The sequence below is a fragment of the Falco punctatus genome (genome assembly GCF_963210335.1).
Source record: "Falco punctatus genome assembly, chromosome: 3".
NCBI lineage: Eukaryota > Metazoa > Chordata > Aves > Falconiformes > Falconidae > Falco > Falco punctatus.
The window spans coordinates 55,623,891-55,886,155 of NC_137582.1; the positions used below are offsets into that span (position 1 = coordinate 55,623,891).

At 41.9% G+C, this 262,265-nt stretch overlaps 4 protein-coding genes across 22 annotated transcripts in view; 1 reads left to right on the top strand and 3 right to left on the bottom strand.

The window, feature by feature from the left end:
• The window catches only part of ZNF521 (zinc finger protein 521), a 232,863-nt gene extending 213,405 nt beyond the window's left edge, over positions 1-19,458 (top strand). For all 11 annotated transcript variants that reach the window (XM_080380562.1, XM_080380567.1, XM_080380568.1 and 8 more), the window contains one exon: positions 18,633-19,458. In XM_080380562.1, coding sequence (XP_080236688.1) covers positions 18,633-18,662 — 30 coding nt within the window. In that variant the 3' untranslated portion in view covers positions 18,663-19,458. The remainder of the gene's footprint in view (positions 1-18,632) is intronic.
• Positions 19,459-123,112: 103,654 nt separating this feature from the next.
• Positions 123,113-219,482, bottom strand: LOC308061075 (histamine H3 receptor-like; the record flags this gene model as incomplete). Of its 3 annotated transcripts, none has more annotated exons than XR_013927080.1 (4): positions 198,247-205,286; positions 206,432-214,096; positions 215,781-215,947; positions 219,194-219,482. XR_013927080.1 is itself a non-coding variant. In XM_080380606.1 (3 exons), the coding sequence occupies 3 exons, from the start codon at positions 219,480-219,482 to the stop codon at positions 213,314-213,316; spliced, it is 1,239 nt and encodes a 412-aa protein (XP_080236732.1). In that variant the 3' UTR covers positions 123,113-213,313. The 3 variants fall into 3 exon arrangements, 1 of the variants encoding a protein (XP_080236732.1); XR_013927081.1 differs by having other exon boundaries at positions 198,247-204,626; positions 205,179-214,096; XM_080380606.1 differs by having other exon boundaries at positions 123,113-214,096.
• A 1,911-nt stretch (positions 219,483-221,393) lies between these two features.
• Positions 221,394-235,035, bottom strand: LOC308061074 (histamine H3 receptor-like; the record flags this gene model as incomplete). Of its 5 annotated transcripts, none has more annotated exons than XM_080380604.1 (4): positions 231,540-235,035; positions 230,677-230,947; positions 227,964-228,130; positions 224,865-225,656 (listed from the first exon to the last, which is right to left on the bottom strand). In XM_080380604.1, the coding sequence occupies exons 2-4, from the start codon at positions 230,921-230,923 to the stop codon at positions 224,865-224,867; spliced, it is 1,206 nt and encodes a 401-aa protein (XP_080236730.1). In that variant the 5' UTR covers positions 230,924-230,947; positions 231,540-235,035. The 5 variants fall into 5 exon arrangements, with proteins under 5 accessions (XP_080236731.1, XP_080236730.1, XP_080236729.1 ...); XM_080380603.1 differs by having other exon boundaries at positions 231,378-235,035; XM_080380602.1 differs by having other exon boundaries at positions 230,677-230,986; positions 231,378-235,035.
• Positions 235,036-236,674: 1,639 nt separating this feature from the next.
• IMPACT (impact RWD domain protein) lies at positions 236,675-256,809 on the bottom strand. Of its 3 annotated transcripts, none has more exons than XM_080380593.1 (11): positions 254,626-256,809; positions 253,839-253,967; positions 253,020-253,072; positions 251,970-252,032; positions 248,848-248,933; positions 246,983-247,111; positions 246,600-246,697; positions 242,856-242,929; positions 241,250-241,340; positions 238,560-238,694; positions 236,675-236,876 (listed from the first exon to the last, which is right to left on the bottom strand). In XM_080380593.1, the coding sequence occupies exons 1-11, from the start codon at positions 255,373-255,375 to the stop codon at positions 236,808-236,810; spliced, it is 1,677 nt and encodes a 558-aa protein (XP_080236719.1). In that variant the 5' UTR covers positions 255,376-256,809; the 3' UTR covers positions 236,675-236,807. The 3 variants fall into 3 exon arrangements, with proteins under 3 accessions (XP_080236719.1, XP_080236720.1, XP_080236721.1); XM_080380594.1 differs by having other exon boundaries at positions 246,600-246,694; positions 254,626-256,808; XM_080380595.1 differs by lacking the exon at positions 236,675-236,876 and having other exon boundaries at positions 238,559-238,694; positions 241,254-241,340.
• Positions 256,810-262,265: the final 5,456 nt, after the last annotated feature.

The following is a 262,265-nucleotide window of genomic DNA, read 5'->3' on the forward strand; positions in this document are numbered from 1 at the left end:
CAAAGAAAGAAACAAGGTAGAAATAATAGTGCTTGGGAAGGCAAACATTTTTCTACTGAGTGATGCTGATAATAATGATAAGGCAGTTGTAAAAATAAATCATGTTAATAATAAGGGAGATTTTGGTTATTGCATAAAGGCCATTTTCTACCCTCAATCCTTGTAGAAACCTCTGTGAACATCAGGGAATCCTGTTGTAGATGGAGGGCAAGGGAAGCAGTAAATGTATTCCCTGACCCACAAATAATCATTAGAAATGGAATTCTGCCCTTTACAGAAAATGAGGTTTTATCATCTGTGCCCTGAATGTTTCAGCCTACACCTTGCCATTAGTCAGATCAGTTGGCTCATACACCTGGAGTAAGCAGAAGAAATAAGCACTCTGTTTGCATTTGAATAATTTCCCTGGTAGATCAGTTCAGTTCTCTTAATTGTCCATCCATTAATTTCTTGCTAATGTAGTTGATATTGATGACTGATTTTCTGTGCTAAACAGGAAGCACCACTTCTTCATTCTAGGACGCATTCCTTCCTACAACTGCCCTGCTGTTAGCTACCAGTAGCTGCCATTATATTATCTTTCATCTGGCCCAGAGCTGACAACAGATGGCCGTCTCTGGGACTGCCATCAGTGTGACTTTATGAAGCATCCAGCTATGGTGTACTGAGGAGCTTCACGGCCAGTTCTGCAAATCTGCCTCCCTTCCCCCAACCCCACTGCTGGCCCCCCTCACTCCATCCCCGTGAATAAGCTCTTCATTCTTGGCTCCACGCTGCACTGGTCCTGCAGCTTCCCAACAAGTGATGGCACAACATTATCACTGAAAGTTTGCTGCTCAAGGCCTGCCCCCTCTTCCCTCCACCGCACAGGCAGAAGGTTGCCATGGCCCCTGTATGCCCCAGCATCCTCACCCCTCCATGGTTTTGGTGTACCAAAGCACAGGTGCAGGGGCTTAGTAGCAGCAAACCTGCCACCTCTTAAGATCTGAAGTTTGAACCCTACCTTCTTCCATCACAGAGCTTAGCGCAGTAACCCTGCATCCCCTCAAGCTCCAGGGATTTGGAGAGAGCAGGGATGTTTGTCCTTTGTGTTTTTTAATGTTCCACAAGACATGCAGCCAAGCCAAGACTGAGTATCTTAAGTGCAAAGGAACCTAAAATATTGATTAGAGACCCAAAGTGGAGAAAAGCACAGAATTAACAAGCATCCTGATTCCATCGACATTTTAGATCATTTGGAAACGCCGTTTCAACTGGGTGGCTGCTGTGCATTTTGGAGAAAGATACATTGTTTGCTCTTGACAGAGTTTTCTAAAGCAAGGTACCTCCAGAGCTGAACCTGTATTTTAAGAGAAATTCACATTTGTATCCTTTATTGTGATATTTGCAGCAAGTCTACAGCTAGTAACAGTCTCTGCCCTCAAGCTATAAAGGAGTAAGGCTTCATTGTTGGAGAGAGAGCAGCCTTCTGTGTGAAAGGCTGAGATGTGGTAGGCAAGATGAATAGTGCTTAAAAGCAGTGCTTGCGGTGCTGTCATTTAGAACAGGAACACTGAGGATTTAAACGAAAGTGAAAGGCATGGTAAATGAATCCTTTAAAACCGGTCAAATTTTCAGCTGCCTAAAATAACAAGTTTTCTCCATTGATACGTCCATCGAGTAGGAGGAAAGTTGGGAGGGGATGAATTCCCCGAGGGAGGAGGTACAGATAGTTTGTGAAAACAAGGTGTGGTCAGTGATTCATGAAGAGACACATCCAGGAAACTCCAGTAAACAGCAATCGCGGCTCAAAAGTGGTGACTTTTTTTTTTCTTTCTTTCTCTCTCTTTTTCCCTTTTTTTTCTTCCTTTTTTTTTTTTTTTCCTGTGTGTCTGTGTGTGCGTGTGTGTGCAGGAAGAGCATCATTAGATTGCTCCGTTCCAAACATTAGTCAAAAAGACTTAGATGCAGATGGCTACACAACTGGAGCTGTTCATTACGAAACCCCAGTCAGGAGGAACAGCTTTTAGGTTTAGCTTTTCTACCTGTTATTAGGGTCAGGTTCACCATGCTTTGATCAAACTGAGGCTGAAGTATAATTTTGGATGGAAAAAGAGTGGGTTTCTGCAGGCTCTTATTATTTGTTTTAAGTTGAGCTTCCTTTGTGTTCAAAGCTGAAATTGAGTGTCCCCCACCCGGTTAACAAGGGAAGAGAGTAAGAGATGATTCAGTTCTCGTGAACCAATACTGCTGAGTTACACACATTTCTACATGCAGCTTTAGTTGTTTATCTGTATTGTTATAGTCTCATTTTGTAGCAGAATCGCTAGCCACAGGCACTGATCATGGGCGTGTAAATCTGCTTGGGGATACTCGGTGTCAATGAATGCTCTTGTTCGCCCCCCATAATTTGTGTGTGTAAATGTGTGCTATGTAATATAAAGAACCTATGATGTTGTTAAATATTAGTGGTGCATTTTGCTTTGCTTTGCTTTGCGTTTGTAAAGGTGAAAGGTGATTGTGCAGGAAAATGGAACAGTATATTTGCTGTGAGACAGGCACTAAGAACTCACTCCCATGCTCAGTTATAATTCATGACTGTACTGGTGGGAAGCCCTTATCCCTCTGTGGAGTTAATGCATCTCTACTGTAGCCTGCTGAGAGCACCCTGTGTCCCCTCCCACCATCTGTGCATTCACTTGCGTGCTTTCTCTCTCTCTTTGCTGTGAGATCTCTTGGTGTTAAAACTGTCAGACTACTACTGCCTGGTAAAGGTGGCTTTATGATGTGTATTAATGTTGAATTGTCATTTAAAGGGTGAGGAGGTAGGAAGGGGATATGTTACCATTTGTTTTAAGCTCTTGTTAGAAAATGCTGACGAGCAAATAGACAGAAAGGTAGATTTGTTACTTCAAACACCAGACGGCTTTGAACAGTGTACAGAAACTGCCACAATGTAGGATAGGAGCTATTGATGGCAAATGCATCTTTGTTCACAATCTGGGCATATTTTACTGTTTCCTGGTACAGTGGATCTCTGTTTCTCCATGTCAAGATCTGTACCAATGGCATTGTAAATTGAATAATATTTATTTACCCGTCAGCTGGCTTAGTTGACAACTATTTTATTTTCTACAAGTTGATCTTCTCTTTTAGCTGAAAAGCTGTCTTGCAGGCTGCAAGTTAATTGCTTTTATGCTACCTGAGACTTGAAATTCATGTGACCAAGTGCTATAAGCTAGCACAATCTTACTTAAATAGGTAGTGTACGAAGATTTTTTATTATTATTATTGCTGTGAGGCACTGTCAGAAGACCAGTGAGACCGTCTAGCTTTGAAAGAACTGAACTCAGTTCGCAGAGGTTTGAGATGATGCTTTATCAACCTGGCACCTTACTGCAATATTAGACCCAGAATATGGTTAAAAGACCATGTACTTGACTGTCAAAGCAATATTAATTTGTAGTGTTTCACTGAATGTAATCTTATGTAGCCTGTTGTTTGGATTCCTTTAAAACTCATAAATCAAATCCAGACCTGGAATACCAGTGTATGAACTTAACAGATGTGCTGCCATAAGGGACCTGCAAGGTTATAAACTGCAGAAATGATCTTTTTCTATTTCAGATTCCTAGCTTATTCCAGGGGGATTGAGGAACCACAGAAGTAAGGTGGAAGGTCAAGCGTTAGGACGGTAGCACCCACCCAGTGCTTGACGTTGGGTGTAATTGTCAGGAAATCCACCTCTAATCATTTTATTATTCAGTCATAACATCCTGCTGAAACTCCCAAGCAAAAGTAGGGCAAGAATGACTTCAGTAGCTCCATGTCCAGGTTTTCTTAGGTGAAAGATCACTTTGAGATGACACAGCTGAGTAGTCAGGCTGAAATCCTAGTTGGTATTTTATTAATTTTGCACCAAGATAAATCCTGAAATTCTGACAAACTCCATGACAGGTGAAATTCCTTCTTGCAGAATCTGCTCAGCAAGAGGCTGCTCATTTCGTTCTGTTCGGAGGCAGGCAACAGGAGGGCAGCTTTATAATCAGCCCTCAAAGGAGCCCCGGCCGCCCCAGAGCCTTGGACTGATTGAATAACTCCTGGGCCTCTTCCCCTAGGCCTCCATCAGCAGGGGTCCTGTGGAAAGCAATCTCCCGCAGACTGGCACTGAAGTGAGCTTTAAACTACTATTTTCTGCTCTCCAGAGGAGCCTGGAGTACTAAAAGATAGATGGACTGCAGATATTTTATGAGAAACTGTCAGAAGAAGAGCAGAGTAAATGTTTTTTTTCCTCCTTCTTTGAGTCACACGCTGCATCACTGTAGAATTTCTCCCAGAATCTTTTACACTGAAAGTTTGAAATTAATTGGTTGCTAACCTTAATTTCCCCCCTCCCTTTTCTTTTTCTTTTTTTCCCTTCCCTCTTCTTCTTTTCCTTTTTTTTTTCCCCCTTAAATATTCACTCAGAGGCCTTTTGCTTAACCACAGTTGCAGAAAATCAGTACCATTTGCACTGAAATATTTATAATGACAGAATGAAAAATTGGATTCATTTTCTGGCCTGTAGCCGAACAGTCTGCAACTTTGCGCAGCATTGTTTAGCATCTCTCATTCCTTCCTTTCATTGGGGTCGTTTTCAGACACACACACATGCGCTGCCCATGCTTCATAGGAATGCTTAGCAAAACACAGAACCATTTTTAATCTCAGCCTTGAGAAAACAACTTGTCTCTAACCTTGCCACCATTTCTGGGGGGAAGCAAAAGGGGAGTTTCTGGGAACCACGTAGAATCCCTCTTACAGGAGAGATTATAGAGGATGACATGCAGTAATCTGTCCTCTACAGCAAAGCATCATACAGCTGGAATTCAGCAAGTTTCTTTGGTGTGTTGCAGAGGAGGCAGGGTGGACTTAGCACTGGGCTGGATAGCAGAATCTCTCCAGTAATCCCTGTTCTGCCACCAGTTCCCTCAGTAGCCTTGGGAACCTCATTTGCCCACAAAGGAAGAGGTTGTCAAAAGCTCCCTTTTGTGCATGAACACAGACTGTGCCTGTAAAAATGCCCTGTGCTTCTTTGCACCTCTAGAAAACAGAGGATGCTGGAACTGTACATATTTACTTCCCTTGCAGCAATGGTGTGAAGGTGAAGTGGTTGATGTTTGCAAAGTGCTTTGAAAATGAAAGTGCAGATCCTCGGGCTCCAATTTGCATCCCCTGCCAGTATAAAAGGTACCTTAGTCAGACAGCCAAGGATTCCCTCAGTACACAGCAATTCCTGTTTATTTTGCTAGCTGGTTCTGTATCACTCCCTTTTGGTCCTCACAGGTGTGTCTCAGACTCCAATGAATTCCAGGGATTTTTAATTGATATCACAATCCTGTGGGGGCTATTACAAGCTGGCATAAGTTCAGACAGCCTTATGAATGCTTTAACATGCACTGAAGACTATGGTGGCCCAAGATTTGAATGTGTAGGCCACATTGATTTACAAAAATGTACAGTGGTTGTATAGGAATTAGTCTGAAAATGTACACAGTTTAGCAGAGAATAAGTCTCTGCAGATGTCAGACTGCTGTGCAGAAATTAATAGAGAAATACATCTATGAAAAGTAGTGATTTCAGAAACCCTTAGAAGTGGTTCTCTAGTGAGTTCTGTAGACTGTCTTGACAATTACATTAGTTTCTGGGAAAACCCTGTGGCCAAATTCTTAATCCCTAATACTTAAAAAGAGGCACCTTGAGTCTTTGTCCCCTAAGGTCATATTGGTTCCCCTAAGGAATCAGGTTGGGTGCGGAAGCTGGATTCTGCAAGGTCTTGAGAATCTCCTGAAAATGTAGGTGCCAGAAATTGCCTGTCAAGGTCCAAAAATGTCATCTTGCTGACTTCACCGATATCGAATCTCCAGCATAGTTCTATTGCTGATAGCAAGTATCTGTGTATAGTACTAAATTCTGATCTCTATTCCACATCACTCGTCCCAGCACAAATTTTCTATTTATTCGGTTTCTTCTGTTAGAGCTGCAAAATATTGGCTGCCTCTCAGTGATCGTAGGAGCACAGCCCGAGCAGGTACACCTATAAGCAGTAAGAAGGGACAGACATCTACTTTAAGTGTCAGTACAGCTCAATGAACACTGCACAGCGTTCTGTGGTTTGTGAGCAATACGTACTTTTTATCATTCAAAAGTTTCTTACCAACTTGCAGATTTGCCTTTTTACCATGTTCCCCAAGATAGTTTGACAGGTCAGCCTGAAGTGATGAGTGTTCTGACACAAACTGCATTGTGTCTTAGAAATTTTGCCTGCAGTTGTTTTACTGTAGTACTGCTTTGATTTGAAAAGGAACTTTCTACAAAGTGGTGTGTTTTAGGATATAACAAAAAAAAAATCATCCAGTATTGTGCTGCATGTATTACAGAGATTTTCTGCTTAGCTATTATTATTGCTTTCTGGGGTTTTGGGGTTTTTTTTCTTCAGGTATGTAAATGGAGAACAGTATCATTTTTGTAATTTTTAACAGTTATTGAGAAGCAAAGGTAATAGATGAGAAAGAATTTGAGCTGTAATTGCAAATACTAAGTATGGTTTTAAACTGAAATTTTGAAAGCAGATTGCCCTGACAATTTAATGATATTTTAAGGAAACCTATAGCCCCAGAATAAGCTCTTTCAAATTCAGAAGTATTTCATCAGTTGAGCTGACCAGAACACAAATATACAGGTGTGTAAAATGCCTTAAGATGCTGGAAAGCTTTGCAGGGACAATAGACTATAGACCACAGTGAAGTGACAATACAGATCTAACAGTGCAGAACTGTTACAGAACATCAGGGACCGTAAGAGTAGCCCCCAAACAAATGTTTTATCTCATTGTTGAAGACAGTACCTTTCTGAGAAAGCTGCTTTCTCTGCAGGCCTGAACAATTGTGTTGGTTTGTTTTTCTGTTTGGAGTGCCAGTCTGTTTACTAAAGTTATTAGTTTATAAATTTTGCCAAGGTAAAGTAACTGTGAGAGCTTTAAATTAGAGTAAGTGCCACTTCTGTGTGGCAGGTTCCTTTGAGGGCTGATTAGAAATCAGGCCTCCTGTTGCCTGCCCCTTTATGCATGGCACTGTTGCCGTGGGTACTTGTCTATAGCTTACCTTTGAGTTTATGTAAGTGTGCACTGTGGTATGATGAATTGCCCTCCAATAGCAAATATTCTGCTTGCTTGGGTTTTTTTTTTTTTTTTTTTTTTTTTCTGGGATCAAGCTAATACTTCACTTTAAAGAGTTATTTTAATTAGGTGGGGTTTATTGTAATGAATTAAAATTAACTTGGAGTAGAAAATTCTATAAGTCTGTGAGGGTTACAGATTAGCCTCACCATAGCTACAGCACATCTTTTTGTAAAAGAATTAAAGTTCTGTATCTCAGACACCTTGACACTAAACGTGGACAGCAAATGAGTGTAAGTGTTGTCTCCAGTTACTTTCCGCCTAAATGTGATTCTTCTCATTCTATCAGAAGATTGCCACACTAAAAAACAGTCCTAATGGGCAACAAGGGGTGAAAGCAGCAGCTGCATGAGGCTACATGCCCTTGCGGGAGATAGCCGAGGAGGCAGGAATACCATGGCATCACAAGCTAAACCCAGAGGTGAGAGGGGGCATTTCTTCAACTGTCAGTGCAGGGTCAAGGCAAGATCTAATGACATGTCTGAGTTGCAACGTGTCACTGGCCAGCTGTGTGACAGGAAACAGAATGACCAACCTCAAAGAATGACATTTGGTAGGAGGATACTTCTTCCCTCATGGGTAGGATGGAAAAAGGCATAAAAGGATGCTGCTTTGTCTAGTACTTCTTGGTTGTGGAGGAATGAGTATCAAAATGTAGGAGTTGGACTTCACTGTCTTCCCCCATTTATAGGTTCTGAAAATAGGCGAAAGTGAGAGTAAGATTCCTCCCATTTAGCTTTGGTCACATTTCACACTCTTTTACACAAATGCAAATTGACAGCAAAACAGAAGACAATAGAGAATCCAGACTTCTGCATTTTACAACCAACAACCACAATGACAAACAAAATTTTATTGTCCTGGTACCACATGTCAGTAAATGCTCCAGATATATTGATTTACAGTGTGTGTCCTTACAAAACTTAAAAAAATAGTGACTTTTTTATAAAGCGCAAAATAGCATTATGCTCTCTCTAAAAGTTACCTTTACAACATGGAGTTTCTTGGACTGAAGAGGGAACTCAGATGAGGTTGCTTTAAGAACAGTGTTCCAACATAGGGTCCTTAACTGTCTGTTTACCAGCTATGAAGGGATAAAAAATGTCCTTATTTTCTTTTCCAACAAGTAGATTTGTAATTCAAACACACCCCAAGCCTGCCATGTAGGTGCTGTCCCAGTTCCCACTATTCCTTGTTTGAGGAGCTGTAGGGATAAGGACTATACGATGTCCAAGATGGGCTGACACAGTAACTGGTTGTGAAGGAAGTCAGAGAGCGAAAGCCATGGGGGCCTCTGCTTATCAGCTCAGAAATCTTTAACTATTACCATCAAATCTGCTCAATCTGGCTTTTCTTGCAAGCTGTCTTGAAGGAAAAAGACACATCGATGAGCAACAGAGTTTGGAGTGTTTAGAAGAGGAGGAGAGCTAGCAGGACTCCATAGTTTTTCCTTTTCTTTCCTACACATTTTAAAATTGACATACCATGGGCAAGGGGACATGTTTTCACTTGTGTTCCTGATTTCAGGATCCAAGATGTGCACCAGTCCACTTACACGTTCTCTTAACTGGCCATATTTATTCTTGCTGGCTGGATAACTACCAAATACTGATTTCCATGTACAAAAGCCAGGTTTGGTGATTCTAAAACTAGGTTTGTTCAGGGTTTGCTTTTAGCTGAGTGAAAACAGTGTTATTGCTTTGAGTTAATCTCAGGCTGATCCATAACCTCCAGCGTGCTGAGTGCTGTTGTACAAGGCTCCGCGCACCAGCTGGCAATGTGCGGGGAATCCAGATTCTAGGCTGTCCCTTTGTCACCTGGTAAGCACAATACCCAGTGTTATGTCACGAGGTAGGGAGGTGAACTTGGCGATCAATACAAGTGTGGTTGCGCCTGTCTGTATAATAGGAGTGCAGGCAAGTTACACCACTTTCAGGCTGTATCAAGAAACTTGCAATTTCACTTGTAATTTTGTGCAAAGGAATTCTTGTACATGCACCTGTGGAATACTGGAAATAATCATTGTTTTAAAGGTTGCCCTTTGCATATAAATCACAGCTTTGTGTGCTTCCCCACTTTAATTGGGTGACCTTTTGAGTCCTGTGGACAGAGTCTTAAATTCTGGACCTGCTGGTTAGTTTAAGATTTGAAATCAATTCATGATCTCGCAGTTACTCAGCTTTAAATCAGAGAGCCCAGAATGGAAATTTCAGAAGAAGAAGTTCCACTTGGAAGGTTCCTTCTCACAACTCATAGAAACTTCATTGCAGACCAAATGGGTGTGTGTAAAATCCAGATTAATTTGTCAGTTTAATCCCTGAAAAGACCTATCAGGGTGCAGTGAGGATGGGAGAAACAGGAGGAGCAAGAAATGTGTAATGTTTCCAACAGCAGATTTCTGTACAATTATCAATTTAAGCTTCCATTATTTGTCACTAATTACTGCACTGAGCTGTTAAATATTTAGTAGTAGTTTGTTTAATTGGGTTTGACCTATAAAGGAATCTGTACCTAGTGTAGCTCCAGTTCCAGGAGCCAGTTCCTCACTCTCAGCTAGGCAAATTTGTATTCATGTAAGATGAACACATATTGTCAGACAAGGGGGTTTGTTTTTGTTGTTTGGATTTGTTACCTCTCTCTCTCACCCACAGATTTATTTGTCTTTAAGGTATGTAAAATTAGAGCATGAAGTAGGAGTGATGCTTCTGGGTGTAAAATGGGAGGGAGGTCAGACTTCAACTTGTTTACAGATGTTGCAGTTTAGAAAGCACCAGCATGATAAATTAAACATAACAAAGGAAAAAAAAATTAAAGCAGTGCAACAACTAGCCCATGAACACATGTCTGTAGAACACTGACTTAATCCCTGAATATCTTATTAGGCAGTATAGCCTATCAAAGCTCGTTGTCCCCTGTTACTCTGTTGTACAATAGCTACAGATAAATCTGGATTTGTTCAGCTTTGGGTTCTGCTTGCTCTTTGCCTGGATGTGTCTGACAGTGTGAAGAGACTTCTGGCTGTGGCCTCTGCAGAGGGTGTGCAAGAATCAATCAGTACATGAGCAATATTCACTTTGTTTGAAACCCTGCAGGCCTGGCTCTATTCTTACTTGTCCCTGTCTTGAAACTCCCTTGATTTCAGAGGAGTTTCTCTTAATTTATACCAGGGTAATCATAACCATATTCTAAAGTAATACGCCTTTTGATATATTTCTCAGAAGTGCCTCCTTTTGCCTTTATTGTTTTAAGCTTTTATTCCCATTTAATGAACAATTTTCTTATTGGGGAAGGATGCTTGTGTATTAATTTCATACATTTGCAGTATCACAAAACCCTTGTTTTTCTACAAACAAGACTTAGGCCTGGATCCTGATTAGCAGTACAGCCCCTTTGCAGCATAAAAGCATAGGAAGGTTTCACAGTTTCAATGTATTTCCGTGAATGTGTCCTAACCATTGTCCTCTGCCCATTACCATCGCCTTGTTGTTTATGGGGGTAATTACATGCACCTTGCCTGTGCAGCCAGACACACCTTGCCTGAAATGGGAGAGGTTGTGTGAGTTCATTGTGTTTCAATAAACAACAAACAGGGTAAGGGAAGCGTATGGAAGGCCGTTGCCTGGCACCATAGGTTAAAACAGCCTTGGAGCTACTCTGATTTATGTCAGAGGCTTAACTGGGAGCCCCCTGCCAACGCTAGTAATGACAATGGTGCAAGGATGGTGAACAGACACCTGTGTTTGTGTCTGTTCTCTTCTGGTGACAATGATGAAAGTCTTATTTGCTGTATCTAGGAATATATGTCATTCTTTTCCATACAACAAATCTGTGATATATGTACTCATGTATAATAATGAATCCAAAAGGAATCATTGACATTTTACTAGTGACTTACTGGAAGTCTCAAAAGAAAAATAGGTATCAGGGGTTTTGGTTTGGTTTCGGTTTGGTTTTAATTTTCAGTTTGCATCACTGAGAACATGCTATCCAGCTTGAGTTTTTTTTATGGCTAGGTTTTCTCTGACCCAGCTGGAAATGCTTGAGTGGAAGAACCAGAACACTGAGAGGTTTACATGAATATGATAAAAAGTACAATCTGATTAGCAGTCATTCCATTTCAGAGACATTAATATAATACCAAATCACATAGCTTAGGTGAACTAATTTATATGAATAACTGCAATTCAGTGTAGACTTTCCTACATTATCATTGTCAACAGTGGTCAGTCATGACCTAAGTTGAGCATTTAATTGTCCGTCACGTCTGAGAAAAGACCTGATTCGCAAAGGCTGGTAAATATCAACTCACCACACATAAGTGGCAGTTATGGGAACACAGATTCTCTTGGGATTTAGCCCCTTCTTTGTTATGGAAATAGCTCAGGTTTAGTTCAGCTCAAATCCTTATTTCCTTGGGAAGCTCAAGTTTCAGAGACTGTGTGTTGTTAGGTCTATGCTGGTGTTCAAACTTGGCCTGGATGAAACTCCATGCCTACTTTTGTGCATTTAAAAATTCATTGGTACTCCTGCTCTGCCAGCTGCACTGCAGTACTGGAGACGCTGACGACCGGGACACCTTTCCTGGATTTTTTTCTTTTCTGTCCAGAACTCCAAAATCTCCAGTTGGCTTCCTATTTTTCAACTATGAAAAACTATTAGATGTCATCTTTCCAGCTCCCTCATTCACTCAGGATAAGTGTGACCATTGAAATCTGAATATATATTCATTTTTGTGTCAGAAACATTGTGATTCCTGGAATGAAGCACATCAGAAACATTTGTTCTTTCCAAGATTTCAGATACAACAATTCAAGTTAATTTCTTGCAGTTTGTGTTTTATGAAAGGAAAGGAATAGCCTAGGAGGGAAAATAATCTATGGTCGCTTCATCTGTTGATGAGCTTCAATTGAAATTGCTCTTTTTGTATTTCACCTGTGTGAAAAATGCAGAAATGTTTACAATCTGAGTGGTCATGGGTGGGGTCAGTACAGCTAAGGACTGTAGCATAGAATAGACCTAGATATGCCCCTAACCTTCAGTTAATTAATTTGGTGGAGGTGGACTGTGGAAGTGGTTACCCTTACTGTGGGAACACAAATGTCAGCTATACTACATTTTTACCTGTATAGCAACTGAGCCTGAGAAGCCCATGTAACAACAGAACCTTCTTAATTGCTTGCAGCAGCAGTGGAGCGAGGGCCTTAATGTTTTGGGGCATTGAAAGTAAGTTTACTGCTTTCAGATGCTTTGAAATGGCCCAGATATTCTACTGAAACCAGCTCCTGACTATGCAGATTTGGTTTCATGTGTGATTTGGGGCTGGCTGAGCCTCTTCCTCTCCAGGGATGAACATCAGGAAAAAAAAATCCTAACCCTGAGGTCTGTGAAGCTGTGAAACAGGCTCCCAAGAGGAGCATTGGAAGCTCTAATTAAAATTGGACTGGGCAAAACACTTGAAATTACACTATAGGCAATAATCCAACACTGGCAAGATGGGTGGAGAAAACGCCCTAATGGGTCTTTTCTGTCTTTAAATTCTATGAATTCTTGTTCTTCTCTGTTATTATGCTATTTCACCTTTTTCTTTAATGGTGACATAGTGTCACCTAGAAAGTATTATAAGATGCTATTGTGAGCTGAGTAAGATGATGTTAAATGTCAGAAGAAAATGCAACAGTTTTTCTGCAGGTTCACAGTGATTATATGGAGACAAGGAAAAGAGGAGCTGACTGGAAGCGAGGGACATCCGTGCAGTGTTTCTGATCTGTAAGACAGTGGCAAAGCCTTCAATATACATGTTTGTCATTTTGACATTACATTTCATATTCTCTGCTTATGAAGAATAACCACATTCCACCAAACCTAACACAGGTGTGGAAAAGTCATTTACTGTACCGGTGTACATCACTCAGATTGCTGGAGACATCTTCTATCCAAATGTTTCAAATATCCCCACAGACCTGGACTAAATAATATCTTGTTACATCTTAATTTATAGTATGTATTTAATCTTACTATCTCACAAATCTAAATAACTCATCAATTTAGTCTTGGGTATAAGCAGATTACAGTTTAACAGGAAAGAACCCTGCCACAATATAATGGGGCTTTGACAAGAGACTCTGTGTTGCAGTCCTGAAGCAGCACAAGTTTGAAGAAAAGGTAGGAAAATCAAGATTTTTTTCTTAAAGTTATAGTTATGTCTGAATAAGTTTCAAGTATTTGTTTTTGGTGTTACCACTTAATACTTCCCTTCTCCTGGCTTTCCACATGATACCGTATTTCAGCAGTGTCCTATGCAGTTTTCTGCATGAGAGGTCTTATATCATGACAGCCATTTAAGTAGCAAAGCATCAGACTGAAGTTCTGGAAAACATGTTGACACTGTGAAACTGCATATTTGATTTGTCATTACCAGTGCACTTAAGGTTTTGCTAGGCTTGCCTTTTCCACGAGCTTTTCTTTCTTCCCGTTTAGTTCTGGAAAATTCAACATCCTCTTGTTAGCTGCAGACAGTTTGAAAAGTATGGTACAGGGTAAGAAGTTGGAATAAAAAGAAGGGAAGAGAAGCAGAAAATCTTGATTAGAAAGTATAATTTAATAGAACGTGTATTGAACCAAATGTATTGATTAATGTGGAAGATATAGTACTTATATTGATTCAAACTAGAGATTTAGTACTAAAAGCTGTAAGCCAAAAAGCTGTTGCAGATTGCTACAAAAGTCAGTTTAATGCTGTCCTTGAGAATGCCTTCACAAAGAAATTCTTCTAATGTTTGAGGAGTAGGTAGAATGCGGTATATGTCAGTTTGATCCCGGAGGGTTTTATTTTGTACTCTAATAGCTGTTACGAGCCTACATTATATCCAAGGAGTAATTTTCCTTAGGGGTGCCCAGCTTGCTTTGTGTCAATATTCTAGCATTTTAAGTCACGTACAGTATATGCTTCTGGGAACAGTGCAGGAGCCAGCCAGACTCATAATGGTCTGCATTCATTAATAAAGGCAGAAGCTTCTGTCCCTCCATTGCCCACTACAGGGATGCCTCCCTGGTCTTCAGGGACACGTACAGACACATTTAAAGAAAGCTTTATTTTGAGTGGGCAGGAGATGAAATGCAGGACTTGCAGGCATTTCCTAAGTCAGCTATATGCCCGAGCACAGGGGTGACCTTAATGGGTCAGAGAAGAATGCAGGTCAAAAGACTTATTATCCAGCCTGTTGGAAACCAATTGCTTTTGTTAAAAAAAAAAGCTGTAGTGCTTAAAGGTTGATAGTAATGTAGAGTTCTGTTTTACAACCTGGAACTGTATTGCAGTGTGGTGGGGTGCGTTAATGCAAAAAAATACAAGATGATCCATAATGTACACAGATAAAGGATTCCTGATAAGTGATAACATGTAGGGTACCATAATTACTTAATCAGTGATGATTAATTACACATGTTTGTGTTCTTGAACTAAGGAAAAAATAACATGCTGCTGTGGTACTGTTACCATCTGTTGAAATAATGCATCTACATTTCATCTTTATATTTCTTCATGTATACCCTCTTCGCACTGTTTGTCAGGTATAACCATGTCTTGTTTCATCTAGTCACAAAAAGCAGAAGTTGCATTTAAATTGAATGCACCTGCAGTTCACATTAAAGATTCTAGTGGGCTGGTGAGTCAGTGGCTATCTGTGGGTAATTTTTTCTTCGTTAATTTTTATGCTATGGGCAAGAACTTTTTGCTAGCTAATACTTCTCTTGTTCTATCTGAAACAAAAAGACAGACACCAAACATCAAGAAGTATTATTACTTCTTTTGTCTTGAGCACTTCTGCAAATAAATGTTTTTTGGTTGTTTTTTTGCCAAGGAGATTCTTCCACCCAAAATGTGAAATCTTTGCAATTTTTTAGCTCCGTAACACTAACAACAAGGATATCTCAAAGCATTTTCATCCAGAAAAGTGGTGGCATATGATTTTATAGCAGTTCACATAACAGTTGGGATTCTGAATTCTGCTAACAAAACTATCTGTAGGAACAGGGTAAATGTATTTTAGGAGTTTATTTTGCTTGTGAAATATATTGAATTCATGTTTTCCCAGGTAATATCCCTGCTTTCCAGAGAATACTGAGACAGAGAAATTGGGGATGTAGGAGTTTTCCTGGCTTGGTTTGTGTCTAATGCAGTAACAAATGCAGGGACACACACCTCCTGCTTCACTGTTCCTCCATTTTGTGCATGCAAAGCTTGCATTTGCGTTTGCAAACTAGTTTCTCCTCATGAAACCACAGCTCTTGGAAACGTTAACATCACTATTGCTGAAGTCCAGGGAAGATTATGTTAAGAAAAAAATATTTTTTCCTTTCTGTGGCTAGGTGGGAAATTGAAATTTTTGCTTCATAGGGAGACTGCCTCATAATTAAGCAGATGTGTTTTGTGCAATCACATTTGGGGGAGGCAGAGAGGGGGAGCATATGATATCTCCTGTACTTAGTTAAATGACTTCTCTTTGGCAAGTGAATGTACTAATTACTCCAAACTCAGGCAAACTAGTTTGAAGTTTCCAGAGGAGGCGTGTTTCAAGCTTGCGTACTGTGTCTTTAGTGAAGGGCAGCGCGCTTTCCAAGCCGCACAGGAGATCTCGACTGTAATATTGCGCTCTCCCTGGGTGTACCGCACTCCTGTGTCCCCGCCGTGTCCCTGCCGTGTCCCTGCCTGCGGGAGCTCCAAATTCTGCTTTCCCCGCCTGCCTGAACTCCCACTGCCGGGGAGGCGGGGAGCTCGCTGCACACAAGGCAAAGAGGCTATCAGAGTTGAGATCTGCTGTGTGGATAATGGAGGAGAATTTTTGCCCTAAATTTTTAAACACAACACCCCTCATAAAAACAACAACAGTTCATAACTGGGATTAATGTTTGCAATTTTCAGTCACTTAGACATGGGGTCTCCAATAGATGGCTTTTGGTGGAGTGGAATATGGCTCTCTGTGGGATAACAGAATTTTCCTCCTTTTCTTATCTCTCTCCTCCCATCCTTTGCCTGCTTGTCTTGTCAATGTTATGCTTCCGAAGTGCTTCCACGTTGTATTTTTTGCCCACTTAGCCAAACAGGTATTTCTCCCTAGTCCCTCAGGTTTGGGGAGCCTTAATTTGGAAACCATGTTTTGGTTTGGTTTGGTTTGGTTTGGTTTGGTTTGGTTTGTTTTGACTGTTTACAGTAAGTATAGTTGCCTTTTGAAGGCCTAAGCTTCTTGAAGCATTTCCTCGTGTTAGTATCCTGTCTTGTTTTTCTCAGCAACACTTTTTTTTTTCTATTACCTCTTCATTATCTCCAGAGAATCTCATTTTGCACTAGGACACGGGAGTCAGAGACACTGAGCAGGGGCAAGTCGGTCCTTATGCTGTGTTTTATTTTTTCCCCTTCATATTTGGGCTTTTTTATTTTTTAATCAAAAATGTCATTGCAGCCAGTTACAGCTACACTTCTAAAGCACCTTTTGACTGCTTCATGTGCAACTGTTCATCCAACCTCAAACTGATTATACATTTTTCATTTAGTGAAAAGAAATAAAAAATCAGCGTGACTGACATGCTTGGTCTCAGGAGATTAGAAACAAAAGACACCCCCCTGCCCCAAATATTTCTCTGCAGTCTAACAACTGGTATATGACTTCACCTACTCAGAAGCAGAGAAAAAATCAGAATTCAGGCTGCCACCCCATATTTAACTTGTCCTGTTGTTTCTAGGTACTGCAGGGTCTCCAATAAGCCTGTGGTGTTATGCTGTAAGTGCTGCAATAAATGGACACAACAGGATGACTAAAGGGCTGACTGTCAGGCTTAACTCTTAATTTCCTTGCTTTTGTGGTTTAAAGTCAGAGCCCATTACCTGTGACTAGCCAATATTTTCGTCTGCAGCTATTGTTACTGCTTTACAGCATTTTGAAATGATTTTATGGGAAGGATAAGAAGCTAGATGAAATCAAGTGGTAGAGTGTATTTTTTTACCGCTCTCTGGCCTTGGACAGTCTGGAATTCCTGCCATCAGCATTAAATCATTTTGTATTCACATCTGGAAATTGCATCCTTGAGTGTCACTGGGTCATTTTCCTTTAATCTTGAGAATGGCACTACATTAAAAATTCCTCAGTCTTACTGTAAGATCCTTTCCTTGCCAAATGTCCCATGAACTATTGTTTGTGTGCATGCACAGTTTAGGGAGAGAGAAGGAGGAAGGGAGGGAGAACTCTCAGGCTGGTCTGCAGTCACACTGTATTTCGCATTTGTTTCGCCAAGGCTGTTTTCTTGTGCCCTTTCATGGGTGGCTGTGGAGGGTATGGTTCAGTAGATGTTCACTTCATTGAAAATTATGTCTTTTGGGAATAGTTCATCCTAAAGTACATTAGTCCAAAGGAATTTTAAGACAGATTAACTTAACAAAGCAGAGTGAAGGAACTAGGTGCCCTGGGAGAAAATCATGGGACATGGCACCCCTGCCCTCTGGGTCACTGGCCCAAAGCTGGCCAAGACTAATAGGGGGAAAACTGATCACTAAGCAGTGCCCTGTCATCTGGGAAGTAACATTCACAAACTTTTTCTGGTTATCTGTGGATTCAGTGTACATTGTAGAGGACTTAACATGGATTGGTTCTTTGGTCTTAGCTCGATGCTTGTGAAGGATCTGAGGAAGTGCAAGCATTGAAATATAGCATCTTTCATCCCTAAAAGTGGTCAACTTGATTAGAACAGTGGTAGGAAAGGGTGAAACTTGTGTTTGCTGCGGGATTTGGTGATTGCTTGTACGGGAAAGGAGAATTTCAGACTCCCAAGTCCATGCTGTGTCACCTCACATAAGGCGCTGCATTCACTTGAGGAAAAATACCTGTGGTTTTTGGTGACCAAAGGAAGGGCTGTGGCAGCCCCTCCTGTTTTCTCATCAGTCTTTGAGCTCCCTGCTAGGCACAGGATGACTCTTACCAGAATATACTGTGCCATACTGTTTAGGGGGAAATAGGTTTTAATGCAATAAAACATTTCAAGGGGTACCACAGTCTAGGAAGCACTGTCTAGTTGGCACAGGCCTTCTGTGACAAATAAATGCACTTTTCATTTGCAGAATGTGTATACCATGAGCTGTGTGTAAGCAGACACCAGAACCACTGGCCTGGTATGCAGTTTCACTGGGGCAGGTCAGCCCAAACCTACCTAGAAAGAGTGCATTGCCCTTCTTGTGGCACGTGGAAAGAATACGGCTATGAAACAGCTGGGGAAAACTCTCTTTGATAACAACACTGCTTCTGACTGGTTTAAGACAAGGAGGGGTCAAACACACTCTCTTTTCAGTTCATCATTTTGCAAAATATGTTGGGAGAATTGGTTTTGCATCCTTCTTTCACACAGAAATGCCTGTCCTGTGACTAAGCTGTTCCTTTTATTTTTGTTACAGAATCATACGATGACCCAGCACAGCAGTTAGTGCAAGGCCCGTCTCTTCCAGAGAATTCTTTGTGGCACAAAAAGGGAACACGTTTTACTCTTTGCACGAAACTTTCATTGTTAATGTATATTATTCAGAAACATTGTATTGTACCATAAAACTTGTATTATCGAAACTGTTGGATGTTCATGTGTTTGAACTTTTGAGCACCGGATAGACTTCCTGTATATAAAGTGTTGCACATGTATTATGTTGTCTGATACTAAAATGGTCTTATAAAGACAAGTGGACTTGGGCCCTATTCAAGGAAGATACAAATAATAATAATACTGTGTGAGGGGAAAAAAATGGCTTAAGAAAAAGTGTCATTTTCAAGGAAGAGGGAGAAGGTAATAGCTATGTTCCATTACAGCTCTGTTTGGCCTTCCTTTCGTTTAAACTTCAGTATAGAAATCTCTCTTTTGGTATACAAACGGACGATCTAAGACTATTTTTTATTGCTGAAGATTCTTGCAAAAAATATGAAGAGACTCTTTCTCACAGAGCAGGAACCCACAGTTGAATAAGGCCCATATATATATTTGTAAGCCTTGCGATATGACAGATAGCATTACCATATATGCAATAGTTGTTATGTAGATTGTCAATTTTTTTTTTTCTGGATACCATTTGAAGCTTTGAGTGTTCAAGACTTTCCTTAATGATTTCACATGGCCAAATTCTTGAATCAGTTGAACTAACCTGTATGTTACTGTTATTAATGTTTACTCTGCAGTCTGAACCTGGAGATTACTGGAATTGTTTTCCGAAAGGAAATAAATTCAGTTTACCATTATGTGTGAGTGTGCTTGTGTCTTGTCTTTTTCCTTGGAAAGTAGCATTATTATTACTGCTCCTGTAGTACTTAAAGGACCACCAAGATCTGGAATCCTATTGTATCAGGGCCTATATGCTGCTCAGTAGATCGCTTTTCTCAAAGCTAGGCACTTAAACTGACGTAATGGTGGAAACAGATCTGCTGGCCCACTGCAAAGCAATGTGTAATTTTTTTTGTTTTTTCAAATTTCAAAAAATTGAAATTCAAAATTTAAAAAACTGAGGGTAATATTCACTGTTTTCTGGGTTTGTTTGTTAGTTTCTTTTTTTGTGGCAGTCTCAACAATTTCATACCTGTACGCTTGACACGTTGGTTGCCAGAGGAGTCACCACACATCTTCAGTGTATAATTCTGTGTGCATTTCAATGCAATATTTTTTAGTGAGTTGGGTCTAGCACTGACAACCGGGAGCCACTACAGCTCTGCCAGCAGCACTGTTAACCTCACATCCCTCACCCTCTCTTCTGACATGGGTAGCAGAATTGGAGGTGGTGCACACTGCAGGATGATGCTCACTAGCACCGTGGCCCTGGGAGAGCTGTCACAAGACCTCACAGCTTTACTTGGGTCTGAATTGGCTCCTGACTGCCTGCAATTTTCAAGAGGAAAGGAAGGGATAAAAGTTCTCCTTCCCTACCAGTATCCCCCACTACTCCAACTCACTTGCGAAAGAGGACCAAAAAACCATTCTCCAGCTATTCTAGTACCTTATCCTATTGCTGGAATTGCTGGTTTTATCCTGTGGAAACCAGAGTTGCTGAAATACTGCAGTTAAAGAGCTGTACATCACAACAAGTCCAAATGGCAGGAGCTGCTTGCCTAGTGCTGTCAGGGTAGATATAAAGTGTGATTTCCACTTTGCTGAATGTCACATTTTGACTGTCCACAGATGGAGGATGGAGAGGAAAGAAGTCAAGTCAGAAAGTGTCTAGTTACCAGATAGTCCAAGAAAAAATGTGTCGTGTTTAAAACTCCAGCTTTGAGAATTGTGCATATTTTGCCAAATACAAAAAAGAAAATCCTGGGGTTTGTATGAATCTCTCAGTTGTGCTGACAAAAGGATAAATAAAGGCACGAGCACACAAGGCTTGTAAAATGCTAGTTCTATTTATAAGTCAGAAACTGTTCCCATTCTTATTCTCATTAATATATTACTCATCTCAGCCAAATTGAATGTGATGATATGTTCTTTATTTCTGACAGATACCTTAAAGGATATAAGACATTTCAGCCTTCATGTGTGGAAGTGTGACATATTGGTTAAGACTGAAAATAACATGTTTCTAGTAGAGTTCAAGTATATAGGAAATATTACACCCTACTGTTTTTGTAAATGCCAGAGTGCCACTGAGTTGAGACAGATGGTAGCTGGGAAAAATGCAATCTTATAATCAAAAGCTAAAATATGTCAAAAATATGTTAGCAAGCAAAACATAGCATATTACTAGCGTCTCATGTCATGACAGCTTGCAAAACACGCAAAGATGTTGAATTTCTAGATACATAAATAAAGGAACAGTAAACAGAGCAACAGCAAATGTGATGAAGACTTTATGCATCGATTGTCCCTTCAGGTCGGTGCAGGGGAATAGAGGGGTCTTATGGCCACAGGCAGCCCCAGGTGGCTTATAAGAGCTGGCTGCTAGTATCAAGTGCTGGAATCCTCTTACCTTTTCTAAAGTAACAGGTTTCTCAGTGATACCTAAATAGCTGTTTAAATAGATTATGGAAGACATCAGAACTTCCCAATGAGGACTGAGTATTGCTTGGGGAATTACCACAGTGTTCAGAAAAATCAACAGGAGAGGCAGATCGTCTTGCCTGTTGGAAGAAGAGACACGGCTCTGTGTGTGTGTGTGTGCGCGCATTTCAGCTATGGCATGCCTTTCTCTGTCCTGGGTCAGCAAAAGCTAAGGGAAGCCCCTCCTCATACCCTTAAACTAATGTGAAAGGATAAATCTGTTCAAAGGTTGTCTGAGTGGATTGATGGACAAGGTATCCTTTTACCTCTGAGACTGGCTTTATTCCTAAGATTTCAAGTGGCGTGAGTTTTACTATAAGTGATAGTTTAAAAAAAAGATTAGTTCTGCTGGTTTGCCAGAGGTGCGTTTAGGAAATGTCACAGACCTAAAGCAGATATAAATATAGAATTTATACTGCAGAAGTGAAGCATCTACCCAGATAATATCTGAGCATTGAATGTATGAGGAAATGCACTGATTCTTTATCTGAAAAAAAAGATGATCCAGGAATAAATGTGTATTAGGCCTTTATGACATTCAGCTACCCAAAACAGAAGTTTTTACCATCATACACATTTTCATAGCTGGTCGCCTAAGTTAGACTTTCCAATCCATTTTAGGTGGTTCAGTTCACTGGGAGGTTATTGGAGTTTCTTTGGTTCTCCAAATCCAGTGCTCTCACTGATTTCCCTGATAGAAGAGTCGCCCTACAAGCCCCAGAAGTTACAGTTCAAAAGCTCTGCCTAGGACACATTAATAGTTATCACCTCCTTCTTGATAGCACATGGAAAGTTGAAGTCCCCTCCATGTCTCAGTGACTGGGTTTTTATTAGTAATTCTGGCATGACCACTCACTTTGTTTCATCACCATTGTCCTCAACAACAGAAAAAGAGAGACGTCCATTTCTTACCAACATATGGCACCTTCTATTTATAACAAGATTAACAATTCATTCACACCTTGATTGAATCCTGCTTTATTAAGATGTCACAACAGATTCTCACAGCCTGCAAAGGGAAAGACTTACAAATGTTAATATTGTGACAACCAGGACACATAAAAGTAAATGAATTATAATTGGTGACAATTAAAACTAGCTCAGTGTGAAAACAGAGTATTAGGCTGCTCTTGCAGCCCTGTCTCGGATGAGGCAATGTGAAGGACTCCATAGGATAAGATTGTCCACAAATTCAGAAATGTTACCTTCATTCCTGTCTGATGTGTTCAGCCATACAGTGATGCTCAATTACTGCTCACATGCCTTTAAGTCTTAGTGGGCAATGTGCCATTCTCTTTAAAGTATTTGCTTCACTGCTCTGTAGCAGTACAAAAATAAACAATTTTAGGCCTATTTTACCAATTCCATTTAATACATTCATTTTTCCTCCCTGTGTTGCTTCCCTTATTTGTATGCAGAAGATTTCTTTAATTATTATTATTGTTATTGCTGTTGTTATTAGTAGTAGTGAACTGTGAGCGCTCTAGCAATGCGCTCCCCCAGGAGCTGGGTGGTCCCCCGCCACCAACTCTTGTGTGCAGATCTTCTTCTGTGTGTGGCACACAAAAGCCTGACAAGGTCTCACTCATGTTTCAAAGCTCGCTCTCTTTTCAGAGCTATTTGTTATTGTCTCCACCATCACAAGTTTAAAAAAGGAAAGTTAATTAAATATGGAACAAGACTGAGCAACATCTTTTAAACCATCATGTCATTAGAACTGGATCCCTCTGAGAGCTGCTTAAAAGGGTTTTGAGAACAATGACTGTTCAACCAGATATTTATGGGCATAGTTATGTAAACACACTCTTTATTGTCTATGTATATTTAATATAATTATCAGTTTTGTACTCGGACTCTCAGGAGACCCAACAAATCACAGTGTTGCTTTGAAAATGTCAGCAGAAAAGACAATTATGTTGCGAGCAAATATTCATAAATTATATTAAGAAGTCCTGTGAAAATGTACCCTGTGCTGCAGAACTGCTTTTGCACTAGCAGAATCATCACTGCCTTTCTTTGACTTAAACTCTTCTTATTAGTAACAAGGAAGTTGCTTGAAACAAACCTTTAATACTAAAAAGCCTTCTGTTCCTGACTACAGGACAATGTAAGTTGTAGACAAATTCAGAGGGCTTATTAATGTTCTTATTAATATGCTGGGATCGTTTTAGAGATTTCTGATAGAGATTTATTGTAATCAAAGGTAAAAACTGTTTGCACAAGAGTGCCTGGGCCACTTACTTTACTCTTCTTCTTCTCTGAGATGAATCCTGACAACTTGCCATATTTTGCTTATTTTATATTAGGAAAAAAGAGTGGAGAACTGGGATAGTGTTCAGTAAATTAAATGTGCCATGCTTATGCTAAACCAATACATGTGCTGGAGTTTGATAAACACCTAGTAAGTGGCTGCAAATCATCTCTACTGCAAGATATACAATCAGCACATCAACATCTTAATTAGCAGCTAATGACATTTGAATGGGAAGGTTAACGTTAAGCACACAGTTTAGCAAAGGGTAAAATGAAATACATTGAGATATTACAATCTGCAGCTGGCTTTTGTAGTAAGCAATTATCTATACAAGTAATAGCCCAATCCTTAGTTATGTTTTGGAATAAAATCACCAAGACTAAAATGTCTTTTCTGGTGCCTCTGGTCCGAGACATCAATGGGAAGATTCCACATGTTGGACAGAAGAAGACAGAATTCTGCTTTTCTGCAGGAAAATGCATTTCATCTATGCCATTGTTTTTCTTTTGAGAGCACACCTAGATTTTAAGTAGGCACAAGATGGTTCAGAATGGTTTGTGATGCTTCTCTCACTCATTATATTTTAAGTATATGTTGTCAACAGGAAAATCCTGTGGGATGGTGCAAAGCAGTGCCCTTTTGTGGCTGTTTCGGCTGTAGATGTCGTACTTGCTGGGGCAGTGATCTTACCAGGTATCCAAAGCAGAACAGACCAGAATCACTGAGCTGCTGCAGAAGAATCTGCTATAGAAATGGTGCCGTTGACTTTGCCAGTGGCACGGGTTCCCACTGAGTGTTGTACTGAACCATTGCTTTTGCACGGACCACAGGGAGCAATGTAGAGTGCTTGCTTTAAGATTTAAAACGTAAAGCAGTTCCAAGATGCTCACACTTAAAAATCTTACGGCCATACAAGCTACTATGTTGGCTGCATCCAACAAGTGAGCTCTGGAATACCAGATGTCTGTAATCTAATGATCTCTTTCTTGTTGGGTTGTTTAGTTTTTGTGTTCCTTCTAGCTGCTTGATCTCACACAACCTTCTTCCTTGTTTATGGGGCCAGTGATACGCTTGTTAAGAAATGGGGCTGAAAGTTTAGTAACAGAATTATGCTGCTTTGTTGGCCTAGCCACTTCAGCACGATCAAATCATGTAGCCACATGGTATAGCAACACCTCCACAAGGTGAATTATGTCCTTCTGTTAAAATAATGGGCAGAGAGAAAGTGGAAACAAAACTATCTTTGCAGCCAGTGAGACAGAGAATGACAGCATCTGGAAGCCAAAACACATACTCAGATATTTTCAATTCAGCAAAATGCCCACCTTTCAGGGTCTTTCGTATTTTATTTTTGTTCCAGAAAAGAGCAGTTAGATGTTTCCTTTTTTCTTGAGTGCCATCCTTTCTCTCTTCTCATTACTCCTTATGCTGTAATTGCTTAATTATTGACACAGTACTATTTTTATTATTTTTATTTTCTTAATTACATTCATGAACCCACATTTGATTTGGTGGCTAGGTCATCATTCCCGAAGAATTTAAGATTCACTTTGATTCATCCATTCGTTGACATATTTTATTTCAAAACACCTTTGTTCTTTTGGCTTAATTAAATAGTATTAATTTTCTGGCATAAAATGAAAGATCATGGGTTTGATTAGATAATAGCTGTGTGATGGGTTATTTGTAAATCTTTCAACCTTGTTCACAGCTTTTCCTAATCAATATCTTTTTTTGACTTTGCTTTCATTCTTATAGTAATATCTGCCCACAAAGCCATCTTGAGTCTTCCATGCATCTTCTACTCACTGCAGGGTCTGTCTCCTTCAGCAGCTCTTATAACATATGGAGGATCAGATGGGATTTTAGAGCTCCTCTCAACAGTGCCTTGTTATTACAGTATGTGTTGCTTTGGTATTCACAGGCTGTGGCATCAGAAGGAGAATGACTTGCCCATTTTCAAATGTGACAGCTTATGTTTTTAACGTTATTTGAAGTGGGAAGTCTGCATTGACTTTTGACTTATCATCAACTAAAGCCAATCAGTCTTTTACTCTATTGGCATCTGACTTAAATCCTAAGAGTCTCTCTTCTCTCAATGATAACATGCTTTCAGAATCTTTCAACACTTCCTTAATTGCTAAAATTTGCAGACAAGAGAAACACCCGTGCCTAGCTGTCTTCCAGTAGTTTCCTTGGTCAGGCTTTTTCAATCTGTTGTCTTCTAGTGTTTCCCTCCTCAGATTTTCAAGGGAAATAGAGGACAAGATTAAAACGTTATCAACAGGTTACATTCAAGGGTTTGTTCATTAGATTCCTGGCTCACTTGGTTGTTCAAAGGAGCACCTGAACATATGAATGATGTTGTTATATTACCCACATTTATTTAATGCACACAGGTTTTCTGGGCTGACTCCTGTCAGGCTGAGAAAGGCAGAAGCCAATTTGAAAACCTTTTCTGAGGGAGCAACTGTTAATTATCATCCTTTCCTGAATCTCCTTTTCTTGCTTGCTTGCCTTGAATGTAGGAATGGCGCGGAACTTTGGAAGCCTGACAAATACCAATCAGTCTGCTCAGCATACAGCACACACTCTTTGCTTATTTCACTTGTTAGATACTACTTGATGCTTCTGTAGTATTTGATGTCACTAAGCAAAGGCTTTTGTCAAAGATCAAAAATGCTCATGCTGGTTCATCTATGGCAATGCACGTTTGAAATTTTCGCAGTATGAGTAACTCAATGTTTTGGCGTTGGGACTGTGTTTCTACTGTTACCTAATTTGGTCTGAGTTGGCCTAAACCTTTATCCAAGAGCTGTGTTCTTTCTATGCCCTTTGCGGGCTATGCTATCATTGCTCTCAGTGTAAGCCATGAGTCGATGGCATGCGTTTCTTTTGCAGTATAGGTCAACCCTGCATGAAAAAAACCCACACGATTTTGCATTATTATTTTTTCTGCGGTCCTAGTGTTGGTGACTCTGCCTTTTCCACACACGTACCTACTAGCTGAACACTTCAAATGGGGGCACTTTAAGTGAACCACAAGGGGCTCTTTTGAGTCTGGAGAACGCCCATGAGATTTGCTAGAAATGCAACACAGTGGCACTGGGGAAGAGCTCTGCTGGGACAGACCAAAGGTTCCTCTGAGCCAGACCTGGCACCAGCACTGGCCAGCAGCAGGTGACTGGGAACATGTGTCAGAGTAGGGCAATGGCATAGCGACTTCTCTTTGATATAGTTTCCTGACCTTGAGTGACTGCTGCCCCAGGACTTCCTTAGCCAAAAGGGAGTCTATCCATTTGACAGCTTTGGGTGGCTCTTCTCTATTTGCCTAATTAGATTTTTGAGCCTGTATGTGTCCAACATGCACAAAATGCTGGCACAGGGAGTTTGATTTCTTGAATGCATACTGCATGAAGAAATACTTCTGTTTGTTTTGAGCCTGTTTCATTTAATCCCATGACAGAAAATAAATGACCTGTTTCTTCCCTGTTCACCTTCTCCCTGCAACTCAGGCCCACTCCACAGACATCTGCCATGGCCTTTTCCTTTCACCCCTGTGAACTTCCTCACTGCCTCTCAATAAATGAAAGAGATCACTACTGAGCAGCACAGACCATCCTCCCCATCAAAATCCAAGGCATTCCCACGAGACAGGGGCGCACAGTGCAGCAGATCTCTCTTTGGCTCAGAAGGGGATGGTACATCCTTAAGGTATGACACAGCACAATCCCATACAGAGACACTACATAGGGTCCCTAAAGCAATACAACCAGGTTAGCACTGCCTCTCACAAGGGCTAATTAACTCAGGACTAATTAATAGCATCATACCATACTGACACAGCCATCCAGAGCTTGCTCTCTAGTTGCTTGCTTAGGGATCTCCTCACAGTGTGGGATTCAGTATAGATACATCCTCGGGACACTGCCTTGCATGTAGCCCAGAAACTGGGGAGGTAACACTGTAGACTTGATTATCCACTCATTTACAGTACTTGGAGCTCTGAGAAACTCTCCTGAAGTTATTTGAGCTACAGTGGTATCTTACCAGTGCAATACAGGATTAAAATTGGGTACAAAAAGCATGTGTAGGTGTATGCATATACATGCATGTGCATAGAAATGTATGGATTGCAAAAGAACAATGTTAAAGTCACAAATTCAATAAATCAGATGATGAAGGATATAGGATGAAGATCTCCTACATATGTGCTCACACACCCAAGTTTCCTCAGGACCACAACCTTCAGCAGGTGTGTAAAGAGGACATAAACCATACAATCAATGAACAGCAGCATTATATTTTCCTTGACCCTTGGTGCTCAGCTGGCAGCTCTAGGTGCTGTTTGCTGCACCGTTCAAACCTGCCACCTCAGACAGAGGTATTAGTTTCCCCCAAACCTGGTTTTGGTGCTGATGCCCACAGGATTGGGGCAGTGCCCCATCCACACAAACAAATTACGCTGAATCCCACATGCTGGAAGCCAAGAGTGACAGCCTGAGCCAAGGGCACAGGTAGGCATTTTCAACTCCCTTTTGACTTGTAAACCACTAAATCTATTCCACTGAAGGAACAGTCCATGTATAATGAATTTAAACCTATTGAAAATACTTCTTTCTGTTTCATCTTCGTGCACCACTGGAATCCCAGTCAAACAGGTAGTCTCCCCTACCTGCTCTTTGCCCACTGTTTATCCTCGAGTCCTACAGTCTAGGACCAGTTTCCATCTTCCAGAGCCCCCAGATCTTTCCTAAGTACAGCTTTTCTTTGCCCAGACATTCCCAGGGTCATTTGAAAGCAGTGGCCAAATGTGCTCTTTCTAGCATTAACCAGTATCCCATTTGCCTATCCCAGACATCCAGTATAAACACCCTTCTGGCCTTACGTACATGTCCAAAGAACAGGCACACACTGAAGTAATTTGCCAAAGCAGGGCCATACGCTGGCCCCTTGCAGTAGTTTGGGGTGCTGCAGGTGGACCTTGGGAACAGCTGACACCTGAGTGCAGCACAGTGCGCTCCCAGGATGCTACTTTCCTGCACCGAGATATTATATATTTGAACAATTTGAAGTTAATTAAGAGTATTGGCTTGGAACTAAATCCGGAATCTCACACATCTGTGTTCCCTTCCTAGAAAAGAGGCAGTTTAAAGAATGCCTGAAGCTAAACACATTATTTTGTACCTTGCTAAAAAGTTGGGTTTTTTTCTTCTCTTTTAACCTACATTGCTAGATGCCTATGAACATCTTTTTAAAATGCGGGGTGATTTTTTAACTGATAATGAAAATTATTATTTTGTATGCAGTTTAACTTCATCCTAACATCAGACTGCATAATTTAAAGTGAGTTTTCTTCATATACATAACATCATAACGTTGCAAGACTCAAAGTCTCTAGCGTATTTAAATGCCTGTTGGTGAGGGTTCGCTTTAGATCCAAATCTCCAGCGTCCCAAGAATGCTGCTTGAGCCTCATGATAGCTAATACTAGTTTCAATGGAATCTTCTCCAGCAGGCAGGTTAGGTTTTGCTTACCCTGTTTTAAATGAGAAATGCTATGATATTTATGTCTGCTATGAAAATGGCTTTGATCACACCTCTTCGTGCCACTTTCACCTAAGCACTTTCAGATGTTGCCAGCCCCCAATGATTTGTTCAAAGGTCCTAAAGAAAGGGGAAAAACTGCAGCATCAGATTTCCAGACATTCAATTGTCAGCTCTGATTTGCAATTTATACTTGACATCATATTTATTATGGGCCACTTTATTTTTACTTATAAAACTGACATATTTTTTTCCAAAAAAAAAAAGACATGGAGGGTGATTTTTTTTTCTTTCTTTTCTTAGCTTATGGTGGCACAAATGATACAGCACAGCACTGATGGTATCTCGGTGAAGGAACAACATGCTGACACATTTGACACAAACAAAAGATGGTACTTCTCCACCCAGAATGTGACTATGCTGTGCAACTCCTTACCACAGGATACAGTGGAAGCTAAAAGTCTACATGGGTTAAAAAAACTCATTAGGAAAATTCATGGAGCAAAGTGATCAAGTATTAAATACGAAAGTACCAGCTTGCTGAGGAGAGCTGTGATCTGCAGAACACTGCAGCTGGCAAAAGCCATCGGTCACCAATCAGTGCACATAGGACATGGGGTTATACGAACCCTTTATCTAGCCAAACTACTGCTGTTCCCACGTCCTTCTGATTCTAGGAAAATGAAAGTACAGTTTCTAGCCTGATTTAGGTGATGGTGCCTTGCAAAAGTAGATTGAATTATCAGATGATATTTAAAATAAAATAAAATGATCAAGGAAATTTTTGCCAGCAGCTATATGAACGTGTAAGGATCTGAACAGCAAAAGCAAACCCTCCAAAGTGCTTTTAATATGGAGGGAGCAAAGAAGAGCTTCATACACCTGACGGCAACACAGAGACAGTAAGCAAGCAAGAAGCTGATAATTGTGAACTGCTTGTGGGTGAGCAGGAGAAGTAAATGTGATTGAATTAGTAGAGCTGTAAGTTATATGAAAATAAAACAAAACAAACACAGCACAGTACAAATATCAACAGAGAAGGCTTAATTAAGACTTCCCTATTTCCTCAAGTGGAAAAAACATTGCTGCAGGTCTGCATTTTGTCAGCACCCACACAACAAAGCTGAAGGGAATAACATTTGCTAGAGGCAGGAGGGAGGTGGATGAGGCAGGTGAAGAGGATGTGCAAAATGTCCCTTCTCTGGCCCATCTGTGCCATGTTTCATGCTGAAATTCCTTTCCCACCATGTCATGCTAAGGGCATCTATGTCTGCAGCAGTAGCAGAGACTGTAACGGGACTGCTAAGAGAAAACTCAGTTTCATCTTTCTCTCTTTGCAGGGCAATCTTTTTGGTATAGATTCATGCTGTGTCTCACCTCTCCTTTAGAAACAATGTTCACAGCATCTCTGAAGAACAGTAATCATTTAGCAGATCTCTGTTATTGCTGCAGCTGCTTCAAAATATGATAAGTAATGACAATTAACTAACAGTGTACAAACATCTGTATAAATAGATCCACATCAATCATCACAGATGGATCAGGAAATATTCCACTGCAGGGTATCTTTCCTAGAAGACTGGACTTGAAATAAGAGAACCACTGTTCTTGTGTTGTAATAAAAACTCCACAGAGGCTCCTCATCTTGCCCTGTAATGTGTGGCACTGACAAAAGAGAGAGAAGCCAGAACAAAAAAGGAGGTTAGGATTCCCCGCAATGCTCAGATTTTGGTAACTATAGACACAGGTATAGGTATATAGAGAGATATATATGTAGAGAGAGATATAGATAGGTTGATAGATAGGTATAGATATAGGTAGATACAGAGTATCCGTAATACGTGGGGAATGTTTAAGGTTGGATGATGAATGTACAAGGGAGGGCTTTCAGATAAGGTTGTTCTGTATTAAAGCGTGGTAACATCAGGAAAACAACTGCACATGCAGGTTCATACCACTTGTAGTGGCCTGGACTCAGCAGAGCTGCTCCTTCTTGTGCAAGACCCAGGTCTGGGATGAGTGAGGGTCACTAGTGTGTCAGGTGCATCCTGCAATGCAGTGAGGTGGTGCCTTGTGACCAGAGGCTGTGTCAACCCACAGGCAGTCCTTCCCTCACAGAAATTTGGAAGGCCCATGTGTGGGAAGGTGACTCCTCTCCAAACCAGTCAGGCTGAGATAGAAGTGAAAGTTTTCATGTGTGAAGTGCCCAACAAAGAGAGAAGGTGCGGAGTTCCTTTTTCTGTGCACCATTTAGTAAAATGGCATATGGATGAGGATGTTTATATCCAGGAGGCATGATACGAAACTGGGAAAAAACATTGAGAATCGCCTTTTGTGAGTTCACTTGCTTTACTTAAGTTCATAGTGCTGTTTTTATCTCTCCAGTTACAGTTGTTAATTAGTCATTGTCATTAAGTACCTTGAATGCCTTGAAGATACGTTTGTTTTGGTGTTTGCTGAAATCCAGCCACCTGTGGCATTTGCTTATATCTAAAACATTTACACATATTCAATGATTATAGCAAATGTTCACTGCCAAGCACTAAACACAATATGATACTCTGTGAACAAGGACAACCAGTAGGCTAATTCATGACTGTGGATCTAGGCTGAGATGTAATTCATTTAGTGTGAAAACCCTTTTCCAGACTTTTCAAGGCTGCAGCTACAGAAAAGTAGTCATATGCTAATGGCGACTGGCTGTTGTACTTCTGGCATCCCTATCCCAACCAGCCACTAATCATGAGCTATTCATAATGGCATGGAAACAGGCATCCCTTGGGTGCATGAAGCCTGGCAGCTGTTTCCACAGCTGCCAGTCAGACGGTGTCACCTGTGCGCCATTCCTCCAGCTTCCATCAAGGAGCAGCCTGTGAGCACGATGCAGCAGAGGCAAGATCTTCATTCCCGCTGAGGATGGTGGAAACTACTTGAGTCTTTATCAGCACGACGAGATGGTTCGCAGGCTGGCCCCGAATGTGCATTCAGAAAGTGGGTGAGGAGCTGCCCGTGTTTATCGCCATTTTTGTCATAGGCAGACTCCTTCACAAAACTAATCATGCGGAGGGGGAAAGGGGAAGTAATGGCTTACTGACATCTGCTGTGCATTAAAAATATAGGGCACAGAAGGGAACAGCTTCAGTATTCCTCCCCCAAGTTATAGGTTTAAGACCAAAGCTCTCTAAGATGAAAAAAGGTGAGGTCTTGGCCCCTCCCGCACTGCCCAGCACCAGTGGCCACACAAGAGGTCGGAGAGGTGCTTTGGCCAGCAGGGTTGGGATTTCAGCATCGCTCATGCTAGCGTGCATCTCGCTTACATTAGATAGTGCTCAGGCTGGGTATCAGCACAGACCCAGTCTTGCAGCAGTACATGTGACCATGTGGCCATCCGAACATGGAGGAACACACGTGTGAAGATGCTGTGCCACATCACTATTACAAGCCACAAGCTGACAGCATGGCTTGTGTCCCCAGCATAGAGCTGGCCCCAGCCCCTGAATTCAGCAGCCTGCTGCTACCACCCTTGCAGACCTCAGCTGGCGTCCAGGTCTCTGTGGGTGCTCCCTGAAGGGGAGCCCAAGTTTCCGGCTGAGTTCCTGCGCAACTCAATTAATACTGCTAATTGCCATAGTCACTTTCCAAGGGGAACCAAGGAAACAAGCTGAACCCCAAAACAAACCCTTCCAGACTTCCTTCAAGCGATAGTGTCTGCTGCACAAGACAGAGATTGAGAGGCAGAGCTCATCTGGTACAAACAGTCATTCCTTAGAGTCGTTGACCTGGCCAGGGCCCCAGGAAAGAATGAGATATAATGGCTCCAAAAATAACCTTTAAAAAGTCTCCTGGTATCTGTTAAGAAAGTACAACATAAATGTAGTGGTCTGCTCCTCCAAAAATAAAATAGAAACTGAAGAAAGATGTATTTCTTTTTTCTCCATTATTTCTCTAAGTCTTCCTTTCCTTCTTCCATATCGAATGAGCCTATGCTTACCAGAAATTAGTCATTCAGCAATATTCACTACTCCATAGATGGCCTGTTCCATCTAATAAGATTGGAACTGATTCCATAGGGTCAATCAACTCTATAGGACCAGAGGCACGTGTGAGCTTCTGGGTTGGGAGACCCAGACTCTGTCTTCAGGTAATGGTCAGGGGCTCATCTTTTCCCTCCCTCAGTCTTGCATCCTTATTTCTGCTGTAAGGGGACTTGGGTGATCTTGCCAGGGGGAACTGTGGCATCCTCCAGCCAGACCTCAGTGTGGAAGGTGAGAAGATCAGAACTTGTGGCTGAGCTGAGACCTACGGTATTCACAGGCCTGGACAAGTGGCACTGTCCTCAACAGCTGACCCCTTTTTAGCCAGTGTCTCTCTGAACAGTGACAGCAGTTTTGCTATTTGTTACTAGCTGTTCGTCAAAAGCTTTGCTATCACCATACATACATTTCAGGGTGTGGACCTATATTTTTTTTAAAGCCAGCAGCTATTTATAGTCTTTCAGTATCAGAGGAATCCAACCTGAGGTAGAAGGTGCTTCAGAAGTGACACCCATCTGTTTTAAAGATGGAAGGTTCTGCAACATCACAGCAAATACCTCCCTGCCTGAGGCTCAGGAGCCCAATGATGGCCATGCTGAAATTTCTGGGTTAATGAGATCCTGAACACAGAAGGACACTGGCAAACACTTGGTTTTCCAGCTGGTAATGTAGTAAAATTTTCCCTTTCGAAATCTCACCTCATCCTGCTTGTCCTGAATTTCTGATTGCAATAGAAGAACCTGAATGGGCTGGGTATTTGGTCTGGGCATTCAAATCAATCTGGAAATCTCCTGGTGCAGTGGTCAGTGAAATGGTTAACAAGCCACGTGTGGAAGGGAAAAAATTATCTGCTAGAGTGAACTGCCAGTACAGGCAGGGGCAAGGGGAAAGGAAGAGGGACATTGTAGGACTTCCTGATTCCTCTCTTTCCCAGCTGCAGGCTTCATCGTCCCCAGTCTCTTGCACTTCACAGCCTGTGCCCCAGCAGCTAACCTGTTTTCTGGGCAACAGACAATGGAAACCAGTTAAAAAACAGCTATAATCCCTGACAGACAGTTTTTGTCACCTTTGTCATTTTTCCCTAGAATGACAGGTTGCTAGATAGGGACATCTGTCGGTGTGAGGAAAAAAAAAAAAAAAAAGGATGGGAGGCTTTCACTCTGGACTTTGTGCAATTTCCTGACTGGAGTCCCAGGGAGGCTGCAGACCTTGCAGACCAGCCGCAGCCACACGATGTCTTGTCTCCCAGGTCGGATACGCAGCCGGCAGTGCTTCCTACACTCCTTTTGTTCCACACTCATTTCCTGGCCTGCAATGCTGTGCTCCATGGGGATGTTGCACATATCAAAAATGCAGGGTGAAGCTGTCTAGAAATGGAGACAGGTTGTTTTTGGCAGGAGGCCCTTGAGCCAGAAACATTTTACCAGAAGAAATATGGTCGATATTTATGGAAAGTAGGATTCGACTTTCAATGGTGCTTATGTTCATAAGTCACTTAAGGCCCTTCTGAAAGTCCCACCAATAATTCTTAAATTAAACAAGTCAGCATTTCCACACAAGCTGAAGAACGAAGCGCTGTGTCCCACTTTTGGATCTGAGCTAAGCAACTGAAGAGCCAAAGAAATCTTCAGAGACTTGGTTTGATCACATGGAACACTTGTACATTTTTTTATTGTGCAGTATGTGACACGCATCACTCAAAAGGGCCTAAAGAGCCATTGCATTCCAGCAAGTACTGGAGAGACCTTGGCAAAATGTATCATCTGGCCTCTTGTACTCACAGTGCAAGATTTAATGACTGCTGATTCATATTCAGGCTGGATTGCAATAATTTTGAGAAAATGTCTAAAGTGATAAAGGGTTCTGCCATTAGAAATATATCTTCACAAGACTTGAACCCAATCCCGGATGGTTCCTGTTTTCAACTGATGGTACAAAATAACCCATTAGAGCAGATGAAATTTTCTTTGGTTTTTTTTGCAAGATGTTACATCAAGTTCAGAGAATTCCAAGCCAAGCCAGCTCAAGCCAGTTACTGAAATCAGCTTTCAGACCACCACAGACATACACAAGACAGCAAAGGAGTCTGGGGACTGGCTGCCTGGGAAGCAGCTCTGTTGAAAAGGACCTGAGGGTCCTGGTGGACATCAGGCTAAGCATGAACCTGCAGTGCACACTGGCAGCAAGGAAGGCAAACAACATCCTAGGCTGCACTAACAGGAGCATCGTAAGGATGTCAGTGGAAGTGGTTATTCCCCTTTACTTGGCACTTGTTGGACCACAACTGAAATACCATGTGCAATTTTGCACACACACCCCCCATTTGTGAACTGGAGCAAGATCAGTGGAGGCCACCAGGACAGTCGGGGCTGAACCACAAGAGCACTATCAGCTGCAATTGCATTATAAATGCCCCTGAAATCCCAGCCTGGAGTCACCCACCCAACTACTAATTGGGTAAATTTCAGGAAAGCTGTCACTGATTGCTGGTAGACTGCTTAACTAAGCAACAGATCTGCTGCTGTCCTGAAGTATCGACAGGTGGAGAAAGTGATGGAAATGAACGCTGGCAATGATTGCAGTTGGTAAAGTGACATCTTAGGCCTCAAAGAGCACAACTCCCTTCAGAGTATGATGTAAGGGGGCATAAGACAAAGCTCTGAAAGTTCCTCTCGCCTTTGAGACCACCTTCAGTGGCAAATTCAGTTAGTGCTGTTGTCCCACAAACACATAAAGGCAGTTAATGTGGAAGGTAGCGTAACAGGATCTAGTCTTCTGAAGAACGTAAAAAAGAACTTCCTCCAGCTCTTCTAACAACCAGCAGTGGTCGAATACTTAAAGTACCTGCCAGATGTTGCAAACAATGAACAGAGGGGATGTTGAAATAGGGAGCTGATGGACATAAATCAGTAGTTGTAGCTGTAGAAGAGTGCTCTCCAGTGGTAACAGTACTCCTTCCCTTGTGTAATTCAGACCACATATTATTAAGCAAGAAAGAGCACACTGGTTGAACATGAGTGGTTTCGGTAATCTTGGCAAGAGTTGGCTGGATAAAGAGACTCATCACTGTGGAACTACAGTCTAAACCAGCAAGGATTTGGAGATGTTTTACAAGAGGAAGCAAAAGGATTCAGATGTGAAAAAGAAAGACTAAGTTTAAAAACGGCTCTATTACTTTTGAGGTGGAGGCTGGAAAGACAGAAAAAGTTTCAGATGAGGTAGGTATCACAGTTCAGGAGAAAAAAAAAAAAACTATAACAGAAGGCAACTTTTCTGATCGGATCTGTAGTATCACTGGGTAGCTTCCATACAACAAAAAAAAACCTCCATGATGCACATTGTCAGAGCTTAGAGTGCAAATGACGGAAGAACAGACCCTCCCCAAAAAAGCATGAAACAAAAGGCATGTGGCTGCAGAAAGAGTTGTTCTCCTTAGGTGTGACTAGTGGGGATGCAAAAAAATATAGACTGTACCAAGACACAGCAAAGGAAGAGAGATACCTATGAAATCTCAAGACCACACCAATGAGCAAGAAGAACCCATGGGAAGATGGAGGAAAAAAGACCCCTGAGGATGTGGCAAGCAGGACTTCAACTTCATTAGTAACCAGCACTTTGAGAAAAGGGGAAGGAGGAAATACATAGTGTGTGCAAAGAAGGAGGAGGGAACCGAGGAGTGAAGTTCTAGAATTTCTGGAATATTTTGAAGAAGAACAGGAAGAGGTGCCTAGCAGACAGGCTAAACCAGGAAGTGTGTTTGCAGTGCAGCTGGCTGTCACTAGTCAGTGGGAACATAGGATAATGGTACATTTTTCTCTCAGATTTGTTGCCCATGAGTTAGGGACACTACAGGACAAAGATAAAGCTGTAACTTGGATCAGGTGAAATGAAAAGTTCAAATAGCTAATCTGAGGCAAACAGGCCAGCAACAGATTTAATCATGGGACGTAGCACCACATGGTTTTGTACGCTATTCTAGCAAATTCACGTAATTCAATAATCACATTTACCCTTAGAGTCAAATGGAAAGCAAAGCACAGCTAGAAGGAGAATATAAAAATTTAGGAAAAGTTCTATCGGTCTATTAGGTGAGGCAGGTATGGGCGCTGCTCCTGATATCAGAAACACTCTTACAGAGATCATTTGCCAGAATGAGACAAGGCTACAAAGTCTTAAGTACCTATCTCAGACCTAGTGTAAACAGGGGCATTTATGTGCTGCAGCGGATTACACTAATAATCTATTCCAGTGCTACAGGAAAGATAATTTCCCTTTGTAGGATAATTAACTTCTCCATGTCCTAGATGACTGAAATTTCTTTTAGGCCCTCGTTGAGCAGGTCAGTTTACTTATACGCTTGCCCTTAATGACATGCCTCACTGTTCTGATGATCTATAGCTGCACTTCTTAGTTTTTAATCACTTGCTAAATTAGACACTATATTGCCAGCCTTTTGCCCACTCCAAATAGCCTTCAACTTTTTTTTTTTTATTATTTGTAGAAAAATAGGAATTGTTATCTCTTTTTGTATTGCTGGAGAAGGCCAAGAAAGAGATTAGCCCTTAGCTTCACTAAAGCCAAATTTTAGTGAAAGAAATGCAGAAATTACAGCTTCGTAATCCTTCCAAGAAGGGAGTTACATTATTCATGTGAATGCTAAATATATTTTCCACTATTTTGTTCATGTGAATGCATTCTTGAACCACTCCACTCAAAATTTTTATCAGTTTCAGATGCAAAGGCATAGTATTAAAATACTTTAGTAGTAATTTGAGTTGTCTAATAATTCTATACAGTGGAGCCATCACCAAAGGTAACGACAGAAATACTGCTGATACTGATTTGTGTGTTCTGTGTTTATTTTTTTCATACTGTAGTTTGATTTCCTACAAGCTACCTTGGGAGGCAGCAAGCAAACGTGAGCTTATCCAAAGGGTTAATAAGAAGAAACTCGCTTCCCAAATGCTTCTCAGATTCTGAGGCACAACTGATTACTTAAAAGGATTTGGTAGACTGTGCCTGCTGTTAAGCCTAAGAAGAAAGATAATTTGTTATATTTTAAAATGTATTCAAGTCTATAAAACCACTGGTCTTCAGGGATGGGTTTTCTTCATTTCAGATATGATGCCAAACTTTGACATTTGGGAGAGAGTCTGTCTGAGATGAAGTATAAATGAGGGGCTTTTTATGAGAGATACCAGATAGCCTTTAACAGAGAAGTATGTCCACAACGTGTTTAAGCGGAAATCTGGCTTTACACGATGTTGTGGGTACGGTTACATCCTACAGTGTTATAATCTCCAGCAACAACAACAGAAGGATCTTTCTAGCTTTTGCCTTTGCTGGTGGAGCTGCCAGCTATGTCAAATTGCATAACGTTGTTGTATCTCTACTATGTGCTGGGTGGAGACGATAAAGTTATTCTGTTTCTTAGCCAGAAAGCTTCAGATAAAGCTATTTCCGTATAGAAACTATGTTATTATTGTAGTGATAGGTCAACACCATGGCTATATGCTACTAAAAAGAGAACCAAAGCATTTGTTTAAGAAGTAAACTGGAAAAATTAATTAAAAAAACAAATCTAAAAGAGGCTTTTCATAATAAATGAAGCAAGTACTTTTAGAAAAGATAAATGCCTGTAAGATGCCATTCTTTTGGGCAGAAGTCAAGAAACTGTGCAACACTCAGTTGCCTCAAGCCTGGAGCCATTGCAAACACAAGTAGAACTGGGGCAGGACAGAAATAAGAGCATTTCTGCATTGCTTGATACCTGCTTCTTCACCAGACAGTGTGGTACAGTGCTGTGTAGCTATCAGCATTTTGATGCTTTCACTCTGAGCATTTCTGAAAGAAGATCACAATGTCAGTCAAAGCCCGTTCCCGCCTGCCATCTCCAAGGGCCCCTGACACTGCTGCCAAGGCAAGATGCCAACCAGAATGAGCCTCAAGGACAGCCAAAATATCTGCTTGGCCTTTATGTTGGTAGGTTCTGGCCAGGTCCATAAAGAAAACTCATGACAGAGATTCTTGATCCCACCTCACACGGTTTAAAACCGCAAAGCAAGGGGAGAGGGCAGTGATATATTCTGAGTGACTCCCAGACCATTGGGTCAACACCACACAGGGATGGGTGCCCCCCATCGAACTGCAGCACAGGGATGTCCCACGATGCAGGGCTATGCACTGCACATCGGCAGGGATGAAAGCTCCCCTTATTTCCCACCCCATCCCCCATCACCTTTCTGTCCAGTATTTCTAGGCTTTAGTTATAAAAACTCCTCTATTCAAGAGGAAACCACTGGGTTTCATAGCACTGGCTGCAATGGCCCTGTGAAGGCAGGACATGTGAGCTCCCTTGTCAGCACAGCTGTGTGTCACCTTCACTGGTCTCCTGACCATCCTCATCTGCCTGGACAGGGCTTCACCAGCTCAGGGATGTTCAGACCTTGCTCCTGTGTGAACCGGGAGAGAGAAAGGCATGAGGTACCACATGGAGAGTAAGATCCAACACTTTTAAACCACAGACTGATCAGGTCCCTGCTCTTGCTCTCAAGAAAACCCCTAGCATTGTTTTTCTCACTCATCAAGGGTCTCCAAAGTCTCATTCAGCTTGGTGATCTCCCTAATTCTTATGGCCAGAAACTGAGCCACCTCAGCTGCTCCTGTCAAGCACTCATGCCTTCATGTTGGCCCCTGCCAGGTAACCCACCCTGCTCCCCTCTTTTTTCCCCCTGGGGCCTTCCCCCTCCTGCCAGCGTGCTCAGTCTCACCATGCTCATACTGCTCTACCCTTTCCACTTACATGGCTTACATGCATTGAGACTGAACTAACCACGAGAGCTCTCCTACTGATCTAGCCATCCAAACGGCACCAAACCAAATCGCCATTGTATCTGGAAAATTACTGTCAGTCAGTGGCCAGTCTCAACTGTCACTCCCAGCTGGCAAAGCTCTCTCTTCACCAGTCACCCTGTTGTCATGTGTGCTTTCTGGACACACATAGATTTCTGAATGTGAATCGATCCTTCTCACCAGCGTTAAGTTGGAGGCATCAAATGAAACTAGCAGGAAGCAGGTTCAAAACAAGCCAAGTGAACAGCTTTAGAGTTTCTTGCTGCAAGACGTGGCAGATATGAGAAGTTCCCATGGTTTCCTGGGGAGACTGTGCAATTTCATGGCAGACAAAACCACTGAAGATCAATAAATCTGTGGAAACCACACCTGGTCCAGGAGCTCCTGTGCCACTAATGGCTGGAGGTCGGGAGAGCACTTGGTGGAGGTATCTGCTTTTGGCTACTGCAGAAACAGGACACTGGGTTATGCAGACCTTTGGTCTGATCCAGTATGGCCTTTCTTATGTTTTTATGTTAATTTGTCCCAGAAACACATAGCCAGACAGCACCTCACAACATGGCTGGTAGGCAAAGGACTGTCTTTTCCAGTCCCTGTGCTCTGGAGTTTGGATTAGAAACAGATTGCAGCTGAAGATTCCCTGAGCAGACATGGACTGTGCCAGCCTGGGAGCTGGGCACAGGATAGCTGGTGTGCCCAAAGTAATTAACCTGGCAGGGCTGGGCTGACATGGCTAATAAGTAAGAGATGTTTGAGCAAGCAGTTCTTTACAACTTGCTTCATCTTCCTCTTCACAGAGGAGTGTGGGACTGTACAGGCATGTCCTCAGCTGTTCTAAGCACTTAGCCCTCCACCCTGGGGGATTTTGCACTGGAGTCCTTAGAAACACTCACAGATGCCGAGTGGAAAATACGACTTTCCATGGAAGACCACTCATTCAGTGCCTCTTCAGGAAGCCCCAGAAGACTTCCAGGATAACCAGACTAACTCCCTGCCTTCTTGCCACCCCAACGCTGCTGCCAGGAAAATGTATGAACAACTCAAGAGGAACCCTTAGCCTTGCCATAAGAAAGGCTTGCTGTCAGGGAAGAAGGACACAGGGGCAGGTCTGAGGATGGGTCTCAGAAGACAGGACTCAGAGAGTAGGTGCAGGAGTCAGTCGAGGAGTTGAGCTTTCTGACCCTTCTGTGAGCCTTGGATAGAGGCAACCTGGGGAGAAAAGTCTGGCAGAGAGATGAGCCTTTGCTTGTGATTTGCAGCATTATGAGGGAAGACTCCTCTCCATAAATAAACCCCTCGTCTATTGCAGATTAGACAGAACTGAAGAGTGTCTTCCTTGCATATTGCTCAGTCAGGCAGCATTTCAACAGAGCAGAAAAACATCCTCTTCTTTTTTTTTTTTTTTTTTTTTTTTCCTTCATTCCCCTTCAAGAAGCAGAGTGAGTGTTTGAAAGTTCTGTGGTTTGGTTTGGAGTTCAGTCATCCCTACAGAGAACTTGTTCTGCCAATCTCTACATACATGTCAGCCTAAATAGCAACAGATGTACAGTACCTTAGATGTATAAAATTTTCATAAAATATAACAAACGCTGTTTTTCCACTTGGGATGAGTCATTAACCATATGCTCATGATACTGCTCTTTTCAGGGGAAGAGCTGAAGTCCTATGTTTGGGCTAGACAGAGCCCAGTCCTGTGAGGTTTCTCAAGAGCAAGGGCAAGACCCCTTGCACCCCAGTTCCCCTAAGGACCCCTGAGGCCCCTGCATGTGAAGAAGCCACAAGTCCAGCACTTACATCTTCTTTGTAGGAGCGGTGTCTTCTCAGGGGTAGCAATCCAGACTACTGGAGAAGGAAGTGTAGCACCCTACTGCAGGTCGGCAAAATCCTGCCAGCACGTAAGAGGTCATGCAGGTGACATTCTTTCAGGGGGCGTCCAAGCAGACATGGTCTCACTGCACTTTCTGAGCTTCTGAAGTCAGGGAGGGTGTGCTGGAGACACGGCAAGGTTTGGGGCACCCCAGGGGAGCTGCGAAGCTACATGCAGCCCTTGGTGTGGGCAGTGGCCTTACAGACCCAGTCTTTTGACCCTTCCTCGTCCTACGAGCAGTAATTAATTGAAAATTCTCTCACATAGTTCTTTTTTTCACATGAGTTTGGAGATGGGCCTGTTCTGCCTCCTGCTGCAGCCAGCAGGAGTTTCCCCCCACCTCAGCAGGAGTGGCAACAGCCTTTGCTGCTGCAGATACATCCTCTCCCTCCAGATCTTTTTTGCTCACCAAACCCTCCCTCCAGGTGAGCTGTATGTGCAAATAGGAGTTAATCCCTTGGCTAAAATATTATTTAAGGGCAAAACTTACTAAATGCTGCTCCACTGGGGTTTAAGGAGGTTATATTTTAGCTCATCAGCAAAACCAAGGCAGAGCCTAGAAAAACAGAAAGCCATGAATGTAAACAGGAAAGTGATAGTTGAACTTTGCCATGTATTCCAATCCCTCACATACAAGCTGTACAAATGTAGCCGCTTCTTTTTGATTTTAACAAGAAGTCCAAATTTCAGTTCTCTGCAGTACACCAGGAACATCAATCCAGTTCCCAGTGAGCTGTACTAGCAAAATTGTCTATGTTGGCTTCCCCTGGATCCCAAAGGAGTGTCCAGTCCTGTGTCTTCTTGGTATTAGCCTTCATTTACTCTTGGCATGGTCTGAGCAAATGGCCACTGGGAATTCAGTTGAGGAAGAGCTCATAAACCTAGTTAGCATTTTTGTACAATGAGAAGCGTTGCCATGTCCATTCTGTCCAGGCACAAAATTTACTTCAGTGTCTGGGAAGAGCCACTAATCTGGAGGACAAAGATCTTTCCCCAAGGGTTCAGATGTTGGCCCAAGTGAACCAGAGGAGATAAAGAAGTGTTTAGTGCAAAACAGCCAGGTCTGCTTGGCAGCAACTAAAACAGAAAAGACTGAAATGGTGCAGCACAGGTAAAGCCAGAGCTCTCCTAGCACTACATGGTAGCAGTTCTGGTTGTGGGAAGTCATAGGATCAGAATCCCAGAATCATAGAATAGTTAGGGTTGGAAGGGACCTTAAAGAATATCTAGTTCCATGGGCAGGGACACTTTCCCCTAGACCAGGCTGCTCAAAGCCCCCTCCAGCCTGGCCTTGAACACTTCCAGGGATGGGGCATCCACAGCTTCTCTGGGCAACCAGTTCCTGTGTCCCACCACCCTCACAGTAAAAAATTTCTTCCTAATATCTAAGTCCTTCCTTGCTGAGCAAGTGGGCTGTAAAGCAGCCACTGAGGTATAGCTGGCCAGCGCAGGGGAGCCCAGAGAACCCTGCATCTGTCATAACCCATCTTTTTGTCTGCACAGGCAGAGCACAGGTTATGATTAAATCACTACTGCACACTGGTGATCCCCCTTTGACATGAGGACAGTATCTCCAACCCTACAGCATCACGCCTCCAGAGTATGGAGGGCTGTGATCTGCTTTCCTTTTTCAACTCTAGTTCTGTTGTTTCCTGCATTGTTGAATGCTGCCATCCAGACCACGCTTTATTATTAATGACCTCTTCTTATTTATTTCAGTTATTGCGAGCACTTAGCACACACTCATCATTGTAGATTATGAGTTTGTTTTATGGGGATTACGTTGAGTAATTACTATTCCAAGTAAGAGAAATGAACTGTCATGCTCCCCCACTGCCAGCAGCTTTTAATCTGACCAGACAGCAAGGAACCCAGGATTTCACAGTTTAAACAGATGGAAAGGTCTGGGCAAAGAGGTGTATCTTGCAGCTCCTTCTAAATGTGGCCAAGTTCACGCTGAAGCATATTTCTGTCAGGGGCGTATTCCAGAGGTGTGAACCTGGAGTGCCTGGTGAGCATTTGGCTCCAGCTTCCAGCTAAGAATAGTTCATACGGTAGATCGGAGGTAGCGAGGCTATTCTTAAATATCCTGGCCTTTGGCTGTAGTGACCACAACCTTGAATTTCACCTGCCTGTCAGTTGGGATACTGCATGAAGAGCAGAACACTGGTATAATGCAAAGCTGGGGCAGCTCCTCTGGGAGTTTTTCCAGGGTGTTTTCAGGATTTGATGGAGGAACTGCCAAAAAGTACCAAAAAGAGGAATAAATGGTGTGGTGTGGGCAATCCTGTCGGGGATCCTTGGTAAGAATTGGAGGGCTTCCTTTAAACAGGACTTTTGTACCAAAGCAGGAGCACACTCTCCTTTATATTGTCTTACTTGGGAGCATAAAGCAGAGCTGTGGGAACAGGAGCAGGGCCACAGGTATGGAGCTGCTAGGGGACATCTGAGTCTGGGTTTTGACATCCAGGGAAGGAAAACGGGGCTCAGGGACCTTCCAGTCTGAGCATGGTGCTGACCTCTGGGGACTGTTGTAGCAGCGACACAGTGCTGGGTGCTGTGAGGTGGCAGACAGCTCCTCAATGTGGACAGCTGGGGTGGGACATTCTGTCGATGATTAGATGTTATTGAAGCTCCAGGTGTGGTCTGAAGGTTCAAACCAGACCAGCATAGCCTTGGCCAGGGGACTCTGGGATCTCTGTTTTACTCCGAGTTGTAAAATGATGCATACATCCTAGTTGAGTGGTGTTTAACTAGGTCAGAGGAGGTAGCCATGGGACCAAGTTGGAGAAGTTTTAGTAGTAAAAGCAAAATGAGGCTAATGATGGAGTTTATCAGTGTCCCAAATTCTTTCTTTGAATACTGAAAGCCAGCCTCTGCCAGTAAGTAAAGACTGTTTGAGGGAAGGGGGAGATTTTATTGTCCTTCTTCAGTGTACCCTGGATTGCTGAAAGCAGTTTATGTGACAGTGGGAGCAGTCCTCCATACAGTTCAGGAGTCACAGCAGTGCTGTACAGTACTTCCCTACGTGAAAAGTACATGTGACCTGTTACGTAAAGGCAGATCCATGGAAAGAAGCAGCTGCCTGAAGGGTTACCTTGGCGAAGGACAGACGTGCCACAGGTATGATATGTCTGTTTGGACATAAGGTCTCCTCTCCCGCAAGCAAGTGATCCATGCCATGGTACTTAGAACTGCTTCTGCTAAAATAATGAGCCTCACTCTCCTCCTGACACGTGGTCCAGGCCAGTGAGGTCCTGGTGCAAGGTCCATGCCTCACACACTGCACGGAGAGAAAGGCATACAGAGGCAGTGCCACCTGACCCTTCCTGAGGCAGTCAGCCTCCTTCTGGTTTGAGATGACATTCAGGATGTGGAAAGAGGGACTATGCTCGGGAGACTGGCAAAAATAGATCGCAGTTTGACTAAAAGATCACACATAAATATATGTAGGCTGTGCCCAGGCTGTCCCACAAGAGAAGAATTTGGCATGTGTTGAAGATGGGCCAACACACAGGTATTGGATGGTTTCCAGGCATTATTGTTTCTGTAAGCAACACCAACAGAAAGATATTGGATCCCCAGCAGTTGTCATGCAAAATCATTCTCAATCCATTTCATCCTCACGAGTACTGTTGCCCTCCACCTCACCTTCACAAGAGATGGTGATAGGAAGATCATGACTAACTGGGGAGAGTTTTTGACTCAAGCTGAGTTTTAGGAAAGGAGGTGTGTCGGATCAACATAGCCATGCCGAAATGGCTTATAAACAGTGCTGCCCAGAGCCTGAACGTTAAAGACACATAACCGAGAGCATCACTGATGTTTGAGCAACGGCAAACACCGTGTGGGTTGAAGGACACGGTGTGTGGGGAAGGCAGAGGGAAAGGGAAAAGAGGTGGCTGGGTTGGTTTGTGAGTCCTTGCTACCCTGTGCCCAGTGTCTGCTTAAATTCAAACCAGGCAGAAGGAGCACAGCTCTCCGTGAGAACTGGTGTCCAAGCTGCTATGCAGAAACGAAACCTGAGCTGGAGCGGGGTCTGGTCTGGGTGCTTTGAAGTAATTTCTTTCAGTAAGGAAATAATTTCCTTTGTCTGTACATGTTCAGGAAAACTGCCTCATCAGAGACTGGTTCTCAGGACTTTCAGATCATAATTGTTTTGTCCAGAAAAGTTCCATGACTGGAAATGAAAAGAAAAAGAAAAGTATAAATGGTAGGGGAAAAAAAATAATCTTGTGAATATATATTACATCCATATGTGGAGTGAGAAATAAAGGAACCAGGGCTCAGTTAAAACAACAGATCTCATTCTGCTCTCAGCTACACTGGGGTTGCCCTGCTGAAAAACAGCAAGATGAGCCCCAACTGAAGAAACACAGGAGCTACCGTGGGCAGCTCTCCCCCCCACCGGTAGGCACTGGTGGGTTTGTGGGGCACAGTGCCATTTGGGGTTTCAAAATATTACGCATTTTTGCAACACCTCTGCACTGCAAGGGGATCAGAAAGGGGCAGCAGAGATAGGCACAGGGCAGGTTTAAAAGTGTTAGGCAGGGACGGAGGGGAGAAGGGATACCTTGTCATGTACGTAAAGAGGCAGCAGGCGCTGCTGGGGCTCGGGTTTCTTTTCTTTCCAGCTGTTTGTTTCAACAAGTGCTCTCATATTGCCTGCCAGCGAGAGGCTGGGAGCATTTCTTCCCTCTTCCTCCATCCCTGTGCCCAGCTCGCTGTGCGTGGGGCGATCAGCAGCTGGCCTGTACCACAGCCACATCTGGGCTGCCAGTGCCCTCTTCCCACTTGGGGCCCAGCCTAGATCCCTTACGTGTGCGTAACTTCTACTGAAGTCAGTGCAAGTGTTATGTCTGCAGGATTAGCTGTGTCCCTGGGCAATTCCTAATATTTTCTTTCCTTGCATTCTTCACGTTGGAAGGTTTAACAAAGTCACAGAGCTCCGGTGTCCAAGAGACTGTTCGTCTTCCAGAGCAGGATCTCTCCCTCCAGTACACTTGCCAGCATGCTGTCCAGTCCAATTTCAAGTGAGTCAAACGTTGGTGTTTCCATCGCTTGCCTGGAAGACAATTCCACTGCTCAAGCAGTCCAAGCCATTAGGAACATTTTCCTGATATTCAGCCTAAATACTCTTTCTCAAATTCATCCTATTGCTCCAGGGATTCATGTTACTGGACATGGGCTCATACTAAAATCTCTTGCTGTGTCTTCCCCTGGACAAATTCACTTGGTACTTTCATAGGGGAGGGAAGGAAGGAAGGAAGGAAGGGAGGGAGGGAGGGAGGAAAGGAGGGAGGAGGGAGGAAGGAGGGAAGGAAGGAAAGAAGGAAGGAAGAAGGAGGGAGGGAAGGGAGTGTGTCCATTGTACCATCCTGGAAGCAGAGAAACATTTCTAGAGCTCTGACTTCATTAAAAAATCCAAATTTGAATCCCCAGAGGTGCTTGTTTGATACATTAGCCCGTGAAGTCCACTATTTATGTACAAAACAGGCACACCATTTGTAGCAAAAATAGAAACTTTCTCCCATTCTGCTAAAACCCTGTAACTGTATTTTAGAGAGATTATATCTAACAGAGTTACTCTTTTTTTGTGTCTCATGCGGTCTTTAATCTCAGCTGGTAATGCTGGGCTAAACACAAATGGGTGACAACTATGGCAACAATTCTGGTTCCTATTCAGTAAAGCAGAAAGGCACATACTGAACTTTAAAACTGAGCTTAGTTGTATCCAGTTTTTGTGCTTTGGACACTTGTCAAATCTGAAATGGCCAAACCTACCAACATGCTTCACGCAGGTCACTAAACAGCACTGCGGAGATCGGGGGTTTTATTCTCGGTGGTTGCCCTCCAGCCTGTGCTAAACAGCTACATTTCAATCTGTTGCAAGCACTCAGAGTAACTGTCTCATATATGGATGAAATAATGGAAAAACTGAAATCAGATGCCTCCTGCCCTAATCTCTCTGAAAGAGTCCTTTGGAGTATGATCCCTAACGTGTATGTTTTAGTTTTCAATTGACTGGTTCACCGGCATTCAAAAATGTCGGTCTTGTACTCCAAGAAAACAACACATATTCACTAGTTAATGGAAATCCGAGGCATTTATGCCTTCTTAAATGAATTATTGAGGTTGTGAACTCTACTTACTTCAGTCTTTTCTTCAATTACTAAAACTATTTATATTTCCTCCCTTTCTGATTCTTTTCCATTTGAAGAATAAATTACAAGTAACTGATCAGATTATTTCTTCCCTTTAGGGAAACAAATGTGATAGGGGTTCAGACATCTTTCTTCTCAGATATTACCAGCATTATCTAATAGAGAAAACAGGTTTCTGCAGGCCCCGTGCCCAAACCTGCTGGTTCCTTAACAAATTCTGTAGCAAAATGGGATGCCAAAGCTGTTGGGTGCAGAAGGCATTGGTGTGTCTCTGTCTCAGCCCTCGACTCTGTATCCTCTGGCTGCACTGAAATCCCACTCCCAAAGGCTCTTTCTTTTGAGGGAATCCTTTCTGTGTAAAGGAGAGAAACACAGCTGGGTGTATGCACATCAGCGTGTCTCAGAAAATACTGCACATTCATGTCTTTTATGTAAAAGAAAATGCTGATAACAAGCACTGGCTCTAAGGATCACCAAATTAATTACTGGTTATACACCCCATGCTGTTAATAAATGCAAAAACCCAGCCTAAAAGGGAAGTGTTAGATAGCTGTGCTGTTTGCAAACATGGCAGCCCAGTGTTTGAACCCTTTAGGATGTACTACTGCCCCTGAACTGTAATCGGGCAACATCAGCCCTGCCCTGATTTACTGAGTCAACAGCCTTCTTTAGATAGCATTTTGAAACCCCTGTCTAGCCTAATGCCTCAAGGAGAGGAAGGAGAGAGGTAAGAGGACAGAGAGACAAGGCTGAAGGGGGGGGGTGGGGGGAAGTGGGTGGTGTTGCTATTATTTATTACTATTAGTATTAGTGTTAGTGTTAGTGTTAGTGTTAGTATTAGTATTGTTAGCATCAGCATTAGTATTATTAGTATTATTAGTATTATTATTTGCAGTGTTTAAAATGCATACCTGATGAATAACACCAGCCTGTTGTCTACCCCTCAGCATCAGCAGCTCTCCAAATACTTCACAAAACCAGCATCATTACTTGCATTTTACTGGGGCTTTGGAACTTTCAAAACAAAATAAGGTGCTTGTGCTTGTGCACCATTCAGGGAAAGTGTAAGTAGAGAGATGCTTTTGAGAGAGTACTTTTACTGCTGTGTTTTTCATGCATGTCCACTGGTCATGTCCTCACTGTGAAGACCTGACCTCCAGATGTGCAGAAGTTTTTGACAAAAGTCCAGTGTCTTTTTTATTTCCCCCCCTCCCTGCCCAGGCAAACTTTCCAGTTGGAAACTGATGCCACAGCCAGGGAAAGCCAAACATATGGAAGTTTCACATTTTGCAGACAGGAAACACTCCCGGGACCAAAGGTCATCCACCAGGCTGGGGCTAAAGCCAGGGTTACAACCCACATTTCCTGACCTCTGAGGCAGTGTTAAACCCACTAAACCCCCTTGTCCTTCCCCATGCACATTATATTTCCTCTACCCTTCCCATGGCTTTCAAGAGGACCTAAAGCCCCACGGACATGGTTTTTGCAGTGTATGTTCAGCTGGCTGGCTAGCCGGTTCTCTGAAGCCTCAGGCGTTGCTTTAGTAGAAATATGTGGTAATAATAATGTGGCCGCCTGCCCTGCGCATGTTAATACTGTCACCACACTGCTTTGTCAGCTGCCTGGAGCTGTTGGTGAGCCCCAGTTAAAGTACCCTCGCTGGCCTCCCGTTCTGCCAGCGGATGTTTGCTGTGTCCAGGTGCCTGTGTGGCCACGTCCTCCTCTCCCGTGTCAGCACATTGCAGAGCAATGAGCGCAGGCTGGGCTGGGCTCGCTGGCATGTTGTTGCTGAACTGTCTGTGCTGATTTCAACCCATCCCAAATGGCTCAGTGTTTGCACAGGCTGGTGTGGGGTGCTGGGGTGTTCAGGAGATGCCCTGTGCTGTTACGGCTTATTTGAGCAGACGTTCTTCCTACCCCCCCACCCCTCGCCTAACCTACAAACAAATGCTGCTTTTCTGTATTTGGCAGTGAAACTCGGTGTTTTGGGCTAGGTCCTCTTTTACAGGATTTTAGACAGGCAATTGGTCTCTTTCTCCGTTAGCTTGGATTCATAGTGGGTGCTCTGGGCCAAATCCAGCAAGGCTAGTCTCCTTGAGAGGGTCCCCTGACACCAGAAAGGATGGGCAGAGGGGTGGAGGAGGAAGATGAGCAGTTCCTGCGTGAGCATGAGGATTGCAAGTTTTGACTGGACAATAGAAATGTCCCTCCCCATTGATCTGCATAAAATGGAGGTCAGTTCACCCAAAGGATGGGACATCTCCCTTACATTAACTATCTCCCTCATATTTTCACCTAGGACTTTGCTTTTCTCCTACCATATTGCTCTGGAGGCTAAGTTTACAGCAACAGGGAATGAAGCTAATTCCAGGAACACTGTGGTAACCCCAGGGATTTGTTTATACTCTGTGTGTCATCTCCACTTGAACTTGTACAAAAAAGCACACAACAGAAAGGGGTGCACGCATGTATGAGTGCGTACATTTGTGTTTGTAGTATTCCATGAAAAGACTAAGCAATGAAATTTCTTTTTCACTTCCCTCCTCCCCCCCCAAACTGATTTATTAATAATTTGTGTTCCATTACAAAAAATGGGCTTTTATGTGAATTTTACTGTGCCCAGAAATTGTTTTAGTGGCAGATCATAATTTACTATTGGGGTTTCAGGAGTCAGTGCAGAGCACAATGCCATCTCCATATTCATATTTCAAATCTGTCAGAGCATCCGAATTGTTCATGTAATCAGATGGATTTCCATTCGAGTCCTTGAGAGACAAGAAAACTGGCCATCACAGAGAGATCCTTGGCAATTAAAATGAATAAGAGCTGCCACTCTCAGTGGATGTCTTCTGGGTTACCATGGGGGACAGAGATTGGTATGAGGTTTAATCAGGCACTAACAGCACCTTGCTGGGAACTTCATGGCTGATAAAGGCAGCAGCACCAGACCAAGTAGCTCCTCTCTTTTAAAGGGAAAGCAGCCTTTTTCTTTTTCTTTTTTTTTTTTTTTTTTTTTTTTATTTAATATAATAAATCCCATGAAGTTTTGTAGTGTTTGATAGCAGAGAAGAGTTAGAAGGTTTGGGGTTACTTTTCTTCTCTTCCCCACAAATGAATCACCCCTCTTTGTTGGATAAAATCAAGTGAAAAGTGCGTGCTGGATGCTCAATACATTAAGTGTTTGCGGGGTGGTTTTCAGTTGCTTATATTTAGCTTGGCTGTGGCTACTAATGTAATATTTGGGGGGGTTTAATTAATTTCACTGTTACTTTGTGGCTATTGAAGGGTGACAGATTGGCAGCCCAGAGTTGGAAATCCTTTACTTATCCCCAGAACAATTACAACGCAGGCAGCAGCAATGAAAGCGTCCCCAGCTGGCATGGAAGGCCCAGAAAAAGGATGAAGGTAAGCCTTCCCGCGCTCTCTGCTGAGACTGCTATTAAAGATACCAATTAGTGCCAAACTGTATTTTGTGATGGAGGAGGCACCGTTCCACTAGGACAGGACTGTAACTGCGGCACCTTTACTCCTCCGCTGGCTACCACTCTCAGTCCTTAACAAAATGGCCTGAATTAGTGCCTGCAATCTTTCTGGCCTGATCCGGTTCAACGCTAAGGCTCAGATGATTTGCACGCACCCTCTGTGCCGTGCCATGCCAAGGAGGGTCCGTGTAAACCGGCAGCACACAGAGTGACAGCGGGGGTCAAGTTGCTGCCTCCACAGCATCCGCAGAGCTGGTCTGACTGAACCTGCCTGTCACCCACTCTTTGTTTAACAGGGATTGCTGCGAAAGGAATAAAAGAGAGGGGAAATTCTCTCTTTTGCCCGCAAATGTGCGTGCCTGCAATCTCAGCGCATCACTAGAAACATTTGTACACTGGACCACAGAAATATTAAGGCTTTTTCTTGTAAGGCTGAAGAGTCACAGCTTCATTTATACATTTAGAGTTCCTTGGCATGAAGTGGGTAATGGAGTGGGTTGTTTAGGGTGTAGTATGCAGTGCTCAGAGCACGCCTGTATGCAAGGGGTTTCCTTCAATTGACGGTGACTGTACTGCATCTTAACTGTCAAGCTATTTTTTCCTTGCTAGGTTTCATTTGTGTTTTTCTTCACCTTTTGGAGACCCCTTACCTCTCCCCTCTTAAATCTACGCTCACCACAGAGCAGACATAATCCCAGATTTTCAGTAAATCAACACTATATGCTCCCTACTGACTAAGAGAATTTGATACTGACAGATTGTTACACCTAAAAGAAAAATACTGCCATAGCTTCTCTAACATGCTTTGCCTGCAACGCCAAGCAAGGACAGATGTGTGATATCCATTATGAATGTAACAATACAGGTAGCCTACCATAATACAACCATTTTTAATTTATATTTCATGATGGAGAGCATAGGTGTAGCCATGAATCACTGTCCTCCTCTTTTAGCTCAGTAAAACCACATTGTCTGTAATATTGCAGCCATACAATTAACTCCTTTCATCATCAGCACTGCAGATTCTAGTCTTGTGCAAAGCCATTGTTTAATCTACACATGTATAGAAACCACCCTGTAGAATAGCAACATTTTGCATTTATATGACACTCGACATCTGAGTATCACTACGTGCTGGACAGATGTGTAATTAATATTGCCTTTCAACCTCTCTGTTTGGTGGGTAAATTCTAGACTGGGAACGAAGTTTTATTCAATCCTAGGACGTGATGCTGAGCATCAGCAATGCCTGTATGCTGTATAATTCTCCCATGTACTCAATGAAGGGATTAAATGCATTCCCTTTCCTCACCCTCAATTTTCCTAGATCCCTTAAAGGGCTACTACTGCCTATATAATCTTCATTCCTGAACTAAAATCCTTTGGATCCTCTGTGGCCCTTATTAACTGAATGTTTGCTATGCTCTGCCTTGAAACCGTCTTCAATCTCCTTATCGTTTTGCTAAGACCATACCATGATTTCTGAGCAAATCCTTCCCTTTCATCTGCCCTTTATTAGCCCAGATGGACAGAAGTGCAGGGAACTCTCCTTTTAGCAGTAAGATCTCCGTTCAGTGAACTGCATAAAGATACCACATGCAAAACGAGATGTTTGGGTCTGATGAACTCCATCTTGCCCAGACCTGCCACAGGGCAACCCCCTCGAGCCTGGTCCCCTCTGAGGAGCAAAGATACGAGCCTGACAAGCCTAGCCTGTTCCTGAAAACCTTGGAGTGGCTTTTCAACCCCTGGACAGATTCTTCCACCTTTGCAATGCAGAGATATTCATAATGCTGTCTGGTTATTTAATCAATCCTGATATTTCCCCTGAAGATAAGCACGGACTTAGGGGTGACAGAGAGGAATATATGGTTGGAGGCTTTCCTTGACAACAATGGGAAAATTCCTATCTGCACTGGAGGGAGACTAGTAGTGAAACATCAAAGAAACAATGTCCTAGAACACTGTCATAAGAAAGAAATTAAATCCTCCTTCCCCCCCCCCCTCCCCCCATTTCCCTTTGAGCCACAGGAAGGTCTGATCCAGCCCCCTGTCCGGGGGGAAGCTGGCATTGGGTGACGGGCTCAGCGTGCAAGGAAGGCTGAGGCACTGGCATAGTCCAAAGGAGAGACAAACTCTACCCTGGCACAGGTTCACTAGCTGAAACGATGCACTGGCTCTCCCAGAAGAAACAAGAACTACCTGTGATGGGGAAAGGAGGTCTCTGGATCCCAGGGCAGATCTGGTAACAGCTGTGGCATAGCCCAGGGCTCAGCTAGGCTGGAGAAGGTCTGCTCCTTTCCGAATACCCACAGGACTGAGCGTCCAACACCGGGACTTGCCACTGGGAAAAAAGAAATTAATCAAAGAGCTGTATTTCAAAAGAGAACACAAGAATACTGGAATGGAAGGCAAACATTTTATCTGTCCAGTTGGTTAGAGATTACACAGACAAATTTATAGGTGTTAAATTGGACACCAGAGGGCTTCCATATTGTTCTGTGAATGAATGTATTGCAGAAGTAGTAATATTAAATGCAACAGAGGCAAAGTAGTGTTAAAAACTCCACATGTTCTATACTCTGTGCCATGATTAGCTGGGCTGACAGGCAAATTACAGCTGAAAAGAAGGATTTTTCTACAGAATTTTTTCACCTTAAATTTACCCATCAGCCAGTGGTGACCTCCTCAGCAGAGCAGTGCGGTGCCATGTGACAGTATTTTAGAGCATTGATTAAGATTACTTGGGGCATTGGCCTAGGAAGAAAGAACAGCACCTACTGGTAGCCCAGCACCCACGTGCACAGCACCCTGGCGCTTCCCTTCAAGGGCTTCTGTCCAAATACTAACCAGACCCAACATCACTCAGCTTATAAGATTTGACAAGACCACCTCAGACCAAGATGCTGTGGCTATAGGCAGCAGTGCAAGGGGTGTTGCTCACCACCCCTACCCAGACAGGAGGAGATAGGCTGCAGATAGTGATGTGTGAGAGAAGGAAAGAGGAAAAGGAGGGTCAAGGCAGGGGAGAAAAGAAGGGGCTGAAGCTAAAAAGTGTTTCTGGAATGAGGCTTATGTGTTGGTGCAGAGGCTAAAAACATTCTCAGCTTCTCTGAAAAGCTTATTTGAAAAGACTGAATGAATTTCAGAGCAGAACCAATGCCTCTATAACCACTGCTTCTGGGATAGATTTACAGCATAAACCCACTGGGACAGATTCAATGTTGGAGCGAGTGAACGTAACTCTATTGAAGTTAATGGACTTGCGCCCACTTATATCAAAGATTAATTTAGTCTACAGAGAAGGAAAATGGGTTTTAACCTGCAAATCACCTGTTATAGAGACTAACAACATAATATATGATGAAAAGACAAGCAAGAATTTGGGAGTTTGCTTAAAAAGCCTCATTCTATGCTCATCCAGATAGCCTGCATTCCCTGTGTTTCTAATTACCCAAAACCTTTCCCACTAGCTAGCACTGTGAAGAACAGTGTTTAACATTCGTATTATAGTAGCAACCAGAGATCCTGTGAGGGTCCCATTACACTCAGTGCTCTACAAACACAAAAGCAAGCCTAATCCCTGCTTCGAAGAACTTCCCCTTTTTTTCTGTGGACATGGAGGCCAATTAGAGCTGCTGAAGTTCCGAGCTGGAGTCAAGATTTAACAATGTGGGACTGATACCCAAGGCACAATAACTAGGAGACATATCTAGCTACAGCACAGCCAGTTTTAGGGAGATCAAGGGTGGAATATATGCACTCCAAATATTCAAATACCAGATTAAAATTGATGAATAGAATGAATGAGAGGACTGTGTACTGTATCTTTGTTGATGTCAACAGCATAATAAATGAACAGGAGAGAAGACTGATACAGAAATAACTAATTCTTGCTTGTATATAAAATCTTGCATTGCACTCTATAAGTATTCTAAGGGACTTGGATGAAAGTGACTATCATTAAATGTATTATTAAGGCTGTTACTAGTACTATTAATAATACCAAAACTGTTGACTTATAATTTGAAATTATCATCTGAACTGCTGCATCCTGGCTTGTAGGTGATAGAGCTGGGTAACGAAGCAATGGCAGGTGACCCGCATTTTTTTTTCTCTTGGAGGAACAATTTGTGAAGCGGTTACAGGTGCTGTTTGCACAAACGCAAGGTGGTGATGGTCATGTACTCACTCTGCCATGGCTGCATGCCAGTTCATAAGACAAGCTCACTCCCAGAGTGTATATAAAACATTAAACCCAAGAAATAAACAAATAGCTTTAAAAATCGTAACACACTACTTTAAAAAAAAAAAAAAAAGCATGGGAACAACCATAGAGTCTTCCCCATGTCACTTTCTTACACTACTCTGTCAGTAGATGGGTTTTCAAGCAGCTATCTTAACTGGAGCAAATTTCAGATAGATTAAAGTGTGTGTAGGTAAGTGGGTAGGTCTATGCCACAATTCCTCCTCACCCTTTCCTCCTGCTTCTCCTCCAAGGTGGCATTTCAGAGGCATGCCAAGAAAGGGCAGCCCCAGAGGGACTGTCAAAAAACAGCACAACCCAGAGCAGCCCTGAGGCTGTTCTGAATTGCACCAGGGGGTTAAACCTGCCTCTAGCCAGCCTCAGGATTCGGGGTGTACGTACAGTATGGCACAGCCCACTATCTCCCCACTCTGTGGTAAACTGACTGATACTCAAGGGCTTCTGAGACTAAACTCAATAAAGCTAGCCTAGATTCAGAGTGCTGTAACAGGGAGCAAAGCCTGGTCCTTTATCCCTGCTTTTCCCAGAAGAAAAGACCATCCATGTTCCGTCTTTCAGCCACCAAAACCTATGCCAGAAGAGCCTCCACATTTTTTTCCCAGGTGTGGCCTACACCCAGATCTGCAATGCACAGAAGTAACTACCTGTCTGCAAACACCGTCACCGTGTCAGCCCATGCTAATGCTCCCAAGACAAGTACAAATATGGAAAAGCATTTTGAAATGGGTGTCTGCTGTTGGAGGATGTATCCTTTGCTGTCCAGGACTGGGAAGCCTCTAACACTGGTATAATTATCTCCAAGATGAAGGGCTTAATTGGGAATGTCACAAGCTAAACTCTCTTCTCTTTGAAGAGCTGTCTACTTCACATGGTGCTCAGAGAAATATTAGACAGCAAACTCAGTTCAGTTCTCATTGTTTCCTTTCTGTTCCATAAAAGTGCAAGCAGTCAGGGAAATGCTATCGAACATATTTCCTGTGCTTCCATCCACATACCCAGTACTTATGTTATGACACCCAGATGCAGGAGAGAGAATGATGATGAAGGTCAAGTGTGGAGGAAAGGAAACTCTAAACAATAATGGATGATTTATAGCATACAGTGAATCTTATCTGGGTCACATTTTTGAAGGGCCCCATTTCTCAACTTTTCTAATTCTTGAATTAATTAAGTTCTCATACCCATTATTTTGTTTCTCTTTTGCTATGCAGCTCAAGACACAGAGATGACAGGCTGAGTGATGCACTTCAGAGCAGTGATTCTTCTTGCACTGTGTGAAAGAGCTTTCAACAGTCAGCCTTGTCTCTGCAGCAACAGGACTCTGTGACACTCCTCACTGAGGCTTCTTCAGCCTTCCTTTTGCTCTGCTTATTCAGACTTCCACATCTCCCTTAATGACCACTACCCAGATTTCACTTCTGAGCCTATTGAACCAGAAGTCGTTCCTCCAAGCGTGCCTATCCAAAGAGGATTAAGAGCCTTCCTACAACCGCCAGGCATGTGTGATTACATGGGGGGACTGACTCCTTCCAAAGAGGAGACTACTTAAGGGAAAAGACACTTATGCTCTCTGGCATTCCCATTGCTTGTGCAGACCTCATCCGTCTTCCTGCATTGACACTCGGATTCTGCAGTTGCAAGTGCAGTACAAGCACAGAGCCTGCCAGAGGAACTAGGCAGTTATCTCCTTACAATTTGATCTCCCACGTTTTGTCCACAGAAACCTTGATCCTACAAAATGCCCCCTGAAGAACATCCTCAGTGTGTCTTCTGCATGGATAGCCATCTGAGGTCTTTGTAGGTTGCAGTCTGAAAACCATAAGCTTAAGTTCAGGAAATTGTCTATCAGGACCTGTGGTTCTGTGAGAAAAGAGAAAACAAAAATAACAATAAATCATTAAGGGCAATCAAAAATTAGTTCTGCAATAAATCTATATGCAATCTGTCCCCTGTACTCCTATGTGTTTACTTATATTTATAACATTTGTTTTATGAATGATTTGCCATTAATGGAGAAAAGAGAGATTAAGAAACAAAAGCTGTAGCTTCAATCCATCATTAGGGAATTAATCAATTGGCAGCCTGTGCAGACAGCTATTTAGATCTGTGGCCTGAACAGCTTAATTGGGGAAAACATGTTAAAAGGGCTAGAATGATGTTCAAAGTAGCATAAATTAGACCATTTTGGACCCATCACATGGCCTAATTTAATAACTTCTATACCTCAGAGTTTGGCAAGTGATCACATCTCTTGAGCTTCTTTGCAGCTTCCTACCCTGATATGGCTGTAAAGTATATTTCCATCTGAAAATTATTAACTATAAACACTCCAGCTAGTCAATAAAAGGAAAGGGGAAGAAGCCTTCTAGCCTGCACTGTGAAATATTATCTGTCTTTATCTGGGTTTGCCTCTCTCTGCTCAGCAGTAGGTGTTTGCAGCCATTGCTGCAAGTGAGGATAGAAGCAGGTCAAAGCCTTCTTCGCTGTGGCTCGCAGCTCCCCCTTAGGGCTGGTGGCTGTGGGAAGCTCTTGGCACTCCTACCCTCACCAGTGGTATATGACCAGTTCCTATGTTCCCCCCACAAAAGGATGCATCTCAGGGTTTCTTAGTTTTAATGTTGGTTTGTTAAGTGTTTTAGCCTCTGAGATATGCTAAACAAAGGTGTTTGAGTGGAAAAATTTGAGTGGAATAGGGGCTGTGGATTCTTTTGCTAGGAACAAGTGCAAATTCGTACACGGAAGTTCAGCATTTTCTGGGATCCGGACCCCAAACTGGTTTTGAATTCAGCAGAAAGCCTGCTTATGATGGGTCCAACCAAATACCCATGAACTCCCTAACTTGCTTGGGAGCTTGGAATCTGGGACTGGTCCCACTGGTGAATTTCTCAGTCTCAGCATGTTGCTGCCGCTGGTGCAACCAATGCCTACACATCCCGGTGTTCATGCAGTTGAAGCTATGCGGTTCTAGCTGATATGGTTACTTCTCGTTACCTCACATAATGTCAGAAAGATGCTGCCTGGGGACTGTCAAACAACACCATTTAGCTTTAGGGTTCTAAATGTTTCAGCATCTTTGCCAGGCAGCACCCTGACAGCATAGCTAAACCAAACTAACCTTATTGTACATGACGTTTGTTTTGGAGCAAACTTGTAGTCCTGCATTCCAGGCCTCCGGAGGCATCTTGCCATCCTCTTTATTCATCAGGAGTATGCTCAAACCCCAGAGCTGGCTGATGTGCAGCCCATCCACATGTGTCCCATCTCTGAAGGAAAATGCAGAATGCAGCACCCAGATGCAGTTCCAGGCACAGCTGCTGCCAGCCAGGCAGGTTTCAAATATGCTTGCTGACAGCATCGTTGATAGCTGTATGTCCTTTCAAGATGTGGTAGACAGGATGGTAGTTGTGCAGTTCTTGTCCTGGATCTTCCCCTGGTGGGTCAGAACAACTCAGTTTTGGGGCTTTAAGGAGTCAAAACGATTGCGTATTCTGCCTGAGCAGTGCTAGATTGTTCAGTCGTTGATCGTACAGCTCTGATCTCAAGTCCTCTGGAGGTAAGCCTGAGTTGTTCTGATTTATTTTGAGCTTTCAGTGGTATAAACGAAGTCAGAATCTGGTTATCTTTTCCTACCGATATCGCCTGTTAGATTGACGCACCTGGCGTACAAGCAGCTGGCATCTTATAAGAATTTTTTCTATCCATTTACTCACAGCTAATTCTTCACAAGTTTATACTTGTCACAGGATTTGGTTTAAAGGATCTCTTCCACAGAGCTCCAGGATCCACAGATTGTATATTTTGATAACCAAACCAGCACCCAAGGCAGGCTGCAATTTGGGACATACCGCTCTTTATATCTCAATTCTTTATTCCACTGGTACTAACTTTGAAAACAGATTGCAGAAAAAAATCTTCCTCTTGAAGTGTGGTAGCAGGTACAAAGCAAAAGCAACAGCAAAGTTGCTGCAGAGACTTAAAGGTACAGGAGAAAGTGTTAGTTTCAGAGGATGTTACACAAAAAGACAAAAACTCAGAAGGAGCATCCCTCCATTTTGTCTCTCAGACCACCAGAACAACAGTAACATGCAGCCACTGTCTGGAAGAAGGTAAAATGAAGACACAGATAACACAAGATGAGGAATTGCCATGCACTACTTGAATATAAGCCCAAGCCAGCCTCAAAGCACCTAATAACAGAGGCAGGGAGGGGCACTGGAGCAAAGGTTTAGGCCGTAAGGTGTGTGCACACTGGGTGAGTGCTTCAGCTCAATAGCAGTTCAAACACTGGCTGTTGCTAAAATTCTTCAGTACAGAGCAAAGGTGAGGGTTCAAGGAGGCCACGTTTTTAGCACCAGTTCCCTGAAAGGAAAGGACAAGAGCATCTGTATCGTTAGACATCTTTTACAGCACAGAGTAGCTTTCTTAGCATTTGACACCTTCTCCCCTTGCAGGAGCACACCCATTCTGCTGGGAGGTGTTCCTCTTCCACCTGCAAAGACAGGAGCAAAGTATCTCTGATGGGCACAGCATCCATTACTCCGGGAAAGTATCTCTGATGGACACAGCATCCTTTACTCCAGGAATGCATATTCCTTTCATATAATCCTGCCTGCCACAACAGTATCAGCTGGCATAGGAAGTCTGGTCTGGAAGCTTAGACTCTGTGACAACTAAGAAGTGGTGGTTTTGCTGTGCTTCAGAATAAATGGCTTCAGAATAAATAAATAATACAGATGGGTCAGGACTGGGAGCAGAAAATTAATCTGTTCATTCTTCTTTCAGCCCTGTATATAACACTGTGTGTTTGGCAGGCTACAAAGCTTTCTCTTCTTTCTGTGTCCTAAAATTTAATGCCAGATACTCAAAAAGGCAGCCTTTTAAATTTTGCACATTGAACATATTCAGTGTTTAAAGGAAGGGAAAAGAGGGGGATGGGGGTGGGAAGAAAGAAAAGATAAAGGAAAAGAAAGAAGACATGATTTCACAACCTGTGCAGTTTGAGCCCATGCTCCTATGCCTCATAGAACTACACAGACCAGTGTATATATTTCAAAACCCATTGGTTTTCAGAGCTTTTTCCTTGGTATTTTAACTACAGAAAATTTCATCTCAGGAAATAAAAGCAAAATGGAGAACCAGGAGAGGAACTGATGGAAAAGAAGCAGATTTTCGTGGCATAGGAAATTTCTACCACTTTTATCTAACCTGTCACTTTCCCTTTTTCCTGGTATGTGTGAACCTACGAATCGAAGTGTGCAAGATTAATAGAGTGTCAGCCAAGACCTACTATTGATGCTACCCAGGAGCTTACTGAACATGCTGGGGGGGGAAGCAAAGTCACATGAAAGAACTCACTTACAGCTACATACCGCTGCCATACTTCCTACCTGTAAGAAATCCTGTCACCAACTCAGCAGCCTACAGTGCAAGAATTTTCCTATTTCATTTTGCAAATCACAGTGTGCAATCTATGTTCTGTGCATGTTTTCCCGACATACAGTCACTTTCACAGTAAACTCTAAAGATTAATGTCCAGTGGTCATTGTTTTAAAGCTGCCTGTTTACACTTGCAAAGTGGCCCATGTGAAGTAGGGATGTTTTGCTTTTAAACATTCAGTTACTTAAGAAAAATCTGTCACAGTAATGGAGTCCACTGCTTATTTTTGAATGGATTGTATTTTTGTTCCTTTTCTTGTTTCCCATCTTCTTATAGCACTACTGCAAGTATCTAGTTCTTTCAATAATATTTTTGTCTCCTCTTAAAGTGAATTTCCACACTTACCTAATTTTGCATGGCATGAGCAAGAAGTGTCTAAGGCTTGGAGCAGTACATCATTTATAACACTCCTGCTAATTGAAGAAATGTGGGCCAAATCTAAATAGTGTGTCAACTTCAGCAGTTTTGTGAAAATTATATATCAGATACCATTACACTCACAGGATATAGTATGAGGAAATAGGCAGTAATCAATATGCTATATCATTGAGTTGGAATTGACTTCTACTTGGCACTGAACCATCAGTCTATGTAGACATACCAGCCCAGAAGTGCTCTGAAAGCCAACTAGTTTTGCTCTAGAAGCTTAGATAATCCACCAATAATACAAGACCGCTAAGTTAGGTAATATCCAGATTGTCTTTTTCATTTACTTACTTAGGATTCGAGGGGGTTTTGTAACATTGTTTTCTGAACTGAAATGTGTAAGAGTAGTGCAGTTTGATATCAGTCAGCATTCAACACTTTATCAAATAAACACAGGTTCATAACCTCTCTACCCCAAACTATATTTCTACCTCACCACAGCGGCCACTAAATTATTCCCAGCTAAACTCCCTTTTACCATGAATCATCTTACTAATGAGGCATGCCTTCTCACAAATCCAGAAACCAGGCCCCCCTGCTGTGGAGAGCTAACACCCCATCAGCTCTCATACCCCATGTCTAGCACTGTATAATCCGTGCTATGTGCCATGCATATTATGTGTATGCAGCCACCCTTCATCAGAGCTAATGCTACTAGGTTTTGGTTTGATTGGCTCAGATGGATGAAGCAAAGCAGCAGCTGGGAGGAGCTATCTGATTAATAATAAATAGGTACAAAGATTTACGATTAACATAGAACGTCTTAATGATTTACCATAGCAATGAAACCAATAGGCTGGTATTCCAATCCGATTTCTACAAATTTGTATAATCCTCAGGGTAAAACAATTTAATGTGCTGTCTCTTTTATAGTTACAAAAGGCCTTTCATATGATCAATTATACATAAGAGTATAATAAATGTAACTTTCTTCATACTAATCACATCTAACTTAAATTCTCTTGTCGGTCTTTGGAGTGTATGTAGCATTCCCCATAAAGTTTTTAGTCTCAGCTCTTAGCAAAAGTTAATATACCCAGAACTTCCAAATAAATCATCAGTACAAGGGTCTTCACACTAGTAAAACTGTTCAGACAATGCAGTTTATTAACAAAGCACTCCCTTCTTCCAGTCAAGCCTCTTGCTTAACACAGCAAACTTGCTGCTTCGTGTCAGGGGGTTGGCTGGAGTTTATGGTGCTGAATCTTTAAAGTTGTGGTAAGTAGTATTGTACAGGTTTCATGACACAGGGCAATGCAAGACTAGCATAAAGATAACATAACAGTAATATTTTGCTTAGTAGATAGATCACAACTAGGAAACGGACCTTCATGAACACATGCAGACAAAGAATCTCAAAAGCCATGCAGCTTATTAAGAGTTTGAAGTCAAAATTGTCACCTAATGTAATATTAGTTTCTAAGTTATGTAGAATTGCATTTCATCAAAATAAAACTGCATTAAGTCCTTCCATCTGAAAGTGAAAGAGGCAGAGATAGAGAAAGGATGTACACCTCACATACACATTGAAAAATAATCTTGAAGTTAAATACAGGGGACTATGGTGAAGATGACAGCAGACACCAAGAGCAATAGAAAGAGGCTGCGAAAAAAGTCTTCCTACTGTGTTCTAGCTACCTGTTTTGGCATGCACAATGTTCCTTGGGATGCATAGCCACAGTATGAAATGCGTGCTCATTCATGATCAGACTTCCACAGAATATTTGAAGGGTGAGGAGTTAGTTGGAAAGCAGCTGAGACTACCTGAACAGGTGAAAAAGAGGAGAAAAATATTGAGTATTTGAAGGCTAGAAAGAGAAGACTTGGCACATAGCTGCAGGTTCCTATAGTGAAAAAAAGAACTCTATAAAAAACATTTCTTACAGGGCATTAGAGACCTTCAAAGTTTTCGCTAAGTGCTAAGACTTCAGGCCCTCTTTTGAAACCAGTTATTGCAAATGTCTTGAACACTTTTGATCTGATAGAGAATAGCCTTGTTCGTTGAAAGTCTTTTTTGCTTCTTGATGGGGGAAAGATGAGAGAGACAATAGATAAAGAAAGACCCTCATGAACAGGACTTCAGGATCTGTGTGTAAAAATACATACATAAGAAGTGCACCCATGCCTGTGATGCAGTTAATGGCTTTGAAAGAAATGCAACTTAAATCCGCTATGCTCAGATTCTCCTTTTTAACCACATGTGCCCAAACTTCCTATTTTCTAAGTGAAAGTCCCAATTCTGCCATATTCAGCAGACTCCAGGAACCGGCGCTTTAAGAATCCTCCTCCTCAGTGTTAAAGACTCCTAACAAAATCAAAGTTACTTGACTAGCATAAATAACATTGAGTTAATTGCCTATCATACGGTTTTGTAGTATCTGCATGCACTGTCATTGGTGTACTGTTGTGAGTTGACCTGGCTTTTGAAAATATTGCCCTTAAAGTCTGGCACATTTTTGGAACCAGGCTGTCAGTGAAGGAAAAATGAACTGGAACATCATAATCTGCCTCAACCATAGTAAAGAGAGAGACATCTGGTAGGCCACTTGGCAGTCAGCCAACAACGAAGACTTGAATTAAAATAATGAATATGTTCTCAGGAGTACATCTCTGAACTGAAGAAGTTATAAGTCTCGGCTGCTTCTTGAAAGTTGGCTGTGAGTGGTGACAGTGGGCCTTCATCCTCCCAGTGTGCCACGTGTGTTCTGGTGTTTCACAGGCCATAAAATCACCATCTTAAATACACCTGTAGAGGGTCGTAAATGAAATAAAAAGTGTGTTAGAAGAGTAAGAATGGAACAGTTCCACACTTCCTAGAGCCATGTAGAAGGCAGGCCAACCTCTCTGGTCTAATGGAGTTGATCTAACTTCCCAGTCAGCCTAGAAAAGCACCCCAAGGTCCTCCATAGCTGGTCTTGCAGGTGTCCTAGATAAGCCCAAGCTTTTTCTGGAAAATAACTTAGTGTATTCTGAGATTTCTGACTATAAAAGCCAGAGAGCAGCCTATTTTAGCTCCCAACACAAATCACCATCTCCTACTGTCTTGGGTGTCTAACAAAGGGACAGGAATTGTGCTGGCCATCACTTCCTCGAAGAATCACTAAAATAGAAATCAATGCCCCAGCTGTAAGCCCTTTCAGGAACAAAGCAGTGCGGGAGTAGAGCTATATCAGGTGACAATAGAGCATAGCAGATTTCTGTTATTTTGGTTTCAAAGCAACTTCCTAGCTGTGATTTGGCTTATGGTCAGTAAGTGAATAAATTTCCAACAGTGGTGGCATCCAGATCTGGACGCCACTAACCCAGCCCAGCTCTAACGAAATGTGCAGCTAGAGTAGATTCTCACCAGCCCATTTGCAGTGGAAAAAAAAATATGAACTGTAATAAAATGCATGCTCTAGCCCAGTTTTTGAATTTAAAAGAGCAGTGGCTATCCAGTAGATGCGCTGTATTTAAAAAAGAGGTTGGACACAGCAAAACGTGTCACCTAATGAGGCAGCACAGAAGTTCCTACATAAGACCATTTAAATTTGTAATGGTAATTGCTTTATGGCATTGTGAGGTCATTACAATTTGAGATTAAGATAGCCAAATTGTTGCAGGGAAGATCTTTGGAGACCCTCTTACAAAGCCATTATGAGGCAGTATTACACACACAATGTGATTTCAAAGCATGACTTGGAGAAGACCTCACTACAGTGCTCTTATGGTAAAATTACATTGCAAGACTACAATAGGAAATAAGACTGAAGTGCAAGTCTGTGGAGATTAGGCTCAATTATGATGTCAAAACAAACTGAAACAATGTCAATGCAAGTTATACCATTAAGGTTGAGACTTAAACCTAGGAAAGCAAGGAAATTCTGCATTAAACCTGCCACATTACCTTTAAATCACACCCTTGTGCTAAGGTGTTGCAGCAGGTAGAGACCTCTGTTAAATCGTCTTACAGCTCTGGGTATTGTTACATACTGCAGATGATCTCTGTACAGAATCATTGTAGTTTCATTGCACAAATGTTTAAGTGATTAACCTGAAGATATTAACCCATAAGTGAAGATTCAACAAAATTCGAGGTTGTAGGGACGACTCCAGGTTAACAATTTACATCTCACTGGGTACATTGTGCCCAGATTTTATAGATGTAAAGGGCCTGATCCCTTGCAATTGAACAATTTAAGCACTCTGAGATAAGAGTTTCCAATGTCCTTGTTTTTTCATAGGAATACCCAGACCATCAATGGGAATTATGTGTTATTGTGCCCAGGCTAGGTAAAATTATGCTAGGGGGTGCTCCTTCTCCTGACAGCTTACAGCCTGGCTTGAAGTAGAAGGTAAAGAGTATGACAGGCCACTGATTTTTGCAATGTGTTTTGTAAGAAAGGAACCCTGCTGAGTGAAATGTAGGCACATACCAGGACCTGCCTGGGTACAGCAAACTGTAAGTTTGTGGCCAAAAAGGAGAGCGGGAGGAGGCTGGACCAAAGAAAAGATCTTAAAGTCATCCACACTGATTCACTCAAGTGAGAAGCCCAAAGACCACGCAAACTCTCCGCTTCAGCTTTGCTCCCTTTGAATATTGGAACTATGAAAGTGTAAATGATGTTGGGCTGGAGATGTAGCTGATGTAAGCTGTCTGATCCCCAGTGACTTCAGCGGCATTGCATCAATTTTTGTCAGCTATGGATCTGGTCCATAGAACCTGCGTATTTTTTCCTGAAGATCATATCAACTGTCAGAGAGTTGATAGCCTGTATGTTGACTTTTCTTTCCAGACTTAGTACAGCTGTTTGAAACACCTTGGACTGACTTTGCAGGGCTTCCACAGACAGTTTATTTCTTCAGTTTTGTTTGTCTTGTGTTTGGCAGCTTCTGAGGCCTGTTCTGAGATCTCGACTGAAACAAATGCAAACCCCAACCCAGCCCCGTCTGTATCAGCTCAATTCATAATCCCAAGTTTCATTCAGTGCCCATACATCTGTCCAAATCATAGCAAATGGACCCCGGGTTCACCCAGACATCTGTAAGCCTTGGGTGAGCTTGTCTCAGGTTGAGGGGGTTGTAACTGAACCTCCTTGGCTTTTGCTACAGGATTTTCCTGCAGTTTTAAGTTAAAGTACATATCTACTGTGGTGGTTTTTTCTCTAAGACAGGTTCTTTCTGTTGTTTTATATTGGTGCTATCCACTGTGCTAATTATACCAGCATCACCGTGTGCATATTGATATCATTAATTAGCAAAAAGAGTCACTCCTCAAGAATACATGGCAGTGTCTCTCTGACTCATTTGCCATGAGGGTAATATAAGTGAAGTACAACACTGTAATATACCATATTTAGCTCTGAGCTGTAATCATCTTTATTAATTGCTTAATGTAGCAATGTCTACTGCAGGAAGTGCCATCCTGCAAGGTCCTGATTAGCTCCTCAGAGGTGCAAAGGGTCCGTATCCCCCCAGAAAATCATGTGTGGGGATGGGCATTCCGGATCTTTGAGGGAGAACTCTGAATTTTGCCTATCCAGACCATCAGTAAAGCCTACAGCCCTAAATAAATACAGCTTACAATAAGTATAGATGCGTGTGCTGGGAGGAAGGTCTGCAGATGGCCTCCAGCAGCTAAGGAGCAAAAGGAGGACCTGCTCATGACAGACATTCCTCAAGGTCCTAACAAAGAAAGTGAGCCCTGGAACAAATAAACACCCACTCAGCACCTCAAAATACTTCTGGAAAGCGGTCAGGCCTTGTTTGTACTCTCAGTGAAAACCTACATCATTCTCAGGAGCAAAATAAGGAGGCAACAAAAGAGGAAGAGAGGGATACAGCTCGCAGAGAAAAACAAAGGATATACAAAAGGGTGGAGAAAAGAAAAAACAGCTGAAAGGGAAAGGAAGAGAACCCCAGATACGAGGGTGAGGGGCCTGAGAAAGACTCAGCAAGCTGTGTGAGATGTCAGAGGAACTGCAGGAAGGAGAGGAGGGGTAAGAAACAGAAGGAGAGAATGAGACTAGGAGGCAACAGAGAGCAAGCAGGGGAGAGAAGATAGGAACAAGACGGTGAAAATGTTCTGCCTTCAGAAGTAAACTCAAAGATATGACTGAAATTTCTTCCCAAGCCAACATAAAGGGCACAAATGCTGGTTTTCAATAGACTCTAAAGTAGCATCATTGGGAAGGAAGTACCAAGCACTTCCAAAGACAATTTATTTGCTTATCACTGATGAATTAGTGCTTGAAATAGGAGCCGTTCCTTGACGTTTTCCCACAGCAGTGTCAGTCAGTGGTCAGGCTGGAGGAGCTGCTGAACACATCTGGCTATGCAAAGGCAGCCTAGCTATAACAAGACTGATCACTCTATAACTAAAAGTAACTATTTCCTCTAGATTAATTTGCCAGTGACTGGAAAGAGCAGATGTCAGAGACAATGTGAATCTCCCAGTATCATGGGCCTCAGTGCCAAGACCCATCCGCATGCTCAACAGAAAGCCAAGTTTACATTGGGATCCCAAAATTAGTGATCTGCCTGAGGAAGAAGAAAGTTTAAGTCATTCACTGGTTTAGGGCTGCACACAGGGACAGTGCCAAAAAGCCATGCTGTGGGGACCAGTAGGGCATAGTTCCCCTGTTTTGGTCTTGGTACATTCCTCAAAGCCACGGGCAAAACAGTCTAAAACTCCCATTGGCCTGAGTTGATGTTTTGATCAAATAAAGATCAGATTGAACCAGAGAAAGCTAGGCTCATATTTAGGCTTGTATATATATATATATTCCCAATTTGTGTGCATTTGTACCCTTGCCAGTGTCAAGACATACTTAATGTTCGTTGAAAAAGCTGAACTCTGACCCTTAGTGTCTGCAGTCATTTCTCTAAGGAACTAACTTTTACCTGATTGACTTACAGGTAGTCAAATAGACATCTTTCTGGCCTATTCAAGAGGATGGTCACTTGAAGTAAAAGTGATGGAAAATTCATTTTTCCATATGTTCAGTCAAAGAGCTTGATGTCTTCTAGGTCAGGGCCTCTGCTTTGCACATGGTTTCTGTTGTGAGGCAGCATTGCTCCCAATGACCGCGGTGTTCAGCTCACTCCTCTTTCTTCTGGCACAGAAATGTGCAGGTTCCCTTGCACATAGGGCAAATGACCATGGGCCCTGTATTAAAACCTGTAGACGCTGCATGGCAAGGTGTCTAGCTGGTGCTGACAGCCCACACACACCCACAGCAAGGTCCTCTCTGCAGTGGGGCAGGCGGTGGAGGAGAGACACACAGAACTGCAGCACAAGGAGAAGCTATGTCGGTAACAGGTAGGCGGGAGCTGGGTGAGAGCATGCAAGTCCCAAGGCACCACTTTGAGAGGCATCCTTACATGTCTTCTATCATTTTACTTAAGGTACCATTAATGTGGAATAAAGTATATCTCTGATGTAAAGAATTGCTTCTAAAACAATACCATGGTTAATGTTTCTATTATTGATCCACATCCAGCTGTTGTATACAGGCCTATGGAGCTGCTTGCTGCTCCGGTTGCTGCAGACTGCATCTGCTGCTGGCAAGTTATGAACTCACACACTTTAAGCAGCACTAATTTGAAGTGAATGCCTTATAAATAATCCACGCAAACAATCTTTGACATTAATACACATTTAGTGATACTAAACCCAAGCAGATAAAGTTCACAGTGGTTCAAGAAGAAGACCTACATCATTTGTGGCCTTTAGATCCCCTGAGGGCTTTAACGGTAGGGAGAAGCAGAGAGGCCATGTTCTCCATGCCACCTCCAATTACATTTCCTCCCCTGTTTATTTTTTCTTCTCCTTCCTCCCCCCGTAAAAATATTCACTCTGATTTTACATGGGGGGAATGGAAAATGAAGGAACTCTTTAGAAAAATCTTTTCATGTGTTCTGGAGGCTGGATTGGGCTGGATAACTAGAGGCAGTTAAAATAAACACAAATTTAGGTTGATATATTTAATCAGAGAGTATGGCTTAGGTTATAATTACATTGCTCAGGCACATAATTGATGGGTCTAAAAAATACAGGTGTACAGTACTGACTGAAAGACCTCTGTGGAGCACAAAGAGCGTGGTGATTCTTGAGATCGAGGCCTCAAGTGTTCTGTGTTTTCATTTGAACAGCTGTGTAAAGCGTTTGCGATGCAACCAGTCCTCCTCCCACTTCCAAACCAACTAAGTTTGGTGTTTCACTATAAATTCAAAAAGTTCAGACCTTGCTTACCAAATAGGTCACAAGCCTTTGACAGAGTGTCAAGTAGGTTATGGTTTTGCATCAAAATCATAATTTTGGAAAGTACTGGTGCGATACCAAATGATAAACCTGTGTAAATATATACAAATATATATATATATATATACAGCTGAGAGTTGAGAATTTGGGTTCATTTGAACATAAAGCTCAGAGCAGAATATGGGACATACAGTCCCACATGGATTGAAATAGAAGTCAATCTTTGTGAAATAAAACTGCTGATTTGCACGTACCTCTGCTTGTTTGGTTGCTTCTGCCTGTCCCTCAGAAACTAGCAAAGCTGCTCATATTTGTGGAGTAAAGGAGTGTTATCCACTTTTGGAGATCGCATCCCATTGTACTCAGTTGCACTTTTGCTGTTGACCTCAATGATAGAGCTGAGAGAATTTGCAATGAATAATTAATCTGATGAATTTAGCCTACTTTTCTGCCTGCGGAATATCTGAGGGCAGATTGCACTGTCTTCAAACATATTTATTTGAAATTACTTAACACAATTCCTTAGACTGTGAATTTGTCAGAACGGATTCTCTGGGAGTATCAGTACTGAGCAGCATCCTTGGCAGCCTTTGCTCACCACACAAGTGCTCAGAGAGCAGCCCATCACGGAGGGAGGTGCTAGTGATATGAGGTACTATTTTGGTAAGATGGCAAATATGGTCCTGTGCAAACTATGCTCAGTCAGGGAAAGTAATTCTTGTTGTTTTTGTAGGTTGGCTGCGTTTTCAGAAATTTCACACAAAATTAAGTTATATTTGCTTTTCTGTACTTCAAAGTGCAGACGGGTCAAACTTTCCAGTCAGATATTTAGAGACAGGAGTCAGGCTTCAGTCTGGTCTGGAGGGACTCTTCATTCATTTCTCTTCTTTGCTCCTCTCCCCACCCCCCCTCCCCCATCCCCTTTTTTTGTTACTTTAAAGACACTGAAAATTACTTTTATTCAATGTGCCTCTGTTTTATCACTGGTTACTCCTTGTCACAGCTTTATTACGTTGTCTGAGTTGGGTTCTTTGCATTGTCCAAGCAAAAGCATAGTAGGGTTGGCCACTTCCTCCTTATTGGACAAAGTGAGATTTTCTCAGCTGCCAGTGCTGTGGAAGGATATGGGAAATCTTCTTTATTTGTATTGCTTGGTTTGTAAACATCTTCCTCAAGCTGGTTTATTCACCTGGTTATTTCCAGTCTCAACCATTTCCCTGCTTTTGCCTTCTCTTTCCATTGTGTCCAAATCTTCTTATAACCTGGTGTTTCTGGTTATAACCACTCTTTAGCAAGGGTTCAGGCTGATGGGAGCAAAGCAGTGGGGGATTTGGCCCAACCAGCTTGGTATGTCCTGCCTGAAGTTTGCGCCCTGGAGTGTTTGAAAATGTTTCTGCCCCACCAGCTGGGACTGCTGTATGAACACTGCAAGAAATGCAGCCTCTGTCCTCACCCCAATTCCTTTTCTAATCTCTCTCCACTTTCTATTTCCCACTGCGAAGCAAGAGAAGAGACATTGCTGCTCACTTTTGGGTTTTCCACCACAGCCCAACCTACTTCTTTTTCCTGCAGTTCTGCCTGTTCTCTCCCTTCTCCAGAAGTGTTTTATTCTTTCTATACATGTACCTACCTTTCATTTTTTTAATTAATTGAGTTTAGTAGCTAGCAGAGCAGGTGACCAATATCTAAGTGGAAACCTTCTGAATATGGACCTGCAGAATCGCTGCATAACTGAGTGCTTATGCCGTCCTCAGCACAGGTTTGGTTGCACTCCAGCCTGGACTGTACCCTCACCATTCCAGTAGATCACCACTCCTCTTGCTCACTCTCTTCTCTGCTCCTTGTGATACACACATGCACAGACACACATCTAAAAGGTGTTAATTAGGGGATAAAAATGCCTGAGAAAGGTTCCTCTTGTAGGGTCCTTGATCAGCTTTGGTCTAGTACCTGGCACCAACAGGGCAGCTGTGATGGCCCTGGTCCTAGGAGGGGTTTCCAGTAGAGGTGGTACCCATTTACATCCTAGAGGTAGTGTGCCAGTAGCATCCTCTGCCTGGGCCTTTTCAATGGCAACTGGCACTTAAATGCCCCTGAAAGTGGGATAAGAGGAAACAGCAGCCTGGTATTGAGGCTCGGCTCAGTGATTTCCCACTTCTCTGATTTCCCTCCCTTCTCATGCCTTGATAATATTCATTCCAGCCCTTCATGACAAAAAAGGGAAAGAATGAGGCTTCATGTTTATGACCTAATCTGCAATAAGGCTTGAGGGAGAAGAGGAACATCAAGTTTTTGTGGGGACTGGTAGCAAATACAGACCTGAATATACTTTGTGTACAGGTACAGATGGGGATGGGAGTCAGACACTTAGTCTTGAAAGTGTCTGATTTCCCATCACATTTGCCCTCTGGCAGGCAGAACTGGGCACTCCCATCACTACAGATTTGCACCATTTGAAAGGTCATCTCCATAGAGTTGGAGTCTCTCGCACGCAACTATTCAGATCTCATTCTCAAAGTATGCATATGCCATGGAGATCTTGGAAACTGCAAGCCAGTTGTGCTGTTTTGCCTCTCCAACCCTTAACAAATGAAGAAAATAAAACTAAAAGGCAATTTCATCTGTACCATCTCTCCATCAGTATTTGCAATATCAGTTAAATAAACATGCTGCAAACTCACCTGCTTGTGACTGCCCTTGGAGATAGCCTCTGATGATCAAACTGGTACAACATGAGATCTCAATCCCTTTTTGCCTAAGATCCATTGCAAATGGGGGAATTGCGTAATATAGGACTTTAAGATGATAATATGACTTTAAGATGTACAAATACGCAAGATTGCTTGGAATTATACACTTTACATATTTGAATGAGAGAGTTCTGAGAGAATCAAGGAACATTTCAGAGAGATTACAGGGAACACAGGGGAAATTTTTACTTAAAAATTGTATATACAGAGCCGACTTTAGACACCTGCAGAATAACTATTAAAAATTAAATTACTAAGCCTAAACTAACTAAAATGTCCTAATTCCCCTACCTGCTCCAAACCTTGATCAGCCAGTCAAGGTCCCATGGGTACCCAGCCTTCCGGAAGGTGACGGTGTATTTAAAGCACAGTAGTAATTATTCAGGACTCTACATTTAATGATATCTATGGCTGGCCCAGCACTTTGGCTGTGCAGTGTTACACCAGAGAGTGCATTTTAATCTCCAGACCCAGTCTCTCATTCCCCAACCTTGTAGATCCAGGCATGTTGCAAGGAGGAATATGCTCGAATGTGGGACAAACTGTTGGATGAAGTGCCGTTCTGATACGTTCAATCCTTTCCACGTTTTCTTGGGCCTCTCTCCTCTCTGAAGCCCCAGTCTGAATTTGGATTTGAGCCCCACATATGCTTCCTGCTCATCTTGCAGACATGCATTACTAGGCCGTAAGGAAACACTGTCTTATTCTACCCTGTCTGGAGCGAACTATTGTCATTTTCAGTTGCTATTTGCTCAGAAAACAGTGGCTTCTGGATAACAAGGGCTGACGTGACCCAGTCTGCAAATACTGTGTTGTGGCAGCCTGGAAGATAATGTGTGTTGCCGCTGAATTCACAAAGGGGAAAAACTTTGAAACATTTTAAAAATGCAGGTGCACAAATTACTCATGCCAGGAGCAGCAGTGGCATTTTGTAATAAAATCTTGTGTTTATTCTCCACTGTTGAATACACATACCTTACAGTTCCCAAGAGAGCATCGTCCTGTGCTATCGAATGAACAATTTACAGATGGATTAAATACATGTGCAAAATGAAATAAAGCTTGCAGATTTATAACGGGCATAGGTTGTCCTTGCAGTTGGCACAAAATTCCCATTTATATGAATGGGCAGTTGGTTCATTTTAGAGTGTCAAGTTTTCCCTTATTTTTCCTTTGTGTCAAATTTTAAGCTATTCTTCTAAGATATTTGAATATTAAGAATACTACTGGGCTCTCAGTACAAACCTACATCCAAATAATCAGCAAGCACTAACCACAATAAAGAGCTTTTAAGCATTTTCTACTTTGTTTGCTTGATCTTACAGAAATTTGCTCGCTTGATACCAATTGCAAATCTAGAGTAGAGAAGAAGTGGGCCAAGAGTCTAATAATGATTTGAGGAAGGTCTTTACTGAATGAGTGCTGAGTCTGTGGACTCCAGCAGTAATTAATATGAATAATATTAATCATAAGGGTTGCTGCAAACTGATCTATTGATCTGAAAATTTCAGTTTTTCTCATTTGACAGTTGTCTAGACTCTACAAATTATTTTGAAGAATATTTTTTCAATACAAATCATTTGCTCAAAACTCTTCTTGGAAAGTAGGTAGGTCAGGTTGCCTCATGCCTTTGCAGCAGCTCCTCTGTATCAACCTTTGGCCATTCTTCCTTTTAATTTGAAGCAATTTCTGATCATAATAGTCAGTATCTCTCTTTGAACTACACTGAAAGGCAAAGTTCTCACTTTGCCTTTCCTCCCTCATTCATTTCCCCAACCTCTCTATGAAGAGCATAGCATTTAGCAGAGTGGAGATCTTTAGGCTTTAGGACCATGAAAATTTTACTTCGGTAAAATACATGGTCCCTGGAGCCAGTGGAGGTATATTTGCACTGTTACAAACCATAGGGCTTTTTTGCAAAGGGGAAAAAAAACCACCCCAAACACTAAAAGGGAAACAAAAACATACCCTCCAGTATAATACGAATATTTCTCTCCCTTAATATCTGCTGTCGCTAAGATCAAGCAATGGCAAGTGTAGATTGATCAGTCATTGTGCGCAGCATGCTGGGCTGATGGATCAGCACTGGCATATGTGCAGCTGTGCAAGTCTGGTATCAAGGTGTGTCAGCCTGTCTCCGCTACCTCACTGCCCATCCAAGCCATCTTTTGTTTCTGTTGTTGTAGTTCCATCAATCAGGCATGCGAAAAAGAGGAATAGCAACATTCTTCATTGCATGCCTGTCTGTCTCACTTACTCCCTCCCAGCCCTTGGCAGCCACCAGCTCCCTGCAACTGGAATGGGCTTTGTTTTGCCTTCATGAGGCTGTTTGCATTTTGTTCTGAACCAGGCTTTCTTTCACAAGGTTCATTTGGGGGGAGTGAGACAGGGAATTATATTTGGAGGCCCTGATTATCTCACCTGGTTTAAAAATGTGTAGCACCATTGGCATTATTCCTAATGATACTTAACCTCTGGAGAGATCCAGGACCTTAATGCAACTGAAGAGTGTCAGCTGTGTCTTTCCAGTGCTGTTCTTTCTAGTGATGTTAGGAGTCACAAGCTGGCATGCTTGGGAACAGAGAAATTCAGGTGACTGACAACACTGAGCAGAAATCCATCCGTGCCCCTGGAGAGCTGGTATACCCAACAGACTGGCACACGGGTAAGCACTGCCGCTCAGTGAGGAAAATGCCGACACAAGGTGAGACACAAGCAGACACAGACTGCAACACAGATAAATCAGTGATGAGCTCTTTGCAGGATTTTTTCTTTTACATGTATTTTGACTGTAGCAGCATTTCATTTGTAGCATTGGCATTTGTCTTCCCAAATAACCATTAAGCATGCTGGAGCCCTGCTTTCCTGGAGGTGGCTGAACGCCTGCCTGCTGATGGGAAGTGGTGAATGAATTCCTTGCTTTGCTTTGTTTACTTGCATGCCCAGCTTTTGCTTTACCTCTTAAACTGTCTTTATCCCAATGCACAAGCTTTCTTGCTTTTACCCTTCTGATTCTCTCCCCCATCCCACTGTGGGGGGAGTGAGTGAGCAGCTGTGTGGGGCTGAGCTGCCAACTGTGGTTAAACCTCAACAAGAATGAATTGAAGTTTTTTTTCTATTAGTTTCTTTCACAGGCGTGCTTTGACAGTAGGAGCATACTTGGTGCAAGCTTCCATCTTTGTCAATACCAGAGAACGTGTAGCTGATCAGTCCTATTAGGCATATCAATTCATAACGCTTCTCAAAAACTTTCCATCTTAGAAATCAGGCAGCACATATTTAAAGAAGAGGCAAAGCAACTCAACAAATGTAAAATATTCTGAGTTTCTTTCATCTAAAATCAAACCCACCAATATATTAACCCTACTCTGGACAAGCGGCAAAGAAAAATGAGAGTTTTCTAGGACCTGAACCTAAGCCTCTGTATTCTTCCATTTCCACTGTATGAGGTGATGGACAGACCTAATGGATTAACATCAGGATGAAAAGACAATACAAGGTCTCCAGGACTGAGCCACCAGTGACTACCACTTGTAGCTGCTGGGCACATGCTTCACTGTAACTTCACTTTTCATTTTGCTCTGTAAGTTCATTTTTAAAATTTTAGGTTTGAATTTTCATTGAGAATAGCCCCAGAGCAACTAAGAAATTAACTGCATTGTCATTTGATGGATGCTATGCACATCTAGCTCCCATTGACATTAGTACTGAGCAGGAGCACTGTGGAACAATGTCCAAGATGGTTCTTTAGGAATAGGTTGTTCATCTGTAACCAGTGCAAAAGTTCACCCATGTAGAGCTGCTGATCACTCTATACAGACTACACAGATTCTTGGTTTTCTCGATATTGTCCCTTATGTGGCTTTATAGACATTTACTAAGCTACTCAGTGGAAGAAAAACTTGGCCTTTAAACTTTTCTTGGGATTTAACTTGGTATGGTGCATTTTTTCTCATGAGTTCTAGACAATTTTAATGTAAGCCCTTGTTGTGATTATTTATTTATTTTGATCAGATACGTATTTATACACTTAAGAGTAATTGATTTAATTATGAAGTAGGTGGAAGTATGCAATATTTGCAATATGTGTCATATTTTAATGACATTTTTATGGAGCTGATATAATTGTGATGTTCAATGTACACTTGTAAGTAGAGAGGGTAAAAGCATAGTCTCGATATTTTCCTTTTCCTTTTATTAAGATCACATTATGCATAGAAATGCTGGATGTTTGAGGAGGAGAGAGATGGAGGGTCAGGATGGCAACAGTTGTGTTGACTTTGAAGCACAATTACAGTGAGACAGCTTGTCCCTCTCCTTCAGGAAGGGTCACAGAAATTGCTACTAGTTGATGCCTCTGATATGCTGTGAGATGTAGTGCACGTTGGTATCTACAGATGAGTGCATCATGCAGAATAAACACACTCTGGAGTCCAGCCTTACAGAGTATTTGCCCTTTTGCCCCAAAAGTGCCCTTGTTTCTTCCAATGAGATTGCTGTTTGGTTACATTTCAGTCTTCAGCCCTGTGAACTTATTTTACATGAGTAGCCCAAATTGTCTGAGGTTAGAGAGCAAGTTTGGCCATACCATGTCTTGCATTAGATTATTCAGACAACAGCATGAGAGGCAGAAGGAAATTCCACCTGTGATTACTTCATAAAATCAAATGCTTTGTATGATCAAGTGATTACAGTACTGAGTCAGAGCTAGTTATTACACACTGTGGTTATGCCATAAAGTTAGAGACATTGTACAATTATAAAATAGCTTTAGGAACAAAATGTTATCCTACCTTAGTATTAATAATCAGTTATATGGTCTTGCAGTACCATAAAATAGCACATTCTGACCATACCTTTATTTCTGAATGGTTATAACATTTGGTGGGAAAAAAATCTTTCTGATCCATTGTGCCCTAAGGACATCAGGGTCACAGCACTGATTGTAGAGATAACCTTTTTGTTCTGCTGCATTCATTACATGAATTGACAGCTTATTAATTACAATGACTTCTCCCTTGAATTAATTTATTTTGTCCTTCTTTACTTCAAAAGTAATCGACACACACAATTTCTGATGCCTTGTTATTGCCTCATCGTAATTTCTGTTCTTTTGCATCTGATGCTTGCAACACTGGATCTGCCTTCACATTTCTACTTGTTTAGGATGAATGGGAATGAGTGTCAGCAACAGAAAGGGAAAGTGGCCAGGATTAGAGACAATTACAGACTAAGTGTGTGACAAATACCCACAAACCGAGGTTCAAAAGGTTTTGTTTTAGTCGCTGCAGTGTATCAGCCATGCCAACACAGGCTGCAATTGTGGCCATGGCCCCTAAATGCCACCAACTGGAGAAGTATGCAGCCTTCAACAAAATCAAGCCTCCTCAGGCCCATTTCTTCACTGCTTCCCACCCTAAAGTATGTGGTATTTTGGATATCTCTTCAAGCTCTCCAGCCCAGCTCCCACCAAATTCATCTGGCCAGTCTTTCGTTTCCATAGCTTGGAAAACACCTGCCTGCATACTTACTCACTTTGTTGATAAAGGTTGTTGTGATACAGGTATCACTTGTTGATACAGGTATTATGGGTAAATTAACCTGGTAAGGGCTTTAAGTTCAGCCTAATGCCCCCATGCCATAGCCTTCTCTGCACTTTTGTTTCACCATGTTGCTTTCAGTGGGAGATTTTCACAGACAGGTGTTTTGGAGGGCTCAGAGGACTAAAGTCCTCCCATGAGCACTGTACACTGTGTCCATTCCTCTGCAAACCCGCAGGGAGACCTTGTACCTCTGCACAACACTCACCAAGAGCATCGTGGCTACATTTGCTACTGAAAGACCAAGCTTATGCTCAGCTGCTCTATGAATATCTGCAGCTTTTTATGCAACTCTTCTGGAAGGCCTATTGGGACTTGAAACTTGCTTTGCTTGTAACTCTTCAGGATAAAATGTATACTTTTATTACAGATTTAACCAGGGTCTGGACTAGTATGGTCTTGCACCATGAGCGTTGAATTTAGGGACTATCAAAATGCACGTCATTGCACTAAAAAGCAGAACCACGCAGCTGACTTTAGGAGCAGGGCAGAGTGGGAGGTGTCTAGGTCAGCAGACTTTCTGGCAAGACAGTGAGCAACGGAGGGTAAGACTATAGATATTATCTTCTGCCTACCCTGACCAAGTAACCGAATCGGAAAACTGTGCTCACTGCTGCTGCTGTCAGGAGCACAGAAGGGCTGGGACACAGGTCAGCCCTGCTTCTTGGCAGAGAGGCTTTTCCCAGGGACAGCAGTCTCCCTTCCTGCCACGTAGCTCTTCAGCGCAAACAGATACAACGGCCCATATACAATTATTCCCACTTTATGAGAACTTTTTCCACCCGTGCCTCCACTATTTCTTAGACCCCACCAGTGGAGTAGGGCAGGTCAGTGCTCTAGCAACCTTTCCTCTTCAGAAAGGCTTCTGGCTCCACAGAGAGGCCCCTGAGTCACCGGGCTCAAGCAATAATCCTGGCACTTGGGAATGGACACATTTCCCCCTCGCTCAGGGTTGCTATAGAGGCAGCCCAGGCACCTTCTGCTCAGAGAGCCCTGTGTGAGGTGCCTGGCAGTTTTCTGGCATGGTCTCCATAGCTGAGATGACAGGCAGTCAGTCCAGCCAGAAAGGACAGACCCAGTAAGGACTGTCACTAAATTCAGAGAATACAAACTGCTGCGAAGGCTTGACTAAGTCGGTGTGGTAAAGCAGCAGGGAAACCAGCCAGTTTCATGAAACAGTGTCTTCTTGACTAAGTGCAGCATTCACCAATTCCCCTCTGTATACTCTACCAGTGCTCATAGTGGCTTCTCAGCTTTTACCTCCAATATATGATCCAGGAGAAAGCAAAGGGATAAAAATTCCCTTCAAAATCCAGGGTCAATCTTCAAATCTATTAGTCTTTTCCTGAAGACGTTTTTCTTGAAGCTGATAAGCATTCATACCCTCTCTTCAAGCACCTTTCTTCACGAATAACCACCTACTGTGGGAATTCCCTGTGGGGCTAATCATTCTGCTTACAGAAGGGACCTTGCCTTAGATGCTTTGTGGATAGCCAGCCCTTTATAACTGCAAGAGAAATGCAGCTTCAGCTCTAAGATGGCTGTCCCTCCCTCTCATCAGCGCCACTCACACATGCACCCCTTCCCATATTAGTGTACTCTGTATTTTTTTCCTTTCAGATTATCTTCTCCTTGGGGCAGGGTTTGTGTCTCGGTACGTTTCTGTGAAGTTCATATAATCAGATAGCTCTGATCTTCACTGGAGCCTCTTGGCACTACTGTAATATAAATATTATATAACAACTGAGGAAAGACCATGTCCTGACTTTTGGGAACTCTTCCCCTGCCCCCTCCACTCCCCTCACTCCCCCACCTCTTACTCCTTTTGTTCTCAGAGGCAGTTGCTGCTGCATTTTATATACAAACACATGTGCAGAAAGAGCAAAATGTAGGCATTTTGCCTTGATTTTTCAGAAGAGTTGCTTGCAGCTGTTATGTGTGGCCCAGGGTGATGCGAATCAGTGGACAATGTGTGGATGAAAGACTGAAGGGATACAATAAATGCCACTGATCAGCATCTAGCTGTAGGTTTTTATATATATTTATATCACATCCAAAAACATCCATTAAAAGAACATTAAGGTTGCAAAGCAAGCACTGAAGAGTCAGGAAATGAAAGAATTGAGTTTGTCTTCATCCAGTGCTCATGAGAATTTGCACTATGAAGTAAAGTAGGGAATTTGAGGGAACAGAAAAAGGAAGCTCTCTTATTTCAGATTTGATCGTTTCTAAGAGTTCCAAGAATGTTGTAGTCTTACTGTTTCTGCCCTCAGCTGCGGTGATGGCCACAAGACAATTCTCCTGCCATATCTGTTGCCTCCAAGTAGCCAGGCCTTGGTTTCTCCTTTAAAACTGGGAAAATGCAGCAACTTAGATTCCTTCCATCCACATGTGGTTCTTGTTACCCACAATGCCCGTAAAAAGCATTTGCTCCTTCTCCAGCAGTTCATGTTTCCTCCCTCTCCCTGCCTTTCTTCAGAAACCACTCTTTCATTACTTTCTTTCCTCTGTACATACTCAACTAGAAGTGAAAGTGCTTAGGCACAGGATCCATGGCTGTTATTGCCTGGGAGGTACTTCTGGAGACCCACTGCAGTGTTCAGTCAAGTAAACCCCTCTGTAAGGTGAGGAGAGCAAGGAACACAAAGTAGCACCAAGAAACAGCTACGATGCTCTGCAGTGGGAACCAAGCCACTGGAAGGCCTGTATTCCCAAAGCAAAGGAACCACAGGTGAGCAGATGAGCAGAGCCAGAAGGAGCTGTACACAAAGATGGCTGTGGGGTGTGAAGGTGGGAATGGAGATGCAACACTGACTTACTGCCCTACTGTGGAAAAGCATTGAGAAGAGGAATGTTACGGAAAAATAACAACTGAAATGCTGGAACAAATGACCCAATGCTGAATGAGGTGGGATAAGGAGAAAAGGAAACAGATACCTACAAACTCTGCCCTCAAATGGACACTTTTTATGCTAATTAACAAAAAGGATAGTAAGGAAGAGATTATTAAGAGTAGTATGTCCATCTAATGGACTTAAAGAAATATCTCTGAGTGCTGAAGACTCAGGGAAAGTGTAGAAACAAAATGCACCCAAAATGTGGCACAGGTACACAGGCTCACGCCAAGGGAGCTAGGGTGTCTAGGCAGGGCAGGTTTCTTTCAACCAATGAGAGGTTCTTTCAAAAGACCAGCCTCTCGGTAGTGCCTTTTCTCTGGTAGCCATGACAGCAGGATCTTTTCCACAAACAGTTCACCACAAAGATGTTGGGGTCTTCACTCTCTTTCCTCCAGTGCCTTAGCTTTTTCTACAGTGGGAAGAAAACTCTTTGTGGTAATGTGGACTTAATGCTCTTCAGCACATGTAAAGTTAAGGACACATTCGCTTTCCCACCAGTAGTCCAATGGTCTAATGCATCACTATCTCCTGCTCCTAGGAAGTGTTCATTTGACTACACCACTATCTGCTTCCTCCTCTGTACTGCAAATATTGTCCTGCAGCCTGCAAAGCTGGCAAACTGTCATAATATCAAGGGATTTCTTGCACCTTCTTCCTGCTGGCCCTTGGTTGGGCATATGGCAGTAGCCCAGCATGGGCAACATCCCGTGCTGCTTTACTGGACTTTTCTGACCTCCAGTTCCAGTTCTGTAGTGATTTTGAGCTTCTTTGTATCCTGTCTAGTTTGCCATAGGAGAGTCCATCCTCTCTAAGCTGTTCCGTGATGAATTCTAATGTTTTCTTAAAGGCTTAATTCGAAATCTGCCAGTAATCACCTCCAGGTTGTTTTGATCACAGTCACAGTCTTATCAGGTCTCAGGTAGCCTCCAGAACTGTAAGACCTAGTCTTCAGCCTGAGCCCAGCCACAAACACCCCTGTGATTTTTTCCTTCCTTTTGTTTTGTTTAATAACATTCCTCTCCTGTGTTTCATTCTTACATGAAGTACAGAAACTCCTCATGTTTCTAAAATACAGTTTCACAATCAGCCTTTGCTCTCTGACTTAACGGCAGTCTGGCAGACACACCAGTTACTGCTAGAAATAAAGCTGCCTTGTGATTGCCCCCATCACTTGCAGACGCAGAAAGAAGCACTCTTCAAACCCTCTCCAGTTGTACTCCATATTCGCATAGCATTTTAACTCTTACAGGACTTGCCCCTGATCCTTTCTTTACACGGAGGTTATTTTCCTTGTTTCTGTTGACTCCTGGTGTCATATGGCGTTGAGTGGCCACTGTGGGTCTGCCCATACCACACAGTCCACAGCTGTGAAACAGGCACTTCATGAGACACAGGACAGGCTACACAGAGCAGAGCTATTCCAGTGCTTTCCGTTTAGCTCAGGCACAGGGTGGTAAGGCTCTTGTGTTGTTTGTTGTTGGACCCCAGATGGCTGCGTATAGCCATAAAGCCTTCTGCAATGCCCCATCTAGACTTCCTCACAGGGGAAGCTCAGCTTCTCCAAGGCTTCATCTTCTGTAGCACACAACATATTGCAAGTACTCAGAGGTTTCAGCAGCAAAGGTTCTTCTAAACACAACACAGGTTGGCTTTACTTTAAGTGCTGACTTTAAACAGTATATAATTTAACCAAAATTGGACAGATTTATGTACGGCACAACAAAAGCAACTCTCAGTACCAGTTTTCAACATTTTATGACTGCCTGTCTTGGAATAACTTCTGGATTCTGTTTTGGATCATAAAGTGTTAGTAAGTGAATGTGGAGACTGTTCCCATAGCCTTTCTGAACTACCTGTCTGTGATTAATTATGGACAACTCTGAACGATTGTACCTCTCCGCCAACCCCCATGTTTGCGCAGTGACTAACATGGTGATGTCAGTTCTCACTAATGTATTTGCCAATTAGGAAGATTTAGTGTGGTGACTGAGGACAGCAGAGTGTTGGTGGCAAATCTGTAATTGTCCAAGTCAAATATCTGACAACCGGGTGTTAGAAAAAGTGCTTTAGGTTTTACCCCCATGTGGGTCTGACTGTGCATCTTTCTGCAACACTTCAGTTTGTATCACATCAGGATACATCAGTCACATCTTATTATGTCACAGCGGATCACTTTCAGGCTCACTATAATACTTAATCAACAAATCCAGTGCCATGTGCCATACTCCAAAACACCAGTCAGTCAAATGCAATGAAGGAAATGTCATGATTTTCTTTGAATGCACACAATGGACTGCCAGTATTGGTAGTACCTCAAAGCTCCACCAAGACAAGTATCCCATTATGCAAGACCCCTATAAATGCTGCAGGAGGCAATCTCTCCCTCAACAGGCTTACCAACAGGAAACAAAACAATTCAACTGTCCGTACACACGCACATGCACACACACACACATCAGCTCAGAGCACACCTCAGCCAACCTGACAGGCTCACGAATGCACAATCCACCAAACCAGGCTGAGATATGTGCACCACTGCTGGTGTGTGAAATACTTCAAATGATACTTGGAGGCGGCAGGCTTCAGCTGCCTATGTCAAGGCAGTAACCCTGTAGCTTGTGTAATTGCCTCTGTACAGGAGTTCGTGTTCAGCCATACCTCCCTCTGTGATAAAGTTGAGCTGCAGGATAAGAGCTTTCACACAACCAGCTGCTGCCAAGCAGCAGATTAGCAGGTAATCAGTTGACTGGTAGTAACTTCGTCAGCTCCTGGACTCTTGCTGTGTGTCGGGGGTGAATGGCTGAAGTGTCAAGGCAGGTGCATGCAGGGCAGAGGTAGATGGCTAAGGTATAAGGTTGAATTGGCTGTGGGGCCAGAGGAACAGGTGCAATATGGCCCTAGGTCACTAGCTGTGGAGAGCAGTGGTGGGAAGAGGATGAAGGAGATAACACCATAACCTCGGTGTGAGGGACTGTTCTGCTCAGTAGAAAGGGAAGAGAGGCTTTCACGTGCCTGTGCACAGCTCAGCCTTGCACTGCCACTACCCACACACAAGTGAAAGGATGAGAACGGCAATTTCCTTGAGTTCAGGATGATGCCAGGTAACCCATGCAAGCACCATATACTGCAAGCCATCAGCAAGCTGTCTGATTCTCCAGCATGAATAAAAACAACTGCATCCCAGGCTGGCAGGCTGGCAGGAAGCAATGCCAAGTCCAAGTGTCTTAAAAAAGAACCAGCCATACCAAAACCACTGTGGATGTTTTATTTCACTGCTTTTAAAAGTGCACAGTTTTATTCCCAACCAGTGCAAGACAGCTACTGGGTTTCATATTTGGAGAAAACCTAAATCCCAGTAAGAGCTACGGAGTCCAACCTTATTCTTTTCTATACTCATATACATGCACTGTACACAGAATCACTGTGATGAGAGGCAGTTGTATGCTTTGGCCACTTTATGCCAGCTACACAGACACAAAGAAACTGTCCAGGGAAATAACTTTGACAGAGAGGGGTTTATCTGGCAGCATTTATCTAGCACTGCCTCTGCATTCCCTTTTCAGGACCTCCCCTCCTCCACCACCCCCAGGATGATGGTGGAGGAAGGGATTAGGGAATAAAGGGAGAAGACCAGAAAGGAAACATCACCGGGGAATACTAAGTCTTCAGCTTTTCTCTGCCTGACAGTAGTCCCTCAGCATTGGGGATGTGAGCTACAACAGCCCTCTGAAAAGGATAAACCAGCCCCTATGAGGACCCAAGAGCAGAAAAACAAACTGACAACACCCAGCACTTCTGTGACATTCCTGAGCTGTACAAATCACTTGCCCAAGTCCTCACATATTGCCTCCCTCCTCCCAGCTATGCAGCACTGCCACAGCAAATCCACAGCGCTTGGGCAGCTGGTGATGTCTGGGATTTGGCCCGATACGTGGATATTATTTGGGGGGTTTGTTGCATTTTCATGTTGACTCACTGCATACAATGGGCCAATGTTGCTATCACCACATAACTGTCACAGAACTTTTTTTTTTTTACTATTATTGTATTTATTCCTTTCTTCCCCTGCCACCCTGTAACAAAGAAAGGAAAATCCAGAACAGGACATGTGTTATTTAATATCTGTGTCAATGTCAGAATGCAGGCATGCTTTTATTCTTTTGCCTTTCGCAATGAATGTGTGATACCTGATATATTAGGTATTAATAAAGCAGACTGCTTTATGCTGTTTATATTGGTAATATGATTCTGGATCTTATCCCCAGCTGAGAAGAGTAGGAATGTAGATTTTTCCTTATATAATATTGCCCAGCCATGGCTAATCAAGTATACAATATATTCTGATTTTTGTGTATTGTTTTATTTTTGATTGACTTTAATTAGAACCAGCTCTCTATATAATAAGTAGATATATAAAATATGGAAGGGAGGAAAGCTAAAAGGCATAGAGAATGAGACAAAATAAAACCCAATAAAGAACCCAACAGGACGGAGTAGCTTTGCACTTCACCAACAATTTTACAGTACTTCACCCATAATTGTAACATCTCATCCATGCCTACAGCAGTGATCTGTCCCAGAGGCATCAGTACCACCCAGGGATGAAGATCCCCATCTGCATTAACCAAAGGGTTAATGGGGGATTGCAAAGAAGGGGAATTGCAAAAGTGTGATAGCGTAGAGTGGAAAGCGTTTTTTTCTCTTAACTGTGGGTAAGCAGTGAAATTTAGAGGCATGAATTAGTTCAGATAAAGTAAGTCTCTCTCTTGAAGCTCTGACACACAACTTGAAATGACACATAAGAAGATGTGTGCATCCCTTTTTCCTTATACACATGCTTCCCAGTTTCTCACAAGTTTTCTTCTGGATTATATACAAAGCCCTGCTATGACTATTGTCAGTGACAAAACTCGGATGTCATCAGGCACCTTCCCAGCGAGAGAAAATCCTCTTTGTTTGAATGTCCGGTTCTTCTCAAGGAATGGCTAATACTTCCATTAATTCAGTCAGCACTGACCTTAATTTGCTTGCTCCTGGATAGGAGATCCAATCACATAAACCACTCACACAAACTCCTGGGTTTATCCTGCTGAGGAAAATAGTGTCTGGCCTGCCTAGTATCACAGCACTTGATGCCTGTTCTGCAGGGCTTTTTGCATAACATCTGGGGAGCGCCTACTTCTAAGGAAGTTTGAAAATGGTCCCTTTCATCAGCATCAGATCCCATTGTATTCAATGAGAGCTGCAGGTGTTCTGTACCACTTGGGGCCAGGCCCTTCATCATAATAAAAAGGCCAGATTTGAGCTGGAAGCTCTGTCATTAAAACTGCCTGTAGTGTATTAGTAATCTGCTGAACCTCCTAGAGGCCCAGAGAAACCTTCTGCTGCTTTACTTTAACTCTTTGTGATTATCAGAACAGTGAGGATTTAAGAAGGGGCGCATTAAATTCCTGTCACATCCTTTCTCTGAGTTACCTAAAGACTAATAGACCCAACAAAACCTTTCTTGGGAGCACAAAGTAAAAGAAGGTCTCGCTGTATGAGATAACATTGACTGTCAGAAGTGCCCACAATGTTGTTTAAAATGACTGACAGCCTCTCCCTCCATTTTATTTTACAGCTATTTTAATGTGCCGAACACCTGGAGATGCTTATGAGACTATCCGAACCAGTTTTTAGTGCCTCTCATCCGCACACAGAACCCATTTCCTGCCGCTCTCTTCCCAAGAAGCGAGCACTGTTTTGTGCGAGGGGCTTAGCACAGGCTGTGGGGGCACTTCTGCTCCGGCCGTGGGAAATGTGCTTAGGGGGAGGCTGCAACCCTAAAGGCACCCTGATGGCTTCTGTTCTTACTGGATAACAACCCGGGGGGAACATCGGGACAGACACGGGAAGGGAGCAGTTACTGCATGGAGACCCACTCTGGCAGGTTCCCTTATGGGGAGCCACTCTGGAAGGTTCCCTTGGTGGGCAGAGCTGCTGACAGGCACCGCACGGGTCGTCTGCCACCAGGGCAGTGGTGTGGAAACATATGAAGCCAGGGCACAACAGGGTCCTGAACTGCTGGCCTAAGAGCCATTGTCACCTGGCATGGATCAGAGTGGTACGCTGATGTTGTGGGTTGAGCTGCAGGGATATACAGGAGGAAAAAGAAGGACTAGGTTACTCAAGGAAGGCTAAATGCAGTGAAGAGTCTGGCTCTTCGCGCTGTATTCATTAACAGCGATTTATTGGATCAGAATGCCTGTTCAAATTGGTTCAGCTAAATATTAGGATATGACCCAAATCTTCTATCCAAGTGAACATACGCATACACTTTTCTGAAGCTCAAAAGATTTAGTCAGTCAAGATTTAAGAAAGGGGAGAGATTTACTTTCCTGGGGTAGATAGTTGTTTATTTTATATTTCAATTTTCACATAAGTCTGTGCTTGTTGGAGTCAGCAAAGACCAGAAATTGTAACTGAACAGATCTGCGTAGTGTCTTGGATAATCTTAAGATGAGGTCTGGAAAAGCTTCTAAGAAACTTCCAAGTATCTATAGCCAAACCTTCTAATATTTGCCAATCTCTGTTATTGGAATATTTCTCCCTGTCAAAACCCATGACTTGCACAACTCAGAAAGGTCCACAGAGAGATTTTTGTTCCTTTTTCTTTTCCTTTTGGATCTCATGAGATTCTGCATGTAATTTTATTATGAGCTGGAGGCCACATTACTGTGAGCTTCAAGAAACAATTAAGGTTGTGGTCACAGCAACTTGCAAAGAGTGTGATGAATTAATAGCATCATGCTATAACTTGATGATGATGCTATGTCACAACTTTAGCATAGCGTATCATGTAATTTCTCTTACAAGAAAAATGGACCTGAAACAAACCCCAAAACAATCCCAACCTCTGAGATTTGGCTCCCAGTCCAACTCTTTGCAAAGCCAATTACTCTGTAACAGGCTGTGCCAAAAGCCTGGATCAGAAGCCTATCTATTTTGGGATCGTATCTATCTAGATCCAAAACTTGTCGAAATGGGGCCCTGTTTTTGTTTCCAGGAGATTTCGGCAGTGTGAAACTCCTAGCACTGACCTGCCTTCTGTTTGCTGCAGGTAAGGGATATGTGGTGCTCTCTTGGGTTGGGTCTTTGCCTCCAGTGTCCTCCAGCCTTTGTGGTGAGTCTGACTCATGCTCCCACTCACAGGCCTGCCAAAAGTGAGCTACAATGCAAGTTCTGCATGTTTGCACACCACTGGTTATAGTCCTTTAAAGGGTGGGAAAAGGTCTTCAGCTCAGAGTCTGGACTGCTCATGGTTGGAGGCTTGAACAGGCTATCCCACTACAGCAAGCACCACCGCGCAATCTGCCAGCGAATCTCATTTAGCTTTACTGACAGAGCAGCTGCTTTTACATCCAATAGCTGTCAGTCCAGGATGAAAAAGGACAAACTTCTTATCTAGTCAAGACATTAGGACGCCCAAAAAGTATAATATCACCACACATGAAAATGCAGCTCTTTTTTCCCAGTTACAGCTCGCTCTTCGTGGCTATCATCTTTGGCGTTAGAACATAGTTTTTTCCCTTCACCCTTATGACTACAACTGAAAACTATTCCAAATGAACTTTTCAGGAATTTCTTCTCTTTACCTCACGCCTTCAGCTCCTGCAGAAACTCTTGGAGCCAGGTGGTTAAACCAATACCCCCTTCTGCTCAGCTCTTGAAGGTTGTTAGATGGGTTAGAGGCAGCGTAGCTCTGTTACCACTCTGTAACTCAATGAGCTTTCACTGGAGGTTCTGCCAGGCTGGAAAGAGCACCCTGGCCGGCACGATCGAGAGAGGAAGAAACAATTTCAGCGAGCGGGACATGGGAGCACGTTCTTCTCTTGTCCCTGTTGTATTTTCTTCTCCTTAAAAACACAGCAAAAGGGATCGTAAGTGCCGAGAGTGGTTCTGCATTGCAACACACCTGACCTCTGGGGCAGGCTGGGTCTGGACCAGGACCCGGTGCCTCTCGCAGCAGTGCCCCACGCAGCACCCCAGCGCCCTGCCTCCCTGCCTCCCTGCCCTCCCTCCTGCTGTCCTGCGCTCCGCCCGGCAGCGCTGGTATTTCAGCCTTAGTCCTCGGATTGGATTTTGTTTGTTAAGATGTATGCCCATTTCCAAACACATTGACAGAAGACATGAATTACAAATATTATGATGCATTAAGCTGTGAAAAGACAATGGTTAAATAAGAAAGCTGAACGGCGGGGACCAGGGAAAATAACTGGAATTCCATCAAAAAGGAAGATGAATGAACAGAACTACACTGACATCTGCTGGTCCATACATCAGGGCTGGTATTGTTACTGCCACTGAAAATTGCCGCCGTGATGGGGAAAAATGACACGTTAAACTCAATAAATCCTTCAAAGATACCTGCCACTTCCACCGCATTAATCCACCACCTACTGCCCTGCTGCACTCGCTGGTCATTCGGGCAGCACCTCTTAGAAAAGAAATACAAAAGTAGGGGGTTGTTTCTTTTTCTTCTTTTCTTGTTTTGTTTTGAGGCAGACAGTGTTTCAGGTTACTGGAGCTCTGCATGGACTGCTGGACTTTGCAGAGTTCCTGCACAGACAGCCAGCGCGTGTGCTCAGGCTGGCTCTGTACAGCTTTACAGCTTGCACACTAAATCCCACACTGGCGGGACAATGCAGCCTGCGGTGCTGCACCCTTGCACCAGTGTGCGTGCACCCAGTAAATCTGTGAACTTGCTGTGTTAGCACAGATGAATTGTAGAGCTCATAGGCAGTAGGTCTGATGAGTCCTAGATGCTACAAATTCACCACATTGCCCTTAGGTACTTGTTTCTGTCCAGGAAATTTTGCAGAGAAACATGGAAGCAACTGCTTTCAGGTTTTCAAATTTTGGAAGATAATTATTTTTTTTAATGAAGATACATAATATTTAACCACTGTAAAGTATAATTTTGCACTAGGAGAAGAAGAGTCATTGGGAAAGGAGGCTATTACACTTGCCACTAGATACATACACAAGGGGAGTGTGATTTGGGATATCTTACTGCACATTCATCACCTTTCACAAATCTCTCAGGGACCAGGTTTTTTTTATAACACTGAAACCTCATCTCCTGAAGATGTGAAGAGTAAAATGGATGCACCCCAAACCGCTTGTCCACTTAGACTCATATATGCTGGGAGAGCTATGTGTGAGAAGAAGGAAGCTATAAAGAGAGTGGGGAAGTATTATGTTTCTTTTTATTTGGTGAATTCTCTACACTTTGTACATATTGATAAACAATTAAAGCACAATCCTTGTAACTTAAGCAAAAAAAAAAAAAAAGGTTGTGATATTTCAATACATGAAAAAATCCATTTAGTTGCTTCTCAGAAAGACACTTCCTCTAAACATTTTTTTCCTTTAAATAGTAAGATAACAACGAAATTCTACTTCCTTTACTAAAAAATAACAGTCTTGTGGAAAGCAGCTGATTCACTTGCAAATATGCAATCCGCACCCTTGCTGTCTTAATCCTGATGACAAGGGGGTGGGGCTGGACCATCTGAAAAGGAGCTCTCCTTTTCCCTTCCAAATCACTGTTTTGGGATTTCTCTGGGTGGATTTTGATTGTTCTGATTTTACTGCACACAGAGCGTCTCTGCACATCTAAATGCAGAGGCGAAAAGATCTCGTTATTGAAAGGGTAGGGCAAAGAAGAGACTTGCATTCAAACATGAAAACCCAGACATTTGTTGGAAGTCATTGTTCCTTAACTATTACCTAAGAGTGAAAGGAAGCAGCGAGATGAAACAATCAAAATATATTCTGAAGAACAGAAAAAAAATGCATTAGAACATTTTTCTCTGGTTCTAAATATTAGTAACATCAAGTAAGTCCATTTCATAAAACACTCTTAAGAAAACAAACTTTTGGCTTACATTACCTAAGCAAATTCACCCCCACTCTGGCCTCCCCCTGTAGGCCTCCAGCTCAGAAGACCTAGGAGGCTTCAGCAAATTAGTTTATCAAAGAGAAGGTGAAGAGGTGACTTGATCAAATGCTATTTTTAGTTCGTGGAGGAACACAGAGCTGATAATAAATTTTCAGTCCACTAGACTAGAGGCATATCAAGAGCAGAAAACCATTACTAAACACAGTAAGAATAGAACCACTAACAGAGAAAAGGAGGGTGGCTGGGATTGTTACCTCTCTGTCTTCAGAAGCTAATGCTGGCCCAAATAATCAGAAGCAGGGTGCAAATGTACTTTTTGAACAGTGTTAGGGTTTGAAAGTGGTTTTTTTTTTTTACTTTCTTCCCTTAATGGAAACATTTTCTGTATTGTGCTGGACATACAAATTTTAAGGCTGGAAAAAGACCACTCTGATCATCTGGTATTCTGCATTACTTTGGCCAAAAGACTCACAAGTGTTAATTTCTACTTTGAGATCGACAGCTGCCTCTGATTTGAATTATATTGTTTTTTAGAATTCAGTGTAGATTTAAAAGCATCCAGCAATGGAAATTCCACTGAAATAACAGTAAACTGTTTTATTGACCAATTACTGTTGCAGTCTAAAATGTTCACCTTATTTCCAACTTGACTTTTTTCTGTTTTCGAGGCTTACATTCTTGTTATTTCTTTGTCTGCCAGACTGAGAGCCATCTATTGTTACATTTCTGTTTCTTAAGAAATATCAGCAGCCTGTGATAAACCCTCTGTTTCCTCTCTCTGATAAGCCAAAAAGCTTGAGCATCTTCAGTCTCTCACTACAAACAGTATATCTTGTGGTTTTCATCATTCCCAAAGTTTTTTTCTGAGACCTCTTCGTATTTCCAGTAGTATTCCTGAAGTATTTCACTTCAGCTGGTAGCTAATGTAGACAATTGGCATGGCACAGCTGATGTGGGGTAGCTAGATAAACCATGGTAACTTACCCATCATTGGGAAGACAATTCCACCAAATTTCATCACAAAATTCTCACAAAACCAAAAGTGAGCTGTACTTTTAAAATACTGCAGCTTGTGTTTGTCATTATTTTGTTTTGACAAATCATCCAGAATAATGAGTTATGGCAGTATTATCAGGCCAGCCTGGACAAATATGGTACAGACTGTCACTCAGTGATCTTCACAAATGAAAATAAATCCTCAGGTGTCTGCATGGTTCTGGAGGCATGCCACACCTAGCCATACAAATAGCAGCTTGCACTAAAGTAATAGCAACATACAGATTTTCAAAAACAAAGCCATGTACTCCACACAAAGCTGTCAAGAGGTAACTGATCTCTGCTGGCTCTCAAGGCAAATGCCTGAGTCTCTTCAGTTTTGAGCACCTCAGTGATGCACTGTGTTTGAAAGCTTCCCAGACACTTCTACTAAGGCACTTAGTGGCCCTTCTTTCATTTAACAAGGGTAGCCATGTCAAACATACATCTTTCCTTTGTTGCATTGGCATTCTACATGCTTTTGTGTTCAATTCCAGTAGTTTATTTTTATGTGCGGATGCCTGATCTCATTTGACTACAGTATTCCTAAAAATGTTCTGGTAGAGGTGTGAACTCCTAATAACAGGTTGCTTTCTTTTCTTCCATTTGAAAAGCCCATTAGATGTAGCCCCTGAAGGTCTTTGGGTGATGGAATGAAAACCACTGTCTCCACCTTCTTGACATCTGCATACAGTGCCTATCCTTAAGATGCTATCTTAAAAGTTGAGATCAAGAACAGGCAAGCTGAAACCCTAATGAAAAGGTGTCATAACAATTGAACTTACTCATTTTATCAGCATGAGAGTCTGTTGACTTTCAAGGCACCCTGCATAAACTGTTGCATAGACAGGCTCCTTTCTGGATGAAGGTTTGATCAAAAATAACCCTACACTAAATCTGGGATGTGTTCTGCATTCCATCCAATTAAGGCAATGATTGTGATTGTCAGCAAAGGGGATTTCCCAGAACATTTGGTGCCTGCTTTGTAATTAGTAAAATATTGAAATGATAAATGTACTTGTGGATTTATGCAGTAGAATAGGTCTTACATTGGCAGCTTTGATAAATGTGTCTAATAATAGAAAGGAAAAAGAATCTCATGTCCTGTGTTGACTCCACAAATGAAGAAATAACAGGGATATGATTAGAAACCTTTCCTAGCTAATTTGAACACTCGTCTCCAACTCAGAGTAGCACCACACCCTCAGTTTCTGGGAATAAATCCATTAATGAATGAGCGAAAATTTTTAGCTTGTAGCAAAGTTTTGGATTCAGTAAAAAAACATGGCAGAACCTGGCTTTTACTGTACTCCTGAGCTGGAGTTATAACAAGCGTATAATAGGTGGGACATGAGGCCTGTAACACAACAAAATACAAGACATGATGCCAAATGCAGGAGAACACTGTGGACACTGGCAGCAAGGAAAAAGAGGAACAGCATTATTATTTACATTCACACTCCCAAGGCAAATACAAAGCAGAAGCTCTGTCTTCAGGGTTCCTGTTTCTAGTGTAGCTTTCTTGATGGGTTTATATTGACACCAGTGGCACACATCATTCCAGTGAAATGACCCAAATCGTGCTTGGCAAGAGCCATGGTGGGACTTCAGCTGGACTTCATCACCCTCGGGACAATTGGCCATGACACATAACAGTGTATGCTGGGAGCTGACCTTATTATAGAGAATAAATCTGTTGCACATGGGAAACATCAACCATGTGGTACATACACAGATCCACTGTAGAGCGCAAGTGTAATATGGCAGGCAGATGTTGCACTGGATCAGCTACTTTTGTTCCTTCCAATGCTGTCAGATCTATTTAGACATCACAATGCACATTGCTACAAGACCAATGAGCTTTATAGCCATTCACAGGAGAAAACTCACAATGCTCCAGACAGTGACAAGGTTGGAATGTCATTCTATACTGTTCAGGAGAAGCTTTCTGGAGGTAAGACATGGTTTTGATAAAATCTTAAGGGTGCCTCAGGGTGCTGAAATGCCTCAGTGGATGTAGCTGATGTCTCTGTGTGCCATCCAGTTAAGAGGATAAGCCCATAAAAAGCAATTAAATCCTTTCAACCAAATCTAAACCACAAGATACCTCCAGTCTCAAATACACCATGCAGCCATGGGATCCTACTAGTTTTCCAAACCCTGTGCTTTATTTGAATAGACTATGTCATCTGAGCAGGTAGCCTAGACTTGCATACGCCTCACACAGTGTCTGTTCCATACAAGCAAAGAGACATTTGATGTTTCTTCTCTGATTTTGATAATTGAAATGAGCCAGTCCTCATGCTGACACAGCAACTGAAGCATGCACACCTCGGCAGTCTGGTTTACATGTGAAAACAACATCAGAAATGGCTTCAGGCTTTGCTCTTTTTATCATTCCATTTTCCTCCCAAAGCTAACCAAAGTTAAAGGTTTGAAAAAAAAAAACAAAACACCCACAGCAGAACAGTCCCTCATAGAAATAAATAGTGGAGAAATAAATTGTGTCCCTTCCTGTGTTGTTAAGAAGCATTCATTGTCAGCCTCTAACAGTTGCCCTTCGACAGGCGACTGGCAAAGCAGCAAAGAGAAGGGACAAAATAAATCTGTCGTCCAGCAAAGTGGCATTCTGGGTCCTGTGGGTTTGCTCTTCACCCTTTTCTTTTTATTGCCTTGGGGGTAGCAGCAAAGGTTGATGATGCTCTGGGCTCCTAGTTCATGGGCCAGTGGCTTTTCCTTCTGTCACCTGCTGGGGCTCTGTCATAATGAGAAGCTGCAGTTTTCAAGGGTAGCATTTTACATGCCATAGCTGTCTTACTCCAGCTACAGGAAGGTCTGCACAAGAACTTACTCTGCACACGCATGGCTAAGTAAGAATCTCAAATAATAATAATAAAAAAAAAATACTGCTCCTAAAGTATTAATTTATTACTGAAGAAAAACGTATTGAGGTTTGGAGATGAAAATAAAATACGCTAAAAATTCGTAAGTAGTATATGGCTAATTCCTTTTTTATGAAAACCATACAGCACAGATCTGTAGAACATTCACTTCTTCCATTGACACAAGTTGGACTTATTAGGTCACTGCCTTTGAAAATCTTAAATCTGCAAAGAATATTTAACTTCCAATTAAACTGCTGGCTCTAGTTAATTAAATGGACAGTCTAGTCAAAAATCATGCTTAAAATATTTTCCATTCATCATGATACATCTTTCAATCTCATAAAACAGAGTAACAGTTAATTGTCAGTTTCCTTGAAATGGTTTATTAGTTTTCTGAAATATTCCATGATATGTATCTTTGTTTTTTTCAGAAATAAGAAAATGAATATCTAACAGTTTTTTATGGTTTGGTTTTGTTTTGCTCTATTTCCCCCTTCCCTTTCCACTCCATAGCAAGATAGAAAACAAAAAAGACAAGAGATGGAAAGAAAAGGAAACTGAAAATAATAAAAAAAAAAAATCTGAAGAAACACAAGAACTAAAAAAAAAGTCAAATAGGAAAATGTTTTCCTCTTGAAAACAAACTCATAAAAGTAAATTCATATAAACAGTTATCTGAACCTGCCTAAAAGATGTCAATAATTTCATTTTTTGACATTTTCATGGATAATATCATTAATACTAACAACATTTCAGAAATATCACCAATCTTTTCTTTTTGATCAGCTTTCTGATCCTTTATGTGGATGTTATGAGAAAGAGTATTTCTATTGCATGTGAAAACAGAAGGGAAAATTATGAAATAATTGCCTTTCCTTTTGCCTTTTTTCTGTTTTTTGATTTAAAAAAAATAAATGCATATAAAGTATTCCCCACATTTTAAAAAATATTTTAAAACCTGACCAAAATTCAGTGTGAATCAAAAATTCTTTGATAGTGAAAAAAACAGTAGACACAATGAATTCATCACAACAATTCCTGCACGGTGTTGTATGCCCACAACACATTAATATTGCAGATGATTATATCTGAAAAACAAGCTAAAGTGTGGGTGCCTCTTTGAACCTGTCAGAAATGAACCTTCATTTATTGTTAAAGGTTAATTAAAATAAAACAGCCAGCATAGCCCTGAGTTAAGAATACCAGACCAAGAAGCAGAAGATCTGGATTTCAGACCCTTTCTTCCCATAGGTAGCATAATGTATTGTTTTTCCATGATTTATTTGTGTTGTAGGAGCTCCTAATGACCCCCTGGTGACACAGAAAGAGAGAAGGATTTGTCTATGACAACAACGGCTCTGAAATCCTGGATCTTCTGAGTTTTTGTCCAGCATTCAGAGAGACTACACTGCCTGTTTTAATTATTTGTGAAATGTTGATTTTCTGCTTCCATGTACAGGACAATATTAAAGCCACAATTAAAGGCATTTATAGAAGAAGACTAGAGACATATGTGTCCCAGGAATTGCCACCCTGAGTATGGATAGGAAAATTCCAGGTTCTTAGAGCAATCAGGTCATTACACTGCTATGGATCCACACGTCCAGCATGAAAATGGTTTCTCAAACAGCCAGCCTTCTTGCCTGCCTGCCTGCCTCGTTTCTCCCTTCCTTCTTCCTCCCTCTTTCATTCCTTCCTTCATTCTCTTTTTCATTTCCTTTGTCCAGATTTCTGCAGTGAATTCTCCTTTGTCACCTGCATTTTGTCTCTAATTTCCTCCGTCATTTTTCCTCAGTATCAGCCCAGGGGTTCTGCCTCAACAAATGATTTCTGAAGTTTATATTCAGGCTCTGCTTTCGGTTCTCATTGCACTCGGAGATTTCCATTATGCATACAGATTGTCCAGAACAAGTTGTTGGAGAGAAAAGTCAGAGCAGCGAAAGGCTGCACATTGCATTTTTCTCTACAGATTTGCTGCCCCAAGAAATACAATACAAGATGTGGATGCCATAGCACACTCCAGAGGATGTTCCAGCTCTCTCCTAGTGGCTTTGGCTTTACCTGGAGGGAGGAGTAACCTCATGGAGTTTTCTCATCCTGGCCTGGCTCACCAGTGCAGAGAAACTTGTAACTAATTACTGGGACTTCAATTGTTAACTTGACCAGCTGTGTCAAAGCAAGGATGCCATAGGCTCCCAAGTGCTGTAAGATCTATAATTCAACTTCCATATAAAAAAGTCAATATTCGACAAAAGAATGACATTTAAAAATCATAAAATAAGTAGCTTGGTATTTACCTAAGATGCTCTTTTCTTCCCATAGTTTTATATAACATGTAGTGGTCTGTTTATACTCCTGCTTTTTTCATGATTGGCATAATTTTCCTTCCATTTTAGAAGATGTGTGCACAAGTGAAGAAGCACAGTCATCAAGGAAAGACAGCAGAGGATAGGCAACTTCTGGACACGTTGAATTTTTTATGCTTTGAAAAAAGATAGGACCCATGTAACTTGTGGTTTTCTTTCTGGCTAAAATAGTGTTTTGAAGAAAAAGTCATTATTCGGGCAGTGTAAAGACCACCCAGAAGATAACACTCTTGGCTTCACTGCACCAACTCACGCTGGCCCTGTGCAGGACAGCACATGGAGAACCACTTCAAATCTTGCAGCAATAACTAATTTCAGGTGCGATCAGAGGCTGCAGAGGCTGTGTGCTGCTTCTCAGAGGCTCGGGCAACCACGCTGTAGGTAGCCCTCACTTGTGGGAGTTAGTTAGGGCTGCAGGATCAGCCTTTATGCCTGCTTGCTGTGCAGATCTGAAGATATTTTTTTCTTGAGTGAGCTCGGTGAGCCAAGGAAGAGCAGGACAGCTTTGCATATGCTAGACTCTGGCCTTACTGCTCTGTAAGTGCCAGCATCTGGTTTTTTCAGCTGTAAGTGGTAAAGGAAGGGTTAAAGAAAAATCAGCGAGTTGATGTATATGGTGTGTACCAAAAATTGAAGAAATGAAGGAGGCGTTCATGAGTAAACAGAGTAAGTGACATTGACCCAAATTTGCCTAAAATTGATGTCAATGGGGAAGGAATTACCTAGTGAGGTGCCATGGTGCACCAGCTGGGATGCTGGAGCAAAGGAAAAGAAATGGAAGCAAAACCAACCTGAAGTTAGTGAAGGTCAGAGTTTGGGTTTTTTTTCCTTCTTCTCCTGTCTCTTGCTGCTGATCTTTTTTGTTTGTTTGTTGGCTACATTTTGTTGGTTTGCCTTTCATTTCTTTTCACTGTTTTATCTTGAGCTTCAAATATTTTGTATTGGCCAACTAATTCTGAAAAGCTGCTACATGTTCGCTTTGATCATTATCTGACTCTCTTTTTCCTTTCAATTTTTCCTTTTAGCTGCTGAAACGACACAACAGAGGATGTTGTTTTGCAGTGTAAAAAGCATTGTTTTCTGCAACTCCTGTTTCAAAGACCACTTTCTTAACGGCATTGAGAACTCAAGCAGAGAGGAAAGAGGGATGTTATTTAGATGATTATTTTCAAGATCTGATCTTTCACAGCTATTCAAAACACAAGGCCAGACTATTCAATTAGGCACTAAGCCATTTTCCATGGCTCGCAAATTAATTATTGACGCTGGAACCTGCCACCAGCTCCTCATCTCTCCACACCTTTTGCTCATGATCCAGAACGAAGCTCAACAATAGGGCCAGGATCACCAGACTGCTCAGCTCTTGGTGAGCCAAGAAAGAGTAAGAGACAGAAACTTTCTGTGTGTGAACCCGCACAAGCCAGACTGGGGAAAGCATTTGCAGAAAGAAATCCCTCACTGGCCATATCCGAGACAAAAGTGACTGCAACACCAGGATCTTCTTCCCCTTCTCCAGCTCTAGGGCCACTGTAAACACCAGTCGTTTCACGTGTGGATTACAAACCCTGAGAGATAAGAATGAATTTTCTAGGGGATAGGAAGCACAATTGGGTTTTGGGTGGTGGTGTGTGTTTAATACCTATTCCCTTCCTCCTCTGACAGATGCGAGGAGTTTTCTGCTGTATGGGAAGCTTCCTGCTGGCTGATTGGAACCTGGTAAATGGGCATCAGCTACCATCACGTTGCCCAGCCCAACAAATGCTGTGGCAGCTGACAGCCTTGAAGTCCTCTGATGGTCAGCATTTGCATTTGTACTGCCGGCGTATCTCTGATCTGCATTACCATTCTGACCCCTCTTTCCTGTTCCTATGCACTGCGACTGACCTTCACAAAGATACAAATTCCAGTTTACTTCACTTCAAATGCAAGAGTGTGAGTCAGCCCCCTGAGGGAATAGAGAGGAATTCATTATAGCAACACAAGAGAAAGATGTGGAGGAAGTAATGTGCTTTCTTTACACAAAAGGGAAAAGAAACAGACGTGAGAGTACCAAGCAAAGCCCAAGAAATCTTGAGAGGTAATCTGACATAGTGGCACCGAACTCAATTCTTATTGTCTGTAGGTTTACGACCTTATTAGGGCTTAAAAAGTAAGCCAAGTCTTGTCTGATCCCTGCTGCAGCTTGCCAGGCAAAGCAACTGCTTCCAGAAGTGGAAATCTTCATGATCAATATAAAACCACTAGAGGTACCACACTATTGTGGGTGAGATCTTTCAGAGAAATAAAAAGCTGAGAGTCCCGAGTCACGGAAATTAGAAGAGGGTAAGACCTATTCTGTTGTCTTGCCTAGCCCACTGTTGGTGTTTCCTTAGACATATCTGCCACGTGCTACAACTGCATAATTGCTTTTTTAAAAGGTCCTAAAGAAAGAGGTGCATCCACTTGAGTACAAGACCCTCCTGAAGCCACATAGCAGTTAATAAGGATCCCATTATCTTTTCCACGGGGCAAGGTATTGGCCCTGCTTTTTGTTCCAACTCAGCAAATTGCATTCTGATTACACAAATTCTTTCCAAAGCTACTTTTCCACTTTCATATCCTCCCCTTCGATTTCAGTGGTGCAATGCCAGACAGTGTGACATTGAGCTAAATATCTGTCCTGTACCACCAAAGATGTGGCTGCATTTAGAAAAGTGCATCACATCTGAGTTCCTTACCAAAAAAAAGGGCTATACAAGGCACAAGTTTTACGATCATCTGCTCAAAATATAGTTGGGAAAAGGCAAAGGAACTCTAAAAACTGACAAGCAACATGTACTTATTGGTGCAGTGGACGCAGTGAAGATGAATCTAAATTACCTTCAGCAGGAATCCAGAAGCCTGTAATAGTGCAGAGCAATATATCCCCTGATATCCATTTGTATTGGTAGAAGTGGAAAAATCATGTGGATTTCAAAAAAATTTTTTCTTTCTCATGACTGGACAGGAAGATTTAATTAGCAGCAATTACTACCAAGCTAATTTTATTTATAACTTAAAGGAAAATTAAATTTAAAATATTTTCTGTTCTTAACATACTTGCAATTTCTTCTGCAATTTGTGATCCAAAATGGTTTGAGAAGTAACTGGAAAAATAGTTGTAGTTTTGCCCACTTTTACTATTTGCTGTATTTTTTTTCTATAGCCTACCACTCATTTTTGTTTTCTTCCCTAAGAATGCTTGCATCAAACTTGGAAACATGACTAACAAAGAACACCCCACTAACATACAAAGTGCTAAACTGCAGCTAAAATCATTGCACAGAAAGAGGTGTACATTTTTGTTTCAGAAACATTCAGCAAGATTCACAAAGAGAAGCTAAATTCTCAGTACAGTGCTCAGATGGACTTAATAGCAGTTACAAACTCTGCTAAAATCTGGAAAAGACCAATATCCATTATTGAACTGGCCCAGAGCTCCTATTTCTCAGAAATTAAGTCGTTTCTTCCAAGCATGGAACTTGGATTAAACTTTCTGCTTAAATTGTTTTAAATACTTTTAGACTGTTTGTTTTTAAGACAGATGTTCTTTGATATGTTGGTTTCAGGAGGGTGCAGATTTTTACATGTTCTGCAGATTGCACCAGTGTTTTCCTGCAGAGTTCCTACTCACAGTCACTCAGTACCTCAACTTATTTACAAGCATTCAAGGAAATGGAAGAAAATATTAAATTCTTTGGCAGCTACCAGGATCCTGCTCCTTGCCAAAACAGAAACAGGTACCACAGAATACAATTCATAAATTCAAGTAAGGTGAAGATGGAAAAGACCTTGCCTTGTCCTGACAGCGCTGGCCACTTTCCCAAGCATACACACTCCCATGTTGTGCTCTAGTATTATCTGTTCCTGGGGAGGTTTGCTCTGCCTCATGCTACAGCTACCCAATCTTTCAGATTTTTCGACTGCTGGGAGTTGAGCAAACCTGATAATGTTCAGATCTGGGCAAATTTGATTCAGACAGGCTTGACCAAAGTTTGGTAGGGTTTTAACCCCCAAAGATGTGGTTCCACCACACTCTGCAAACCTGACCCTCAGCCCCAATTCTGCTTTCCTTTTCCTGGGAGACATGTTTATTCTGTTCCTCTTTGGATTTATGACTTAAGATAAGCCCCGGACTGGCAGCCCCTGAGACAGATGCCCCTTCCCATCTGAGGTATGCGGGCAGGGAGGGAAGCTGTCCCTTGCAGCTGGGGAGCACATGGGGCTTCACCATGATCTCCACAGCACCTGCTGCAGCTAAGGGCACATATAAGCCAAAAGCAGTCACGGCACAGGCTTCCATCCTTTATCTTCTCCATGGCATATGTGGGATTGCTTCCCACAGAGGCATGCCCCAATGGCAGTATTTTCTGGAAGCCATTCCTGAGGACAGGCTGTGGTATTATTGTTACCTGCAGAGCCTCTGACCTCCCAGCTAAAGCAATCAAATGGAAGGTTATTTGTACTCCGGCACCAGTGGTATGGACACAGGACTGCTAGGAAGCAGCTTAGATCATTTCATTTTATATACACTACAGAACAAACAGCATATGCGTGCAGCTTTCAGAAGTCACTAGAGATCTGGGTCAGATTCAAATCAGCAACCTAGAGGTGAAAGTCTCCATATCCCATTACCAAATCCTGAGACATCCAGTCCCCCATGCACATATTAATAGTTGATCATTATGAATTCCATGTTGGGATAATTAATTACCACATCTGAACTCTGCCTTAGGAATTATTAGATCATTTGGGGCCTGTAATTTATTTTATATAGCACTGTATGAAAATTGCCACTTCTTTTTTTTAAAAAAAAAAACTATAGGCTTTGAGAAGTACACAGTGTTTTCTGCAAAACGCAAACCACAAAACAAATATATCTCTTATTGGGCCTGGAGTAGTCCTACAGGATTTGTTAGCAGGCTCTGATGATAGACGTGAGCAGCCATGCATCCAGCTAATGAGCTGGCCCAAGGGATAAAGAACACACCAAGCCACGAGCAATGGATGTGGAAAAAGAGCCAGGGGAATGGTAGAGCATGTTGCCAAATGATGAGTCTTAAAGGTGGCTTCCCATATGAAATTAAAGGGTTTTACAAAAGCAAAATCTGTTTTTCCCACTCAGGAAATAAATCAGACAATAAGACACATCCATTTCTGAAATGAATGTTCTCTCTGACTCCATTATGTTCTTAACAAGATGAGCTTGCTTACAGAGAGCCAAATCCTTCAGACATGATTTAACCTGCACTTTCAGAGGCTTTGGTAGGTGTTGTGTAATGCGTCCCGAATAAAGACACAGCTGAGGACTGCAGAAATTTTGGTCCTTTGTGAATAGGGTTACAATTCCAAAGAAGTTGTAAGAAGCATATTCTGTGCATAGAAAGGTAAGAAAAAGTACCTCCACCCTTTTTCTACAGACCCTGTTTGCTATTCTGTTCTTTGCTGCAGGATACGTCTGAACTACACTTCAATCTAAGGGCCAGATTCTACCCTTCAATACATGTGTGGAATTTATTCCTTGAAATATATATTTTATTTTCAGGACTGTAGACTAAAATACTGTCTATTGATTTTTTTTTGCAGCAGAGAGAATACTTTGTGCTGTTTTCACTTGTGTCAACAATTGCTAGGTATCTAACTATAGGATGAAAAGAGTCTCAGGAGATGTAAAAATACAATCCAGGTTTGTTAATATTTGTAAGCCTCTATAAAGCTGCAACCTGGGCAAGATCTGTCTGCTTTATCCTAAATAATGCTAAATGCAACTCATTTTACTTCCAAAAAAAGTCTCTGGAAATGTAGCTGCATGAAACAGAAAACAGAGACACCGACAGTTTTGTTTTCTAATTCTTTCTTTCACCTTCATTTGATCACTTGCTAGTAATTGACCCTGTAGTCCTAGAAAACTCCCACAAATCCTGAAATAAATGTTCTGGCTTGTCTGAACTTTATGCAAGACAATAACTTGGAAAAGCCCTGGTTTGTGTACTGCAAAAGATACTGGAAAAGGATCTTAATTTGATCATAATTTGGTAGCTTTGGGTATTCTTAGTACTTACCTCCACCTCATCTTGAATTAGGTCTCAGCTCTGTGGGTTATGGACTGTGTATGTTCAGCCTGTCAGGAAGGTATGTTACCATGAAAGAACCACAAAATGCTGAACTTCTCAAGTGCATTTCTGAGAGGAAGCAGGCATTGGTTTTGCACATATGTGATCATGTGTGGATGTTTGTGCTAGCATGGGGATGTCATTTCTTCTTCAGGGTGCACATTTTGTATTTTCTGAGCGGACACGTGGGATTCTGGGCTTATTTTTTCCTGAAAGGCACTGCTGGAGATATTCTCCTCCACTGTTATTTTTTGCAGTGGGGAGTTTAGATTTCAGGGAATCTTTGTTTATTATACTGAGGAGGTGGAAAGAAGGTTTTGGCATGCAGAGCCCCATGGTAATAAATGGAAGGACCATCAGACATAAATGACCTTTGCAAATTGGGGCACGAGCACACTAGCAAGAATAATGTCCTGCAAAATATAGCGTACACGTTTCAGTAAGATAATTGTAGTTCAATATAAATCATTTAATAACACTTGCTGAAATACTGTGGGATCTCTTCTGCAAACAATGAATCCATAGTCACCCAAAGCTGCCCAGCAACTCTGTCTAACACTGTACTGCTGATGATAACTCAGGAGGGGTTAAGTTTCTGTTGCACAGGAACACACAGGTTACTCAGCTGTTGATTGGTATGGCTTCCTTTAATGTGAGGAAGCTGCCTGTTATGTCTGTATGATGGGATTAATATGGCTTAGGTATCAGTCAGTTACATAACTATGTTACAAACACTTCTTCCAATAGATTTCAATCTTCTGTGCAAGAGAGAAGTTATCATCATTGCTACTGTTGAAAGTGTATTTCATGATCTATACATCCCAGTCACATCCCCACCAGTTACTCATCCCATTGCCATCACATTTTTGATGTGTCTGTGTTTCCATATTTCCCATTTTAAGTGTTCTAGATTCTTTCCATGCAGCATTAAGACCTCTTATGACCCTCTGGGGGTGAATTCAGGCTCCCTTTTGCAAGGCTTTTCAAAGATCATGATGACCTAACCTCAGATGTGTCAGAAGTTTAGAGTACTTGTAGCCAAACTTTCCCTATATTCTTTCAACCTGCAAAAATCAAGCCTGGAATCCAAAAAGGACAAATCTTATCTCGGTTGTGTTGCTTTCTTTGAGCAAGCCTCATAGAAAAAAAATCCAACAACCCCTTCCTGAGTTTTGTATCTCTCATGGCTATTTGTTGTAGAACTACAAAGCTCACAGGGCTTTTAAAAACATTAAGAAAATTAACTTTATATTCTCAAATCTAACTAAAGGAATGTATGATTGACATTTCAAGGAAGGGTTCAGATTCATTCTTATGTTATCTTATGTTATCTAACAAACATGGTTCCATCCAGCAACTTTATTTCTCACTTTACTATCACCACTTTACTACCAAGCACAACACTCTGACTGCCCAGCACCATAGATCCAGCTGAAGTGTCTGGACCATGCAGCCCAGAAGCCATGGAGCCTAACATAGCTTCTCTTTGCAATGTAGGAACCTTCTCAGTGTGCAGGAGGAGGGGATGTCATGTTTTCTGAGCTGGAAGTTTACTCTGAATCCCATCTGCCATTAGTCTAGAGTTACATAAATTGATTTTTCGGCAGGGTGACACTCCAGAGCCAGGTGACAGGCCAGAACAGTGGCTGGACAATGAAATACTTCGAGAAGCTAGCATGGGCTTTATAGAGCTCCAGGGGAGAGTACTGAATAATACTCTTCAAGCCAAAATCATCTCTGGACATAAGCGGTAAATTATGCTTCCACTTCCCATACTGACAGGTCTCTGGAATCTGCAGGAATTCCCCACTCCTCAAAGGATATCAGAGAGCACAGTATGCAGCTTTCAGGGATTGGCAACCTCGCTTTTGTGATCTCTTGTAATGAAATCTTACCCATAATGCCATAAGAATAAGGAAATACAGCACTCGGAGACACTAAAGCTATCAGCAGTTCCCTGCTCGATGCCTGCACTGCTCCTTCCCCTGGCCAAAGATAATCACACATATTTTGTTAAATTTAAGCAGTTTGCTGATTTATACATCGACTTGTGAGGAGGTATCTCCAATTACTTTGGCATTCGCATCTTGGGCAAGCTGTTCTCTCAAATCACCCTGGCACTTAATAGTCTGCGCCAACTGGTATTCTGTATGACCCTGGCACTATTAGACCAGTCTGGCTAGCGTTTCAATTCACCATGGCACTAATGGTCTGGAAGTTGTTCTTGTTTTCCAGATTAACAAGTACCCTAAAAACTGCTCAAAACTGGAAAAGAAAAAGTGTTTTCAAAGGAGAAAAACAAGGCGAATTGGATCTGCCCGCTACCTCTTCATTGTGCTCTTTCTTCATCTGCCTCTTCTTTAACTGCCTATACCAGAACCTAATAACACTGGAGCTGAGTATGTCTGACGGCTCAGGGTACCCACCACCGACACCTGACCCCCAAACAGCCCTGCAGGGACCCCCAGGAGGGACAGATCTCTGCCAGCAGACTGCTGTGAGCAAGGAGAAATTATTGAAACTGGAAAGGCCTCATTTGCACTTCCATTGTATGAGATAATTGAAGCCTTTTGGTCAAAATCCAGCTGAAGGTGGGAGTTGCTTAACCAACATTGCCCTCAGCAGAGCTGAGAGCTGCACCCCGGTGCTCACGGACCCCCAGGAGCTAAGCGTCCCTATTCCCTGACCAGGCATGGAAATGCAGCACAAGCCAGGGCAGAGCAAGGGCTCAACCCACTCTCTGAAAGCCAGTGGCTGCTGCCGGAGGACCCTGGTCCAGCAGAGAGAGAGGCAGGCTCAGGCAAGTGCCTCGCTACCTATAGCTAAGGCAGCTGAGTCCTCGGAGCACCATCTCCTTTAGGAAGAGGTGAGGACGTGGCTGGACTCTGGTCTTCACCACCCCAGGGCAGTCCCTGCTAGCAGGGACGGGGGGAGTGGGGCAGAGGAGGAGAGGGGAGGGCGTTGCAGGAGTGTAGTCGGCCGGCCATGCTGTTTCATTACATGTTTTCACTCAGTGAGGAGGGACGACATTTAACTTTATTGCCAAGGCCCCTTGGCAGGTCAGAGTTCTCACCTCACGTACATGCAGACACTGCCCAGTTACGATGGGCATTCCTAAGTTTACTGCCAATGCCACCCTTCTTTCCTTCATTGTGATTTGAATTGGTCTTTGCTACTTGCTATCTTTTCAGAAGCAAACCCTATCCCACCCTGGCTTTTAAAGAGAGAAAAAGAAAGAGAGAGGGGGGAGAGAGAGAGAGAAAGAGAGAATATCACCCAGCTCCTGCAGAAAGGTTTTAGAAGATTTTACATCTCAGCATTTTTTAGCTTCACTATGCATTTTCCATCGTAGCAGATTATTGGTTCAATATGTATACTATGTTATTTAAATGTAAGGGGGAAAATCGACTAGCAGTTATGGGAGAAGGCAGAGCTGTCACAACATATTCCTGCAAAGCCATGATTTGTTTTGTGTTCAGTCACACATTGTTTGGATTTCAGCTCTTATTTCAGTCCTGGCCTTAGGGTTTTCCAAGCCACGCTGAAAGTCAGATACACAAAGTGCTACACTGAATTTGGTATTCTATATTTCTAACACAGAAGATGGAAGAAGAGAGTTTTGTAGATGAAGGGAGGGACACAGAACAAGTTCGTCCCTCATTATTTATAGATGGGTAATCAGAAACGACTTTGTCGCTGTACAAAATGCCCACACGTGTGTGTGAGGAGGAGGGAAACATGTCTGGCTTTCAGCAGGCTGACCCCTCCTCAGCTCTCGGCTCCAGCCCTGCAGCCAGGGTTGCTCAGGAACACCACTGCGCCCAGGCAGGCAAGTGACAGCCAGAGTCGAGGGAGGACCTGGCCAGCCCACCTGGGTCTCACTATTCCCACCATACAGCAGCTCCTACTGTCCAAGAAACCTGCAGTCCTCATGCGGTCCAGCCATCTTAATCCATTATAAATATTTTTTTCACTATAAACAAAAAGACACTCAGCTGATAAGTCTGACTGGCTGAACCATCATAATACCCAGATTTTGCTGGAGGTTTTTTATCCTTCCATACAGAAGACTGCCTATCATTAAGTCTACATAAATATGGGCAAGCAGAGGAACCTGGGCCAACCTTGCAGTTACTGTTAACCTATGATGTTTATGAAATGCACTTACGTTTGGTCATTATGTGAGTCATTCTCAGAATCCACAAACAAAACCATTCTTCAAAGCAGTGATGAGACCAAAATGTCAACCCAGCTGCAGCCTTCCTAAGGGATCTGCCACAATGTGTTGTCTCAACAGACAGACTATTTATTGTATGATGTTTCTGCTCATAAAGAAAAGTGCTAGGAAACATGAAGGAAAGAAAAATATGAAACCAATTTTTGGACAGAGAGGAGAAAATGTGGTGGGAGGTGATATCATGACCCCTCCACACTCCTCTTCAGCTTTCGGGATGGAGATAGAGCATATTCTTTGGGAAAGGCACAGTGAAATCTTTACCAATAGTGCTGTGGTTGTGCCAAAATAAAGCTTCGTCTGGTTTTAGATCTTCCTTTTGTTTTGAACACAAACTCAGTGTCTGCTGCCTTCTATACACAGTTATCACCCCGTCTAGCAGCTAATGAATATAAGAGACAGAATATCCTAGTATCTTATGTCTCCTCCCACCCCCACTAAGCATATCGAAATGCTGAGCAAAAGAGACTTTCTTTTTGACAGTTTTTGAAAAGCCAAAGCAATAATGGATGTATCTTAAATGTTCTTCTCTGGGTCTTTTTAGCTGTTGCCATTTAGACTTACTGCCAGCCTGCAAGGACATTGTCTCTAAGTGATTATTTTTTATTGCCAATGTCAATGAAATAGAATAGAGAGAAGATGCTGTAGCAGTTACTAAATCTGCAGAGAATCATTTTCATTGCTGGTGGCTTTTCTTGCCTTTTAATATTATTTTATTCAGGTGACACCTTCCAGGGAACAAAAGCCTTTTGGAGAGGGAATGATCTGGAAATGTAATCGTAATATCATAGCAAGGTGACCTCCAAAGGTCCACACCAGGGCATCAATGTGAGGAAACCTGATCTTCTGGAAAAGCAGCAAAGAGCTTCCTAGCACTGTAGAGCACCATTCATAGTCTCACCTTGTGACTCTGATATTGCTGCAGTCAATTAAGGCACAGGAGCCTTCCCAGAGGACTCTGAAGTTGGCACAGGTGTTCTTACCCTTGACCTTAACGGCCTCTGAATCAAATTTACAGAACTTTATTGATGTTAGAAAATTATTATTTCAGTCACAGAATTGTAAAGCAATGTAAAACCAAGAGAACTTATCCAAAACCCATCCATCCCAATATAGACTAAAGGTTATTCATAATAATAACCTGTATTTTGATATCATAAAGTTACCTTACAAGTAAAATCTAAGTTAAAGAAAACTAAATGGATGCCATAAACATAAGAATAGTTTCCAGATAGTAACTGATATCCAGTTCAGGTTTTCTATCAGTCGTCTACTCCTAAACAAACCTCAAATAACTTCCTAACTTATGGGTGGATTTGGCATAGAAATTTTTCAAACCTCAAAATGTTTGCCTTAGTTACTTGAAGAGAAAAACCTGAACAGTAGAGGAGAAGGTAAACCTTATCTGACGATCATGTTCCTTTAAAAATCAGGCAGGAAACCTTACTGTCAGAGACTGACTTTTGTAAATCTAAATCTGCTTGCTCCTGATAGGTAGAATTAAAAGTTACCAGCTTCAGAAGCTTCTTAGTCCAAGTAAAATGGGAAAATACACTGACATGGAAAAATCCTACGACCGCAGCCTCTTACAAACCGTGGCACCTGCCATCATCGCATGACTGAAATGGTAAAACCGACAAACTGTAAAGCTATCCCAACCTACTGAGAGGCTGGGGGCAGGGTGAGCAGAGCACTTTTCATCCTGACAGAGGTTCAACAAAGTCTTGGTAGTGCAAAGACCCTGGTTCACAACTTGATCCTTTGGTGAAGGTTTCATGTCTCCATTGCTGTTCCTTTATACGATTTATACTGCTGCACAATAGACTGATGAATAATATCTAGGTATATTTCTGCACATAAGAAGGATGCAAAGGCAGAGATCCAAGGACAAGTTAAACTGGAGGGGTGAAATAGTGGCTATCACTCATATCTCATTTTTCTGTAATGCAGTGCATCCCAAAGTACAATACAGAATTTGCCAAGCCAGCCTCCAAAAACACAGTCCCTCATTTGAGATAGTTAGATTAGAGGTCTGCTTTGGGCATTAATGTAGCTTTCATTGTAGGTCTCTTCAGCTTTTAACAATGTTCTATGGACTCTTTCAGGGCATCAGAAAGACACAACAGGCTTCACAGTAAACTGGTAGGAGTCCACTGCAATGCAGTCATCTCTGCAGAGCAGTGATGAGAAGCAACACATGGCATTTTGCATAGCTGAGTAGCAAGAAATACTCCTCAAGGGCAGCAGGACAACCTCAGCCCTCAAACTGTTGCAGGACCTCAGTCTGCACAGGAGGTGAAAAAAATGATAGCAAGGCTGCTACTGGTTTAAGACAAAGCAAAAAATTCATCCAAAAAGAGATCCATGCCAACTAAAGATCTCACAGGGAGTGACACAAATGATATATTATCTGTTTAACAGAGTTGAAGACCTAAACTGATTTTTGCTATGAACTCAGCTTATGCTTCCAGCTAATCAAAGTATTTCTAACCTTGTCCTTAGATGTTAATATAATTTTTGCTGAAAAACACAGCAATTGCTCTGTTTTTCTAATACGTTCATCCCAAGGTTCACTTGTCCATCTGTTAAGTACTCACACATGTTTGTTTTAGGGGATCATTTGTGCATGTGTAGGTGATCAGAAAATTTCTACTGGTAGTTTTATTGCTGTTGAAGTAATAATCTTGTTGAAGTAATCACTTTTTCCTTAAAATCCCTGGCATGATTTGTCACAAAGATTGTATTGTTTGTTAAGGAGTTGTCATAATAGCAGGGCTTGATGATAAATTTTTTTCAGACATACCAAGGTCTAATTTAATTGCTGCAAATGACTAAGCCCAAGTTTGTATAAATGGATAAAAATCATAGGATAATGGGTTACTACATATTAATGAACTTACAGTCCTGTGAACCAGCTAATAAATTACTTATAACCTTGGTCAAGTTGGTTAGAAAAAAAAAAATGACAGCAGTTAACTCTGGTTTGTGAATGTTCTTCAAAGACATCCAGTTTGTAGGACAGCAACCACATACTAAAACACAACAGTGACTCTAGGCTGACCTTAGTTTTCCCCACAAAGTACTGTGAAAGCCTTGGGGACACGTGCATGAATAGCCTAGCACAGTAGTGAGGAGAGGAGGGAAAGGAGATGGACCTGTTCAAGCATAAGGGAAGGTCCTTGCTGCCCCGGAGGCAGCAGGAAAGCTCTTCTCCATCTTGAAGCAAATAGAATAGTTGCCACTAGAGAGATTGAAACAACTGTGGGAAGACAGTGGAAGGATGTGTCTGGCACAGATGACCACATCCTGGTTTTGAACTTATTCTTCTTGCATGAGAAACTTCGTGCAATTTGAGGGGAAAACCAGACCCTATAATATTGAGAACCACTTAGTAGCTACACACTTGTGCCAGCAGATGAGAAACTCATTCTTCCCTTTGCCTTGGGAAGCACTGTCTGGGCAAGTTCAGCTGTGCAGTCTGGCTTGCCACAGACACAGCTCTAGCTCTGCAGGGAGAGGACACGACAAACTCTCCTGTGAAAAAACTGGGGAGCTTCACAGGAAATCAAGAAAAGGACCGGGAGCTTGGGAATTGAATGGATACAGCAGGAGTGGTTCTGTCCCTCCAGCAAGCGGAGGAGAGGAAGGGAGGGCAGGGAAACTCTGTGATCGTCTCAACAGAGCAGTGAATCTAAACTAACAAGCAAAGGTAGAATTCAATCAAAACACGTGCTGGTGCCTACATCATTATTGTCCTAAACTACCTCATGCTTTGCCAAAAACCCTTTACCCTCATCTCCAGGAGCTTTGTTCACACAGATAGCATATAAATAAAATTCCTGGATAGACAAATATCCATTTGTCCTTGGGTGACTTTTAAAAGACGCCTTTTGTGCAAAGAAACTAACATTTTCTAAAGCTTTTTGGATCCATTCCTTCTGCAAACATAGAATACCTACTATGCTTTGTAGTACCGTTAGCTTGCTTAATGTTTTTTCATAAGGAATTCTAGCAGGAACCACCATTACAGAAGGAACTTAGTTCTTTGAACTGCTCTAAATAATGTAAGTTTCACTTTCATCCCAAGAAGTGTTAAGGATGCACAAAAACACACAGGGAATTTTGTGCTAGCACCACTGATTATATTACTTTCAAAAGAGAAATAAAATCTTACCCTGAAGCTCAGAATTATTAGAGTGAACAGCCAGAATCTATTATACTATAGAAATATCACACAGAGAGCATTCATGAAAGAATTTGCCAGACAACTTGCTATGGTACGAAATTGTTCATTTTGTACACATTGTCTCATTACTTACTTTCCTCCTTATTAATGATGAAGTCATAGTATGTGGGTAAATTAAAAGTCTTTCTTCTGTAACAGAGAAAAAAATATTAAAAAAATCGTCTGCTGGGTTTTAGTTACACTGCAGTTTCGCAACAGATTTAAGCTGGTGCAGGTGCAGGTTCCCCATGAAAAGGTCAGCCCCTTCCTTCACGCCAGCATTAACCACACAAGCCACAACATGAGCCAGACTAAGAAACCGAACTGGCTGAAAATCAGTTTTCACCCCTGCCCTCCTTTTTGTGGATTAACTTGCAGCCAGCCAGCTCCTTCACCCATCTCCTGTCAGCGCAAGAGAGGCAGTGGGAATGTGCACCCGAGAAGATGACTTTTACTGGGAGCCCGAAGATTGACAGTACATTGCCATCAAGAGATCATGAAACTCCACACAAGCTTTCAAAGCCTGGGGCAACCAATAAAAGAGGCTGCTCATACCAGGGCAAGTTGGAGAGCACGCTGTGTGTGTCAGCACTCACGTCCACTGCTTTCATTACAGCATGCCACCACTGAGGAGGCTGGACCAGACCTTTCTAAGGGACCAAAGTGCACTCCAGCACTTCCGAGGTCTCACCATCCAAGCACTACATGTGCTGCGTGCCCTCTTCAGCACCCTTAAAACCTCTTCATCCAGCCAAATCTATCACTTCCTTGCATAATGGTGTTAATTTTATTTTTTAAGAAGTTGCATTAAAAATATTACAGCTAACATGAAATGTGCTTTACCATCACTCTCTCTGGGCAATCCTGCCCCAAGGACTCTGTGTCACTCTGCTCTGTCTGAGCTCCTTGTCACATTTCAAAGGAACATTTTCATTAGTTCCTGAGTGACTCAGGAACGTAATTCGTGTTTTAAAAGCAACTTGGGAACTAAAATTTCAGCTGAAGTCCCAGGAAATTGACTCTCAGTCACTTTGACACCTCCCCATGCATTCCCACATGATTTTGTTCTTAATTTGCCTGGAATATAATAGAAGCAAATTAGGCACTAAGGAATTGTGCCTCATAGAGATGCTTACATTCTTATGGAGAATATGTAAAAAACAAAACAAGCTTCAAATTATGTATTCCTCTAGGAAAAAGAAATCCGGGAGACTTGACCTAAGAAACTCAATGTCTTTTTCCAAGCTCTAGGACCTGAGAGCACTTGCTAGGCACCAGTGCGTGCCTTGGCTCCACATCTGGACAAGACGTGGACAGGCAGCTTCCCCTCTTTTCCTTCTAAAGATAGGGAAAGCCTGGCACTCAGGCTGAAAGGGAGCCCCGGAACGCTCCTGTCAGCCCTTCAGGCAAGGCACATTACAGCTAACATCCCCTCAGAAGCATAGATACAAATTTTTGGCAAACGCAGGACAGGATTTGTTTTACAATTATTAGGCCAATTACATCTTTCCCATCTTTACGACTTACCTTATATGAATCTAACAGTAAATCTTCCCATTGTCAGTTATGTTTTAAAACCAGGAAAAACATCTTCCCATATTTTTCAGCCTGCTCTGTTCTTTGTTAAATCTACCATCTGTATATCTAATTGTTCAAAAAATTCATATCTAAGGTAAAACACACAAAAAACCCCCATCTGAAACTGAAGTGTTCCTTCTTTCTATTTCCATTTAAAGAATGGTGGCTGGCAAACTAATTTTCCTTTTTTTTTTCCTTTTCTTTTTTCTTTTTTTTTTTTTTTTTTTTGGTAATTAGCAGAACTTGCATCAAGTGCTCCAAAGACTACTGAACTCAGTGGATTTTTTTTTTTCCCACCAACTTTGATGGGTTCAGATCAGCCTCAGAGCACTTAAATTCATGTTGTATTTTCAATTCTTTCCTGCACAAGCTGCTTCTCATGTGGAGATGAGCCGAAATAGAAGTAAGCCCATTAACTGTTCTTCTTCCAGACCTCCTCAATACAGTCAGAACTTTGTCATGATTTTAAATACCACATTTGTGGCCCTGATCTACTTTTTTATTATTACTTAACCTTTTGGATGTGCCTGAGTTCACACAGTCAGGGACCTGCTCTTCAAAGATAAACAAATTGTTGGAGAACTAAGCAATACATGAAATTCACGTGCTTTGCTACTGAATTAAAGGGTGGTAGGCCAAAAAAGTCATTAGTTTTAGTGACCACAGTGGGTTTTATATTGAAGAGAGGTTTCATTCCCTAAATTGGCTCACATGTTATTGCTAATGAATGTCTAACAAAGATTCTTCTCTATAAAATGTGATCATTTTACACAGGAGATTTATCAGTCGAGTTCTTGGAGAGATGGAGGCATTGGAGTCTTTTAAAAGTCCATTTTTTAAGTCTCTACTCCACATATTGCTTTTATGACCTAAAAAGCAAAGGGACTCCACATGCTGTAGGGTTCAATTGAAATTATTGTTGGAAGGTAGGAATACAACAGTAGGACTGTATTCATCACAAGAGTTACACTTTTTGTTGCTAGAGCTCAAGAAAAGTCCATAAGGATCAGAGTTGCAAGCCAGCTCTTTCATTTGCTGGTTCTTTGTGCCGCACTTTGTCTCTCCCTCTCTGGCGGTAAGAGGGTCACTTGGTGCAGGCAGCGCTCGCGTGCGCTCGCCCTGCTAAAAGTTTTCTGGCAATTTGTTCAAAGGCTTCTGTGCCTTGTTAAAATGCTAACACACGTACGACCAGGCTGTCATTCGTAAGCAGGAGCTCAGAGGGCCACGAGGTGCCGACTGTTGCGCCTGCGGGAAGGGGGAATTCGCATCACCCGCTTTTGGAATTTAGGGTGGGCGCAGCTCTGATGAGCGCCTGCGGTCAGGGCTGTCAGCTCCCTCCACGGTCAGCAGAGAGAGGTGAGCATCTCTGAAGGGCAAGTCACAGCATCTACCTCAGATGTCTACAGTTAGGCAAGGCAACAATTCCTTTAGCGCAGACAAAGTACAGGAAATCTTTTCCTTGACTGAAGAAATAAGCTTTTCAAAATCCCCTTGGCAGCCCACATTACTACAAGCTTTAGCATTATCCAACAACAATAAACACATACACACACACACACACATAAAAGAGAGACCGTGTGGCCACAAGCCGTATGAAATGAAGCAGTAGGCCGTATCGGACCTCCTGCTGTATGCTCAGTATTGAGGCAGGAAAGGTAAAAATACTCTTCATGCAGTGTATTACAGCAGTCTGGCAAAGGAGCCTTGGGTATTAACAAAAGGGTTGTGCTACCATCAATAATAGCAGCAGAGTGAGAAAAGAGGAAAAACAGTAGACAATAGAAACCATACCTGGATGCCAAATATTTGCAGTTGTGCTCACTCAGGACTAGCACCTCTGTACCTCCAAAGCTACCCTGGGGAACGCAGCAGTCTGCAATTGCTGTAGTTATTATGCAAAAGGATTGGGGTACAGGGTTTCTTTTCCATGGGACACTGAAATTTAAGTCTGAACACATGCACAGTTTTTAACACTAATCCCATGAACCACGCAGCATCCCAACACACAAGCCTGGACACACATAGGTGTCATGGAACTGTATGGAAGCAAAGGGGACATTGGCTAAATGCTGCAAGGGACGGTCAGACAATCTGCATGCAGATTGAATTAATATAGGGCTAGCACAGCCCCAGTTACATGAGATCACAAGAAATGTGTGTGTAGGTGTCTTCCAGCACTGGTTTAGTGGATGAGCTGTCACTGAGGGAGCAGCAGTTCCCACCTTGTGCCTCTAGCTGCAGCTGAGCTCTTCCATGTCTCACTTGTTTCACAACCCAAGTCAGGTACCAGTCATGCATAGGATGCCCAGCTGCATTCAGCACATAAAAGGAGATTGGGAGGGGACACAGATGTACAAACATGAATTCCCAGGTGTGTAAGGAGCTGGCTAGAGAAGCCTATGTAAGGTGGCATGCATGAGACTTTTTAGGTGGGCATAACTCATGCTTCTGTTGGTTTGATTGTGTTTTGTTTTGGGGTTTTGTTGGTTTTTTTGTTTTGGTTTTTCCTTTTTTGTTTTCATTTCAGTGCACTACTGTTATTTGTGCTTTGCACAAACCACAAGATATTTAGATGAATTTACTGTATTTGTATAAGGTATGTTATTGCTGTAATCTTCACCTGTGTCACCCCTAGTAACCGAAATGTGCTTAGGACTGCTCTGTGGCACGGAGGTGCATCAGCATAAGGCAGCCTGCATCTATTCTCACCCTTCAGAGCAACATGACCTTCTGCAGACTGACTCTGAGGAACTCCCTCTATGCTGTGCTGACTCCTAAACAGGTTCCCAAGCAGTAGCAGGGCACAGATGCAGGCCAAAACTGTGCTAGACTTTCCTGACTCAGCAGGATGGACAATAAGAGACCTGGGAAGACCCTGTGATGTGCAGACATCCCCTCAATACTTGTATTTCCTGAAATTTCTTCCTCAATAATAGTACCCTTAGCACTGATTTTTTTTTTTGTTTTGTTTTGGCAGACACTACAAACAATCATGTGTTTGGTAAAGCATAACAATTGATTTTAAAAAATTACAAAAATCACAAGCATAAGCAGTCTTCACAAAAATGATAGTCCATTCTGCCTCTTCACCTGCTGCTGTTTGCCTTATAAGTTTTGTTGGATACCATTAACAAGCCTTTGGATTACAAGAGGAGAGGCTAAGAGCAGAAGGCAGGTTTGGTTTCAGAGACCTCTTCCAGACTGTACCCACTGAAGCCATAAGACAGGAGAAAAAAGGGACTGTTGCTCACAAACGCACTCTAAACACTCTGCTTTTTTCTGAAACAGCTTACTTTGTAATCATTATCTTGGCTCTGGCCCTCTCATTTAACCTCATCTGCCTGACTTTGAATTCATGGAACAGATTTGTACTGCCTTGGACTCCATGCAATTGGCTGCTGTAATATTCTAGGACTTTTTTTTTTATATAAAAACATTTGATACCATTAATCATATTGCCATATGTAATAAATTGGCTGCCTGTGGTACATTGCCTCAAACTGTCACATGGTTCCAATCACAATTCTGCCAACTGAAAGTGGTTGTTGGAAACTCTGACTCTTCCTCTCCAGCGCGCCGATTGCGAGGTCTGCAGGGCTCTGTCCTGTTTGTACTGTACATTAATGACCTGCCGGCTGCCTTGCGGCACAAAGGCCAGGAGTTACAAGTATGCACATGTTTGTAAGTGCTGCTATACATAAGCAATAATCTGTTTGATATCAAAGTCACATCATTACAGAGTCAGCTTTTTGACAGCGTTTGTGAGGTTTGAAGGCTAATTCAGTACATCTCTAATTTGCAGCTTAAATATCTGCCAGAATGAAAGGTGGGGAAGTGGGGGGAAAGTATTAAATTTAGCTGTGTAAAATAATTCATGGAACAAGAACACTGATCCTGCAATTTGGCTTTTGCGACTGTCAGGGCTCTTGTCAAGTCACAGCTGGAATGCTGCGGATTTGTAAGAACAATAGAGTTATTTGGGCGAGGAGGTGGGGAGCAAGGAATAAAATGTTATTTGTAGCACTTCAGCTAGCACTTTAACACAGGTTCTTTGGATCTTTCTAAGTAGGCACAGAGACTGGTTTAAATAAATAATTAAAAAAAAAAAAAACCAAAACAAACCACCACAACTCCTGAGCCTGTACCAAAGTTTGCCTTGAATCTTTCCTCAGAGCAGCAGAAATAATCTGTTGACTTTAGAGCTGGGTCCAGAAAAACAGCGCTGGTTTCAAACATTGTTAAGTGTCTTTCTACATGGCAGATGGATGTGAGGAAGGGAAAGGAGGCTACTGTAATGAAATAATGATAGTTTATAGTATACTGGATCCCTAGTCATGGATCAAGGCTGCACTGCATTAATTATGGTGGGAAGGCAGAACAAAGACTGTTTCCACACTCAGGAGGTCTCAGTATGGGCTCTAAGCTCACAAACTTCATTGTCCTCTCTCCAGCCTTCTTATTCCCATGGACTCTTACTTACACAGATGCCTCCGCAGATGTAGGCAAAGGTAAAAGAGCACCATGGGGACATCTGCTCTCCCAGACCCTCAGTCAGACCAAGAAAAAGAAGCCCTGTAAACATACATGGAGGAAAGAAAAATAAAATGCTTCCAGAGAGTCAACAGCCCTCTTTGGTATCCAGGTACTCCCAGCCTCTTGGCTGGACCAAGGAAGGGTGCCAGCAGCAGTAAAGATGCAGTGATGTGAAAGTTAGCCTGTACCAGTAGCCAGAACACATACGTAGAACCCCAATGCATCCATAAGCCAAGAGCTAGCCTGCTTCAGGCTACTTTGACTTTTCTCCTTGTTCATCCTAGCTAGATTAATAGATAAAACAATCTTGCTGTTTTATTGCCATGCACATGTAATGAGTTCAGGGGACTTTATAAACCCCACACTGGAAAAAACTGGTGGTTTAAAGCTCAGCAACATGAGAAACCTTAGACTCATGGGAGCTGCTATTCCAGCCCCAGACTTTGGCCCTAGAGTCCTTGACTTTGGTTATATATACACAAACAGGCACATAACCGCAAGTCAGTCTGGAAAGGAGCACAAGAATTCAAATTCTCAAAGAAAAAAGATATTATCTCCTGTGATCCACTTTATTCAAGAGATAACTAATTTTTTTTCCCCCCAAGTTGTTCCTCAGCTTTGCTTGAAGTTTTCTTAGAAGATATTTCAAATTAATGTCTCACAGGTTTTTCTTTCCTAGGAACTTACTCTGAGAGGATTTTTTTTCCTCAGAAGTCTTGATCTTTCAGACCTTTACACCTGTGTTTAACTCAAAGATCCCAGTTGCAGGGTCATTTGTGACAAGTAAAAAAAAACCAAACCCCAAAACAACAAACCAACACCAAAAAAAAAAAATGAGCTTGCACAGAAATGCTTACAGGATCTCAGATTCACAAGGAAAAACTGTATAGTTGTCATGTTGAAAACACACAATACTGAATCATGCTGTCAAAAAGCTGACAACTCTACAATGCTTGGTATCTTACTACCTACTGGTGACATTTCTAGGGGCTTATGTTTTATTTAACAAAAAAAAAAGAAGGTGTTTCACAAGCCTGTCTCTGAAAAGAAAAGCTCTTGGAAGACTACATGAAGCATTACCAGGCTGATTTTCATGAACACATCACTATTTGATATGTACATAATTAAGGGCATGATTTTAGGAGTGCCTGTAGATGCCTTACAGTATTCCATCTATAACAAGCAGATAACAGTTTTAATTCTGCATCACACCCTATAGTACCTTCAGAGAGCAAGCCCATCAGGCAAATTGAACTATGCATGCTTACAATACTGTTTTGATGTAACATAGACCAAATAGATGACACTATTAGTTTCAGCTGAGAAAAAGCTTCTGGTTTTTGGTCTAGACTCAGTCCTTCAGCGACTTGAGTGCAGAAGCTCCAAGCATTGCTGGAAACCCCTAATTAGCAAGCATCACACATATCAGGAAAGATTAAGCAACTTGTGCTAAGCCAGGTAGTCCCATTTTTTTGCCAAATGCCTTACTACTGCTATGCCAGGTAGTGCCAAATACTTGCCAAGTGCCTTACTAACAGGTACAGACAAAAATCTCACTCTAGTTCAATGAATAGTCTTTAAAAATAAAGCACAAAACACATAGGAAGAGTCCCCACATTTTTATATGAATGCTCTAGAAAGCTAAGCAGCTATCATTCAAAAGAATAAGACTTAATTTAGGGCTCATGGAAGAAAGAGTAACTCACATTCACCATCCCCAGGATCAAATACATAGGATTAACATTCATCTTTGAGTATTTTGGCAGATGTCTGGAAAAAAAAAAACAAAACAGACCAAAAACCAGAAAAAGACCCCACCCTTCGATTTATGGACTCTGCAAGATCTGACTAAAGCAGCAGCCTATTCATGACTTGGACACTTGCTTAAATTCAAGCAGAAGTTGCCCGATCCACTCCAGTATAACTTTATACAGCATGTAAAGTTTACATCATATATAGGGCCTCTGTTGTGCAAGGCAGAGACTGACTCAGCAAGTAAGATTAAGCATATACTTAATATTAAACTGAAGTCAACAAGCCTTCTTTAGCTATTAAGCATACTGTCCATTCATATGTCAGACTAGGATGCAAACATCTGCAAGATCTTCATGACACTGACTGTCTTTTTCTTCCTGTGTGTGATGGACAGGCTAGAGACAGCTGCTACCCCTTGGTTTCTGCTCACTCCTATTACCCAAAAGAGAAGACTCAAACTTCTGCAAGCAAAAAAAAAAAAAAAAAAAATACACTGCAGATGTGACAGCATTATAGCAGAAGCTACACAAACCAAATGAGCAATAATAAAGAGAGATCATTTACAACTCTCTACCTACCAAGGTGCAGAAAGAAAATACACTAGCAGAGATTTTGCTTCAAGAGTCTATTTTTAACTTATATCCAATATTTCAAGTCTGCTCATTGAAAAGAGTAATCTTTGAGACATGGCTAAACCTTGCCAATAGGATGCATTTCCAAATAGCATGAAAGATCAGGCTCCTGAAGTATACCTGTTTTCCAGTAGCTACATGCTTGTTTTACTGTTAGGCTAAGCTGTATTCCTGAAGTCTACTCAGTGACTAAATAAAGGAAACATTTCTAAGCTGAGAAATCCAAATCGTGTTTTTTTATCTACACACTATCTCACAAGAAGAACAGAAGGATTCAATATGGTCCTCAAAGTTTTTCATTTTTTAATTCATACAAGTTGACCACAGCTAAAGGGTGTAGATTCCCCTTTTTTGTAAAAATAAAATGTTCTTTAGATGTCTCACATGATTGTATAGCTGTTTATGTATGAATTATCAAATATATGCAATGGAATAGAGTTTTTATTTGTAGATCAGAAAACACACAAAAATACTCAACCCTCTAGGCCTCTATAGAGTAAATTAAAACACTTAGTGAAAGGAAATACTGGCATATACAGGGGCTTTGAATTTCAAATATCCTTCAAGTTATTAAAAAGAGATTCTACTGCTGAGAAAGAGACAAAATACAACCATATTTCCTGGTATATCCCTTACAACTGCAAAGGAAATAGTCATTACATTAGCTTAGATGCAAAGAATTTTTCCATTTTTAATGCCTTATGATTATTACTGGTTTTTAAACTCCTGAAGAAGGCAGCAACTCATATGAAGGAGCTATTTGCATTCCAGTTTTGTCTTTCTAGATGTCTATCAATCTAAAAGCAATATACTGGGCTTTACCCTATTTGAACCTTTATGGCTTAGCAATGCAGGCTGAAGCCTGCAGCAATCAATTGTGCACATTAAGACTGGTATTTGCAACTCCAACCAATTTGGCTCCCAAATTCCAAAGATGTGCTGAAGCTCAGAGCCATTTCAAATACCTTTCTACTTGCTGGTCAAAACTCTGAGCAGAGTATTTCTTTAGTGTATTTAAAGGACCTAATGAGTACTTCTCTGCAAGACTACTGGAAACACCATCACCTGTAGCATCTGCCTGGGAACTGGCTGTCCCAGCATCCCAAATGCTGCCACCATTGCCTTCTTCCATTGAGAATAATTCCTTTCTGATCAGGGAGTTAAAGCTGCCTTCCTCACCTAGGAGGTGGTGCTGTAACAGATGTCTCCTAGAAGGAAGATCTGCTGCTAAGCAAGCAAACCAAGTACAGTCTTTGATCCAACATTGAGCTGGTTCTTGCTGGCTAGGTCTGCCAGCTATTGGATGCAACATTTCCATGCTTTTTCCATCCTCCATCAGTGCAGGAATCCTAGAGAGCCTCAAAAAGCCTTCACCATTGCAGCATACACTGGTAGATGGGGCACGACTCCTAAATCTGTAGACTGCAGAAAAAAGCAACAAAAACAGACTAAGCAGAAAAAAATCAAATAAAGAGCCAAAGCCAAGAAAAAAAAATTGTCTGACTCTTCAACACCCAAGTGCTAAATACTTTATAGGCCTCTCATACCACTTCCCTCCCTTTCCATAAGCCTTTGAGGAGGTAGATTGGTCATCACAAGACCAGTGTCATTTGTCCAAGGTCAGAAAGCCAAATCTTTCAGGAGCCAAAGGTTATATTGCACTCCATTTTGGAGGCCTCTACCATTGTGAAAACAACATTTGCTGTCTTTCTAGTAAGGGTAGAGAAGTCTCATGCTCTGGGAAGCTAGGCCTAGAACTAAACGCAGGAACCACAGTCACTATACTCTTAGAATGTCAATGTTCTCCCAACTCCATCCAAACCACTGCAACAGTTTTGCATTCCAGCTAGCTTGCTGACTTTAACTAGGTCTGAAAACAGATTATTAGAGCCATAAAAAAAGCCCACAATATCTTGGAGGAAGGTAAAAACCTAACCAAAATTCTTTGTGAGCTTTAATGCTTTATTTTGCCTTCCATTCAAAAGCTTGACTTATAAAATTTAATCCTGGCTCTTTTCATCCTCTCCACCTCTCCCTGATACTTCTTGTTCTCTTAGTTTCTCTTTCATTATGGTCTTTCTCTCTTCTCAGAAATACTCACTTTCACTAGTTCCAACCTTGAATTATTCCCAGACAATCTTTACAAGCCCCTTACCAAACACCCAGCTGTGCTCTTTGAAAGGGGGTCACATTACACAATGAAGCCAGCTCCAGGGCGATGGGAGCTGCCAGCACCCTAAACAGCAAGCACAGAAGGGTGACTAGAGTCCTCCATGAGCTGGTCAAGATGATTACTATCTTGTGAGAGGAGCTCCATGCTTATAGAACACCTCTGCACTTCAAAAGGAAATTTTCTGCATATGTAAACTGGCTATAGTCTCTGGAAACCAGTTGCCTAACAGTTATAACAAAGGCATCTTGCAGCATCTTTGCCTTGCAGTTCTGCTACAGGAAAGTTTTGAGCTCCTCAGGACCAGAAACATCATTAGGAAACTACTGTGCTGCTACTTCTGTAATTCCAAGTCACACTGGGTAGAGACAAACCAAACAGATTCTGTATGCCATTTGTTCTTGGTGAGCTGCAAAACTGATCTGCACAGTGGGATGATAGTGTTCCTGAGGCTAGGGAGTAATCCCATTCAATGCATAGAAAATCACCTTTAACTCCCAGCACCAGTGTTACATAAAGAGTGCCTTGACTTAAGCTTCAAACCAGAGATATTTCTTAGAAAATAAGAAGTTCTGAAACAAATATTCTAATTATTCTGTTTACTTCATAATTAAGTAGGAGATTTTAGACCTTAGGGAGAAGGGTTAGAGCAAATAATGCAAGGACACAAGAAAACATTGTGCCTATCAGAGAACAGCAGCTCTGAAAATGAAGTAACAGGTCAGCTTTAGGGAGTCACCTGGCACTCTTTTGCCTTTGAGCCTTTGTTTCAAGGAAGTTGCATATGTGTGCTTGGAAAAGACACACAAGGAATCCAGCATCAATAACACCCACCTGCAACTGAAATCAAGTTAAACTCACCCTTCTCCTGACCCAATACTACTACTCCCTTCTTGCTGATCACCTTGCAAGGCCTGGTGTCTTCCTTGCCACTCTGAAGCTGTCCATCTATACCTTCTCTGAGATTTAGCTAGCTGTGGTCTAGCATGCTGTTGGGTTTGGCTGTGTGCTGTAACATCATCTTCCCCAGAGGAATGGGAATCTCTTAGGCTGTTCTGATGAATCATTTTATTAGGGTCCACCTAAAACTAAGAGTAAAGGTTAAAGAACAGGGGACCAGTCAGGAAGTTACTGAACTCACAAAGTGACAGGGAGCAGGTTCTATAAAATTCAGGTATACCTCATACCCTACAAGGTAAAAGGGAAGCCACAGTGCAAAACCAACACCAAAAACCCTTCCCAGGCATAGGAACATACCTTATAGCTTAGCTCTATCTCTCTGGAAAAGAGTCTCCTTCCTTTATTTCCAGCTCAAAACACAAAGGTATCTCCACTGATACAGGGAGATAGAGGGGACTAGGGCTATAAGAAGTAAGTGAGCCACTGGAGGAGGAGCTAGCACAGCATCTTCTCGTTTGCAATCACCAAAGCCTTTCCAAGCCTAATGAAATGAGAAGAGAGCCCAAAAAAGCTGTGTGTGATGCTTGGGTCTTAAAGGAGTACAGCATGGAAAAGTTTCTTTGGTCTTCAAAGAGGCAAGGAAGGAAGAGTGAATCTCTCCCTTAGCTGAGATATGCTCAGTACAGGTACAAAAGAAGTGCAGAATAAATAGTTTTTACTTCTTTGTAATATATATTTTATCATACGGTTTTCTTTCAGTCTTATTCTGTGCAAGTGCCTGCTGCAGTAACTGGAGTAGGTGCTTATTCTTCTCTTTGTAATAGCACTGTTCCCCAGATCTTGTGAAAATACAGTCTTCCTTCTGGACTACCTGACCCTTCTACAGCCCCCCTTAGGTCCAGCTAGCTCAGAGATTTTCACTAGCTTAAGTGTTTTTTAAGTTTCTTCTAGCACTCTGTGAACTCCTCTGAGACCCTTTCACAACTCTTTGAGGACCATGACACACAACCAAAAAACTTCCAGGCCTACAGCGAAGAGGAGGCAAGTGATTTTTTGCAAGGCCTTCCATGTCCTAGGTGCTGTATAAAGAGAAAAGGCAGCTCTGAAGAAAAGCACTAAACCAAGGAAAGGCTTGTCTTATTTTTTAAAACAAATGTCACTTTGTGCTTGAAAGGGGGAAATTGCTAATGCCTGTGAATGGTAGCCTGCCTGCAGACTAAGAGATAGTCTAAAGCGTATGTGTGTGGGTATACTTTCTAAAAGTAATGAAAGCTTGATGAATTTCTTGTGGACATGGGCTGTCTTGATATTTATGATTATAATCATCACCTTAAAACAAAACAATGCTAAGCCCTGAGTTAGAAATCCAGCTGCACTGGTAAATCTCGTGTTTTCTCCATGTCATATTTCAGAAGTAGCTAATTAAATGCAGACTTACTAAATGACTAGCACCAGACCACAGTAAGCTTGCTTAGTTTCTGGGCTCTGCTATGTACGTGTTCAGCAATAAAATGTTTCTTTCCCTCCCGATCTGTCAAAGGCAAGGGCATCATATCATGAGTTACCGCTGAGGGAGGCAGGGGTGGGCAAGGAATGGTGGCCCAGAAGTTGAGGTGGACGAAGGCTTGGTGATCCAGCTCATATGACCTAATAGACTGTGTCACTGCCTTTGGGAAATACAAGCCTCCTGACACATGCCCTTGGCTGGAAGGTCAGAATAGAAAAGACCAAGCTCAGAAAAAGAAGCCCTCCAGCTGAGAAAAATAATCCAACTATGGATTGGCAAAAGCTTTAGTTTCCCCCCAACTTCTTTTTTTTTTTTTTTTTTTTAAATTTTCAGTCTCGATGTGTTGCTGTAGTGCACTTCACATCTGATTAAATTAGTCACACTGCATTATGCCATATCAAATGGTGACAAGTTGCAATGGAATGTGAACAGCATATAAAGATGTGCTGGCATCGCAGTGCTGCTACCTGGTTCTGACTCACATCAGTGTGTTAGCAACAGGTAGGGAAGGCATGTAACGTTCAAATCTTCCCTTCTAATTAAGTCATGCTTTTGCAGCTGGTCAGTAGCTTCTCGTATGGTTACTTAGCTTTGGCTCAAATCAGCTACTTCAAGAAACTCGTAACTACCCCTCCTGCAAGCCCCCCCACACCTGCTTGTGATAATACAGAAATAAGTATCTGATCAGGATTCAGCCTATCCTTTAAAAGCACACTAAATACACTAACTAAAAGAAGACTAGCAAGATGCAGAGCATATAAGTAATTGCAACCTACAGACAACAGGGTAGAGGCATTGTGTTATTGCTTATGTGCACACAGTGAGTATTATTCTTGGGGCTACAGGAATCACACTGTCAGGAAACTCCAAATTGCAGCTCATTGACTAAGCACCTCCTGTTAGTCTTTTATCAGTGTAGTTCTTGTGGGGTTCTGCAAGGAATTAAAGCTACTATACCCGTGTAAAGCACAGAGAAATCATTAATTTGATACTCCACCTTTCTTGGGGTAAATGCCCACCCCTATGCATGGCAACATATATGGATGGATTAGAGAAAATCCATGCTAATTTGTTCTGTACTGGACTACTACAAATGCACAGCTCAATTTTGTATTCGGTGTGGACTTGATGTTTTACCTGGGATTCTTGTGGGATAGCTTGAAAGGGACAAGAACAGTTTCAGGAAGAAGCTCTGCTTCACTATCTACCTGCCAAAGAGCCTTCAGCTCACTGCCATTTTTCTTCCATGTTCTCTAGAAGTCAGTACTGGTATCTAACACATGACAAATAATTGAGCCTTTCTATGAAAGGTCTACCCAGGCAGTTAGTAAAGCCATGTGGTTGAGTAATCCATACTAAAAGACCAGAAAGAGGACGGGCAGAGGTGAGAATATCTATGTTGCCTCCACACATAACCTAGACTAGAAGTTAAGAGAAGGCCAACAAGTTAATTGCACTAAACCTTCTGGTACCCTCCTGCTCTGCAGCTTATTCTATGTAACATATTTCTCGTATGTATATAATGAAATCTATTTTATAAACTATAAAGAGTTCTCTTTGCATTAATCACCTGAAGGTGTACTTTTTAATGTTGTAATTCTAAATCACAACCATTTTCTTTTAAGTGGTACTGTGGTTTTTCTACAGTCCTGGACAGAGGTCCCTGGCTCAGGAGTTTTCGGGACCCATGGCATAGCAGAAAGCCCTCCTTACTTGGACAAGGTTCCTGTGACCAAAGGAGTTTAACTACATGGGCACAATGGGGACTCCCACAACCCAAGACTATGAGGTAGTACATGAAGCTGAAGAAGGAGGTTGGCGTAGCTGGGAGACTTCAGAAACTCAGTCTCGGTGAGTCTGGTTGTAATGTACATGCTCATTACCTGGTGTTCCCTAGGGAAGCTGTGTCCTTTTCTGTCTTTCACAGCATTTGTCCTTCTTGTCCTGGGAAGAGAATGGACAGGTTTTGACAACTTTTGTGGTGCATGTCTTACAGTGAAAGTCCCATTGCCTAGGGTATCTGGGCACTACATTGTCAGGGAAGTACACAGTTATAATACAGCTATGAGAAAAATAGTGGGCAGGCTGTAATAATGAAACTTGTATTCAGTCTCTTAACCACAACTTAACTTTATGTTGCCTGATTTTCAAACACATTCATATACAAAAGAGTTCAATCCGAACATGAATCTAAATCCGTGTTCTGAATTTCCTGATTACATTGTTCAGGATTCTTTTTCTCCCAGTTTTCAGTGTTAACAAAGGCCAGGTATCCCCAACAAGTGTGTGGGAGAGAAAGTCATGGTGCTTAATGAAAATTTGTTGGACTAATTAAAATTTGAGTTTGGCTCAAAAGCATAGCTATATAGTTAAGAAGCAGCTAATGTACTGGAGTGTCTAAACCCACAGACCTTGGGAAAAACCCCAATGCAGGGGTTCTCCAAGGAGCTGAGCCCAGTAAACAATTCTAGGACCTGCTCTCCTTTGAAAGCTTTACAGAAAAAGCTGTAGCTGACATGGGATATGTTTCTCTTTACTTTTCGCATTGCCTGCAATTGGCTTTTGAGTCTTTTCCAGTGTGTGGTCCAGAAAGGGAGGACCAGTCCCATTCCTTGTTTGCCCTGGCTTCCCTTTACTGTTTGTCTTTCTATGGTTCGTCTTTCTTCTCATTCAAATTCATACATATTTAGCAGATGAAATGAATAGCAAAAGGCAACTGTGTTGTAATTAATGCACATATGTAAAACCAGTGCCTGCATAGCTGACCTTTCCGTTTGTCTAAATTTGGCTGGGTATAAAAGAAACTGCCAACACAATTTTCCATTGGTAATGATGTGTTTATGACTGTACTGAACTGTAACACCTATTTCCTGATGGACAAATAGAGCAAGGAGGATGGTGATTGCCAAACCAGCTCTGGATCTAAGGTAACCCAGTGCAGTACATCTCCAGAGCTTTGAATCAGTTCCAGGATAACTAAGTTGTGCTCTCAACACTTCCTGGATTTGGCTGCTTGAGTAGTCCCTGTTCTGGACTTTGGAAATTTGAAAGAAATGCATCATATACTTGTACCTGTAGGATATGTGATGGGGAGCAAAGGACTGATGTTTGAAGCAGGCTGATGAGAACATGTTCCCAAAAGAGAATCCTTGGAGGAGGAAAGAGATGTCATATAACAATGTTTGTGGGTTTAGAAGATACTTTTATCAGCTACCTGTTCAACGCTGGTGACCAGGGAGCAGTCTGGAGCTGCAGAGCACTGCTTCTGTAACCTGCTCTCTAGCTCAGATGTGAGCTTCTGCCAAAACCCACAGAGCTTGCACTGAAGCCATGCATAGTACCAAAGGCACCGCAGCCTGGAAAGCCTATCTCAGGTTGGTCCTGAATGAGAAACGCTATTGCCTTCTTCCTAAGCCATGGAAGAACTTGCTTACCATAAGGCAGCATCAAAATGGTGTGCCTCCCTACTTACTCCTTGATGTGGTATATCCATGGACAGAATAAGTCCTGTATAACAACTTAGGCAGACCTTTGCTGAGGTTTAGGAGGTGAGATTGTACACGGGTGGACAACTTGGACTTTGGCTGGTCATGACTCCACAGGAACCTGGCATTTGAGCAGCTGCAGCCTGGTTTGGGATTGCTATAATTTACACCAGAGCTGATGCTGGCTCAAATCCAGGCCAGGAAGGGTGAAGAGAACGACGGAGACACAGCCCCTCTGCTTCTCCTGGCTCATGAGACACACCTGCACTCACTGGCTGGCCAGTAAAGATGAGGGAATTTGACACTGCAACAACAGTAAAGCTAAGATTCTAACTGCCATTCAACCATTTGATTTGTCTAGAGACATGATACGCATATCTCAGCACTGGGGAAAATAGAGGAAATATAATTTAATACTGAAGTCATTGGAGTGGAAAAGCTACAATGTCGCTCTCCCTCTTCACCTACTTGGTTTAGTCCGATAAGCAAGGAGCTTCCAAAGTGCTTCCAGAAACCTGTGTGTGCATGCAGGCATGACGATTACAGCGTGGCCATTGCCACAACTGGAGCTGTATGAATGTTTCCAGCCACCAGCAACCCTTGTGCTGCAAAGGCACATACAGGAGGGCGCACTGGGGAGCAGGAGCCTCTAACTTTATAGGAAGAGTGGGACTCTATTAGGACTACTATTGCTGCATAAAAAGATAGGGAAAGTAATGGTTGGTTGTTCCTGAGCTGAGAGAGCATAGCTGCCACTGGAAGGCTGGGCTGAATGGGGAAGAGCAGGAACTGTAATTAAACCTAGTTAATATGAGGCCACAAAGTACAGGCACCTTAGGCTTCCTACCGCCAAGAAACAAGAGGGAGAGAGTGGATCCCCACGAGCCATTTCAAGCCCGCTGCAATGTGAATGGCCATCTGGGGCTTGCCTCTGCCCTGGGTCCGTGGAGAGCCCACAGGCACCACACTGGTGAGGCGGGTGAATCCAGGTCTTTGGGCTCAGACATGCTAAAAAGTTACTGCAGGGCAACAAGGGGCTATTAGGAAATAAACTCGGCAAATTTATGCTTCAGGAAGGCACCCAGATGTCTCCCTGTGTACTGCTAGTGCTCGTCCCTCCTGGAGCTACCTGCTGTCTGACAGTCCCCGGGAGCCCCTTTTAAGGACAATTAAGGGGTAGTACCTGCTGGTTAGGTGCAAAAAAAGCAGAGCCAAGGGGAGGTAAGGATGGTACAGGGCCACAGGGTGGACCAAAGATGGGTTTAGGATTAATAATCGGGATTGACTGATTGTTTATTCCTCCCCCTTAACTGGCAGAGGCTGTTCTGAATTTGTCATTCGAAACAGAAGCAAGGCAGGTGGATGCTTTGTGAATGGGGGAAAGGAGACGCCTGAGGGATTACCTTCAGTTCCCCAGAGATGCTATTTGTGAAACAAGCATGGTTAAGTGGATGTTTTTCCTTGGTAGCTGCCTACGTCTAGTTTAAGAAGCACCCAGCAGTGCTCCTGAGCTCCCATAGCCAGCTGCTTACTCCAGCTGAGCCCACAGGATCCTCATGCTCCAGCTCCCACAGGAAAGAAATCTGGGAATGCGTGAACCTAACTCTAGAAAGGAGCCAAATTCTGGCACAAGACATCAGTGTCCTGACACAGCCTCTTTCCTGAGGAAGATGGGGAAAAAAAATCCATCTCAGAAGAGATTCAGCATTCAGTGCAGCCTTTCTACGCTGCTGCTGAAGTCCAGCAGCCCTTCACCCGTTATTTTACACTTCATACCCATGAAGCATATAACAGCTTGCTAGTAGATATGCCGTCAACATGTGAGAACGTTTTTCAGTTATTCACAGCTAGGCATCGAAACCAAGCACAAGCAAATCTGCTAGCTACTGGATTTGCATATACACAAGCTTTCATATCAAATGAGATGCACTTTGTGTGAACTCTGTAGCTCTTATACGTTTTCAATTAATATCTGTTCACTGGTTTTAATAGGTTTCTCCTATAATGTTTACAAGACTGTATGGACTCTCCTTTTGACTAATTAACACATCTTTAAATTCCTTTGACTAAAGCTTTTCACTGTCTGGTGAGTAATACTTTGATTTATCAGGCTTTGGATCCAACTATTTGGGAGGAGGAGTCATATGTTCATTAAAAAATAATCTCTAATATTATACCCTGTCATTGTAAGGCAATGTGGCAAGTCTTCCACTATGTTTTTTGGTATTTCAAAAGCTGTCATTTTATCTGTGCTTTATCGGTGCCATTTCACTTTATATGGGGAAACAGAGGTAACTGATTTTGTCAGAGTTGATGGTTCAGAGGACTACACCTTTGCTCCAAGCTCAATGCTGCCTACAAGAAATACACAGAACCACGAAAACTGGCATTGCCTTTGTCCCAGGAGATTGAGCATGGCTTTGTGATGAAAATGATCTTTGCCTGAAGCCTACAGGAGATAAAACCGGTAAAATCCTGTACCATCTACAACAGCATGTGTCACCGGAATTGCTGAAGAATTGGAGACCCAGTCTTCCATAGTGGAAAAGCTACTCCCAGCCTTTACAAAAACAATGGATTAGAAGCTGATGCCTTCAAAACAGAGCTCCACACTGCCACAGTTACAGAGGAAAACTACACCTGCTTTTCCCCACAAGGAGTCCTTGGTGTTGACCACACCTTTGATTTTCTCAAAGTGCATTTGTGTGTCCTTCTCAGAGTGCCTGCTTCTGGACTCATGTCATCAGCCATGGACATCTGACTCTTTTAAAATCCTTACTTCAGCACCTCTGTGCTATGATAAAGGATTATCCAAAAGAATAGTCAATCAAAGCAGATAGCATAGATCTTTGTAAGAGCAGACCTTTGCTTTAAGGAGCAATAAAAACCTCATTTAAAAAAACACACAACCAGCATCTGATTTAGCTGCCTTTGAACTTAGCAGCCTGAGTGTGGAAGTTCACAGTACACGGCTATTTTTTCAGGTGGACACCACTGGCACTTGGGGGTCATATTTTTTCAGATTTTCTTTGCTATCATAACACTAAGAGATTTCTTTTTAAAACAAGGAAAAATAAAGCTGACACTCCAGAGAGAGTGAAGAGGACAATATGTCTCTTCTAATCCTTGTGGGGGCTTTTGAGTTCAAATCGTGCAACATGGTGGACTCAGAATCTTCAAGAACAGATTTGAGTATCAGTATCCACTAGTGAGTATAATACGAAGTAAATGGAAATAGACTCTGGAAAAAATCTGTTTTACAATGCAGTAAGTATTACTTACAATGCATTAAGTATTAGAGTGCTTACACATAAAGGTAAAAAAGCAACAACAACAACACACACTAGCTAACACTTTTTCATTGTTTTATTTCTACAGTGAAATTTACCTCCCCACATGGAAAAATAAAGCAAATGGTAATATAGCTCCCTAAATATAGTTTCCATAATGACCTTATAATAAGCAAAGCTGGTGGCCTCATGTGTTATATAGTTCTATTAAAAAATAAAAGTGCCTGCTTATTAACTTGCCATACCCAGCCATTTTTGCTGAAATTTTCAATACCAGGTGCCTACCCAAGCTGACTGGTTTTAAAAATCTTTGCCAATTTTTTTCAGTTATTTTCTTAACTACATTATAAAACAAATGAAGGTATTGTTCTTCCCAAATTTAAAATTCTGGTAGTCTTATCTTTGAGTTTTGAAAGCCTTATGGTTCCAAATAGGGATCTGGTATTTAGCAGGGTGGGACCTTTTCAGTGGGAGGTGGTTTACCACACAAACCCTTTGAAACATGGTGAAGCGCCAGACTTCTGAAGTGTTAGATTTTAGCAGCTTCGTGTCTCAAGATCTGGTCCCCACTAGGCATGGTCCAGCCAAAGATCAACCAGGATTTTCTTGAAGTTTGCAAATTCCTGGCGTGGATGTGCTGGGGCCCGATGCAAGCTCCCAGGAGCTCTTTCCTCCCATGATTGCAGTGGACTCCCAGCAAGGTGCCGGCAGCCTGGCTCAGCAACAGTTGTTCTCACGGGACCTTCATTTTCCTGTCCCGTTGGGAATATCAGAGCACTCAGCACTGTTGAGGACCCTAAAGTAATCCTTAGAATAGATGCAACATTTCCTGTAGTATATGTGTGCATATCCACATACGCACACAACATATGTAGAATGGGCATATGTATTCATATAGACAAAGACACACTGATTGTTCAGAAAACTCAGATTCTTGATACCTCAAATTCAGGGCTTGAAATTCTTGAATACTTCGGATCTTCATTTCTGTGTGCCTTTGTTTGCCATTCATAAAACACAGACAACAGTCTTTCCTTATTTTATGTCAGTGTTGCGAAAATAAGTTCCTTACGATGTGAGCCATCCAGCGCTGCAGTGAGGAGTACCATAAACAAGTCCACAAGGAGATGAGGAATTCTGTCTTCTGAGCAGGATTTGAATGTTAGGTACATACACACACCAAATAGCTAAAAGACAACACTGGCTAGTTGTTTGTTGTTTCAGGCACCGAGTCGAGCAGAGATCCCATGGAAGACACAGAATTTGATCAGCTAATGCAGAATCTTATTTCAACATGATACTGTTTCAAGGACAGGCTGAATTCTGAATTCGAGATCTTACAAGTGCTTGCTTATGCATCTTCTTTCGTATCTTGTATTTTATAATATTCTTTTACTTTTTTGCGTGTGATGCAATCCAAAGCACGAAGGATCACTTTGGCAATCAAGAACTACCATTCATCTGTACTGTAGAATTAATTTCATTTGCGTCTGCTGAAAACAAACTGTGATGAACATACTTCTTTTAAAGCATGCCAGTGTAAAATGACATTTTACATAGAAGATATCTTCAATCAAAAAAAAAAAAAAAAAAGTAATGAATCAAGGAAGAAATGAACAAAAGAAACAGTATGCCCAAGGAAGTACTAATTTAGACTAGCAGAGGGCTGAGAAGAACTATTGAACAATTTCATTATCACATCCTTTTCAAAGAAAGAAGACTCCTGCTTTCCTATTTCACTATAATTGGGTGAAGAAATGTGGGTGGGAGCACAATTCATTGCAGAATTTGATGAATTATTTACTAATTAAGGAGAGAAGCAGGATAGTATGAGCTATATTACTTTGATATGAATGTTCCTTTTATTATATTATTTATACACATGCAATTGTTGCTTTTATTAACTAAGAGGTTAATCACTTGAATGGGATGCTTTGCATTCTTTACAATTACATACAGGAGCAAATTGGCTAATTTTATGTGAAAAAAAAAATAACCTAGCAATTTTTCTAGTACTTATCTGTATGGTGCAGTTTAATAACATTTTTGCACTGTGTAAAATGAATAAACCAGCTGGTCTCCTGTTTTGGCAGCAGCACTGCACATTGCGACATGGCACACACAGACTCAGGAGCCCTTGTTGGGGTTTAGGCACACTGCAGAGGTGATGACACACAACTCCCAGAGGGGTGGAAGATGAACCTGGTGACGTACTGTGTTTCCAGACAGGCTGTTTATGGGGCAGGCTTGAGGATGACTTCAAAGGTGGCTGCCTCATTTTTTCTGCAGCTGGGAGTGCCATTTTGTTCTAGGGATATTGTTTCTGTAGCAAACTGATCACTGTCTAGATTGGATGAAATTAAAACTGCCCTGCTGTATGCGTTAAATACTGGTAGTGCAGCAGAACCCCTCCCTCCCTCAACCCTCAGGTTTCTGGGGTTGAAGAACTGATCCTGTCTGATGCTACAAAGCTTTGGCGTGTCCGCATGCAGAGCACTGGTGCCGTGAAGTTGCCCACGAGCCTTTCATCCCATACCATCAGCCAGACTGACGCTGCTAAGCCCTTTGATGGTAGTTGTGCTCTGCCGCTGCTCCCCGAAAAGCACATGCCGGACTTTATGGAACTGGTGCCGTTCAGGTAAGATCAAAATAATGGAACATATCCCTGGAGGAAAAGGATTTTGCATCTGGACATCTCTTCATATCTAGATCGCCTCACCAGAACTCCAGAGGAGCCCACACTGTAGCAGGCCATACCACTTACATATTTTTTTTTTAATGCACATACAGATTGTTAAAAAAATAACCGAACATATGGTCTCCAGACAAAAACACCTACCTCTATTTAAAATATATAAAAATATGAAAGAATCTCAGTTTAGATTCCTTGTTCACATGTCCCACCCTTTCTTCCCTGATGCATATAAAGACATTAATATGTAAACTTAATTTATTAGTCGTTAGAAAAGTAAGTAAAAGTACATGGTTTGGACTGATGATGTAATAAGTTATTTAATGATTTTTACTGATTCAATGGAAAAAATTATCTTATTGTTCACTAGAGATGGGGGATGGGAGGTTAATATACATATTGGTTTAGATCTGAATCATTTTGGGAACATTAATGGAATTTTTTTTCAATTGTAACCACATGGGGGTTTATTAAATTTTAAAACTAAAAAAAAATGCAGATGGGGCAGCTCAGCCATCTAGCTCACTTTTCACATCTTCATAACACACCACAGTGTAGCCAAACTAAGCATTTATGACCGCAGCCCTGAGAAGGTCTGGGGAAAGCCTGAGCCCCATGGTGCAGAAGGCTGTTCTCCACTGCCAGGAACAGACATTTTCTTTGTGTATCAAACTCATTCCTTCTCAAGAGAGCACAGGGGCACTCTGGCCAGTGTGGTTGTTCTGTGTGAGCATCCTGCCTTTGACATACATTACTGGGACACAGCTGAATATGACCCAGGCGCCTTCAATAACTGAGTCCAGAAGAAAAAACATTCTTAACTTGTCTGAGTCTGAGATGACTGAACTTCCCTACCCTTGGCAGCTGTAGTCTGAAGATGACACAGGTCAAAAATAAATATCCAGCGTACCCAGAACATGGAAAGTTAAGGGGTGAGAAAATAATAACAACAGTAAGAGAGAAGCACAGTCTGTGTTCTCCAGTTATCCAAGGAAGAAAGCATCTTTACAGCACAGAAGCACAGCTGAACTTCAAATTGTTATCAGGTTTGGCTGGTAAAATTCACTTTCAAGGATATCTCTGCACTTGGAAATAGTTGTTTAGAATAGACAAACAGAACACTCATATAAAGATAATAAATAAAAAAATTCTTATGGAACAGTAGTGGAAAACCTTAAATTCAGTAATGTCAAAATGTGCCAAGGAAAAACATAAGCATAATGTTGACTATACCAGGCATATCTTCCATGGAGTTGTGGATGTGAAATTAGAAGAAGCTATTCAAGTGAATTTTCTTTTACTTTACTGAAATGCTTCATTTCAGAAAGATCACATGAAAAACTCCATCAAAACTGACATCTCTCTCTTAAACATTTATTCATTAACAAATCTGTCTTCTTTTTCAAATGGAATATCCATCAATCAAAACTTTTTTACTTGCTCCTACTTTTCCATCGTTGCAAAAAATCAATCCCCTCAGCCTGGGCTGGGAACCAGCCCCTTGGTGCGGCGATGCACGAAAGGCTGTGTGGGGTACGGGCACCCCCAGGAACAGGCACTATCGAGCAGGAGAGTCAGAGAGGTCTCATTCCCTCAAGCACCACTGCTGATATTGTGCACAAAGCCATTTGCTGGTTTGGGGGCAGCAGCAGGCTGACCTTTCCTTCCCGGAGGCTCAGCATGAGGTACCGCAGCATAGAGGCAGAAAGGAAGGGGGGAGGAATGCGTTTGTTTCAGACCTGCCCCCCAGATATGCACAGATTCTTCCGTCAGACTGATCCAGCCACATAACTCTCTGATTCTTGAGGGCTGATTTGGTTCAATGCATCCAGTCGCAGGCTGAATCTGTAAAGAAGCTGAGTGCTGAGCACTTGCCGCAAAGACAGAAAAAAAGGACCGGGTAGGAGTGATCACCCAGCTTGCAGGAATATGCTGAATCACCTTTGCACTTCTTTTGCCTCCACTTGAAAAGGGGTGAGGGAAGTACCTCAATGGGATGAGGCACTCTAATATCAGGAATATCAAGAATCACAGTTTTCCAAGGGACAGTCTTACACACTTCAAAGCCTGAGAATGCCATCTCAGATTTTGCCCTGTCTTTTCTAGCTTTAAGAGTCTTGCATTTGCCTGGGTGCTGCGTGAATGCTACACTGGTCAAGCGAACCCGTTGTGACACTTTGGTATGGCTGGGCTAGCTATATCTGCACTTTTTAAAATGAAAATTTAATAACAGTCCATATGGTTATAATTAAAGAAAAATCCATTTACATTTTAAAATGCACACATTTTATTGAAAACAGCTTACATAAACACATCTGGAACACAGCTTTAAATAAAAAGCATATGCAGGGTCTGATTCTGTTATTGCTTATGCTGGAGTAAGTAAAAAGTGACTCCATCAAAGCCAGTTCACAGGTGTAAGGCCAATGGGAGATCAGAATCTGACCTAGGGCTTTTCATTTCAACAAACAGAATATTGCCAAGTTTCACTTCAATCTTGCAACTTGGAATACAGGGGAACCAAAAGTTTATAGCCCATATGAAGAATTATTGTATTACGAATAACTGAAGTTTATAGAAAAATTGTTTCCAATGGTTAGGCCTACAGTTTCACTCTCCACAAAAGCAGACGGAAAAGCAGACACTGACCTCTCAGCTTTAGTAGGTTTTTACTGAGAGGTCTGTACTCTAGGCAATGTCCAGATTTCTTCCATGCTCTGCTACAAGTAGTCCATCTTCCATTCCATCTTTCAGAGTTGAAAAGAAATGTAACTGCAAATAATTGTATCATATTTAATCAAGTGCACTCTCCATGTACTTTGCAATCTATGGTGTCTATTTTGCCAGACATTTATCCATGAACTTCCCTTCTATTTCAGGGATTTGGTCCATGCACAGATAATTTATATGTAGAGCTAATACATCTGAAGTTCTCCATAGATTAAGAATTGGTGGAAGGGGCCTGAGTACTTGCAACATGTACTGAAATAAACAAGTGACACAGCCTTTCAGCTCTGCTTAGAACAAGAGTGAGGAGTAGCAGGTACCTTGGGGTTAAATGTATCCCCTTTTTAGAGGAATTCCAAAAAATTCAACCAAAACATTATGGTAGGATGTTAAACATTCAATGCATTGCATTATGGGACACAAAGCACATTCAAGACAAATACAGTCCTTCTTATTTCTGTCATGTATATGTTCTGCATCCAGCATGGCAGTAAATTAAAAACACTTTACTGAGGTAATGGTAGATAATTTAGTCTGCTTTTACACACTGTTTTTGCTTCCAGACATGGAAGGAATGGCTCTCCCTTTGTAGCCAACATTATCCGTTTTCCAGTGGGATTTGCCTCTCTACTGACCAGTGAAGGCTCAGGATCTTTAAGATAGCAGATTTATAATATCATAAGTAGGAAAGAATTAAAACCTTGCAATTCTGAGTGGGCTACATGCTTGTGTGTGTGCGTGTATGTTACTATGCTGAGAAAGGCTCTGTCTGTGTTGTGTTGTGACCAACAGGACAAGTGTGTACTTGCACACTTTATTTAATCATTTAATTCACTGCTATAATGCTGTATTTTCTGGGATAGAGTGTGGCTGCCAGCTAGCAGTCCACCACTATAGTATGAACTCTGAAGGAAACCACTATATCTCATATTAAAAGCTCAGGGTGAATTTTAGGGTGGAAAGAATTAGTTACTCAGACTACAATTTGATCCTGAGATGAAAACTACCACCTTTACCTTTTGAAGCATGCCGTGGGATCCTTAATGACCACAGATGGTGGAGACCTCAGTTTTATGTCTCATCTTAGAGAGACAGAACAGCCTTTATAGATCTTGATGCAACTAACTGCTGGCAAAAGCTGAAACTTTTACATTTAATGAAGCTGAGGATCTAAGAGCAAATAGCAACTATTGAACTTGTTATGGACAAACCCAGAATCTGATTAAGTCCATGGAGCATTCACTCAAAAAAAGCAGCCCATTGTGGTTTACATGTCAACTCTCCTTCACTGTTAAAGAAATCACTGAGTTCTCTGTAGTCTGTGGTCACAAAAAAGGTGTCTGCTCTGCATACCAGCACCAAAGCCTGCCCTTCCAGTGAAGCCTGTAAGCTACGTGGGGAATGAACTCTTGTGGGACTGAGTATCTTAGCTGGATACTCACCTCCGAGAAACATAGCTCAAAAGGAGACACTGAGCCTTTGCAATGCAATCACCTTGATAATTACCATTAACAGAGCATAGCCTGCTCTGGGAGCCTTCCAGGATGTGAGGTGCAGCCTAGAAGCACAAAGGTGATGGATGAGTTTTGAGAGCCCCTCCGCTAAAGGAGTCACACATCTTTCCCCTGGGATTTGTGAATTACCTTTCGTGCTACAACAATACGGTGTATTATTTTAAACAGCTTTAGAGGGCAGGGCTGTATGGCAAGTCTGACAATGCACACAAATAATCCAGGGGAAGAAATAAGGCTGTATTCTTTAGGCTCATTTCCCCTTAAAAAAATAGCATTAGCATCCCCCTCTGGGATTTTTTGGGGTATAATTCAGGGGGTGGGGTTGGCATAATTTGGGGGGGGGTGCTTCTGAACTGGGCCTGGATGTGTTGAATTCAGACCCCCTAAGCTTGTGCAGTTTGCAGGCCACTCCATGACTCTGTGATGTTTTTGTGCTTTGCAGTCGTTTTCTGCTGCTCCGCTGCCAAGCTTCGCAATTAACTGGAATGTACAAACATTTCTCCTGGGTTTGACGGGAGCAGAGACCTGTCTGTATGCTGAAGGTCATGTGAGAAGTTTCGGCAGGGTGCACTGTCTGAAGCGACAGCCTCCTGACATCCCCCTTACAACCCAGTGTGCTCATTCTAGATGTTTTTTTACCATAGTTTGGCTGCTCTCTGTGTTTATTTTGGAGCTGGAAACTAGACCCAAAAGGAGAGCGGTGTTTTTACTGCCCAGCGGGAGGCTGAGCCTGCGAGTCGGATCTGATCTGACTCACCACTGTAGGAGAGAAAACAAGCACATCCTGAGGCTCGATCCAAGTGTGGAGTCCTTACCTAAACCCCCAGCCCCAGGGAACTCCAAAAGCTGGGGTTTGGCAATCCTTGACTCTCCAGAGTTATCCAGAGACTTCTTCCCATGCAGTCAGAGTTTCAGTGAGGAGGCTTCCTATAGCAATAGGGGAAGATAAGGATTACTAGGATTTTGCATAATTACATGTAGTTTGAAATAGGGTGTTTTGTAAGCAGTGTTCCCCTTCTGGTTTATTGTGTTTAACGTTCAGTTCTAGTTTATAAACCTTTTTTTAATTTTCCTAACACATGAAAGCATATATTGCAAGATGTATGTTGCATGCTGGCTGATCTTTCAGGTCATTTAAAAGGTAAGATACTAGGAATTATTCCTACCTAAGTTACAGCTATGTAACACCCCAAAATAACTCCATCAGAATACATCTATACCAACTCATAGCAAAGGAGCTACTTGGGATTGCATGTCTTGGCTGTCAGCTCGTCGCGGTGGGGGAGGGGGGTTAATTTGAAAATCTCAGCCTTAACTTCTGTGCATGTCTGCCCTTTGTGCCAATGGCCTAAAAATAATTTGTCTTTGTTAAAGCAGTTTCACATCCACATATGAAAGTCACTATAAAATGTTAAGTATATTGTTATTGTTGAGCATACAGAATGTTGACTTTGAAAGCAACGTCTATTCACTTTTCACTATTTGGAAAGATGATATTGAGAGAGAACTAGAATAGGGCTTAACTGAAGGTAACATGAAAGCTCTGAAAGGGGCTCCAGGGGACGTGCTACGCTTTCCACCCTGTTATGGACAAAGGTGAATAAAGGGAGCAGCAAGATTAGCAGGAAGTCATATTTTAATGCTGGAGACATAAGATAAAGACTTGTCTGAAAACAAAGTCTCTAGTCAGCAGTATGAATAAAATGCTAGGTTCCTTAAAAAAATAAGAGGACCCAATCATAAAAAAAAATAAATCAAACCTCTGTTTTTATTGCAGTATTTACCCTTCTGCTCTTCTGAACATGGAAGCTCAGAAGGTACGTGTCAGCAGGCAAGCTCTCCACATATAATTAAATGAGTAGGTTGGTTCCAAGATGTGATATGACAGACATGTGTAATATTGTGTAATATGAAGTGTGTAATAAAAAGACACAGAGGCTATTTTATTTTTCTAAAAGCAATACTGTATAGTACTGAACTAGTTTTGTTAGTCCCTCTGATGGATACAAAGTGCAAAGTGGTATCCATATGGCCCTATGGAAGTATAACATCACATTCTTCTAGCTTATACAAGTTTAATGGCACTGAATTAGCATGGGCTGCCCTTTGGTGCTAATTCTTTCTGCACTCAGGGGGTTAAAGGAGCTTCATACTATCCAGATGTTCAGTGGCTCCTGCAAATGAAAGATTAGCAATTTTTGCAACTGCTGCTCTTTCTTCTGCTCCCTTTCTAAAGCTGATATTTTCCTTAAGAACTTGCTTAGTATCTGAGTCAGAGGAATCTCTTCCCTAAGGTAAATCAATCAATAGGCTGCACAAGAAAAGGAACAAAATGTAGAGGAGGCAGGCCTGAGTTGTATTAATTTGTTTACAGGTATTGCCTTCCAGGGACCAATACATTCGTCCCAGGGTTTAATTTTCCTATGTGAAATAGGAATAAAACACAGCATTATTTCAGGGTATAAAAATAATAATACTAAAAAGGAGCCCAAATTTCTTAAAAAAAAAACCATCTTTTTTAGTGCTAGTGAATAAGTGTCCCTTTTAATTTTTCACATTAGACTATAGGTAAGTGATGCAGTTATCAGAAATACAGCTATCTTAACTCCCACCTGCCACCAGCAAGGCTTCCTGGAGAGAAATAGGAAAAGTGGCCAAAATGAATTCCAATAAATGAATGCCAGCTTAATATCTACTAAGCCTGTCTTTTGTATACATAGGTTTACTCAGGTTCCTGCTGCTGCAAGAGCTGTTCAAGCATGGAATAAGTAGAGTTCCAATGAGACAAAACCTTCTGCCTCAGCTGGCATTTAACAACCTGTTTTCTTGCTGCAGCTCAGCTAGAATTTTTCTAACCTTAACAGAACTGGTAGATTTCACATCTTGCTCTAATATGTACTTTTTCAGTGCTCCAGATATCATACAGGAAGCAATGAATCGTCTGAAGCAGAAAGCAATGTCAGATGTGTGTTTCTAGCGCTGTGACTGCGCTTCATGAAACTTCTCTAATGAAGACACTCACCAGGCTGTTCTTGCTGTTCTTCCTCTGCCTTCTGTGGAGTCCAGAAATGTCTTGTGCCTGGGAACAAGCTTTTTCTTGCATAGCTCCACCAGCTTCCATGGGAAAACTAGGTGGAGATACCATCATCTTGCATTAGTAAAGCCAACGTGGGGGCATGACGGTAATGAGTTATTTGAAGAAAGTACTGCCTTAAACTTATGACTACTTGAATTAATTGTTTATTAGATTTAATGGGCATTAATGTTTGTTTGACATTTATTCTCAGGGCTCTGAGGGCATTGCCAGCCTGACCGTCCATGCCAAGCTTCCCCCAGGGTTCCTCCCATCCCTGCCCATTGCTCCAAAACAGCGAGGGTCCTAGACCTGGAAATCCCTTTGTTGACAAGGAGCACAAAACAGTTTGGGAACACTGAGTTGGGTAAAGGGAAGAGACACTTTGAGGAAAAGGGTTCTTCCAAAGCAGAGACTCAGTTATGGACTTCCAAGGATTTCAGTGTGGCCCATCAGAGATGCACCATGGCAGCCTGAGGCGCACAGCTACATTGTAAATAGTTCAGGACTAGCATGGACCATATGGCAGGTGAGCTGTGGCACACATGGATCGATAGGTCACACATACACTTACGCGTTATTGCTCTGGGAGGAAAAGTTATTGGTAGGGAGGCAGTTGTGTGCTGGGAACCCAAGGCCATAGTGAAAAGGAGATGCAGAACAAGGCAAATAGGTGAAATGCCAGTCTCTTTATGCTGCAGATCTTTAAACTTTACTGGACTTCATGAAATGTAAGAGTTTCTCCATTGCCCATATGCTTACAGAGGCAGTAACCACCCTGTTCTTTCTCACAACAGCTTAAAGGATCTTGAAATCTGCAGAAGGAAGGAAAGAGAGGGAGAGAGATTAAAGGGGCGGGGGGGGGGGGGGGGGGGGAGGGGATAAAACCTAAAAAAAAGGATCTTGCATCAATTTCACCAATGTGAGGATCTCAAGGGATGGACAAGCTGATTCTCTAGGCCTTCTTAACTCTCGTCCCCTCCTACTTGTCCCCTCCTAAACATCTTTGATATGTCAGTGGTCAGCTATGCTTATATATTGTGAAGAGATCCACAGAATTTTATTGTGATGTGATCTGTTTAGCAACAATATTTATCACAGATCAGATTTATAAGCAAGCATGGTCCACTTGCATACACTTGTCCTTTGTAAGCAAATGTTTGATTTTAACCCTGGGAGGTACTACATCCCCAGTCAAACAAAAGCAGAATCTCAGCAAGAGGAGGCCTACACCTTAGCATGTTACTTGGTTCTAGCATGAGGGATCCTGAAAGATGCTTTTGTAAACCTCAGGCTTTGGGAAAGTGGAGGGAGCTCCAGTGGCTGGTGAAGAGACTCCTGTCTCTTACCATTCCAACAGAAGCAGCAGTTTGTGGATGCAGCAGGAAAGAGTTACAGCAAAGGGGGCAAGGACTGATGGAGAAAGTTGATCAGATCAAAGAATTGCACTCTTGAAAACTAATACCTTTACCTCTGTGTTAGTAAGGCCTACAAACTCAGTCAGAGCATAGCAAGTGGGAGAGTACAGTACCTGGCACCACTACCTAATTCAGGAATTGTGCGCTACAGTGATGAGAGGCAGGTATTTGGAGGGCACTGAATCAGCAGCGATGAAAAACTTACTGCAGAGATTTTGCTGATCTATCAGACTAAAGCTGCTGTTGCCCAAGCAGTGAGCTCAGAGCCAAGGCCCTGTGGATTGTCCCCATTAGGGTGAGAAAATCATGATGATCTACTATTTTGGATATAGTTCCTTTTATTTTCCAGAAACGCGTAAAGCCTTGCTTCTCAGAGCATGGGCAGAGAACCAGACAACAGGAGCCTGTTTCACTTTTTACAGCTCCTGGCTTCTTTTAGTCAGCATTCAGTCCCCAAACTCTCTCTCCAGGTAGCTGTTTTGTTTCAGGGCCACATTAGTAGTGCTCTTGCATCTGTTGTGTTTTACCTCACTGACTCTTCCCTCAGCTGCTCTGGTCTTTCTGTTTCTCAGAGACACTGAATTACAGCCCGGTGTATCAGCCCACAGTTTGCTGTGCCAGCCACCAGGGACATTGATTGGTTTGTAGATAATGTCTCTCTGTGAAATTTTTGCTTATTGTTTTGTTCTGGGGAATGGTCCTTCTCCACCAGATCCCTGATATCACAAAAGGACACTTGTGGCTTTCTACAGCTATCTGAAAAGAAGGTGGAAGACTAGTTCTGTCAACTACAATTCAGTCCATCTTGTGAGAGTAGTCTAAAACCATTTTTTTTCTGTCAGCTGTCCAATGAAACAGCTCTCTGTCCCAGTAGGAAACATGTAATTGAACATTAAGCCAGTGTCAAGGCACGACTTTATATCCACCAGTCCATTGTAGGGTCCAAATGCAAACCAAATATTTGCAGGAGTGAATGTTCTCTCTCAAAGACCAGATACAACATGAGCTCTATCCTGTATAACAAGCCTATGCACTTCAGGAAATATCTTGGGATAATTAAATTCTACAGGGAAGCCATGATCACTAGAAAACATCACAGCTCCACCTCTTCCCCACTCCTTTCCTCTGTACTATGGGAAACTGTTTTCTCTCCGTAATACTGTCTCCCTATTTATATTTTGCTTCCGCCACTCAGCTCAGCCATAATCCCACATCACACTGTGTTCCTTCTGTCTAGCTGGCTTCCTTGAGTCTGGCTGGCCTTGCATCACACTGACCAAGGCACCAAACAATGCCAGTGGACACCTCAGAACAGGAACAGCGTCTCTGCCACATCACAGGATTTACCATAATTTAGGCAATGAAAATGAGAGTACTAGTAAGAAAAGTCACCTTGGCTGTCCAGCTCCTTCTCTCCTTGAACTCCAGTGGCTCCTTGGCTTTTGAAATAATGTAGCACAGAAAGCTGGTCTCCCAGGCACTGAGTTTCTTCTGCTGGGCTCTAGCCAGCTGCTCTCTTTGCCTGCTTTCTCTCTTCATTGACAATTTATTGGCTGCCCTACACCTATTTTTTTTCCTCTTAAATTTTCTCTTTTCTGGGCAAGTGTTATACTTGACTCACCTGGCAGTATATTTCCTCCGTACTTGAGCAAGAACATGTCAACTGCAAAGAAAAAAAAAGCGCCGTCCCTCACCGAACCTGCCACAAATGCCACGGCCATGCCTGTTAGCATCGAAATACAGCGTGCTTGGGAAATGAAACTGCTCTTCCATTTCAGTGCTACCTCCTGCTTGTACCTTTGTACTTGGTTTGTTTGGATCATCTCAGAAGGCTCTGGAGGATGGTCTCAGACATCCCTGCCTCCCACCTCACTGGTGGCCTCTCCTTCCACCAGGCTCCGAGCTCAGTTTCCTTATTCCCCCTTTCAGCTGCTACACCCAGTGGCTCCCATGGGTATTCATTTCTATGCTGAGCTTCAGAAAGCATGTTTAAAATCACTTTACATTTAAATTAGCTAAAGGCCATAATGTTTGGATTATGACTAAAGAGCAAGCGTGTTGTAACTCTTTCCTCTCCTTTGAAATTTAACATCTGGATTAAGGAAGGATGGAGTTTTTCCTTCTCCAGCTCTGCCTTCATCCTTTCTCCCAGCAGGTCCTCGGGTCTAGCACCGGTTGGAATAAACTGCCTGTCCGTGCTTGGGACTAATCGGGACTGGCCACAGGATGTCACTATTACTCCACAAACATGCAGAGAGTGAGGTGTTTGTTTATAGAAGGGCAGAGTCTGAGCTTTAGCTGTCCACACCCCAGATCCTGCCAGCGTGCTCAGCTCCGGCGTGGTACTTCAGGAGACACGTCCTGATGCTCCTCAACAGAGCCACAATCCCTTGTAGAATCTGGTGGTGTGTGCTGATGCCATGTGTGTGTGCGTGAACGCGTGCACACGCTAGCTTCAATTTGCCCCAGGTTCACACAGCCCTTGGATTGCACCTTGGATATAGGATTCAATTGACTGAAGTCAGCCAAGGATTGCTTTGTTTCAGGCCAAACTCACATTAGGCCTCTGAGTATCAAATGGTTCCCTGTAAAACCTTAAATCAGCCCAGATCCCCTCCAGCTCAGTCTAGGCTCATAAAACTTATGGTAAAATTCAGTTTCAAGTCCATAACAAAATGCAAAGGCAGGTTTCAGGTTCACTTTTGGATTTTGTTCTGAATGTTTGCTTAGCTCTGCTCAATGCAAGGTCACACAGACTGAATGGGGGAAAGGCTTTTAAAACGTTTTCATTCTCCAAAACAGAGATAAGCACATGGCTGTGAGCTGGTGCAACCATGGGGTGAACATTCAACTGCAGCAGCAGAGAGAAATGTCTATTCAAGAGAAGTAGATCTTCATAACTGCAGACAGAAACCAGACTAAGTAAAAGGATCAGAAGAAAACTTCTCCATTCTGGGAAGCTCACTATCAACGTGTCAGCATAAAGAGTCTTGCTCTTTTCTCCTCCTTGCCTCTTCAGCACCTTGTCCTTCCCTCCTCGTTTCCCGAGATGTATGAGCTGCTGTGCCTCAGCTCTGCTGTCTTGGGGAGTCTCCAGCTCCTTTCCATGCCAGTAAATTTTATTATTCACATCTTTCTCACAAAACATCCAAATTCACTAAAATGTGTCCTCTGGATATAAATTATCCTTGATTTGCTGAATTTTGAGAACTTATTCCATGTTTACACCTCACTATACTGAATCCAAGAAGTTTGCGGTTATTGGTACCAGCTTTTTTTTCTGGAGAAGCATTATGAGGATTCAGATATCATTGGCAATTCAGAAAAAAGACCCCTCACATATGTACAAATACTATTATGTTCTTAATTTTTGCATTTTTGCAGAACTTTGGTGATGTACTAAGACTTCTCTTACAATTTGGGAATCCTTCTGGTAGCACTAGGCATAATTTTTACTCTTTGGATAATAAGGTAGCTAAACCACCAGAGGTAATCATATCCTATTCCTCTATAAACCAGGAATGTTTTTTTCTCAGTATTCGTTCAGGAATGCCTATTCTTACGGTGCTGTTGCTGTGATGGGTAACAGGCAACAGATGACCCATGGAAAAGAGACTTCTACAGAAGATCGATTTGGGCAGACCTATCTAAAAATATGCTACCTGGGCGCACTTTATGTATAAGTTAGGATTGTTATTTTGGGAACCAAACTTCACTGGTATGACCTTGGTGGGCTAAGATAAGTTGGAAAAAGTCTATTATAAAAATCTAGAAGAGGATTTCTTTGGTTTCTGAGGAGCAGAAATATAAAAGTCTGTAAAAGTGAAGCGTTTCTACCTTATCAGAGGTGGAGAGTTTCCACAACTCTTGTTATGTATTTGTATTTTTCTGTAGTCTCAGTGCCTTGTCACCAAGTCCCGTGGGCTTTAACAATAAACCTCAGGCCTTGGTATTTGCTACATCCTACTGTTCAGCTTGAAGGATTCTTGATTTGGACTTTGCCTGCTAACCTAATGCTTTTTGTGCTGTTTCTTGCCTTCAACAGATAGAAGGAAACATCATGCAGCCAGAAGACTTCCCTTCCAATTCCAGCTTCCAGCCAGAAACCAACGGACGGGAGAGGAGGCTGCTACCTCTAGGGAGGAACTGCTGTTCCAGGCTGGCAGAATTTAAACTGTCCACCTGAATTTGACTGTGAGGAAGCTTCATTTTCAACATCCTCTTTCTGCTGCTTTGTATGTCTCCTTAGGTACAGAAACTGAGCTGTCAAATCAGCTACAGCTACAAGAGACTGAGAAACCTTGAGCCAGGCTAGTCCAAAGCTACACAGGTAACGAGTTAAAGAAAGCAGCTGTTGGCACATTTAATGAGGTAGATATGAACCCTGTATTTTTCATGTTATTATGGTTACCATCCATCTAGGAAAGAATTTGTAATATAGAGGTGGCTGCCTAGGCTCATTTCAGTTAACTGGAACAGCAGAAGTGGCATAACTTGCCCAAAAAGCTAAGTGGAAAAATAGCTGGTAAATACCTATACTGAACCGTGTGCTCACACGGTTGTATTGCTAACAGCACTGGAGACAGCTAGTTTAAAGCTAGCCGGAATATATCTGGTGATTTGGCTTGTCATGTCCACAACCTACATCTTTGCTTCAGAGAAACAGCCAACTGCTACAGGTCCATAAAGATAGCAATTTCTGTCCCCATGCCCCAATACCAGTTCAGTGCTGAGAGAAAGAGAGGCTCCAGCATCCTTCCCAACACTTGCTTCAGCTCATAGCACATCGCTGCAGGGAGGCACATACCATGTGCTCATCCCACAGCACACACCCTTTATTCTCTGTGCCAATATAGAAGGTCAAGGTAAGTCAGCAGGCAGCACAAATGGGTTTGACACACAGACCAGCTCATATTTCCATTGTTGAAGGAACTGATTTTTAGACATACCTGGTAGGATAGATCTGTCTTGTCTCATTGTCATTAGACAATGACAAACGATTTTGAAGCCACTATCACAGGGAGTTAACATCATCTGATCAGAACAGAGCATCATCCGTGTAATCCACAAGCCTGACAGACCAGGCTGCTCTATTTTTGTGTTTATCTTTCATTCTCTTATGCAAGTATTTTCTGTAACCAGAATCTTCATCTAAGGAACCTGGTCCCCGGCTCTTTACCCATACATTTTGCATTTAATACCATGTCCTTTACAGCTGAGCTGCAGCTCTCAGAGTAACAAAAACATGTAGTTGCATCTAGCAGTTCCATTCCTTTTCTGTCTGTCCAGTTGCGGTGATGATTAAACCAATTTAGTTTAGAGTTGGGAGTCACAATTTGGATGACTTATACTATTTATTCTTACATTGCACAAAGAGCATAGTGTATATAGAGGTACGTCAGTATATCAAGATGCATCTGAGGCCTTATTCCTCCAGAGGCAAGCATGGAAGTTCAGGTTAGAAATCACTGCACTGAAGTCAGTTGGATATAGTGGAGATATAAACAAAATTGGACTTGGTACTATTTCCTTAGCGATTGCTGAGTCTTGACTATTACACTGGGTATTTCACATCGTGCCTTTAGACATGCACCATGATATTCGAGTTAAATGTCTTATTTCCTCTATTTTGTCTGTCTTGGACCTCTCCCTGTGCTTTATACCCTAACATTGCCTTACAGAAACTAATGTATGGCTGTATGCTCATATCCTATTACTACAGGTGAATGAGGAATAAGGACACCTGTCAAAAATGGTATTATCTGCCTCATCTCCTTTAGCTTTGGGAATAGCAGAGCTGCTTTGAGGTATCAGAAGAAAGCACAGCAAGATTTTTTAAAATCAGTCTGATTGCATACATGGTCAGAGTGCTTTCAGGTGGCACTTCAGCACAGAAAAGGTGAATTGATTTTCTTTGGTTTAGCCATTCAAGTCACAAAAACAGGCTAAATACAAATGTAATAATTTTACAATGTATCCACTAGATGGTAGCCTAGCCTTATCCTTTCCATTTACCAGGTACATCAAGACATACTATATGATGACCAATGATCCATCTCAAGAAATCTCATTGTGTATATTTTTACTGTCAAGGAGATACTTGCCCAGCCAGTCCTAGCATGTGAGCAGGAAAATGCAACCCCTAAAAATTCCTCCTTGTCAGAAATGCATTTGCCCACTGCCCCAGTTCAGATCTGGTGGGAGGTTTTGGTGATCCTTAGGAAATATCCAAGCAGTATAAACTCCATAATCCTGGCATCTGCAGTTATGTTCTTGTTATTATTTCAAATTCAGAACAGTCGTTCACATTGGTCAACACAGTGGTTTTCCTGATTACACTGGTACCTAACATTATATTTCTTATTTAAAACATTATATTTCTTATTTTCTAGAGCATGATTAGCCTTTTATTAAAGGTCAGATTTTATACAGAAAGTCTAACAGGTTTTTCTGCATAACATTTTTGAAAGAGATAATCAATAGTAGGTCAATGTACAAGTCTTCCCCTGATCCTTCCAGAAAAAGATCAGGATAGTCATGAATTTTTGTGCCTCCTAAGCAAAATGCACTTCTTTGATCCATTTTTCCCAATACAAATAAGAAAATAGAGAGCAAAGGGGAGAGATATATTATTAAGAAGTATCATCCCTCTTCACAATGGTATCAATGTACTGACAAAGGGAAATACAATCGCCAAGGACTTTAAAGGAGAATGGAAAACAATAAAGATTACAGTATTTTGTGCTGTTTGTGGCATACACTGACTGAAATAAAAGCATGCCACACAGCAGCTTTTCTGCTGTGCATGCCTCTAATCTCTGTCCTTGCAGTGCTGCGAGGTAGGAGGTCGCAGAGAGCAGCAGGTGTTTGACAGACCTTTCACTTTAATGACATTATATCAACATGCCACAAAATGTCATAGCTACCTCTAATTAGCTGCATAAGCATTTTCTACTCATAGACATATATATATTTTATATATATATATAAAAAAAATCTTCCTAGAAATTTCACTCCAAGCTGGTTCCACCAGCCCCTGTGAGGGACTGCAGATGTGTCTGAAGATCAAGGATCTCTAAGGCCATTGACAGGTCTCAGATATTGAGGTTGAAGGTATTCAGGTGAAAACTAGGGACAGAAGACATCTCGGAGAGCCAGCATGAGCCCTCACTTCTGTTCAATACAGGGAGGTGACCATCAGCCATTACAGTATGGCACAGATTGCAGGCTATTCTTAGCCTTGAAAGCACACTGACTAGGTACAAGGATATTTCTAGAACTGTTGTGTCACAAATTTCTCCCCTAAAACTTTTTTTTTTTTTTTATTAAAATTAACAGAAGCCTAATTGGCAGGATTCCTATGTGCAGATCTGGAAGTACATTTACACCCTAAATTGTTTTTACTCAGCAACTGAAAATGCTTCCCTAGTTTCTGCATCTCATTTGTATGATACACGGCAGTTAATAGAACACTTAGGAGAGTTATTAAAAATGCTCATTCCATACCATCTTTGCCATTTTTATATTATACCAAGGGGAGTGAAGCTCACTAATGCAATACTAAAGCCCTTCAGAGTTCTAACTACTCTAGTTTTTGTGCTTGGTTCATGTACCATGGGTTCATATAATGTGGTCTGAATGAAAAAAAGAGAAATATAAGGAAGGTCTCCTCTGACTTACTGTGCTTGGTCATTCAGTCAAGATCAGGTAGAAAGGAAGCTGACCAGGAGCGTATGGCAAGTCCGTCTATATTCATCTATAGAAAGACAACTATGGTTAAATATTAGTTTAATTATAAGGTATTTGTGTATTACCTGCTGTGGTGGGTTGACCTTGGCTGGCCACCAGGTGCCCACCCAGCCACTCTCTCACTCCCCTTCCTCAGCAGGACAGGGGAAGAAAATAAGATGAAAAGCTCATGGGTCATGAATAAGGACAGAAAGATTTCTCAGCAGTTACTGTCATGGGCAAAACAGACTCAACTTGTGGAAGTTTATTTTAATGTATTGCCAATTAATAATAGAGTGTGATAGTGAGAAATAAAAAATAAAACTAAAACCACCTTCTTCCCAGACTCACCTTCATTCCTGACTCTTCTACATTTTCCTTTCCACTGAGCAGTGCCAGGGGAATGAGGAATGGGGGTTGCAGTCGGTTCATAGCGCTTCATCTCTGCCACTCCTTCCTCCTCATGCTGTTCCCCTGCTCCAGCTTTGTGTCCCTCCCACAGGATACAGTCCTTCATGAACTGCTCCAACACAGGTCCTTCCTGCAGGCTGCAGTTCTTCAAGAACTGCTCCAGCGTGTGTACTTTCTAGGGGGTGCAGTCCTTCAGGAACAGACTGCTCCAGTGTGGGTCTGCCATGGGCTGCAGTATCTGCCAGAAAACCTGTTCCTGTGTGGGCTCCTCTGTGCAGGCCACAGCTCCTGCCAGGAGCCTGCTCTAGCTTGGACTTCCCATGGGTTGCAACTTCCCTCAGGGCATGTCTGCCTGCTCCACTGTGGGGTCCACCGTAGGCTGCAGTGTGGATATCTGCTTCAACATGTTTCTGCAGGGGCTGCAGGGGGACATCCTGCTTCATCGCGGTCTATTCCATGGGCTGCAGGGGAATCTGCTCCAGCAGCTTGAGCACCTCCTCCCCTCTTTCCTCATGAACCTTGATGCCTGTAGGGCTGTTTCTCTCACATTTTTCTCTCTCTTCACTATCACAGATGCTGTGCAGCATTTTTCACCCTTTCTTCAATACATTATCACAGAGGAGCCACCAGTATCACTGACGGGCTCAGCTTTGGGCAGCAGTGCGTCCTGCAGCCAGCTGGTGCCAACTCTGGCTGACGTGGGGGCAGTTCCTGGTCTCTTATCACAGAAGCCAAACATGCAGCCCCCCTGCTACCAAAACCTTGCCGTGTAAACCCAATACATCCACCTTTTCATCACATCAAATAAAAATCCACATCTTTCTACATTTAGGATAAATATAGAGTTGCTCAACTGCTGGACTGAAAAGGATCCCTAGCTGGTCTCCTTCTCCTCTGCCTCTAACGCACAGACATTACAGGTCTTATTGTTACTCCTGGATAATTCACAGTCTGAAGGACTGTCTCCTTCATTTCCTACATCCCCTGCCAGGGATATCAAAATCCAAGAAGAGAATAAAACTGAGAAATGCAGCCAATTGCAAAATGTGTTCATCAGTTGTTAAATTTTAAGTGCTAATATCTGACACTAGAAAATGGAGGACTGTGTAGTGTGACCTCAGGCATTTTGTACTGGCACATGAAGAATGCAGCTATGCTGATGTTTAAGGAGAAGTCCCCAAGCAGCACTGTTGATCATTTAATGAAAAGTTCTGCTCAGAATTTAATTGCCTTTAAAAGAGAAATAGGTGAATACTATCCTGATTTTTAAAGAGAGGAAAAGAAAGTAGAGATTACACAGTCCCACAATAAGCATCAATCATGCTCATGCTGCAGCTACAGCATTCTGTACACCCAGTTTTTGAAAGGATACAGCAGAGGCAGGAAACAAGATGAATAGGAGTCTGATGTGATTACTGTATGAAAGGAACCAAAGAGAATGGAACAGTTGAGCACATGGAGATGTGCAGGAACAGGCAAACTGCTGTACTTAGAGCAGTATGTTATAAAGAAGGAAAGTAAGATGCTCATAGTTGTCATAGAGTACATTGAATTATTCTGAAGGGCTGGTAAAAGGAAATGCCTTCTACACACCCTGCAATTAGTCTCACTGTATCAAGATAATATCAATGTAAATCCCTAGTATGATCCAAAAGAGAATGCTTCAGAGACTCCAGGTCCTGCTTTGAATCTGAACTTTACAGCTAGAATTGAACGCGAATGTATCTGTTAAAAGGTATTAAAACTTGTCAGTGAGAGAACATATGTTGCAGAAACAGAAGTACACAAATGACATACGTGTTTCACATTTGTCTGCTTCCCTGCACTATACATGAAGGCCATAGTTGCCATTTCACGTGACATCACTTACCAATGAAGTCTGAAAAGGCAAAACCATTTCAAAAGAAACCTTTGCCCTTGACAGTGGCAGTGGCTGCAGGGGCAGCTGTAAACAGTTAAGGACTTACTTGCCTCAGGAGGTCCTTAGAGGTAGAAGCTGTTCTTTAAATTTGAATCCCATTTCATCAAAAATAATGTAGAAGGGTCAGCAAAACCTAAATCCCAGTACTTATGCAAACCCAGCATCGTGCAGCGCAGTGTAGACTGCTGCACCCTTGTGCTCATTACATGCCATTGATCACACCATTAGGAACTCGCCAGAAGAACCCACATCAACAGAAACTTCCACCTCGTTAAAACAGAAAGCCAGTCCCCCTTCTTTGGGTGATCTTTCAACCCAGTGCTGGCATGCCAGCAGGACTACACAAGAACATCCTACCAGAGCAAATTGCAAAAGATGGTGTGCAATCAATAATCGTTTGAGTTAATGATAGCTACAGCGGGGCAAAAGCAAATGCCCACTACAGACAAGCCCCAGCTGAGATCTATGAGGCATTCAAAGTGGGCCAGGATGTTTTATTGGTAAGGCAGGTCAATCAACATGTAATTGATTTTAATTAGCACTCTGTTGAACCCTTCACATGCAGCCAGCTGTTAGCTCCATCACCAGCAGATGAATTTCACCAAAAAAAAAAAAAAAAGTACAAAATACTTTCCTGCAATATGAAAACTTGAAAGTAAATGATTTCTAAACTGGTCCTTAGATGTAGAAACTTTCACCAGTCATTCATTAATGTGAAAGGCAAATATTCCAGCATCACTGGCAGCTGGACTTTTAAGGTAACTTTTGATCCTTAGGGGCCTAATGATCATTAAATAATGACATATAAACCTAAACCACATTGTACTGGATAATCTTTCAGCAACCAGACACTTACATCCACATAACACAGTGATGTGACTATTGATTACATTACAGGCTAAGCCACAGCAATTTAATTTCTGTGAAGGTCTACTGGGTAATTTGCTGAGGAGCGTTCTGCAGAAAGCACTGTGGCAGCTGCTATATGTTGACTTCAAGACTGGTAACTCTGACAGTGACCAGCAGCTGTTCTCCAGGAGACTGGGAAGATGCTAGAAAATATAGGATCTCTGCAGGACTTTAAGAGACATCTTGCATCTTGGTGCAGCCTGGGTGAGATTTACTCACAGACCAAATCAAGTTGAAAATCCACTGTTGAGGTAGCTCTGGTCTCAGCACTCGTATCTTCTGCCTTAAGTAGTTCCTTTGGACCTCACATTCCCTGCTTGTGTCTTCCCTAGTTTTGACCATCTCACATGCTTTCTTCACTTTCTGTTCCTACCATGCTGTGGAAGTGCGATCCCATACAGCACCTCGTTTTATACTTTCCCATATTACAAGTGAGGAGGCGAAGCCCTAAAGTGAAGGTCCCTAAGCATGTGAAAGTACCTCAGCCCTATTGATTGGAAAAGGATGACTAGGAAAAATGTGGGCTCGCTGCTGAATGAGGTAGATGCTCTGCTGATGGACTCAGAGAAGGTAGTTACTAAATGCCTTCTTTGCCTCAGTCTTTACCACCAAGGCCAGCCCTCTGGTTTCCCAGACCCTGGAGGCAAAAGAAGTCTGGTGAAAGGAAGGTTTTCCCTTGGTTGAGAAGAATATTGTTAGAGATCATTTAAGCAAACTTGACACCCACAAATCCATGGGCCCCAATGGGATGCACCCCCAAGTGCTGAGGAAGCTGGCAGATGTTATCGTCAAGCCACTCTCTGTCATCTTTGAAAGGTCGTGGAGGACAGGAGAGGTGCCTGAGGACTGGAGGAAAGCCAGTGTCACTACAGTCTTCAAAAAGAGCAAGGAGGACCCAGGAAACTACAGGCTGGTCAGCCTCACCTCCATCCCTGGAAACATGAAGGAACAGCTCATCCTGGAGGTCATATATAAGCATGTGGAGGAGAAGAGCGTTTTCAGGAGTAGTCAGCATTGATTTATTTATCAAGGAGAAATCATGCCTGATCAACTTGATAACCTTCTGTGATGGAATGACTGGCTGGGTAGACAAGGGGAGAGCGATGGATGTTGCCTACCTTGACCTCAGGAAGGTTTTTGACACTGTCTCCCATAACATCCTCACAGGTAAGCTCAGGCAGTGTGGGTTAGATGAGCGAACAGTGAGGCAGATTGAGAACTGGCTGAATGGCAGAGCTCAGAGGGTTGTGATCAGCAGCGCAGAGTCTAGTTGAAGGCCTGTGGTTAGCGGTGCTCCCCAGGGGTCAGTACTGGGTCCAGTCCTGTTCAACTTATTCATCAATGGCCTAGATGAAGGGACAGAGCACACCCTCAGAAAGTTTGATGATGACATAAAACTGGGAGGAGCGGCTGATACACCAGAAAGCTGTGCTGCCATGCAGTGAGACCTGGATAGGCTGGAGAGGTGGGAGGAGAGGAACCTCATGAAGTTCAGCAAAGGCAAGTGTGAGGTCTTGCACCTGGGGAGGAACTCCATGCACCAGTACAAGCTGGAGCTGACCTGCTGGAAGGCAGCTCTGCAGAGAGGGACCTGGGAATCCTGGTGGACAGCAAGCTGGCCATGAGCCAGCAGTGTGCCCTGGTGGCCAAGAAGGCCAGTGGTATCTTGAGGGGCATCAGGACGAGCATGGCCAGCAGGTCTAGGGAGGTTGTCCTCCCCTTCTACTCTGCACTGGTGAGGCTGCATCTGGAGTGCTGTGTCCAGTGCTGGGACTCCCAGTTCAGGAGAGACAGGGAACTACTGGAGAGGGTCCAGCAGAGGGCTATGAAGATGGTTAAGGGGCTGGAGCATCTCCCCGATGAGGAAAGGCTGAGAGAACTGGGCCTGTTTAGCCTGGAGGAGAGAAGGTTGAGACTTAAGACTCTAAGACTGAGATTTATCAATGTCTACAATATCTTAAGGGTGAGTGTCAAGAGGACAGGGCCAGGCTCTTTTCAGTGGTGTCCAGTGACAGGACAAGGGGCAATGGGCCCAAACTGCAGCACAGGCAGTTCCACCTGAATATGAGGAAAAACTCCTTTAACTTGAGGGTGACAGAGCACTGGAACAGGCTGCCCAGAGAGGCTGTGGAGTCTCCTTCTCTGGAGACATTCAAAACACACCTGGACATGATTCTGTGCAACCTGCTCTAGGAGAACGTGCTTTAGCGGGGGGGGGGGGGGGGGGGGGTAGATTAGATGATCTCCAGACACCCCTTCCAATCCTGACCATTCTCTGATTCTGTGATTACAGCAAGATCTATAAACTAAGCCCATTTAAAAAAATCATGCAATGTTTTAAAGCTGCAGCTATTAGTGCCAAAATCCCACATTTAGATCATCCAGTCACCATGTCTCAGCTCCCGTCTCAAACCCTTTAGGAGTTTTCTATACAGAAGTGTCTACATCTTCAGTTTTAATTTCATTAAGAGCCTTGAAGGGCTGCCCTTGAGCACTTTTCCTCTTGACAGAGCTGAGCAGGTTGGCACCAATTTCATGCATCAGCCCCGCTGTTGCTCATGCAGCAGACGTTTCTCCACACCTCTCCTCTTTGCATGACTCAACACAAAAAGCACTCTGAGTGCCAGCCAGCAAGCTGGACACTACATAAAGGCCACTCAAAGAGCAGCACGGGTGGTAAGGACGTTGTTCCCTGTGCTGCTTTTCCAAAGTGTTAGCTGTCAGGGGGAGACAGAGGAGTAATCCCTTCCTCTGCCAGAGAAAAGTTGGAAGCAGCCTTGAGACGACCAGGTGCAGCGGGAAGGGGAACAGGAGCACTCATTACATCCTGGAGAAGCAGTCCCACTTAGTGTGGAGTAATTATGTACGAGTCAGGTCTCAAAGAGAGAGAAAATCCTAATCTTAAGGAGTGTCCCTCAAGGAGGAAAGTCCCTGAATGCAGGTCTTTCTTCCAACAAACACCTCACTCATTGAGTTTATGGCAAAGGTGCATCTCGTGCAAAAGGGAATGTCCACAGCAGGATGGAGGGGGAGCAGATGTGCACACCCCCATGCACAGGGCACTGCACTGGATGGTAAAAGTCACAATTCAAATCATCTTAGGCAGCCAAGAAAAGGGTACAGAGATTGCCCCCAGGGACCTGAGCAGGACAGCAGCTGTGCTGCACAAGAGGGAGCAGATTCTCACTAGTCTTCAGAGAGGTTCCAGCACTCCATTGCAGGAGACAGCTGAGGATTTGGGCTTGTAAGAGGGTGAAAAAAACTCTTGGTAGCATGAAGTAGCATGCTTACATCCTGGAGCAGGTTGGACACTGCCCTGACATCTCTTGAGGAGAGGCCAGCTCTGCCAGGCCATTGCAGACCTCGTTCAGCCCCCAGTGTGCTGAGATCCTGCATTTGCTGCAGGGGAAGCATGGGTCACTGAACCCAGGGCTGCAGATACAGCTCAGACCTAAGGACAAGGGAAGCTAAGGAAAAACATGCTGTTGCTGGGAGGTTACAGAGACAGGAGCTTGGCCACTTTGGACCTTCACTGGCAGACATTTGGATGCTACAAAAAGCTACCATCACAAGTTCTGAAAAATCCTGTTTGGGCTGAGAGCTGTGTGCCTGAGTCCTAAGATGCTTCCCATGTCCTGCACGTGCAGAAAGTCTGCAGCGGAGCTGCGGGTTTGCCCTGAGCCTCAAGCTGGAATGACTGAAACCGTTTTCTTCCTTCAGCTCACAGGAGACAAGAGAAAAATGTTTCTTGGCAGTTAGTGCTCAGGCAGCCCCTGAGTTGTCATAGATTTAATTCAGCTATACCAATAGTCCACAGACTAAACTGCATCAAATATCTAGGACTACTGAGGAAAGGTAACCAGCATTTTTTCATGCATTTATACATGAAAAAAATACAAAACTCCCTGGAAAAAAAAAATTATTTTGGCAAAGCTTTTCCCATTCTCTGGGGGCAAAAAACCCTGTTCATTTTAATTTCTTAAGTTTTCCTTCTTGTTTTTAATGCAACCCAGTAATAGATTATATCTACTTTGTCCCAGACATGCAATAATTACTCTGTGGATGAAGGGTTTACAGTCAGGGCATTTAATAGGGAACTTTTTGCATGCACCCATTTCCAAATACATAAATAAATAATCTCAGAAGCAGCTAAACTCAGTATTAGCAGCTGAATTAAACTTGCATATTTCTGAAGTTCACAGTCCCATTGCCTGAGGAAAAACTAAGAGAGTGAGAGACATTATAAAAGTGGCAGAGAAATACTGAATTGCTTGGAAAAGCTGCCTTTCCCCTTTTGGTGCTAGCACTTCCGCGACAGCACCCAGCAGAGCCTGGCTTTGGTACCAGAATGGCATTAAAATATAATTGCTACAAAGGTGACCAGCCTGATACATGGACCTGTTTTGTGGGGATTTTTTTCCCTGGACGTGAAAGAGAAGAGAAACCCTTAACTGAATCAAGCTGAAATGAAAAGGCCACAGGCCACAGGCCAGAGCAGCTTGAAAGAAAAGATGAGGTTAAAAGCTATGTTGTGTGAGATCCATTTTGCCCCCTTTTCTATTCACTTATCACCACCTACACAACGACTAGTTAAATCGTCATGGGGATAACCACCACATAGATTTTTTTCTGGCAGCTAAAGTGAAACTTTATTAATTTGACAGCATCTCGGATAAATCGCATAGAGATCTAGAATGCAAGATTTCCCTGACAAAAAACACAGTTTCAAAGAAACTCAGACAACTCCATCAATAGCAACTGATACAGCTGAATATCCAGGGGGAATGTATAAAGCAGTAAAAAGCTTTTCTGGGGGGTCAGAAGATTGCCTGTAAGAAATGTGTGATAAATGTAGATTTCAAAATGACTCTACATTTGTTTGTGCATGGAAGTCAGCTGAAACAGTGAACTGGACCGGTTTTGAAATTTAAAAAATTTATTTCAGCAACAAATATCTGCTTATTTGTTCAAAAGGGAAAAGGGGAATTGCAAAAAGTTTCCAATAGAAAATTGCAAGACAGTCTGAAAATAAGTCCTGGTGGTGTCAATATGGAATTTTGTAAGTTGTGTATGATACTGTGCCAGGCCAAGCCAAAAGGGGAGACCATTTTTAGGTACAGTGGAATGAAGAAGATCACTCCTACCTGGAAGAGCTTACTCTGACCAGCTGGGTTTGAGACTCATTTTTCTTTGCCATTTGGCTTAATGATTCTATAAATGTATAAAACAGCTCCACTGTTACTATTATTATAGTAGTATCATAATTTACTATTTGATCTACAACTCTCACTTGACTACTGCTCAAAAAAATGATGCTGTGGTGGAGAAGCAGGCTGAGTCTCTCACACAACGTTTCCTCCCTGGAGCAGGAGGTGTGTGACTGGAAGCCAGAATCAGCTTCTCAGTCTACTCCCGGGGCAGACGGTTTAAACAGGCCTTGTGTATGGAAATAAAGAACAGGTTTAGAAAGCTGGGAGTGGATCACACCTCTTGGTGTATCACCTCTAGCCCATGGCTCTCTCAGACACTAGTGTCTGAAAACCCCTTTCAGAAGCTCATCAAGTGCCATCTTCCAGTCTGGTGGCTTTTTTGACCTCACTGTTAAAGGGCTGATCCAGCGTCTAGTTTTGTGAAAGTCCTTTCTTGTGTTTAACTCCCTCCCAGCTTTCATTTTCTGAGCATAAGCAAGCCAAAATCTTCTGGTGTTTTCTATTATGAAGAGCTCCCCCACTCCTCATACCATCACAGCATCCCCTCACAGTACATTTTCTAGGTTAAGTTCACCCATCTTGAACTGGGATGACCCAGACTGTATGCAACACTCCACGTTAAAACCATTTCACTGTTCATAAGTACTTATAAAATGTGGTGAACCCAATAATTATTTGACTGGGAACATAAGATACGGTCCCAGACCCTAAAGGCTCTCAAGTCACCTCTTGCACTGAAAAACACTCAAAAATACATGGCAAGACCGTTGGTAAATAAACAATTATAATGCTCTCACTTCTGACCCTCTGAGTTTGCATTTTAGTCAGGCTAATTGCTCATTGAAAAGGGGATATGTGGGGTCATTTTTTGAGAATTAATCTATTTGGTGACAGTTCTAAACTCACAGTTACTTTCCTATGATCACTTTTCAGTTTAATATGTGAACAAATGAGTCTCCATTCTAGCCTTCTGAAGTGATCACGTTGGGTTATTTGTCAATATATGTATTGGACAGTGTGTTTTTCCAACAGGTGTGCTGAACATGGAAAACTATTAATTATGTCCATATTTTTCAGGATAATTTTAATTAACCTTCATGGCAAATCAAGACGTTTCCTGTTTCAATAGTCCCACACTGACACCATCTCAAATGTAGTAATAACTTACAGTTGATAAAAGAAGTACCGGTCATCTAGTGGGTGGTCTCTAAGCAGTGAACCAGAAGACAAACTATTCCTAGCTTGCTTGCTTGCCTACAATATGAATAATGATTCTTTTACATCTCAGTTGGTTTTGTACATGTATGCATATTTTCTTCTTGCCTTCCCTCCTTGGATTTTAAGATGATTGGGTCATAGTAAACTACATTAGCAAGTAATTTGGCACAAAAGGTATGTAGCCACAGAGCAAAACTGTCAGAACTGGGGACCCAAGAGCCATGGTATTCGTCTCTCATTTTGTGTAGCATATTTTGTCCTATGCATTTTGTTCTAGTCTGATTCAAAGCCCCAAAATCCCATTAGCAGCCAAAGCACCTATGTTTCTGGTTCAGTTTGGTTCAAAAGCAATCCAGTTTGCTTTCTTGAAAACCATTCCTTGATGGAAACCAGATTGTGGTAAGTACAGGTGGCCAGGAGAGCTTCTTGAAAACTACACTCCTGCTCTGAGTGAAAACATTAGTGTATACTCATATGCTCTTTCATTTTGTTGTATGTTGTAAATGATATTAGGCTGGAGCTTTCAAAAGTTAAAACAACATTAATAACCTAGAAAGACAGAGCAAACAGCAATACATGAAGAAGAGGTAGAATGAATGAAAAAACATCAGAGCAAACCTATGCACAAAGCCAGCCTTATTAATCAAAATATGTCGGTTTGGGAATGTTTGCAATCTTGATAGAAAATGCTGGCATTCCTGAAATTATACCTTTCTGAGTTAGTTCTTCACTTAATGATAATTATTTTTTTCTCCTTCATTGGGACACAAAACCGAATATTAAAATACTAGAATTTGGTGTAAGTTACAGTTTCCCCTTTTCAGTCAGTAACAAGTCCTTTTTTTTCTAAAAATATACAGACTGAACATTTTTATCATTTTCGACGAAACATTTTGTTATTTGAGATTGTGGTTTCTCATGAGTAAATAACATTGGGCACATTGGGCCAAAAACTGGCATTTGCATCTTGCAACTCCAAGGAAGAGCCAGTAATTCAGAAGACAATGGCAAAAGCTAGATCAAAACCAAGATCTTAAGTGGTCTCCTCTTCAGCATCAAAGCCGTCGACAGCAGCTGTTACTGACTACCAAAGCAGGGCTTGATCGTTGGGAATCAAAGGTCACAGTGATGCAAGCTGTATCTCCTGACTTCTTCAAATACTGTAGGAACTTGTTGACATTTTGGAGTGAAGTAGGAGAAAACTTTGCTAAGAAGCATCTTATTCCATAGAATTCACTTAATTTACTTGAAATCTTTTGCTTTCCTTAGATTTGTTCACCTAAATGGTAACTTGTGAATCTATCTTATTAGGCACTTGATTTTTGCCTTTATGTGTGGAACACTTTCTGACAGCCACTGTTGCACAGAGTAACATTTGTATATAGTAAATGGAGGCTTAGCAATTGCATATCATCATCTACCCCAGAGAAACAAAAAATGATGATTCTTGATGCACACAGATGGCTTTTTATCTTCAGGGAAATACCAAGCAATTCTCTATGCACCATCCTCTAATGCTGTTAATGTTCATAATTACTATATGTTTTCATAACAGCATATTAAGTTTTTTTCTTCTTTATGAGCGTTTTCATTAGCCTTTGTTTACCTCCTAAAATGAACCCAAGTTCATTTCAGTTCACTGCCATACTTTCTTTTCTTCACACTTCTAACTACCAACGAGTTGCTTTACTTCAATCTAGGGCCTTAACAGGCTTAAACTAAGGCCTGCTTAAGTGGCTCCTGCCCCTGGGTCACACCAGCCCCACGCAGCGCTACAGGCTGGGGCAGAGCGGCTGGGAAGTGCCTGGTGGGAAAGGGCCTGGGGGTGCTGGTCAACAGCCAGCTGGACGTGAGCCAGCAGTGTGCCCAGGGGGCCAAGGTGGCCATCAGCATCCTGGCTTGTATCAGAGACAGTGTGGCCAGCAGGAATAGAGAGGTGTCTGTCCCCCTGTACTCGGCACTGGTGAGGCCGCTCCTCAAATATTGTATTCAGTTTTGCGTCTCTTACTGCAAGAGGGACATGGAGGTGCCGAGTGTGTCCAGAGATGGGCAACGGGGCTGGTGAAGGGTCTGGAGCACAAGTCTTATGAATAGAAGATGAGGGAACTGGGGTTGTTCAGCCCAGAGAAGAGGAGACTCAGGGAGGACTTTTTTGTTCTCTACAAATCCCTGATAGAAGACTGTAGGCAAGTGGGGTCCAGTCTCTTCTCCCAAGTAAGAAGAAATAGGATGAGAGGAAGTGGCTTTGTGCTGCGCCAGGGGAAGTTTAGATTGGATATTAGGAAAAATTTCTTCTCCAAAAGTGTTGTCAAGCATTGAAACATGCTGCCCAGAGAAGTGGTTGAGTCCCCATCACTGGAGGTATTTAAATGACATGTAGATGTGGTGCATAAGGACATGGTTAAGTGGTGGACCTGGCAGTCCTGGGTTAACAGTTGGACTCAGTGGTCTTAAAGGTCTTTCCCAACCTAAATAATACTATGATTCTGTGATTCTAAATGTCTGCTGAATGGTACCACCTCCATGCGAAGCTAGAGGGGCCAGAGATTTGCAGGTTTTAAGCTAGGTGTATCACTTGCCAGGGTTAGGTAAAAGGTCCTGTATAATCAAGTTTGGGCAATGGATGCCCAAAGATTTTATCTGCACAAAAGGTTGTTTGTTCTCAGAATGTTTACTGTTGGTGTCTAGATTGCTTTGTTTATAAAAAGAGGTTTTAAGAGTGAAAATAATCTGTCCCTTCTGAGGCATCTAGGTGGGGGATGAATTCAGCTCATTTTCTTTGCACCATCAAGACATATCTGGTGGCATATCAGATGTACCATGCATACACCTTGTGAAAGCCTCAAGAGTAATGCAAACCCAGGAGCTTACATATGAAAGCGGTGGGAACATTCAGAAAGACAATATTTCAGCCTATCAGTCTTGATAAAGGCCCAGATGGGTAAAAACGTCAGCTTTATGTGCATGTTCCAGCCACTCTCAATCAATCTACTTTCGTATGTAGGTTACTGAGTGTGTCTGCCCCAAAGCCTTGAAGGCTTTAAATCTTGTGCCCAGAGTGATGCCATTATTTTAATGATAAAATTGATCCAGGCAGACATCAACTTTCATTTTCATGGTGCCAGACTGGTGGGATTGTACTTTTCAGCTCAATGGTTCTAGAAATTCACATTGCAGTGGTGATGTATTAAATTGATTCTCCTTTGCTTTATATATCACTAACGCTGCACAGGAGAAGTGGAGGGTTTTTTCCTTTCTGCCCACATTTGGTATGATGTAACTGAAGTGCTCAAAACCAGGGGACTTTAATAATCTTTCCACAAGGTCTTACAGTGAGTCCAATTAGTGTATTAGATTTCAACCATTGTATTATTAAATGCACTGGAAAGGATTCAGTGATGAAGAGAGAAAAATAACATTTTAAGGCCTGATGTGTAGCATACCTTCCCTTTTTTCTTGTCTTTTCCACATCTCATTCTGCCTCTTAATTTTCTCTTGGAAGTTCCACCTTTACTCCTATAGCCTCTACTACCATCATATATTGTATTTATAACTTGTCTTATAAATGCTTTGTTGTCTCCTTCCCATCTTTTCCATTTCTCTCAAAACACTCCTCATAAGCTCCCACCTCTTGTTCATCCCAAGCAGACACTGTCTGGCAAGCTGTCCTGTCCTTGGACTCTTCACCACCAGCACCTTGCCAAATCCTCATACAGTAGCATGGCTCTGGACAATCACAAAAGTGAACCACAGGACAAAATCCCTAAGTGTCTTTTCTGCGCAATAGGAAATGGAATGAAATCTGCAAGCAAGTAACACCCTCTGTTCAAAGGAGCAGACACGAAGTTCAGGTACAGTGTCATCCAGTTAGGTGGTGGTTTTCGTAGTGAGGGCTCCTTGGTAGTCAAGCAGCATGCTGGGGTCAGAAAGGCAGAAAGGTGTTCTTGACACTATCACATATCTCAAAACCCCTGAGGATTTTCAGGCCACCAGCCAGTTTTGGTTTATATCCATCTTCTTGTCAGACATTGAAATAACCTTCTCTGTGAGATACTCTGAACTTGAGGAATTTACCCACAGTTTTAAAACTTCACCGATCCATAGGGAGTTGGTCAATGAGTGGTGTCTTTCTGTCACCTACAATTCCATTTTATTTTACAGGTATTCCTTCCCAGAAAATAACTGCAAAAATAAATACATTTTAAGGTTTTAAAACTTTATAGGCATAAACACATGCCTCCATATTTACATGCTAGAATCATAGCACCTCCATGCATCCATGATACCTAAAATTCATGTTTGTTGCAGGGAGAAAAACACTGTTCTTAAATCCTTGAGGCATCAAAAACATTACCAGGGGATGACTTTTGGTTTCTGTAGAACTCTGCTGCTTCCACCTCTATCAAAGTCTGTGACACTTCTCCTGAGGATTTGCTACTGCAGAAACACAGGTGTTAATCCTCAGCAACTCTGCGTGTCCAACCCACTGTGAAAATTACAGAAAACAGAGCTGTTCTAATTTATTCTGTGCTTCCCACTGCATTCAAGGGAGCAGCTCTCCAGCATTGTCCCATTTCTTCTCCTTGTTTCCTTCCCTGATGTCTCTTGGACTTTACAAGGCAGACAGAAGCCATAATGCTGCATTATCTACCAAAAGCAGGGAGTCCCTGAGTGCAATAACTATATCCTACTGTGAAGATCCACTGCCAGCAAAGCCCCTTAACCTAAGCAAGTTAATACAGAGGTTCCCCAAAGTAGCAGAGTCTCAAATCTATTTTCTTAATAGAAATAATTGTTCAAGCAGCTTGTGAAAGTGGGAGTAAATGTTGATGTTGAATTCTAAAGGGTAAGATGGAAAATTCCTTTCCTTACTGAGCAATGACTGAGCAATGTTTAGCTATTCATGCAAACCATTTATGCTTACCTGTAACAGGGAGGAAGATCAGACTGTTATATACATTTCCCATTTCACTAGCCTTGCACTAGAGTTTCATAGTCAAACTTCTCCAGTGTAAGTCCGTAATTTAAATAACACTGAAACATCAAAACAAATCAAGCTTTTCTTCCTAGAACCACAGGATGCCTTAAAGTCTAGATCCAAATTCAAACCACCCCACAGTTCTGAAAAGCTCAAATGTGGCCACATAATTGATTAAAAGTGGACTTTTCCTCATGTAATTCCCTATGACTGCTATCTAACACAGAGAATTATTTGATCGGGAAGCCATTGCATCAGGGGTGTGGAAAGTGTTATCTATAATACCTGAGGCAATCCATTGGCACTTGAGGCTTCTCAGGCCATTTTGGATTAATATTGTTGAAATTAAGGACTTTTAGCTAATTTATTGGCAGAATATTCTGATTAGTCATATACTGGTCATGACTGTAGGCTGATGGCTTCAACATTTACACTCTTCCCATCCTCTAGCCTCTCTACCTTCATTTCACTTCTAAACTATCGATCTTATTTCTCCTAGTCCTTTCTTTCATCCTGTTTTCCTTCAAAATTCTCTCTCCTTTTTCATGTCTTTCTTTACCTATTAAAAAATAAGTTGAACTAACACAACATTTACTATTGCCATGACATATATCTTCGTGGTGGACCACATCCTTTGGCAATACTGTATCTGGCTTGTTTTCATAGATTTATGACATAGACTATATTCCACTATCTGTGCAGTACAGCACAACAAGGCCTGATTTTTCAGTTGGCCCTTATGAATTATGGATAATTATTACTTATTGTTAACAAACAATACTAAAATTTCTAGAGTATCCCTTCTCACTAAGATCTTGATGACTGAATCTAGAGGAAAGACTCCTGCTGATGTGAATGGTCCTTACATTTTAGATCTGGGCACCGTGGTTGATATAGTCCAAAAAGAGAACTCACCACTTGGGAAGCCAATGTACACTTAAATCAAATCTTTTGAGGATGAGTCATCTCTATACTCAGCTCTGCTCAGTGACATTTAATAATAGTGTTACAGATTTCCCAAAGTAGCCTTTTATATCTGCATGAAAATGTAAAGAAGCAAATACCGAATCAGCTTGTTGTATAATGAAGAGGGTAGAACTGTGCAGATTTTACCACTATGATTCTTTTATCACCTTTCAATTTAACATTCAGAGTTGGTGCTTCTGAAATAGAAAGCAGTTTTCTTAAGGGATAACAACACTGCAGGGCTTGGAATTACACAACTGAATAAGAATATCGAGAAGGCTGCATACATCTCCCAGTCAAACACTTCCAAGTAACCATCATCAGTAACTGAACATAGTCCCCCAGCCCATCTTGATGTGAATACGGTTTTCAGAAAGTACTGGCTCATGCGGCACTGTTGCAATAAAAATAGTTATTTATAGACTTTGAATAGTTTCTCTGCCACAATTGCAAATTCTGACTTCATTCTCATGTCCCACTAGGGCATTATTTGCTTATGGAGGAAGTACAGAAATATGAGGGAAAACAACCCATTAAAAAAAAAAAAAAAGAAAAAAAAAAAAAGAAAAAAGGTCTATTTGATTTCACCAGTTGATATGAATATACTTTGTGGCTTTCCAAAGGATGACGTAAAGCATCAAATCAAAGTTGTCTAGTACATCCTGCAAGTTCTGGGATTTCCAACAGGCTGGTAGGTGTTTACTTCTCCCAAGACCATGACCTACTGCTGAAAGAGTACGGAGATCCCTGAGGTCAGCTCCAGTGGGACATGGAGCTCATTTGGCATTTTGTGGATTTTGTGTTAGCTGTTGTGCCCAGGACATCTCTCTGCCCAATGAAGCACTGAGAAAAAAGACCTGACGAGGGCTGTCAGGTTTTTTATATGAGAGAGTGCAAAAGTAAGATTTCAAAAAAATGCCAATATAGGAAAAAAAACATGAGCTGGATGGGCACAGTGTGGGGAGAGATGTTTTGTAGTGATGGAGTTACAAGAACTCCACACTTTAGAACAGCAATAATCCACAGTGAAGCACAGTAACTATTTAATGTGAGACTGACTAGATCACTACAGATATAGTGATCACTAGATCACTGCAAATGTATCAGTGACTGCAAACAGATACTAGAAGTCTAAAAACCAGGGTGGACAAGATGAAATGCCTGGTTTAAAATGGAAGTATCCCTATATTCACACCTATAATTTAAGGGTGTAAAGGTGATCAGTGAGACATTTTAATGTTATGATACAAAGGAGACTCAGTCAAGACGTTGATTTAATTTTTAAAGTATTAGACAATATAAGAGTAAATCATCATCTTAGAAATAACTTGGAATGTGGCTTGGAATTCCATGTATGTTAGGAGTGCAGAACTGTAGTCTTCCACAACCTGCTGAGGAAGGGAGATTAACAAATCTGTGAAGGCATACAATGATCAGATGCTCCCACATAAACATGCTACATCTCTGAGTCAGTTGTAACACACGGGCTGATTTTCAAACATGAGAAACAGCTCCTCCTTGGAGCAGCTAGTCTGAGCACTTGGAAGAAGAGGAGTAAATTGCAGTTTAACTTGGACTTAAAAAAAGGTTCAAGATGCAACTGTGTCCCTGTCACAGTGAGTATAATGCCTTCAAATTCAATGTCTTTTTCTTTCACAGGAAAAGTTTTTAACAAATCACACTAAATAACATTTGATTTTTAAAAGTACAGCTACATAATAATGAGGAAAAAATTTAAAGCAAAAAGAAGTGAGCTGCTAAAATAGACAAAATGCTTTTTGTTGTAGTGGAGGCTGCCTAAAGACTCTACATCAGAAGTTCAGGTTAACGCCGTATTACTCCAAAAGATCCAGACATGCCAATGTGGATGAATGTTACAATAAAGGAAATTATTATGAGTAAAAATACATTTGTAAAAAAAAGAGAAATTCATGCATAGGTGAGGAAATAGACCAGAATATGAGCATTTAAATATAAAATATATATCTAAATAAATATATATATATATATGCATGCTAAGATATAATATATACTAATTCAATACAAGAAAGACCAAGGAGCATCTACCTCAATAGAAAGCAGAAAGCCTCCAAGCAAGTTCATGGGATCAAAAGTCAAGACAAGCAGATCACAAAAAGCTAAGTGACTTACTTGTATTAGCATGCACATCAGAAACCAGGAAGTTTTCACACCACAGTAAACCTACATGGGTAGTGAGACTGAAAGATGTATTGCAAAAAAAAGTGTCAGTGAAGATATTTCAGATTGAATCAGTAATTCAAATTGTAACATATCAGGAGGTGGGGTTTTGTGGTTTTCTCTTTTTTTATCCAAAAGCTCCAAAAGAACTCAAATATGAAGTTGATCAGAACCAATTTTAGTTTGAACAACAGTTTATCCAATAGTCCTGTTCCATAATACAGGACTGAAAAATGGGAACTCTGACACCAGTCTTTAGGAAAGCCTTGCAGGGGTGATTCTGGGAACTACAGACCAGTAAACCTGACCTCTGCACCAGGAAAATGCTAAAAGCTATAATAAAGAGTGGAATTAGCAGACACAGAAATAAATAAACTTGGGGACAAGTCAACACCTATTAGTTCTTTTGAATTGATTTTGAAGAAGTCAGTGAGCATACCAGTAAGTGGCATTCAGTTCGTTTAGTAAGGTTTGTTGGTGGCTACAAAACATAATGAAACTTCCAGCTCACAAACCCACTAGGCTTTCAGTTGATGGAAGATGGATGTCTTTTCTGGTTTTATAAGGCAGCACGTGATGATTTCCTAAGGCTCTCAGTGATATCCCTGTCTCTGCTCCACCAAAGTAAATGGGAGTCTTGTTAGGAGCGAGACAAGTTTTTTCTGTTTCGCCTATGCATTTGCAGTGGCACATCTTTCCTCCCCTTGTAGTGCTTCCATATGCACTTTATTTATTAACTTTTTTGTCTTAATTTTAATGTTATTTTTATTTGAATTCTATTTTTCAGTTGCTTATCACCCCAAGTGCCTCTGCAGGAGAGTAGGGCATACTGTGCCCTTTATAAATTAAGTATTAATTTTATGATTAATTATTATCATTTCAGTTCCCTGGAAGGTTTTATACAAAGACAGTTAAAATGCATATATTCTCTAAGGTATGTCTGTAGTGTGATTATGAACTTCACACTTAACAAAGCTATTGATTTCTTTCATGTACTCTAGTCTATAATACCATGTTCTATACCAAATAGACAGTATTTTAATATGTTCCTCCTCTTCATGATTTTTTTTGTATAAATTTTTTGTATAAGATTTTATGGAAGGGAAAAAAAGAAAGTTGTATAATTTCTCACACGGAGACAGAAATTTGTTTCCTGAAAAAAATCTGTTCCCTTGGGAAACAGGGAAATTGTACTTAACCTTTGTTTTCATTAGTTGCTCTATATTATCATTTTGCTTCTATGCAATGAGATGGTGACTTTAGTGAACGTTACAGGCAGCAAAAGGATTTGCACTTATAGGTGAACTCAGAAGAAACCTTGCAGATATCTTCAAGCAAGGCCTGCTTTGGCTGTGGTTGCCACCTCAACAACAGCCTTGGGTCATGGGGAATTTACACTCTGTAATTTATTTCAGAGGCGCTTGTGAACACTTTGGGATTTTCATGCCTCCCAATTTTCCTTCAGAAGCTGAAGAGCAGCAGAGCAGCATTTGCCTGTTGGAGGGTGAGTACAACCCTCGCTGGGCTTGGGACACCCTGTGCTCATCCCACCACTGGGGATTCACGGCATTCAAAGGGAGGAACCTCCCTCCAAACGTTTTCTTCCCTTTAGTAAAGCTATGAAGGCAAATGCTTATGAAAACCCCAAAAGACAGAGTTGAAGTGAGTGCCACAGAAATTCAAACTGACGGAGGAGCACAGGTGGCATGGGCTGGAGACCCTTCTCCACAGAGCTTCTCCAAAAGTAGCTCTCCCACATGACAGCCCACACTCCTGGGGACCACAGACACAGAAAACCAGGGAGGGTTTGGCCACATCCTTTTTCTGTCTGATTCAAGTGCTGTTCTGTTCCTCCTCCTGATCCTCACACGATGGTGGTGAGAGGGGAAGATCTTAACTAAAAGGATTGATTTGAGAGAGCAATTGACATCCTCAGCAGTACCCGACGTTTATCTAATCCTATCAAACCTTATTGTTACTGCCCTAACATACATTCATCAGCAATAATCAAAACAATATGAAACTACACAACATCCCCTCCCTGGGGAGAGGGATGTTCCAATTTGCAGACTAGAAATATTTTTTCAAAAGCAAAACATTGTCATCAATTCCTCTAAAAATGATCTTGCTTGACAATATGCAATGTCTCCTCCTCAACGCAAGAGTATGGACGCCGTTCACCTCACTGACAATTAACCCTCCACCCTAGAAGGAGAAACCCATCTGCTTGTATGTCTGTTTTTCTAAACCATTTGACACTGGTAAGCTTAGCTAAACCGTCTTGGCTGCATTTCTCAACTGGAGTCTGTGTGCTATTCTTGTAGGCGTTTTAGAAGCCACATTAGAACCTTCTGCTGCCTCTCCTGTAGTCTGTGTCTATAGGCAGGTGACAACAAGGTAACGGACAAGCACGTTGTGGTAAATACCTGCACTACCAATTTCTGGTTTGTATGAGGTCTTTTCTTTTTTTAAGATAATGTACGACCTTTGGTTGTGTAGTAACAAGCTTTGATTAAATCAGTCATTTTATTGCAAATCATGTCACTAATCATCTTCATTTATTTACATATGTTTACATGAAAAATAATATTTTATCATATTAATAACTACAATGTGGTGAAAGCAGTACTGTCTGACTGAGTTGTCCTAGTGGTCCAGGGGTCAGTACCTACCTCTGATTAGGGTCAGACTCTAGATTTTGTGCAGAATTAGATATGGATACCAGAGCTGTATATTTACGCCTTAAGACTGTTTTGCTCTTCAGTATCAGGCTGGAGAAAGTGGCTGTCTGTGCCTATGCCTGTGCTCCCACTGCGACAAGTCAGAAGCGAGGGAGACAAGGCTGTCCTCTCATCCTAGCAGCAGGGCTAACCACTGCCAGGCATCAGCTGGTGCTGAAATGTGGTATGGCAGGTAAGTAAGAGCAACCCTTCATAAAATTATGAACTAGCACAATCCAGCTGTCACCACTGAGTTTGAAGTCCCATTAGAGAGATGGAAAAACACTGCTAGAGAGCAACCAAATCAGTCATACTTTAGGTACTCGGCAGCCCAAGTAACCATCACTTGGAGGAAACATCTTCAGCTGACCTACTTGTGCAATGGGAGCTGGAGTCCTGGTCTGGACTCACACGAGGAGCCAGAGCGAGGGAAAAACTTTTTCATTCTAAGCAGCTTTAACACATGAGTGTGAGTGCTGCTGGGTGGGGAAGCCTTCAGTTCACAGGTTGCTCTGCACAGCAGAGCTGGTGCAGGGAAAGAGGGGTGGCAGGAGACATGAACACCAGAGCTCAGGGCCAAGCCAGCTGCCCTTGCTTGCCTTTGGTGCTAGATTTGAGGTACTCTCCCATTACATGTCCTGCAGCACCATGTGAAGCACTAACCCAAAGCATGCAGCTTGCGCTGAACAGTTGCTGGAAGCAGAAAGAGGCAGGAGAGGAAGGGCGTTGCAGGCATCACAAGGGCACAGGGCCCACGGAGGACTGTGGTGTCAACTGACCACAGCAATACCTCCGCTGTCCTTCTCTGGGGCCAAAGAGATCATCCTCCGCTCCCAAAGCTCAGCCCTGGTGGCCCTGAGCCAGCCTAGACCCCTGCCCCAGCTATGCCCCTCATGCCAGGGAGCTGCTGATGAGCCACCTTGCTGCAGTGCCGCTCGCAGCTCAGCCACGCACTGGTCCATGCCATCACCTCAGTGACACATCCAGGAACGTCTGTGGCTAACAGTAAGTAGTGGTTGTAAAGCAGGGGATGTTCATGGGCTTAAACTTTAAGCTCTGTCCCTAAAATGAATTGGAAGCATCTGGCTGTTTTGCTGTTGGTGGGTAATGATGCAGCCCCGTCACAAGTCCAGATGTGATTCTACATTCCTGCAGCTGTTCTGGTGGGAGTTTCAACACCCGAAACATCTGCTACTGGGAATCAGAGGCACGATACTTACATGATCTTTTAGGGCTGTTATTTTTATATGTTTGCGATTTTGTTTTTTCCTTTCCTTTGGAAAATACATTTTCTTTCTATAACGTCATTCTCCATTTGTCTGGCAGTGACGGCTCCCCCAGTGAGAGGGGATCCTCACGTAAAGTTGTGCTATGCAGGACTGGGCACAAAACGCAGCAGATTCAGGGTGTCACAAATGAGGTTTATGGGGGTTGACGCTGCAGAACGTTATGGTCTGTCATGTAAATATATATGTAGGGAGGTGCTAAAATGAAGTCATTACTGTCGGCTGCATAAATATGTATTTAGACCATCTTAATAATACAGAAATGCCCATCTATCAGGCAATTAAATATTTAGACTGTGGGAAAAAAGGCTGTTTTGACATCCAGTAGTAACTTACATGCATTAAAAAAAATAAACCATCGAGGCAAAAGAGATGAGAAGGCCATATCATGACTTTGCAAGGACAATAAAGGGAAGATGAAAGTATGCAGGACAAAGCGAGCTCTGGACTGTGGGGAGTTGGTAAAGCCTTATAGTGCCCAGACTGATCTACTGAATTTTGTAGGGGGGAAAAGGCAGTCCAGCTGGGACCTCTAAATACCAGGATTAATCCCGAAGTGAAAGTTCATTTTCGTATTACTCAAACCCATTAGAAACAGATTTTCTAATGGAAATGCTGACTTTGCACTGTAACACAAGCGGTCAATATTATAATTTCTTATTTCCTGTTACTAGGGACAGTTAATATACTGTAAGAAACAGAGGACCTGGAAAATTTATACAAGAGACTATATCGTGCCATTTGTTACCACTCCGATAATCACACTTTGGTTCTCATTGTGTGACTCGGCGCAGGCTCACCAGCCCCCTGCATCTGGAAGCCATCCCTTGCCCTCCCGCTTCAGGCAGTTAATCCTACACCTTTTAGGTGCTGCAGAGGACATGCTACCCCACCAACCCTTCTGCATGCTGATCACCTCCCAAGCACCCATGAAAATGATGATCATCATGCCTCTGGTCCCCATGTTACTGTACGGAAGTGAGGCACCAGGAGGCCATGGTGGTGGTCGCTGGTGGCAGGGTCCACCTGCATGGGACTGGCAGGCAGCACTACACTCAGGAGAGAGGGGAAAAAGCCAGAGTAGGTGATAAGAGAAGTTGGGGACACCAAGGACAAGGTGATAGGTGCAGCAACTGAACGGGGCGGAAAAGGCAAGGAATGAGAAGATGGGAATGGTAGGTCAGAAAAGGAAGGAAGGCAGCCTGGAAAAAACTGTTGCCCTCAGAAACATTGCTTTATTCATGCAGTTCATGGTGGGGCTGCCTGGAGAAGAGCCACTTCTGGACAGGGTAAGGGCTCCTGGGACAAACTGGGAAGCCCTGAATTATCCGCCCCAGCATAGGGAAGTAATGAGGTAATGGAGCTGAAGGGGGAAGCAGGGGAGCAAAGGGAAAGGCACATCAAAGGGATCAAGCAGAAATATTATCTTCTTTTGCAGTAGGGGAGGAAGCCCCCATTTAACTTTTCGATGTTTTTTTTGGATTGTTTTCAAGCAAGGCACTCTGGGTTGGTGCTACATCTCAGGCAAAGAAACTCCAGCAAAGCAAGCCCAGCTCCTCGCTTTGGCATCTCAGTCAGCAGTAATTTATATCGCTGTTCCTCCTTAATAAAATCCATCGTGCACTCCAAAAGAGTAACTAGGACACTTAGTTTTTATTCCACATGCATCTCATTTGTCTTCAGCAGGTTCTTCCATAATCTCATCATTATTGCAATCACCCTCTGAGGACAGCTGACTTGCATTAATCAGCTAGGCCTCTCATCCCTCACTAGATTCTTTACAGTTTTACTGTGCCCTTGGGCATCCTAACTTTACTTGAAAAATTAATAAACCTCCCCTCTCTTATCTTACCTTATTAATGTCTGTCTTTGTAACCCATTATCCCTGCATCTCTTTGGTGACCATTTGAGAATGTGGTTACCACCAAAGGATTGTGCCCTGGTGAGGCAGCACACAAGAGTGCCCTACATAATTGAAAAAAAAAGAAAGAAAGAAAGAAAAAAAAAAAAAAAAAAAGAAGAGTGGGTGTGATGAGAGAAAGAAGGGAAAAGACCCTAAAAATTTTCAAGTTCAACATCATTGTTTACAAGACAGACTAAAAATATAGGAATTGCTAAGAACCCAATATAGACTATTAAGACTCATCAAATAGTTCCTTCTTGCCTTATTCCTCTTTCCTTGTAAGCAGCCCCTTGCCCTGCAGCTCTGCCCTCCCCCCCCCCCCCGCCCCCCACCCCATGCATTCTCCAGTTCTCACCGATCCCCTCCTGCTCCCTTTCCCTCTGATGTACCCCATTAAACCTGACTCAATCGTTTTAGATGTTTTGAAATCCTGGTACATTAATCATTTGTGTTTGCACACACTTTATGTGGGTTGTTGGTCATGGTCTGTAGTTATACTGGCTGTCTCCCTTGCTTACTTAAAAGTACAATCCAATTGAAAATAAAGATTTTGCAGGTTTGCTCATTTCACACAGCGATAGCAGCTGGTAAGTGTCTTTTGCAATTCATCAGAGGCTTCCCAGACCACCTGCTCTTGGCATCCTGCAAACAGCTGGCTCTGTGTAAGTACCATAAGCTATTATCTTACTCAATAAATAATGAAATAAAGAAAGAAAGCAGGACAAAACCACATCTTTGTGAGCAACATACATTCACGACTAGCCATCTATCCTGTTTCGGAGAAGAAAATCAAGTTAAGATCCTTTGCTGGATTTAGCAGTACCTCATGACAGAAGAGGGAGATAAATCAGCACTAATACATAGGGCTCTGTATTTTCTTTCTTTCTTTCTTTTTGAAACCTGCTCTATTTCTAAAAAGGCCATAGGGAGCTTTTATGAAAATTCAGCTAATGTCACCAGATGTCCCACTATTGAGAGGTGACTCTTGGTCTTTGAAAGACTGTCCCACTTAACATTTTTTTAAATGAACTTTTGTCCTCTCTTTCTGGTCCCAAGAGTAGATACGAGGTCACTTTCTCCTCCCCAGCGCTCTGCTGCCCGTGAGGCTGCTGCCAGGTCTCCTCCAGGCTGGGGGAAGAGCTGCCAGCTTGTCGGGCAGGAGACAGGCTGGAGCTGAGATCAGAAGGGCTATGAGCTGCCAGAGCTGGAGCATGAAACGCATCCCTGTGACTGGGAAGGAACTTCAGAGGTGAGAAGGAGGAAGAGAATGATGGGGGAAACAGTGCCAGAATATTCCCTCTAAAGACAAATAAAGGTTTTAATGGGAAAGTGCTGCATTTTGGGCACAAAGCCCTTATCTTGTAAGGATTTTTATTTTTTAATCTATGAATTCTACGAGGCGCATCTAACAGATTTCTTGTGCTGCAAACAAAGGCAATAAATAAATGCAATCTGTTGCATGAATGATTTATATCAGCACAATTTAAATTTAGGGTCTGATTTATCTTATTTTTTTCAAATGGCCTCCTGTTTTATGTTTGCCATAAACTGAGGATGTGAGGGATGTCAGTTGGAGATTTGACTGCCTGAGCAGCAGAGAAAACTGGGAAGTTCAGTGTCTGCCACGATTTGCAGACACAGCCGCTCTCCCTCCCGCAGAGGAAAGCCTTGCTCGGTGGGCTGTCTCATTCCCTTTAATGGCAGTTCTCCTGTAGCAAGTTATTAATCACTGTGAGAAAGGATGCCTGATCCCAGCTCCTGTTATTGCAAGTGAGGACTGGGAGAGGAGTGTTTAAAAGCTGGCTTTTACATCCTGTAAAAAAAGCATACTTGCGATGGTTTTCAGAACAACTGGTTTTTTGCCTTGCAACCACCATAGGGGATTTGTTACTGAAACTGCAGACCAAGGTATCATTCCCTCTCCTTAAATCAGATGGAGTGGCTGGCTCCAGAAGTGGGGTGGAAGGAAAGGAGCCCTCGTTTGATCTCATATGCACCAGGCAGCACAGCTGAGCTGGCGCTGGGATGTTTTAGTTTGCTCTTGTCATAGATCAGTGGTGTGTTAATACCTTTCTGACATGGTGTGTAGCCAGGAGGGGGGCAAGGCAGGTACTCTGCCTCAGAGAGATGTCTCTGATGGGCCCCTTAAAATCCTGTGATTGACAGGGCCATGCCATGCACTTCTAATGAAGCATTTAAATGCCCCGGTAAGTACAGCAAATGTGCATGACATCCCTGCAAGCTTTCCTGTTTCATTTCAACCTTTCTGCCCTTTCCAGTCCCTCTCTCCTCTTGTTTCCAAGAGCAGTCAGTTCCGAAGGCCAACTTACACGTAAACATGTGATGCAAACAAACCTGCCCAACACTTACCGCTCCTTTGGGCAAATGCTGGGGACAAACAGCTGCAAAGAAGTCTTTGGAAAACCCTGGTGCAAACATTACCAGTGGCTGGTTTCTGGGAATGCTTTTCAGGACTGACTTCCAAGCCTGTGACATGGCAGACCATCTTTTTGGGCCCTTGCTGTCCCAGCGGCAGGGCGGCCCATTCAGGGACTGTGGCTGGCCAGAGGTCTTAGCAAGGGAACCGCTCACCCCAGTCCCTGCAGGCAGGGTTTTTCTGATTAAATGGGAGTGAAGGAGCAATGGCTTTGACAAGCATTGAGCAGTCTGGCTGCTTTGATGAATCCCGCAGTCTCAAGAGAACAGCAGAATGGATGGCAACATCTCTGTGATGTCAATGGGATCTGCAGAGGGTGGAAAGATCTGAATTGGCTTCAGATACTGAACATTTTGCAACTCCTCTCCTGTGGCATTTATATACTTCTGCTACTAAGGAGATGAATACTGTCCCACTGAACATTATGTGTTTCTTGTGCTTGCAATAAACTGGAGCCTGAAGCAAAAGCCCAGACCTAAATGTTCCTCCATTCTGCGTATCAGATTTTCTTTATGCCCTATATCTTGCAGCTTTTTCTCTTTTTGCCACTAAGCATTTTCTGAAACTTGTGGCTAGAAGCTATAGTTTTTATGATATTTTTAGTACACTGCATGGTTGTTTAAAGTGCACCTTATAAAACTTCAGTCCTCAGCCAGCTCCCTATAAACTGGTTCTGTTTTACATCAACAGGCTTCAAACCTTCCTAGCTGTTCCCCACCCTCCCCTTTTAATAACGAGGCAATCTATAGCAACAATTTCTCTTGCATGTGGTGATGCAGCCTACTCAGAATTCAAGACGGGAGGCTTTTACTTTATTATTTCACCAAGACTAAAATCCTCCAGATACTATTTACATTTTTAAGAGCAGCCTGGGTAAACACTGAAGATAGAATTAAGAATTTTGCTCTTGACAGAAAGAAACTGAATAAAATGAACACAGGACATAGCATAACCTAGCCAGGAACCTGAAAAATTAGCTAGGGGAAAAAAAAAAGAAAAAAGGCTAGCAATTCACTATGAGCACAGGCTCACTCTATCAGAACTCAGGCTCTAAAAGTCCTGAAACACGTGGGCAGTTCAGATCTCATTTCTGATCTGACCAAATATGTGGTCGAACTGGTCTTTCAATATTAATTTTGAAGAGTTTGGCTTTGCAGCCAGCAGCTTGTGTTTTTCTATAAAAAGCAATGATGGGCCAAGCTTAAAGCGTACGAGCTTTGGCTAACATCTATTCTTCAACAGCAAGGCTATTTCTTTGAGAGTTAAGTGAACTACCTACTTCAAGACCTGCAAAACTGGGTTAGAAACAGCATGTTTTTTCCAATTGTATTGACTGCTTCTTTTCCATCAGGACAGAAGTATACAAGTATCCTCTCCTGTATGGTACTGATGTCTCTAATTAATACATTACAATACTTCAATTACAATACAATAGTATTGGAGACTGCCTAGAACAATCAGCCAAGCCTAGAGCATCGCTGCAGTAGGCTCACAATATATATATATATTTAATAGGAAACTTAACGCTGCGAAAAAATAACCATCAGTGAATCCCATTCACCACTTTTGCACCAGCCTCAGTGGAGTTTCTTTTATGCTTGGACGGGGGGCACATGCTTGCAAAACTGGAAGCTCATTAGACTAAGAATAACAGAAAGGAAGTATTTTTACTTTCTCTGTCATGGTTATTGTTACTATTTTGGTTTAGTGTTATTTTCACTGAGGGAATGGAGTAACAAACTCTCACCTGTGAAAGTTCCTCCTAGTCTCTTCTGCAATATCATCTTCCACACCAGCAATTCAGCACTTGCTTCCCTTTCTCCGAGTGTCATCACGCACAAGGCAACATGTTTTTCAAGCTGCCTGCCACTGCAGTTGAAACTCCCATACTTAAAAACTAAAAGTAGATGGAGGATATGGAGTATCAATGGGAGGTAGCACTCAGGCTGATGGTGCAGCACTGTTAATTACACAATACTTTTATAGAGCAATTCAGTGGTAATTCTTACTGCTATTCCTCCTTAATAAGATCCATTGTGCACCATAAAATAGTAACTAGGACACAGTTTGTATTCCACATGCATCTCATATCTCTTTAGCAGGTTCTTCCATATCCATAATCTCATCATTATTACTATTACCCTCAGAAGACAGTTGACTTGCATTAATCAGACAGGCTGCCATTCCCTTGCCAGATTTTCTGCAGTTTTATTGTGCTTTTGGACATTTTAATTAACTTGAAAAATTAATTAAAAATCTTACCTTATTAATATCTTCTACCTTCCCCCTACTCGGTAATCTATTATCACTGTTTATCATCACTGACCATTCAATTCCAGAATGGTCTTGTAATGGAAGAGCACACTAGAATGCCCAGGTAATGCTAAAATGATAGGGTGACTCTGAGACATCTTAAAATGCTCAGTTTGCTCTTTTACTTAAAGTATACACGACCGTCGGAGAAGTAAAACCAAACTGCTACAGCTCATTAAAGACTATTCCAATTCCTTCCCACTCACAATCCAGTTTAAATGCTCAGACTTTTCTTCTGTTCTTGTACAGTTGGTTGGAGATTGCCAGAGAACGGACTGAATGAAATGAAAGCAAACTCATTTAAAGATGCCATGACACATCCCTGAAATTTGGTGACCAACCACATTAGTGTTTTACAATCTTCTTTATGAAAAAAAGAAAAGTAAACAGGGAGCTATAGAAATTAATAAGGAGTCCATGGAAATTACTCTTAAAACATACGTACCTTAATGGAGTAAAAAAGCCTTTCTACTGATATTTTTAAAGCAAGCTACAGGAATTAGTAAAGAACAGTTGCCCCAACACTAAATTCTTTAGGGTGGTTTAAAATTCTCAAAGGCTGCAATATTTTGTGCAAAAAATGCAATGTTAAGAAGAAAGGGTATTTTTCATGCATTTTTTGTCTTTTCTGCCGTGTCTCTCTGAGTCGCTCAGCACTATTAATATGTAAATTATGATTGTACTAACATGAGCCAACTAGACTAACTAGACTAACACACTAAGAGTGCCACATGCCACAAGGGTGCACAGACCTGTCCTCAGCACTTCTGTTTGAGGTGCCAGCTGGGATCTCACCTCTGTTCTCCAGCTCATAGAAAGTGTGATGCCTGGACTAAGATTTGGAAACAGAATATAAGATTTTTTATTCAGTGCATCGCTACTTTTAGTGATGATCCAATGATATGTCAGTGGAGCCACTACATATTACCTCAGCTTTAAAAACCTATTCAATGTTGTATCTTGGTCTTTTGTTAAGAAGGGCCAAGAGACACCTGAGTCAGGTCCTCAGGCTTAGGAATGGGAGCCCTCAAGCTGCTGAAGTGATAAATTTTCACACACACATCCTGCAAGGGTTCATCTCCCTTTCCCCTGGGAAGGAGAAAGATAGCACCTGTGTACTGTAGTCATCCACGCAGGGTTTCTATAGTAAAAATAAAGAAAGAAACCCAGGTTCCTACAGACATTTCTTGTGATGCTGAACTTCTTTTAGAAAGAAACAGCACCTGCTGGAGACCCAGTGAGATTCAAGGTTTACTTTCCCTAAGAGTAAGAAAAGATTGCCCCATGGTAAAGGCACTTGGCTCATGGCTTAGGAGATGTGGGGTAAATCCTACCTATGGGCATCCTATGAGCACAAGTAATTTAGACATTGCCTGTCTCTGTCCCTCACCTGTAATCAGAGACATGTAAACAACTATAACTAACGCTACTGCTCAATGGAGAGTACCAACAGCAGGGAAAAAGTTAATTGATTATTGCTAATTAAAAAAAAAAGAAAGTTAAAAGTTCCCAGCAGATAACATACAAATATTCACAGCAAGAACAGCACACTTCCAGCTCCTCCTAAACAGGACAATTCCAAGAGCTCTCCATAGAGGAGGATGATCCAAAAAAGAGATAACACAAACTGCCTGTGGTTTCAGTCCTTCCAAGAACAAATTTGTTTTCTAATTAATGTCAGAGTTTCATGCACAAAGGCATTCACCTACTTTTCGTCCAAGTAAACACCCAGATTACCAGAAGACAAAGAAAAAGGAGTGGCCAGTATAGTTTATTTCCTAACAAAAAGCACTTTGAGGTAGTTTAAAGCTGTGCTTACTATCACAGCCAGGAGACAAGCTTCTGAATTATTTAGTAACCTCAGGCCTTTCAAAAGGAGAAGAAACTCATTGCCCGGTTCCATGGGACTTAGATGAAGTTGTGTGGGTAAAAGTAGTAGATATTTATTCACCATGGACTTTGATAAATAATTTACTGGTTCAACTGTGACTAACAAAATTGCTGAATGGTGAAATCTCTGCAGTAAGGAAATAGAAATGTTTCCTCTGCCAACTGCACAGGTGAGGTCCCAAACTCATCAAAAGAAACCCAGGCTGCATTTTCTAAAAGTCAGCCAGGTAGCCAGAAAGCTTTAGGGCAGTGGACAGAAGTATTCTGCTTCACAGTTATCATTATGGACCCAGTCTTACCTGGCATATGGTAAATTAATATAAGCCTGCACTACTGGGTCGGAGGGGCCCCCTGCCCAGTACCACAATGCTTTTCACACAGATGTGTCAGAGAGATGAGGAAAGTGTCTTGTTCTTACAGCAAGCAAGCAAAAAGCATATGAATCCTTCTCAAACAGCAGAGCACTTTCAGCCATGCGTACAGAAGGGAAGGGAGTTCCCTTCATTAATGCTGCTAAATGTACATAAGCAGAATTTATGTGCATTCCTAAATAGTATACCTTTCTCATTCCTTTTAAATAGGTGGCCCAGAGGCTTTCTTTAACCCCCCTGTCCCGCTCTTCTTTTGAACTTACCCCATTTATACTCTTACAGTTACATGTACATTGTCAAGCAATAGTGACATCAAGTGGCCTAGTTCAGCTGATGGCTAGCATTTTTGGTTCCCCACTCATCTGGAGGCCAGATATCGGTCGTCATCAATCCTTTGTGTAAACAGATCTGAAATAAATCCAGTATCAGACATTTATCCTGTTGAGAGTATTGCTCATCAGCTTGATTTAAGTTGTGTTTATATGCGAGTACAGTATGATTTACAAAAGACCTCCCGACTTTTCACTGTATGGTAGTTTAAAAGTTCTCTATCAGAAATATACCAGTATAATCCTGACAGTAAGAAGATTAAGTGCCACCTTCTTCCATCTGATCTATAGCACAGGTAGACCAATGCAGCAGGAATGAGTATTATTTATTGTTTGTTTCCTGACTGTCTAGTATCCACCAGCAGAGATCAGGGCTCTGTTATGCTAGACACTGCAAACACATGAGGAAAAATGATCCCAGCACCAAGAGACCTTGTAGTCTCCCCAGTGAGAAATGAAAAAGGCAGAAGCAGTCAGCAGATGGGAAAGCACAAGGCTATGAATAGACAAAAGCAACACAGAAATGTAGTCCTGCCCAACCAGCTCCCTAAGTAACAAGGAGGCATAAAACCTTTTTTTATGACTACACAGCCCCTAAAACTATAAAGACATTGTGATGGCAAACCCACCACCGTTGGCTGAAGGTATCTGGTAATGGAATGAACTTCCAGAAGAGATTAAATGATTCCAGGGTCTAACCATCACCTGGGACCACAGCCAAACCTTCTCCTCTTCCCTAGTGACACCTGCAATGGCAGGTCCACCTCACCTTCTTGAAAACAACAGCTGAAAATACTTATCCTTTTCCTCAAACCTACCAGCATTTTGAAGATTTCAGACAGATCCATTAGCTGATGAGTACAAACTATTTTTACACTATTTTCAACATATCCCTAGTGATATATTCAATTGGTTATTTCCTGTGAGCTGTAAGTCACCTGATGTATTTGAATGGCCACAAATGGTACTTCAGTAAACTGCCCCTGAATTCTGAAAGTTTTCTGGGACAAAGGGTTAAATTCATACAGGTATCCATTCTTCAGAAGTACTCTGACCAACATCAGACAGTAGCACGTGGAAAAGGAGTCGCTTAGCAGACAATGACTCCACCACACACATTTTCATCTTAATCACAGCATTTATGAGCCCTAGCAGCTTTAACACGTGCCTTCGGTCCCTTTGGAGAGAGGGATTAGCACAGCATACAAGGAGGGTGAGCATATGCTAGTGCATGTACTGAAGATGTCAATACAGAGAAATAAGTATAGACGCTTTTGAAAGCACACTTCTTCATCAGTGACTGTGATGGTGTATATGAAGTATACTCACCATCTTTTCAGAGGTACCTTTGGGTTTCAGATGGGGTCCACCATCAGCAGTGGACGTGGATGCAAAGCAAATTGGGGGAGGTAATACCATGAGCCTGCCAGCTTTAATCTAGTAAGGCAAGTGTAAGATCATGGAAGGCACAAACAAACATGCTTAAAAAGGTTGAATAAGGGTGGTAAGAAGTAGAAACATGCAGGGATGCTTTTTCCTTCTACATTAAAGGTGATGGTCACAGTCATATGACCGCACAGCCTGTCTAGTCTGGCTGCAGCTGTCCAACCTCCAAGCTAGTCACTGGGCACATACCCAAGTCCCTGGTCGCCAGTGGGTGTTGAAGCCTGTGCAGTGCACCTTCAAGGCTACTGATAGTCATTCTGGTCAACTGGCATCTGGCACTGGTTCCTCTCCTTGTGCTAAAACCACACCTGCAGTTTGTTATGGAGGTACATCCATGGCACCATGTGGTTCCTCTGCATCAGACCCGCAATATGTGGGAGCTGGATTTCCAACAAGAGTAAAGTGTGAGAGGCTGGGCTGACCGTCTTCTTGTCCTGTGCTTCTTTACTGTTTCCTGACATCTAAATAGCAAGATTCCTATTTCCTTCCTCCTGTATTGAGAAGTTAGCTGTGGTACAGCCTTCATGTGGGTTCTCGAGGCCCAGGTCCAGCTGAGCAAAACAGTGGTGTCTCGTGGCACACAGCAACACGGTGCACTACCCAGAGTGACCTGTATGGCACATGCACAGTGTCACAGCCAGGGGAAAAGAGGCCTTTGCAGCTGGGAGGTCCAGATCATGGGTCCCACTGCCCCATGCTGTCAGACAGCCCTGGTTATTGCTGAGTACAGGCGCAAGTGAGAGAACATGTTCCTGGTTATTAGCTATTCACCATGTGTGCTCCAACATGCATTAGTCTCCTGTTTAACTAGAGTTATTCAAGTAAGGAGCAGAGACAATACCATATGATTTATGTGAACACACACACCGTGAATAATGAATAGTGAATAGCCAAAGTGAACCTCTCACTGGACTGAAAATGCTTTGTCCAAGCTGTTTAACAAATACTTAGGAATAATATTCCCATTGACAGAAAATGGATCTTGTTGAGGAATAACTGATGCATGCACAGAAGAAATGGAAAAAAAATACACACACAGTTTACTGAATTTTCTCACAATGAATAACCTCAGTAGGCTCTGTTTTTCTGCAACTATGGAAATCCTTCCTTGGATCCACAAGAGGGGGAAATATATAGTTTTATATATCTACGCACCATCCTTTTTTTTTGTTGCTGTTATGGCTTTTCGTATTTTTCTAGGCAGCAATAGTACTGAAATAGTTTCCTCTGACAGCAGACTATTAAGTGGAAGCACAGTGGAAAAGTAGGACAATGTTGCAGCCATGCAGGGGCTCATTCAACCTTTCAGATTTCGAGGGGAGGGACGTTCCTTCCAGTAGCAAGTTGCCCACATAGGTTGTAGGGACTATGCAAAACAAATGGAGATGCCTGGGCACAGACTCGCTCCGTCATTCTGGTCTGTCAGGGGATAACTTTTACTCCAGCTTTCTCATGTTGGGTCGTCATGTTGTGTTGAATTCAGTACTCAACCCAGAAATGAGAGATGGCAGGATCAGAACGCTGAGACAGCTAACAACAAAGATTATATGAGCTGGAAATTATCCCTTACAAAGCAAAACCGTAAAACTAAAGGTAGCTATATCTCCTGGTTATTATACTAATAACAGGTAGGCTGGATAGATGTTCTACAAGGTTCAACAAGGCTCAGTGCTGGCTCCTGCACTTTGGGTCACACCAGCCCCACACAGCGCCACAGGCCTGGGGCAGAGCGGCTGGGAAGCTGCCTGGCAGAAAAGGACCTGGGGGTGCTGGTCAACAGCCAGCTGGACGTGAGCCAGCAGTGTGCCCAGGTGACCGACAGCATCCTGGCTTCTATCATAGATAGTGTGGCCAGCAGGGCTAGGGCAGTGATTGTCCCCCTGCGTTTGGCACCTCAAATACTGGGTTCAGTTTTTGGCCTCTCACTACAGGAAAGACACTGAGGTGCTGGAGCGTGTCCAGAGCTGGGCAATGGGGCTGGTGAAGGGTCTGGAGCACAAGTCTTATGAAGAGAAGATGAGGGAACTGGGGTTGTTCAGCCCAGAGAAGAGGAGACTCAGGAAGGATCTTACTGCAGGTAAGGATCTTATGACAGGTGGGGGTCAGTCTCTTCTCTCAGGAAACAAGTGATAGGACAAGAGAAAACAACCTCAAGCTGCACCAAGAGAGGTTTAGATTGGAAATTAGGAAAAATTTCTTCTCCAAAAGGGTTGTCAAACATCAGAACAGGCTGCCCAGAGAAGCGGTGGAGTCCCCATCACTAGAGGTATTTAAAAGACATGTAGATGCAGTGCTTAGGGACATAGTTTAGTGGTGGACTTGGCAGTCCTGGGTTAATGGTTGGACTTGATGATCTCAAAGGTCTTTTCCAACCTAAATGATTCCGTGATTCTATGATTCTATATGCACGGGCTATGCTCAATGCATTGGATAGCAGCTTGAAAGCTGCTCCAAATGGCTTAGAGAAGCTGCTGAGGAGAAACTAATGTGTAAGACTTTTGAAACAATCAAAACCCTAACAGAATCTGAAATGGTTTCATCTTCTGCATTGTGTTCTGAATTAAATCAGAGACACAAGCTGAAAATGAGGAGCTGTAGCCACAGCTTGATCCCTATATAAAGCTTACCTCACCTCACCAGAAGGATTCAGGGTAGTGTTATAAGCCAAATATTCACATCCTCTGTACTCTGGCATAACACACAGCATCATCTTTGGAAAATATATGACCTACCAGAAATAGAAATGTATAGACCCAGGATGCTGAAAAAATGTACCCTTTGCAATCAGGATCAACTTTTGTTCTTAACACACCTCTTTGTCCATTTCATTTCATATCACTCTGGTTTTTTGCACAGGAGCCATGCATAGCGCTGCAGATAGAGAGTAAAATCCCAGGGCTGTGTTAAAAAAATTCCAGATGTAAAGCAAAACGGATTAATACACTTTTCTACAAAGTGGTAAAATGAAAACACATCTGATGGACTTCCACACAGTTTGCCTCAGGCAAAGAGCATTCCATTAAAATAAAACTACATTTGGTTAGAGCAAATTAAATGTTCCCAAGGAGGAATAGCTTGAGGTCAAAGGTGAAGCCACTTTACTTGCACACATGTTTTCAATCTGTTTGACCTCTGTGATCAGCAAAGCTCAGATGTGCAAAGGGGAAGGAGCTTAAAAGAGATTGGGAAGAATAAAAAAATAAAATACAAAGAAATGCATAAAAGATCGGCATAACATAGCTGTAAACTCCCTGTACTGAAAGACAAAAAGTTGTGAGTTTTTCTGTGATCCTTCTCTGGGTAATAAAAGACCTGGAAGATCTTGACCACATTGCAGAATAATGTTTTTTCTCATCAGCTGGGACAGAAAGAACCACTCTTAAGCTGTTGTGGCAGGGATTGTGTGGCTGATGGTGAGCACACCTGAAAAGACTCAAGGGAATTGGATCAGAAAGAAGAAAAAGAGCAAGTGAAGGACTTTCTGATGAACCAGTGCCCCGTTCGGCACACACTCCCCATGGAATGTGCTCTGGCTGCTCTCTTGCAGGCAGGCTTTTGGGGCAGGTTAGTGCCCAAGAAACCGGGGGGTTGAAGCAATCAGGCAGAGAACAGCACCCTGCCAGCTGGCCAGGTGACAACCTCCAACACAACTTCTTTCTCAGCGGCTTAAATCCGCAAGGGATAAGCAGTGCATGTCCTGCCTCCTTTATGAGACTAACCTAAGCCAGGGTCTTATTCCTGCACTCCGGAGAGATTCGGCAGGCAGGGGAAACAGGGTGAGCAGGGGCAGGAAAAACGGGATTGTGTGTTTTGCCCCTCAGCTGCCTCCCATCTTCTCCTCTAATAGACATCATGAGTCACGATCTTCTTCAGCACAATGTGAATGTTTCAAACCCAGGCTCAAATATGTCCAAAGAAAAGTGAAAAACCCAAACACACCTCAGCTGAAGGCTCTTTGGAGCTTGCTCGCTTCAGCATATGTAGCCCAGAATGCTACAGATGCCTTTAGTGCCAGCCACAGGTTTATGGTGCCTGCTAGCGCTGCACGTTTGCTGCCCTGGCAGTCAGCATCAGACTGGCTTTCCCCTGCGGCTGGTGCTTGAGAGAGGAGCCTCTCAGCAGTAGCTGTTCCTTGCAGCTGAGCCTTAATTGGGTCAACAAGAATGGATTTTGCTTCACTCTCCCAATGAAAGGCTGTCACATGAGCGGACTAGAAGTCCACAGATCCTTTGGACAAACTAGACTTACCCAGGAGCCACATTTGGTCGGATTGCTGTTTTGAAGCCAGTTGGTTTAGCTACTCAGTATTTCACAACTCATCTGTTTGCTATGGGTTAGCAAATCCATTGGCCCCTCTCCATCTATGACAGCTGTGTTATTGCCTATACCACTGCAGGAAAAAAGAAAGGTGCTTTACAACTTTCCCAGGTTATTACTGCGGATTGATCCATGCAGAGTGCTGCAGCTGCAGGTTGCATCCTTGGTGGCACACTACTCACCCACATGCTAGCAGGCACCAGTGCAAACCAGTGCATCTGCTATGCAAAGCCCTGGGCTCAGCTGGGGCTCATGGCTCGCCTGTACACCCATCTGGGCTCAGAAGATTTGAGTGGTATTTCCACTGGGACTTTCAGCACTCCTTCATCTTCTCAGCTGCTGCAAAGCAGCAGACAACCACAAACGCATTTTTCAGAAGGGGAGTGTGTCAGCATCTCTACTAACTCCTGATCAAGAAAAGCAGCTCTGTGTCTGTCACAAACCCATCTTCTCGCTGGTCCTGAAATCCCAAGCCAGCACCTCAGCCAGCATGAATGAGAGGACCTGAATCAATTTCAACTATATGATATGGGTTAAAATCAGCTGAAAATCTGGGAGGCATGGGAGGCAATGTTCAGAAAGTGCACAACCAACTAACGTGTGCTTCAGCTGCAAATCAACCCCAAAGTTCTGACCTAAATTCACCCTGCTTTGAGTCAGTCCCAAAACTCACACCCCGAAGCTTTGGGGCAATGGGAATCCTGAAATCAGACTTGAATCATTTGCAAGATCAATGCTATTTATGCCTTACCTGATGGCAGCAACACACCCAAAAGGGATTTGCTACACCTCTCTTAGAGTAGCCAGGATCTGTGAGGTCAGCTTTTTTATTAACAGGTAAGTGTGTGCCATGCGAGGAACAGCAAAATTTGCACTTGCCATCTGCAAAATGAATTACATGTTCCAGGCATCTGCAGCTTCATAAATTATAACGCAGTGTCAACAGTGCACCTGTGAAGAGATTTTAGACAACAGGAGCAGAGACACTGCCAGGGCACCAAGGGGATGCACAGGCAGACATGCTGGAAAGGCATTTGGATGCTACTTGCTTCTGCCTGCTGAGCTTTTCCCTCCCATGTGCTCATCCACCAGCAGATTTGCACCACCAAGCTTTTCCCTCCTGGCAGATTTGCACCACCATCACTGACAGTGCACACTTTCATCAGCCTTTTAAAGGCTCAGCTCCTCTCTGTAATTAGGTGTGGTGATGAAGCTCTGCTTGGCATTCGGATGTGGTCCCCCTTGAGCACCGCTGGTGCGGGGCCCTTGGGGGAGAAGGGGGGCAGGCAGGGGGCGGGGGGGGCTGAGGTTTTGCATATGAGATTAAGGACTGAAGATCTCGTTCATTTCCCTTTTATCTGTCTGTGTGCTGTAGCACTGAAGTCTCTGCTTTCTCTGTGTTATATTCAGTGTGCAGTGACTCATCTGCAAGCGCAAATTACCTTGCTAAAGTATTCTTAGGAGAAATAATTAGCCACAAGCACCTCCTCTCCAGCCTCCTGTATGTGCCTCCGGGGACTGGGGCGCTTGACATAAATCATTTAGTCCCGAGCCCTAGCACACACCTTTCCCAAAGGACTCCATAATTGGCAAAGTAGTTGCCAACCGGGTTTAAAGTGATTTGGAATTGTTTTCCATACAGCCTTGCTGATAGCAAAAGGTTTCCCCCTTTCCTCAAGCATGAGTTACAGTAACATGATTGGATGTAACCCGTTATTCAGTTCAAGCTGTGATTCTGATACGGTATAGACAATATAAATTCCCCAGAGGTCTGTGAGGCCACCTCAATGGTCCATTTAAGTCCAATTCAATTAGGCTCACTATAGTTCTTAGGATTTCTTAGGTATGTTTGCAGCAGCCTTGGGGTTTGAATGTGAGAACAGTATTCATCTAGGAGTTTTAAATTAGGTCTCAGGTGTCATCATTCTAAATGAATTATTACAGTGGTGTGTTCATGCCATTACAGGTAAGGTTATGTTAGTATCTCCACTCAGCCATATTAATGCACCAAGGGTTGGAGCTTGGTATGTATGTGAGGTCCTTGCCTTACAGTGACTTTTTTAACCCACTTTTCAAAATAATCAGACTGCCGGGCACCGAGCGGTATTTAAAATGCATGTAAATAAGTTGTTTACTTTCAGTTTCTGACTGATTGTCAGCAATGTGGTGTAGGCGACGCACTGCCAGGGCATTCCCCTCCACAGAGAGCCGGGGGAAAGCATCCCTGCCCTGCCCAGCTCGCTGTCACTGCCTGTGGCAAATAGGTGGCCAGGGGGGAAGGGAGTGCTGGGATGGGCAGAGTAATGGGGGAAGGAGTGCAAGCTGCTGCCTCGCTCATGCCTTCCTTTCAGTTGTTGGATTTTGGAGTCCGTCTGGTTTTGCTTTATTTCCCTAGCTACAGCTGGTGGGGAGGGAAACATAAAGATGTCCTTTATTTTGCTTTCCCCAGCTTTTCTCCATTTGTATCTGGATCCAATCTCTCTCTGATGTTTAACACTTTCAGGAATGAGTGTGGGGAGGGGAGGGAAGCGCTTCAGCAGCCCAAATGGCTCCTCCATATTTCGTGTCTACAGATGGACACCGTTTGGTTCCTCTAATAAGGCAATGCAAATGCCAGGTATGCAGATGAAGCTTACTTCAAAGAAGGAAGAAAGGACCAGAGAAGATGTTTAATTTTTAGCAGGTAACTCTGGAAATCTGGCATTTTGACTGAATCCCAAGACCAGTATTTAAAGGGGAAAGATATGTCTTTATTGGCTTAAATGGAGAAATTATTTTCATTATTTCACTCTGGTCCCATCGAGTGGTTCCAACAGAAGGTGAGAGCCCCTTGGTCCATCACTGTATTAACAGGAAAAAACAGTCCTGCTAGGGCTAAATAGAGAAGGGGCAGGGGATATGTCATGGGTGGGGAGCTGAGGAACAAAGCAATCAGCTGTCCTTTTCATAGTTTTACACAGGCTGTCAGGTCTCCTGGATCCAAGCCCCCTCAGACCTGTGTAGTACTTTCTAGAGGAGTATCTTACCCCTCATAGCCATAACCTTTTCCTATTGCTTTTATCCTAGAAATATCACTTAGTTTCTCTCTATTCAGATATGCTGTGACCTGCTCCTGTGCTTCTGGGAGAGATATGCCAATATTTTGCCTGTGTTGTGTAGGGGAATAGCCGGAAAAAAAGACTCAAAATCTTTCCTCTGCTCTCTGTCGTATCTTTGCTAGGGCCGACTGTAGCCCTAAGGTCCTTCCAAGATCAAATAAATGCCTCCAGGAAGAAAAGATCAAAGGAGAAAAAAGCTTAAGAAGTCACTACTCTGGGTATTTCCTCATATTAGAGTGGCCCATCATGATTCAAGCAGTCTCCTGGGTTACAAAAATTAAGGGGCAAAGCATCCTTCTCTGGGGACAGAGTTCCCCAGGTGAGGGGGAGGATCCCCTAGGGCACACCCGTACAGACAGGGCTCACTTTTCCTTTCTCCCAGCCATCTAGAAGAGTTAGACCTTATCCACAGGCCAAGTAGCAACATTAGTACTGATTATTTCCAAGATTCACAGTAAGGTTTGCAGGCAGTGCAGCACTAGCAGAGGCTTGGAGAGCCACTGCTTCTGAGTACCTTGCTGCCCCTTCTGCCTGCCACAGCCAGCGTCCCATTCTGGCTGAGCACAGAGACATGGGGCCCGGGAAGGTCATGGTTCCTCCAAAGACATTTGGGGTACACATTGAGGAATGGCTCAGTTGTTTCTAGACCTGGGCTGGGATACCCTGACTGTCATTATGCCATGGGAGCTTTTCTGTGGGATTAACACTAAGTGGGGGATGCCTGCACTGTGCACAGATTACGCTTTAACCAAACATATTAGGCCACCTGCTAGGTGCTGGATGTTTTCCAGGCTTTCTTCAGTATCTGTTTCTAGTAACGGAATTTCAGCAATTAATTTTCTTTTTGCCAGCTTCACTTTTTCTGTCTTAAGGTTTGTTTCCTCACTCTCCCGTATCATCTTCTTTGCTCCTTTTAACACTGCTACTATTAAAGTACAATCAAGATCACTTTTGGGTGTCACTCATGGGACTGTCCCTTGTCTGCAGAAACCCAAGGGAATTAGATCCAAATGACCTGAAGTTAGTCACATAGATGTCTTATTGGGTCAAGACTCCAGTGAAAGGGAATGTGTTAAAAGGAAAAATAAACATCTCCTAAGGAGCAATGTTCCTTTGCAACATTTTATCTTGTTCAGCAGAATGTTTTTTCCTTCAGGTACTGGGAAAGCCTATGCCTTTCTGAAGTTTTATTTAAATAATTAGTTTGTATGGATGTATTTTCTTACCATTTAACTATACCCTTTTGGAAGTTTTTGCATCAGCTGGAGAACAAGGATTTAGTAGGAAGACATCAGGTGCCTACTTTATACCTTAAGAAAGGTAGGACATTTCACACAAGAAGACAAATCTTGACATTTCTACAGAGTTAATCTAAAGTCAGACTGGCAACTGGGAGCAAAAAAACTTCCCTGAAGCAAAAATGCACAACAGCTCTGTGTTGGACTCTCAGATCTACAAATTGATCCTCATCCGTGAGGGGCCTGTGTTCGGCACAAGTATTGGGGAGGAAGGAAAGAGAAAGAAAATGACTTCTTCTCTGCTTCTCCAGTCCTAGAGCCTGCTGGGGCCTAATCTGTTCCTACACAAAGCAGGAGCATTCACAGCTTTGCCTAACGCTGTACTGGCTGCAGGCGCCCTCGAGCGCTCCCAGTGCAGGCACAGGGCGCGGGGAGCAGCCCCAGGAAAAGTCAGAGGCACCCTAAAGCTGCTGCTGGGGGATGCTGCTGGCTGTCTGGCCTGGACCAGCTGAGAAGAGGCTTTGTTTGGGCCAGAGATTTGTTGCCGTGTTTCTTCACTGTTTGTGCCTATTGCATTTTCGCAAGCTGTGAGCCAAGAAGCTGCGAATGTTCTGAAGTGGTCCTCAGCCCAAACCTGTCACTTCAGGGAAGCTCTTTCTGCCCTGTACCCAGCAAATTTCGTCAGGGTTTGCTTCCAGCATCGGTAAGGAGCAGACTCTATCACCAAACAACGCATGGCACCAGCAGGGCACAGTCTCAGAGCTTGCAAAATACGGCACCCATAGCATCCATACCCCACACCCACCGCATCCATGCGGACCCTTTGCGTGAGACGGGACTGCTCGGAGCCACTTAAAAGCAGCAGATTCCACAGAGGGTGTGAAAATCTGCGCTGTGCTCTGCCACCCCTTGCCATCAGCTCTGCTCCGGCGGCGGCTGCCGCGGGGGTTCCGCGGAACAACAGTGACATCCAGTGGCCGCGGCCACCCAGCCGAGCCGCCTAAGCCCTGCTGCAGGCGTCACTTGGGAGCGGGCGGCTGCTTTGCCTTCGTTATGGAAAAAAAAAAATAAATAAAATGTGCAAAGTACAGCCAGGCTGGTGAGACAGCAGCCTTAGCAGCCTTACGGGAAATACAGGTCTCGCTTTCCCGCAGCAAACCTGCACGCTGCTAAAGGCAAGCAAAAAGGAAGGGTCGCGGTTCAACCAGGGGACTCGGGAACAGAAACTGCACAAAGAATGCAGACGGAAATATTTTGGTGACAGAGGAGAGGGTATTTCTGGAAGGGGAAGGTTACCTCCATGCCCCTGGCCGCTAACCTCCAAAGCCAAAAAAGTGATGGGGTGTAGCCTCGTATTAGCAAAATTGGCTTGGTGTAATTTTTCCATCTCCTCCTTGTTTCAAATCTCACGAGTGTGTCTGTAAATCTTTCAACCATAATCAAGGGGCTTAAAAAAAAAAAAAAAAAAAAACAAATGCTGTGACTGTCCTGATACCTGCCCATCACTGTAACCTAGTGAGTACTGGGAAACAGGCAAAATCAAAGGGTCGGTGATGTTGCAACCTCTCAGACTTTTTTTTTCCCCCAACAGTCCAGCTTTAGTGTAAACGCTGACAAGAGCTACCCTTACAAAACTGACCTGAGGCTAAGTCTGCACTAGAAACCTCTATCTGTGGAACCACATTGGTTTAAGCAGTGACATTTTTATTCCTGTTTTTTATTCCCGGTAAATCCCTAGAGCAGGATTAGCTGTACTAGCAAAAGCTCCTGTGAAGGAGTGACAGGAGGCAAGTTAACAGGCAGTAGTCTCCGCTCACTAGCGGTGCCTGGGGCAGCCCTAGCTCAGCCTCAGTGTCCTTTCCTCCTCACCTTCCTCCCTCTGAAGCGCATCCCGTTGCCCGTGAGCTATGCCTCTGCGGCTGCGCCAGCTCAGCTCTCCCGCTACAAAGCAGCCCTTCATCATCACCCTTGCCTGCAAGATCCTTTACACGGCAACATGCCAGTATTTCCAAGCATATGAATTTACTGGCAATAGTACTGATTACAAGTACTTCAAGGTAATTTTCCATAAAGCCTATATCAATCTTTCCTCTCATAAGATCTATAATAGTAAAAATACTCATCAGGTGGAAAAATGCCATCATAAAGGAGGGAGAAGGGCTCTGAGCACCAGAGTCATTGCCTGTGCATTAAAAATCAAGGACTGGAGTAACTACATGAGAAGCCACTTTCCAATGTCATCATCCTCGGTACATTGTAGATATCAAATCTTTAACATTTAAAAAAGTTACATGGATGTTGAGAGAGGAATCCATGACCCATGAATGTTGAGAAGTGGCTCCTTGGTTCCTGAGAGGAAAGAAAAACATCATTAATTAAGGTAACTAGTAGCTTTATTTCTAGCTTTCCCAGCAGCTCCAGGGTCATTCAGGACTGTCAGTGAATTGGAAAAAAAAAATTAATCAATAACTAGTTGAGAATTAAACATTTGCTGCTACAGGTCATCCCATGCAACCTTAAGCCATGGAAGAGGAACTCTGTTCTTGTAAGATCTCTGTCCCTGGGGCAGGTTGAAGACATTGGCAGGGCATTAGTATGGCCACCTCCTCCGACCACACGATACCCCTGAAGGAGGACAGGTCCCCTTAGGGCCTCCTACTAGAGCAGGAGGTTGCACTGTCACTCCAAATCATCGCCTGCTTCTCCCATTTGTATGCCACTCAGAACAGTGCCTGGGACATCTCCCTTGCCCCAGCCATGCTCCAGCCCTGCTCATGCCTCCCAAGAATCACTTGCTTTCTAGAAATCCTGGAGGTGGTTTCTTCACTAGCAGTGAACATTTTGGGGATGCTATGGGTACCTAAGCAGTGCCAGACCTATGCTGGATGAGACGGCACCAGCAGGTGACTGATGGCACAGGAGGGCCTGCACAGGTGCCAAATCCAGAGGCACATCTGTGGATGCACACCCAGCACATGAAAAACTTCCCCTCCTGGGGAATACCCTCCACTGATCTCATGATGATAAAATGACTTTTTACCGCTGCTGCTTTCGTAGTTACCACTGCTGGCTGCCCTGGCAGGCAGGCAGGCAGAGGGATGTGCTCCCTGTCCTCATCAGAATGCTACTACATCAACAGAGCACCCACAACTGCTCCATGCATGGAGGCCAAGGAAGAAAAAGGAGGACGGACTCCGCTTTTCCACCCCTCATTAGCAGCTGCAGTGAAAGATGGACTGACCCTGCCTGTTAGAAAAACCCTCTCACCCAAGTTGCTTGTTTAACAGTGTTGGCTACTGCTGCTGCCTTTCCTCCCAAAGCCTAACAGGGAAAAACCCACGAGAAACCAGCTGCTGCTAGGTGTGCAGCAGTTCCAGCAAGGGGCCTGGGTCAGCGACAGTGATGGTAATGTGCCAGGACTCCTGGAGCCAGGGTACAGCTGTCAGCACAAGAGGTGGGCGCCAAAATTACACCAGCACCTCATTAACCTGGAGAAGCAGCTCTGCGCAGCAGAGGAGGCAGGGATGGCCGAGGAGGGGGAGGCCAGGCTGCTGCTAGGGTGTCAAAGCACAGGCGATAATTGACAGCTCCATGCTGGCAGGCAGCAACGAGGGAGAAATCTGTAGACCTGTCCTCCCAACATGAGGAAAGAGCCGCGTGGTTCTCTAACAACCTCGCTTCTGCATCGCCTTCCTTTTCATGTGTGTAATAGTTACCAGCAGCAGCAGCAGCAGCATCTCCTGTCAATCGCTGACAAAGGATCCCACCTGGCACTGTGCAGATGCTGCCTCACAAACAACAGGCCACCAAGAGAGAGGTGTTGAGTGTCGGAAGATTTATAGGAATCAAACTCTTCTTTGTAAAAGAGAAAAAATGTGGGTGGCAAGAACAAAAAGGACAGGAATGAAAAAAAGACGAGGAGGAAAACCTGCTGTGAGGAGGTACAATAAGGCAAATAACTATGGGAAAGAAGACAGTGGCCCAGACGGGCTGTTGTGGTGAATTTTAGTGCTGTGCTGATTTTGGTCCCCCCTTCTGGTTTGGTCCCGCACTGATGCTCCTTGTTATTGCTGGGGCCCAGAATTGGAGCTGTGATGGGCTTCTACTGCAACGCCAGTAAAGTCCATTGCTTGTTGCTCTTTGCTGTCACAATACTATTGACTCCAGGTATATTTAGCCCAGTAGTTCTTCACAAACTCATGATACCCCAAGTGGGGAACTTGAAATTTTTTGCTTATGTATGCAATAACTCACAAGTCTTAAATAAGTCCAGATCCATCTTGGTCTGGCACCAAGATAATGATATAGCAGTTCTGTAGTCTCCCCAAGTCTCTATTGTCAGAAAAAATGCGCAAATCTGCTGACTTCTACCCCGTTTTGTCTTTTGCTATTAAACTATATCAGGATCTTCAGTCACGAATACTGCTCTGTAGATGGAGGCCTGAATTTCCACAGATAGCTCCTACAACTCTTTTTAACTAATAAGATTTCTAAGTAGTTGTCATATCCCTTTCCCCAGGAGGGGCCAATAGGTGAGGTGAAAGATCTGAGCAGTGGCATTTTACACGGATACTTCTCCATCCTTTCTTCTCCTCGGTTTAAGTTTCAAAGGTGCTGAGGGCTTTTCCTTCCCTCTAAATGTCATTAAGTGTTGATATTAGGTAGCACTGGATCTACAACCAAGACATAGCTCTACAATATGTCTTCATTTTTCACCTTTTTGTTTTGCAGAGGCACAGCCCCTCTTGCTCACCTGGTGGACTGAGTCATCTGACATTACATTTGCACTTTCCCAGAGGCCAGCAGGCTTCAGCTACTAAGCCATCATCATCTAGCGTCCCCCTATGGGCATAATATGCTAATTTATATCCACAATCAAGCATCTGTGATACTATTTGTGCTGCAGATACTGTGGAGGGAATTGATGGTTATTCAGATCTTGTGTTAACTGAGGAAAAACTGATTTATTTCCCCACTGAGTGGAGCAGTTACTAAAACCAGTGTGGATGAACTCTCCTTTTTCACTGTGCCTTGGCTGCATGCTAATAGTTTGGAGTTTAGGTGACTCATTCATTGGAGAAACTTTGCTCTCTGAATTATTCACTTATTCAGCCTACTAAGCCAGATAATAGGAGATGGCAGAACCTTTCCTCATCTCTCAGAGGGTATATTAATGTCTTTTAAACATTCATACTCTGCCCAAATATATATATTTCAAGACTTATTTGTGCCTGCGTTCTTTTTCTTCAGTCGGCTTGATACTCTTTTGTTCTAACTTCGCTTGTATCAAGAAGGTTTGGCTGAGAATAGAGCCATGCTTCCACACAAAGAAAGGAGATGGGTTTCCTTTTTTACACAGACAACTTATATGTGAGGATGCTTGGCATTTATTCCCAATGATGGGGAAAATCCCAACACCACCCCCCTCTTTCCTGCCCTATAGACATTGTCTGTACCCTAGGATACAGTCATTTCAAATTTATTTTAGAACACAAACATTTCTATATGGTTGAGTCCTTCATCATAATCTATGTAGTTTACATCAGCTTTTTTCTAAGATAAAATCCAAGATGCACGTTACTTCTTGTCTCTATTCAAAACGGATTTTGTGACACTTTTGTAGCCGTCTGTCCTTTTCCTTATGCTGATCCTCATTTCAAGTCCACCTCCTGCCTTACAGTCCTTTGCTGTGGCAGGGCCAAGCTTCCCAAAGTGCAGACCCCTTCCGCCTGCCCTCCGCTTACCAAAGGCCCTTGTCCTCTGTCTGCTTTACTTCCCGTTTGAGCCACAAAAAACAACATACTATTCCCACTTCCCTCTTTTTCACACCTTCTTCTGTGCTGATCCCTCCTCCTGGAGCACACTCTCCCCACCACAATGTGGGTCACTCACTGTGTCCCCAAGCTGGTCCCAGCTCCTCCAAGGTGAATCACCGAAACACTGCATCAGGGAGATGCAAGCCCCAAAGGAGAGAGAGGTACCAGAAGACCTTGCACACTGGCAGGGATTTTAGCATTGCTCTTGCTTTTATATACATATCACCATATATTTATTTATTAATATGTATTTCATTAATGAAGAACAATACTGAATCTAACATCAGAGAGACAAGATAGGTCTGACCCACCATCCTAAATCTCTCTTCAAGACCCACTTCTTCCAGGATCTCTGAAGGCTGAGAAGGAGTCACAAATGGCTGAGATGCTCTTCATTTACAGGTTTTATTTTATTCTATCGCATACCAAGAGTGTTAACAGTTTTTCAGGCAGGGAAGAGATCATTCTGTGATTATAAAGCACCGTTCTGTAATTGTAACAGCCAAATCTTAGTCCAGCTTGTCTGCCAGCTCCCAGTTACACGAATTATGATAATATCTGACTTCATGCCTCTCCCTTTGTCCCTCCCTTGGAGCATCCCGTATAAGAGTCAATCAGGGAGCAAACCACCCTTTGCATTCTCTATTGCAACAGACTACTGTCCCAAGTTCCTCTACAAAATTAATAGAACAAAATAATACATAGAAAGTCTTCACTCATACTACTTTTTTCCCATTTACTCTTACTATAGGAACTTAGCAAGGTCATATGTAATGATAATAATCATGAGATTAGGTGTAATTTTGAACATATATGAGGACAGTTTCTGATCACAGTGAGGTGAAACATACCTTTTTTTTTTTTTTTCCTGCTGAGGCCTATTTGCTCTGAGTCATTATTTACCTCTGGCTCTTCACAGCCCTGCTGTGCTAATAGTGTTTCAACAGAGATTTTTAACATTTAATCGAAGCACTATGTTAGCTTTTAACCAACTGATTGTTATATTCTTCATTGCTGAACTTAATTTTTTCCCCTTCACTTTTTTCAGGTGAAGCATTACATTTCATCTCAACCTGTCTCTGAACAGGCCAGATTTAAATATGTGCAAACTTTGTTGTGTTTTCTCCACTTCAGGATAATAAGGCAGCACATGAAATCATAGTTTCTGAAGTTTAGTGCTGAATGACACACTGAGAAATAAACAACACAGACAGTAATGGGTGAGAGAAAGAAACAACATGGTGAGTGCTGTTTTAAGAATTAACACTTTCAAGGACAACTGGAAACACACAGGGACTGTGCCCATCCCATGGATATAAGCATAGGAGGGACCCAAAGGAATTTTTGCGCAGCCAGTGTAAACCACAGCAATACCCTTTGTGCCTTGTTGCTCCTTGCAGGGTCAAGAAGCAGTGAAAACCTAACACATATAGAGAGAGACACAGGCAGAGCCAAAGACAAAAAAAAAAAAGGTCTTTCTCAGAGGTGTCCAAAGCTCTATGGGTTCATGCTATGGTACTATCTAGCACAGAGCAATATGCCAACCCTTTACAGCAGGTAAATAAAGGAGAGACAGTGTTAAATTTTTTGGCATCCAGTTTAACACATCTTCCATTCTGGGACCTTAATTATATCCAGGTGGTGTCCAGGTGCAGTTGTCTGGACTATCTCCATTGGGCACATTTGCTTATAGAATAGTCTGGTGGGTGGTTTGTTTGGTTTTTTTGTTTGTTTTAGAAAAATGCGCTCTCCTGGCCATTCATTATGGGCTTCCACTCTTCCCAAATTTTCCCTGTGTCCCCAAACTGACTAACAGCTAATCAAAACCATAAATAAAAGAAGCCCGCTTTGAAACTGAGAACACTTTTAACACAGTTTATACAGTATGCTTGGCCTTGCTGATTTTTCAGAAATCCACAGCAAGGGCATATTTCAAAGCATGGAGTATTATTCCTGAGATTAATATAGCTGGGGGTTTTCTTTTTGTTCTTGAGACCACTGAATTTCACCATGAAATTTACAAAATAACCTGAAATTTATAAGGCACTTATAAGAGAAGAAAGCCATAATAAGAAAGAAGGATGATACCAATATAAAAGAAGAGCTTGAGGACAAAAATAAATCACTGTTGAGTGACAAAGGCATTTTCCAATGATCGGCCACTGAATTCCACCACCACATTCAGCTATGCCCAGCAATCTCACTAAGGTTGCTCAAGAGGTAAGTGCTGTCAGAAATGTTATTTTAGCAAACACTGACAGCTTAGATCTAGGTTAGCAACCAAGTGCTTGTATGGCAGTATGGTCTGGCAATACTGTTAGCTGGGATGGTCAACAGGTATCTTCAGCCTCAGCAACCTTTGTTCAGTAAACATGAGATGATCACAGTCTAGACTTGATTTGGTTCATACTATTCATACTAAATTGTACAAGACAGCTGATCATAGAAAATACCTTTTATGAAGTTATTACAAACTGGTTCAGCTTAAACTAAATGGGAAACACAGCAAAAATGTTTTGTAAGGTAGGTCATTGATTTGAAAGAACAAAAGTGCAGGTAAGTCTGCCAGAATGAATATTGAATACAAAGAAAATGTTCAGCTTCCCTAAGACAAAGGTGACCAGCGTGTTCAAATAGGAAGGATGAGAAAATATCCTGCCTTAAGTTAGGACAGCTTTGTCATATGAATTTTTAAGCAAACCTCTTTGTTAAAGCAATCAAGTTGTGGACAGTGGCATAGGATTGGGAAACAGCAAAGGTATGACCTACAATTAAGGAGGTGAAAAAATTGACCCATATTTACAGATTTATTGGAGCCACTTAAGTAGCTTGCTAGGCTTTAAAATAGCATTCTGTGGGGAGTCTAATTAATGATGCAGAGGTAAAAGCAATATGGGATAAAATGCAACATGGGTTTACTAAAGGTAGACCTTGCCAGACTCATTCCATTTCTTTTTTTTTAAAGGTAACTATAAGGGCAGCAGGGGAGGTATTTCCAGTAAAAATAGGGAAGCATTCATGTCATTGTATGAGGCCCACGTGATACCGTATGGAAAACTGCATACAATCCTGGTCACCCACATTTCAGGGCGATACCTTCCAGCTGGAAGAGGCACAGAGAGGTCAGCAGGAAGGTCAGGAAAATGGATGTGAGATGTCTGGCTGTTCAGCCTAATGAGGGGTGGCTGACTGGGGATGTGTCTGTGAGAAGCAGCCTGGGGGGAGGAGGAGTATCTAAAATAAAAGACTACACTGCCACAGAACCTATGCATAAAAAGTGGTCAAGAGTGAATTTAGATTTGAAGGAAAACGAGCTGCAAAAGCTTTGCATCTCAGGCAAAGGTTTCCAAGAAGAGTTGTGAAACAGAAAGCTAATTACATCTCAGGATGAGCAGTGGGTATGCGAGAAAGGATGGCCCAACAAAGTGACCTGAGAGTAGGGAACTGTCAGACATGCAGGAGTTGTCTTTTATTTCCTTAGTTCCCACTCGGTGCTTTTCAAAGACCATCACTATGTTTTACATAAAGCACGTGCTCTGAACTGACTTTCAAATCAAATTATTCAAATTAGATCATGTTAAGAAATACAGCATAAAACTAACATTAGGTTTGCATGTTAGTTTTGCAAAATGGCAATTAAATGCAAGGTTACTTGAAAACCGATATACATGGGTCATTATAATATTTCACATAATTTCTATTTAAAAAATCCTGTATTTTAATATCAATTAATATTATCTTTAAAACAATTTATTGAATAAGTTAATAAAAGTAGGAATAGAAAAAAAGCCCAGCAGCAATACATAGTTATTGGTATAGGTATAGGCTGGATGTTACTAGCCATGAATACTGACTTCCCCTGTGAGTAAGAGGAGATACAAAAAGCCCAATTCTGTTTCCAGTTAAAACAGCCGGACAAGAATTAAGCACTCCCCCACATTTTTATTTGGTTTCCCCACCTGTAGCACTGTAACAGGGCATAGCATTTTCAGTCAAAACTTCATTAAGGCTGACCAGGCTGTGAAAGAAATTAGGGTGGTTCACAGTACTCTGTAGGTACACAAAGGCTGGGAGACTGACATAGCAAATGGAGGCAAAACCCTGGAAAGAAACAGGGGGAAAATGTTGTTTTCATGTTATGTCCACTACCACTTCTAACATTTGCCACCTTTAGTGTCCAGTTTTCACTAGACACTGACTACGTTATCTTGTTATTTTTGCATATCCATGTTACCTATGTGAAATAGTCAATAAAATAGGGCCTGCCAACAGTGAGGTGGCAGGGGACGTTGCTGGCTGTTGGCAGTGCCCTGGACCGGTGAAAGCCCCTGTCTCATGTCTCACTCTGACGGGGCAGGGTGCTCTGAGGAGGTAAGTACCACACTGTGGTGGATCCCATGCATCGTGATTCCCATTTCACCACCTCAGAAACATTCCCCACCATGCAAATTCTGTCTTTCTTTACAAGTCCCTTAAACAGGAAAACAGTTGTGAATTGTAGCACTGTACTTCCTGTGCTTTCACTGCCTTGGAGAATCAGAACTGATACAGAGAAAGAAAAGACCAAAAAAAAACCCCAAGGTAAAACTTGTTTGCACATTTAAAGTGTTCCCTGTCAAACGAAATGACCTTCACAGGCCCACTCCAGCCAAACTTATTCTGCAGTTATATAAAGTGGCACTACATCCCCCTTCAGCCTCTTCTCTCAGCGGAGCACTCTCATGGAAGCTGGAAATGATGTGGAGCAGGAAGGCTCTGTTCAGTGCCAGGTACAGTATATCTACAAAGGTGACACTGCAAGACCAAGCTGTAAGAAAACTACTCACAGAATCCCTAAACTCATGAATGTTTGAGGGGAAAACCCCAAACTCTGGTTAACAGTCCATTTCAGTGTCATAGATCACTTTGAGAGGGACATAATGTATAACTGAGTCAACTATGAAACATGCTCGATTTGAAAACAAACTCTGTTGCATGAGGAAGCCTTAAAATTTTTGATGTCTGAGGGATAGCCTGCAAAGCTGCAGCTAAGCTGCGTTAAAGATTTAAAGACAATTTATTATTTCCTACTGATCTAAATCCTTAAATCACATTAAACTCCTACCTCACCTAAGACCTTAAAATAAAAGAACTTAAACTCCCTGTGTCACTGTATCAAGCATTAATCTGATCAATATGTATTAAGCTTAAGTATGTAAATAAAAGTATAAAATTTATATTATTAAAAAGTTGTGAGGTTTTAGAAATGTCATGACTGACTGTGGGACACAGCTGCCTTCACAAAGGCATTCGTGTAAAGGTTAAAACTTCAGAGAGAGTTTACACCAGAGGGAGTTTACACTCTGCATTGTAGACATCCTTTAAGCCTGGGGATCCCTCTGTCATTTATGAGGTTGGGGACCGCTACAAAAAGGAATAATAAAATGATACCATAGCTTTTTGGGGTTGCTTGTTTTTATGAGTAAAGAATGCATTCCACATTATTTGAAGCTTCACTCTATCATTTCATTTTCCTTCGGTGGGGTTTTAGTCACACATTGCACCATTGTCACCATTATTATGAAACAAATAGGCTTGCAGCTAGTCTTCTGCTTTCTTTTTCAAATCTTACCTCATTTTCCAGAGAAAGTTTACTTTCCCTACTCAGTGTTAAGCAGACTTGTACTTCCTCCTGTCACTAAAGGAGGTAGCTTTTCTTCTTCTTTCTGTTCCGTTAACAAAACCACACAGATGGAGAGAGAATTTTGCTTTCCCCAGCACTGAAGAGATGTCCAGGGCAATTAAGGATGAGAGAAGGAAAATAAGGAAAGAAAAGAGACCTTAAAGGACTAGCAGCTCCTGTTACTGGAACCACCCTGAACACTGCAAGGGGTGGTGGGTGGGGGTGGTGGGAATTCACGGCTCAGCAGAGAAGAGGGACAGCAGCACTTTCATATACCCCAACAGCACAGGGGTGATGGGACAGCCTAAGGACCCAGCCAAAGTGTGTGCTCAGCCAGAGGTCTTCCATGCTGGCCCTTGTCTCTTTGCTTCGCCCTTCAAGCAAACACCTCAACCACACTGACTCTTGACCAGTAAATAAACAGATTATAGCCTGGAAACCTCCTGAGACAGCATTTGTAGCTTAATTGGAGGTATTAAAGAGGAGTAAGTATACCTTTTGGGTATAATTGGAGCAGGAACTGAACATAAGTTTGCAGGCAAGAAAAAAAAAAGTTATTTTTTTGTAAAGCCTGAAATAGTGAAAACCCAAAAGAATCAGAGGATGTTGCCCAGCTTTGAACTCATAAGCCCAAGGCAAATTTTAAGTTAGGCAAACCTGCCCTCAACACATAAAGATAATTTAGAATTTGGGCCCCTGCAAGCTGGGCCATCCAGGTCCCCATGGACAGGGTACCCAGCTCTTGAAAGGTGTCTCCTGGGCATGGTGCCATATTGCCTGCCTTACATCTCTGCCCTCTCTCTGGGGCAGGGCATGTCTTTTAAATTCATCTCATAGCTGTGGAGTCCTTTTTGCTGATTACAAAAGCTAGATTGGATACTAAGTGCTCTGACTGTCAGCAGAACACAGCTGATGGCAAGATCCACTGCAGCAGTCTGAAGCATAGCACTTCTTTTTGCAGGCTGCTTCCCCACCACAGGCTCAGCCAGCATCCCTTCAGGTGCCATGGTGGCAGCTTTCCTTTCAATTAACAAATCTAAACTGGTAAAAGCCATGGAGAGGCAGGAATTATGCAGGGCAGTCAAAGGCGACAAGGCAAAGTCTTGCCTAAAACAAGAGAGAGAGACAATCCAAGATTAAAAGATCCTAACCGCAAGGTCCACCAAAAAGCATGCACGGGAGCTCTTACACTGGTGATTTGTGCTTTGGGAGGGCCAGGGGGAGGGAGAGGAGGCAACAGCCTACACAAACACTTGTGGCTTCAAGTGCAAGAGTAAGCAGACTTGCTCCAGGAATACTAATCACTGCCAAGAGACGCTGAGTTGCTCCACTGTGGGTGAGGTAGTCCCCTCTCCCTGACATGACTGTAAAGCTGTGATATTATCAGCAGCACAAAAGTCCAACTCACTTTTTTTCCCTCTCTGAATATTTCTTTACACAGCTGACATGAAAAATTACAGGAATATTTTTTTAAAACCCAGCAATATAATAAACTACACCCATGTTACTAACATCGTTTTTTAAAGGCCCTTAGTTAAAATTCTAGCAAATTGGGGGGCAGAGGGAGGGGAAGGGAAGGGGAAGGCAGGGAGAGACCTTATTTAACCTGTCAGATATTTTTCAGCACAGAACTAGATATAGCGTAGTACTGAATCACACCTGTTGTTCTGCTGGTTCCATTTCTCATAAAAAATACATCCAAAGAAGTCTGCTAGGTATCTCTGTGGTAATTGATTCAGCTGATCTTCAGTTAGTCCTTCACAGCATCTAAGAAATTATGAGAGAAGAGACATTCAGATACAGCTCAAGATCTTTACCTAAACCAGAGGGGTTTTGCCTGTTTGCTGTTTTAATAGGCAACTACTTACTTTCCCTCACATCCCCCATTCGTCTCAGGCTTTTCCTTTCTACCTTTCAAGATCAGTGTGGTTCAAGCAGAACTACAGCAATTCAACAAGTTACATTCGGATGTGCCAGAAGTCTACATATGCTAGTCTATGTGTCTTTTATTCATCCATCAAAAAATTATGTATATTTATCCATTGGAGCACTGGTACATAAAATGCATTTTATTGCTCAATATTCCAGGTCAAAAGTTAAAAAAAGTAAACAATATTTTTGCTGAATTAGGAGTAGCAAAACTCCCCTGGACCTGACCAATAGTACTGGCTCCCAGTGCAGCAGGAACAATGCACACAAACACCCCTCAAACAGAGCTACAGTTTTGGTGTCATTCTCCTCCCACCTCCCAGTGTCACTGGAAAACCAAAGTCCTATCAATACGAGTGTCAGTAAAACCACTGATCTCAGCCTGTGAGCCCAATCAAATTGGACATGAGCTTTTTTCCCTAATAAGCCCTGTCCTGCTCAGCAAGGGACCAGAAGAAACCTCCTTGACTCAATCTGAAAACTCATTGCCCTCTCCGACTTGGTCGTGGGTTTATTGTATGTTTTAAATGACAAAGCAGCTCCTCAGCTCAGCATCAAATGTTTTTGCAGGTCTAATACCTTGGTGATTTGCTCTCCATGCTGGCTCCCTAATGGAGTTCAGGTCTCTCTTTTAAGGCTCAAAAGCTGCAGTAAGTTTAATCCAAGCCTCTTGCTTTTCCTCCCTGTGCTTATGTGCCCTCCCACAATACCAAGGAGCAACAAGCCTAGTGACTTCACAAAAAATAATTTGCAGAGAGCAGGGCCTAAGCTCTGGACATGGCAAGAATCTCTGAAGGAAATTAAAGCTCCTTTTTGCCTCAATTTTGTTTCAAAGTCTCCTTTCTTCAGTCTCTTATATGCACAGGTTCAAGTAGCAAGGGAGACATAAGCCTGCGTATTAGGTGGGAAGAATATTACAAAAGATAATATTGCCATTCCTTATAAAAAAAAAAAAACAACAAACACAACAAGCATTTACATACAGCTCCTCAAAGGACTCTTTCCTGTTCCTCTGGCATGGTGGAGAGGAAGGGTGCAACCCCAGCTGTGAGGCTGTCAAAGGAGGCGAGTCAGAGGCCAGCGCTGTTTGCTTCTGGCGGGATACACGTAGCCCGGTGGTCTGGTTCAAAGGGGCAGCTGCCCAGGCAGAAGACAGCAAAGGAAACTTGATGTATAATAATGAAAAAACTAACCAGTGCTTTCTGACGGTAACCAGTGTGAACAACCCGCAGATAGAGAAAAGAAAATAAACAGTGTGCTTGTCAGTATAATGCCAGAAAAGCCGGACAGTTAATTAGCCTGAAATAGTAATAGTAGAACAATTTGGAAATTAATTGATCTGCATACACCAGAAATTGTTACTGAAATACAAATAATGCAAACAGTTAAACTCCAGAGGCTATACCCATTAACTTCCATGGCATTATTCCAGAAATTAATTTGGCTCATGTCCTATAACACAGGCATTTGCACTGACACACTGTCTTTGTATATACGTGAGGACTGACTATACTTGCAGTCAGCTGTCAAAAGCAGCAGAATAAGTTGAATGTAAATGTCTCAGCAGGAAACCACACTAATTTCAACAGTTACGGGCAGTTTCCCCCATACAAAAGAGCTAAAGTTGCTAAGGCCCTTGGCACGCCAGGGAAAGCAATGGAACTGAGATCTGTCCCTCTGGGGAAGCCCCTCTGCCCCAAAAGCCCAGCTGAGCAGATCCCCTTGAAGTTGTCTACCATACAGATCAGGCAAAGTCTGACTCTATTCTAGTTGGGCACAACTTTGCTAAAGTCGCTCGAGGTTTACCAAGACAGCCAGGCTAAAGCTCTGATCTGTAGAAAACAACTGAGAAACATATCCAAGTACTGATACCCAAAGCCTTCATCACTGCTTTCAGCTGACCCAAAAGCAAGCTGCTGACAAAAGCAGAGCTGTCACCTCTTCTGTTACACCAGCAGCTAGTGTTCCTGTGTTTGTGTGATAAATTCAGCCTAAACTAACCAATCAAACAGAAAATTGTTACAGACTGACTGTCCTGTGCAGCTGCACAAGCCCTCGCCCAGGCCAGCAGTGGGGCAGGACTGCGGGGCCGGGAGCAGCAGCCACAGCAGGACGGGTAGGAGGGATGGGACAGCTTTTAGAGCAGCACTCCGCAGCTAGAATAGCTTAAAGAAATCATGAGAACAAAGCCTTTTATATCAGAGGAGAGGGCACATTTTTTCAGTGAGCCAAGGCTGAGGACTTGCTCTCAGCTCAGCAGGACTCTCCTCTTCCACAGGCGATGTAAGGCTCTGCTTTAAATGCAGAGCACAGGGTGATTTCTGCGCAGGGCAACTTAGGAAGAAGTCCTGCACTGATTTATGATTATCTGCGTGACTAAAATCTTCTTTTCTTTGCCAGGGTAATAAGCCCTTCCTCTAACATTTTCGTAAATATTAGATGCAATGTAACACATTCGGTGTCATTTTTAGCAGAAAGATGCCGGTGTCATATTCATATCATACAGGATTGTGCGTACAAACGGCACCTTTTGAAAAACCCACGGATTTGCATGGTCTAAAAATACCGTGTAGCACTAGTGACACCTGCAGGAGCATCTCAGTTGGAACAGCGAGAGGAAAACGCCAAAACAAGGCTTCTGTGAGAAGCTATCATAAGGAAAAGCAGCAGATGCACTCACAGCACCTGCCTTCACAAGTGTACCCGGGGATGAACAGGCCCTCCCAACTGCTGTCTCAGGGGATTAAGTCAGACTCCTTCTCCAAATCACCCTCTGGAGGAGCTTCTCATTTAGTTGGCACTGCAGATGGTTGGGGAAAGCTGGCCTCCTGCTTTACAAGGCACCTACACAGCAGTGAGACTGTCCTCCTTCCTAGGAGTGAGAAATGTGAGCTTCAGGGGGAGGTCGTGTGGCTTCCTGGGTCAGAGCTAGGTATGGTGACCAAGAGACACCAGTGGGAAGAGGACAAACAAATCATTGTACCTTGTCCTACAGAAAATAGGGAAAGGGAACAGCTGATATTTTAATGTTTCCATAGCTTGAGAAAGCACATCAGTGAAGTGTCACTGTTAGTTATATTAAGTCTCATTGCAACTCATAGGTCTAACGAATGCTCTTCTTTAAAGATAGAGTGATAAGGGAGAGTTCCTACCAAAATAAAAGCATACCCAAGATACAAACGTCAGGCAGAGCTGTTTAACAGGGAAGAAAAAAAGTACACAAACGAACAAAGATCAGAGCACTGTGCAAACATCTAAAGGCAAGAAAGTTTGATACAGCATGAAGTATAGTAAAAAGATCCTGAAAAAAAGGCTTGAGGGGAAAAGTCTTGAGAGGGCAATACCTAGATTTAGTAATGTAAGGAAGGAGATAGTATCTTTTTTCATTTCCCCTCTGTTCAAGAAAGCAGTCTATTCTGCACAGTAAAAATTGACCTTTGCCTTCATCCTCTCTCAACATATGATGCTGTTCCAGTTTTATCATATACAAATCCAGCCACTCTACTATAGAACACTTCACCCTATTTACACTAGGGGTGTAACACTACTTCATTAACACTACGATTAAAACATTGTTTTTAAACTAAATGCACACAAGTAGAAAACAAGACCAAAGAGGAATTGGGTTTTTCTGGTCTGGATACATATATTGTGTTTCTTTGCTTAAAGTGTCTTCATTTCTGATCTTGGTCAATTATTTTTTTAAACACTTTGTCTTGAATAAAAATTTTGCATTTTACATCATGTTTAACCTAAGTTTTCAAAACCCTTACAAAATACTGTGCCAGAACCTCCACAACATCGAAAGGAATCAGCTATGATTGTTTGTATTTGTTGGGAACACAGGCTGTGAGGTTTTGGCATTTGTGAGATAAGGCAGCAGTGTCATTTTAGAAATACTGGGGATGAGACCTGTTCTGAAGCGATGATGTGCAAGAACCCTGTGTTCTACCCCAGAATGACACCAGCCTAACAGCAATTAGGCTACGACTGGTGAAGTTTGCAAAGTTTGCGTAAGGTAAGAGGAGGTATTTATAGTTGTCTTAGACTGCTAAACAACAGGTTTTTCAATCTCTGTGTAGATGTCTTAAAAAGAAAGATGCTTTTACGGTACAGGAAATGAGAAAGAAAAAGGTGGTGTAAGTGAGAACAGGTCTGTGATAGATTTAGTGGAAAAGCTGTACCAATATCCCTAGGGAACTCTCAAGCAGGGCACACAGAAATATGTGTCACAGCAAATCTATGGACACTACAACAATATGGAGGAACATGAACTACCTGATGCAAAATGGGAAACCAGGTACTATAGGAATATGAGAAACGGGGAGACTGTAAGGAAAAAAAAAACAGCTTTGAAGGATGCGGTTGAAAGGAAGACTGATACAACAATGAAGTATTAGGATAGCACTGATAAAAAAATAAGAGGAAAGGGTGGGATCTGGAATTGTTTTGGGGAAAAAAGGACAAAAGATGCTTGGCAGGCAGAGCTAAGAACCTCCTGGGGAGCCCCTGATCAGACTGGATTTGCTCTACTCGTGTGATTCTTTTTCTGAGGGACAAGTGATACCACAGATTATGCCACTATAGGTGACTTCAGTTCCCCAGGTATGGCTGGGGGAGAACATGACACAAACAGGAGGTGACAAGCTGGGTCTAAGGCCAATCTCAGAAGTCCAGTCAAAACATCAAAAAAGATGCACAAGGCAGAGCTGAGAGCAGCCTAAAGGCACCCATGTAGCTCAAGCCAGGACCACCCCAGCCCAACGGTGCTCTAGCGCCCAAGGTTGATGTCAGGGGTGGGAGTCCAGTTGAGGATGGTTGTGGCAGTTAAGGACTATTGGACACCCACAAGGCCCTCACACAAACAGCAATAAAACTCAGTTGTCCTTGACTAAGATTTGCTCAGCAAGAGGTTCTTCATCAGTTCTTTTGTCAGAGCCCAAAGAAGATATTTTATGAATGACTATGCTGTTTTTCAGTAATTAAACTAAAAAGCCATGTCTCCAGAATTCAGACAGATTCCTCCTAAAAAGCATGACAGTTTATTCAACTTTAGCTTTTGCTCTTAGACACACATCTGAATTTTGTTTATAAAAGCTTTTTCTTTACACATTTTCATAGCAATTTTCAAGTAAATTCTGTACTTCAAAGTAAAGTTTTCCTCTGGTAGTTTGAAACAGTTGTTTGTTTGGGGGATTTTTTTTTAATGTGTAAGAAAGTCAGGAACTTGCCTGGGCACTTTCAATTACCAAATGATGCCAATGTGAAAAGTCCCTTACGGTTCTGTCAATCCAAGGGAGAAGTGAAATTTGCAACTGACAGCAGTATCACTTTCCCCTCTAACCAGCGCCCTTAGTGATGCCTTTCATCAGCATGGACCCCATGACATGGCTTGTGGGACCTGCACTGACCATGAGCTCCGATCAGGTGTAAGGAGACTTTTATGTCATCAGCACTTAGGTCAGTAGTGCAGCTTAGTTGTGCAACTTCCACAGGGACTCATGGTCCACAAGAACCTTCTTGGACTAAACCTTCCCTCTGACAGTTCCCAATATTTCTGCTGCCTGGCTGAAGGATAAGGAGCACAATGTAGAGAGATCCTGTGTATTTCTTTGCTGGAAATAACTTCTACATCAGGAGAATAAAAAAAAACTAATCTAGCCCCTCACCTAAAACACTCCATTTTTCTTGCCCATCAGGTCTTTCTTCCTTCTCTCTCCTACCAACAATAGCTCACAGAGAGTAAGGGAGGCAAGTGCAACTAGATTCCCAACTTATTTCCCAGTGCAGTTGCAAAGGTTACCAGAAATAAGGCAGAGGTATTACTGAAATATCTGCCCACGCTCCCAAAACCAAGTTTACATCAAAAAGCACTGTCCAGTTACAGTAATTATCTGTCAACTTCTAACAAGCCCAAATGGAGGCAGCATTACATGTTCCACTGCTCCTCAGAGGAGCTTAGAGTCTGCTCAGCATCTTGGTTCAACTACTTCAGCTTGCTTTTCCTAGGCCTTGCACAGGGCACTGCTGCAGACTTCATGAGGTCTCAGGCTGTTTAAAAAGGAGTCCCTGTTGATGCCAGCGTTCAGCTGTTGTTCTGGCCTGTACCAACCAGTTCTGGCAGAGACCAGGCTGGTATGAGAAGCAAGCAAAAGATGGGAGCAAGGAAAAGGAAGAATAAAAAACCCATAACATGTCATAGATACAAGAGTATGTGTCCTTATCTACACAAGGCAATGAGTTAAATTTGTACGTATCTTTTTGATAAGCTAACCAGAATGAGATCTTTCACTCTCTATCGCTAACACTATCAAAAGCATGTCTTATAAAGCATTAAGGAGCTATTTGCTCTTAAAGCTGACACAAAAGTATTTGTTTGCACATGTTCAACATTACTGACTCTACAGGTTGCATTTTAGAAGAATGACAAAAGCTTTGCAGGGTAAAGCTGATACACGCTGCACTTAAAGAAAACAGATGGGTGTAGTGGACTTCTGTGTTTTGTGTCCTGACCTGCTTTGCATATATCTGTTGAACTTTAGCAGCAATTACAAGCCCAACTCATTGGCCAAGATCCTATAATGCTAGGTGCTGTTTAGGCATCACCTAAAAAGATTGCATCTAGTTTAAATAACAAACCAGAAGTGCATTCAGAGAAAACTGGAGAGGAGGTAGAAAAGCCAAAATGCTTTTGTAAACCTCCCAGTTACACCATATGTTTCAGAAGTTTGCATTTTAGATTCTGCTAGTCCAAAAAGAAATGTATCAGGAAAAAAAAATATCAAAGGAAATTATGATGGGCTAGAGTCTGTAGAAGGAAAGAACTTTTCACCTCAACAGCTCAGTATGACAGTGGAACAAGAACAGGTTGGGTTAGAAAATTATCTGGTCTGTCTGGAGACGATGCCAACAGAAGTACTTCTTCTGGCTGTATTTGTCATAATGCAGTTTATTATTAGTGATTAGACAGTCAAATAAGGGCTGTGTCCCTGGCCATCATTCTCCTGACACTGAACTCACGTTTATGTTTCCATCTGCCTGTTCAAGAACGAACCTTCTTCCTCAGCACTTCATACCTGAATCTTGGGCAAGTTTATTCCCAAAAGGCTGACTACCCATCAGTGTTTCCTAACATTTAAAAAACTTTAAAAATATCAAAATTGAGATTCTTCCCGCTAAGTTTTTTTTTTCTTAAAAGTTACATATTCCTTTCACATATTCTTTGCATTATGTTATTTTCTGTTCATATGTTGTGTCCCATAATTGACATCTTCAGCAGAGAACACCTTCACTTGAGTTTTAAAAATAGTCCCTGTATTCCCCTGATGTCTGAACATCCTTGGTGAAAGGAAGTAATCCTGCTATGTGCCTGACAACGGAAGTCATAGCTTAACTGGATGTTTTATGATAAGGAAAAAAATTCTTCTGAATGTACTACAAACTATTCAAAAGAAATACAATAGAGAAGATAATAATTTTAGAATACTATTGACCTTATGGCAAATACCCACCTTTACTGTATTTTTAACTACTACCACTCATGAACATAAATGTAAGTTGTACTGCAATTGACGATTGTATCTTCAACAACCAGAATGAAGATAATGTGGATTGACTGCTAGGGAAAGACAGACAGAGGGAATATCCCTTAACTGGCCCGTTGAAATAGCTGGAAAAAAGTACACAAAATTGAGCCTGCATGTCTGTCTGAAGGAGGACATATTTCATGAAGGCTTATCTAGGTTTTCTAACCAAACTAATTTCCTTGAAGAGACTAATTCTGATTTCAAACTGTGGCTACTTACATCCTCATCCAGCTCCTCTTGAGTCTTTTTTTTTTTTTTTTTTTTTTTTCATTTTTCCTTCTAAAAAGAACCTAATCTCAATGTTGCAAACTTTTTGGGACATAATATTTTCATGAAAGCCATTCGAAACCTCATATGACAGAGAGGGTAGAGAAATGGGTTCAGAGAGGAATTGATCCACAAAAGCCAAAAGGTTGTTTCATACAAGGAGCTATGGATGCACTTCCCTTGACAGGCCCCACGAATAATCATCAGTAAAGTGTACGGGGCCCAGCAAACGGCAAACACACACACAATTATGGCAAGCGACTTTGCTATTTTCTTGTCCTGCTGCAGTTTTGACCCAGTTCTTGAATGGAAAGAAACAGAAAAGTCCTTTTTGAGAGCTGTGGGGCTGGTTTGTGTTGGAGATGGGCAGTTAGCCGTCACTGCTGGTCTCCATGACCTTCTTAATGACGAAACACTGTCCTCTGCTTCCGACTGAGACGATGCTTCTGGCCTTGGCAAGAAGCAAAATCTCCAGGACAAGCTGCTGCTCCTTGGAGGCTCGCAGTCCTGCGTGCTGCTGTGCCGCTGGCGCCTCTGGATGCTGTGGAAGATGTGCACGTTGAAGTAGGTCACCGAGAGCAGCGGCACAAAGAACTCCAGGGTGGACGCGCACAAGAGAAAGTACCAGTTGTCAAAGAACTCGGCGTAGCACTGATCCGGCGCTACCACGCTGTGTCCGGCCACGTGCTCCCAAAAGAGGATCGCTGGGCAGTAGAGAAGGAAGGCAAAGACCCAGGTGGCCACCATCTTGATGACAGGGTTGGATGTTATTCCCTGCTGGGCTCTGTAAGATACCTGCGAAGGAATAAAAGAAGGTGGTCATACCTGTAGATAAGTTTTAGAACCAAGAAAAGCAGCAGGAGAGGAACTCGTCAGAGTGCTGGTAATTTAAAGCTGCAAATACGCAGATCGGCTGAAGCTCATCCAAGTATGTTTAATTCATCGGTGTTGGCATAACATAGGGGTGTCTCTCTATAGGCTAATGTAACTGTGCTAGGGTCCTGGTCCAGGTGATGAAATGTGATCATCCATCAGTACCTATACTTTGGTATGCCCTGTTGGAGACACCTGTGGTCCTGAAGTGCCAGAATAATTAACATTGTATAGTTGTTCAGAGCATGACTCTCATTCAATGACAACTGCATTGCTTTTTACAGCATTTTACAAGTAGGACTATATGCCTCACAGTGGTCAACAGAAAATGTGTCACATATTTAACACCCCCCTTTGGGAACATTATTTATTGCATACTTCATGAGGAGGTAGGAATAGATTCCAGCTCTGCAATGCAGCCTTTATCTGATGAAACCACAAAATCATCCCTTTTCCCCCCACTACAGGGCCAGTACATATCTTCCACTACATGTGGCAGAACAGACAAATACATAGTATCTCACATCCTGCTCCGTCCAGGGTGTACATGTAGTTCTGGGAGCTTAGACATCCAACTGAAAAAACAAAAGGTTGAGTTAATGCCATTAAGGACTATGATACAAATGTCCATAGGTCTTAATTAATTTGTGCTCTGAATTTTGTGCTTTGTAAATACCGAATCTTTCGCTTTCCAGTGTAATGTTTCTTACATATGATATGTTTTGGTGTTTGATTGCCCAGAATTTTTCCTTAAAATGAAACAAAATAACATAGAATAGTAAAATGTAATAAAAAGGTGACTATTAGAAGAAAAAATAACTATAATTAACAAAAACAAAATTTAAATTCTTTCATACAACATTATGTTGACACTCTCATACATCACCAAGGAGTAGGAATGTTTAGCTCTCCCTGACATTTCCCTGCCACTCAAGCTAACTGTGTGGCTAGTGAGAAATGCTGGCCTCCATCCTTAGCGTGAACCAAGAGATAAAGCACACATATGGTGTGTGGGATGCTCTGCAGAAAGCAGAGACATAAGTGTATCTGAAGTTTGGGGTTCTGTTCCAGGCCCTGAGAGGAGTTTATTGCCACATGTCCACAGACAGTCACTGCAGTCTGCTTCTTGTCCTACTCTCTGCCCTGTTTGTTCTTGCTCCCAATCTTCTCCAGGACCATTCAGGACCATGTTTCAGGTGACTACCCTAGCCCCACTGCCTTTTCCTTCCATGCCTGATTTGAGGTCCAAACCCAAATCCAGCTTATTTTGAATTTCCTCTTTCCTTGGCCCCTTTTTACCAGCCTCCTGCCTTACCCTTTTCACCCCTCATCCTCCTTTCCCTCAAGCAGTAGCACAACAGCAACGTGCAGCAGCAGTCGTGAGAACAGCCCTGTTTGACCGGCTCTGGGCTGGAGCATGCTCAGTGCAGGATACTCACCACATCTAGCTGCAAATATCTAATAATTTCCACATACCAGCATATTTTTGAGGGCTATTATCTCAATTAAATTTGGGCTTTTACTCACCAACATGGGAACGGTTGGTGAATATAACCCTCCAATGATCTTGCAACAAAATCAGAGAAGCTATAAACAGGGTACTTACAGCTTTAGTAACGGACAGGAAACGGTCATAGCTGATAAGAACAATGTTAAACACTGAAGCTGTGCACAGGAGATAGTCCATAACTAGCCAGAGCTTGCACAGGCCTCTTCCTAAGTGCCATTTCCCTGTCAGGCTGTAAGGGATGTAGAGAGGCATGCAGAACGCACCTATGGAAAGCAACCACAAAGACACCATATGGTTCATATAGATTGCTAACGGTACTCCTGGAAGCAGAGAGAGACACTACTCTGGTACTTGGCAAAAAAAAAAACAACATATATATTAAGGTGAATATGTAATTTATGTACAGAATTCTTACATTCTCATGAAATCTGACAGTGACTTTATGTATTAAATCTTAGTGAATTTATATATACCGATTGTTGGGAATAAGTTCAAGGTAAATCAGCAAAGAACAATCTGCTGAGGAAGAAAACTGCAGCCTAACCAACTTAAGAGTCTCTAAAGGTATATGATCAGTGCTGCAGCATATTTGCACTGTGGTTGCACTTTAACATGTAACCTCATCACTGTATACTCTAGTTTTTTATCTGTGTTAGAATTTCCCCCAAAACACATCTACAGATGTTGCTAATGTTGGTTATTATTGTGAGATCGGTTAGTGTGTGTAAGCTAGAGGCAAAAAGTTGGACAGTGTCATGGTTTAACCCCAGCCAGCAACTCAGTACCACGCAGCTGCTGGAAAAAGGTAAAACCCGTGGACTGAGATAAGAACTGTTTAATAACTGAAAAAAAGTAAAATATAATACTACTAGTAATGAAAGTAATGAAAAGAGAGATAAAAAATAGAGAAAGGGGAATAAAACTTAATAACAAAACCCCAAGCAATTGTCCAATTCACAATTGCTCATTACCCACTGACTGATGCCCGGCCAGTCCTCAAGCACCAATCTGCCCCCCTGGCCAACTTTCCCGGTATACACATATATAAGTACACTGAACCATGTATACTGAGCATGACATCATATGGTATGGGATATTGGGGTTGGGGTCAGCTGCCCTGGCTGTGTCCCCTCCCAGCTTGTGTGCCCCTCCAGCCCTCTCGCTGGCAGGGCCTGAGAAACTGAGAAGTCCTGGACTTCATATAAATACTACTTAGCAACAGCTAAAAGCAATTGACATTATTCTCATACTAAATCCCAAACACAGCATTGTACCAGCTACTAGGAAAAAAAAAATAACTCTATCCCAGCCAAAACCAGGACAGACACTCTGCATGGTGTCTGGAAATATCTTGTACCAGTGTCAGAGCAGACACAGCAGAGGTACGAAACCCTCTCCCCTTCCCCAGCTGTTTTAATCTCATGTTTGTTCTCCAGCTGAGATTAACTCCAGAACTATATTTTGGTTTGTTATGTTTGTTTTTTTGTCAAAAAGGACTTCCACTGAAGTACTTTTATAAGAAAGTCATGTTTGTGGTTTATTTTTAAGCCAGCAACTTCTTCATTTTACCACTAATATGGTTTCAAAGGTATGGTGCAATATCTGATAGTACATTCCTGAAAATGCTGATCTATGAGAGACAAACAGAAAACTACATGCAGCTTCAAGATCCATTTTAAACTCCTCAGATTATTCTTTTCTTAATATGTCCATCAAGATCTTAGAAGTTACTAAGCATATCCAGGCTGATACGGCCCACTGACAATAAATCTCTGGGCAATGCACTGACGGTCTTGTCAACAGGGAAAAGCATACAGAACCTTCAATACTGATGGCTTGTTTTAACATACACCTTAAATACAGGCGACATCCTTTTGTACAAAGTACTCATTTTTCATAGTCGCCGGTGACAGCTACTGCTCTTATCAACTTCAACGGGATCGATGTTTGGCACCATGTCAAAAAGTAATGACTGCTTTTAGCTATGAATACAGATGCAAAAACCAGGTTTTAAGCATTTATATTTGCAACTATTCTCATTTTTCCTAATCAGTGGATGCAAAAGACACAATTCACATGCCTGGAAAGATGACAGCCTTCTAAGAAATTTAAAAAATACCACAGCAGCTTCAGAAAATAAAGCATTTTCTGACTGATCCCAGAGGCAGTGTCTTAGATTTATATGGTCTATAGGCCAGCATAACACCGATACCAATCATTTCCTCTTGGTGAATTTAAGACTCTATAAGGCACCAGCCAGAAACAAGAACTGATGGAGAAAGTAGACATTTAAATCTCTTGAGTAAACTGTAAGATAACTAGGAGAAACATTCTTTTGCAGAAGTCCTGTGCAATGCAATGGCAGCTCTAGCAAATTGCCTGCCTGAAGCAGGAAAGCAAAGGCTCCAGCACACGCATCGTTTGGTTTCTGCCCCGTGGAGCGAGCCCAAGAATTAGGCACACAGGTTATAAATTACATAAATGGAGGGAAATCTTTAAAACTAAACTAATGCACTTCACTACACAGCACTGACAAAGGAATAGCAGTTAGCAGGGACAGTATTGCCAGAAGTGGAGTAGGTCGATGAGTGCTATTTTCCTCCACGTGATTCACTGGTTTCCTTGACTGTCCTGAAACGAAAGCCCTTGGGTGCAGAAATACCTCCTTGCTAGCCTCAAGTCAAGATGTTTGCTGGAACATCTGCCACAAGATCGTGGTTTTGTCAGGCTTTCTCTGATGCACTGGCTGTTTCCCTGGCCTGAACCCTGATGGAGTGCTGCACAAGGCAGTCACGCTTCTAACCTCCTTGCCTGACACCAGCCACCAGGACTGGACCCATGGCACCTCCAGGCACCAGCTCTCCTGGACTTCTCCAATGGCACTGGAAAGAGGGGACTAATAAGGAAAATAGATGGAAGATGCCAGCAGGCTGTTACTGGCATCAAACAATCCATTTGATCTATAACCTGCATTGAGCTGAAGGCAGTAAAAAGTCATAGTGGTAAAATGTTTTGTCATAGTGTAATACCCTGTGTGGAGAAGTTATTAATTTACCTGGACATGCCACAGATAGCTGAATAAGAACAGTTACACTGTCAAATATAAGGATGTTCTGAAGTGTGAGATGAACAATCTTACAGGAGGAGCAAAGGTAAATCATAAACTTTAGCAAACAACCTCTTCCCTTCGATTGGTACTCACATACAGTAAATTGCTCATTTTTCCTGAAACAACATTAGAAGTATTTATGTGGAAAAGGAGGCATTTATCGTTATAACTCATAACAGATATGTATACATATATCAGTTATAATCTTCATTGTAACACACTTTGTGACATCATAGGCTGCTAAAACACTTCACGCAGCTTCCACCGTTCCTTACTCTTCCCCTAGACACACAGCCGGGAAACAGTTCTCTTAGAAGAAACCACCCAGAAAATCAACCCCGTTGCTTCTCCTAAGGTTCCAAGGAAACCAAGAGGACATGCCTCCACAGCCGTGACTTACCCACTGCAAAGTCAGAAATGGCAAGATTGAGGAAGAAATAGTTACTCCGGTGCCTGAGGTTCCTGTCCATGATGAAAGCAAGGATCACCAGGATGTTCCCAAGGATGGTGACCAGAGCTAGCAACACCATGAGGAAAGCCAGCAGCACCAACACGCCCAGCGAAAACTCGGAGCTCGGGGGCTGTGTGGGCAAAGTCACGTTACAGCTGCCCGCTGTGTGCGGGGTTTCGGCGCTGCTGTTGTGCATGTTGCGTATCCAGGTCAGCTCAGCCTGGGGAGAAAGTTGCATCTGGCAGAGTTATCCAAAAGGCTGAGACAAGTCTATTCGTAGGCTGGGCTGAATATTGACACATCCAAAAAAATTCACAGTATCCAAATAACAGAGCACAAGTTTCCAGGGCCTGAAGTCTTTAATGTTCTTTGATCTGAATGCACCTATTGGCCTGAAAACAAAATCTATAAACTGACACCGCATAAGCAGCAGCAAGTGCACACTTCAACATAAATTATCTGTTTGTCTCCTGAATACTGATCCTTATCTATTGAGGTCAGAAAAGTTAGTCTGAAAACAACTCTTCTAACAGTCAAGCACTTTGCATTGTGTAAGCATTTTTACACATTGAATTCTGCTGAAGCTAAAAACAGATCTCATTTTCACTTCCCCAGTGGTCAACAGGATTTAAATTATTACAATTCTATTTCTCTTACAGTGAAATATAGGCATTATTGCACTTGCTGCTATACCACTTACTAAATTTTACAGTTAAGAGCAGATGTGTATTTCTTAATGCTGCTGGTTACAGAGCATTTTAAATTGTTATGCATAGCAGAAGCATCACCAATACATTTTCAGCTCATCCTAATCAAGCAGTCCAGCCCTAGGCACAGCAAACCAAATACTTGGACTTCGGAGGACTTTACAAGCGTGGCCCATCTAATCCTCCACTTCCCAAGTAATTCCAGGTAAGCTTCCACTCCACAAAGTGCCAAACCCATAGCCTTTTGCAGGGCTGAGAAGGTATATCCCTTCCTCATCACAATTTCATTTATTTTTGGTAAGAGTGCACAGAATTTGGCAGGCCCTGGCTGTGACTCATGCCTGCAGCTCACCAGCTCCGTAACACCACAGCACACCCCACGACCAGCTTTTTGGACTGCAGCCACAGTGATGGGTGCTTGAGAAGATATAGGGCAAGAAACAAAGCAAGAGAGGGTGGACAAGATGTGCGGAGGAGAGGCTGCAGTGCTCTGATCCTGACTTAGGGAACAAAGGGAAATACATCATAAAGAGTAATTAAAGCAAAAGGTATGGGGCAACAGGAACAGAAGAGACCTCAGGAACGATAAAATGCGGCAAACAGGCAGCTGCCTCAGGTGCACATGCACAAATGCAGCTGAGGAAACACCCAGGAGGAGCTAGAGCTCCTTGCGCAGTCATAAAGCCAGTGATATGGGTGACAGAGTGGCAGGAGTGTGTTGCAGAGCAGCCAGATCAGGGTGAGGGAGATGAAGTAGTCATCTTTAAGCAAGTCAAGGAAGCCTCTGGATCATAGACCCTGTTTCTAGTGTAGGACTTCCGTGTTCATGACATCTGCTGGAAGGGCAGCGTGGCAGGTACAAGCAGTCAACAATCCCTGCAGAGTGTCAGGGAGAACTTTCTGACACAAGTACTGAATGGGCTGGCAGGGGCAACACACAGCTCCATCAGCCCTTCGCTGGTGAAGAGGAGCTGGTTAGGTATGTGTAACCTATGGCAGCCTTGGCTGTAGTGACTATGAGTTAGTGGGGTTTAAGATCCTAAAGGGGGTGAGGATGGAGAGTAGCAGTACAGACCACGGACTTCAGGTGAGCAGGCTTTGGCTTATTCAGGAAAGTGGTAGGTGGGATCCCATGGGAAGCAGGTCTGAGAGCAAATGAGCTCGGGGAACCTGCAGACCTGTAAGGACAGCAGTCTCTATGCACAAGAAAAGCCCATTCCAATTTTCAAGAAAACAAGTAGATATATGAGGACACTGGCTAACCAGGGAAGCTACAACGCAAAAAGGCAGTGTGGAGGAGTTTGAAAAAGGGACAGGCTACAAAGGAGGAATTTAGAAATGTTGTCTGACCACATAAGGATGATGTTAAGAAAACCAAAGGTCACCTACGACTGATGCCCGTAAAGGACACAAGAACAACGTGAAGAACTTCAGCCACCCCGTTAACAGTAAAATGCTGAACAAGAAAAATGTAGGCACTCTGCTAAATGGGGCTGGTGATCCAGTGACAGCAGTTGTGGACAAGGTACCCAATGCTTTCTTTGCTTTATTCTTCACTAACTAGGTCTCCCTTTCCTCTGTGCTTAGTGAATGAGTTAAAGGAGGAGACCTGTCAAGAGCAGGTGAGAATAAGGCAGAGATTACTTCAGAGGACTTGACCTATAAAAGTCCATGGGACCCAATGGCCTGCACCCAAGGCTGCTGAGAGAATCAGCTACCGTTCTTGCAAGGCTCTTCTCTTTGAAAGGTCATGGGCATGAAGGGAGGTTCCCAACAACAGAAGAAAGGCAAAAGTTAAAACCATCTTCAAATGATGCCACAAGGGCAAAAGGTCTTTCTCTCTTTGGTCCCTAGGAAAATAATGGAGCAAGTCCTCTTGGAAGCCTCTTGTGAGAATCTGAGGGAGGAAAAGGTGAGTGGAAACAGTCAGCATGGGTTTATCAAGGATAAATCATGCCTGAGCAATGATTGCCTTCTTTGGTAAAGTGACTAGATCAGTGGACAAGGGGAGAGTATTGATTTGCTTTTTAAAATTAGGGAATAAATCAAATGTTGAAATTTTAACCATAGGCCTTCATGGGGCTGAGGGAGGAATCTATGTGCTCTCTCCTTCCTTCCTGTGGAGGAAAACCATAGCCTAACATAAAGGAGACAGACATTAGGAGAATCATTAGGGTCACATATTTGTCTCAGAAACAAACAAATGATAACAAAATTTCTGCCAACCTTTATGTTTTGTTTGGTTTTTTGGTTTTTTTTAAGACCTCAGAGGGTCAGGTTAGAAAAATACTGCTGTGGTTTGAGTTGAACCTAACTGTCACCCTGTATTTACAAGACCTATTGAATGTCTGCAAAGGCAGAAGAAAATTCAAGGACATGAAATGGTGAAATGGATGAGTGAGTGGACAGAGAGACTTGGATTGGAAATTGCTTTGGCAAGCAAATTCCATGTGTCAGTGCATGAAAAGTATGCCGAAGAACAAATGCTGAACGAGCATCTTACCATAACCCTGCAAAATGTCCGACAGAGGGAAGACTTAGGATGCCACTTGAACAAGACAGCTTTAATGCTGTGAGCACAGCAACTGAGTGCTTGACTTATCCTGGGAGCATTAAGCAAAACTTTCAACAATTAGAAAAATACAATGTAAAGTTCTTCAAATGTACAAGAGTGGTGTGACAAAACAGTTTGAACACTGTCTGCGTGATATAGAACATCAAAAACATTGATCTCTAGTAGCTTCGCTATGCAGTTTCAAACTTGCTGCACATTGTGCTCTGTGACAAACTCCCTGACAAACTAGTTTTCCAGCACTGCAAAATGTGGATACAGTTTACCTAGTCAATTTTGTAGGGCACTTTCCCAAAGTAAACACCACACTCTTTAATCATAAAATGCAAACTTGATTTTCACACTAGAAGTGTAGGGATAGAAAAGCAGACAACTCACATACTTCTCCATTTGGGGCCCACCTTCAGCTTCCCTGTTTAACAGATGTTTATTCAGTACACCAGCTATTCTGTAAATGTTTTAGATGTGCACGTGTGTTTGGGTTTTTTAAGCCTCACAGAAAAACAAACCCCACAAAATCTATGCCAGCACCTCAGCTGTGCTGAATCAATGACCTCCTCCTGAAGCTGTATCTTTCTTAGCAATGAGGCTCACAATGCCTAACACTATCCGTGTGAGGCAAGGAAGCGTAACAAGAATGAATGGTCTAAGATAATCTTCCAGCAGTGTGAAAACTGGCAAGAGAAGCATTCCGTTCCAGACCTCTGAACAGAATAGCATTTTAGCTCCTCAAAGCCATCAACTTTTATGCTATGATTAAGCTGCTTACATGCATTTGAAATGTGCTTGCAATGGAGTACTCTGCTTTTGCAACACTTCCACAGCCAATTTCAAATTAGATTAAAAGTACTATATAAATTGACTATTGCTCTTCATTGTTCTGTGCATTAGATTTCTCTTCCCATATTTCATACATTTCTACATATAAAGAGGAAAAAAATACGTAAAAGGAGAGGAAAAAATGTTTAACCAGCGACTCTTACTTACCCATCCATGAAAGCTTTCTGGGCGAGTTGCAACACACAACACAAGGTAAGAAAGTTTAGTACATGGAATGGGTTATAATCAAGCTCCATTGCCTTCTCCAACGTATCTACCCACTGCTTTCAGCCCTGCATATTCAACTGCTTTGTTTTTTAAAAGCTGCTTAAGACACCTCTGTGTCAACTTTCAGACCTCTGTGAATCCCATTCTCAAGCAGTGAATATGGCCCCTCTTCAGTGATAGAAAACATCTAGCTTGATACTGGTTCAGTGGCAGAGAAAATCCATATAATGTCACAGTAACGGGACACAAAGAACTGATCTAGTGTATAAATCACTCTGTCAGTTCAAATTTGTTCCAGACGTTTTGATGGAATATCTTTGCACTTGCAAAGCTTTACACCTGAGAGGGTATTGTTTATTCTCGCACAGCCAGCCAAAATCATAAATCCAGTATGAACTCTGTATTGCTTGCCCTGCTAATTCAAAAGGAATGTGATCAGGTGCCCAAGCCCAGCCTACCTTTTAGGAAATCAAATACTGCACAGATCTGGCATTAAACATCATTTAAGCATGACCAAAGAGGCAGCCACTGTCAGGAGAAAAGACAGCACTGGTGAAAAGAGTAACAACCATTTATGCCTGTGACAATTTTGATAAACAATCTTGAAATTCCTTTGCCATGGAAACTTTCTTCCTCTGTAAATCAACCAGAATTACTAACAATGTGTACTGCATCCTGCAACACCAGATATGAACTATATTAAAATTGGAAAAGGACAGATACGCCAGATTAGGCAATCCATTCACTTGCATATTGCTCACTGTGGGAATTATGACTACAGGACACTATCTTGTCTTCATAATGTTTTTTAAAATGAAATTGTACTGCTCCTTTCAAAATCAGAGCAGAACTGCTTCTTCACTGATAGCTTTACTTTCACAAATAGGACATAAATTTATTTTAACTCAACACACACAAACAGGAATCTCGCTCCAATGAACCTCTATGGTGACATCTATAGAAGAGTTCTTTCACAGTACCAGCTTTATATAAAAAAAAAGTTAAAAACAAACAAAGAAAAAGATACCTCAAACCCACAAACCAAGAAGAACATCCAGCAAAGTTTGTTATTCTTTTCATTGCACTAGATGGTGTTTAGCCTGGCATTGTATCAGCAAAAACAAAACCAAGATCCTGAAAACTAGCAAAATCAGGCAAATACATACCTCTGCTGCTCTCTTAACTAATGCCATTACTAAACAAAAGTTTTTTCTCTATTTCTATTGAAGATACATATGAAAAATTAGCACTAAAGAGGAGAGGAACCTTATCTGTAAGTTAATTTATTTTAACTCTAAAAAAAAGATGCGTTGCATGATCTCAATGTTGCAAATTTTTTGGGACATAATATTTTCATGAAAGCCATTCGAAACCTCATATGACAGAGAGGGTAGAGAAATGGGTTCAGAGAGGAATTGATCCACAAAAGCCAAAAGGTTGTTTCATACAAGGAGCTATGGATGCACTTCCCTTGACAGGCCCCACGAATAATCATCAGTAAAGTGTACGGGGCCCAGCAAACGGCAAACACACACACAATTATGGCAAGCGACTTTGCTATTTTCTTGTCCTGCTGCAGTTTTGACCCAGTTCTTGAACGGAAAGAAACAGAAAAGTCCTTTTTGAGAGCTGTGGGGCTGGTTTGTGTTGGAGATGGGCAGTTAGCCGTCACTGCTGGTCTCCATGACCTTCTTAATGACGAAACACTGTCCTCTGCTTCCGACTGAGACGATGCTTCTGGCCTTGGCAAGAAGCAAAATCTCCAGGACAAGCTGCTGCTCCTTGGAGGCTCGCAGTCCTGCGTGCTGCTGTGCCGCTGGCGCCTCTGGATGCTGTGGAAGATGTGCACGTTGAAGTAGGTCACCGAGAGCAGCGGCACAAAGAACTCCAGGGTGGACGCGCACAAGAGAAAGTACCAGTTGTCAAAGAACTCGGCGTAGCACTGATCCGGCGCTACCACGCTGTGTCCAGCCCCGTGCTCCCAAAAGAGGATCGCTGGGCAGTAGAGAAGGAAGGCAAAGACCCAGGTGGCCACCATCTTGATGACAGGGTTGGATGTTATTCCCTGCTGGGCTCTGTAAGATACCTGCGAAGGAAAAGAACATGCCACATATTCAAGACATTTTGGAACAACTACCTCAAAAAAACATAGGCAAGTCAAATACAATATGTTTTCTGAAATTCCCCAGACACCTAAAACATCTTCACTTGTATAAGGTCCTGAAAAATTCTGTTAGTATTGCTCATCAAATACAGTAGCTCTGTGGTTGATTTTAATACTTGGGATTGGAAAGGAGCAGAAATTATGATGGCCAAACTACTGATTGGCTTCCAGGTGTGAAAGGGCATGTCTTGTTTTCACCACCACCACAGTAAGGCAGCGGTAAGGAATCAATTTATGATTCATGAAATGCCCAGGCTCAGAGCAGAGTGAAAGCGGCTGGGGCACTCCCTTCCTGCACAGGCAAAAGCAGAAGCCTTCTATATTAGATGGGTCACCATGTGAGACTGCAAACACTAGACAATGCCATTTTCAATACTGTTTCCCCTTGCTATAGCAGAAAATTCTATCTCACACATGCTTTAACATCCCTTACTTTATTGAAACATTGTTTTAACACTCACTTTACCTTGTAAACAGCTCATTGCATTACTGCAAACCTTAACGTTTTTACGTCTACCCAGACTACATTAATTTATTTTACTCTCTAGCCATAAATACCTCTTTGAAAAAAATATTAAGAATTAAATCATGTCATGTAAAGTTAGGAAATTCGAGGTTTTAAAAAGTCCTTAAAATAGCCCAGCCAATATGTGCAATGCATACTTCTAGCTCTTCATCCCCTGCATCTTTCAGAGCACAAGATGATCAGTTAATGAGAAGCTGGACAATTTTGTTCAACATTTGTCATCCCAGGCTTTACTCAGACCCAGAACCACTACCTTCCTCATCAGCTTCCTAGGCTGTTCATTAGCATAGCATCTGTATGCTATACAAATATTAATGAATGGTATCTTCACAGCCACATATGACCCGATGGACTAGTAACAGAGCAGGAGTGCAGCGTTACACACATTATTTTAGATTCTCTTGTCTTAAACACCTATAGCCTGAAGATTCAGTCTCCTCTACATCTTAAGGCATCCTACTGGGTGAGAGTACAGCTCCAGTTCTGCAATAATGAATTTGCAGCCCTTTGCAAGACCACAAGCATCTCAATTTAGTAGCAGAAAACAGGAAGCTCAGGACAGCTTCACAAATATTTATGTCTGAAATGGCCCCTGGCCACAGGCTAGGTTTTCAGCAGAGGCAGATGTGGATCCATGAAGTCCATGAAGAAGCATGATCTCTTTCCTTTGGATAACAGCCCTATGTTACACACTCCTGGACACGCTCTATCCTAATTACCTAAAGGAGAAAAACAGAATGTGATCACATAAACAAAGACCATCAATAATGCACAAGAACGTGGAGCTCAGCTGGGTTGCAGAGGCTCTTTTAATTTACATTTTTCACATTCTGATCTCTGCAAGTTTATTAATATTTTTCAATATTATTATTTCTTAAATACAGACATTTTCATACTTTATCATTTAGCTTTAAAAAAAACAACAGCAACAACCAAGCACAACATGAGAAAGAGATTAGGCATTGTATCAGCACTTTCAAAATAAGAACCTCCCAATCTAACACAGCCTATGTCGCTTGAGCTAGAAGACTCATCAAAACCAAAGGATGTTGATCGTCTTTCACCTGGATGAAACACCAGGTAGAGCTCAGAAATGGTGAGTGATAATATTTACCACTGGATTTCTCAGATATCTTCTGAAGCAGAAGAATGATAATACTCAAGGAACACCTCTTCCATCTCTGCATACTTTGATTCAGTCTTTTTTCTGCTTCAAGGGATTAGTTGCCCCCCAGTTGCCCGCTGGCAGCACATGGTAGCACCCCCTATGCTAACACAGATCCTCATCTGATCTTCAGTCAGTCCAGCCCACATCTCTCTCCATACCCTCTACTCCTTCTAAAATTTATCCCAAGCCTAAGCATATCCTTGACTCAACCTAGTTTTTGTTACCACTCTTCTAATGACCAAAACTCAAGTTCTCCACACTCTTGCTGCCCTTTTTGAACCTGGACTTTCCCACCTTCTCTGTAATGTAATCAATTTCTAATCCAGGTGGCAGGAAGGAAACATGGAAATCATAGGCAAGGCATCGTCTTATCTTAAGTCCCAATGCAACATTGAAGCATCAATGTTTCTCCAGGAAAAAAAAAATGGTAGAGTAATGAAGGAGTATTTAGCTTCTAGTGCTAATCATGAACGCTCTGAGTTTTATAGAAATGTAAATATATATATAAAGCAATAATTAGAAATGTTCTTCTTACAGCTTTTGTAACTGACAGGAAACGGTCGTAGCTGATAAGGACGATGCTAAACACTGAAGCTGTGCACAGGAGATAGTCCATAACTAGCCAGAGCTTGCACAGGCCTCTTCCCAAGTGCCATTTCCCTGTCAGGGCATAAGGGATGTACAAAGGCATACAGAACGCACCTATGGAAATAAACCAGATGCACATGTCAGCCAGCACTGCAGGCAGTGCTCGTGAAAGCATAGAAACATTTCTGTGGTATCTGATAAAAGCACAATACTGACTAGAATTGCCATGTGGAAGGCTTTGTATTCTCATGCAACCAATGAACACTTCACTACAAATTACCAGTAACATTCTTATAATTAGTACCTGGAAGGTGTACCATGTTTATTGTTTATCATTACTTCTCCTGTTTATATCAACTCCTAAAGGAAGGAGCAGCTGACTTTACCTGCTGAAGTAAATACTGTTCTGTATTAACTACTGAGATTAAAACAAACAAAAAACATCTTTTCCCCTGCTACTGTAATTTACTGACTGTTTTCTACAATAAATTGTCTAACTGCTATGCTTCTATCCTCTTAAAAGCATGACATGGTGTCCAAAAGTGCTCCAGAAGTAACTTTTATAGAAATACAATATGAATTTCAGACTAGTTTTTTAACTATATGATCAAAAGGCTGACAAAAGCTGAACAGTTAATTAACTGTCTAACATTTCTTCTCATCATAATTCTTGATCATAACCACTTTTCAGTGGTGAGCTGATAGGGTATTAACTATGGGAACACACCAAGCAGTGGGAACAGACATGAGTGACCCACACCCATAGCTATCTAGATTTAGGCTGTTAAATCTAAATGTTGTGAAAGTGCCAATATAATCTCATTTTAATGAATTTCTAGGGGAGGCTGAAGAACTAGTGGTGTGGTTTGCTATGATGCAGAACTGCAGAGAACAGTGTCAGCGCCATAATGAAATGGAATTACTGCATCTGCAGAGCAACTAACGGTTCCTCTTTTGAGTAAAAATTTGTATTATCAATTTTAACATTCACAAGGGAGGAAAAAGAGTATCATTTCAACGTTAGATTTACTTCATAATAGTGAGTACTCCTGTAACAGGTACTGAAGAGAATGTTGAGAGTTTCATTTCCCTAAAAATCTTACAATTCCTGTTATTCTCCCTCTACTAAGAAGAAATCTCTATTCAAATCCAGCTATAGGTCCAGAAGCACAGAGATAAAGCAAAAGTTGTTGAAGGTCAAAACGGGGTTGATTACATATATTAAACGAATAAGCAAAGGCTCTGCAAGCATGAAAATGTGTGCTTTTATCAATTAGGATCAAGCAGAAATTAAATAGGTAATTTAGGTATACCCTGAATCTAAATTATGTAGCTACGGAAATACGAATCAGTTTGACTTTAAAGTATGCAAAGCTTTTAACCAAATTGAGAATGAAAACCTAGACATTCAAGTACACATAATATCACAAATCAAAAATTTGTGGAAGTTAAGTAATGCCAGGTAAGCTCTACTTCCTTCTTTGACAGAGGACATTGTTTACTTCTTACTTCTCAGCTAGATGCTGGTATTTGTTCAAGATGTGCTAAACTGTGAGCCAGATGACAGAACACCACTGTGTCCACTGGTTTTCTGTTGCCTGCTCTGTGTTTTTCCTGTGTACGTTAGCTGGACAGCAGGCAGCAAGAGCTCTGTGGCACAAGGCAGTTATAAGCTGGAAGACATTGAGTGTATGGGAGAAGGAATCAGAACATTATACAAGGGGATCTGGGCATCACAAGGACTGAACTATTAGTAGCTGTACCGCTAACAGAACTTCTGACAGTGGCAATAAATTTGAAGAAGAGTTTATTCTGTTCTTCTAGTATCCTTTTAAAATGTGTAGACAAAAAAAAAAAAAAAAAGTAGAATAAAAACAATTTTAAAAGATTTTGTTGTGATGTGAGAAGTCAGAATATAGATTTACTGAAATAGTCACACCTGTTCAAAATCATCCTTCTGCATACTCAATAATTTAACCAAGACTTTTACCAGAGACACTGTACTTCACAGAATATTGCAATACATCAGTCTGCAATTGCACATCACAGTAGTTTGAATTGTACTTTTTCTCAGTACGTTTCAAGATAAGATGGGTCCCTATGTATAAATGTATAACATCAAACTTCTTAGAAACTATTTGATTTGTTATTTTTGTTTACCTATACAAACATATATTCTAAAGTATGACTCTAGACAGAACAAGCACAGCAAAAATACTATTCATCACTATTTAGCTGCAAACTTCAGGTGATTATCTGTATTGTGTGAGAGCAAATTGAAATAAAAGATATCAACCATGTATGCAAGATCTGCCAGGTAATAAGTGCTGTATTTTATTTGACTATATAGACTTTAGTCAAGACTCTTTACAACCAACCACCATTCTTTGTTATTCCACATAGATTCACGCACAGTAGTATTTTTTCCTGAAGCACTAACATTAAACATTGCCTGTTTACCTGATAAAGGATCTGTTTCTTTCTGAAAACTTATAGGCTGCTAAAACACTTCATGCAGCTTCCACCGTTCCTTACTCTTCCCCTAGACACACAGCCGGGACACAGTTCTCTTAGAAGAAACCACCCAGAAAATCAACCCCGTTGCTTCTCCTAAGATTCCAAGGAAACCAAGAGGACATGCCTCCACAGCCGTGACTTACCCACTGCAAAGTCAGAAATGGCAAGATTGAGGAAGAAATAGTTATTCCGGTGCCTGAGGTTCCTGTCCATGATGAAAGCAAGGATCACCAGGATGTTCCCAAGGATGGTGACCAGAGCTAGCAACACCATGAGGAAAGCCAGCAGCACCAACACGCCCAGCGAAAACTCGGAGCTCGGGGGCTGTGTGGGCAAAGTCACGTTACAGCTGCCCGCTGTGTGCGGGGTTTCGGCGCTGCTGTTGTGCATGTTGCGTATCCAGGTCAGCTCAGCCTGGGGAGAAAATTGCATCTGGTAGAGTTATCCAAAAGGCTGAGATTCAAAGGACCGTGTACAGAACGAGCCAAAAACATTTAAAAAAAAAAAAATTACTCAGGAGGGGAAAAAGTTGAAAGGTTCTGATGCTAGATAAATCTAGTTTTCTTAAGATTTTTAAAATATGCGTATCTCTAAAAGAATTACTAGTAAGAAATATGCAGGTTTTCAATTTCATATTTTAAAACACAGGGGTTTTATGCAACCTGATCCTTATCTGGGGAGGTCAGGAGGGCTGATTTGAGATTCTGTCTTGCTTTCCTCCCTCCCTCCCTCCCTCCAAGAAGTGTTTTGCTTACTAGCACTATGGATAACAACTTTTTTCTAATTTTTTTTTTAACCTTGTATATATCTTTATGAGAATTTAAACTACTTTCTAATCTCATACTTGTTATTTCAGCAAGTCTGTAGTCCCTCTCTATTATGTTATATCTTTTTGTTGACCACGAAAGGCACGGTCAACTTTCTTGTTGCTGCTGCTGTTCCTCTTTCCGCAGAACCTAGGGCTGAAAACTGCTATGCTGTAAGTAAGTAAAATACAGTTACTTACCAGAGCAGTTAACCAGTAACGATGCAACCCGAAGAGATCAGTTGCAAAACTGCCGTGGAAATTAGTTTCAAAACTTTTAGCAGCAGCCCCAGTGACACAGCATCAGCTGCTGCCATCCCAGAACCAAGGAATGAAATATTGACTCCCTGAACGTGAATGAGTGCTTGGCAATTAACTTTAATAGGACAAAGCTTTTCTTTCCATACTGGTGGGAGAAATTGTGCGTCTTCCACAAGTGCTTATATTTTGTATGAGTAATGAAACCACTTGCAGAGAGCTGTGAGTATTCCACAGTTGTAAAAATTCAATCATTTTTATTATGGGTTCTAAAAGCACTTTGGTGTCTAATTTTAGACCATTAAATTTGAAAAATGTTGGCTGTCATGTTTGTTCTGTTGTGGGAACAAATTCATTAGCATTTGCCAAGTGCTTTTACTAAACGTTTGAATGGCAGCAGTACAAAAAATGCAAAAGTTTATTATCCATACAAATATCTTCACAGCATGCATGTCCATTACAACTTTAAGCTTTATTTCATTTCCAGGTAATGCTAGAAACGTAGAAAACACACTTCGGCAACAACTACTAAGTAGTACCACTAGACTTTCTTCTCCTAGCAATACTGAAGCTGATCTACATGAAGTTTTGGAGATCCACGCTCTTACGTGGTTGAAAAGAAAATCAAGTGGTAAGCAAATGTGAGGTCAAATTAGGGGTTCAGACAAGTCTGTATTCTGTCTGTCTCAACTGCCTGTAGCCTAAGGAAGAGTGTAAGAACATGGGGAAAATACACTGCCCATGTGCTCCTCCAGTGATTTGTGGCCCAAGGTGCCAATATGGTACCAGAAGTGACATTTGATCATTTTATTTCCACTTCATCTTCCAAACAGTCATCTTACCCCCAGAATTTCTGCTTCTGCAATTTTTTTTCATAATAAAAGACACTACAGGGCTTCTATAGGCCTCCAAGGAGGGTAACAGTCCTTGTGTTATTGCTACCCTGTATCCAAATCCATAGAAAGCAGGAAAATTGCCATGGATACTGCCAAATCATGGATCCTAGATAAACTGTTACCATGTCCCAGTTATACTTTTTTGTTCCTCATACCTAAGGCAAGCAGTCCTTTTTGACTGGTCTCACCTATCACGAGAGCAACAGATCATTCCTGTGCATTCAAAGTGACAATCCCTTGGAAAGAAGCACTGAACCTGGGGCAGCTCATACACACACACACGATACACCTGCTGCAAACCTTTGTCAGTGGGAGCTCAGAAACTGCACCAGATCATATATGCTAGAGAATAGTATGTAAAAGGTTTTCTTTTAGGCATGAGGCCTGCTCGCCCTCAGCCAGGGATGGGTTCTGGAATGGGTTTCTCCATCCCAGTGACATCCCTCCTTTTCAGCTGCAGAAGACGGGGGAAGACCCAAGCTCTTAAGTATTCTTTTCTATGGGAAACTTTTGGATATACTTTTGATTCCTAGCTTGTCCCTGAATGGCCTAGCAGCATTTCTACAGACTGGTGTCTATGGTGAATCAATGCACAGCCACCAGTGTCAGAAGAAAATAATTTGTTAAAATTTCCCAACAGCCCCATGAGGACCAAAAGGCTTCAAAATTCTTATAAAAGCAGAAAAATCAGATCAAAACTGTGTTCCAAAAGAATAGTTTTGTAAAAAACACACAAATAGACAAGCCATGAGGCTGAAAGCCACTGTTGGTAGCAACTGTAGTTTTAACTGGATCCTCTTAATAGCAAAACCCTTACTCAAGTGTTACACTTTTTTTTCTTCAGTGAGAATCTATGCTAAAATAATTAAAGCTACAGTGGCAGTTAAGTTACTGATGTCATTTGCAACTACTGCGCCTTAGCATGGTGCAATTACAGCTCTTTGCAGAAGTGAGTATGATGTTTTGGACCCTCTTCTTCTCCCTCAAGCTGCTCTACAAAGTTTAAATAGAAAGGTTCGCATCTTAACCCAAACTAGTCAGTGCTGAGGAACTGAATTAGAAGAATATTACTCCTCTTAGAAGAGGCTGCCCACACAATGTCTTCCAAGATACGATGACCACATCCTACATTCTCACTTCTGTAGCATGCAATAAATTGTTGAGGTTTTAGTACACGCATATAACAGCTGTGCTATACCTTGTTAAGGTAAGAAGAATCTAAGCAATTAAGTTAAAAAATACAGTATCACTTTGAATTCCCTGCTTTTCTTTGATATTGTGTATTTATTGCTGCAAGAATTAAGACATCATCTTAAGTGCAATAAAGTTGAGCAGTTATAGAGCTCCCTGGGAACCTGGAATTTCTGAGCTCCACTTTTGGTCCAAGTGGACACCCCCACCCCCACCCACCTTGTGACTTTTCAATCTGTGACTTGATGTCTTTGTTTTAGTTTCTTCAGCAGCAAGAGGAAGGTAATGCTTAGTGAGCTTCTCAAAATCTGAAGGTAATTCTGCATTAATTAATAAAGTATTTCAGTGGAAAAGAATGAAAGATACGCTCTCCAAAGTACCCTTAATCTATTAGTTAAGATAACTCATGTGGGAAGCAATGAAGCCAGATTTCACAGCCTCCAAAATCTAGCTGAAGACAGGATTCATCCTAGCTGAACACCCTACCCATATACTCTCCAGTCTCAAGAGGAGACTCAACAGCTTCACTGTTTCTCATGAGAAACAGCTGACCTTGCCAAATGGCTTAAATCCTAGGGTGCCTGCTAGGAGCATATAGCTACCTAATCCCTTTCCATCTCCCTCCCTCAACATTTCTTCTTGACGTTAACTTAGATCTAACTATGTTTCCCAAAATCTTAGGTACCTAACTTCCACACCATGCTTGGAAAGCCTGCAGGACACCTGAAAATATGGATGCTACACATGTGCCTTGTCAATATACATCCAAGATTACAGACATATTTTGCACAAGTCATGATGTCACGTAACTAATCTGTTCACATCCAGAACATAACCTACACCAGTCAGCAAGTTTTTTTAAAACATCAGTAGTGTAAGTGAAGTTTAATAGACGATCCACTACATAAGCTTTTAGCAGATTTTTTTTGTGTGGCTGTAACTATGATTAAACCAGTCTAGAACACGTCTAGCTAGAAATATATCTGAAGTAGATAATAAACTGCTGATTTTCTGCTGATGCCAGGGCAGTATATGAACTGTTCAGTGATAACCCTACAAAAAGATGGAATTTTCATTCAAATAGACATGCTAGACAATAAACACATAGCACAGATTAATATACCAAAAAGATCCACAAGTAAATTTTCCAGCTTTCTCTTCCCTTTCTTCTTTCCAGATATTAAACAAACAGTAAAAGCACAACCCTGAATTACCTGCGTATTAAAGTGTTCAGACTTTATTATACTAATAAATTGCAATTTTAATAATTAATACTTTATTAATTAATAATTGCAATATTAATTATTTCTTAATGATTGCAATATTAATAAATTACAGTCCAGAATCACTACACTGCAGCAGAACTTCTTGCAATTCACCTGCTTCTCATATTAAGTAATTGCTACAATTTCAAACTTTCATAAAAGCAACAGAAACCTTGGAATACTTAAATCAATAAAGTACTGGAAGTGAATGGCATAATTTTTACTTTAAAAGAGCCTACCCATAAGATAGACGAACTATGAACAAGAAATACTTGTATGACCCAAAAAGTGCAAGACCGATACATACTGTAATACATGGATCTCCTTCCCTGGGAGGAATGCAATTTTTTTATCACAAGTGCAGATGCTAAGGCTTAACCCAGAAGTTTTACTATGCAGACAAGCTCATGTAACTGCATAAAACTGTTTCAATAAATCAATGCAGAACCTATCTTCCAGAGAATCAGCAATAAAACCAAAAATTTAAATTTAAGTCATGAATTTTAGTGGTACTTGTCAAGTTACTGAAATAGTTAAGGAATATCTCTGTTGCTATCAAACTTTGGAGTAGTTACTTTGATTAGATGCCTTGGGAAAGGTTTTCTGGGGTACCCATGCTAGAGAACTATAATGAACAGTTCAGTATAAAAACATACTGGCAAAAAGTCGTATACCGAACCGGTGGGCAAATCAGTTAGTCTTACAAATACACCTCTGAACTCTGTAAGAGCACTAAAGAAACATCATTAAAAATAGTCACTGCCCTGACATTACTGTATGAGCTATGTAAGGTGTACCTGACCTAAGAAAGCACCTGTGACTCAGCTAGTAATTAATGGATCACAAAGTTTAGAAATTAACTTGAGAAAAAGGAAGTCCAATGGATCATTAAAGTCCATACTCCCCAAGTAGAAGATATCAAGCGAATGTTAAAGAACATTTACATCTAATCTAAATAGCAACATAACAATTAACTGACAAAAGGTCCTGTTAATTATTTTGCAATGCATTAGAGAACAGTCTGGAAGGTATTAATAAAAGAGCAGAAAATTCAAGTGTTTGTGATGACATTGTTAACACTTGGTTTTTTCCTCACTCTATACCATGGAAGTCACTTCAGAATGTTTACTGATGTTCGCTACTAGCTGTAACCATCCGATTTCAAAATCCCCATATTCTTTGTTGAAATCACTGGTTTCTTTCATTACACAACACTTAATTCTCAGCTTTTCAACAGGCTCCTAGAGTCCTGACAGCCACAGAACAATCCTCAAAGAAATTCCGAAGGAATTCGTGTTTCTTAGTTTGTCACTCATGTTCAGTCCTTATGTCACCAAGCATGCCCTATCTAGTATGATCAAGAACCGCATAGACAGGACCAGGCTCTCCAAGGCCACACAGCACTGGGCCACACACTTTCCTTTTAAGTACAGAAAATCTAAAACTTCCTAAGTGACCTGGTCTATGAATGACTCCCTATGAGTCTCACCCTCAATGCAACAAACTAGGGAATTCAATTACTAATACAAAACAGGTGTTTGAGTTTGACCCCAGGAATAGAGAACATTTTAAATTAGTCAACCATGGTTTGGAGGGAGGGGGTGGGGTGTGGAAGGGGTTCCAGATGTTGCAATGCACTCAGCTCCATGTTATGAAACACACAGGAATACAGAAAACTTCTGCCTAAGCTCTACTTAAGAACAGCAAAAGAAATCACAGAACAAGATTAAAATACATCTACAGCTTTATTGAATTCTTTTTGAATACAAAATGTCTGTTGTATTGGATAAGGCAATAGTGTCCAAGTTTTCTTTGTATAAATACATGGAAAATAATATTTTATAGTTTTAAAAAATAAATTAGTGTTCTGTTCTCTTCTTGTCCTTCCTTATCTTTTTGCTCTTTCCCGCTTGTTTAGATGATTCTTCCTGAAATGAAGAACAAGCATTTAAAAATTTAAACAGCATTCTTACACACTGTGAGTATTCTCTCAAAGTCACCCACGAGAATTATTTTTAATATGAACAGTGTTCATAGTTCACTGAGATTTATGAAAGTTTTGAACTGTGTTATATTTATCCAGTTTCATTAATTTGTCTGCTTATCTTGCTATTTAGAAACTTCTGCCTTCAGCAACGATAAAATTATAGAGAGAGCTATGCAACAGAAGCATATAATGTAAAAATAATCTAAGCCATTTCCACTCAAGGAAGAGGTTTCCAGTACAGGAATACTTCTACACTACACCGCGCACCAATATATTAAAACTGCTTCCCTAAGTGAAACAAACCTACACCGGGAAAAACAAAATTTTGCCGGTTTTGCTGGATCAACGATCACCATTGTAATGCATTTTACATTTACGCAGAAGTCAGCTTACTGACTGCCAATTCTGAAAAACGAGACTCTTCTTCAGTAGGCACTCATTCCAAGCACTCCCCCAAAAGGCAAAGGGATCTGCCACTACATCGACCAGAATCTGGGACATTTTAACCTACTCCCTTCTACCTGTTGCACATGGGAGGGAAACTGACCCTAACAGGATGTCTGAACTCCGCTAAAAGAATACTTTTGCTAAGAGCCACATCTATGGCACTAGAATTTACTGTCAGTTCCATCTGTTATTTTTCTGATGAACACTGGTAACAAAATACCTTTGTTAATACACCATAGAGTCTGAATTAAGTTGTTAAAAATAGAAGGGAAAAAAGAAAAGCGTAATTGTTGGTACTAAACTTTTTTGTGACGGTAAATGCTTCAAAATCTTGGTAGTTTCATTTTATGAGCAACACTTTCAAATAAGAGAACATTGATAAACTGCCTCTAAAATGCAAAAAGCAAGTAACTGAAAAGTGTAGGAGGAATAAATGCTCAGCCTTCAGCCACAGCAATCTTTGATACTTTCATATAAAAAGGAAAACTGACAGTTGCATACTTTTTCAAGTATTCATTAGTAATTATTTCCTACTGTCTTAAAACAAGAATATTAGACTATTAAATGACCTAAGTCTCTTAAGAAGTAAAATGCCATTTAAAGACATTTGGAACTTTTGTCACCCGAGTTATCTAAGCTCCCTTGGAACATTTTCCTGTAATCTTTTCTGTAACAGTTAGTGTTACTTTGTTTGAATTCTTCTAGTTGTCATTTTTCTTTTTAAATGGTGTCTATCATCTACAATTCTGAAAACTTCTTTGGGTCTAACAAAGCTTTCAATTTTTAAAATGCCTTCTAGTTACAGTGATTCCCAGGATCAGTCTGCCTACACACTAGAACAGGTAAGCAAGAGAAGCAGCAGCTTCCAGCTTTCTGAACACACAGGAAGAGGCATTTCCCCCTCCCACCCTCCCCCAACCCTCAAATTTGTGTTCTGGATCGATGTCCCCAACTGCTGCCACCCTTCTATTGCACACCTCACACTGAGAAATCAGGTCACTAACTTATTTTGAAGTTCTCCAGGAGTCTTCCCACTGATCCTATGCATACTTTCAATGCATCAAAGCAACCAGAGAACACCACAGGTTATACTACTTTTCTTCTGGCTTCATCTTAACAGTGGCAATTTACACAAATTCACATACAAATGCTGTCCTCCTAAGTGGCAGAAACTTACCACTGAAGGTACATAGTTGTATTCCACAAGTACATTTCTTGCACAATTGTTTATATGTTTAAAACGATCTGGTCCTAAGAGAATACCTCCATACCAGCGGGATACCACAACTAATACATTGTGGACATTCAGAATCTATTTTAAAAAAAGAAAAGAAAAGAAGACATAAAAGTGGTTTGTTGGTTGTTTGGTTGGTTGTTTTTTTTCCCATTGAACTAGTTTTACTGTTGACACAAATTTTAAACAGAAAAGTCTATTATCTCACATTTTTAAGAACTCAGTCAGGTAAGTGTCACACATACATTATCAGAGGGTAACAAACAATAACAAGTCCGCAGTTGTGGTAAGCTTCCATCTCCAAGCTCCTACCCAAAGGTAAATTCAAAGTAAAATGACTCAATATCCCTCAGAAAGGGCACAAAGCTATCTCATGCATGCTACAGTTGTTCATCGACGTGTCACAAACTTTAGGCATGACTTAAAGGGAAAATTATTGAGTTACATTTATAATTCTTTGATATGATGAATTATTATTTCCAGAGAGCCTCTGACACTAAGCAGATTGTCTATCCACATTTTTGGAAGTGCTGATGGATGAGCCAGGGGACAGGCATTATACACATGGATACTAAAATGCTATAAGCTAGTTCTGTTGCAACGTGCAGGAGGACTTCGCAATGGCACCCAGATAATACATAAAACCCTCTTCATTTTCCAGGTTTGAGTCCTAGTCCCTTACAACCAAGCAGTTGCTTCCTGAGCTCAAAAAGGCATATACAGAGTTCATGTAACATGAAATAATTGTATATTAAGACTCTACTTGATTTTGTTGCTCACAGAGTTAAACAGAAGTGGTGATTTCTTTTACTGGAATTGAAGGCAAGAAACACAGAAGGCCTTCAACAGCTTTACTTTTCACAAAATCTAAAAGTGGTTTGACTAGACTTGAAAACTGGCATTTATTCCGCCTTACAGCAATTCTTTCCTCAAGATCCCCCCATCATCAGCAAACACTAGTAACACAGGGAATGCCAACTAAGAATCAGAAAGAAACACACATCTTGTCAAAATATAAGATATACGTTACTGCATGGAAATGTGTAGTGACAATCACTAGTTAGCAGTTTTGCTCAAATTAGCCTTGCATGGTTAGTGACCACGATTCTGAATCTGTCCCTCAAACGAAGTAATAGGAATCTCTGTGGAAGGTCTTCACTTACAAGCAACTACACTAATGCACACAGACAGCTTGGAGCCAGACAGAGCAAACACGGCTTTATTTGCATAAGGCTGAACAAAACCACAGCGGTCTGCAAGGTATCATGGCGCTTTGGTGGAGGTGAGAAAAATCACGTAAGAACTCGCTATCAATGAGGCATGTTAACAACTATTCATCGACTCCATTAAGGAGAAAAATACATATATTTGTCTAATTTGAACAATACTATTAGAAGATTCTATCACTGTTTGTGAAGACAGAAATATTCTTAGAATTTTAAAATTAAAAAGGATAATGTAAAAAGAAAGGAGGATTGGGGCAGGTTTTTTGACAGGCATTTTCTACTCCACATTTACACATCGGCCATAAAGTCTACGTATAGCAACTGTTCACAGTAAACAGGATGCCAAAGACAGTTGGCAAATTTTTTAACTCTACGTTCGAAAGAATTAATCTAAAATACAGGGGGTTTTGTAACCGGAAAGTGCTATCTTGACTGAAGTGCTAGGTTTATCTGAAACAAGATAAGATTTCTATTGCAAAAGAAAAACTGTAACTATAGCAACAATTAAGTGTATTAAACCATCTCGTTTTCATGCCTAGATTATATGTCATAGATGCTTATAACAGAAAAACTACGAGACCTATGAACATACAGAAATCAGCCCATAAACTATTTTAATGTTTTCCTAGAGGTGAAATTTGCACCTTTAGAAAACCCCTGTTGTAAAGGGGACATCAATCTAAAAATGAAAATTAAAAAAAATAATTAGTGTGCTGATATAGCTAAGTGACCTGAGGCACTGCATAAGATATACCCAGCTGTCCCCTGTAGTTATGGTATTTTATTTATGGTTTTACTAGGGCTTGCATCATGCCAGCAAATCAAAATTTATCAATCTCAACTCGCATTTAGTAGAAAATTTGCCACGGGATTATCATTGCAACACTTGAAAAATGAGATATATGTGAGTACGAGTACGACCCACAACTGGAAACAGCACAAAGAAACATATTAAATGATCAAAAAAAAAATTAACTCATTCACTCTCACTGCCTTTTGCAATTGCAGCTCTACTCTGCAAGATCAAATGTGTCTTTTTATTACAAGTATTTGAGGAAAACAAATGAAAGGCTGTGCAAAGGTCAGCTGTTGCATTCTGTCAATCAGCTTCTTCCAGACTTCATTTTCTATATACCTTACAACACACAGTAAGCATAGGAATCAAAATTTACTTATCTTTTAAACCATTCAAACTATTACTGCACCTATGAAGCACTATTTTTTCCTATGATCCAAGACTTGGAAATGCAACAGTTTGTGCATTTTCTTTCACCTTTGAGAAAGTAATCCTCTAATTGGTTACAGGTAGAGCAATAACTAAAATAATCTTCTACAAGTTTATTTATATATTAGTGATTTTTAAAATCTGTTCAAGACTTCCAGAAGTCAAAGATTAGTTTTGATAACCTGCATAAGATGAAGAAGACGTCCACCTGCTGCTGTCTCCCCATCATCTTCACAATCCTGTAAGAATGTCTGCTTATCTTCACAGTATATTCTTAAAAAAAGAAAAAAACCCACCCAAACAAAACAGATTTTAAAAAAGTCAATCAACTGACATGTTGACATGATTAATGAAGTCTGAGATCTTTCATATGCATGTGTATCAATTCTACTTCTCCACTAAGGACATTTACATGAAAACAGGATGAGGCTTAGGGTAAACCACAAGTACTTATTCTGTACAGCAGAACAAGTTTTGAGAAGCTTTTACACGGGCTTTAGCTAATTCTGCTTCAGCTTAACTCCAGAGTCATTACCAGTGCAAAATCCCTAATCAGAAAAATCCTTAGGTTTTTCACCTAATAATTATGCCTAGCTGAAACCAACTCTACCAGATACAGGTTTGAATTATGATACACACCCACAAACTGGAAGAACTCGAACAAAAATATTATGAATAATTACTTAGGTCTGTATTTCAGCAGCAGCATGAAACTATTACTGAAGTTCAACTTTAGATTCCCCATGCCATCTTCTTCCTCATAAGGCACTCCAGGAAACTTTGGGGTATATTGTTTGATATAAAGGACAGCTGCCCAGGTCTAAATTTCCAGAAGTAATGCTCGAAGGTCTACTGTTTGTTACCAATTGATTTCATAACTTCCAAACTTGGTTAATCCACAGGTGACACAGTGACAAAGAGGCTTCTGGTACTAGATGACAAATATGAAACTATGTTTCTGTTGCGTTTTGGAAATGTATTTAGATAGTACGAGTGAAAGAAACCAGATCACCATTGGCAATAACAGAAACCCCCTCTCTATAGAAACCTTTTACTTAGGTAGACTTCTTGGTAAAGTAAGCTTTCACTTGGTCTCATTCATATTTCATTAGGATCACGCCAGAATGCATATGAATGGATCAGCATCTACACGGGCTTTTTCAGACAACTGGTTCCTCCAGTAATGAAAAAGGCTCCTTTTACTGTCACTTACATTCTTCAGAAAACCTGCATCACTGTCTGGACCGAGAGCAATTAATTTCATGCAAGCTATGTTCACAAAAGTTGCCAGAGACAGACCACTGCAAAACTCACTTTTACCTGTTTCTCATCTTCCCTGAAGTTTCGCAGCTGAAACTTCATATGTCAGATGTCTGCATCAGGCTTTCTGTTTCAACTCTTGTATCAACTAAAAATGTTCAGCTATTTCTCAATATAAGGTTGCCGGTAAAAAAGTTACTTTGCCCAAGTGAAAACACATTTAGTTCAGGATGATGAAGCATTTCCATGCTCACACTCAGAACAAAGTATAACAACACATTTCACATCCACCTCTAGTCTTTTTTTTTATTCCTAATGCTGCTTTACTATCTTAACATATTTACTACTATATGATCTACTTTCTTGACTTCAAGTTTAAAATAAAGACTAAAACCATCACCATACAAATAAGAAACCTACTCCTATAAAGATTTAATAGCAAGGAATTTTACTTTTCTCACATCCTGCACTCATTTTTCAAAGAGCACTGAAAAAAAAAAATTTTAAAAATCACTGTTCATCTCTCACCTGTATGCATATATGTTGTGGGTAGCACTTGCAATTTTCTTGTTCTCATTCAGTTTTTCAAGAACTCTCTTTACCTTTAAGAAAACAGAAATAAGTTTTGTTTTATAACAGGGATTTCATACACACCATCTCAATATCACTGCTAAACAAACATCACCACCTTAATACTATAATGAAACAGTTTTACACTTTGATATAAAATTAATTAAATATTTAAGAGCAATAACTCAAGAAGCAACTTCTCTGTACCCTCATGCTAGTTTTAAATAATTTTTCTGGGATACTGAAAACAGCTGTTCCTTGCATTTGTGCATTGTGTACATTCATGTAATTGCTAAAGATGTAGAGGTGTCAAATCACTTTACAAAACAAGGGAGGCAGTAAGATCTAGAAGAGATTTTTAATCAGCATTAAGTAACAATTACATCTGCTTACTTTTTTGAACTATAACATTAAGCTGGAATGTAACAAAACTTGATATACATTTTCCCATGTAAAACATAAAAACACACTGCTTTTACATATTTCACAAAAAACATGGGATGTTTAGAAAGCTCTACTACGTTTTGAGTTTTTCCTTTTTCCACAAACACACTTTTTTTCAGAGTTTCCATTTCACAGAAATAATACTAAAAAAAAAAAAGTTCTATTATGGGTCCGGAAGTGTCACTGTTTCCCAGAAAACAGATATTCCCACCATGACATCTCTCTGCTCCTAAGTACCACCAAGTTCAAAACATTTATCAGTATCAGTTAATCTTCCATTTCTAATTAAACAAGCTAGCAATTGTTCAATCCTTTCCAATTTGGTCTAGCAAAAGGAGAGCTTTGATCAAGACATTGTTTTGGTACATAATACAAAATTAATACTAGTTTGAGCAAAACATTACTGAAACATTTGGGAAAACATGCTTGGCAAGTAAATTGCCTTCCACTCCAAAGAAAAACGTCTCTGGGGAGTAATCAATATACATATTTAATATCCATCTTAGCTATACTATGCTAATTCCAATTTTTCTGGAAGAAATTCAGCTTATAAAAATCACCTCAAATATAAGATACCCCAATGAAAAAACTCCTTTTATTAATGGAGAACATTGCTTCAGACATGCTTTCTCCTTTCCCCCCCCCCCCAAAGGGGAACACTGAAGAAAGACAACTTATATTACTTAATTCACTTTCATAAATATATTTCAATACATGGACATAGGGTACAAGGCATATGAAATAATCATCACCTTTGACATTACTTATCTGTCTGCTACCAGGCTCCTAAAAACATACCTTAAAAATTCATTATGTATCTGTATTATCAATGAACCTCCAAGACACACATCTTATAGCTAAACAACAGTTTATCTTTTTTCCTGTTGTAGCTCCTGAGCCTTTATTTCTCCTGTTCCCCTCTCTATTATTCCTGCCTTAGGGAATTAAGGGATATAATTCTCTACATGTCAGTGAAACACCTCCTTATAAAAGACAGAAGATGCTTAAACAGATCAGTTTTCAGTGCTACCTTACTAAATCAATGTCAATTCCAAGACTCACAGACATTTTAAATGTCAGAATAAGACAAATTCAGACAAGAAAAAGCAATGGTACCAAATACAGCCTGCTACCTGAAATATGACAATCACTTTCTTTGCCCCATAAGGTTTATAGTAACATATTCTGTTAAGTAATTACAGCACCACTCTGGCTACCATTATTCAAAACTATACTGGAAGTTAAGCTCCACTATTAAAAATACTCAATAAAGGAATTTACACAGCAATCTGTGTACTGTCCTAAAATATCAATGAATATCATTGCAGCATATAGATTATGCAAATGAAGTATTATGGGCATATACTAATCTCTTCAGCTGATAAAGAAGCTAGCTTTCACTGGAATGAGTGAGTATGAACCTGTTGAACTATAGCTAAGGTATCTAACCTACCAGTTAAAACTGTTTCTGCAGCAGAAGATGACTGATGCAATACCAAAACCTCAAAGGTACTTCAGAAAGGATGCAGGGAACTAAAGACGAAAGTCTTATGTCCATACTAGGCAAACTAATGAGGAAGCAAAACCCCAAAACCTATGGACAACTTAAAATGTTACAGCTTTTTTATATAGAAATATGCCTCAAAACCCTGTCAATCTGCCAACATTCTACCGAGCATGTAGTAGATCTAGCTTACCTGGAATTTCAAAAAGCATTTGACAAAATCCCTTACCAAAAATTCTTAAAATAAAAGCTAGAATTAGATAAAAAGAAGAAAATTGTAGAGGGATTAAGGTAGTGGGTTGATTAGCATTGATAACATGCAGCTGTGGCCTTGCCGCAGCGGCAGTGGGTTGATTGACATGGATGATGTGCAGGTGTATCTCATTCTGCTAAGTGGTTAAATAGCCCTGAGGAGTGTGGGAGAGGGGGTGAGGTGGAGTAGGAGTGGTGTGACCTCTGGAGGAAGAAGATACAGCACAAACAGTAGAATCTGACCAATGGTAAAGCCTTGTTGCAGCCTACCAGTTTGTGCTGCAACAAGAAAATCCTTTCAAGGTTCAACTCTCAGTTAATTACAAGAAAACATGAGTTGTTCAGTAGTTTCCCCACTAAACGGATCAAAGGAGACTGATATTAATAGATGCAAAGTGATGTACAAAGTAATTCCAAACCAGCTATTGGCATTTGCAAAAATAGACCTTGCTGTTACAGCAGACATTACTACTAAAACACCAACTCAGTGCTCAGTAAAGGTCAAAAAAGTAAGTTGAAAGATATTACTAGGAAAAGAATATGGAAAACAGAAGAACTCTTCACACCACTATAAATCCTTGGAGTGATTGTATCTTCACTGTTGTGTACAGTTCTGATCTGCATTTCAAAAAGGTTACAGCATACATTACATGTACCAAAACAGACTGGAGGTTTTTAGCCTGGAAAACAGAAAACTAGGGTCTATAAAATATGACAGATGTCTAGAAAAATCTAGCTGCACAGAGAAAGTGGAGAGGTGCAACAAACAGTTATGAGCAACTGATTCACAGCAAACACTGGAAGGCATGTTTTCATACAATGCTGTGAATTCTAAAAGTTATTTCCGGTGCAAGAAGCAATGGGACAAATTCCTCAAAGGATAGAAAAAAGAAAAATCAGTAATAAAAACACAAGGATACTTTTGTTACCTTGTGTTAAACTGCTGAAAGAGGGGAAGTGTGATGGGAAACAAAATGTATCTGCCCTTTTCTAGCACTCTGCCTAGGTCTACACACACCAAGGATCAGCAAGAGAAACTAGCGCTAAGATTTTTTCTAGCTATAGGCAAATACACCTCTAGAAGCATGCTCACCCCTCTAACTTAGGTTTTGATAAAGATTTACTTATCCATTATCCAAGTGTATTTTTCAATAGAATTCCTTTCTGAAGGAAAGAAAACATCTATAAACTCATTTTAATTCATTTTCTAAGTAACACATGGTAGACTCAGCAGCTTCCAAATATCTTATGATAAAACTTGCCAACATCCAAAAGTCAAATTTCAGTTTTATTATTCTCTTACATCTAATGCACATAATGGTAAAGAATAGCAGGAAGCACTGCAGAGATGATCTTTAGAGCTATTTAGCTGATCGTGAAAGTGAGAAACTGATGACTACTCAGACAATATTAGCAAAGACAGACAGACATATTTGGCTTTTCAGTAATACTTTTTCAAGATCAAAGTACAGACAAAAAGAGCAGATTTGATTTCTACTAACTTGTTTGAGTGTTACCACAGGAGCCAGATGTGCCTGGAAAGTACTCCTTCGATCTGTAATTGGGTTTCCATGATGTATGGATGGCAGTTCTTCATCTACTGATCACAAACAAGGAAGAGTTTGTTTTCTTTTAAAGGTACTGAAACACTGCATATGGCTACGTAAGTAAAGCATGTCTCAACTTCAAAAAATGGATTTGTTAACATACATAAGATGACATACAGAACCACCAAAAATATGCTGGGTTTTTTTATGACTGTTATTAATCTTTATTATAACTTTAATGTTACTAATTTTACTCAAAAGCTGAGCAGAAAACCAGCATCTTACGTCCTCTCCCTTCCAAGTTATTTCCTCAGAATTAACAAGGACATATTTTTTACCTTCTTGATTTTCAGATGTAATGTAATTTAACATTTTAATTTGTTCTTCCTGAATGGGCTGATAGTCTAAGAGAAAATCATCTCCATCATCTTCATCAACTTCTTCACTGGTTTTCTTAATATCTGGATCTATTAAGATACAAGTAGTAGAATGTCTTACATTATCTTTTTTGAGACCAGACAAATTTTTAAATTCTTTTTCTCAAAAATCTCTGGCTTTTCAGTTCAAATCAATTTACTGTTAAAAATTATGAAATGCAGAATGGTAACATTAATTATAACAAAACCCAGAAATTCTTAGTCCAGTATTAGCTATAATCTTCCTCAGAGTTTAGAATACAATACTCATGCAAGGATCCTTGCACAGTATCTTCTGTTTCAATACTAATTAACAGTATTTCTAAAAAGAAAAGAACAATAATGTTTTTAATTTCCATTAAGCTTTTACAGTGCTACCATTAATTTAGTCTGAATTTAGAGTCCAAAATAATCTGATATTTCACAAGAACTCCAGTCTTTTATTGGTCATTTGGGGAAAAATGTAGACCTGTTGTTCAATGCTATTTCATGAAGCTATAAAATCTTTATATTTCAAACATCTCTCTGGACAAGTTTCCAGCACTCCAGGATTCCCAAAATCCTATTTTACTTCATTCGTAGGACACACAAAAAGTAATAGTCAACAGGAAAAGAGTAAATATCGCACACAGTCAGTGCTCTGGCAACTGGATTTAGAGGGAATCTACCATACAGACAAGTTAATATATCACAAAGTAGTTTCCTATTTAGAGGGCCTATGATGCAGTGACAATGCAGTTCTTAGAACATAGGTACATTCTATGAAAAAGCAGAGGGGAGATACAGCATGTTCAAAAGGCCTAGAAAAATCATTACATGCGTTAAATAGAAGCCACAAGCTGAAGTCAAAATACCTAACAAACTTCCAATATTGTCAGTAAAATTTGCACTTCTCAGTATCCACTCCCTTAGTCACATCAATGAAAAATGAGTTTTTAAATGTCTGTGATGTAGCAACAAAATGCACCGTTTATTGAAAGACTAAAACTAGACCTTATGAAGCAGCACTGAATACATCTGGTTTTTTACCTCTGCAGTCTTTTATTCCTCATAGGACTAAACTAACATCCGTAACACAGAAAAATACTTCTTCTTCCTTTTGCCACAAGTGCATGCATGCATGTCACTCATGCACCTCATAGCAGTTTAGCTTTGTAATGTACAAACAAAAACCACCAAGAAAACTCCACCACTTTCTGAAAGACAAACTGTGAGTTTACACAAACTCTGTCACTGTAAAAGTAAGGGCAGAATAATGACTGCAACTCTAGTGATGATGTACTTCTCATCCCAATATAGTAAAATGCAACTAAGATAGAATACTTGGTTATTTGTCTGCATATTCCACCAAAGTTTATCTTCTTTTGAGGCTAATTGCAATCCCCCAAGAGTGCACTTAACACCAGAAATTAAGTATTGATATCCCTTATCAATACTTACTTTGATTATATTTTGATTATTGAATAATCCCTTTGCAGAACTGAGGACAATGAATAATGTACCTGTGTGCAGCACTCTTGCTTTCACACAAGTAATTTAATTCCTGAGAGAACGGAGGACCTTGTTCCAGTTCACTGAGGCCACCCACCCACCTCCTTTTCTTCCCCTACTGCTTTTCAAAAAAGGCAGCTATCACGGTAAAACAATGAGCCATGATGCTGAAGACTGTTGTTTTCTGTTATTTAGATCCAATACAAAACCGGGCATAAAGTTTTAACTTGTAATGAAATTTTACTTCACAGTTGAACAAGAACTAAACTGGAAAACCTGTGTATTTTCTGAAGTACCTTGATCTGATGACCGTGCCTTTTCTATCAGAACTTCTCGTATCTTCTCCACCCATAAATAAAGTATACTTTCGCCAAGGTTCTGTCTGGAAGTTAAAACTCACAGTGAACAGAGAATAATTTTTGTGGATTTCACTTGAAAAGTACACCATATAACATCCAGATTTCAGACACACAGAAACAGACCATTATAATCTAGTGACACAAAGAGCTTAGATGGGCTTGTGAAGAGTTCTGTCTCAGTAGTTCACTGGGTGAAACACATGATATCAGCATCATTATAGATTTTTTCTGTGAGTGGCTTTTTTAAAAAAAACAACATTAAAAGCACTACTGCTGGAGAACAGCCAGAAGCTTTCTGACCACTAAGGAAAGGGAAAGCAACCGTGAGAAAAGGAAGCTGGCCAGTCTTCAGTATTTTCAAAAGAATACGAAGCTAGGATGTTTAGCCTTAGAGCTTGTTTCAGATCAGTTTTCTCCTCAAAACGTACTGCCAGTGGTGAGCTCCTTCAGATGCTCTGTGGCTGAGGGCTCTTTCCCTTCCCGTTTGGGAGTGGGCTCTTCCTTGGAACAACCCCACTTCTCTTCCCCCTCAAGCAGCCAGTGTACGCACAGCAGAGGCTGATGTCGGTGGACTGTGATAGTGAGTGGCAGTAGACACAGTGAAGCATTGGACTGATATGCTAGAGTCTGGGTAACAAGCAGTCCTATAGGACAGAGAGGTAAGGATTTAGGTTTAGGAGTCCTCAGTCGGGGGGCACAGCTGTGTATTAAAGTACTGGGGGAGGATGGGATGAATACATTTTTAATGCACACACTCAGAGTTAAGAAATGCTGCCTTAACGTGCAGCACGACCCAAACAAAATATATTTGAAATGGTGTCCTAAAAATTTGTCTTTGCAATTATATTTTAATATGCCTCAAAAACTTAGGGTTGTATGTAACTCACGGTTTCTCATTAGTTTTGTTCTTACTGCCACCATCTGGGGCACCATGTAAGCACATATAAGTGACAAAATTACATTTTAAAACGCTTACTTTGCTTAATGTATACAGCACTACTGCTGAATACAATCAGAAATCCATCTAAATATAGATATGTTAAGAAAAATATTCAAGCAAAAATAAGGAATTTATAACCTTGTAGCTCTCTCTTCAAAATCTGGACAGAATCCAGAACAATTCAACATCCTGATTTCATGTTGCTTCTTATCATACAGAAGCACTACTTCAATACATGAAGAACTATATTTGTTTTAATGATGGAATGAGAGAGATAAGACAATTAATAAGATTGCCCTGTTTTGCGTAAGTAAATAGTAATTTCTTCAGCTATCACCCAATTTCAGTTTCTGCCTATTCGCAAATTACACTCAGTGTTGAAAGGTTACCTTTCTATGTTGCTGTTTTTCTTGTCATTTTTGTCTATGTCATGAAACAAAGCTTTCTATTGAATAAAAGTCTTACCAGAAGAATATCCGGGAAAAAAAAGAAACAACAAAAAACAAACCAAACATTTGCTACGTTTTTAAGAGTTTTGGGTCTCCCACAACAGACTTGTGATCTGTAATTATCCAGTTTTTCCACCTCCTTAAGAATTTAGTGATTGACAGTGTAGTTCATACTGTTTTACATTGCAGAACTACATAATTTAGATCACTAGGGACTAGAAACCTAGTGAAACACACAATGTAAATGATGCAAAGTACCTTTGTTTATTTGATAACTATTTAGACACTGCATAGATAAAAGGCTTTTACAAACACTGTGCATATCAGTGACTACTCCAGGTTTTTAAAGTCTAAAATGACATACACGTACATATAGACATAAAGTACAAATGTGTTCATTTCCTGCTGAACAAACGAAGATGACAGCAGACCAGTGAGGGCTCTGAACAGCAACTGATACAGACAGAATGGAGCTGCAAGGGACTCGTATAACTAGCACAATTTAACAGCCTACAAGACTGCAGGGGGAAAGAAAAGAAAAGAAAAGAAAATTGCTTCACAACCATGCTATTCCATCTCACAGTCCTCATGTGGCAACTTGTGCAAGATGCTCAGGACATTTGAAGAACCACCTACAGCAGCTCTACCTCTGGTAGAAAGTCCAGCAAATCCTATGAATCTGGACAGAGATAAGGACAATCTCTGCCCTTTTAGTTCCACTGAACAACGGTAGTTAATAGGACCCCATAGAACTTTTCACTTACAATCCTTGTGCATTTTTAAACACTTCAAATTCAGTTTTACTTGCTTAAATTACATGTTGCTTAATTAGATAAGAAACCCAAGTTAATCAAAGTAACTAACTGAGTAATTAGACAAAAAACTCGCATGCAAGCTAAGTGCTCTCTTCCTTATTTTATGGCATTAAAAAACATCTCTTGTGCGAGATGTTCAGATTTTAGTACTTTGGGCATGACTGTGCTTCCTTATGACGTATTTTCATTTCATTTCATTTATATTCTCTTTGGGATCTTGAAGAATTAAGTAAACCATATAAAATTACTACATTTACTACCCCAATTTCACACCAATTCAGAAACGCATAATTTGAGTATTTCTAAATGTTCCCTTTATTCTCCTGCATTCATTATGCATTGTTGTTAAATGCACTCTGTGACAGTAAACAGTCCGCTATGTTAGTTTCTAGTTAATAGATTCTACATATGTTTAATTTGTTTTAAAACCTACTTATCCCTTAGCTATCTTTTAAGAAAAACTGTTTTGCCACTTATGCACTCTAAGACATGATTGAATGTTTCCACATCCCACCATTTAACATTTAAATGTAGAACAGATGCAGAAATCTCATACTTCATAGCACCAATTCATAAGCAATCTCATAGATTCTAAAGGGAGTCTATTCTATTAGGAGTCAAAATGAAGCTTCTATCCTTACAGAACACCAGGTCTAAACAACATAAATCAAATTTGTCAGTTTAACACGATTCATTCTTGCAAAATGCTTCCTAAACAAATGGCACCTTTAACTGTTAGCTTTATAAAAGAAACTTGCTATTTCATGCAGGTACTTCAAAAGCATACACTGAGAAAGGCAAGAAACTGAAAATGCATTGTCTCCTTTTACTGTATTTCACAAATGTCTAACTTACACATATATTTCTTCCAAGCTATTTGCTAGTTCCATATAATCTTCTCTCCGAAGCCAAGGGGCACTAGAATGAAAAGAAATACAATGAAAATTGTGCCCATATGCTGATTCCAACATCTCAACAAACATACATTTTAAAAGAAATGTGACAAGCACCTTAAAAATATAATATTGTCAATCATTCTCATTTAACAAGATTCCAGTTGTAAATATCTTGGTAAAAGCATGATCACCCAGTTCTCCTTCAAGACTCCTAACTTGGGCTGCCTTTTCCTATCTCAGGCAAAAAAGCTGGAATCATTTTTCATGGTAGGCCATTGTCACTTCAGGGCCATCTTATGTATTATTAGTTTACCTTTCCAACTCCTTCAGCACCATAGTATCTATTATATTTAGAATGACCCTTCAGTTCTGTACCTGTACCCTCTTGGTCTCACGTTAAACTATAAACTTTGCCTCAAGTTTACCAGCACTCTTTTGCACTGCCTTGTCAATACTGCTGACCAAAAAGTAGATAACGCTGTGTGTCATGCCCTGCAGGTCCCTCCATCATCCAAATCAGGGACCTAGCTTACATGTCTCCATTCCCATCTCGTTTACATTTTAGGCAATAAGGGGAGAGCAGGGAAGGAAAATAGGAAGATGGCACATGCCAGGCTCCATCCCAACAAGAGTCAGTACTCAAATGAAAAGCATGCCTTACAATCTGAAACAAAGATCCAGACAAGAGGCGTACACCCAAGGAAGCACTGAGACATCATGGTCCAACACAACAGGCAGCAGCCACCATACCTTCCACAGCCTAACTGCTGCCTTGCCACAAAATAATGCTGCAAGAAATAGAGTTGAGGGAAGAGAGCAAACTGTCACAGGGAGCTCCATGAGGCTAACTCAGGAAAAAGAGCAGAATATTCTTGCTGGAAACATCCCCCATCCCTGGTATGTTTTAACTCAAGGAGTCATCTTATCTGAACTTCAACTTATACCATAAACAGCTAACAGAGGTAATACAGAAAAAAAATACATATGTTTGAAAGAAAACTTCACTTACTTTAGTTGATAAATAGGTGGCTCTGCAGTTGGATATCCTGGTGGCAAAATCACCTGAAAGAAATTCAGGGTAAGTATTCACTAGACTACTCCTATCAGCTTTACTGATAGACTCTGACGCCCAGCACTAGGACTACTATTAGTGTCACAAATGAAGAAAATAGTTCGGTATGTTGTTACAGTATGTCAAGAAAACCCGAGTATCTGTATTGCAGATTCCAACAATGGTAATGCATACAAATATTATATTTCATGGTGCAGTTTTTGCAGATGAAGTGTCATGCAAATTAAAGTGCAAAAGAAATTTGAAAGAAGCTGCATACATGGTTACTGGACTGATTTAAGTGGCACTGCACATCCATAAGTAAGACACTTCAGTGTTTTTTCCACAAAGCAAATGCTGTTTTCAGTTCTGTAAACACAAAGTAGCTAGTTACTCAATTAAGTTGATCTGAATTTCATTTCATATCCACACTTCCCATAAAAGTAAATTTGAAGCAATTGCAGCAGATTCACTGAGGTGTCCTGCACAAAGTCAATGTAAAAAAATATGTCAGAAATTAGCCTTTGAAGAAAAACACTGAAATGAGTTTTTGTCAGTTGTGGAATTAGGATATGTAACTACTGAAAATATCACAAGCACATTGATGAGTTACAGGAATAATCACTGGAAAGTCTATGCCAGTTTCCAGTCGAAAAGCTCCTTAATCCACATGAGCAGATAACAAATCCTATTTAAAAGGGTTTCATGCAGGCACAAGATTTTGCCTGAATCAGTTCAACTTCAAATTGTGTGCCAAACTCCTTAACATCACCATACCTGCAAACAGATGGTCCATTTTGGTTGATCCAGACAGTCATTTATCTTAATGCAATAGATTTTTTCATCTGCATCAACAACACACCAGTCTTCACCATATATGGATGAAAGAGCTTCAATTTCATCAATCTGTAAAAAGCATTAAGGAAAAGTAAATAAACCCTGCCAAAGGCCACAACCTTGTGTGCCGATCACAGTTTTAAGGCTCTCTCTGTTACAGCTTATTTACAGGCGCGACAAGATTCACTGCACTGGAAGGCCACAAATATTGGGGATCCAGTCCCGATTCGCAGCACAAGTGACCTTTGCTCAGCTCTTCCACGCACACACCAGCTTTTGCATTTCCACGGCTAATCCCGTAACTCTCAGCAGCGACAAGGTGAGCAAAGGGTGGCGGAGCTGCCAGAACACCCCCCGCAGCCCAGCGCCGCTCCGGGGTGGCCCAGCCCCTCCGCAGGGGAAACACCCCGAGTGCGAGCGCTTACGGGGTAAAACCGAGTGAAGCCACCCAACAGAGCCCCACAAAAACCGGAGGGCCATCTTCCGCCTAGAAACGGAACACCTAGAATGGGGCGCCAGCGCCCATACGCAGTCACCCGCTGGTGCCTGAACAAAGCCAAGCTGCCCACGCCCCTCGCCAGGCCGGCGCTCACCAGAAGCCACAGTCACCGCCGGCGACGCGGCTCTCGCACTGCCCGCCCGAGGGACCCCCGGCCCGGCAGGACCGTGCCAGCCCGAGCGCACACACGCCGCTGCCCGCAGCCCCCCGCACCCCGCCGCCGCTCACTTGTTGCTGGGCCACTTCCGCGTCGCCCGCCGCCATGGGCACCTGAGGGAGGAGGGGCAGGGCAGGCGGCGCCGGCGCAGGCCGTGTGCGCATGCGCCCGGGGGGAGTTGCGCAGCGGTGTCGGGGACGCTGCGGCCGGTGCCCGCGCCAGCACGGTGCCCCGGCGGGCCAGCCGCAGCGCTGCCGGTCGGCGGGTGTCGGCGCACGGGTGGGTGTCCGTCTGCGGCGCCGCGGGGCTTGTCCGGGCCCTCTTTGGTCGGTGTGCCCGTGCGATCGCTGTTGCGTCCCGGAGCCCACCTGGCGAGCGGGTCGGAAAGGCAGAGGCGGCTGCTCAGAGGCGCTCGCAGAGTGTTGCCGGGACAGCCGGGCAGTGGTGGCCCAGCCTCGGGGCAGGGCCGCGGCTCCTGCTTGGGCAGGCCCCGGCTGGCACCTCCCGGACCGAGGCGAAGTGGCGAAGCCTGTCCGTGCATCAGCTACTTCTGTGTGAGGGCCTCCTGCAGCCTCCCTGCCCAGCCCCTCGGCTCCGGTTCTCTCGGGACTGCCTCGGCACCCGCGGCTTTCCCTTCCCGTGGCCCGTGTTCCTGAGGGACAAGCGGGGTAGTTCCTCCTTCTGTGCCTTTGTCCCCATTGCCTGCCGTGCAGCTCCCCTGAACCATTCTTGTGTGTTTCTGAAAGAACGCGTGATCTCGAGTGATAAATTTGTTCCCAGGTTAGGTTTAATTGCTGTCCCAAGTAAAGGAAATTCAACATTTCTCCTACTCCTGTCAGTAAGTAGCCTATATAACTTGCTCAAGATGTAGCATTAATAAATTGTTACAAAATCTACTTCTGTCATGCATTGCTGCAGAATCGAGGTTTTTATTTACTCGTTACATTTTTTTGCTTTATTAATTACATTCTACTTTTAAAATGTGTAAGCGGTTATACTTCAGTGATGATTTTACAAATAGAGTCATTTTTACCTTGCATTTATGTCACTCAAAATGAACAATTGGCATTCTTATAACTATATAATTTCTTATTAAAAAGGACTGAAAACAAATCATGGGTGTTCAAGCAGTTTTCATTACAGTTACGGAAATGCAGTTCATTTACTTAATATTGGCAAGTTTTATGCATTTCTTTTAGAGAACAGCACTGATCAAGAAAGATCTCTTTGCTTGAGTGCAAAGTACGAGTACCACCTTTTTTGCAGTTTGTAGTTCATATGTTTTCTTCCAATGTGTTTCTATACTGACAGAGTTGTGAAGAATTCAAGGTAATTTTTGTTTTCCCCTTTCTCAAAAGCTGGGAGAATTTGCACCTGCTCTGGATAACAGGATTAGAGTTCAGAATGTGACAAACAGTACACAACGTTCTAAAACCAAAAAACGGTAACAAAAACACCCCAAGATGCAACTGAGCATAGACAAACCCAACACTGTATTATCAGCTGCATATATTCAGGATGAACAACTGGTTACACAGCAGTTATGCTGAAATTATTTGAGAGTTAGAGTGATTACCAAGATAAGCATTTGCCAACAGTGCCATGTTGTAATTGAAAAAATAAAATAAAGCTCTATCCTGATCTTGTTTGAGTACCAATTCAGCTAAATACATAACTCTCCAGTTGTGAGATAATAAATACTAAAGGTTGTCCTATATGTGATAATTGGAAAGGTAATTTTTTCCAGGATCAGTGAGGCTTCTTTGTCTTCAGTGTCATGGACAGAGTTCAGTTAATTATTTTAGAAACAATAATAAAAAGAATATACCCAGTCCCAGAACATGACAATAATGCACATTTTAAAGGCGAAGCGACATATTCCACTTAAATTTAAGAGAGAGAGAGAGAGAGAGAGGGCTTTTTTGAACACATGCTTTCTTTCTGATCAAAACATAACAAAGTTTTAATCTACAAGGACCTAAAATAGATTGTGCTGCATCTGTTAGTTCTAATACTAAATTGCCTTATACATTTAAAGAGAGAACTGCAAGACATATTTTAACTTTCTGATAGCAATCCCTATATCGTGCTTGCACTTTGTAAGTTGCTAGTTTTGACTGTAGAGTTTACTGAAATATTTGAGGTCTTTTAGTACATAACTGAACCTCGCTGTCCTTTATGGTGAGCATCTCCCAAACTGATACTCTGCACAGCAGTACATGAACTTTGATATTTAAAATGGTTACTAAAACTAACCTTTGGCCCATCTGTCTTTGTGAACTATAGATAGCAAATGAAAACATTTAAAGCTCAAATCAAATCAATTAATCAAAAGAAGACCCTCAAGGTCATTAAGTGGCCCCAATTACTATGGGGAATGTGAATTGTTTTTTTCTGTCTTTTCAGGGCAAGATAATACACTGGGTAATTACTGATGCCTTTCTGGGACCAGAATCTAATCCTAGAGCACAAAAAGCTTAAACCAGATACAACTAATATTCACATAGAAAGCATAAACAAGAATATTATTTAAATGCAATGCATGTAAAAGCTATCAGCAGTTTTGAAAGGAAAAAAAAATGCTCTTTCATTTATTTGAATACTGTTTACATTCTACTACCGAGTCTGTCCAGAGGGAGGAGGTAAATAGCCACATTTTTATCTTACTTTAAAGAAAAAGGAACTCGCTGAAGAGGCTCCTTCTCCCTGTGTATATAACTTCAGCTCATATGGGCTTTATTTGTTGCATATTATTCTATCTCCACCAGTGTTGGGGTTTTTTTAAAACTTAATGATCCGAGCCTTAGAAAAATCTAGATTTGCATAACAAAGTGTGACATGAATTATATTAGGAACACAGCATAGAGTTTGACAGCACAAATTAAATGTTGATTAGGAATAAAACACCACAGCTGATATGAGTGAAGAATTCTGATCTGTGACTAAGAGTCACATGTAAGGCATACATCACGAAATCTTAACTTCACTAGAGTTGATGAGATTTTGACTGTTGACTCTGATAGAGGCACAGTATGTAAACACAGAAAGATATATCAGTATTGAGTCACAAATAAGTGAAAAATAAAGAACTAAGAAATACAGAAAACCTAAAGCATTGGAATAAAATGTCAATAACCCTGCTTGATTTTGCATACAACAGTTCAAGTAGCATGGTGTATTTGCAACTTCTCTTTTATAAAAAGAGGAAGATTAGGAACAAATAAGGGCAATGTCATATCATGTACTACCTATTAATGCCCTCGGTTTTGAGTAGGATTTTCTACTGATGCTCTGCTCGTACTGTAACTTTATCTTAATAATAGCTCAATGAGAGCATTTTCCTATAGTAACTCAGCAACAATTTTCTCTAATGCTCCCATTCTACTCTACATCCAATGTAAATCTCATTGGATGACCCAGATTGAGATTGGGAGCATATATACATTTAAACATGAAGTACTTCAGCTGATATCAGTTTCACAGTGATGCGTTTTGCTAGATTGCAATCTAAATTGACATAAATTAGCTATAAGGTTCATAGTTAAAAACTCTCCACATGCAGCTAATTTATCATTTTGGAACTAAAACCAAATCAAATGGATTGAATCACAAGAACAAAAAAGTGATTAACCAAGCCTAAATCTTGGTCTAAGACTACATGGCTGGTAAGGCTAAGGAGAAGTATATGTACAGGTGACTCATACCTTGGTTAAGAACATTTCTTTTAGCCACAACTCAGTTTTGTGCTGGCTATAGCAGTGTACAGTTGTCTTCTGTAGAGCTAGAAAAATCCAAAAGCTTTTCTACAAAGTAGTAACTGCTAGCAGGTTTTAGGAGCCTCCTGGCAGAAAAGGATCAGTGAATTCTTACATTTTCTCCTGCCATACCTATATTCAGATAAAAAGGGCATGTTAAAATGAAGTCTTCTCTAGTATGTGGTTTGGTTGTTGGTTTGGTTTTTTTTCTTTTCTGCTACAGGATACCTCCAGAAACTGCCTGAGCTTGCTTCAGTGCTGCTTTGAGGAGCAAAAAGCCTTCCTAATCTTAGTTAATCTGGCTCACACCATCACGCAATTTGAAGCACAAATACAGGCTGGGCAGAGAATAGATGACAACAGCCCTGAGGAGAAAGACTTGGGAATGTTAGTGGATGAGAAGCTTGACACAGCCCAGTAATGTGCATTCACAGCCCCAAAAGCCAACCAAATCCTAGGCTGCATCAAAAGAAGCATGGCCAGCAGGTCAAGGGAGGTGATTCTCCCTCTCTGCTCCACTCTCACGACACCCTGCCTGCAGTGCTGCGTCCAGCTCTGGGGCCCCCAACATAAGGACATGGACCTGTTGCAGCATGGAGTGAGTCCAGAGGAGGGCCACAAAGATGAACAGAAGGTTACAGCACCTCTCTTATGAAGACAGGCTGAGAGAGCTGGAGTTGTTCAGGCTAGAGAAGAGAAGGCTCCGGGAAGACCTTACAGCAGCCTTTCAGTGCCTAAAGGGGGCCTGCGAGAAAGCTGGAGAGGGACTCTTTACAAGGGCACGTAGTGATAGGACAAGGGATAGTGGTTTTGAGCTGAGAAAGGGTAGCTTTAGGTTAGATATTATGAAAAAATTCTTTACTATGAGGGTGGTGAGACACAGGAACAGGTTCCTCAGAGAAGCTGTGGATGCCCCATCCCTGGAAATGTTCAAGGCCAGGTTGGATGGGCCTTTGAGCCACCTGGTGTAGTGGAAGTTGTCCCTGCCCATGGCAGGGGGGTTTGAACTAGATGATCTTTAAGCTCCCTTCCAACCCAAACCATTCCATGATTCTGTGATCTACAAATTAACCACATTACATGGTTATTTCTTGCAAAGCATAAAATAAATATCAGCAATAGATTCAGATCTGTAAAAATTCCTAGTGCCGGTAGTTCAGAACAATGTGAAAATTTGCTTTCATTACTCGCTGGAAGTTGCTTTTGGTAATCCAGGGAGAAGATCCAGAGGAATCACGCCTGAGAGTGCCAGGACATTAGTTAATTCTCCTGTGTCTTTCTTTTGCCAGTCTAGTAAGAAAAATCAGTATGGAAATATGATAAGAGCCTGTGCTTGCACTGCTTTCCAGACAGAGTTGAGGAGCAACTTTCCCAAGAAGTGCACCAGGGCTGCATGCAAGCTACTAAGGAACGAATACTGAGCTTCTGTCCAATGACCATTGGTCAGTTAATGAACACTCAGTCATTAAACATTTTACTGCATGAAAACACATGCAACCTGTCATGTATCATTTATTACTCCCAATTGCCATTTCCCTGTATATACTCCCTTGCTAAGTTGTATATCTCAAATTTGACCAGTATGCTCTAGTCTGAAGAGGAAGAAAACAAAGTGTCAGCACAATAAAGAGTTGTATCATAAATAAAATTGTAAAGTTTCATTGGGGATAACAACATCAATGCCCAGTAATTCTTGTCTGTCTCCAAGTCTGAAATGTTTTCCAAAAGTTCTTCCTTAGTTCAGCCCTGGATAAATCACTAGCAATCTAAGTGAACTGTGCAGAGGCAGAAAGGGGTGTAGGGAGGTGCTACTTGTCTTCTCTCAGCTGCGAATGGTACTTCAAAATGAGAAAAGGTCAGCATCTTGGCCTGTATAGTTGCCAATGATGACATCAACCACAATAATGTGATTTTTTTTTTTCAAGTAATGGCAATGAAGTGTGGCATTATTTCAAAATTTCCAGGTGAAATACTTCTAGTCATAGGGTTTGGTTGCCTGCAGCAATGAATTCAACTAGTTGACTATGCGCTACACCCAGCAGAAGTCCCCTCCCTAACTAAGTTTCTCCTCAGGAAGCACTATGGCCTTACAGCTTCAAATCCAGCAGTCATGTTGCCCCATTGCCCCATTGCCCCATCCCAGAATGCTAGAGGGTGTAAAATATACTGTACTGTGAAAATCATAAAACAGTTCAGTGCATTCTCTACGAGGCTGTTTACCAGTGCATTCATCTCTAACATGGAAGTGTTTCATGCTTGCTTCATCACTAATTTCAGCAGGTTATCTGAAACAGGAAAGACATGAAAAAGGATAAAAGATACGCTCAAAACAGAAAGAACCCTTGGTTTCAGCGACACTATGGTTTGGGGTTTTTTTATTTCCACACTTCAAAACACACTGGGTTATTATTCTGGGATGTGCAAGGAGGCCAAATATGGGTGAAAAACAGGCACGTTGAAGATGCTGGAAGCAGGTGGAGTATAGTGATCCTAACCAGACCACTGTACATCCAGGAGTCAGTGATCCACAGTACAGTGAACCCGAGCAAGTCCAGGTCTGTGCTGTGCTGCCATCAGGCCTGTGGTGTGACACACAAATTCCTTGGCTGCAGGACAGACATACTCCACCAGCGTCTTCTCAGAGGAGCCTGCTGGCAGCTCCCACTTGGTGCAGGTGGTTACACCACCTGCATGACCTTGCCTTTATCTAGAAGTGCAGCAAGAAGTTCTCATGTGAACATCCTTTGTGAATAGCTGTTTTCATGTAAGAATATTAAAACAGCTTGAATGACCAAGGAGGAGCTTCCCTCTATGGATGGGGCCTGTGCAGTGTGCTGTGGGATAAGTCCACCCAGAGTCAGTCCAATGCTGCAGGAATCTGAAGGGGTGTAAGATTTACTTGCTATCTGTATTACTCATCTCCATTTTGTCTTTTTAGAGGAGAAATTTTATTACATCATTTGTTGTCAAGTGTTCCTTAATGAGATTCAGAGAAAAAACCCTGCACCATCCCTCCCAATGTGTTGCCCTTACTCCCTGGTGCAGAACAGGGAGCTACAGGGTAACTGACTGGCTGCAGGATAAAGCTCTGTGCTATAAACTCTGTGCTGCATTGCAACAGGTTGCAGAGTAGGGAGATGCTGATACTTATATTTTATTACAAAGATTATAATAAATATGAGGAAATAATATAAATATTTTCATATAGTATTTGTGTATGTAAAATACAATACAAAATAGGAAAAGGGAGGGATGCTTGATTTTAATTGTGAGGCTGTTAAAAGCAGTTATGCATTGTGAAAGATTGCTCAAAGCCAGAAGCCAGAGGAAGAAATAAAGGGAAAGAAGCTTTAGACAGACTGACAGCAGTGGCCAGGAGCATAAGGGAAGATGAATGTGTCAATGAAACAGCTAGTCCTCTGAAAGTCAGGACAGCAACTTGAAGACCTGCTGCTAAGGAAAAAAAGCCAATGCAACCCTTCACAGCAGCCTCTCAGCTGGCAGATATTTACTGCTGAAGCATCCCTGGAATTAGATCTCTTAACTGAAGTTTAGAAGTTTGTTTTAGTAATGAAAAGCAGAAGTCCAAACACGATAAATTTGTGTTATCTCTGCAGGTGTTGAAGCATTCCTTTTCTTCTTTCGGTAATTCATTCTTAAAACATCAAAAATATATGTAGTTATAGACAATACAGAAAAATGAAGCGTGCCTCGTTATTTATGTCTCAAGCATTTCACAAGAATTGCTCAGGTTTAAACTTGGCCACTGTTGGAACAGAAGTTTCATCCTCATCTTTTGAGATAGCTTCTCATAGCACCTCAAGCTCCTGCCCTGCCTTTTCAGCCTTCCCGCATATGGGACAGACTTGGTTGTGCCTCAACACCACAAAGCTTCCCTAATAAATTCCTGCAGGATTTCAGAGGCACTGTGGGAGCTTTCAGGATGTGAAACCCCT

Excerpts from the sequence above, each read along its gene's own strand:
- IMPACT (XM_080380593.1), bottom strand. The coding sequence starts at position 255,375 with ATGTTGAATTTCCTTTACTTGGGACAGCAATTAAACCTAACCTGGGAA. Across the intron at positions 248,934-251,969 it reads AGCTTGGAAGAAATATATGT|ACAGAACCTTGGCGAAAGTA; the intron begins GTAAGTTAGACA and ends TTTAACTTCCAG. Across the intron at positions 242,930-246,599 it reads CTGTGGTAACACTCAAACAA|GTAAAGAGAGTTCTTGAAAA; the intron begins GTTAGTAGAAAT and ends GTTTTCTTAAAG.